A 240,274-nucleotide genomic window follows, 5' to 3' on the forward strand; every position below is an offset into this window, starting at 1 on the left:
TCCCCTCCACTCACAATTCACTTGTGGCAAATTCCTCGTGAGAACCAAGCACAATTAACACCTATTAATGTTTCAAACATGCTCCAGGAACAAAGCAAACACAAAGAAAACATTCAGCCAAATGGTGCCAATGGCTTTGCACGATGCCCAACCCTTCCCGTCACCGGCTGGAAAAAGCTCCAGCTCTGGTTCCATCACTCACCATGTGCAGTCCCAGTCCATGGGTCTCCCAGCTTGAGGTTGCCATGCAGACAACCAGCAGAACATCCCAGCAAAGGGAGGAAACCTGCACTGATGGCTTTTAAATAGATGGGATAACCACTGCCACCTGCTTCTGTGCTCCCTCCCATCAAGGGGGTGAGGTATCCTCCTGTAAGCCTGTGCTGGGGAACTGGTTCTTCTTCCCAAGCCACTGGGAGCAGTGGTACAGGCATGGTGATGTGCATCCAGGTCCTCTTGTCCTCATGCAGGCACAGGCATTGCCCCAGCAGCTCGGTAGAGAGCTCCTCAGTGCTCCCATCCACCCCAGCAGCAGGGCCTCAGCAGCAAGAGGGGCTGGGGGATGAATTCAGAGTACATTCACCTCGTGCTGTACACATCCAACCCCATTTATTCAGAGCGAGCTGCTCACAGCAGCCTCCAATGTGTGTTTATCAGCCAGGCTACTTGGGAGATCATTGCCATTGATTGCCATGTCATTGTCACTTGTGGGCACCACGGGAGGCAGGAGGAGCTGGATTACATCCCCAGCAGTAAGGGATGCTCTGTGCAGTGCCTCAAGGGGAGCAGACCTCAAATGCTGCTGAACTCTGGAAAGCCAGGTACAATGGTGTGACCTGCCGGAGCCATTGTATGGCATTGTCATGGATTTATGGGTTTCTATGGTGCCACCTGCGAGGAGAACATGGGAGGGTTGAGAAAGGAGAAAAGAAAATCCTGCCTGTTGGCAACAGGAGCAGAGCAAAAGCCCCCTGGGAAGAAGGCAGGATGTCTTCATGGAGCAATGAGGGGCTGGGAAAACCCTCTCCCCTAAAGGAAATCAAGGAGCTCAGACTATTGAGCTTATTAGACGAAGCCCCAGGGATGACTTGGCTCCTTTGCACAGGGAAGTCCGGCACTGCGGCCCCAGATACAGCAGAGCATTGTGAGGATCAAACGGTGGCAGTTTAAGCCAGGCAGGCTCCAATTCACTCCGAAGGCTTTCTTTTCCCATAGCACCATGGGCAATTACTGATGCCGAGAGAAACGATGGACTCTTGGTAGTACCACATAAGAGCAGTGGTTGGTACCAGAATGGGAGGGAAGGCTCAGCCAGAGGAGCAGGGATGGGGCCAGCCCAGGACCCAGAGGCTGTGTGTGCTGCTCAGAGGGGTAAAAATCCCACACCAGCCACAAAGGAGAGGGCAAAGCTCTCCTGTCTTTACTGTGAATCACTGCTGCTAATCCTGACCTCCTGGATCAGCTGTTGATCAGCAAATCTCCAAGCACTCTCTAAAGGAGGTCGTGCTCATTGTCCCCTTTTTGTGCAGAGCAGCACATTGAAGCCCACTGGAATTGCCAGTGCTGAGCCTTCTGAACATGAAGCTTTAAATAACCAAGGCTGCAGGGGACAAGGGGGAAGCAGGGCACGATAACCTGAGCAAGAGGATGTCCATAGCAGCAGAACAGACTCCGCTGCTCAGCAGAAACACCTCACAGAGCTTCATGGTCACCAGCAATGTGAGCATTCACATCAGCATCACCTCCTTGTCATCGAGGCATAGGCAGGTCGAGGTGCAGCCTGGTACAGACAGGCAGGACAAGAAGCCCCTGGAAAAGTAACAGAGCTGATTCCACCACCCAAACTCCTCTTGGTGAACCTCACACCAAAAGGGCCTGGGCTCTGCAGTCACCGAGGGCTTTGGCTTGTTTTCCTGTTTGCTCTTTGCCTGTTGTATTTCCAGCTGCTCCTGTGTGTGTTTGCGCTTCGCAGGCTTTAATTGGGATGACAGAACAAAACCCATCGGCAGGCCGCGATGCTGCAGTGATAAGTAACAGGAGGCACAAATGAGAACAAATAAATCTGCATCAAATTCAATTCCTTGTGCAATCAGGAAGATCAACACGTCAAAGTGCAGGCGCTGTATATTAACTGCTGCCAAGAAGACAGTCGAAGGCGCTTCCCAGCTGCTGCGGCTGCTATTCCAAAGGCATTTATTCTTTGCTGAGTGAGCTAGAGCCCTGCAAGCTGAACAGCAGGAACCTTCCCTCTGCTGCCAAGAGAGTTCCTTGCCACCAAAAGGTTCCTTTCAGCAAGATCCCTTTCTATTCAAGGGGGAATGGGTTTAGGCTGAAGGAGGGTAGGTTTAGATGGACACATTAAGAAGCTCTTCCCTGGGAGGGTGCTGAGGCGCTGGCACAGGGTGCCCAGAGAAGCTGTGGCTGCCCCATCCCTGGCAGTGCTCAAGGCCAGGTTGGACACAGGGGCTTGGAGCAGCTGCTCCAGTGGAAGGGGTCCCTGCCCATGGAAGGGGTTGGAGCTGGAGGAGCTTTGAGGTCCTTCCAACCCAAACCAATCTGTGCCGTTTGCTTTTTCACCCTCTCTCCCTGTGCCATTTGAATTTTATTGGGTTCTTGTGCTTGAAATTACAAGCAGGTCCTTTGAATTGGCATTAGTTCCTTCAGTATGTGCTGCATCTTCGTATGTCATGCCAGCACGAGCCAAGCACATTAGAAGCTGCTAGATAATAGGCAATTACTGCTCTTAAACAGACGAGGCATTCACTAGCAGAATGGGCTGCATCTTAAATCATCCATAAATCCTCTAATAGTGCTTCTATTAATACCTGGTTTCTGGCACATTCCTAATGATTGTGTTCCGTATCAAAGCACCGCCTTTCCTCGGCAAAGCAGTGCTGCCGTGTGGAGGAGCTGAAGGAAGGAGCTCTTGGACACAGGGAACCTCAGCTCTGGATTCCCCATGGCACATTCCATAGGATCATAGGATGGTTTGGAAAGGACCTTAAACCTCATCCAGCTCCAACCCCTGCCAGGGCAGGGACCCCTTCCACTGGAGCAGCTGCTCCAAGCCCCTGTGTCCAACCTGGCCTTGAGCACTGCAGGGATGGGGCAGCCACAGCTCCTCTGGGCACCCTGTGCCAGCGCCTCTGCACCCTCACAGGGAACAGCTTCTTCCTTATCTCCAACCTGAACTTCCCCTGTTTCAGTCTGACCCCATCACCCCTTGCCTATCGCCACAGTCCCTGATGAAGAGTCCCTCTCTGGCATCCAGTTTTGGGAGAGGCTGAGGCTTTAGACCCAGCAAAGTGTCTCAGGGCCGGGGCTGGCTGTGATCACCACTCATCCTCCCTCTTGAGCCATCACACCCTGCAGAGAATGAGCAAGGACAATTCAGGTCTCATTAAAGGTTTCTGAAATATGATCCTTTCCTTCTTCCCGGTGCTTTCTCCCTATTAAACCAGAATCGTGCATCCTTTGGAGAACACAAGTCATTTGTTACCATAACAACACCTTCTCCTCGAGCTGCTGCTCCTCTCCCTGCCTTTGCCCCTGCTGCAGGCAGCAAACCTCAGTGGTGCTGGCAGGAGCAGGACCCCGGCCATGGCAGGACCCCCAGTGTTTGACATGGCCCTTTGATGGCTTTGGGCCTGGCTCTGAAGCTTGGAGGATTTAAGCCACCTCTGGCATCATTCCCACAAAGCCGGAGACCCACGTGTGGCAGCTCATTGCGCTCCAGCCCACTGGAGCACATCAATGCATCCATCTCCCGGGACCTCCCTTATAACCAAATCCTGATTGCACAACACTCTGCAGGGCCTGCAGGTTGGATTGGTTTTCCTAATGACCCTGAAAGCTGCCCAGAGCCCATAGGAAAAGCATTGCTCTGAGAGCTTCCTTCTCCAGGTACCTCTTGTAATGCCTGTTAGAAATGCCACATCCCACCCCAGACCCTTGCACCAGTGCCAGGATATAACCCTGCTGCATTCACACAAGAGATGGAGCTGCCAAATTAGATATAGAATCATAGCATCATAGAATAGTTAGGATTGGAAAGGACCTCAAGATCATCTAGTTCCAACCCCCCTGCCATGGGCAGGGACACCTCACACTAAACCATATACTTCCATAGTCCCCATCTCCTGCATCCCAAGTGGGTGGGATACCCCTGACCACCCTTTTCCCCCACAGCAAAGCTCCTGGCAGCTCCATCCATGGCTAAACTTGGGCTATTGCATAAATGGGAGTCGCATGTGGTGTTAGCGCTCACCTCTGTGAATCTCCCTGACACTATCTGACTTTATTATGTCCATAAATGAAATTAAAATACAGTTAAAATGGATTTCTTAAATGGACTCATAAAAGCTTTTGATGGAAGAAACACTTTATTCTTCTCACTTTTTTATGACATCCATCCACACTTTTCCTTGCACTGTGAACTTTTGATGACTTAGGCTTTGTATGTAGTCCCCTGGAGCCACCTTTATGACGTGGTGTAAATCCCATGGCAAAGCCAGGCCTCAGGAGCAATGGGAAGGACAAAGCCATTGGGATGGCAATGTCAACATGCCTGGGGACAGGCTTTGTGCTGCTTCTCCCAGGAGTACGATGGGATCAGCCTTGGAAAATGCTAGATGTTGCTGTAGGATGGGGCTTGGCCAACCTGCTCTAGTGGACAGTGTCCCTGCCCATGGCAGGGGATGGAACTGGATAAGCTTTAAGGTTCCTTCCAACAGAAACCACTCTATGATTCTATGTTATGATACTATACCATGCTATGCTATACTACCCCATTTATCATGTTGATATTGATAATGGTGGTGATGATGATGATATAAATGGTGCCTGTTGTGTCTCCTCAGCTGTGTGCAGGTAGAGGTGTCCAGAGCTGCTGGATCCCATTGGGTACCAGGGAGAAGGCAGGGTTCTAGGGACATGATGCCACCCTAACCACTGGGCAGCAGATGATGTCCGGCCACTCCATGCCACAGCACTGAAATAAAGATGATTAAGGAGATATTCCAGCCTCTTCCTTTTTCTCTCTCCTCAGTAAATGTCATGCTTCAGGGGAGTATAGCCAAGAAAAGTTCAAAGTAATAATATCAGAAATCTGCTTCTCTTTTCCTTTTGACATTTTATTGTGATATGAAATAGCAGGGGATAAAAGCTCTAATGGGGATATTTGGTTCTTTCTCTCAGTGAGCATTTGAAACGCTAGCTGGTTGTGACTCACATGTATTATGATATATGCAAATCTTCAAGGGCCTCATTCACAAAGCCAAGGCAGCCACGGCTGCTCTTTCAGGGGATTTACTGTGTGGGAGCCAAAGCTGGGAAGAGGAATGTGACTCCCACCCAAAGTCCTGCTCTGGCATCCCAAGCTCCTCCTGCTTCCCAGCCCTTCATCCCAGCCAGCAGGGATGCTCCTATGCACACTGCAGCACCCATAGAGAGGACTCTGTGGGGCAAAGCACTCCTGTGCACGCTTCCTTCCCAGGGACTTGGAAAGGAATTCCCAGTGCCCTGCTTGTCACAGCGAAGGGACAAAGCGCTGCTTTAGTGATGTTAAACCACAAGTTTCTAGTGGATGAACAGTAGCAAATAACCAGGCTATAACACATAACTTGGCCACTATTTGGCTGGTAATGTGTGTGGAGATGTGTTGGTTTGTGCAGGGGGAAAACGGGTTGATTAAAAGAAATAAATAATAAATTCCTCATTTCCCATTGAATCCCATCCTAATTAGAAGCTATTATTGCTCTCCAACAAATAACCTTCCGAACGGAATCCATTCCACAGAGAGTGATCAAAGGGTGATTTAATTAAATTTTCATGTTTCATTTTCCTTTTCCATTCCTGACTTTTTCTGCTTTCCCTCTCCAGTGGCTGCTGTTGGAGGGTTGGGAAGGGAGAGGACACAGGCAGGGGTGCCATAGGCAGCCAGGCCTGACTCCATTCCGATGTCCACATGCCAGTGGTACCCTGTGGCATGAACTGCCGGGAGAGCACGTTCCCCTCTTCATGGTGGCTTGGTTTTAGTTGTCTGGTCCGCAGCCAGCTTAAATGTTATACTTAATTTAGAGCAATAACACTTAAATTATGAATTGTCTGCTGTAAGTATAAATTATACATTTTGGAGATGAATATTCAGGTCCCAATTCAAAGCAGCAGATGCGCCATGGAAATGTTTGCTGGCAGATATGATTCCAAGCTGTGATTTGCTCTTACTCTCCCTGGGTAGCCATCCTCGGCCGACCCCCTCTAGCAGAGCTGGGGTCCTGTGGGATCCCAGGAGTGCACCAGCCTGGCTGGACCACTTAGATCCCTGTGTTTGTTTGCTCAGCACCTTCAGGAGATCAGGATTTGGCCCTGGCACAGGGTGTCCAGAGAAGCTGTGGCTGCCCCATCCCTGGCAGTGCTCAAGGCCAGGTTGGACACAGGGGCTTGGAGCAGCTGCTCCAGTGGAAGGGGTCCCTGCCCATGGCAGGGGTTGGAGCTGGATGAGCTTTAAGGTCCCTTCCAGTCCAAACCACTCTATATTCAATGATTCATGAACTGGGCTGTATCTTGAGCAGACCAATTGGTTGCATTTGACTTGAAATCACAGATTAGGGGAACAGCATCCGTGGTTAATGGGATGATTATATTGATCACATTGATCACCCTGCTCAGTGCCCTGCATTAGGATTCTCTGTGCAAAAAGCCAGTGCCATCCCATGACTTGCTGACTGGGATGGGCTGGCTTTGGGGGGAGCTTTTGCCAGGGCTGTCCTATGGCCAAAGGGACCACTTGTGGGGAAGAGCACAGGGTGAGCCAGCACTGCTCCTAACCACATTCCCCATGTCCAATTTGTGCTTACAAGGAACAAGTGGGTTGCTGATTAACAGAAACCACACTGCTCTGCTGCAGCACGAGCATCCCGGAGTCCAGCCTGTGCTGCTGCTCCCGCGGGCACCTCCTGATGGGACACAAAGCTCCCCATGCTGCCAGCACTGAGGAATCCATCAAAGTGACAGGGCTACAAAAGCTGTGCATTACTGCTCCACCATTCCCTTGCCACTCACTGGAGAATAATGCTCCTGCTGAGCTGCACATGATCCGTCTCGGCTGGGTTTTAATTTCAGTGTTAACCGAACTCTGACACGTTGAGAAAGAGGCAAAAATCATGCAAAGCACTCTTGAAAACTCCTGCTCTGGTAAAAGGCTCTCCTGCCATGAATATGCAACATCTCCTGTAGCAACTGGGAAGTTAGTGTGCGTTTAGAGAAACTACATCTACATACAAATATGATTTCAGCCCCACATCCACAGAGATGGAGAGAGATCTCTTTTCTCCTGGCCGCTGACAGATCCTGCTGTCATTAGTAGAGACATATTGAGACATTTGCTGACCTGGCTCTGTTTCATAAGAGCACAGTTAAGGTTTGCTGCCTCTGATATTGCTCACATCGTTGTTTTAATCATGCAAATGATTTTTCCTCAGGGACTAACTGCTGTGTCCAAGGATGGGGGTGTGGGTGGGATAGGGATGCGGTGGGATGGGCGTGCAGTGGGATGGGGATGCAGTGGGATACGGATGCGGTGGGATGGGGATGCGGTGGGATGGGGATGCAGTGGGATACGGATGTGGTGGGATGGGGATGCAGTGGGATGGGGATGCAGTGGGATGGGGATGCAGGCAGCAGCTGCTCCCAGGCCTCAAGGCACATCTGTACCAAACAGTTGTGCAGGCACCGTGTAAGCTTCATGTGTTTGCATTCAGCTCCAGAGCTGGCAGCAGCCTCGTGCTGATGATGCCAGTGACGGATGGGATAGCGCATGTCAGCTTCATCCCGGGGATGAGCCCAGCGCCTGCTTTTCCAAAAGGGAATTTCAAATGTTAGAACACTGACATGGAGCACCACAAACCCATCCAACCTCCTGCACCTTGCTCACCGTGCCTGTCAAACACTGGCATCAGCAGTGGCACAGCACTCACTGTTCCTGTCACGCATGCACCCTGCCTGCTCCTTCTCCCTTCCTAATGACTTACCACCAACCATTCACAAGATAAAACGTTGTCCTCACGTTTCCCAGAGTCTCATCTTCCACAAAAAACTTATCTGATGGAAACCCCTTTATTTTTAGCTTTGCTTTTTCACTGAAACATGAAGAATTCCCCTCAGACCCCTCAGTAATGAATCGCAGAGAAAGTTTCTCTTCAGTGCATCGGAACGATGCTCATCTGAGGGGGTGGAAAATTACTGGAAAACTTTGATAGTAAGTAACAAAAAAAGTCTTAAATTCAACTTTTCTGGTGTTTTTAATCATTTCTGGCACGATTCATTTCACATGCAAATCCGGCCTCGTGCTCTCTGCGCTGCTAAATGATCTGACTTCAAACCATCTCAGCACAGAACCGTTCCGGCAGAAGACAGAGCTTCAGATCATCCAAAGAACAACCGGAATTCTAATTGTCCTTTGAAATCTGGGATTCCTCCTGTGAGGAGTGGGGAGATCTGAGCCTATCCTTTCATACAGCACCTTACTGACTCTAACAGTGGGGCAGGACAGGGACTGCACACACAAGGGTTCATATCCCAGTCATCCAGATAGTGCTAACAGCACCCGGCCCTCCTACCATGGGCCAGAGCACTGAAACTTTGACCAAAGAGGTTTTCACTCATTTTGCCTTTTAAAGAGGGAAAAAAACCCTCATCCCAAACCCAACAGAGCCCCATCCGAAAAGGAAGCCGGGTGTAGCGCAGCTTTTAGCTGCTCATTTTTCTTCCTTAAGTATCAGTCCAACCCAATTGTTCTTTGTTCCTGCACTTCTCCTTGCTGTCGGTGGGATAAATACAGCACAAAGTATTTAACTGATCAATGGAGACATAATGAAGTGGACGCTGTCTGGTGATGAATGGGCGGTCAGAGGTGACTCGGGGATTGCAGGCTACATCAGCCACTGCTTGTGCAGCCACAGCTCCAGCCCCATTGCAGCTGAACTGCACATCAAAGATTTATTAAGACACTCTTAATTAGAATGAGCTTCAATAGGAAAGGAAACAGAGCAGTGACCTGCATCTCTGGGAGAGGGCTGTGGGCTGCCCCGTGAGCCCTGACATCTAAGCCCCAAACCCTTCTGATTTCAGCAGTGCCACAACTGGCAGCAATGAGGAGAAAACACATTTCCTTGCTGTGAAATTATGGAATAAAGCCAACCATAGACTCATGGAATACCTCAAGTTGGAAGGGACCCACAAGGATCATAAAGTCCAATAATAAACTTCTTTCAGCGGGAGAGAGTCAGGGAGGTTTCCAAGTGTTTGGTTTTGTCTCTCTCACTCCTTTCCTTGCTCCATTTCCTACTTCTTTCTTCTGGAAAATACAATAAAAGGCAGTAGATTTTGTCAGTGTTCAGCTTTCCACTGAAGCCTCAAAAGCAGAGCTCAACAAGCATTGCCGTGATGGAGAAATCACAGCTCACCATCCTCCTCACCCAACCAGAGCCGGGATAATGGGAGCAGGCAGCAGAGCCCCAGGAGGAGCTGATGGGGAGGCAGCTGCCAAGCTGGTGGCAATGCCCTTGGTACCCAAAGCTGCTCCCTCCAACACCTCAGTGATGGGGTGATGGTTCAAACCCCCAAAGGCACAGGGCAAGGAGTGAGGCTCCACTACATGCACAGGGGCAGGATGCAAAGTGATGCCAGTGCCTTCCATCTGATCCTGGCTCAGTGCCGATTAGTTCAGATGTTAACTCCATCCCACATCCATGTCTGGGGGCACTGCTTGCTCTTATCTGCATATGATTATGCTATTTAACATAATACACAACAGAAACAGGTTTTTACTGTGAAACTCCAGCCTTTTCATGCTGCTATAATCCTTGCATTTATTCATAAACCATCACAGTGAATTCCCCTTCAAGGCTATTTGGAAGCGGAACACATTGTCCAGCTCTTCTTGTCCACCCGGAAGATTCAACCCATTTGCTTTTCCCCACAGCCATAGGAATAATGCAAAAAACCAAACCACAAAAGCTTCTCAGAGAGAAAAATGAAGCAAAACCTTTCCAGACCCTGATGCATCAAGGGATGAAGCCTGAATCCATCACCCCATGGCCACGCTCAGGGACAGCACTTGTGGCTTCACAGCCAGAGCTCCTTGTGCAGGCTGTGCCAGGCAGAGCTTTCCCAAGGGGTGAAGGTGTGTGAGGAGGAAAACCCTGATAAGCCAATGTGTGATTGCCTCCAGGAGCCAGGTACCCCAGCAGGATACAAACCTGGGCTGCCCACAGACAACTTAGTCCTGGTTGAGTGTGCCTGGGCTCCAGGTGCAAAATGAGTGCTTGATTATGTGGCATTTCTGACACTGGTTTTGGTTGGGAATTGGATGGAGTTTCCCACAAAGAGATAAAGTACTTAAAAAGAAGTATACGAAAGAGAAAGCCTTTATTAAAATGACTTCATCGTTTTCAGCTGATGCCTTCAAGTACTCTTGTAATTCATCCTCACAGATATAAAATTATCATCTGAAGGAAGACTTTTAATAAAACTGGCACTTCCCCATCCGTCAATTTAATTCACAATATAACACTTCCCAAATCCAATTACGCCTGTCTGATGACTGGCGTGCGGCTCAACGCCATTGTTCACATGGAAAAGCGGATACAGAAATCAGATGCAGGTGATTTACAAGACACGAGGGAATTGCTGCTGGGACAACGCTCCCATCGCCACAGATGCAGGCACAGACCCCAGTACAAGCCTTCAGGACCCAGCTCTACACAGTGATGGGTGCAGCAGTTACAGGCACTCTGAACCACTAGTGTGTATTTCTCAATGCATTTTAAACCCTCATCCACTGCTTTCCCAAGCCAGACTCCCTCCATACACAATTCCCATCACTCGCAGCACTGGATGGGTGCACAGCTCTGAGCTAAACTAGTCACGGGGAGCCAAAAGACAAAGCGCTTGTTCATGTGGGGGTGCTGCCTCTTCCCACTGCTTTTCTGCATGAATGCAATTATTGCTTTTACATTTGGATGTAAAATACAAACTGTACATTCCTACAGAGGATGTGTTTTTCCAAACAGGAGTTATCTTACAGTACAAGGCCAAGTGCTCGCTGGGAGACAGAAAGCACTGCTGTGAAGTTGTTAGCCCATCAACTTCAGGAGCACAGAAGAGGCTGTGCAGACAGACCACAGCTTGGGGTTGAATACTACCAAAAGATGGATTACAGATACCTTGCAGGCCACGGTACATCTGGCAAGCTGCATCCCTGCAGGGCTGTGACTGATGGTTGTGTTCCACAGTGGCAGAGGATTAGGGACCTGGGAAGGAGAGGACACAGGCATCGTTTGGGAACATGCTGTTCCCTCCGGCTGCCACAGCCGCACTGTGCAGAGCTGGGGCAGCTCCAGGTCCAGTCCCTGGGCTCTCCCTCTTCTCCTCTTCTCCAGCAGCAGGACCCATCCATCCCTCATCCAGCCCTCCCATTGCTGCCTGTGCCTCCCTGGGGACTGACACGAGCACATTCCCTTGGGAAGGACTGTGCGCTCACTGAAGTCAGGCGGTGCAGTGCCATGGCAGCTATCGCATGGCAACCATTGCCAGGGAGACCGAGCTCCCCCTGACTGCACCGGGCAGCTCCAGCAGGCAGCTCCATCCAGGCCGGGATGGTCCCAAGTCATCTGTCTCTGGGCTGTGTGCACTGAGCACTCCTCTCCTGCAGGCTGGCACCAGGAAGGTACCAGGGGCACAGTGCAGGAGCTTCACCTTCATAGAGCATTTATAAAGCACCATGCAATGCCATCAGAGTGCTGCTGCGTGGCCTCTCCTGCCATGCAGGGGTACAAGCAGTGCCTGGACCTGCTGGTGCAAAGTCTGGGTGCTTGGGTACTTACATGAGGCACTAGGAGAAATTAAAGCTGTTTCCAGCAGCAGGAGAGTGAGGCTGCATCCTGCTCCTCCCCATCAGCATGTGCTCTGGCTGCCCGAGGCTGCGGATGCTGCGCAGGGCAGGATATGTCCCACTGCTGCAAGGAGCTGCCTCTCTCCCTTCAATGTGCTGGTACAGCATTTGAACAGTCACTTTGTTAACTGAGGTTATTTGTTTAAAGACAAAACTCTCTTCTGATGTCATGGGAGCAGCAGTTCAGTGCTTTACCACTCTTCAGGGATGCTGTTTGCATGGCATTGCGTATTTTATTCCCTTTTATAGGCTGTGGGTTTGCTACAAGAGAACAAGGTGCATCGCTCAGTGCCAAGGTGCCGGAGCCTGGCTGTGCTGACCTGCCATGAGCATCCAACCTCCAGCAGCAGGAGAGAGGAGATGGAAGTCCTGCCTGGCCGAGGGCATGGGCAGGGAAGTGATGCCCATCAGCAAGGGCTGCAGTGCTGATGGGATATGGCACCCGGTGGATTTATCCCACCTTCCCACCTGGTTTGCAGGATGCTCAAATAAGCAGCATCAGTTTTTATTAGAGCAATAAGTCATTGGCTTCTCTGGTAGCTGCAGCAGCCCTTCCTCAGCCCCAGGCGGGGGGGGTGCTCATATCCAAGCAGCAGTCGGTGCTGGGGATGTAAAGCTCACTTGGTCCCTAGTGAGGGCTGGTACAGACAGCCATGGCACAGGATCCCTCCTCTCTGGATCCAGATGGGACTTGGTGCTTTCCACAGTCCAAGAGAGCATGAACATGAGGCTGACATGAGGCAGCTTGTGCTGCCCAGGGCACCGTGGCCAGCCGGGGAGCTTCATCAGACTCCTGACAGTAACCGCATCGAGCAGCTAGTGCTGTTCAGTGCTTAACACTGAGCTGTGAGTGGTTCTGATACATCCCAGCCTGCTAAAGCAGACAAATATTGTGCCTCTACCTGCAGAGCCAATGCTTTCCGATGGCAGCAGCTTGCTGGTCAAACCAACCTCACCTGAGCAAGGAGATGGTCTTGGACCTTGACATTGCACATATCTGGCCAAGCAGCCCTGAGCCACGACTGTCCTGCAGACCTCCTGCCACTGCCATGGCTCTGGCTATGGGAAGAGCATCTTGGCTTTGAAAAGAGCATGTTTTCAGCAACGTTACTGAAGCAGGGATGACTTAGAGAGCCAAAGCTCTCTATGCAGACCCCTCCAGTGGGCTCCACACTCCTTAACCCATGGGAAGGAGGGCTGACCTCCTGCTTCTGACTCCAAAGGCACATGCACACAGAGCAAGGGAGCCTGTACCTTAACAACCAACTCCCCCATAGCCTGCAGTGACCAGGCTCAGGCAGAGGAGAGATGAATTCCTTGCCACAGCCAGCAGAAGTGAGTTACAACACACATAAAAGATACAATCTACACAAAGAGGAAGGTGTGTATATCAGAGCAGGAGCACCCGGAGCCTGCAGCAGCACAGGGCTCTTGCCCCGGGGGCAACAAACAGGAAAATTAAGACAACGGACGAGCATCCATCACTTGCACATTCCCAAGGCTGGAGGAGCTGGATCCAAGCATTAATAACTCCCAGGAAAGGGAGGAGGAGCATCCCCTGCCATGGGCACAGGGAGCACGTCTGGATCCACAGCCTGTCTGCTGCTGGTGTCAGCAAAGAGTGACTGGGAAGCAGCAGGGAGTCCAGCACAGCAGGAGGCTGCTCTCAGAGCAAACCAGGATTGTATTAGAACACTCAGTGTCCCCTTGCTCTGCCTGCAGCATCCCGGGTGTTCAAAGGGTGGAAGTCACGGTATGGGCAGCACCATGGGGCCATGCTCCACCCCAAGCATCCAGCTGAGGTGTCTGTGCTTAATGCAGGGGATAAATGCCTATATTCTCACTCCAAGGACAGCAGCAGACCCAGATGTTATCCCAGCAATCACAGACTAAATCTGCCCAATGCAAACAGAAACAAGACAGGCAATAGCTATAATCTAACAGGGAGAACAATGGCCCTCCCCTGTAGCACCAGTGGTGACACTGGGATAGCTCCTCACCCTGCCAGCCCTGCGCCATCACCTCTGGCTGCATGGGTTGCTGACTTTCCTCACCTCTTCACCTTGTTTAGCATAAGCCTGCTGGGCATGAAGTACGCCTGGGATCCTGCAAGCCATCTTCTACCCATGGTAGTACCTAGCAGCAGAGGGGAATACAGCTGAAATGACTGTTTGCATAGTACACAGCCCAGTCCCTTTGCATTGTGCCCTGCACAGAGCCAGGTCTCACCCCAGGCTCCCAAAACCCACCAGAGGCTACTGCGCCTCAGGGCAAACCAGCTCAGCAGAGCAAATAGTGCCAGGCACAGGAGTTAATTTACTTGGAGAAGGTTGTGGGGTCCAGAGGACATGAGTTAGATGGATGGTTCAAAGCACTGAGCTCATTTGTCTTGCTGCCCTGCTGAAAACATGCGTATGTGGTGCCTCTCTGCAGGACTGTGAGTGTTCCCATGCAGCACAGGGGCTCTGCTCAAGTCCTGCTGTGAAATAAAGCCCCTCACAGCCAGCCCTGGCCAAGCTCTGTGCCCTGCACCCGGGTTCCTGTGGACTCCTCCAGCTTCCTGAAGGAACCAGCCTGTGGCATGCACCAGTACCCAGCTCCATGGCACAGCATCCTGCTGTCGCCATGGAAACCGATGATGCTGGTGGCGCTGCCAGGCTGGCAATCAGCGTGGGGGGACCAGCATCACCCACATGCCTCAGAAAGGGCTGGAGGAGGTCACCCTGAACCAGCTCTCTTGGAGGCTGAGGGGCTCAGAAAACCTTTTCTACCAGCATTTGGAGGACACATGCAAACAGGACAGAGAAACCCCATGGTATTTCCCAGTCATCAACCACTAATCTCCCCCAACACAGCGAAAGAGCCTCCCCGAGGGCTGGTGAAGCCCCAGCAAATATCATCTTCCCTGGTATTTCATCTGCCCCAGTTTGAAATCACATTGCCCTCTTTTCATCCCTCCTTCAAGAAAACATCAGGATCAATTAATTTCAAATCTGCTTTGCAATTAAAAGGAAATGAAAGGTCACTCGGGTCCCTGCAATGGGCTGTGCTTCCTCCAATAGCATCTGAACAACTCATCCAGGGACAGCAGCAAGCTCTGTTTGCCCTCGTCCCAGGGAATTCCCAACAGAGCTACTGAGCTGGTTTACAATGCAGAACATGGAAAAGAACAAGTACATCAGTTTGAACCTCTGCTGCTGCTTATTATTGGGGGGGGGGTACACACAACACTACACAAAACACAGGAGCAACTGAACAGAGCCTGGTCCTGTCACGGCCGCATCTATGGTGCCATGGATCCACATTGGCACCAACACCCCTTCCCACACGTTTTCACAGCCACAATCCTCAGGGAGCACTTACTCAGACTTCTGAAAGAACAAAGGAACTTGCCCTAGGAAAACATTAGGCCCCAGACACTAGCTGATTAGAAATAGCCTAGCTTTGAAAGAAAAAGTCCCTTTTTCACCCAGATCCTGCATTGTGGAGTGCCAATGGCAGCTCACCTGCTGACGGGAAGGGTTCAGCTCTGACATGAGTGGGGAGGCAGTTACAGCAGCATACGCTGTTTAATGCTGCTATGACATTTAACTGACAGAATCAATCATCGTTGCTCAGCACTTTCACCATATGTATCTGTTTTCTATTTTGTCCCTGGAGAAATCCCAAGCAGCACAGATGAACAGCCTCAAAAACATCTTTAGGTTGAAATAAAGGGACAAGAATCCCCATACTTCATGAATTGACAAAGCTATAAGCAATGAACATACAATGCCCCATTTTCCAAACTAGGAAGCCAGCACCTGCCCAAGCCTGTGCCAGCCAGCAGAACAGAGCTATCCATCAGAGCCATTCCTAAAGCCTCGCAATAAAACAAAGTGCCAAATGGAATTATAAACCACTGCTGGTACACTCGGGGCCGGCTGGGAAGCTGTAGGATAAATAACAGGTCTGAAGTGGGATCTGAGCATCATTCCTGCAGGCTGCTGCTGTCAGATGGGAGTGATGCTGTAAGGAGACAAAGAAACTGTCCTGGCCAAACATGGGGCTGTGCTCCTGTGTGCATCCCAACTTCTGCACCTCACAGAGGAATCCACACTGGAGAAGGTGGCACTTTGCCACTGAGACCAGCATCCTCTAGCCTTGCTACAACCAGGCTTTTGCAACCTGAGCTTGGTACCAACCTAAACACTTGTTGCTGATGAAGGCTTTCCTCTACCTCAGCATGATACAGGCTGTCCCAGGAGGTGCCTGGAATAGGCATCTGCCTTAGGGACCTGTATTTCCACGGAGGAAAGTGCTGCTTCCATCTTTGTGGATCATTGGCAGCAAAACTTCTGCTGCTGGAAGGATACAGGAGCTTGAGAAGGGACAGTTTCAGCCTCTCCAAAGAGCCTGAGCACCACTGAATCATCACAGTCTTGTTGTCTGTCCTCTTCTTATTCTTGTGTTCATCTGAAGCAGTTCACTTAGCTATCAAGGCTAAACAAGGAATCTATGAGGACCATATGCTCCCAGCTACGTTGCAGGAGCCCAGGACTAATTCCGATCTTGAGCCTGTCTTCGGGCCATCTGTTCACAGGATCGCACAAGACAATGTGTCATTATGGCTGGGAATTTGCATAACTGCTGTGGAGGAATTGTGCCCAACTCTATTCATACCCACCACAATGAGTTTTCTCACGCTGCAGGAAGGAGGCAGGAATTCCACTTGAAGCCAATGAGCATCACAGCCGCGTTTCCCACGAGGGGCCAGGGAACAGGCTGAGCATCCATGGGACACCGGCAATGCCATCCCTTCTGTCCTTCTTCCCCATCCACCACGCTTTCAGCTGCGATCCGACACGCAGATGCCAACCCACACTGAAGGAGTGAGCTTCCAGCTGCTGCCACTCCACCTTCCCTGCGAGGTTAATGCATTAATTCTCCCGGCTATGACAATAAAGGCTTAAATAACCATGTAAATAATACATTGTGGCAAAGGCAGGAGGAGTGACACCATGCTTACTGCAGCCCTGGGCCCTCTCCCTCCATATGAGCTGCAGAGGATGCGATGGCAGCAAGAGATAGAGCCAAAACCTCCCAGCAGACACACGGCCTCCTCACAACAGGTCAAAACCTGGGTAATCCAGGCCCCTTCTCACAGCATCCTTCCAATCCCTTGTACCAAGCCCCAGCCACAGCAGCCAGAGGAAGGGAGGCTGCAAGGCTTCAGCCCCAGCTCTGCTCCACCTCCCCTTGGCAAGCAGGAGAGCCAGCCTGGAAAGCCTCACCCGAGCCTTCATCATCTCCAGAAGCACAATAGCCCTTTAACGATAATTACAGGCTTTCCGGCAGCTTTGTTGTTCCGTGGGGCTGGGACGTTTTTGGTAGCAATAGGTGCTGTTTAAGTACTTGAAAGAATGGCACTTAGCAGATGTCTTGGGGTAAATGGTAGGTTAAACCATATCGAGAGCACCGGCGGAATGAGCGCTAATTTACGCTCACATGATTCAATTTGCATGGTTAATTCTATTTAAAGCAAACATCCAGCACCCGCTGGAGCTCCGAGAGAGCCATCGCTCTCATTTTGTCTTCTTTGGAGAACAAAATGGTCGGGATAATACAACTAATGAACATTTATGTGCAGTGGGGGGAACTTCCATGGACACGTTCCCCCTGAGAAGCATTGGCTGTACCTGCACAAAGCCACCCACTGCAGGCACAGTGGGTGTCCTTCAGCCATGGCCATTGCTCCATCAGTCTGAGCACGCTGCAGATGGGACTGCTCTCACCAGCCCACAGGGTTCTCACTCCCTGTGACACCACAACAGCACCCAGCCTCCTGCAAGAAGAGACCAAGCAATAAACCCTCCGTCTTGCACCTGCAAGCCAAGACATGCATTTAACTTTAGTTTAGTCATGTGGGTAACAATGCATGGAATTGAAGCATCTTTAATTTGTTCCTAATTAGGATTCTGGATAATCCATCCTAGCACCATGGCTCTTTGCCATCTGGGTGGTGTTTGACCTGTTCTGCATCACCTGGGATTTCCCCTCCAGACTGATGCTGGGAGGATGGAAGGCAGTGACTGTGTTTGCCTTTTAGCATCAATCTTGCTTCTTAGCTGAATAATAGCAATTCTTCATCACAGTGCTTCAGTTCTGCGGGGAGCAGAAGGCCTGTGAACGCCCTGGATGAGCAGAAAAGCATAAATTACCTTAGAGATAATAAGCCCAATGTAAACAGTATTTACAGCTCATTAGAGCAGTGATGCTGTGCACGCAGGGCAACGCATGCATCCAGGAGCCGGAAGAGGAAGGCGTTTGCCTGTTATTCCCTTCCAGCCTGAGAAAGGAGACAGCAGAACATTGGAAGAGGCTCCCAAGCACTGTCCTATAGGATATTCACACCAGCACAGGTTGTGCTTTTCCCCTCCCAGGGCCGAGGAGAGGCACTGCATCACACCGGCAGCCCGAGCCTAGGCATGATGTGGGAATTACAGGCGTCGAGCATCCAAAGCAAGGATCAGAGGCAATATTCCACAACCAACCAATGGGGCTGAGATCTTTCCAACTGAGAACAAATTTGCAAGACTCCAAAGCTGGCGTCTGGATTGTTTGTGAGCAGTAAAAGGAACCAAATGCAACAAATGAATTGCTCGCTGCAAAGCGGCTCAAGGAACTACCCAGTAATACCAACCTCCTGCAAATTGCTAGGTAACTACGCTGAGCAGAGCCAAAAATAAGCCCTCCTGTGACTTGTGCTGACAGTGTTTGGAAGAGTGAAATAACAGCGTTTGAGCATGGCACGATACGGGCTCTGCAGAGCAGCGCCAAACAGCTCCATCCATGGCACCAAGGGATGGGTGGGCAATGTGCCCATCAATCTCTGACAGCTCCAGGCTCCTTAGGAGTGGGAATGGGGAAGAATGATACACACATGGACATCTGTGATAACAGCACAAAAAAGGAGCTTCTGGGGTCCTTCCTAAGGCAAGTGATGCTGGAGGGACCCCTGTCCCAACCCACAGCTTCCAGCCCATGCACCCCCATTGCACTGCCTGGTGGCAAATCCTTCAGGAACACAGTGTTCACCAGGGATATAAATAATAGCACCCAGCCATCTCTCAGGTACTTCTTGAGAAATGGCGTATTGTTGCCATGGAAGTTTAGGAAATATCCTGATTAAATCAAAAAGACACCATAAATTGCCGAAGTTGGAATTCTCCGGGATGAAAAAAGAAGCAATTTTGTACCCTGTCAGCAGAATGTAAATGAACGGGTTGGATGAATTAGTGCACGATAAACTTTTTAGCAGCGAACTTACAATTTAAAACAGTAGCAAGAGCTGGGGAATGATTTAGGATTTATAAAAACAAGAAACCCAGCAGCACTCTAACACCATTCAATTGTGGCCTGCACCATTATCCATCAGCATCTTCTACTACCCTGTGGGATCAGACATCTGTTCCACAGTGCCAAGAGGGTTGTGTTCCCAATGCCTCCTGGTTCACTGCTCCTGGCATGGGACCGTGACACTGCCCCAGTCCTGCAGCCCCAGTTTGGCTTCTGGCAGAGGTTTTGGCCGAGCTGTGCACTGACCAGGCATCAGCAAACAGACATTTACATGGGAAAGGCGCTGGGATGGACCTTGGGAAGAGCAGCCGCTTCACCAGGCACTACTGTGAGCACAAAGGGGCTCCATGCAAAGGCAGAGCCAGGAGATGCTCAGCTGGGAACATCCCTCCCCATAGTCCCTGCTTGTCCCCAATTCGGGGCTGAGCCCTCAGCACATCCCTGTGAGCAGCCCAGAGGTTTCCCTGTAATTGCTTCGTGCAGCTTTATCCTGCCATGCGATTCCCCCGGTGCCTCTTGCTCCGCATAATGGGATTAGCCACAGCCCCCGACAAGCTCCGAATAACAATTGGCTTGGGTTTGTTTTCAGTAACCACAATGACTCTGCTGATCCGAGCGATTAAGGCTGCTCCGTGGAGATAAACGGGTTGATGGCTGCATCATCCAGGTCCCTGATCCTTTACCTCCTCTGTAGAGGTGGGAACACCGCGTGCTGCAGGATGGATTCCCACTGCTCCAGCAACGAGGCTCTGCAGGGACTAATCTCGCCTTGCCTCGGATGCTATTCTGGGAAGCTGGCAGAGCATCATCCAGCTCCACTGTTCCTCCCACGGGCCTGGCAGGGTCGGGGCTGCAGATGCTCCAGAGGTCCCACATCCCAGCCCAGATTAAAAGCACAGCACATGGCTGAGCTTCTGCATTTCCTGTGGAGAAAGGCACCGTGTCCTCTATGAAGAGCTCAGCAACACCACCATGGCAGCAGCCAACAGTGCGGCAGGATGAAGATCAGTCACAGAAAAAGGCCTGCCTCTAATCTGGTGGCTGAACAGACCTGGCACAGGCACCAGCACCATGCAGGAGTGTAGCTGGGAGGTTTGTGGATGCCTCTTCTGCACCCTTACACAGGTTTGGACTCCTTGTCCTTGGGGGTATTTCCAGTCCACCCCACTGCATGGTGCTCTGGGGTGGTGTACTCAACAGAAGACATGCAGAACATCTCCCCCATCCCTTGGCATTCCGCATGCAGCCTCTTCAGCTCTGCCACTGCAGAACCAGCAGCACAATGGGTGGTCTCACTCAGGGCCAGAGGTGATGACAACAGAGCTGAAATACAGCTACAACCATTTGATCATCCCTCTTGTCTCTCATCCCTGGGAGTGCTGGATGCTCTAATGAGGCTCCTCCAGGGCAGTTCAAGGCAAACACCCCCCCCTTTCCATGAGCCAGCCTCCACACCAACCCAGCCTCCTCTGCAGGAGCTGGGCAGGCTGCAGCTTCTCACAGGAGCCACTCGGTGGTAAATGTCCACATGAAGCCAGTTTCACACTGGTCCTGGAGGGTCTCATCCTCCCCTGCAGCTGCTGCCTCTGGTCCTGCTGCCATCGGTCAGCCAGTATCAGTCAGTGCGGCCATCATCCCAGCCCTGGATGCTGGCCTCTTGGGATGCTGGTGGGAAAGCTGCTCCAGCAGCAGCGCGGAGCACAAGCGATGCCGTGAGTCAGTAATTGCAGAACTCATTTTTAGATAGCGCTGCAAATGTGCCTATTAACATCAGCTCCCATCTCCTCCAAGTGATTTACCTGCTTCGTTTTATTCACTGAATTAAACACAAAACCAGCAGGATCAGTGCAGGCCACTGCTGTCAACCTGTGAGGAGCGAGAGCATCCATCACTTCTCCATCCCATCACCCTCCTCGCTCCCGTGCAGCATCAGGAACAGAATGAGGTGCCTGCCATAGGCAGGTCACTGGTTGTGGATGGGACATTGGGTTCCATGGGTGCCCATCTGCCTCCTGAAGAGCCAGACATTACCAGGAGTGATTATTTGAAGAACAAGACACTTTATTGTCCCATTTATGACATTTCTTACAGCATGCCCTGGTCATTAATGTTTTCTAAATCATTGCTGGGTATAATATCTTGCCACTGATACCGCACATAACCTTCATGTTTCATATTTGCCTGTTATCTAATGGTACTCTGTAAAATTACAGTGACACTAATACTTGCCACCCTTATTGAATGGAAAAATCAAATTAAAGATGAAGTATCATCGATTTTGCTATGGGCTCCAAGGTGCCAGGGAGTCAATTGACCTCTCTTGAAAAAACAAGGAGGTAGAGATGTTTCTGTTGCTTCCTATCACCTTCCTCGTGCTTATAGTAGCTACTTTGAGGGTTTATTTCCTGCCTACCTACGTTAGTGTTGGTTTTCTTCTGCAAAGGCACAACACAACCAGGGTGTTACAACTTGTGGGCAAAACAGGACAGTTCTCCCAAAAAGATGACAAAGATGGCAAAAAACATCCACAAATGTACAATCTAGGGTGAAAAAACCCAGCAGGCACCTTGTAGAACCACAGCTCATTCCCTATGCGTTGCACAGAGCTCTGGATCTCAGCCCCAAGACACCAGGGTGAGCACCTGCAGCACCCAGTGCATCCCTGAGCCCTGCTTCACACCCAGTGGTGTGGAAAGCTAAGCCCATGCTAAGGTATTGCTAAGCCCTGGAAGTGGAAGCTGTTGCTGCCACTTCCAACCCTCTCACAGAGCCCGAGAACAACCTCCTACATGAGAACTCTCTTAGCAAAGTAATGATGCAAGGAATTCACGACAAAGATGCAACAAGAGTAACTTTGTTATTAGGATTTGTGCCCCTTGACAGCCAAACTTTCCTCTTATTACAGATGGAAAACTGTTTTTTCCCCATGAACGGCCTGAGGCTCTACAAATTCGATTAAAGATGGAACAAGTGCTGGAGGACTCATGCGTATCGAGAGCAGGAGCACTGTATGATTGAGCTGAGTGCCAGCACCTAGCAGCAGGCACAGCCTGGGACTGGGAGCTGTGTGCTGATGCCATGGTGTGATTGGAGCTCCAAGGAGGAAGAACAGCTTCACACCATGCAACCAGAACCATACAGCCTCGAGAAAACCCCAATGCCTCCACCTGCATTCTGCATCACACAGCTCTCCATCCTCCTACCTGTCATCACCCTTCCTCCCCTCTTGGGACTGCAGCAGGTCCTGCTTCTTGCTCTCATCTTGTGGAGCATCTGGAGAGGAGGTGGAGTCCTTTGGGTGCCTCCTGCAATATAAAGGTCACCTCTGAATCTGATGATGGCAGCACAAACGTCTCCAACACCCAACTTTGGCACCGAGTTGTTTCCTTCTCCAGCCTCCCATCCCCAGCATGCAGAATGAGACTGCTCCCTCATTAAATGGAGGGCAGCTTTATCACCACTGATTGCATTAACCTACTAATACCTGCTTTAGGCAATCAAAAAAGAGACTGGAAGGTTTTCTGTTTGTTTGGGTTTTTAAATAAAGGCTTGGTCCATGAAGTATTGATTAGATTAGAGGATTAAATTAAGCAGTGACTCAATCAAGTGCAAAGGCTTGCAAGGGAGTCTATATGCAGAACACCAATGACAAAGGCCACAGAGAGAATGTAAAGGGCTTTGGAGCCCAGCAAAGACTAAGCACACACCATGGAGATGTGCAGGGTGCAATGCAGCCGAGAGGCAGAGCATCCTTCACACCACTGCAGCCCATCATATACACCAACACAGCTTCCTGCTGTCAGAGACAGAGGGAATCCAGAGGAAATCCTGCACTCCTGAGACATCCCATTTTCTCCCTACAGTTAACTCCATACACAGCTTTATCCCATTCCCCCCCTGCATTTCCAAGCTCCCTCCCTGTGGATGGGTTTGCTTTGGTTTCCCTACTGAGGGGGACCCGGCTGCAGGTTTCCATGGGGCTCACATGGAGCATGGGGAGGCAGCGCATCACCGCTCCGGAACCCTGTGATCCTGGGAATGTGGGAGTCCATGCGCGCCTTCCATGGAGTGTCATTATAAGCTGTTAAAGTGATTTCTCAGTGGTGATGCTGAGAAACTGTTGCTTCTATTTTTCCTCACTCTCCAAGCAAATTCTGATCCCTCATCAGAGATGGAAGTTGCACCATGAGGGGATGCAGGAAGCTGCTTGTTGTGGTTATCAGCTTCTCCTCTCCTCTAGGCTGGGTCAGCTTTACTTGGATTAAAGTTGTCACCAGAAGACAAAAAAAGATCATCTTTCAGCTGGTATCAGTTGGCAAAGCCCAGCTGAAGTTAATGAACTGATCTGAGCTTACATCACCCATGTACCTCACTGGAAACTGTCATTGCCAGACTAAGAAATGATCCAGGAATTTAGTTTTCCTGATGAAACCAAGATCAAGAGGCTTTTTTTGAGCCTTATAATGAAATAGTTATTGATGCCTCTTTGCTTTACATAAGCCTGGGGAGGATGCACAAGGCAGCAACCCAGGCTCTCCGGCACTTCCCACCCTGCCCAAGGTGCAATCCCAGCTCTCCCACAGCATCATTCATGGAAGGGCTGGATTTAGAAATTCCCTTGGGCTGTCCAGAGGCTTCTCCATTAACCCCAAGGGGGACAGTGCAGCACACAATGTCACATCAGCACTTGTGACCCCCAGGACCCCAGATGCCTGCTCCAGGACCCCAGTTCAGCAGGTTCCCATACACAAAACCAAGAGGCAGATGAGTACCAGCAGCCTGAAGGAGATGCTTGTGGAACGAGGAGCAGGTTAGCCCAGGGCTGGTGCATTCTCCATGCTGCTGCTGGAGGATAAGCACATCTGACAGGCAGCAGGCGATGCCAGCCAAGTCTCCGGAGCAGCCGGGATTCCCTATCACACAAATGAACACTAGCAATAGGCCAGAGGCTGACATGCCACTGCCTGGGGCCAGTGCTGCTCTGCAGACCACGAGCAGACCCAGTCTCCTGGTGCAGAGAGCTGATGAGCATCACGGTGCTGCTCATCCCGGCTTCCTGCACTCCACAAAGAGCTCGGGGACACACTGTGCTCCATGGCCATTCCCACTCAGAGGTCCACATCCATAACTAGGAAGCTGCTTGCATTTTCAGTGCAGTAACCCCAAAGTTGTGTGGTCCGATGAACCTGCTCCCTGTGTCAGGAGGGCATGGGGTGAAACATGCAGAGGACAAGGAGCCAAGAGCATCCTCCAGAAGTGATTCTCTTGGGCCAGGCTGGAGGCAGCTGGTGACACAAAACCAACCTGGGTCACTTCTCTTTCTGTGCCTCATTAAGGGGCCTCTTCCAGCCTGGCACACACCAGCAGCACCACATTCCCCTTCTAATACAGACAGCCACTTACAGTCTTGATGCTGGCACCATGATTTGAAAGGAGAATGATGTTTTATACCAACTTCCCATTTCAGTTTGGAGGGTATTAAGAAATGAAACATTAATGGAATGGAAAAAACGAGCAGAGCGTTCAGCTACTATTTACCAAATTGTTCCTGTTCATCTCCAGGAGAGGAGGAAAAAATAGGAGCAAGAATAAATCTGTGCCTAGAAACACCATTTCTCCAGTGCATGCATGGCTGACAGCCGCTAAGTACGAATGGATAAATATTTTATGTACTTTAATTTCCTCATCTACGAGCTTGATGTTCTGAGCTTCTCTTTGCTTTATTTTGCTACTTCATAAATGTTAAAAGCGTTTATCCTCTTATTCTTTCCAGCACAAGGAAGACTTTTGCCAGCCTCTGCTCCTGTTCCATTTGCTTTCATCTCTCTATTAGCATAGCAGAATAGCACATCACCTGCAGGTTTCTCCCTTCAGTAATTCCTCCTTTCTGTTGTTTTCCTCCTTCCTTTGGTTGCATTCTTATCGCCTGCACTCCCATCTCTGGATTATTCAGGAGCCATAGTGTTTGCATGTGTTGTCCCAGCTGCTCATTGAACCCTACAGCCTACTGAGATGCAGCTTGGCTTTTTCATGGGTTTATTCCATTTCCCTCTTTATGATTATTGTCTCCTTTTCCTTGCTATGCCAACCCATTCTTTCCCCCTCTCTGTTCCCCAGCTCCCACATCTCCTGCATGCCTTGGCCATGGATGCTGGGCTGTCTCATCCTTCATTCTGCATTTTATCCATCTTGTATTGGTCCTTCCTTCAAAGAATAGATGGCTTCTGGAACATTCCCACTTCCATATTCCTTCAGGAAGAAGTAGCACCATTCACATCAGCTCCCATGGCCAAGAGCTGCTGCCCTCACCAGTCACTGTTCAGCATCAAAACCAAGCTCTGCTCTGCTGGGAGGGAGCTGCTGTTGGGAGCATCCCTCCAATTGGGAATGCTGGGACATCACTGGGCTGCAGCTTTCCTTTGTGCTGTCCCAGAGCCTCAGAGAGCTCCTGGCAGCTCTGCTATACCACAGCAATATCAAGGCAAAAAACCTCCTTGCAATTAAAACACTTAATCCTTCCTAAATGGAACAGTAGCAGGAAAAAAGGGCTGATGAGTGAGGATGGATGTCACCACCCTGAGAGATGGGGAAGAGCAATAACAGAGAACAGAGAAAGGGGAGCATGAACACGGATTAATTGCAGGCAGAGTTCAATAGGAAGGTTTTAAGGTGGGGTAAGATAAGTGGGAATATCTCCCGATGTGGATAATCGCCAGGAATGGGGGGTGTTACCAGCACCGCCTGCATGCAGGAGCTCTGGTGCTGCATTAGCCTTGCCTGGTGATCTGCTCCATTTATCCTTCTGCAGCTCCTAACAAAATTCAAAGCTCATCATCACCCAGTGGGTTATTGCCATTTGTCTGCGTTAGAAGTGCTTTCTGAAGCCTCAGATACTTTTAATTAGCTTTAAATTTCTCAGCTCCTTTCCTCAACCTGTGATTACTGTTTAGCAGAGCCGGGTCTGTTGCCTTCCCTCCCTCCTCAGGGCTAAAAAACCTCCAGTTTTCTCCACATCAGCCATTGCTTCTGAGATCTGCAGTTGTGAGCCTGGTTTTTGAAGTGCCTTTTCTTTGCCCATCACAACTTAACGGGATTGGAGGTCAGGATGCAGGAAATGCTCCGCTCTTCCACAAAACCCCTCCTCACAGGCAGCTGGGAGGGTTATTACAGGAGACCCTTCCCCACTTTCCAGGTGGCTAAAGTGAAATTCCAGCAGCACTTAGTTAACCTGTTCACCAGCAACCGGCTTATCAGAACCTGGACCATTCCTACAGCCAGGGCCAGGCTTGGTGCTGTCCCTGCCTAAGAGCTCAGCTCAGTCTCCCCTCAGGCAGGTTCAAGCCATTCCCCTTGGCCTGTCCCTACATCCCTTGTCCCAAGCCCCTCTCCAGGTTTCCTGCAGCCCCTTTAGGCACTGGAGCTGCTCTCAGGTCTCCCCTTCAGGAGCCTTCTCTTGTCCAGGCTGCCCCAGCCCAGCTCCCTCAGCCTTGATCCAGAGCCCCCAGTCAACAGGAGCTTTGGGCATATCAGAGGCACCAGGACTCACAGAGCATCCCTTGGGCAGGTTGAGCAGCACATCCACTTCCATTCACACAGGTACCAACCCCTGCATGTGCCCAGCACGTGTCTGTCCACCACCATCACAGTATGCATGGGATTAAGCTCAACGATGCCTGGCAGTGCTCATCACCAAGACAAGCCCTGACACTGAGAACTGGCTTGAATTCCAGGAGCTTTTGTGCCAACCTGCAAGCGCTGTCAATGTGCAGGAACAGTCAAATCCGATTACTATGGAAAATATGCAGGGAGGGGAGCATGGTGTGAGCTGACACAATGTGTTAAGGTGCTATCCTGGGCTTGACTGCTTTCTGACTGCTATAAATCCCCCAGCAGTAAAGAAAGAGATACATATCCAAGGGTTATTATAGCCATAAGCCCTCCCGCTTGAAATAGATTTGTCACAAGAGTCCCAGATAGGATGTTTCCCTGCAAATGAATAGGCCTTTTCACAAGGGGGAATTGCATCCTCTCTGTCCTGTGGGAAGAGGTAAAACCACTCCAGCTTTATTCAGACCAAGCCCTCCTACACACAGACATTGGTACCATTGGTACTCACAGCCAAAGCAATAGCCAGGGAGCTGAGCACAGCCATGCAGGCTCTGGGACAAGCACTGGTGAGGAGGAGGCTCCCCTTGTATTTATCAGCAATGGAAGGGGGACAGAGGAAAGGACAAGAAGCAGCATCAGCATCTTCCAGGGGACCCATAAAGAAGCAGAACTAAAGCCATGGCAGGCTGCTGAGATGTGCACTAAGCCCCATGTCCCCACCCCTCCAAAAGCCAGGCCAATTAATGATCCATATTAATAATCCTGACCCAGAAAAGCCAGACAGGAGCTGCAATCAGAGCAAGATCTCCGCAGGGGCAGCCCTACAGGCCTGATTTCATAGCATGCAAGGGGCAACACTCACTACCAGTCAATTTGCACAGTCCTTTCCTTAACTATGGGCAGCAGGGTTAGGGACGGTAGCTTAAAGAGCACTCCCAAATCCTCTGAGGCAAGTCACATCACTGACATGTTTGATAATAACAGTTAATTGCCCCTTTATTGCACTGAGCCACCACAAACTGGAGTGCACCCAGTCCTCCATGATACACTTACAGATAGTGATGGTAAGTAGAGGAGACAAGAGGCACCACGCTCGTCAAGGCAGGGAGCAGCACATCCCTCCTCAGAAGGGCCTTGGGCACTGCTGTCAAAGCAATAATAGCAACCACAGAGCAATTTGCTACCCTAGAACAAATGATACCTGCTAATGTAAAGGCATTTCACTTCCCCTCCGAGTAATTACCTTTCTGAGCCTTGTAAAAGGGCTGTTGAAGACTTGTTTATCCAAGCAATAAGCAGTGCATCTTCTCTTCCGCTCCCCGAGCATGGTGACAGAGCACAACCAGCCCAGGGCCTCAGACAAAATGCTGCAGAGCTGCCCAAAGGGGGGTTTTAAAGCCTGAGGCCTGATTGCCAAAGTGGAAAAACCTGTTTATAGCTCAAAAAAGACATGGAGAAATCACTGCAGATCAGCCCCAATGGGCTCTGTCTGCCAGAGCTGGTGGTAGCTTCAAGTCTGTGTTAAGTAGAAACATCCTGTATTTGCTTCTAGCATTTTTGGGTGCTGTATGGCTCTGTAGGATCCCCCTTTGGGAGATGAGGAGGAGCCCTAAAACCCACCCAGATGCTAACATGAATCCAGGTGGAGTTACTAAACCTGGGAACAGCCACCTGGGTGTGAGTGACATAATGGGGAAGGGCAGATGCGCCTCGTTTGGTTTGGGAGGGCTCATTTAAGGGCAAATAGACTAAAATCTATCTCTCAGTGGGGAAAAACCATTGATAAAAGGTAAAAAATAGAGTTGTGTAAAAACAGAGCAGACAAAGAAGCTGCTGCATGGAAAAGGGATGGAAAACCAGCCAAGGTGCTGTGGTCATGACAGGGACGAGCAGTGCACGAGGTGGTTTTGTCCATGGAACCCGTGCTCTGCTTTGAGACTTTAACATCTCTTTCACATGAGAGGAGCAATCCTTCCTGAGAGCAGCTTTGGTTGACCCAGCATTTCCATAGAGGAATGTGGCCACAGTTTCCTGTTCACGGCCAGCTCCTCAGCAGAGCCTTGTGCCTGTGCACCCAAAGGTGCTCTTAACCCCAGAGGAGTAGGGGAAGTGGGGCTGATGCAGGGTGAGCGCCCAGCAAAGGGCAGCTGGGAGCAATGGATTTAAGTGTTTCCCTCCCCAGTGAGGAGGAATTTGCTCCTCCGGAAAGGTTAAGGACAAGGAGGGAGAGCTTCAAAGTTCCTCCCGAAGCCACCGAAGGAATTTTAATGGAGAAGCAAACAAAATATGAAAGTGAATAGAACAAACAGGAATAAATAATTCATGAGGATGAAAGGGAAGAAAGGGAAGTTAACCAAAACAAAGGGAACCACTCGTTTCCCACAGCTGATCAAAGCCCTTGCGGAACCAAAGCCGAAGGCTGAGCAACCTGCTGTGGGGATGAACACTGCGGCTTTGATAGCGCGCTGCTGGAGGCCATGGGTGGGCACTGGGTGCTCCCCGCCCGTGGGTGGCTGGGATTGGGGTGCTCCCTCCCTTGTGCATCATCCAGGGTGCACCTCAGCTCTGGGGAATGCAGTGGGAAGCCAGTCAGGTGTATGGTACCCACTGGGAGCCACTGTTTCACCAACACCTTCTTTGATACCTCCCACGATAAACTTGATTGTTGTCAAAACCAAAAGGACGATGCTCCCCTGCATCCCAAAGGGATGCTGGTGTCCAGTGATGCTGACAGCATCCGGGCTCAGCACCGCTGGGTGGTTTTGGAAGGCTGCTCCCTCCACCAACAGAGAACTATTGCAGCATTAAACTCAACGTCCAGGTTTCCAGTGGCCCTGAGGTGCTGCACAGCAGCGTCTCACTTACAGTAACTCCCTTTTCAGTGTTACCTCCCTACCTGTGCTGCCTAAGAGATGAATCCTCAGGCAAACCTTGTGCCATGCTCCAGGATCCAGCCATGGCACTTGGGGCTGGTGTGACCAGTGGCCAGAAGACCCTTCACCCCTCAACCACTGCCCCCTGCCACTTGCCTTCCATCCTCCCTCTGTTGGCTCAATGAAAGACAAACTACACCGGGCCCAGGCAAACATCTTTGCCTTAAATATTTCAGAGCCATTAACCTCTCCCGGCGCTCGGCACCATCCAGCAGGTAATTGAAATGGCTCTGAATAAGCAGAACTTTTGTGAGATCAATTATTTACTTGCAGCAGAAGGGTCTGGCTTCAGGCTTATTTATGATGCAGCTGTCGCTAGCAGCAGCATCCTCTGCCGTGTTTATTCCGACGCGGATAAAAGCTGGCTGATTGGAGATAAAGTTCTTGATTTTTCCAAAGTGCCTGATTGATCTTGTTGGCCACACTTGGAAATTGGGATGCAATGGTTTCATTACGCTGTTGTCTTCCCTCTATTGCTGTGCTGCAAATAGGCTACGCGCAGCGAGCCGCCTAAAGCGGGGGAAAGGAGCTGGTATGGCCATGGGAAACCCACTTTGCCAAGCAGATCCTGAACCAGCAACAGCCACGGGATTCCCATCCTAGAGCTGCTCCCCTTTGGGGAGCATGGGAAGTGCCTGTGTCTGCCTTGGAAGGAGCAGGGAGGTTAAACCAGATCTGTCTTTTCATTGATAATACAGTTACTAAGCAAAGGCTAAAGGAAAAGGGGAAATGCATCAATAAGAGGAGACAATGTGGGACTCAATGAGCATGGTTTGCCCTCAGCAGCTGGCACAGGAGGGCACAAGTGCTGCTGCCCTCAGTGAGCTCACCATGCTGCAAACCAGCTGTATTTGACCATATAAATGGTCTTATTGAAAGCAGAGAATGAAGGTAATAACAGTGCTCCAGGAAGGAAAAGGAGTTCAATTTCAAAGCCCAATTAAACAAAGCTTCCAATTAGAGCAGATGAGGTTCCCAGGGAGCCGAGTGCCTTTCCTCCTGCTTGGGCTGAGCTTCATTTTTCCTATTGGCTCTGTTTGGTCACTGTGGCTGCTCCAAGGTGGCAATTCCTCAGGAATTGGGAGATATTGACCCAGGATGTGGGTTCACGATTGGCTTTTCCTCTCTGACACCAAAACCTCTGATCACTCACACAGGGCTCCTGATGCCCAGCACAGCCCCATCCCCATGGAACACCCTGATCCCTGCGGCACAGCCCAGCAGCTCCTCGCACATCGCAGCACTTTGGTTTGCTCCTGGTGTTGTTCGGCTGCATCCCTGCCTGAGCATCTCCATGGCATCTCCTCATGCCACCTCCCTGCCTGTCCCCATCGCTCTGCACGTACGAAGGCCAGATCTGCATTATTAAAGGGGACCCGAATGCCTTATTGGGTAGGTGTAGATGAAAATATTGATTTTGTGCTTGCAGGAAATAGCCCAATTAAGAAGATCTAATGGAAACGTGACCCTTTATCCCCACTTTATCTTATATATCAGGAGCTAATATTCAACTCTTCCAATGGAGGAGAAAATCTGATCATTTTTCTTCTTATTCCCCCTCCTGCTGCGTGCTGCAAGACAGACTTGCTGAGCATGAAGAAATTCACCTCAAGCACACCTGACCTCCTGACTGATGTATTGCTGCGAAGCGCAGGCAGGGAGGAGGTGGGATGGGAAGAAGCAGATCCACTAAGCAAGGAAGCCCTGATGCTGGTTCCTCCTTCTCTGTCTTCAGTCTCTTGCACACTGCCATTGCTCCCCCTAAGCAAGGCAAAGTGAGGCACGCCAGTGTAAGTGAAGAGTTATCACCTCTCCTGCTGATCCCTGACTAGTTTGCTCATTGATTTCTCTCCAGACTACACGACAGAGATGCCACTTCCCAGTAAAGGAGGACTCTCCCGAGAGCCGATCCGTCCTCCTGACGTGACATGAATGTAGGTTCCAATAATGGGCAGTGTCGGGGGGAAACTGTCACCGGAGCAAGGGAGAGAAGACAAGATGATGGCTTTAATATGGATCTTTAAGGAACTCTGCCCGCTGGGGAACAGCATGGAGCTGACAGCCGGTGGCTCCAATGAACTGCCCAGCCTGCATCCAGAGGCGCCTCATCCCAAATCACTGCTCCTGCCCATCAATCCCAAATCCTGGGCTGTTGCAGTCAGCTGGCTCGAGGCTTTCTGCCTGCCACCATTCTCAATGGGAACAGGGACACTGACACCTCCAGGGAATGGTTTGGGGACTGCTTGTGCTGCTTTGGAAGAGATCAGATAGAAAGGGGGCAAAAAAAAGGGGGGGGGGGGGGGGGGGGGGGGGGGAGAGGCTACTTTCCCTTCCCAGCCCTGAAACCAGGAGAGGGGTGATGGAAATGGGTTTTGCCATAGAATCCCAGAGAGGTTTGGGCTGAAGGGACCTTAAAGCTCCTCCATCCCCAACCCCTGCCATGGGCAGGGACCCCTTCCACTGGAGCAGCTGCTCCAAGCCCCTGTGTCCAACCTGGCCTTGAGCACTGCCAGGGATGGGGCAGCCACAGCTTCCTCAGGCAGCCTGTGCAGGCTCTGCCTGTGTTCTCATATAGATAATGTAATTCCTGGTCCCATTTGTGCACGCAGGAGAGCCTGCCCTGCCCTTCAGACAGCATTATTCCCAGTTGGATCAGAGGCCAGGAGAGCTCCAGCTCCTGTTCTCAGCAGTGCTAAGAAGCTGTGCAGGGCCCATCTCTCCATGGGTTAATCGCATCAGAGGACTTCACTCACTAAAATCCCTGCTGCAGCAGCTCATCCGGGATGGAATCATCCGGCTCCACACAAGTAACTTCCCTCATGTCAAGGCTGTGAGCTGGGAAATGCCTGGAGCACTGGTGACATCCTTGGAATCAGCTGGTTTCATTTCTCCTCATCTGACAGAGCAAACCCACGCTGGGAGCTTCGCCTCTTCAGCAGAGACAAGCAGAGGTTTCTATCTCCAGCTGCAGTACACGCTGTGGCCTCGGCTCCATCCCGTCCTGCCCCATTCCCAGAGGCACCGCCGGGATCCAGGAGCCAGGAGGATGGCCCCAGTGTATGTGTGTGGTATTGCCCTCTCCTGGGAGCAAACAGAACTTCGTGCAGAAGCTCTCTGCGAGCAGGCGATGCCAAGTCCCCATCTGATCGGACCAGCTGACAGCCATCTCCATGGAGCAGCAGTCATGTGCATCCCAACAGGAGCAGGACCCGAGTGGCTTTGGCTTCTTGTGCAGCTTTGGACACGTATGGATGCTTTGCTCATGCTGCAGCCACTAACCCAACCCCAGCCCTGTCTTGGGGATGTCTCCCTCGCATGGCTTCTCCACCAATAAAGGTGATTTGCAATTAGTTCAGGAGCAGGTTATCTCCTCTCTGCACAAAGTGGGCTTTGCACAGGACTTCTGAAATAAATACTGGAGAGAATAACCAGGAGCTGATATAATAGAGCCATCTCCTCCATATTTCACCTCTTCTACTGCAGGAGAAGGGTATAAAATATGTTTATAGTCCCACTTAGAGCCATCCCTTGGAGTGGTTCCTTTGGGCAAATTACAGTGATGATCAGTGAGGATAAATCACACTTCCCCCCCACTGCAGTCAATAAACCCCTGCGCTGTCTTGGGATGCTTAAAGCATAAACAGGGGCTGGAGCCCAGCTTAAATCCAATCTGGATCTGGCAGCAGGGAAAGCTGAAGCAATGTGAGCTGTATTGATTCCCAGGCTTTGCACTGGAAACGCTGGAAACCTCTAAAAGACAAATGTCTGTTTGGAGGAGATTTGGAAAGGGTAGACCTGAAAGCAATAAATATGCCTCATAAAAAAGGTTAAACGTGTTACTTGCATCTGTGGGTAGCAAACCAGGTTAGAGCCCAGTACGGAGGGATGACTGCAGAGCAGAGCATGGCTGGAATATGGAAATTCCTGCTAAAAGATGATGATGGATAACTCTGAAAGCGAAATGGAAGAAATCATCAAACTCCAGAGCTGTTTCCCGATGTCCTTAGCAGCACTTTAGCTCCAGGCATGATAGTTCTGAAGATGCTGCTCATCACTGATGGTGTGGGATGGCAGCAGCCACATGCTTGGGAGGCTGAGGTGAGATGTGAAGGGACGAGATGCCCCCACATGCTGGAGCAGGGGCAGGTACAAAACCCTTGGCCGTGTTTGACATCCTGTGGGTAAAGGTATTGACTCACTGTTCAAGCGCTGGCAGCGTGTTGCCATCTATCAAAAGTCACTGCCTTGCAATTAAGGCATCTCGATGTGCCAAGGTCTCTCCTGCGCTCCATCATCCTCACCTTCACTGAAATGCTAATGGCATTAACGTATTTATCACTAACAAATCTATTCCATTTGAGAACTGGATGAAACTGCTGAGTCGTAACACCTCATTTATAACGTTTGAGCCCAAGGATGCTGTCAGATTATAAATGCGCAGCTCATATCCAGGGGTGAATGGCACATGGCTCTTTGGGAAGCTCACAGTGATGCTTACAAGGGGTTCAGGAGCTCAGGAAAAGGTGGAAGAGCGGCTGGCAAAGCCTTGTGCTTCCGCAGGGATGCAAGCTGTGCGGGATTAGTGACACACTGGGGCTTAATGAGGAGGCAGGTAGGAGTATGAACAGATTCCCATGGATGTGCCTGATGTACCATTGCTGCCATGCCAGAAGTCTGAAGTCCAGGGTCTGCAGAGCAGCACAGACTCTTCCGAGGGCCTGAAGGCATTCACAGCACCAGGATGCTCCTGGGATCATTGGGATGAGCAGACACGGATGCAGGGATGGGGCTGGTTTCACCATCCAAGCTCCTGTATGAAGCTTCCGTGCTCCCAGCGGGATGCAGCCGGGGCATGGGGCTGTGAAGGGTTACAGCAGCCTGGCAGGACTATCATCATGGTTATTATTGTGCAGAAATATTAAGACAATGAGGAATAAACACTGCATCTATTTATAGCTATTCTAGGGAGATCTCGCTCGAGCCATAAACCCACTTAATTGCAAATCTGCACAGATGTTTCCTTTGAATCTGAAAAGTGATTAATAAATAAATTAGAGTAATGCTTGTTTTGGCTGAAATATAATAATAAATAATGTCTATAGCATTTAGTTACCAAAACATCCTCAGCACTATGTGACAAATCAGACACATGCTAAATGACTAAAACATCTGAGATGGCAACAATGAACACCAGGCTCAAGCCATAAATAAGCTCAACAGCAAAGCAATGAAACCCTGTGCCCAGTTTGGGTCTGGCACTGGTGGTACTGGTCCACTGGGTCCCATGGCATGGCCAATCCCCCTCTCCATACTTCAAGCCAATGTGTTTATTGTGTTGCTGTGTTGAGTTACTTCATGCATAATTCAAACGATACATATATAATTCCAGGGTTAACACAGATATAACTTGGCTGCTGACTACTCCTTGACCCAGCTCCTGTACAAATACACCTTGGAATTTAATGGTGCTATAAAGGTGGGACCATCAGGAATTCCTGGTATAAGGCTTTTGCAAAGTTCCCCATGAACGCGTTTGGGCTTCCACTGAAACCGGAGCTTTGCTTTAATTTATATTGTAATGAAAGCTTGTAACTGTGCTGTATCATAAACACAAACACAGCAATCTTATCAAAATTTCATCTTTATCTATTTTGGGGAGAAATGGCCCTGTCTGCCTAATTGAAGCATCTGTCATTCTGACATTAAATAGTGCAGCCATGGCTCTTTTATTGTATTTCCCTGCATTTCTCATACACTGTTAAATTGAAATAACACTGTTGGCTAGGAGATAAAAGGAGATAATAGGTACTTTATAATGAGCAGAAAGGAGGATTCATCTTCACTCGGAGCTCAGAATTGCTTTATCTTTGTTTTGGTGTTGCGATTTTGTTACCCTAAAGGGGGGATTCTGCTGCTCAGCTTTCCCAGCCCTCCAAGAGCAAGCGAGGAGCATTTATCCATACGCGAAGAGGCGCGAGTGCCAAGCAGCTGCTCATCAGCATCAGAGGCGGAGAGGTTCCTAATGTGCTGCTCCTTGTTTCAGCAAGCTGGGCTTTAAAAGCAGGATTAAAGCATGAAATCCATTTTAGCTGGTGCCACTCATGCCGAGAAGGAGCGGGGGCTCATCAGTTCAGCCTCAGTGCTGCATGGAATGAATAAGGAGTGGATATGAAGGGGTTTAGGACCCAGGAGAGTCCCTCTCTGGCTGACAGGTCATGTATGGTTTGGGCTGGAAGGGACCTCAAAGAGCATCTGGTTGCAATCCCTGCAACACGCTGCCTGCTCTGCGCTCTGGACCAACACTTGTCACCTCTCAGCAGCAGGATGTGGTGTCTGGGGATGCCCAAAGGAGGAGGATGCTCGTCCCCAAGCAATGCCTTTGCTGCCATGCGAGCAAGCCACATGAAATTGAACCGTGGAGTGATTTCCTCATGGGGATTCCTGTAATTAAATTCCATGCAAAACGAAGCAATTACCAAAACACAGGCACCATGTGGCTGTGATAACATCAGCATCAGAGGCTCCCCAGGTAGCTGGTGGGAGCTGGAGGATGCTCCCCTCAGACCCTGCCCCAGGATATGGGTGTCCTGGTCCAGTAAGGTTTGCTTTGTGTGTCTCCCCCAACCCTCTGCCATGCTTCCCAGGCTTCCCACTAGATCCCTGTGCCTCCAACTGCTGGATCCCCATGGCACAGGATGGGCTCTGCCACTGGACAAAGGGAGGTGTGGGGAAGGAAGTGATGCTCAGGGAGGTGAAGGAAGAGCTGGAGCTTGGAGCTAAACCACAAGGCATCTAATTGAGATTTCCCTGAAAACTACTGGAAATAATTAAAATTGACTTCTAATACTTTACAAACTAATTAAGAGTATCGGACTGGATAACGACAGTGAAGAATAAGAGGCATTTAATTGGGATAAACTGAACCGTAGTTGGAAATCAGCACAGCCAAGAACAGTATCCAGTGTGCCAGGGGAGGCTATGGGCCGGCCCTGTAGCATCCACATAGTGATCCCTGGCCAGGGCTGCTGGAAGTGCTGGGAATGCTGCAGTTATCCAAGCACCGAAGATGCTGAACCCCTCTGGAAGTGCCCACACACCAAACTCCAGCTCCTGCCTGCTGGGTTATTTATCTAAGCTTTAATAACAGCACCTTCCCTTCCCGCATCCTCAAACCACCCCGTGCTGCCTCTCCTGCTTCTCATTCTCCTCAATGAGATAGGAACAAATTAACTGGATACGGGAGCTGCTGGGCCTTTGTTCTCCCTCATCTGCTCCACTCATTGCTTTGAGGAGCCCTATTTTCCTTTTCTTTACTTTCTTTCCCCGAACAATGGGCTCTGAATGTATTCAAGCAACTCTTTTATCATTCACTTCTGCAGCGCTTTACACTCTCCACCTGAGCGGTTGTTGCTGCTGATGACAACTTTCTTGCTGACTGCTGAAATGTGAAGTTTGTTCTTGCAGGGACTGATTAGCTCCATAATCTCTGGTTTCATTCCCCCACCCCTCACATTTAACAGCTACCACTGATCAACACCACCCATCCCTCCTGCTCCCTTGTCTCCTGCATCCTCAGCGAACCCATGAGTCCGGATGGGAAAGGAGATGAAGAAGAAGACATTAACCATGAGCTACAATGGGCACTGCCCCACTGTTTATGGCTCTTGATCAATGGTGACACCACCAGGCTGTGACCAGGTGAGCGGCCTCTCAGGAGCCCAAAGGAAATAGTTCAGCATCAATTTCTAGCTCTTGCTCTGCATTATCCAGTGAAGTGGTTTGGGAGCAGTCTTGAGTCACAGCTTTTAAATCACTCCTGCACTGGAAGAAGGGAAAGGGAATGCATTTCCTTGCAGTTACAGAAACAATCCCCTCAGCTGTGCAGGTGTCAAATCCTGGCCTGGTGGTTTGCTCTGGATTCTATAGGGAGCCCTCAGCAAAGCTTTTCAATGCATTTAGTGAGACTGAGCAAGGATGGAACAAGAAGAAACTCATGTGCATGGTGGCACCTCTGTGCCTGGCACAGCCTGGCCAGCTCTGAAACAGCAAAGACAGGAGCCCATGTGTGAGCTTCTTTGGCCAGGTGGCAACGTCCCAGCACCTGCAGCATCGCTGCTGTCCCAGGCTCCTCACCAGCTCCTGCATGTGGAGGGTTTGGGTTTCCAAAGGTCTCCAGGTATTTCCCATCTGGAGCCAAAGACACGGGTTCTGCTCCAGCAGAGGCACCAAGCTGTTTGTGCTTTCCTATCCCTTTCATAAGGGAAGCTTTATCTGACCGCTCCATGGATTTTCCACTTAAAATAATTGCTGTTTTACACTGTGGGCTTCAATAAAAATGTAAACACGAACAGGAAAGGCAGCGGCAGAGATGGATTTTATGGCTTTTGCTCCCTGGGCTGGACTGGCAGGTCTCCATCTCCCTCTAAGGTATAATAACGCAGTGTCCACAGAGCCAGGTTATCAAACCCTCATGCTGAGCCAGGGGGTCCCCTGCTTGGTGCTGGGGAGCTGCAGGGGTGACAGTGCCTGATGCAGCAGCACGTTGCTCTGATGGGGATGGTCTGGTTCCCTCCCTGCTCCTCCCCATCGCTCCTGCCCTGCCCCTGCTCTGTTCATTTGGAAATTAAGGGGATGATTCAGATGAGTGGGGTAGCAGCTCGTTCCCATGATGACCACGACCCTAGAACAGAATAACCCGCTTGCCTTGGTGGAAGAGTTTATGAAATGATGGGTTTGAATCCCTGCATGACAATATTGTGCCTCATCAGTGGCAGTGTTACTGATGGGTGAAGCCAGTAAAGTCTCAGCAGAATATAACCCATGGATGTCCCTGGCCTGACTGCATTTGCATCAGTGCAAATCAAACTGCTCCCAAGGCATCAAATGGCACCGGGATGGGCACAGCGGCCAGCTCTCAGGTTGAAAATGAAGGGATTTCCTCCATCCCTAGAAAGGAACCAGTTAATATTCCCTTGAAAGCCCCTGTGAAAACATAATTCCCAGTTCAAACACCTCATCAATATGTGGTACTCACCGTGCTGGTGCCTCCCTCCCTCCCTGGGTGGCTGCACTAACAGCAGGCTCCTGCTGGCAGCGGTGGAAGGAGGCACTGTATGGTTTTCTCTACTTCCTCCTCCATTTAGATGGATTAATTGACCTTTAAAAATGTACCCAGAAAATAAATGACCTAATAAAATGAATTATCCTCTTCCACACAGTGCTCGAAATCCACTGAAACTTGAGAGGAGCCTAATGAAACATTGAAAGCATTGAAGAAACCACTAATGAAAGAAATAAACCTAATAAAGAACAATTGATCAGTCATTTGGAAGAACTGCAAAGCTTGGGGCAAAAGGTTCAGCCCAGCCATAGGTGCAGGGAGGGTGTTAAAGATGCTGAGCCAGCTCCTAGACCCCATGGGCACCAGTGGCCACCACGGCTGCACAGCAGGGAAGGGACACATCCCAAGAGCTGCACCCAAACCGTAACATCCCAAATCATTGAACCCAAACCACTGCATCCCAAATCACTGCACTGCAAATCACAGCACTAAACTGCTGCATTCCAAATCACTGCACCCAAACTGCTGCATCCAAAACCACTGCGCCCCATCCCTGACCCTACAATCACCTCCTTAAGCTGGAGCAATTTGGTGCTTCATTTATGGCAACCACAGAGCTTTTATCCCACTGAATAAAACCCATTGCTTAATTCTGTATGGGCTCATGGTGGAGCAGAACAATGGCTGTGTATCCTTCCCTCCCCTCCCAGTTTGGCTCACAGGGATATTGTTCCCTGGGTGGGAAATAAAGGTGGAAGTGCCTGCGCTGAATTTACAGCTCACAATAAGCAGGGTTTCATCAATGGCCCTCTGACAAATTATTTCTATTGTCAGCCTCTTACTGCCTGGAGCTGCGGCCACGAAATGCAATTCAATGAAACCATCATTGTGTCACCTATTGACTGGACCCGGCGATGCCGGAGCCACCATTGGGCAGCTCCACTGCTGGAGTGGATGGAAACCACGTTCCCCTTGCCAAGGAAACCTGGATGTGAGGAGGGAAGAGCTGGGGAGAAGATGCAGCACCTGGATCCAGCCAGAGCAGCCCTTCTGGCAGTGCCTGTGCAAAGGGAGCTCCTGGCAGCTCTACAAGGCTTCAGTGGGAAGAGCATTTGGCGCTGCTGGCACGCGCCGCTACGATGGATGGACACGGATTTCCATATTTATTAAAGAGTTATTAGGAATTCTGCAGAATAAAGGCACACCGGAGCCCTCATTAATAATCCCACATTGAGTGCTGGGTCTGCGGCGTGCGCGGCAATTGTTGAAACAAGGAGACTTGTTTTACAATACAAATAGGATGTTCCCGGCGATGATGCCATCCATAATTCCATATTAAAAAGTGTCACGCGAAGCCTGCGCTCGTTACTCAAACTCCTTTTCTCTCCTTTGTTTGTTTGTTCTTCCAGCACAAAACAACTCAACCTCCACAGTTTATTTTAAGCAAATCAGGTTTTGCACAGTTTCATTTCCTTTGTGTATGTCCTTGCAGGAGCTGCTGGAGGTGGGGATGCTGTCAGCAAATCAATGCATCCTGGGTGGACTATTTACCTAATGGTATTTGCAGCAGTAAACAGGTAACACAACCCAACTGTGGGTCAACAAGGTCAGGTTGGACGGGGCTTGGAGCAAACTGCTCTAGTGGAAGGTGTCTCTGACATGGCAGAGGTTGGAACTGGATGAGCTTTAAGGTCCCTTCAATCCAAACCAGTCTTTGGCTGTATGATTCTCCCCCTTATGCTGAAATGCAGCAGCAGATGCTGGAGCCCTGGCCTCACTGCTTCTGTAGGCATGATGCTGATCGCCTGCTCAGCCTGGTTTTCTCCTCTTCCTAGTCACAGTGACTGAGAGATTAGCTAGAGGTGAAGAGAATATGAAACCTTCAATAAAGTCCTTCAGACTGACACTGCCTCTGGGCTCTGATCCTGCCTGTGCATTAACAGCCTGGGATTCATGGTTTATAAGACTTGCAAGATCTGTAGCAGGCTGAGAAGAAAAAAGATGAGGCTCTTGTGCAGCCATTGGCACCCCCGAGCAGAGGTGCAGCGGATCAAGTACACTTGGCACCAGGGATGCAGCCGTGTCCATCAGGGAATGCTGCCTGCAGAACAAACCTCCCCAGAAAGGGCCGTGCTCCATTCCAGTGCCTGCCAGCCCCTGTAAATGAATGCTTCCCATCAGCTGGGGCTTCTGCTGAGCAGATCCATGGTCTGTTTGCACAAGAGCAGTGGCTGAAGAAGGTGTTGGGAAGCAGCTCATTGCTCCCCAGAACTCCAGCCCTCACTGATCCCACTCAGCTGCACTGGCACATGATGTATGTGGTTAATAACATCAGAGTGGGAGCTGATGCTCATTGACACCTCTTGACATCCTGGCTCCCGGCACCTCCATGGTGATTCCAGTGACCGTGTACAGCACCTCGTGAGAGGCATTTTGGGGACAGCACCTTGCCAGGCATCACAGCACAGAGCCGTGGTCCCACAGCCCTGCTGCCGCACCACTGGCCACCACCAACTTCGTTTAAGACCATTTATATGCTTATCAAGGACTGAGAAGACAACTCATACTTGTCTATAGCAAAGCAGCACCAACAAAAGCTTCTTTGAACCCCAAAACCCTGCACCTTATACCCACTGAGGAGTCTGCATTTCACTCCCTCTCACTCCAGCCATCCAAAATGCCCAGCTCTGGGCTAGAAGGGAGGAAGATATGCACCTACCTGAACTAGTTTTCTAAGCACTGACTCAACAGGGAACAGCACCTGCAAGGGAAATCTCAGTGGGAAACATGGAGCTGAGGCACCATCAGGGGGATTCGTTCACAGGCAGAAGGAATCCAGAGCAACTTCCAAACTTTCAAGTGCAAATCTGAATGACAAATACATTGGAAAAACTGCTTTTAAAGAATTCCCATCTCCCAGAGCATCGTTTGAGTTACCTGCTCGGCACAAACAGCTCCAGGGAAGCTCTGACAGGACCAGCTCTGTGCCAAGTCACACGAGTGATGCTTCAGTTCTCTTGGGTTTTATCTCTGACACAAGGCAAGCTGCAATTAGCACTAACACAGCACATCCTGGTTACACCAGCCAGAAGATGGGGCACCTGTGAGCCACAGCTAAAACTGGGTCAGATCAGGCCCCATAGGTAACTCAGGGAAGGAGATAACAGTCCTCAGTGATGGGGCTCCTTGATGTCAGCTCATGGGGTGCAGCCATCGCCTAAAGCCACTCTCAGATGTGAAATGCTGATACCGTTTGCATCCCAGTCAACCCAGAGCTCCCCTCCAGCAGGCCAGGGTCACACAGGCAGGGTTCAGGATGCAGCAGCTCTGGTTACTTGGGATGCTGAACCCTGCAATCAAACCCCTTCACTAATTAATCTCCATCTCCCCACCTGGGCCACCCCACAACGTTCCAGGCCGGTGATTGATCATGGTGCAGGTTTCAAATTGCAATGAGTACAAATCGAACAATAGCTCAGAACCAACACTGGGGTCATTGACTTGAGGTATTGAAGAAACGTCTGCTTGGCTCAATAAATCCTTATTCAGGTTTATTACAGTGTTATTAGGAGGGGGGATCCAAGGCTTTGCTGCTGCCTGCTTTGCCTCTTGGGGTACGCTGGGAGCAGAGCATCCTCCAGCCCTTTGGAGCATCCACAGCCTTCATCATGTGGCCTTAAGTGGAGAATCCTTGGATTTCGCACAGAAACTTATCTTAAAATAACAGCCTGACGAGTGCACTTGGCACTAATGAAATGAAAAATGCTTCTGTTAAGCCAAAGAAACTGTTAAGACAGCTTTAAATATTATGCTCTTCTGTCGGCTCCAAAGTGGACCAATTTTCTACCATGTTCTTCCATATATTTGTTCTTAACCTTAAGAATATCATTGAGGGGATAATAATTCAATTTTGTGAGCAGGCAAGAGAGCAAACAGAGCAAGCTGTCCTGCTGTTTGCCTTGGGAAAGGCAGAGCCCTTGCAGAGCCAGGAGATGAGGATGCTTTTGCCCTGAGAGCGCATCTTCTTAACCCAGAAACAAAGACCTTCAATCAGTGCATCCCATAATCCTCAGTGATGCCAGGGACTGGTTTGGGAACACACAGCTCCTGAAGGACACAGCCCCTTGCAATGGCCCTTCTCTTAGTGTGTAGGACTCAAAACTACAGCTGCTTTCATTGTATTTGTTGTGGTCCCGAGTGAAATATGTCTTGCTAGGGAAGAGTCACCTGTGAGCAAACAGCCTTTCTGTGGGTCTCGGCTGCGACTGAGCACCAGCACACAGCAAAATCTCCTTAGCAGACACAAACACGTTTCCTGTCCTCGGGTGATGAAAGCTTTAAGCCACACACAGAGTGACAAAGTCTAACTATAAATGAAATGAGGTTGGCTTCCAGGTAGAGCACAGGGAGGAAACTCCAGTTTATCACGATGGAAACGACATCCTGATGCAAATCTCCTGGTTCTGTTGGCAATCTTTAATTGGGCAGTATATCAAAACAGGCACAAATGCAGTTCCATTCCCGGGATACAGAGCTTCCCTCCAGCTCTCGGAAGTGGGTTTATGTGTTTTCCTAATTGTCCTTCAGATCTGAAAGGCGTAATGCATCCGGAACAACTGAAGGGAAGGTCTGCAGTCTGACTGCTGAATGCATGCAGCACCCACCAGCACCAGGACAGCCTGTGAGGAACAGCACAGAGTTATAAATTACCCAAATCTCTGCTTCTCTTTTCCCTCTTTTTTAGCAGAATGTGAATTTACGAACCCAGACGATGAATGATTATCCCAAAAGGGAACCTTAGGTATTTTACAGTGTATTTCATGTGGTTTCTCATCTAAAAAAAGGCAGACAGTCAGAAGAGCGCAAGAACAAACTGTTCCTCACTAATAAAGTGCTGCTGAAGATAATTGGCAATTCCCTTTCACTGTACAACATGTGCATGGACTGGGTATTTATGGTTCTGTGCCCGGCCCCGCACACCCCCAAGCCAGGCGCCACTGGCAGCATCCTCCCAGCCCACTGCACCATGATCCGGGGGGACATCCCCCTCCTCCGGGGTGACAAACCCCTCTGTTAAGTCCCACAGCAGAGCCTAAAGCCCTCAGTCCTGCCTGGCATGGTGCTATAGCTCCAAACAGCCCCAAATCCACCCCTGCATAGTCCACAGGAGTAAGAGGATTAGGAGCAATGTGAAATTAAACCATGAGTGGAGATGTCTGCTGGTGCCATTCGATACTGACAGATGCTGGCTGCCAAAGCATCCTTCCTTGGGCATCCCCTTCCTTCCATCCCTCAGCCCTTCACTGAGCCTGGCCAGGTTTCTATGAGACACCCCCAGCTCTTTGCTTTGGGTGCCAGGCACAGGCTGTCCCTCTGCTATGAAGCAACCACATTTACCTTAGAACAGGAGGCTGAGGAGTGAATGTATCCATCAGCTATAAAATACAATTCACTCCTTGACCCTGCAAAAGAGTTATGGCCACTTTGGGAGTGGAGAGACCTTGGGTAGATTGGTTGAGGCAAATGGTAATGAGGATTTATGGGGTCTGCCAGTGGCAAGAGTTTATTTAGGCTGCTACAAAGTGCTCCTGAGAGGGGCATGGACGTGTGACTCAATGGGATATCCCTCAGCCAAGCCTGGATGTGGGAGCTGGATGGGCCACAAGGAGAAAGTAATGATGGCACAAGACTCCTTGGTAGCTTTTCCACTGGAAAGCTGCTCTTTGAGGTTCCTTGGAAAACTGTGCCAGAGACCCCCTGTGCACAGCCGCTGACACAGCATTCCCTTCTATTCCTGGAGATACCTGCAGCTGGAACCTGCTGCTACACATGTGGCAGCTGCGGGAAGATGTGTGATTAAACCAGGGGCTGGGAATGAAGAGGAGGATTCTGTGCTGCTGTGGATGTGGGAAGGGAAACAAATGTTTTTATACAGAAGAAGTTTACACTGCACATAAATCTGCAGGCTGGGAAGTTGATAGGATGTGGACAGAAGCTGCTCCATCATTCTGGAGCTATTAAAGTTTTTAATCAAATGCTTTCGCTATTAAACTGCCTGGGGTTGGCAAAGACTTGCTGTTAGTGCAGGCGAAAACCCAGCGTGGCCAAACAAGCACCGAATTCATTTCAGGTGCCAAAGGAATGGAGGAGTCAATATAACAACGTTTCCTGGGGATGGCTGTTTCCAGCCTGGTGGAGGGCAGCCAAGCTTTGGGCTCAGTATCTATCCGAAGCATCCTCCTCCTCCGATCCCATGAGCTGGGAGCATCTAGGAGTGATCCTACCCATGACTATGGCTCCCTTCACATTTCAGCCCAAGCATTAGGGCTGTGAGGTTGGACCCAAGGAGGAAAAGAGCTTCAGGAAAGCGGCTCTGGGTCAGAGCTGCTGCTGGTGGCTGCTGCCACTCATGAGCATCACTTGCAGCACTGGGCCCCCTGCGAGCACTGACCAAAAGAAGCCTTTGACAGGAGCTCCTCTCACAGCTCCAGCCTCCTGTGGAGCTCCCACCAGCCTGGTGCTCCAAGGAAACCTGTGCCAAGCCCATCATCCATCACAGCTCTGGCTGCAGCCGGAGGTGCTCGGCAGATGCTCATCCATCACTGCCCAGGAGCGGCAGGCAGGAGGGCTGACAGCCTGCGATGGTAAGAACCAACACAGAGGAAGAGGTGGGAGGAGAAGAGCTGCAGCCCAGGCTGGGTTTGAGGATAGGGAGAGGCTCAGTGGTGGGGGAGGAATGCAGGGGTTGGCTATGATGGAGTCGTCTGGAAGCTGGAGGCTCCGGCAGTTGGGCTGGTCCCTGTTTCTCATGAGATCACCCACATCTCCCGAGCTGAAGAGATGCTGGGAACAGATCCTGCACCCTGAGCTCTGCCTCCCTGCAGGGCAGCTGAGGCTGAAGGGTGCCCATCACATCCAGCGTCTCCTCTCCAAGGATAACCCATCACTGATGGCACAGACAGTGTCAGGAAGGCAGCAGGTGATTATGATTCCCTGCCTGCCCCTCAGCCTCCTGCCTCACATACTGATACCCTGGCAGGTTTTCCCCTGTGCAGAACTGTAGCTTTGGATTTGCTCTTTATCCCTCTAAACACATAATCCACCTTGAACCCTGCTGGTCCCTTGCAGCTCATCTTGACAAGGCAGCCCTGAGTGCACCTAATAGTGCCTTCTTTTAAACACATTGGAGTTTATCCCTCCTAATTGTCTTTCCCTGCAATCTAAGGAGGAAACAAACCACAACAAGCTGCCAGGACCTGAGCCTATGGAGCTGTATCCCCACAAGTGTCCCAGTTTCAGAGGTGTTTCTTTTAGGGTGGCTGCACACCATATCCCCGTCTCCTGCTGTCCCCCAGGGCTGGTGTTTTCCCCCACCAAAGTCAGCTGCATGCAGCATCCATCAGATCCTGGATGCTTCTTTCCTTGCTGACCCTAACACCTAAGTTGGTTTATGCCTTTTTACAAAGAGAAAAAGCCAAAACTTTGTGTCCTGGATTGTCAAACACTGGAATAAGCCTGGAGAAGATCAAACCCCATTTTGAGGTCTCCTGGGTGGAGGAATTACTGCCTCTGCCCTCAAGTTTTCTGTGTATGGATGCTCAGCTTTAAGCTGTCACCCCCTCAGCACCTGCAAGCTCCATGTCCTCAGGGAGCCAGCGCATCCCGTGGGACATGGGGAGCATCCGGAGCTGTGGGGACCTTCCTGGACCATCCCAGCATGAGGAACACCCCAGACACCTGCTGCATCACCCCAGTGTGTAATGCATGGCTTAGGAGAGCAGTGTGTGAGGAGAGCAGTGATTTCTGCTATCGGAGATCTCTGGCTGGAGCCCAAGGGATGCACGTGCCTTTAGGGACAGCAGGAATATTCTTTCCTTTCAAATAACAGCACCTACAGGTTTAATTTAGGGAGCACAATGGCCACAAACCCTACAAAGCGAGTCTTCATTTTAATAATTCATCTCCTCAAGTTCTTACTGTGATTGATCCAAGATATTAAGTTTAATAAGAGAATTTGTCAAGGTTATCTGATGTCAGAGTGAAAGTCTGGCTATTGCCATGGGCCGGGGGTGCTCTGTGGTTGTGTGTGTCCACACTGTATATCCAGGCACCAAATACATCCAGTAGAGACAAACCTGAGGCTGTGCTTCCCAGGAGAGTCCATTGGGAATGTGATCCAGCTCCAGCTCCCAGCGGAGGGGTCTGAGGGGTTCCCCTTCCAGCTGCAGGCTCCAGCCGGTGAGGCTGATCCCATGTGAGGTTCCCAGGCTGCCGGCACATACTTATGGAGCGGCTGAGGGGAGCGAGGAGCATCGCAGGAGCTCAATGAGAGCAGAGGGAGCAGGTTGGGAGGTGTTCACCCCGGATCCCAGCCTCCGATGGTGATGGAGGAGGAGGGAGCAGGAAGCAGCATCTCCAATGGATGTTCTCGGCACTCGCATTGGCACCGGGAATTTTGTGGCCATCACCTAACACTGACGGTGATTGAAACCATGTTGACTTCAGTGCTGGAGGTGTAACTCATCTATGGAAGGGAAAACCTGCTGCTGTAATGCAGTTATCAATCTGAATTAAACTGAGCATTTTTAATAATGTGGCTCATTCCAGGAGGCTTCCCATGCCAGCTTCAGCATCTTTAGCCTTTCCATGCTTGAAAAACAACCCAAAAGGAAGAAATAAGCAAGGAAAGCTCAGCACCAGCAATGGAGCAGCCCTGCTCTAGCCACTGACCCAGACAAGAGGGGATAGGCTGGGTGATGCTGCCTTCACCCATCCGAGCCAGCCACAGGATCCTCACACTGGGCAGAGCAGCTCCATGCTGTGCTCCTGTGGGAACACCGACCAGCACATCCAGCCCTGGTGAGGGATGGGTCTGCTCGGGAAGAAGCTGAATTGCCTTTTATATTCCTTGTTAACATTTCATCCTTCCCACGAGCTGAAGGATAAGCTCCGTTTATGAAAGAGGTTGAATATCCATCAAGAAGTTGCTCAAAGAGGTCAAAGAGAAACTGATGTATTCAAATAATAACTGTAAGAAAGTGTCCATTACCTATGAATTAAAGCCTGTTGGGAGCAGACGGCTGCAGGGCACTAAGGACGAGAGTAAAGCCTGAAACAGAGCTGGAGAGGGATGCTTTACAAAGGAATGTGGGGACAGGATAAGGGGAATGGCTTTAACCTGCCAGAGGGGAGACAGAAATGAGCCCTTAGGCAGAAGCTCTCTTAGGGTGTCCAGAGAAGCTGTGGCTGCCCCATCCCTGGCAGTGCTCAAGGCCAGGTTGGACACAGGGTTAGGGTTAGGGTCCCTAACTCCAATCTGCTCCAGTGGAAGGGGTCCCTGCCCTCATTCCTCTGCTCAGGAGCGATGCTGCTTTGGAAAGTCACGTTGTGCCCAGCTCCCAGCCAGAAGAACAAAACCCGACCCTTCATTTACACAGCTACAATATTGAATTACCATTATGCTGCTGAATAAATAAAGAATGCCAGGTCTGGAAATTCCCATAGATCAACAATCAACATAAAGGGCCTCATTATTGTCGCTGTGGTTTATGGCAGGGGCTATTAACAGGAAATGGAATCGATAATGACACAACGCGCCGGGAATACGCTGTGCATAGGGAAGTCTGTGGCAGGAAGGTGGAAGAGGAGGCCAGTGAGCATGGCAGTGAGGATGGAATGTCCTGCATGGGGATGGCAGCGTGGGGCCATTAAACACCCCATGGACAGCACTGTGTGTTGCTGGAAAGTGTTTGGTAACAGCAGGCTCCAGGCAAAGCTGCTTTTCCAGATGCCAGACCCTGAGCATCCTTCGCTGGCATCCTTGCCTGCTCCTGGGAGGGGAAAGCAAGAGCACTGCCTTTTTGCACGGAGGTGGAGGGAACGCAATGGGATGGGTCCCAGGAATCTCCTGCAGCTTTCCCTATGGGCAAACCCACTGTTTCCAACCCGGCTCTGACTTAAGCAAAAGGCACCAAAGAGCTCTTCCAAGGAAAGAGAAACAGTTCATTTCCAGCAGCAATGTGCGCTTTGCTAATCAGGATTACAAAGAGCAGGGGAATAAAGAAACCAGCAACAACTCTGTCCTCTGAGTGCTAAAAACTGCCCTTGGATACAAAGAACTAATGGATAATTATTGTTCTAATTCCTTCCCCTGCAGCTCTGGATGGGGAATTCAATGTAAGCTTTCCAGAGACTGAATACCTCCATCTGTAATTGGTTGCTTCCCTAAGCACAGTGTCCTGCCTGTGCCGGGCTCAACTCCATCAGCGCTGTTGTTCACCATGCACTGCTCGCTCGCATTCCTGCCTCCAGGAATCTTCTTATGGCAGCAAAAAGGAAACTGAATTTGCTTTTCATGGTGAGGTAAAACCCCAAAGAGGGATGGAGACCCTGCTGCAACAACCGGGAACACCAGCACTGGAATCCCAAGCCACACGTGACTGAGGTACGGGGAGGACAGCCCCGTAAATCTCCAGGCTTAGACCTTAAAGCCTGAGCGGGGATATTAAAAGGAAGTAGATTTGGAAGATGTGCAGAGCCCAATATTCTTTAAAGCTCTGTAAGTCAGTAATAACGCTTTAAAATCCACTCTAAATCCTGCCAGGAGGCAGGGAGGGCTGGCTTGATGCTGGGAGCTCAGCTCCATCCCATGTGTTGTACAGGCAAGTAGGTACTGGGGGTCTCCATCCCACAGCAATGCCGCATGCCCTGTCCAAAGGCAGCACCCTGCTGCTTCCCAAAGCCCAAATCCCCTTTGGTGGGACCATTGTGTCTGCAGCAGAACATTCCTGGCTCAGTTTTCACACCGGCTGTTGCTGTTTCCTCATGGTGAGCACTGAGTCTGATTCTCCTCTGGGCTTTGGAATGCTGCTACCGCAGGGCCCATCACCGTGGTGCCAGCAGCAGACGGAGCAACCTGGCTGTTTATAGCCTGGAAAGAATGAGGAGGGACTAAGAGAGAATGGGCATGGACATGATGTAAGTGCATTATCTTGTCCCCCACCAGCCAAACCATCTTCCCTTCAGTGACTCACACCAGTGATTCCTCATGCTGCTCTGGCCCTGGCACCCACGGATGCTGCTCTGCAGGGTGAGGACCACAGTGCAGGATACAGCATGGAGCAGGGCCGGTGGCTGTCAGGATCCTGAGCATCACCACTCGCTTGTCACAACGTGGGATGGAGACGGGAGATCTGTTTTTCCTGGTTAATAAGGTTTATTTTTGTTCTGAATGAATAATACATGGTTAGTGTCAAAATACATTACAGTCCTTCTGTTATAAACCACTTTGCTGCTCTGTATCTTCTCCTCTCCCTGTCTTCTTCTTTCAACTATCTTTCTTTCTCTTTGGCTTCTTCTCTCTCTTTAAAGCTCCTTCTTCCACTTGTCACTGTCACACCATTCATTTTCACAGCGGCAGAACAGGATTTGAATTCCATGCCTTAGGGCTCGGTGAAGTTAAGAGCATGTTGCATTAGGAGGAGCACTGATTGGTCTGAATTATGTAGGAGCAAACCAAAGAGGTTGAGATTCACTCACGCCATATAAACAACAAGAACATCAAAATCTGCATGCCTGCATCCTTCCATAGTCCCCTGCACTGGGCACTGGTGAGGCTGCACCTTGAATCCTGTGTTCAGTTCTGGCCCCTCACTACAACAGAGACATTGAGGGGCTGGAGTGGGACCAGAGAGGGGCAATGGAGCTGGTGCAGGGCCTGGAGCACAAGAGATGGGGAAGGGCTGAGGGAGCTGGGGGGTTCAGATGGAGAAGAGAAGGCTCAGGGGGGACCTGATGGCTCCCTCCAAGTGCCTGCAGGAGGATGGAGCCAGGAGGGGCTGGGCTCTGCTCCCAAGGAACAAGGGATGGGACAAGAGGAACCGGCCTCAAGCTGCACCAGGGCAGGTTTAGATGGAGCTGAGGAACAATTCCTGCCCCACAGGGTGCTCAGGCATTGGAACAGGCTGCCCAGGGCAGGGCTGCAGGCACCCGGCCCTGCAAGGGTTCACACCCCATGGAGACAAGGCCTCAGTGCCATGGGGCAGTGGTGGCCTCAGCAGTGCTGGGGAATGGTTGATCTTAAAGGCCTTTTCCATCTGAGTTGATCCCATGGTTCCATGATCCTATGAAGTGTGGCACCATCTCACCAGCAGCCTCTCTGTGGCTGGGAGGGAGCTGTGGGCTCCCTGCAGCTGAAGCAGGGCAGGATTCCACCCAAGCCTGACTGAGCATCATTTAACAGGGAATGTGGGATTGCAGACTCCTTCCTGCGCTGCCTGCAGGAGCTGACTCAGGTGAAGTGCTGCAGGTGCTGAGTCTGGATGGCAGCGCTGCTTTGGGCCACTAAAGAGCAAACTGGCTGTGTGTTCTTTATTCCATCCCTGCAAAAGGCAGCTTCATTTAATACTTGTATTCTCCTTTTAAGATCCTTTAAGTAAACCTTACGGTGGTGTTAGACTTGTCCAGGTCATGCTCCAAAGAGTAAAACACCAGTTCCAGCCACTTCAGAGGGAGAACCGATGCCTGCATTTAATTATACAACACGGACCTTGCTCCTTGGCCCCAGATGATGAGAAATCCTCTGAATCTCCACAACCCGAAGTTGTTTCTGCTGAGGTACATGGGGCTTTGGTGGCTCTTGAAGGGTGGGAATGAGGGAAGAGTAGCTGGGAATGTGGGGGTCTGAGGGGCCTGGGAGCCTCAGCCCGGCTGAGGGATGCAATGGTGCCTGCTGAGAGGTCCTGGCCTTCCTCTCCATCATCTCACCATGATCTTCCCATGAACGACACCTTCCCATCTCCAAGCCTGCTAAGCAGAGGCTCAGTCACTCAGTGGGGTCACTGCCCTTGTTCTTTTGTATGCTGTAGAATAAGGTGTTTTGTGACCTTTCCTGAAAGAGAAACAAGAGCTCAGCTTGATGGATTCCAGGGAACAAGGCACATCCCATCCAGCTTTATTACCCTTGTCCTAAGGTTACAGCAGTGCTCCCTCGCATTATTGCACTTAACGCGCTGCCAGCGCAGGCAGTAAATCAGCAGCCACTGCCCATGCACTTGGCAGGGGTTTGGGCAGCAGCTCCCTCATTGCTCACAAGGCCACAGGGAAAGGCACCGTGGAGGAAGCTGCTGTTGCTTTATGGGTGTGATGCTTCTGCCTTCCCAAGGTAGGGAAATCTGTCCTGGGTTGATTTGTGCCAACAGCTGAGTCATTTAAATGGTGGATTTATACCGGTAGGAACAAACTGGACACCTGTGTGAGGAAAGCAAAGTTAAAGCCAAAATACAGATCAGACCCCGATTGTTCAGGGGGGATCCTCTCTTATGCATCAAGGGCATTGTCTTGGGCACAACAATTGGTTTTCTAGGCTCTTCCTCAAGATGCCAAGGGAGGAAAGTGGCATCATCCTCCTCAAGCTCTTGTCAATGGTGTGGGGTGATGGTGTGTGCAAACCCTTCCCATTCCAGCGTGTTTCAGTTTTGCTGGTTTAGCATCAGATTCTAACAATACAGGAAGGGATAAAGGTTTAAAACCTGCGTGTTATCTACCATAAGGACTCGCTGCTGTGGAGCATGGTGGGTCTGCAAGGGCAGGGGTTTGTGCACATGGCAATGCTCCTGACTGGTTCTCTTTTTAGGATGCACTGGTCATGGACCAGAGGAGTACTGAGGGTACAGACCCTGTCTTGCCTTGGCAAGGTGTTAACACCACATCCAAGTGTTGCACAAAGATCCTGGTGCTACAGCTGACCTGCAACAAACTGGAAAGGGAGTTGCACTGGACCATGGTGCTGTGGATTCCTAATTCCTCAGTGGAACAAGGCTAATGACAGATCCTTGCTCGGAAGGAATAAAACATGAGCGGAAAGAGCCGAGGATGTGGGTGCTGGTTTCACTGCAGCAGTTGGATGGTCTGAGCAGGATGGATGCGTGTGGGGCAGGGGGTGTTGGGGCTGTGGGAGCCCTGGGGAGCTGGTGTCTCTGTGGTCTTGTGCTTCCAACCCGCAGCAGCCTCACCCAGCTGTGCACTCCATGCTCGGAGCCTCGCTTCCCTTTTAATCATACTTCAAAACCGGGGTAATGACTTAAAACCAAGCAAAGGAAGCAGCCAACAGAGACATAAGGGCTTGTTTGATCTTCCTCTGAAAGGAGATTAGGAATCAATTCCTAATAGAAAACATTTAATTGATAGTGCTGGAAGAAAAAGCCAGAAAAGAGCTGGGACCAGCTGCATGTAGGGAGTTAATGCCCCTTGGATGCACTTGGCAAGGCCGGATAGGATGGGGCTTGGAGCAAGCTGCTCTAGGGGAAGGTGTCCCTGCCCATGGCAGGGGGTAGGAACTGGATGAGCTTTAAGGTCCCTTCCAACCCAACCCATTCCATGACTCTTTGATGCTCTGACGTCCCTGTTTCTCCCTGGACTGCATGTGCCAGCAGGCAAACCCATGAGGATGAAGCCAAGACACCCACTCCCCCCCCAGACACCTTCCTGAAGCTGCTGCTGTAAGAGTGCAGCAGGAGGAAGGGGTAAAGTCCTTGATTCCTGGTGCAATCACCCCTGGCCACGCAGAGCACCCAGTCCCCATGAGATCCTCCCTCTGCTCTCCACGGCACATGAGCCTCAAGTGCTGCCTGGGGCTCTGCTTTTCAGTGCCAAGATGTAGAAGAATAAACCTAAAAGCTGGCACGAGGCACGAAGTGAAGCCGCTGCCTCCGACAACAAGAGCGGATTCCAGCAGCTCAATTGGATGTGACCCCTCCGATGCAGCAGGTCAGCAAATAAATCCAGGGATTAATTGCTGCTGTCGATACAGATCTCAGCAGCATCCAAACATTTACACATGTGAGCTCGGCGCTCGTGTGTCCCAGCTTGGCACCGGTGCCTGGGCCCTGTGCTGTGCGGAGCTGGGGATGCCTCTGGCTTGTTCTGCTCTGCCTCCAGCCCCATGCTCTGTGCAGCAACTCCAGCTCCTTCCAGCACCAGCCATACCCGAGGGTGTCCCCAGGCTGGTTTTGGCTCTGGATGATGCTCGCCCAGCAGCACCCAGCACATCCCAGCTCTGTGCCTGCAGTGCTATGAGGGCTGTCCCTGTGTCACCCTGCTTGTAACAGTGCTTTCAGAAGGGGGTTGGAATAACCCCCCCCCCCAATGCTGGTTCTCATGCTCCTTCCTGCTGGCAAACCCTGGCAGCAGCCTCAGCCATGGCACAGGGAGCAATGGAAGAGCAAAGGGAGCTCAGTGCTGTGCTGAGAGCAGAGGCATGGGCTGAGGGACAAGGGAGCTGTGCACAGGGTTTCATGAGGCCATCGCATGCACTGTTTCACTCTCATTTCACTCTGCTATTTCACTCTACCTTATATCCCACCGCTAACAGAGCAAAACAGCATTGAAATGGAAATGTCATTTAATTACTGTGGACAGAAAACTAGCTGTGGAAGGTCAGGAAGTGGAAACAGCAATGAACACAGCCCACATTGCACGTCTTACAACAAGTAACGTGTCCTCTGCTCTCAGGGCAAGTCAGCTCTGACCTGATCCAGCCACTTGGCTGCAAATACTTCATGTCCTCTGATGACCATGATCAAGAAATCAGTCTGCTCCTGACAGAGCTTACAGATAGACACAGAGACCTGTTTATATTCATGCATTCATCACAGGGCTTATTAATTAATACGCTTTATTGGTTTTGTTAACATCATCTGTGCTGATTTCAAGGGGGATTTTAGCAATATCCTAGTGTTGAGTGCAAATAACCTGGAACTAAGGGATTGTTCTTGTGAATGTGGATATTGATGCTTCCACGGCAGGGAGAGGGAGGCATTAGTGGGTCCCATTACACTGCGTTCCACAAATGGCATGTTCCGCTCATGGAGGGCATTAAATGGCTTGGTGCAATTACAGCCTAAGAGCTGGCAAGGGTAAGATAATGGAGTGTAAAAAATGTATGTTTATTGAACTTTCCCTCGTTGTTTGGGTTTTTACAGAGCTGAATGGCCTCAGTGCAGGGTGGGAAGGTGCCTGGGTGGGCTGGGACACTCCTCAGCATGTGGCCATCCATGATCAATGTGCAGCAGGAGCAATGATGTGACAAACTGCCCCAAACCCATGCAGCTGTGGGGCACACTCAGCCCTCTGCACCAGCGCATGGTGCCAGGCACCAAGGATGCTGTCATCCCCTGTGTGCTCAGGGGAGGTGAGGGGCTGAGGGCTGACCCCTTGTGTGAGAGCTGGTGGATGCTGGGGAGATCAGCCCTTAGAAACCTGTCAAATCAGTGTTCCAGCCCAATGCACAGGCTTTAAATCCACAGTGTGGGGAGAGGCTGACACTGCCATGTGTCCCCATTTGATCACCTCCCTAACAACACACGCAGCCCTCCCAAAGCCACAGCACTGCAGGCTAAGAAATGAAATCCCCACTAAAGATGCCACAATGTGGAACTGTATCATCTCTCACTATACAATGAGACGCACAACTTGGCCCCTGAAGCTTCTGATGCACTTTTCAGATGCATTCAGAATGTGGTTCGCTTTCGGCTCGTGCCCAAGCTGGAGCCGCAGGCTGTTCCCATGCGGTTGTGCTGGTGGCTTGTTGAGTACCCTGAGCAGGCAGGAACCGAGCCCAGCATCACCTGTATGTGCTGTTCCAGTGCTCCCAACACCTTTAAATGGTTTGTGGAAGCACCGGAGCAGGCAGCATTGCACAGGTTATCTCCTAACCCATAGAGGAATCCCAACACCCCTGAGATCTGACTGTAGCCATAGGCTTGTTCATCTTCAGCTTCTAAACATAGGGTTGCAAAGGAAAGAGGTTACTTGGCCTCTTTCCCAAGCAGAAGCAGCAGGGCAAGGAAAGGCTCTTCCAGCCCCATGGATGGCAGCAGCTGCAGTGGAGCACGGGGCTGAAACCAGCTGAGGGCTGGGAGGTGTCTGCACAGACCCAAGGCAGTCACTGATACAGCACTCGGGATAATTGTTCTGCTTGGAATCTCATGCTCAGGTAATTATTACTCTCCTAATTTCATTATTCACAGTTGTGATAGGTACCTTCACCTCTCTGGGTTTCTCTCTCACACAGAAACCTCTTATTAGCATACCCTGCAATGAAATTATTCCCCATCCTCCAGCTGAGACAAACCAGGCACAAGCTGGAGCACAGGAGCATCATGTTGTAGTCACCCCTCTGCTCCTGTGCTTGCTGTGACACCACAAGCAGGGCCTCCTGGTCAGCTATGGGACATGGGACTGTTCCCAAAGGAGCACAGGAATGCATCAGAGCTCACATCCCACCTCTCCACTGCGGACCACACGGAGCTGTTTGAGCAGGGCTGTTTGATCTGCTTCCAAACCCAAGGAAAACTTCCCCTCTTCCATTTAGCCTTTCTTATGATCCATAAAACGCTGCTGGAGGCACAGGCAGCTGCTGATAGAGAAAAGTTGCAGCTGGTAAAGAGAAGTTAATGCAGTTCTGTGGGGTGGCAGTGACTGTGCAAGCACTGCACTGCTAATGCTTCCACCGATGCTGATCCCTGGAGTGCCATGTGCCAGCAGGGATGTGCAGCTCAACACCATGGTGGCACCCATGGCTTCGGGATCACAGAAGCATGGAACAGGTTGTCTCCATTGCAAGGGAAGGGCAGGCCCATGGAGCACCAAGGGAGAGACCCAACTGCTCCAGCTGGCCACATCCCAACACAGAGCAGAGCCTTTGCATCCCACCCTGTGTGCAGAAGGCAGGGCCATCAGAGAAGGCAAGAGAGGGTTAATGGAGGTACCAGAGCAGCCTGATGAATGTCAGGTGTAAGGCTGCAAGGTTATAAAAGCTGAAGCTGGGAGGAAGGGATCTGGTGAGGAGGTTGATGGAGTGGTGAGCTGTGTGTATTGGTGTGGAGGCTGATGGAGCACGTTTCAGGTGAAGGAGGTGAGGATGGGCTGTTACATGGAGCTCAAAAAGAGAGTCCCTGCAGCCCCCCCAAGCTCATGCCCATGATCCATCAGCTCCAAGGACCTGTGGAAGGGAAGGTATGAGGAGGGAGGGAGTGCATGAAAGACTAACTGCACCTTGGCACTGTGGATGCTGCAGGTATTGGAGATGGGGAGAAAACCCTGGATTTTAACAGCAAATGGGTAACTTTGCAGCTCCAGAAAACACAGCAACCTGTTGTTGTGCCTCACCACACCGTGCTGAGCTGCAGCCAACCAGGCAGGGAACAGCCTGAGCCCATGCAGCAGCCAGGATGGTGCCACAGCTTGAGGAGGACCCCGGGATGCTGGTGGTGGGTTTGATGTGATGTTTAACAGCACTGTTTAAAAAGAGGAGTTGCCATGGCAACTGCTACCCGGGTTTCTGGTGCTCTGGCACAGGGAAGTGCTGGCACTGTGTGTGCCCAGCCAGGGCGCAGCAGTCCTGCTCCTCTGCCCATGGGGCCTGCTCTGCTCCAGGGCATCCACAGGGACCCCAAAGCCAAGTTGGCATTTAAGCTATGGTTTCCCTTAGCAATCCCTTCCCTGCTTTCCAGGCAGGAGCTGATGCTCTGAGTTAAACAGGGACCTGGTTCTGCATCACCCAGAACAGCCCAGTGGAGGGGACCGTCAGCATCTGCCCTGAGCACAGGGCATGTGCCACCAGGTAACTCTTCATTTCCCACTTGTAATTACCTTGTATGCTCTCTTAATAGCTTAGTTGCTAACTAAGGCTAGATGTTTGGTAGTAATAAAAGCAGTCCCTCGGTGGGTGGGGTTTCTTGGCACTTCATCTCGCTTCCAAAATGAATAATTTATATAAGGCTTTATTGGAGCCCGGAGTTATACAATAAATGTTCCATGCAAACACGCTCACATATTTCAATGTTAATATCTCTCCAGTGAATTTCCCTGGCAGGCCAAGCCAGTGTGCGATTGCCACATTGCTTATTTACGTAAAATATCATAATCTCACTTTTATTTGCTTTTCTGAAGTGCCATTAGGGTGATTTGGAGCATATGAACCCAAGCAGTTGATTGCAGCTGCAGCTCCTGGGCCAGGCTGGGGAATGACTTTCAGGGCTCCAAGGTGATGGGTGCTGTGGGGATGAAGCCCTGAGCATGGAGGTGAGCACTTGGGTCTCTGTTTGTATGGGGCTGAGCAGATGGAGATGGGAACAGTGTGGAGCTGCTGAGCTACAGCCTGAGCCCATCCTCCTGCCCTGCCTTGAAGGCAGCTTCAGACTGTGGCAGGTCTTCAAGAGGAGGGTGGCAGCTTCTAGCTGGGCTATAACCCACCCCAGAGCACTGTGCTCTTTAGGGGGTTCTTCCCTTGTCAGTTAGGTGGAACTGCACTAAAGTGATTTGATTGCCTGCATCCCAGTTGTAGCCTTCAGAGACTAATTACCTTCTTCCTGCATTTGCATGGTTTACATTCAAGTCAGTTGAAGGGCTATGTGATGTTTTGGAAGGAGATGTGAAACCGAGAGGCAGAAATCTTCCGAGAAGTAAATGGGTTGGAAGAGAGAGGCAAGAACAGACGTGTGGTGAGTGCAGCCGTTTCGAGATGGGCTTGATTCTCTTTCCCATCAAGGCTGGGATGGGGAATGATGGGGGGAAATGGCTCTCGGGTGAGCACTTGCCCCTGTTTCACCCATGGAAGTGGAGGTTTGTGCTCCTCCACATCCCTTCAGGAAGAAATGCCAGGCTCCAGCTCGGTGCTGCTGAGCCTGTCTGCACCCAGCTGTCTGGCTCCCATACAGATCTGTGCTGCTTTTGCTGCTCACAGCACAGAGGCAGCTTTAAGACAGGCAAAAATGATTTCCAAGCTGCTGCTCTGTGTGCTGTCATCTTCAGCCCAGTGAAATGCTGCTGCTGGGGCTTTCTGGTGCTCTCAGTGTGATTTGAGGCTCTCTTTAAAAGCTCAGGATTGTGTAACCACAGGTCTCAGTGATGGAGAGAAGGGAACCATCTCCTTGCAGATAGGTTACCTGCTGACATGTCTTCTGTTCACTCTGCTCCAAAGCAGGACGTGGAAAGGGTTTTCCAGGCATTGATACCTGCCACTCACCCTCCAAAGTCATCATTTCTAAGCACAATTCTCAGCTGCTGTTCCTTGTGTCCCTTGTGTCCACCTGTAGCTGATGATCCAGTTCAGAGCTTTCCTTGCTCCCAGGGCCAGGACTGATGGCTCTGCAGGCTGAAGGTGGCTGGGGTGTCCCTGTAGCCCTCTGGGATCCTGCTGCCAGTGGCTATAGCTCTGGGGAACAGGAACTAGGAATGTCACAGGTGAGCTCAACAGGAGAGCTCCCTATGGAAAGCAGCAATGATTGTTTGAGGGAAATGAACTGAATTCCTCTGACAACTACTTGCAGATCTAGGGAGCAAGCTCATACATACCTGGAAGAATTGCTTCAAAGAAAGCCTATTGTGACGGCTGCCACTAGTTCTGCTCTGTGTTCAGGTTATTTTGGAGCTGCTACGAGCGGGGGAGCTGAGAAAGAGGAGCTCATTTCATCCCAAAGCAGGCGCAGCAGCACCTGGAGCATCCTGGAGCATCACCACAGGCCCTCATTGTCCGGCCGTGCTGCTGCTTGGGCAAATTTAGCACAGAGCCAGTGGCTGCTTTAATAGGAGCCCTGTGATTTCAGGGGAGCTATGAATTCCTATTCCCCTGTAATTGCAGCAGCACACCTCCGTGCTGTTGCTGTAGCAAAAAAATGGCTCTCCCCAGTGCCCTGGGGACTTGGCAAAGATGCTGGCACAAACAGGATAATGAATGTTAGATAAGCAGCGTGTTTCGCAGACTGAGCTTAAATATTGAAAGAGCAGCATCGCCGCATCAGAGAGTAGCTTAACGTTATCCTAAATCTAGGGAATGTTTTCCCCTCTGCACACTGGGATTTGCACCGGGACCTCACTTCAGCGCTAATGGGCTCTGGGAGTCTGGAAGCTGTCTTAATGCACTGCGTGCCTCCTAGCTCTTGTCTAAGTAAAATGAGTTTGAATTCTTCATTTTAATCGCAGGCTTGTGATCTGAAATAGACATTCTTGTACTGAAAAGCATCCGCTTTTAGATCCATCCCTTAGGATATGCAGTGACAAAGGCAGGTCCCAGTCCCTGCCTGTGTGTTCATGAAACACAGCTGTATTCCAGTGGTGGTTGTGTTGCAGCAGTCCCTGCAGCCTGCAAGCCTCAGAAATGCCTTCATAAAGACCCCCTAACACAGACAGGGAAACTCAAGCAAGATATTTTGTGCTGTCATTCACTGTTTAGCTTGGAATGGTGTTTCCAGTCTGTGCTATGGGGATGTGCAAGAGGCCCCTGCCCTGCACAGCCCCAGTCTGTGTGCAGTGGGTGGCTGGTGAGGAGCAGTGAGGGTGCTAAAGGCTGGGTGGTAGCAAGTGGTGGAGCTCCCCTTCCTAAGCCAGTTTATACCACTTGGGATCAGGCTTCCCTGGCCTTAGCATCGATCTGAGGGTTTCCTTTGGCTGTCACTGCTACCCTGTGAGAGCAGGAGAGCTCTGAAGTTGCTGCTGTAGTGGAATAGAAAGTTATCTCTCGCCCTGTAGGGATTTAGCAAAGATGCTGGCACAAAAATAGTTTGTAATGAGCTTTAAGACATATTAATGAAGAGAAGTATAATTATTATTACAGAGCTCAATTACAGCCCTTGGATTACAAATATTCTCCCACAATCCCTCCAGAAAGAAATGCATCTTGTCTGCAATTAAATAAACTGTGTATCAAGGGGAGGGAAGAGGATTAAACTACAGAAGAAAGAATGGCTTCAACTTGACTGTGGTGGCCCCTCTCACCCTCCTGACCGGTGCTCGGAGGAGGATCCCTGCTCAGCACAGTGCCATAGCACTGTGAATATTCCTTAGGAAGCTGGTGGTTGGCTTCCATCCAGAGCGCTCAGCATCTGTAATGCAGCACTTGCTGTGTTAGGAGAATCTAATCAGCCCCTTCCTGCAGTATTTATGGCAGTGCACACCTGTATGTTCCTGCTCCCCGAAGATGCAGCCTCGGCACTTCTGAAGGGTTTGTTCCTTGGTGCTTCCTGAGCACACAGACTAAATGAGGCATTCACATGCTTCCCATGGGAGCCCGGAGCGGGGCTGGACGTGCGGCTGCACATGCAGAGCGGTGCCATGGGTCAAGTGCTGGCAAGCAGCATACGGAGTGAAGGGAGCTTGGCCTTGCCAAGAGGGATGTCAGGGACAGGTGAGAACAATGTGGTCCCAGGGAACAGCGAGATGTGGGGCTGGGATTGCTACTGATGAGCCTTTTAGCTTCTGGGCTGGAGACGTTTGGCTCTGGAGAGCTCCGAGGGAAGGGGAAGTCAGTGTCTCAGTGTGTGCTGAGCCTTTCACTTGCAGCAAGAGCTCAGTTTCACTCACCCTGACATGGGTGCTGGGTGGCAGAGAGCAGGGTCTGAGCAGCTCTGCTGGCTTTGGCACCAGTGGGGGAGAGATGGTACAGGCAGTGCCCAGCCCAGTGCTGCTGCCCTGGAACATAGCACAGTGCAGGATGCTCCAAGCCAGCCAGAGCCGGGGGTAGTGTAGCTCCAATGGCTGCTCTAACCCTAAAATCTCTCCTGAAACCCATCAAAATGAAAGCACAGGAGTGAGGTCCTGGGGATGCTGTGTCTGGTTTCCTGCAGGACATGAAGCACTGCCAAGCCTTGGTGAGGGTATGGACACACACATGGACCATGAGCTGGTCAGGTGCACTTCTGAGTGCTGACAGGGAACTTGGTGGCTTAATGCAGGATGACAAAATCACAGCCATGCATTGTAGCAGCCTCTCAAGCATTGCTGTTGTCTGCACAGGACAGAACCTGCTATCTGAACACATTCCCCATGCAGCCTGGTTGCTGCTGAATCTGCCCTACCCAGCCTGGTTTACACACAGTTTCAGGGCTTGCTTTTGATCCCACTGGCTGTAGGACACTTGTTCATACTGTGAGCCCTACTGCTTTGTTCCTGCCAGTGTGCTACCCATGGCAAAACCTTTGTCCGAATAATCTCGGATTCTCTAAAGAGCAAGAGCTGCCAGTTTTGCTTTCGAGCTGGAGTGACAGCAACGAATAGAGAGAGATCTTCTATTCATCGGTGGCTTTCTGTTCCTCTATCCTCACATCAAATCAGCTGTCAAAACAATGTGCCTGGGCTGCAAGCAGCAGCTTGCGGCCACTCAAGGGCCATCTCAGGAGCAGATAGTTAGATGAAAAGGATAACCACCAAGGGTTATACAGTGAAGAAAACATGATGGGAAGAAACTAATACAAAACTTCGTAGAATCTCAGAGGGCTGGAACAGCAACAGCATCCCCCTCTGTATGCTGCAGCTCTGCCCTGTGCCAGGCATCCCCACAGCAGAGCCATTGCAAGCACTGGGAATGCTTGGCCAGACACTGCTGGGGCAGCCAGCACACCACACACCAGCCCTGGGAGCGAGGGGTGGCAAGATGTGGCAGTCAGGTTTGTAGCTATAGGGGTTAATAGAACACTTGTAAGCTCTTTGCTTTCTTCCTGGGTTTAATTTAATTCCAAGTCTGTTCAAGTACTAAGCACTATCAGTGCATGCAGAAAAGAGCCCCAGACACTCGCTGCTTGTGGAGGAGCTCTTGGCTGAAGTCTTTGCCCGCTTACATGATTAATCTGTCTCTGAAGTGCAGCTATTACACCCTGGATAGTGTCTGGAAAGTCGTGCAGCATCTTCCTTACAGCATGCGAGTGGCAGAGCTCTGAGCTGACCCTGCGGAGAGGTGGAAGGTGACTTTGGTGCTGTGTAATGAGCGGCTCCTGGGAAACCAGCTTCAAGAGAGCAAGCAGAGAGCTCTGGATGGAGGCACGCTGCATGCTGGAAGTACTTAAACAGATTGTAATGAAGATCTGGCTTCATTGCTGGAGTCTCGTAGGGCTGATAACTGAATCATTCCTCTTGCACTGAAGTCCCCAGTTGGAATGAATGCATAAAGGCATAGCATTCTAGGACACTGGAGCGGCTGTCTTAGCGTGAGTCCTGCCAACGGAACAATATTGCCTGCTGTTGCATGAACAGAACATGTCTCCTCTGATTGTTTTTCCCTGCTCTTTTGAGATAGATGCTGTCTGAGGATCCCCACTGGTAGACGGTCTTCTCCGAGGTACAGTTACAGCTCTTTACACATAACCTCTGACACTGGTAATGGAGGGTAAAAAACCCAATTCTAAATGCATTTTGGGTGAAGCTGGCTCCTTTCCTGGAAGGCATCTGTGACACTGGACCAGAGGCTGCCCTCAGCGGCACATTCCATGGTCCTGCTCCAGGGTGCTCCAACTGTCATTATCCCCCTTTAATCCGAGGAGCTATTGAACTGTGATAACATTCCTGGAGTGGCTCCTGGGACCAACCAGGGAGAAAGGTGCCTCTTAGGAGAATGTGATGGCTTTTTGTGCTGCTGAGAAGGTGCTGCCTGGCCCAGCCACCTTCTGCATGTCAGACTGGTGATCACTGCTGGGGACAGCCCCCCTGCTTGGGCCAGCTCTGCCTGTGGAGGTATCATTCATTCACCCAGCACCTGGTGACTCTTGGGAGCCAAGGATTAAATTGTTGAGGTGTTATAAGCTTTATGTGTTGCATTACCCCAAGGTAAGTGATAGAAAAGGAGAGTTAATTCTGTGATAGACAAAGTGCCACTGCGGAGCAGTCATTTCAAAGGCAAAGAGAAATATTTATAGGCTCAGGCCTGTGAAACTTGCTGCTGCACTCTGACATGAGATGTGCTATTGATGCCCAGAGCAGCACTTGAGGAGCAGGCTCTGAGCATCACGCAGGCTGCAGCTCTGCTGAAGGTAAGCCTCAGCTTGCTCTGGGTCCCAAAGCATCTGCTGATGTGGTCAGCAGGGGTAAGGTGTTGTAAAATGGGAACTGAAAAGGGTTTCCAGCCCTTCAGAATTCCCTGGCTGTGTTGTTTGGTGATGACCTGTGCAGTGACAGGGGCTTGCAGAGATGCCCCTACCCCAAGACACTGCACCACACCACCAGCTCCGAGAGAGCAGGTGCCCATATCACAGAACCCCAGCCTGGTTTGGGATGGAAAGGACCTTAAAGCTCCTCCAGCTCCATCCCTGCCACAGGCAGGGACCCCTTCCACTGGAGCAGGGGTGCAGTTCCCACTGCTAGCAGGGACTGACCAGTTCCGATGGGAGCAGGAAGCATTTTCTATTACCTGCAGACAATAGAGGGAAGAAATGAATTCATTCCCCTCCCAAAAGCAATCTCCTCAGGCGGGTTTTGAGGCAAGTTTCCAACCATTTCCCTTTGAAAGGAGACCACCAAGCACGCTTTAAAGAATCCTTTATCTTTTTAGCAGCAACATAATGGTGGTGGAAATTTAAACTTGGCCATCAAATATTTATCCTATTACAGTGGCTTAAGTAATTTCAGCTGCTGAAATCAACACCGTGGTTTTATTTTTAATGAGCCTTGTGTAAAACAGCCCCTTCGATCATTGTCAGGTGCGGGTGGAAGAGATGCGTTTACTCAGAGAGTTTTTAATCTCCCTGAAGAAACTCTGTTAAATAATGTACAGCACTTAACAAAACGTTACCTGTCACTGGTGGCAAAGCTGGCTAGGGCTGGGTGAGCCTGGCTTTGCTGGGGGTTAACAGGGGAAGAGAGTCTTTTTGGGGTTGGTTGGCAGTGTCCTGGGGGAGGCTGGTTGTGTTTTAATCTACCTAATGGCAAGAGCAGCCTGGGTCTCATTGTGGGGGGGTTCAGCCTCATGGAATGCAGGGGGGGATGGCAGGGTCAGGATGGGTGGTGGAGGTGGGCAGAGGCAGGGCAGGACGGGCTGTCCCAGCCGCTGGGCACCGCCGGTGGAACACTGCCCCCCAGCGGCCGGCAGCGGTAGGAGCCCAGCCGGCCTGAAGCCACCGCGTCAATGGCAGTGAAGCATCCGCTGCAGCAGAGGGACGGGGAGAGCTGGTGTGACCGCAGCTAAAGCGGCTGCTGAATGAGGTCCGGAAAGCTCTGTGTAAGCTGCTGCTGTGCAGCGGAGAGGCTGGGGTGCCGCAGCCCGTGTAACCGGGTTACCGGAGCAGAGGGAACGGTCCCGAGGGATGCTCCGTGCTGGAGATTGACTTTCCGTTGGTGAAAGGCTTGAAAATTGATGCTGCTCAATGCAGCTCAGGTCCTTGGAAGGGAAGGAAACCGTGGGCAAAGCAGCTGCCTGATACAGAATCCCAGGTTGGTTTGGGTTGGGAGGGACCTTAAAGCTCATCCAGTCCCAACCCAGGGACCCCTTCCACTGGAGCAGCTGCTCCAAGCCCCTGTGTCCAACCTGGCCTTGAGCACTGCCAGGGATGGGGCAGCCACAGCTTCTCTGGGCACCCTGTGCCAGCGCCTCAGCACCCTCACAGGGAACAGCTTCTGCCTCAGAGCTCAGCTCAGTCTCCCCTCGGGCAGGTTCAAGCCATTCCCCTTGGCCTGTCCCCACATTCCTTTGTAAAGCATCCCAGAGATCATTAGGAAAACTGGGTTTGTGCAGCAGTAGAGGGTGATTGATATCAGCAGGGCCTGGCACTTCCAGCTGGACGTCCTGTAGGAGGTCATGGCCATGCAGCTCTGCAGGTAAGCATCCCAACTCTCTGTGTCCTCTGCTTCCAAGGTGTCCCTTAAGGCTTTCCATTAATGACTTTCAAAGTTTCCCCTTGCTGCTCTTTCCTGCACAGCCTATGTACTCTCCTCGGTTGTGTTAACTAATTTGTTCAGATACTGGCTTTCCACGTTTGGTTCTTGCTAAGATACTAAGAGGAAATCCAAAAGAACATTCAAGGAGAGATTTCTCACATGGCAAGAATAAAGTTTCATTATGTGCCATAAATCCCCTGCTATTCCCATGTCTCTAGCTCCTCAGTAATGAAAACAAAGGTCTCATTGGTGCAAAGCTGTCCAGGACAGCCACATCAGGGGGTGGCAGACCCCTCTGAATGCCTGGCTTCCAGCTTGGCTATCAACTCATCAGAAACTGAGCCAGGAGACGTTTGGGAGCCCAAAACAGGCCCTTTGCTGCCACTACCTGAGTTGGCAGAGCAACATAACGACAGAAGAGAACAGCCACTACAAACTGGTGTCCTCAGATTGTCCTGCCGGCGCTGGCTGTGCCAAGGAGGGAGGATGCTGCAGCATGGTCCAGGCAGGGAGCGCGGCTCCCTGTGCCAGCCAGTGGGAAGCGGATCCTCCTCCTGCCTTCTCCCAAGTGCTGCTAATGAAGCATTCAGCCCCTTCACTAGAAATAAGGCTCCCATAGCAGGAAAAGATCAACCAGCGTTCCCACTGGATGCCTGTTTACTTTGGTAGACCTCACGTTCCCCGTTAACAGCCGCTCTGCTCGCTTTGGCTGCTGTCCCTGGCATGTCGCTGATAGTTATCCAAATGAACCGGGAGGATTGTAACAGACAGGGACACTGGTGCAAGTGACAGGCGCGGAGACGAGAGCTGCGAGGAGCTAATTTACACATCGAGTTTCGCAGCCTGAACCTCCCTTCCTGCTCAATAAGCTCCTCAGCTGCCGCTTTGTACCCGCCAGCAGCTTTCAGACAAATAAGGGAGCTCTCAAAATCTCCCTTTTTGCCGCCTGCTTAGACAAGAGATTCTAATAAAAACCCCTCTTAATATTGTTGAAAATAAGTCCTCTTTTATGTGGAAATGTGGGCTCAGTGTAAATACTTTGTGCTGCTTTGATTCCCTTGAAGGGCTGCGTGGCTGGTAGCAGTCCCCGCAGGAGGCTCAGCCTGCTGCTGGGATGTGGGCTGCTCTCGGGGGGGATCTGTGCCCTCGCAGCCCTCTCGGCACTGTGAGGCTGTTGTTTGCTCCCAGAGGGATGGGCTGGATCTGGGGGAACGCAGCAGCATCTGCAGTGAGGGAACTGGCACCCCCTTCCCATTGAGTAATGTGGTTATAGGGCAGACTGTGAGGAAGGTAACAGAGGTGTGCAAGGGAGCCCTGGCCTCTTGGCTTCCCCCATGGAAGTGTCCAAGGCCACCCTACAGCCTCAGGTGCTTGTGATCCCTCACCTCCACTGCTGTTCGCTGCCACGCACGGTGTCTGCACATACACGATGCTGCTTTAGGGCTCAGCCACCTCTCCCTCAGCACTCAAATGGATCTCACAGAGCATAAAGAATGGGAAACATCGAGCGTTGTGCAAAGTATTTATTAAGATCCTCACCATTTAATTTGCTTTGCTATTTTGAGCTCGTGGAGGAAATTAAAGCAGCCACCAAGGCTTCCAGCTGCACGAACGCTGCTCTTCAGCCCCTTCTGCTCCTCTGCTCTTTACGAGACAGTCGAAGTTTTCAGTGCCCAATAAAAACAATCATCTGTATTCCGTGGCTGCAGCAACAGCATTGGCAGGGAGCGGAGCAAGCCGAGGAGCTCTTGGAGGAGAATACGAATGATCTGAGGCAGGGAACAAAGCACAGAAGGACCCTTGAGCACCAGGAGATATTGCAGAGTGACCCATCCGGCGTTCTCCGATGCGCTGTGGTTTGACTGGGAGACTTTCTGCTTTGGAACAGAAATGTCTTACTTGAGTATTCCCACAGGTCCGTTCTTGCCACTTAGCTCAGCTGTTTAAAAGGCTGCTCATGTGTTTTTAAGGGTGGGATGAGGGGACAAGCAGTTGATCAGCTCAGCTGGCTTGAGGAGCACAGGTAATGCCCTCAAACTGCTGATGCTCGTGGCTCTGGAAGGAGCAGGACCATTAAAGGCTGCTATGAAGAAAGAACCTCCTGCACCCTCAGCAGCACAGGATTACTGAAGTCCCCTCAGCATCCTAACGCATGGAATTAACAGAGGAGAGCTGTAGTTTAATGTGATGGACAGAACCCCTGGGGTCGCTGCATCCCTCATCCATCAGGGCACGTTTCTCACAATGGGCAAGTGCTGCTTCACCTGATAGAATAAGTGCAGATAATGACACACTTAAATCCAGGTGCTGGGCTGCTTGAGAGCCATGGAATCAACTGGGTTGGAAAAGCCCTTTAAGCCCATCCAGTCCAACCATTCCCAGCCCTGCCAAGGCCAGCACTGCCCCATGTCCCCAAGTGCCACATCTGCACATCCTGTGGGTACCTGCAGGGCCGGTGCCTGCAGCCCTGCCCTGGGCAGCCTGTTCCAATGCCTGAGCACCCTCTGGGGCAGGAATTGTTCCTCAGCTCCATCTAAACCTGCCCTGGTGCAGCTTGAGGCCGGTTCCTCTTGTCCCATCCCTTGGGAGCAGAGCTCAGCCCCTCCTGGCTCCATCCTCCTGCAGGCACTTGTAGGGAGCCATCAGGTCCCCCCTGAGCCTTCTCTTCTCCATCTGAACCCCCCAGCTCCCTCAGCCGTTCCCCATCTCTTGTGCTTCAGGCCCTGCTCCAGCTCCATTGCCCTTCTCTGGTCCTGCTCAAGGTCTCTGTTGTAGTGAGGGGCCAGAACTGAACACAGGATTCAAGGTGCAGCCTCACCAGTGGGACATGGGGACAAACACTGCACTCATCTCCTCCTCATCCTCATCCTCAATGAAGATGTTTCTGCCACATGGAAATTCCTCTGCTATTGACAGTCCTTGAAGTTAAAAGAGGGATTTGAGTTACTGATCTTATTTGTTCCCTGAAGGCTGCAGAGATGAACTGAGAGGCATCTCTGATCATACCACCCTGGCCGCACACTCTGGAGCAGGAGCAAGGAAACCACCACGGGGAAGCTCCGAAACGCTGGTCACCTGTAGAGCCAGGAGGCAGGATTGTTCCCCCGGCTGAAGCCCATCAGGCAAACACCTGTTTCCAATCTGCTGGAGTGTATTTAACCCTCGGGGCAGGGCAGGCTCTATGGGATGGGCTTGGGCTCATCCCCACCGGCCGCCAGGAAGGACTCAGCCTCCGCTTCTTCTCCGCAGCCCAGCGGCTCCACAAGATGGCGAGCGCGGACCCCAAGATGGCGGCGGGCAGCCCGGCGCTGGATGGCAGCCACACCGAGAGCTCCGGCTCCTCTCCCCCGGGGCAGCGGCTCCTCGGGCCCTGTGCGGAGCGGTCCGGGGAGCCCCGGAGCCCGGCGGCCGCCTCCGCTCAGCCGGCCGGGGAAGCATCACCTGCGGCCCTGCAGCAGCACCGGACCGGCCCCCAGCCGCCAGGCCAGGTAGGGAGGGGGGCGGCCGCGGGGCCGGCAGCAGCCGTGAGGGGATGCGGGGAGTTAACAGCTACGGACGGAGCATGGCCGTGAGGGAATTAGCTGGAGAATTGACGTGAATTTGGTGCTTTTCTTCCCTTCCCATCACTTCGTTGCACTCCTGGGTTCAGAGTTCCAGTGCAGGAGTGTGGTTTTGTGCTCCAGGGGCAGCTTTGGGGGGTTTTACTGTGTAAAGCTCGGTGATGGGATGTTAGCCTGGCAATATCTGTCCTGCTATGTTAATTGCCATCTACAGCATTTCTAGGAAAACATGGAAACGGTGATTGGCCACGTATGGTGCTAGTTTATGTTTTGAGGAGTAACTTGCTCCTGGGGATGGAGTGTGCCTTAGTGCAAACTGTCTGCTCCCCTGTCCTGCTGTTTTCCTAGTGGTGCAGCTATGGATGAAGGTGCTGCTCAAGCCCTTCAGATCCACGGCCAGCCTTGAAGCTAAAGAGATAGGGTGTTTTTCTTTCTTCCAGTTAAGCTTTAGGATCTTCTCTGTTCTTCTAACAGTGCCCTTCACAGAAAGCAGCTGAGGAACAACCCTCAAAGAGGCTAAAAACTGAAGAGCTTGGTCTAGTAGAACCTGAGCAAGGACTTCCATTTGGGCATGCAGCCCTGTCTGTGTTTGTGCAAACACCTCTAACTGATGAGGAGCAATGTTCAGAGGATTCAGGAGACCACGCTGTAATTCACCAGCAAAAAGGTGGAAGCATTCCAGAGACTAGCAGAGAGGAAGAGGGAAAGGAGCATAATGTGTCTCACAAGCCGCATGCAGTGGAATCAGGCGATGCTCCATCAGAAATGGACAGTGGTAAAGATGTGCATGCTTGTGTCTGCAGTGAAGAGAACAGCAGTGAGAGCGCAGCTTCCGATGGGTCTGGCTCGGAGGATGCTGATCTCCCAGCGAAGGTGATGCGACTGGATAGCAGCGTCTTCGTGGATGAAGACAGCAACCAGCCGATGCCCATGGACCGGTTCTTTGGCAATGTGGAGTTTCTGCAGGTGAGATGACTGACTCTGTTCTGTGATGAGCTGATGCTCAGCTGTTCCACTCAAGTCTTGCAGCCGCAAACTTCATTAGGCTGGACTCCCAGTTGTAGTTATCTGGCATCATATCCCTGTCCCCTAGATAGAACTGCCTTGGTCAGAGGTGGAAGTGATTGCCCAGCTAGATTAATTTCAGATATAAAACCTTTCATATTAAATTCTTTAGTCCAGTTCTATAAGATGGGTATTTTTATTCATAAAGACATAGCTGTACTGTAGTGTTAACATATACATAGTGTTATTGTCACTGTTTTCTCATTGTGTTGGTGCCCTGGGGTATCAGAAGTGGCAGGATGTGAACCTCTGGGGAGGGGGGAGCTCTGCCATTTGCCACAACACTTTCCTCACTGCTTTTCTCCTTTCTTTAAAGGATCTCCCAGCAGTTGCTCTTCTGAGCACAACGATGAGCAGGCGAGAACACCGAAAGCTGCACTTCGTTGCAAAGGAGGAGGAGGAGGAAGAGGATGTTGTCTAACAGCAAAGTGTAAATAAACTAAACCCTTTTTGTTCGCAACCACGTGAGGCTGGGTGGCTGTTGCTAACATAAGGTGTCTGTGTTTGCCTTTTCTCGGAGAGAGAAGTGGTGGAGTTTGTTTTGCTGGAGTTGGCAGATACAGGATTCTCCCACAGTTGTCTGGGGCTAAGATTGACTGAACTGTCAGTGATTTGGAAGGAAATTGTGTTAGCGTTTTACCACTAATGTTTAGGAAAAAATCTGGGAAGATGGAAGTTCTCAGAGCTTATGATTTTAAAGCCCTGCCTAGGGTGAACACTTGATCTCTTCTTTTTCAGAAATGGCCACTTAAACCAGGTTAGAACAAGTTTCTTTTGCTATGAGTTCTGTGATGTCTGCCTTTATGGCATCCTGTTAGTAATGCAGCCAAGTTGACTCCCCAGAACCAAGAGGGACACCAGCCTCTGTTGTGTGTGTTGCACTGTTTGTATCTTAACTGGTTGAAATGCTGTTCTACTGGTAAAGTTAAGTACATAGATTCAGTGTGAAGGCAGTGATGGTAATCTCTGGAAGTCAAGTAGTTCTTACTGCATGTCAGTTCTCTTAACAGCAACCACATGAAGCTGGCTGCCTCCCTCTTCCACCAGAGCAGCTGTGAGCACTGCCTGTGGCAACATAGGCACTATTTTCACTTGACTTCCCAGGGTTAGGAATAGAGATTTTGTAAGCAAATGCATCAATGGTGATAAAGGAGGAATAAAAGTACTCAGTGGGAGGCTTGATCTGGAGGTGAGTGAGTATTGCCCGCTAAGGATGGAGGGCAGCCCACCACATCTACTGTTCTAGCCTGCGTTTGTACCCAGTAATGAGTAATTTCAGATGGTTTCAGAACTGTGAACTCCCCCAGTGTTTATGATAATACATCTTTGAAAGTGTGATTATGCGATAAGCTCCCAGATCTTTATTGTTACAGTTTCTTCTCCTTTTCTATAAAATACAGAGAAAATGTTATCAGCAGATGGTTTAAATAAATATTAATTTCTACAGTTACAGCCTGTTAAACATTCAAAAGTTGTAAGTCAAACAAATTGTATATGCATGACATGTTAATTTATTCACATTTCCACTCCAGCTGATGCATTGTTTCTGTCAACGATATTTCTTGGCTCCTTTTCACTCTTAATTCTTTAGCACAGAAAAATCTAATTTTTTAATAGCATATTCATGGTTCTCAGCACAACTCCAGCTTGAAACAGCTCTCCCAGCTTTCCTTAAATGCTTTATCTGCTGCTGTCTCTTTCTAGCAAATACGGCTTTGCACACAGACATTTGGGATTGTTTTCAGCACTGTGCAAAACAGTGATTCTCAGTTTGTAGGAAGTGCACTGTACAGATGACAACTGTTTTGTCATCAGGGTCTTGGCTGTGATGCCATCCCCAGTGTCAAACCACTGCAGTGAGTGTTTGTTATCTTGGGTACCAGTGATGTATAGTCAGTAAGCTGATATGGAAGGATTGATTCAGTGCATTGGTGCTAAAAATCCCGTACTAAAAATGCTCCTACTTCAATTTGATATTGAAATGTTTGAGGGGGGCTGAGTTGGTTGTTTCCTACTCTCTGTAGGAAAGCTCCTGCATTTCTAAGACATAGTAGGTCATGGCTCACTCATCAGTAACACCTCTACACTGTTCTGTGTGGACGAGCTTGGGTTTACTCAGGTAGGGAAGAGCACCAACAACATGGGGGGGGAAGAGAGTGAAGTTATTTACAGGCAGCAGCTAGTGCTCTACTGGCAATCTCCCTGTGCTCAGCCTTTCCATCTTGAATTGCCATGCTATGTTACACCTCATTAACCACTCCTGCTCCTCTGCCTCCATGTACTCAGACAGGAAAATGGTGTCAATTTTTTAATTTGAAGCAATTCCCATCATTTACACTGACAGTCCCTATAAATTCAGTTGCTGTCAGCTGGTATTTAAAAAATCAAGTAAAAATTGATCCATTTGTATTTTGTTACCTGAGGTAGGAAGTGTTTTACAAAGGCAGTATTCTCTGAAGCACCAGGTAAAACTGATTATGCAGTTATTTTCCTTGTGTTGCTTCAAGCAAACTCAAGTTACAGAAGCAGAAACAGAAAGGAGAGAGAAACCAGTGGGGAAGATGCTACAGATCCAAGGTGGCAGAAGCAAAGATGTGCCATGGCCTTGCTCTTCCGTAGCAGAGGGGTCATGGGTGTTTCAGCACAGAAGAGCCAGCAGCTCTGTCACTGAACCCCCCTTTAGCACAGCTGAAATACAGTGGTTATCACCTGGAAAAGGCATGGAGGAGAATAATTATCCTGAAGTACTTGCTTTGGCTTAAAGTTCAGAGAAATTCACATCTAGAATTAGTTTTTTGGACCTCTGTTTGTCATGGCTAGAGAGGCAGTAGAGCTTAATCCCTGTCAGCCTCTGGCCTCAGTTTTATACGGACTTGCATCTGTATTTTAACAGTGTGATGGAAGGCAGGCTTGAAGTGAGAAAGCAGGGAACCAGAATTAAGCATGAAGTACCTGTATGCTTTGTGAGATGGCAGCTGAATTACTTGGCAAGTCCCTTTTGGCAGGGACTCTGAAATTAAGTCCTTTAGCAAACTAGAGCTGTTCAAAACCAACATGATTTTGAAGGAAGCAGAAGGCACTTCCAGAGATGCACTATCAAATCCTGTGGTTGTGTTTTCTTCTCCTGTAAATCTTAGTTTTGTCACAGCTCAGGTTATGATGGGTTTTCTTATGGCAAGCAATATGTACAAGTTTTAAATTATCCACAGTAAACAGCAGCTGATAGAAGTATTCCCAGTTCACTTCCCTTTCATCTTGTGTTTTGACAGCTTCTGCCAGTTCTGGGACAACAGCACGTTTCTTCTCTATTCTTCAGTGCACAAAAGAGAAAACAGTATTGCTGTTAAAAGGCTTGTTTTGATAATAGAGCATCCATCTTCCTTTCAGAGGCAGGCAGAATGTAAATTCCTTCACTCTAACCAGGCTTCCCAACCCGAGGAAATTTAGCACATCCCATTTGCCTCAGGACTGAGGGTTTGCCAGAGAGGAGTCCCCACAAAGGGGGACGTGGTGAGGAAGGGTATGTTCTATGAACAGAAGCAAAGCAGCTAATGAGGCAGCATTATCATCTGCCTTCAGGATTTTATGTCATGAGAAGCAGCTGCAGCACCCAAGCATCTTTTATCACAGTGCACTCATCTTGGCAGAGCTAACTGCACAGGGGGTGGGTAAAGACTCTGGCTGTTCCTTTGCTGCCCAAGATAAAGGGCAGATTGGATTAATACTTTGTACATACATGTGATCGAGATTCCAGGTACCGAAGAGGATTCTGCTCTCCCTGTTACTGTAGGGGTTGATGGAATGCTTACACGGGCACTCATCTCTGTCGAAGGGTCCCTATAAAACAAGAGGATGCCCTGCTCATCAGGACTGACTCAAGACAGATCACCCACACCATTGCCCTGCCAAGATCAATACCACACTGTGTACACATCCAGCTGACTCCTTCCTTCCTCTGCTGTAAACCAAGAGTGCTGCTTGCTGGAAACAAGCCTGTTTTAGAAAGGGCTGAACTCACCTGACAAGAGAACCACCCCTCTGTGGTGCACAGGCGAGCTGCTGCTTCCTTCTCCCTTCTGTCAAAGTAGCATCCATTGTATTTCACAGATTTCAGTTTATCTGCCATTATGTCAATGATCCTTTTATACTTATCTCTTGCTGTAGGATGAACATTTGAAATGAAGCTGCTAACCTAGAGAAGGGAAAAACCCCAAACCAATCATTCCTTGGTGCCTGTAGCAGCCTGAAGTTCTTTTCTACAATCACTGTCATTCTGTAGAAGTCTTTTATATATGATCGCAGAATTAACTTGCATCTTGAAAATAAGCTCTTCAATAGAACCTTTTACCTCTTTCATGTAGCTCCGTATTCTGCTTTCACAACTGTATCGCATATAGCTTGACTTGTTCTTAAAGCGAGACTCTAGACCTAAAGGGAGTTAAGTGTGTTTTAACTTAGTTACTCTTAGAGCAGGGCTTCTGCCTTCCCCCTTCCTTCCAAACTCCGTGTGCAGATGGTTTTCATTCTCATTTTCACTTCACTGGATCAGGACTACCCTGCTTTTAGCATTTAAAAGCCCACGCAGAGCACCAGCTCTCAGAGCAGTAGCCAATGTTATAGTTGTTACTTGCTAAAGAGATTGGGAAAAGAAAGCAATTGTTCAGGAAGAGCCACAACAACGACTTGGGAAGGGCAGCTTGTGAGGGGGGGTGAAAGAAACTATAAAGCAAGGCTAGCTGGTACCTGCATTTAGCAGGATACTAGTAGCAAATCTTTAACATTGTAAATGCACACCTGTACTAATGGGGAAAACAACGTATTCCAGATGCTCTATCTGTTGGATAGAGCAACAGGGAACACTGGAGTGGTTTTAGCTGTTTTCTGATGCTAAATATGCATATATTGTACAGAAACCTTGAAAATGTGATCACTGATCCCCTGACACAGTACCAAACAGCCCCAGCCAGAATTGCTCCCAGTTTTCAGCTATGATAGAATGACTCTACTTCAAGATCAGCAGGAATGACAGAAGTGTCTCCAGCAGCTCCCTGCAGTCACCGGACGCACCTTCAAACCACTTCTCATCCTCCTCCTTGTCCTCGGCCAGGATGTTCTCGCTCAGGTTGTGGATGAGATCCGCCAGCAGCCTCTGCCTCCTGGGAGCCCGTTCATCGCTGAGCAGCTTCCGAGCAGCCTCCACCACGGCCTCCCCCTGCGTGCAGAAGGCGACGAGGAACCGCTCGATATCGCTGGCACCTGCGATGAGGACGAAGCCGGCTCAGCGGCCTGCCCCAGGCACTGCCCCAGTGCCCGGCCCGGTGCACTCACAGCCATGCCAGCTCTCCCCCGGTCCCAGCAGCACCAGCTCGGTCTGCGGCGGCAGAGTGCGGAAGTAGCTCTCGGTCAGCTCCGTCCCGTCCTCATAGAGGCAGAGGCGGCTGCCTGGCAAAGGAAGCTGCCCCGCGGGCGGGTGAGGAGGGCCGGACCATTGCTCCTGGCTGCGGCCCTCGGCCCGCACCTACAGCAGCCGGCAGATCTCCCGGAGCAGCTCCCGCAGGCTCCCGGTCCGCACCTGCAGCAGCCCCCGCAGGCTCCCGGTCCGCACCTGCAGCAGCCCCCGCAGGCTCCCGGCCCGCACCTGCAGCAGCCGGCAGCTCTCCCGGAGCAGCTCCATGCCCGTACCTGCAGCAGCCCCAGACCCGCACCTGCAGCAGCCCCGTAGGCTCCATGCCCGCACCTGCATTAGCCGGCAGCTCTTCCGCAGCAGCCCCCTCAGGCTCCCGGCCGCCACCCCGAACTTCCGCGGCCCGCAGCGCCCGCGCACCCGGAAGGCGCAGAGCGCCGGCTCCGCCATCGCCGCTGCGGCTCCCTCTGCGCAGGCGCCCCGAGCGGAGCAGACGGCCCCGGCCGACGCGCATGCGCGGCGTTGGGCGCGGCGTTGCCATGAGACCCGGCGGTGGGGCCGCGCTGAGGTAAGTGGGGCCTGCTCCGGCCTGGCCGCTTCCCCCTTGCTCCTCCGCTCCCTCCGGCCGGGCAGAGCCAACCCCGAGGGCCCCGAGGCTTTGTCCGCTGTCCGGCCGTACCCCCGAGCCGGCGGGGGGCGGTCTGTGCTGCAGCGGCCGGGGGCAGCGGGAGGAGGAGGAGGGAAGGGGCCGAAACTGATGCTGTGATGCGGTACCGGGGTAGGGATAGCGGTGGTCTCTGGTGCTTGTCTTTCCCGTTGTTCTTCCATGTGCCGTCCCTGTCAGCAGCCCAGGTGTGTGTGTGTAGCTGTGGAAAGGTGCTAAATTGACCTAGTTCTTCATTGTTGCTTAATTTATAACTTTGGCTGTTATATGAGTTAGCTAACCCCCCCTTGTGTTAAGTGCAGGCAAACTGCTCAGTATGAGAACATGGTGTGGTTTCTGGTGCTGAAATTATAAAGAAAACTTAGATTTGCCCTCATCATTTGCTGACTTGATGGCCCATGGGTCTTCATTCTTTGACTGAAGCGTTTCAGTGTTCTTCTCTTGCCCTTCCAGCTTGAAACACTGTGGCTTTGACTGGCTCATGTCTGCAGGATGCCCCACAAGATCGGGTTTATAGTTGTTAGTTCATCAGGACACGAAGATGGCTTCAGCGCGAAGGAGCTGATGGTTCATGCACCAACAGTGAATGGATGGCGATCACCCAGGTATCTCAAGGGGTTGGGACACGCATGGACTGGCTTTGAAATAAGCAGATGATGCCGTGTCAGGGTGGTCACAGCATCCCAGGCCAAACTGAGGATAAACCAACCAAAAGAAATTACTTTAATCCCATGGAATCCTTATTTTATAGGGAAAAAAGCACCTTGGTTACCACCTAAAAGCATCACATTGGATTTAAATGAAGTTATTTGAAAGAAGGAAAGGGAATTGTTTGTATTCTCGTCAGTTTTGGAGTTGGCAACTGCTTTGTCTTAGTATTAAAAATCCAGTTTTCTCAGCATATCTTCTAGACATGTATGGACACCTTAACGCACACATGTGTGCAGTGAAGTGAAAAGTGTTTCTCCTCCTTGGTTTCTTTTCATGACATTTGTAGTGCTGATGTAAGTGATAATAACCTTGGAAAGCTCTGTAATTAAATGTTACTCAAGTTGGAAGTGAAATCATCTATAAAAGGATGATTCAGAACTCGTGTGTGTTTGCAGACTCTGTCAGTATCCACAGGAAATTGTTCTGCAGTTGGTGGAGAGATGTCGAATACGAAAGCTGCAGTTGCTTGCTCACCAGTACATGATTTCAAGCAAAGTTGAGTTCTACATCAGCGAAAGCTTGCCTGAATACTTTGCTCCTTATCAGTCAGAGAGATTTCACAGACTAGGGTAAGTAAAACAGCTCTAAATGGTTTTATTACATTAATCAAAAGGTCTTCAGGAGGAAATAATGTGCAGTAATATGGCTACAGCATGCTGGAAGCAGCAGAGAGATTCTGTATTTGCTTAGGTGGGTAACAAAGCTGAAAATATAGGTATAAGAGACATGAATAGTATTGTCAGGTCACAGCACGTGTTTCACTTATGAGTTTTAAACCTTACCAAAGTCCTCAGCTGAGGAGCAAAGATCTAGCTGTGTATTTGTATGGTTCCTCTGCTGACTTGTTACGTTTTCCTTCTCAGCTATGTTCCTCTTTCGGACAATGAAAAGACTGATTTCAGAGCACGAGAGTTAAAGTCTGTGTACATGGATGCAGTTGGTCAGTACCTGAAGCTGATTTTCCATAAAAATTATGTCAATAAATACAATGTATATGGTCAGGTAAGTTGAGTTACAAGTTCTTACTTGATAAGCTAGATGACACGTCAGTAATACAGAACAGACAATGAAATCTGCTCCCTTGAATTACAGGAGCTAAAAATGTCAGTTGGATTTATATTTGGTTTCCTTTAACCAGAAAATACAAATAAGAGGTTCTGAGTGGCTTGGGATCATAACCAAGTGCATGCAACTTACCCAGAACAAACAAGTCAAGTGCCCATTCCATTACTGCCTCTTGTCCTGATTTGCAGACAGCGGGTGAAGCTCTGCTCTGAGGACAAAGGGCTTCCTCTAAGAACAGCTCTGTGGTCCTTACAAAGGCACTCAGTCCATAGGATCTGATGTGATGTTAAGTGAAGGTATTGTACAGCCACCCTGATACAGAAACAGCAAATACTTGCCTCAGTTCTACAGTGAGTCTCTTCCCTTTCATCCCAGACCAGAAAAGGGAGCAGCGATGGCTGTGCAATGTGGTCTGGAGACTTGGTAATAAATTTTTAATGGAGCATGAAGTACATTTGGCACTTAGTGCTGTTTTTTTGCTTCCATATCACTCTGGAGACCACCAGCTCTAATTTTTGTCTTTTTGTTCCACTTTTTTGTTTCAGTTTTCATAAGATATGGGAAAAGTAATGACCTTATGCATTTATGTTTGCTTTAAATCTATCCCAGGTTGCCCTAGTAGCTATAAACATTATTGGAGATCCAGCAGACTACAGCAATGGCAGCACTAACAGTGTAAGTGTAAAGCAGCCCTGTCTTTTTACTGTTCCTACATGTGTTCAGTTACAGGGTTCCTGGGGTAATGGAGTGCATCTTTCTTCTGCTGGTTTTGTGCTGTAGCAGAGCTGCCATGTGTTAATTATTAATTTTCTTTAATGTTTTAATGATGTTCTCAAGAATGGAGCCTGATATGTGGGTATTAAAAATACAGTCATTTGGAACATTTGCACTTTCAGCCTCTCCAAATTCTCTTGTTTCAGGACACCCCAAAACATATAACAAGGGCTATAATTTACATTGCTTTTGTCGATTGTGGCAAGCCAGAATCTCTGTCCTGAACGTGCACTTGATATTGATGAATGCACACTAAGATATTTCTTCTTTCCCCTTCCAAAGCCTTCCAGAGAGAAGCTGATAGATCAATACTTAGGAATTAAATCAGATGATCCTGCCTTAGATGGAACTTACCTCGGGTAAGGATGTTCTTTTGTGTATACCCTGGCAAAACATCTGCTTGGACTAAAGTAGTTCTTAGTCCCTCTGCTTTTTTAGTTCCCTGCTAGTGGAAAGAGAAGACATATGCTCAGCCTCGCTTATTCTGGATGAACTGAAAGCTGAGTTTATTCCTTTTATACCTTCAGGAAACGTGACTCCATTTCCCCTCTGGATGATCTGGCTTTTGACATGTACCAGGATCCAGAAGTTGCTCAGATAATACGTAGACTGGATGAGAAGAAGCGAGAAGCTGTCCATCATGAACGCTATGATTATGCCAAGAAACTCAAACAAGCTATTGCAGACCTGCAGAAGGTATTGTGGAAAGGCTCTTTGTCTCTTAAGCCAAACAGTAGTCCAACAGCCTATTGGAGACCCTTGTGTTCATGTGGAACCATAATGGTTTCCAGTATATTTTCAAAGAGTAATTCTAAGAACAGATAGTTTAGTTGAATAACTTTAATATAGGTACAGTAATGTGATTCCAAACTAGCCTGCTATGCTGTCTGCTAGGTAGGGGAGAGACTTGGGAGGTACGAGGTGGAGAAACGCTGTGCTGTAGAGAAAGAAGATTATGATCTTGCTAAAAAGAAGAAACAGCAAATGGAAGCGTATCGCCTGAAGGTGTATCAGCAGCTGGAGCTGCATGACCTTCTGGATGCAGAGCTGATGGTGGGTACTGTTCTTCCTAATTCAGGAGGCTTGGTGTAAAGAGAAGTGGCAGAGCAGCCTAAGAGAGTCAAAGAATAAGAGTTGGTACACTGGTATTTTATGACAATTAGGTGAGGATTTGAAGTTTGCCATGTGGATTTCCTTAACCAAAGCCTTGCATTTTATGAACATGTTTAATTCTCCATAAACTGCATTGCATTGGACTGTTGAGATCTCAAGCAAATGACATAAGAATGCTGAATGTTTTGCAGAATTTGAGGGCTACCTGATGCAGATGAGTAAGGAACTCTTATATTTTGAAGGGGTGTAACAAGCTTGGGCTGGCATCAAGGATGACCAGATAGGATTACTGTGATAAGATATATATAGTTTTATATTGTTCTTGGAACAGGAAGCTTTATCATTTCCTGACACGCATCCACACAGAATTATTTCCTGATTCACCAAGCTGCATTCAGTGGAAATGATTACACATCTCTGAGTGGGGTCTGACAGTTACCTGAAAGCTGCAGAATCTTGGTGACTGTCAGATCTGGGGCTGTGCCAACTCTCATTTTAGAACATTGTCAGCCTTGCTTTGCAAAATCTTCCTTTTCTCAGATTCGAAAACCATCTGAATTGCCTTTGGAGCCTGTGACTTACACTGACAATCTTCAGCGCACCAAACCTGCAACTTCATCTCCTTGTGAGCACACAGAGCCCCCTAAAGGAGAGTCGCGGAGAGCAGAGCCTCTGCTGGAAGAGAGGGCAGCAGATCCCACTTCTGCTGAGCCTGTTGTTCCCCATCAGTCCCCTCCTCCTCCTAAGACTCATCCCGCAACCCCTAGGGAAGTGTTTCCCAAAGAAAATGTAAGTAGCGTACCTCTGCAGAAATCTGTCAGAGCAAATGGTTGTGAATTCAGCCTTCAAAACAAGGTCTTTGTGGTTATACTCATGGCTTATACATTACCGGAAATTAACCCTGGTAATTATTGGCATTGGTCTTCTTTGTGCCTGAATTTCTTTGGAAGCTTTTGGAAATGTTCATCGAGATAGAGGCAAAAAGGAGTTGATTATATCTAGTTTACAAACAGATGACTGGAAGCTAGTAGACACTAAATGACTATTTAGGGGTTGTGTGTCCAATACAGTGGAAGCTGAATTCTGCTTGCTCTATTAGTGGCTTAGTAAATCTCCTTCTGAGAGATCAGGCCAGATAAATCTATAGTAGCAAAGGAATTTGTTGGAATGTGGTTGTGGAATAAGAGTCTTGGTGTCGTGTCTAAGGAGAGGAAGAAAATCACAGTGTCTGGTTAGCTTAATCTTTAGGTTTTGCTGCTCCTGCTTTTGGCAAAGCTAAGGAAGACTTGTGTTGTCTCTAGTAGTAGCAATATTTGTTCTTACCAGGATATTGACTTAGTTAACAAATAAAGCTTTATGGCTTGCTGGCTTCCTATCAGCAGGTGATTTCTTCTGTACGTGCATGCACTTCCACAAAAGACATTTTGTGTGTTATTGTACTCTGTAGATGAGAAAGAAGTTTCATACACAGGCACTGATTCCATTTCTTCATGATTTTATGGGAACTGCAACACCTGGATGTAATTGTAAAGCAATACTGCTTTAATGGGGGAAAAATGCATTGAAATCAAGTCAATTTGTGATGAAACAACTTCACATCTAAGTCATTTCTAGAACAGCAACTTTTCTCTGTTACATTCAGTTTTTACCATATGACGAGACACCTCTTCCAGCCATCCGGAAACAATCTGATGGAGCTGTCGCATACCTGGAGCCAGGGATGGCTGAAGAGTATATTGATGATACTCCAAGAAGTGGCATTACTGGGGAACCAGAACCGTTAAGTGAGAAGGCACTGAGGGAGGCCAGCCCTGCTCTTGAAGTGTTTGGAGAAGCTTTGGTAAAGAACACCAAAATGAGCCCGTAGATTACTGTGATCTGTGGAGCTGATTTGTTGCACGCTCTGTCAGCAAACACCTACTGATGTTCACTTGTTCAGAGCTGTTACTTAAAAATCTGAGATTAAAAGTTGACCTTGGACATATGAGTGCCTGTTTGCAATGTTTGTATGGTGCTGTAGCTTTTATGATTGCTTACTTGATGAGCTATTAAGCAGATAGTATGTGGTAGACTGTTTTTGGGTATGGACCCTACCAGAATACCCATAACTTGCCACTGTCTATTGCAGGGAGAGAAGCTATTGCTGTGCAGGAAATGGATCCTTGAGCCTGACCTGTTAATCCATTTCCCTCATAGTTTCTCAAATATCTGAGCTTTTAATAAAAGCCTGATTCCTGTTGGAAATACCTGGGGATTTCATGCTGAAGTTCATGTGTTCTTTTGAGGCAGTTTCTGTATATTAATGTTGAGTAAATACTGAAATATCAGCACTGACATTTTAAGAGATAAACTTGTTCTGTGCTCAGGTTTCAGGAGCATTTTCCAAAACCTGGTCATATCGAGAAGATGCATTGCTTGCTGTGTATAAGAAGCTGATGGAAGTGTCAGTGACCACTCCAAAGGAGGACTTAAAGAACATGCTGAGGGCTGCTATTTTCCTTGTGAGGAGAGCCAGCAAAGACATAGTGCCTTCGGTACGTTGTGATATATTGGGTAAGAAATACTCCAGTGCAGATCTGGCAGCCAAAATCGTAGAACCATGTGGTTAAGATGCTTTGAACAAATAGTTTGTAAACCTACTGTTGAGTAAATTTAAACTAAAACCAACAAGCAAACAAACCCATCCAAACCCCCAAAACAAGTGGAATGTCAGCTTTTAGTTGGGCCCAAGGACTGGGCAATGTCTGTCATTCAGCAGCACAGAAAATACTGCCCTGGGCTGGGGAATGAGCTTGAGGAACTACTGCTGCTACAATAAATGTGTAGTGTGGTTGATCCTGTTTGTTTTTATCAAGTTGAAATAGAGCAATGAAGTAACCTCTAGTTTCCAACCTGAGAGACTGCAGTCAGCCTAAGGAGCCTTAGGCTTCAAATAAACCTTAAACAAGAAGAAGAGAAAAAACTCAAGAGCTGTGTTTCTCTTTATGAGAAGCCTTTCACCTCAGCCCTAGCAACATGTTTTCTGAGAGAGAGGTATCTGAAGTAGCTTCTATTAGAGGTGTCAATGTAATTCTAGACTCCTGTTGCTGCTTGTTGTTCTTTAGTACAGAGAAGATTCTAAAATGCTGTCTGAACACAGGGATCTGTGGGCTATTTTTGTTCAGTGTTTTCTTGTTCTTTTTAACTTAGGTTTTTCAAGCGTCCCTGAAACTTCTAAAAATGATCATTACCCAATATATACCGAAACATAAACTGGGAAAGCTGGAAACTTCTCATTGTGTGGAAAAAACGCTGCCAAATTTGCTTTCTAGAACAGGAGACTCTTCATCCCGTCTTCGCCTTGTGGCTTCTAACTTCATTCAGGTAAGTGTTTTACTACAAATTAGGGTTTGATTTGCATTAATATTTCACAGGGCTCACAGGTAGGTAGGTAACATCTAACCAGGCTTCACTTTGAGACCAGAGTTTGCTGCTCTGAAGGATGATGCCGAATATGGGAGGCAAAGTGGTATAACCAACTCGGCATCCTTGCAGTGTGTTTTCCAGCTATTTATGTCCAGCAATGTCAGGACTTTGTATCCTCTGTAACACTTCTTGTCTACCTTCTCATATAGCTCAGTGTAAGCTCTTGAAATGTTTCTCACATTCCAGTTCTGTAAGTCATCTGAGCATGTCTAAGACTTTATTGATTTCTCAGTAGCTTTCTCCCTGATGCCAAAAGTGAAAACAAACCTTCGGATAATCTCTTTAAAACCGTTGCAAGCAGCTTCTGGCTGCTAAAGTAACAAATAAAGCTGCTACTTCTTACAAAAGACTTGTTTTATTTTACTTAACTTGTTACAAGTGACTTAGACTATACCTCTATCTTGCAAAGACAGTTAACTTCCCTTGTTCAGCATTCCTACATGCACACTGCCCCTCTGTATGTTTCTAGGAAATGGCACTATGCAGCGAGGTCAAACCTCTTCAGATTGTTCCAGTTCATCTGGTTCAACCATTAAAACCCAACTCCGCACCACATCTGGCAATGAGTCAAGTGGAATTAGTGCAATGCCTCTTGAGAGACATGGGAACTGAAAACTCCGGGTTTACCATCAGCAATGTCATGAAGGTAGGAGCCTGAGCTTACAGCACAGAAAGCTTTTTCTGTTGCTCTCTTATTGGGGCTGCCTGTTTTGGAGTGTTTGGTGGATTACTGAAGAGAATTTGAGCCTCTTGGAGGTGACAACACACAATCCTGTGAGGAAGCAGGATGCCAATATGGGAAAAAGAATCACTGCATCAGAAAGTGTTCATAAAAACCTGTTTGCTTAAAGATTTCTGCCACTGCAGTGAAATAATAGACTAATAAAGAAGTCATTAAAAATGTGGGGAAATAGAGCCTTATTATTATTATGTTCAGTTTGCAACAGGAGCTTTGGAACACCGAGTTTATGAAGTCCGCGATGTGGCATTGCAGATTATCTTTGACATGTACAGTAAGCACAGGGCTGCTGTACTGGAATATCTGCCTCCAGATGATGCAACCATTCGTAAGACTGTTCTCTATAAAACACTCTTTGATGGATTCACCAAAATAGATGGCAAACTTTCTGAAGCTGAAATCAGGGTATGTAATCAGATTGCAGACCCACATAGCTATTTTAAACATTGCATCCAACTGAGTAACATACTGATTTGACAGCTCTGTTAGACACTGAATGACACAGGTAGCAGAGCATCATCAGGTGTGCTGTTAACACATTGTAGTTCACACTTTAGTAGTAGTGTTATCTTTCAGGTAGGGCAGAGGAATTCAGGGGGAAGGAGGTGTTGCTGTAGCAACATTTAACCATGCAGGATATTTCTTGTTGCATTGACCATTTGCTCCACATTGATGTGTTTTGCAGTTTCTTGTCTATGAGAGATGGTTCAAAATCTTTTGTAACTGAAAGACTGCTCCTTGACAGGCACAGAGAAAGGCAGCAAGAGAAGAAGCAGAGAAACAGAAGAAGGAAGAAATGAAAGTCCTGCAAGGTCAGCTGGTAGCTCTGAAGGAGATGCAAGCAGAAGTTCAAGCTGGAAAGGTGAGGGTGGTTTGGTTTTGCCTCAGTACCTGAGAGATTTGCTGTAGCACCAGCAGCACAAGCATTGTAATGTATTGGCTCTGCTTCTGAGCTTTTAATGACAGAGGAAATTCAGAATATAGCGTGTTCTCCCTGTCAGGCATCACAGTCATTAAGTACATTTCTGACTTAAATTTCTTTGTTCAATAGGAGAAAGACTCTGACTTGCAGAAGCTGAAGGCTCAAGGTAGGTAGTTTTAAATACTGCTCAGAAATGTGCAGATGTTTCAAACAGTGTTAAGAAATGTGGAAATACTTCAAGATGTCTTTGAAACACTGTAGGTGCTTAATAGATTATTGAATTATCTTATTTAAACACATGCCAGAGTGCTTCAGAGTGGCTGAGTCTCAACCTGCCATAGAGGAAACCGGTAAGTTCACTGAAGAAAAATTGCCACCAGCTAACCAGTTAATTTCTAATAACAATTAATATGGCTTGAAACCACTTTAGATTTCTCCCCAACCTGAGGGAGATCATGTAAAAATCACCACTGAAATATTATACTGTTGTAAATGACTGAAGCAGTAATTTCCCAGTTGCCTGCAGGTACATTGGCTTTTGGTGCTTGTTACCACGATGGTGATGGGGTGCTTCTGCTCAGTGTTTTTACTGGGAAGATGCAGAGAAATAATATTTCTAGGCATGCATGAAAGTGAATTAAAATGTGATTTTGGTTTTAATAGTTCTCTTTTTACAGGTTATCAGATGAAAGAAAGCCCACAGTCTGCAGCAGTGGAGATTCCAGACAATCGTTCCTCTGTTGCAAATTACTTGGATAAGTAAGTTAGATGAGCAGCTTCCAATCACCTTAAGCACTTGGTATAACCTGCAAGCTAATAATGTTTTTCCAGTGGATCAAAGATGTATTGTAGCTGTCGTGTGTAGTGTAGGATATAAGGGCTCAGAGGAAGCATTAGAAAACTCTGGAGCCATGACAGCCAGTCTCAGTGAGCTGTTCTCAGTGCTTCTGGGGAATTACATCTTTCTATGTGAGCAAATGCTTCACAGTTGTAGTTACCATAAATTATGTGATAGTATCTGTACATGCCCTAACGCATTATAAGCACTGTGTAAAGAAAATAAGGTGTACCAAGATAGTAACTGTTATTCAGAACAGCTTCTAACAGAAGCAGCAGTATTCCTTCATTTCACTCTGTGATGTTACTGATGCTTGTATTTTTTCCCCTAGCTTATGTATTTTTTGTGGTGAAAGGGACGAATCCTTCACAGAGGAAGGCTTGGATCTCCATTACTGGAAACACTGCCATATGTTAACCAGATGTGAGCACTGCAAACGGGTTAGTCATACACTTTCTGGAGCTGCTACAAGACATTAACTGTCGTTATTCTGGTCTTAAGGTGCTGTAAGATATATTTAGTGCTAAGGTAGACAAATGCTGAGCACAAGTGTGATCTTGGGTAGCACTTTTTGAACAGAGCAGCATTATAAATTGTATTAATGGATTAAAATTTCATTTTCCCTGTGCCGTTTTGGAAAGTGAGATTTAACTTCCAAAAATCACATAAGCAGGGTTTTAAATACTCCTCTTTTACTCAGCACAGCACAAGGCTCACTGGGTGCCTTTTGCTCCATTGCAGGTGGTGGAAATAGCCAGCCTGACAGAGCACTTGTTGACTGACTGTGATAAAAAGGACAGCTTTGGGAAATGCCAGCGGTGTGGTGAGGCCCTTCCAAAAGACGAGTTGCCCAAACATATTAAGAGCAAGACTTGCAATTGTGAGTAGCTTCAAAGAGGAGAGTTGAACTTCAAAGGTCAAGCCAAAGGATTAAGCCCCATCGTTCCTTTTGATCTTGTTTCAGTGTAGATGATTAAACATGGGACTTTGAGAGCAGTTAATGATAAAAGGGGTGGAGCTGGTTTAGCCATGGAGTAGTTTTACACTCTTGGTTGTGCAACCTCTCCTCTTGTATTTGAACTTAGCCTATCTTTGCAATTCTTGCACTATTTTTCTCATCATTTCAGCTGCCAAGCCAGAACACGTGGAAAACCATTGCCCATTGTGCCATGACAACTTTCCTCCAGGAGAGGAGGTAAGATGCCTTCCAGACTGCTCTGATGTAATGTCACTGGGACTGAATTCATGTCCTTTTCTAACACTGCCTTATACCAATGACTTCAGAACTTGCCTTGAAGAACTTTCTCCATGCTGTTCCCTGCTACTGCTTAGTGCTGGGAAATCTGGCACATTCAGAGTGTGCTTTCAGCAGCTGAAAATATCTACTGGTTTCATATCAAGATTTGGATATCTTAATTTCTATTTCAATTGGTCATAAGGTGCATAAGATGCTTTTATGAGTGAGCAGATTCAAATGCTGTCACAAAAGGTCTGTTCACAACCCTGGTTTTCCTCGTGGTTTCAACATCTATGTGCATATATAGTGACTGCCTAAGAGCTTGGCTGATTTTACTGGTGTTGTAGTATCACTTCTTTTTGATTGACTTCAGGGCTGGAAATCTCACTTGATGGACTGTAAAATGAATCAGCGGAGGCTCTCCATCTTAAATAAAACTCTTCTGGTGCAGCCTGGTAAGATACTGTTTTATGATCATAATGATTATGCTTTTTACTCAATTCCTTTTACCTAAGAGGAGTGTTTCATCCTCGAGAGCAGACTCTTACTACTTGTTCAACTCAGTTTTTTACATAACCTAACCTAAATACAGCGTGCTCAGGGAGCAAACTCTCAAAATCATTCCATAACAATCCTGTTTCAAACCAAGGCATTAGCACAGTTGGTTGGGGAGCTGGTGTATGTGATCAGTTTGGGGCTTTTTCTGCATGACAGTACAACTGTGAATAGAACAATCAGTGTGACAGGAAACAGTTAACATTCTGGCAAGCTCCTGAACGCTGACACAGAGAACTGAGGGCCCAATTTAGCTTGTAATGTCCAATCAGAGGATGCTAATCTAATCCTAATTACGAGATGAATTGAATAGTTAGTGCTGTGTACTGCTTTTCCTTTGCCATTCAGACCCAGGAGCTAGGCAGAATCTATGATTGTGCAGCTTCTTCACCAACTGAGAGAAATTGATGCTGATGTCAGGTGGCTTTTTTTAACACTCGTCTCTATTTATGAAGCAAAATCCTTTTCTTTCCTGGACACACAAGTTAAACAAGCTGTTTTCCCTGCCCACAGCACAAAAACTCTCTTGGTCAGTAACATCCAGAGCCTTTCCTCCTTCAGACTTCTCTCAGAGCTCTTTAGTTCATAGCACGTTCAGGTCATTGCTAGAGTTAACCTCCTGTGTCTGGTATTTGCTTTGCTCATACCTGCATTTTACAGCTGTTCCAGCCTCCTGGACAGAACCTTCTCAGCTCTGCTAAGTGAATGTGGCTAAACTCAACCGTGTCCAGTCTCAGACTGGACATACAATCATGTCTGTCCATCTGTCTTCTATTTGCCTGTGAGAATGCTAGTTAGTTTGCTGCTGCTTAGAATCTGGGAACACAGAAGGAGCTTAAATACTGCCTGGATAGAGCTAAAGCTCCAGAACAGTTTCCTAGAGCTAGGAAAGGAACCCTGACCATTTAGTCCTTGGAGATGCACCTCAGACCAGATGCCCACCAACATTTAGTTGCCAGTGTCAGTCTTTCAGGTTTCACAGTTCTTGAGAATCAAAATGGTAGGTAAAATTCAAGGCTGGGACCAGATGTCCTTGCAATAATGACCTGTATTTTCTCTTCACAGGCAAAACGGGTGGCCAGTATTTAAGGAAACCAGGTCCTTCAGGAGCAAAAGCTCGATCTCCCTCTATAGGAAGTAAGATCCCAGTCCCAAGAGGGAGCCCAAATAAACTCAGTGGCAAAACATACACAAAGCGATGACAGGACGAGTATTTTTTCCTTTGGCTTATAGTAGGTATTTAAAAGGTGTGGGAAATTCATATCATCTTATTTGTTTGACTCCACGGGCCTGTTGAGCAGCACTTGCCTAGCCTGATAACCACAGCACTGTGTCAGCTGCCTGTGCAGCATAGTGGCTTTCTCCTAGAAATGCTTACACTGGAAATACACAGATATTTTGGGATGGATCCAGCCTGCCACATTCCCTGATGGCACAAAGCAGGCCAGGCATTGCTCTCTGGTTCCTCATAGTATACTATTTCCCCAATGAGAGTGGTAGTAATGCACTTTGCTCTCGTTTCTAACACCAGTGTCTGTAATTTGATGAGTTCAAGCATATTGTTAATGGCAAGAATTAGCACCAAAGGAAAAAGCCAAAGGGCTGGTTGGATATTGCCATATGACCTGCCACCCCATGAACATGAAGTCGCTGATCTCTGTGGCCGCTTGCTGCACACCAAGTGCCTTAGGCCTCTTGACCACAGGGTTAAGTTCAATTCTAAGCATCCCCTTTGGTTAATAAGAGTGTCCCCACAGAGCTACTGTAGCAATCAAAATCATTCTTTATAACCTCCCAGCTCATTCCAAAATATACCCCAAGAAATGGCCCCTCAAGAAAAGAAAACCTTAGTGGGGCCCTGGAAAGCCTGACTTAACCATTTAGACCTTTTGTTTCCTGCTTTAGTGTGCTCACTCATTTCTAAATCCAGAATTATATGCAGATAATTCTAAATGCTGAGCTTTTCCAGTTAGATCTTGATTAAAATAAGCATCTGTAGGATACAGCATGTGACCATTTAACAGCTTTGCAGAGAACAAATTCTGCTGGGGCACAATGTGTGGAGCTTTGTCCTTAGAGCAACCATCCCGATGTTTCAACCTGTAACAGGCCAGAGCTTTCCAGGGCAGAATTCCGTGGTGGTCTGTGTCAGTACAGCTACAAGGATGGGTGAGGATGGTGACAGACCTTTTGGGGTTGGAGTTTTTGCTACCATGGAATGAATTTTGTATGTTCTGCACTGATTTTGTAATACGTTCGGTTTCTAGTTTGTGGTCATTCTCTCTGCAAGAGAAGCGATGTCACAGGTAGATCAGTGTGCTTGTACTTTAGAAACCTTTCTATAGTTTCTTTAACTCTTCCAAATTATATATATCAATAAATATATACATACATGAGGAATATATATTAACGTATGTGTGGGTTTATTTCTGCTTTAGTGACACAAGTTCCTATTTGAGAACCTTATGCAGGCAAAACACGTGTTGATCTTGCTTGGGGATCAGCATTTGTGATGGGCTGTGAGCCGTGCCCTGGAGCACTCTCCCTTTTGGACATCAAATTGTGAGCTCCCCCCTGTGTAGGTCACTGGAAAAGCTCTGTTACCAAAGGCCTGCTGTCTGTTTTGGGTGGGCCAGGGCAGTACTGGGTCGTGAACCTGTGGCTGCCCCATCCCTGGCAGTGTTTAAGGACACAGGGGCTTGGAGCAGCTGCTCCAGTGGAACGGGTCCCTGCACATGGCTGGATCAGCTTTAAGGTCCTTTTCAACCCAAACCAGTCTATGATCACCCTGCCCGTCCCACCGCCTGCTCATGCTTTGTGTCTTCTGCAGTCGGAGAACAAACGCTGGTCTGATACACCCAGTGATGCTTATTCCCGTGCTGCAGAGCATCCCGGCGCAGAGCTGTTGCACAGGGGCAGGCCTGGCTAGCAGGAGGAAAGCTCTCCACACTCTCGGACTGGAAAGCTTAAATCAACAACGGCAGTGATCAGCCCGCGATCCTGGTTCTGTGTACGACCGCTTCCTCCTTGCTCTACCCGATGGCAGTCGGGTGCTCTTCACCCACCCGAGGTGCGGAGCCGAGTCTGGAGCAGGCACTGCCCCGGTGCAGGACCTGCCTGATGCCAGCACAGCAGCGGATGCAGACGAAGCCTTTAACGATGCTCTCGCTGTTTGCAAGGAAAAACCCCCTCGGGTTCCACCCGCACCCCAGAGACCGGCCCCGGTCCGGCCCCTTCCGGCGGGGCTCGGCGGCCCCGGCGCGGCCCCTCCCCGGGCAGCATGGCGGCGGCGTGGCCGGAGCTGGAGGCCGCGGGCCGGGAGCGGCGCCGGGAGCTGACCCTGCCCGGTGCGGCGGTGGCGGAGCGGGTGGCGGCGGAGGGGGGACGGCTGCCGGCGGCGCTGCTGGCGCTGCCGCTGCTGCGGGAGCTGGAGCTCAGCGGCTGCGCGGCGCTGCGGGAGCTGGGCCCGGGGCTGGCCGCGGCGCTGCCTGCGCTGCGCACGCTGGTGCTCCGCGGCAACGCGCTGGGCCCGGCGGGGCTGGGCACGGGGCTGGGGGGGGTCCTACCGGAGCTGCGGGTCCTTGACCTGTCCGGGAACGGGCTGGAGGCGCTGCCCGCGGCGCTGGGGGGGGCGGTGGGCACCGAGCCCCCCGGGGCTGCCGCGGCCTTCCCGCAGCTGCGCAGCCTCAACCTGAGCCGGAACCGGCTCCGGGAGCTGGGCCCGGGGCTGGCCCGGGCGGCGCCGCAGCTGCAGGCGCTGCTGCTGTCCGGGAACCGGCTGCGGGCGCTGCCCGGGGGGCTCCTGCCCCCGCCCGACGGCCCCGAAGGACCCTTCCCCCTGCTCAGCCGTCTGGAGGCTGCGGACAACGAGGTGGAGGAGCTGGGAGCTGACATCGCTGCCCTGGCGGCACTGAAGGTACTGGGGTACCCATTATTGACCCCCCCATCTCTGTCCCTTACAGAGCCCATCTGGGTCCCCATCACTGGCCCCCCCCCATCTCTGTCCCTTACAGAGCACACCCGGGTCCCCATCACTGACCCCCCCCATCTGTCCCTTACAGAGCCCACCCGCATCCCCATCACTGACCCCCCCATCTCTGTCCCTTACAGAGCCCACCCTGGTCCCCATCACTGACCCCCCCATCTGTGTCTCTTACAGAGCACACCCGGGTCACTGACCCCCCCATCTCTGTCCCTTACAGAGCCCACCGGGGTCCCCATCACTGACCCCCCATCTCTGTCCCTTACAGAGCCCACCCGGGTCCCCATCGCTGACCCCCCCCATCTCTGTCCCTTGCAGAGCCTGGATGTGGCCAACAACCACCTGCGGGAGCTTCCCTCTGCCCTGGCCGACTGCCCCCGCCTCAAGGAAGCCAACTTCAGGGGCAACCAGCTGAAGGACAAGCGGCTGGAGAAGATGGTCAATGGCTGCCAGACTAAAGCCATCCTGGACTACCTGCGGGCTGGGGGCCGCGGGAAGGGGAAGGCCGAGAACACCCGAGAGGAGGCCAGGAAGAAGAAGAGGGAGAAGCAGCAGAAGAAGGATGGTGGGGACGGGGAGCAGGACGAGGTGGAAGAGGCAAGCAAGCTGCTGGTGAAGGTTCTGCACGTCTCTGACAACCCAGCGCCCTTGGTGGTCAGAGTGAGCCCGGGTACCAAGGATGTTCGAGCCTTCATCGTGTGCTGCGTGCTGAGGGGAGTGAACTTAAAGCCAGGGAACGCTCTGAAGAGGTTCCTGTCGGCACAGGTCAGTGCTGCAGCCTTGTGTTAGGTGAGCTCTGAGGGAGCTGGTCACCCAGGAGCTGGTCAGGGTGCAGCAGCTGCTGCCCGGTCCCTCTGCAATGAGCAGAACTGGGTTTCCATAGGAACCCAGTAGGAGCTCAGGTGTTCCCATGAGAGGGAGATGAGCACACACGCCGAGTGCATCTGCTCTGTCATAGCAGCTTGTTGGTGCTGTGGAACCTGTTGAGAGCTATTAATGAGCCCACATCCACATTAGAAGTACCTTGGTTTGACTCCAGGTTCCCTGCTCTGTGCTGAAACCAGCAGGTATGGTAACCACAGCCTGTCACCCCTGAGGTTAGGTGCTTTCAGATTACAAGGCTCTGTATTTGTGATGCTTTTCTGGTTTAAAACCATGGGTTACACTGACTGTCTTTACATTTCAGTTGCAATTCAGGTAAAATTGCTATGTAGAAAGATTCTGTTTAATGCAAAAAGAGTTACTTGAGTAGCTACAAATGTTAAATACAGAAGAATCTGCAAAGACTAATTCTGAGGAATAAATCAGGTGGATGTTTTGGATCTGCTTTGAAAGGTTTCTTTCTGTTTCAGACTAAACTGCATGAAGACATCTGTGAAAAGCGGACAGTGGCCACTATTGCCACCCATGACCTGCAGCTGATCAAAGCTCCTCTGATGTATGATGTTCAGCCTCCTGACATGCTGAAGGTAGGGCCAGTAGCATCCATGGGCCTTTCCACTTGGTTCCCTTTTGTCTTCTGGAGCTGTACAGAATGGAATTAGTGCTAGCAAATGGTTTTCCAGTGGGTGTTGTAGCTCACACAAAGATTTAAACTCAGTTGTTGTCTTGCTTACAGAAGTTTGAATAACCCTTGTGGCTGAGTGGCTCTTAAATTCAGGTGTTTGTTCTGTATGGTGTAGGTAACACCTCTGGGTCGAAAGGAGATCAAGGCAAAGGATCTTCTCCGCCAGCTACAGCTGGAAGCTGAGGAGCAGAGGAAGCAGAAGAAGCGTCAGAATGTCTCTGGATTGCATAGGTCAGTGTGTGACATCCTGTGGCTTTCCTCAGCTGTAGTACCGTGATACACCTTTACTGAATCTCCATGTTCTGACTCCTGGTTTTCCTCCATGGTGGACCAGGAACACCCTCATTCGGTGTTGTCACACTCTTGTGCTGCTGCATCCTGCTGCTGGTTCAGTTGCCCACTCTGCTGCTTTACTTTTCCTGGCAGGTATCTCCAGTTACTGGATGGCAAAGACAACTACCCCTGTCTGGTGGATGCTGAAGGGGTCGTGATTTCTTTCCCACCCATAACCAACAGTGAGAAGACAAAGGTACTGTTAGTGGAAATGTGTTGATCACAATTAAAGTGAGGGTTTTTTTTCCACTGAGATTGAGCTCCACATGCAGAGATATGCCCAAATCTGTGACAGTTTTGATGGCATTCCAAATACAGATCTCCAAACCTGGGTCTTGCCTGCTAGGTGGTTAGCTTGAGCTGGATCTGGGAGTGGCATTTCCACCTTTGCTGATGTGGCAGCCTCTGGCCAGAGCTCTGTTCCAAAGGCACCGCCTGCCTTTGCAGCGATGGCTTTATTGGAGGGCAAAGAGTATGGTGTTTGACTTGTAAAGCAAGGCAGCACTTACCTTCCAGCTGCATTGAATGAGCATCTTCTGTTCAGTTTGTGCATGAAGCGTTGCCAAGTGACTGTGAATGTGCTCCCATCCTCACTCACTTTACCTGTGACATCCTTCCAGATCAGGAAAGACACCCGGGATCTGTTTCTGGAGGTGACAAGTGATACCAGCTTACAGATATGCAAAGATGTCATGGACACACTAATTCTGGTAAGTAGCTCAGGAAAATAACCCTGTCTGTTCCCAACAGAATGCGTAGTGCCTACATGCATTAAGAACACAGAAGCTGATGTTTAGTTTAGTTGTAGTATTCTTCCCTCTCCTTCACTTACTCTCCCATCCTTGCTTCCGTGCTTTTGCACCCTTCCATCTCCACATCACAAAAGGTTTTCATATTCTCATCTCCTGATTACCTCACCCAGGTAAATAACATTGTGTTGCCACAATTAGAAATGTAGGGTTTGTCTTTGAACACCTTCCCTTCTTTGTGCCCTTCTTTGTGCTCTTACGGCTTCAGTCGCTGCCAACAAACTCTTTTGGAAGCAGCCTGGAGTTGCTCTCAGCCACAGAATTAATCTTGTTTTCTGTATTGCTTTTAACAGAAGATTGCAGAACTGAACAGATCGACCTTGGAAAACAAGGAAGACTCAGGCTCAGATAACGAATCTGATGCTCTTTGTGGACCAGCAGCTTTGAACCCCAGCCAGAACGCTCAGCCGATGCTTGTGGAGCAGGTTCGAGTGGTGGACACAGATGGAAACTTGAAAGTACTTTATCCTTCCAAAACTGACCTAAGCACAGTGTCCTCTCTCCTCACTGTAATACGTTAGCAGCTGTCAGAGCTCACAGAATGATTCCATTTCCTTTCTTTTTTACCATATTCAACAATGCAGCTTGTATGCAGTGAGGTGGTTTGGGTTTGTAAGGACAAGATGCAGTGCATCTTGCCTGCTACTGGGACATGTGCTAGGCTGTGGCAAGCAGGGTTGTGTTTCTTCAGCCTTAATAGCCATCGGTGTTGTGACTAGGTAGGGAGAACTGAAAGGCAGAGAAGAAGCTGGAAGTCAGAATGTGTTCACTTGTAGAGAAAACCATTGTGTCTTAGCATCTGTAATGTGAATGCAGTCGTGTTTTTCTGCTGGATCTCTGCTTCTTCCTGGTGTGTTTCAGCTGGATTGTTATTTTGGCAGCTAAACTGAGAAATCAGTTGGTGACAGCATTGAAACAGCCACATGCTGCACTCCCGTACTGAGGATGGGATGCCAGGCAGCTTTGCTAACATCTCATTCAGTGTGATTTCCTATCTGGAGTAATTGTGACAATGTAATTGCTGTCAGAACTTGAGGAGTGAGTTTTAAAGTGATGGTTTCTGTGTTCATACATTAACACAGCTTCCATTTCTAAGCCAAGTCAGTTGAATTGAGTGCAGGGGCTTGTGTGTCTCAGTGCACTGCAGAGCCATCGCCCATGCACGTGGAAGCACCAATTGTAGTGGCCCTGTTGCATACCCATTGGGTTAACTGTTGATGGAGCACCGAATTCATTCGTGCTTGTGCAGTTCATTTCCACTCAGAGGGCTGATGCTGCTTAGTGTTGACACTACTAAAGCTCTTTGTTTCCCCAGAGTACAAGCACTCATGCTCAGAGTGCTTTCTCTCACACTACCATGTGAAGAGTGGTAGCACGCAGGTAGTTACAGTGGTTGGAGTGGGTGACAGCTACATCCAGGCTACCACCTTATGAGTGCAAGCCTCACCGTAAGCAATGGTGACCTAGAGATGGAGTTTTGTGCTGTTGAAAGTGATGCTGCAGAGCTCTAACTGAACTTGGAGAGACTGTGTCAAATACATCATGTGTTGGGACTCGCATATGAATGAGACAATAAAGCAGTTCTTACAGTCATGTCACTGTCATGTGTTTGGGCACTGATGGGTTTTGGCACTGGTGAGTTTTCCAGTCATGGAACCATACAACCTTGCCCAAGCAGCTATTGAGCACTGCAAAAATGAGAACTCAGTGCTTTCTAGCTGTAGCCAAGTAGTCCTTAGTAGTGCTTTGAGCTTCCCTGTGAAGCCAAGTGTTTCTACACCCCCGTGTTTTACAGTGATTTGTGCTGTGAATTGGTTAAAACAACTGAATGAGAGATTCCTGCAGGACTTGGGTTTCAGGAGGATGAGTTTAATTCGTTAGTACATGGAACAGGAGCCTGCCGTTGGTGATGTTTTGTGCTCAGCCATCAGGGCTACTTCTCAGGGGTGTTACGCTGCTGCCTTGCACTGCTCCTTCTCCTTCCCTTGCTAGTAGGTGATGCAGCGGTGTCGGTGCCATAGAGCGACGGGACTCTGACCCCTTTGTGTTTGAGCATCTGATGGAACTCGATCCGTTCATTAATGATCTTCTGCAAATGAGGAGTGTGTAAAGAGGTGGGAATGCCCTGGATGGAGAGCAGCACTGCAGTGATCCCTTACCTCATCAGGCCCTTGCTGGGAGCAGAGCTCACATGAACCACGTACCTGCATTGCCTCCAGCACCTCCTCGTCCGTGATCTCTGCCTGGGGAGGTTTGATGCCTGCTGTGCTGAATGCAGCCTGGATTATTTTGTTTCGATACTTTTCAAACTGGTGATAAAAGGTGAGAATGGGTGTGCTGAGTGTGTATATACAGTTCTGTGGTATTCATAGGGATTTACAGAGACTACCTGTTAGACTTGGGCGCAGCACTGGTGAAGGGTGACGTGAAAGGCCTGTTTGTGTGAAATTATAGGTGGTTTGAGTGGCCTTTGTTGCAAGTACTGCAGTGATGTGTTTTGGGGTGGACTGAGTCTCTTACCCGGGTATTGGGCTCTGTGCTTGCCACCCTGTGCCCCCCTGAAATGGCTTCAAGGTGATACCTTTTACTTTGAATCCAGAAGGCTGTTAGAAACCTGGTGATGTAACTGTTCTGAACTCGAGTTTCTCAAGGGCTTCTGGCCTTCCAGGCCTGTTTGCTTTGTAAGTGATGCAGGAGTGACATGCCACAAAGCTGGGAAGAAAATGGATGAAGTTCCTCCTCCTGTGGCCCTGTGGCTGTGTTCCTCCTGCTGTGCTTCTGCCCAAGAGTAATGCCTCCACACTCTCATGTTTGCTTGTAATGGTTGTAATGGTTGGAGGGAGGATGCTGACGTGGAGGCCACACTTACCTTGCTGGTGATGAGCTCCAGTGCCACACGAGTTTGCAGCTCCTTCTGCTGCAGGGTCTTAACCTCCCTTTGGGCTGCCTCCTGCTGCTGCTGCTGCCTGCGGATGTGGTACCGGTTGGAGCGTGCCTCTGTCTGCAGCTGGCTCACGGTCTCCTGGAGCTCATTGATGAGCTTGTTCTGTGCAGCCAGCTTGGATTCTTGTTCCGTGATGACCTGAAGAGATCCAGAAACCAAGCCCCATTGTGAGGAAGGAACAAGTGGGTTTGGCTGCATCCTCCCTGTGTCTGGTCCAAGCGCTGTTTCTATCTCCTGGGCAGAGCCTGCACACTGACAGCCTTGTCAGCACTGGTGGCTGCTGTCACTTCTGGGTTGAGTAGGGGTTTGAAGTGACAAACTCCCCCTGAGCCTGAAACAAGCACAACTAAGCACCTAATGCAAGCATTTCCTATAGCAGCTTTGCACTGAGTTTACCTGTTGGAGGCTGCGGTTCTCCTCCTCTATTGTCACCATCATTTCTTCACATTTCTGTTCTCTCAGACTGCAAAGCTGAAGAAGAAGTTATTTTACCCTTCAGTTTCACAGCTCACGGGGACACCTCCTGTCTAGGAGGAGGGGAGCTGAGGCCTGAATCCCCGAGGATGGGCACCTTGCCCTCAGGTGGTACCTTGGCAGACATGTCTTGTAAGTGGCTTTCTTGCTTTCTGAGCTGCTTTTGGAGCATTTCGGTCTCAGATCTGGCTCTCCGGAGCTGGGACTCTTGGATCTCCAGTTGTCTTTGCAAGGAGGAGATGGTTCCTGTAGGGTTAGAGAAGGACTCTTACACAAATGAATCCCTGCCTGTGGCTGCACAGCTCCTTCCTTCAGGTAAGCACACCCAGAGCTGCAGCTGTGACCGTCTGAATGCAGAAAGGGTGAAGTTAATGCTGCAGCCGTGGTGATGCATTCTGCAGTACTTTGACATATATTAAACCAACCTTGTTGTGTGCTGCTCTGGGACCTGCTAGAGCTGGTAACAGGTCTGCCAGCATGCAGAAGTGCTGCTGGATGCTCCAGGATGGTGCTTGGGACACTCTTGGCTGGGTTTTATAGTGTGAGGAGGGGGAGACTGAGTGGTATTAATGCAAGTGGCCTTCAGGTCAGTTTTGTGCCCATGAGAGCCTAACCCAGGACTTGCTCTCAGCTGGAGCAGTGGTGTGAGGATGAAGGATGCGGCTGTGCTCTGGATGCCTGCCCGGTACCTGTGGCCATGCTGTAGTCATCCCTTGCCCTCCGCAGCTGCTCACGGAGCTCCTGCTCGGTGATGGGCTCCTGCCAGGCCCTGCTGCCCCTCACGGCTTCCTCGGGGGCTGCCTCCATCCCGAGGGGCTGGGGCCGAGGTGCAGGGCCCCGGTGCTCTGTGGTGCCGGCACCGCCGCAGTGGCTGCCTCCTTCCCCGGTGCTGCCTGGTAACGGCTTGGCTGCACCTTCCGCTTCCGGGGCTGCACCATGGGCAGGAGGAGAGGCCCCTGCCCGGCCCCATGGCTGAATGCTCAGGGCTGGCAGTGAAGCAGCAGGTCCAGGGAGTGGGGCTGTGGGGATGGAGACACTGAACTGCGCATCCTTGCACCGCTACCGCATCCCTGAGCATCCCTCCTCCAGCTGCTGCTATGGCAACCGCTGCCAGCTCCACGCTGCTCCGGTGAGTGCTGGGACCGTGGCACCTCTCCATGGGGATCACAGAGCCTCATCCCAGACCCTTTTGTCTCACCCCACTACGCAGGTCCTGATGTTGCCACCCTGCAGCTCGATGTACCCATGCTGCTTGCCAGACCATCCTTCATCCTCACCAGCATCAGCTACAGCATGGTTCCTTCTCTGCCTCCCTGTCACAAGCTGCTGGTTCCCCACAATCACCTTGCCAACAGCTCCCCCAGGAGCATGGACACCCTCAGGGGAGACTCAGCACCCTCCACCGGTCACCCCTCTGTGCTTGACACCTCCACCAGTCACCCCTTGGTGCTTGCCACCTTCTACATGAGGGTTGACACTGCCTTGAAGCAGGCTGGACAAAGAGGAGCTGCACTCGTAGCCTCCATGAGGCTGGACCTCAGCTGAGGATTTGGTAGCACTCAACTGAATGTAACCTTGTATGGAGAGCTCAGTCCATGGCATTTTCTTTACCAGTCTGTTGCATTTTTGTGTTTGCTTTTAGCATAGGTGTCTGTGGGGACCTGAAGTTCAGAAATGCCTGTTCACTGGGGGGGTTTCAATGTGGAACCCTTAACACCTGGTTTTGCTTCTTCCAGGTGGGATCCTTTACAATGGTGCAGTGCACAGCATGGATTATGTCAGTTTGCTGTTCACCAGACACTGTTTTCACTGGCATGCAGGTAAGAATCAATCTTGTGGTTGTTTATTGTGGACCTGTGCACTTTATACTGCAGCTGAGAAGAGTGAGTGTGTAAGAGCCACAGTAGCCATGACAACTGCTCCATCGTGGGCCAGTGGAAAGAGCTGCCTAGTGAAACAGAAGCTGAGTTCCTCAAGAGGTTGTAGATGGGGTCTTGGTGTCTGAAGTCTCACTTCCCCACCATTAGTAATGGCTTCTCTGGGGAGGTACAGAACTTGGCCTGTTTATAGAAGGTTCTCTCTGAGCAGCAGCAGTGCTCAAAGCCAGGTTGGATGGGGCTTGGAGCAGCTGCTCCAATGGAGGTGTCCCTGCCTGTGGCAGGGGTTGGAGCTGGAGGAGCTTTAAGGTCCCTTCCAACACAAACCATTCCATGGCTCTGTATTTCCCTGGCACTTCCCTGTTGATCTCAGCCCAGTTAAAGATGTGAATTTACTGAGCACTATGCCAAGCTGACACGCTCCAGGTTTCCAGACTCATTTAAACCAACCGTAAACCTGGAAGCTGCTGGGTTTTCAATGGGAATGCAGTTTTAATGAAGGTAATTGCAGCTGCTGTCGTTAGAGAAGGTGCAGTTTGCAGTATTCTAATGTGTGGTAACGCCTTGATGTGCAAGCAACAGAATGCCCCTGGGAGGATGTGGAACCATCTGCCTCATTCCAGCTACGTGCTGGAAGTTGCCTGCTTGTGTCTCTAATAACCTCCAGAGGTAGATGTTGTGGCTGTTCCTCACACACCACTTCCCAAAGCTTTCGAAAGCTGTTTCTATTGTATTAAAATAAGGTTCTTGCCTCGAGTGTTAGTTTGTAAATGACATTTCTGGCTCTCGAGATCCTGCAGTTCAATCAGTTTCCAGCTCCTACAGATGGAATACGTATTCCTAGAACTAGGAATAGGGGTGACATCTATAACTAAAGCCAATTCTCTCCTGGAAATTGCTTTTAACGGTGTAATTCTCCAGACTCAAAGCTGTGTCTTAAGGATGAAGATTGCTGCAGCTCCCAGCTTTGTGGTTGCTTGATGAAGCAAAGCAGGTTGAGGCCCTTTGAGGTTTACACTGGTTTAGGAGGACCCTTATCATAGAAGCAAGACTTTGGTTGCCAGATGTAATTCCCACGTGTGCTTTTATTGTGTTACCAACCAGACAAAGAAGGAAACCACAGCTCCAAGAATAACTCGTTTGCCAAAGATGCCGTTCCTGCCGCGGTGGGAGTGTGTGGTGGGATGCTGCTGGGACAGGCCTCGGTTAACACCGGGAACATGAGGGGTTGTTTGAAACCCTTTAAAGTGCTTTAATGGGCTGTTGCCACAGGACGCAGGTTCCTGCTGGTTTTCCTCATGATCCTCCCTCCGTGTGTGGATGGCTGCTTCCCCATGGAGAGGGGAGACGCATCTGAGGTGAGCCTGGAATGCCCTAAGTGGAACTTGAGCTCTGTCCCTTTACAGACTGGAGGATCCAGGGCACTGTGAAGGGTCTCCCAGCTGCTTCCAGCCAGGGGGAGATGGGATGGAGCTGGAGCTCTGCCTGCTGGCGGCCTCATCACCAATGCAGTGCAGGGAGGGGATGCTGCAGTGGGGATGGGATGGGCAGTGTTCCTGCATGGATTCCCTCAGGCCACCCGGAATGTTGAGGGCCTATGGTTGGGGGGGCAGATACAGCAGCTCCTGTGCTTGCTGTGGGACATTGCCCTTTGAAATGGGCAGGGAAGGCAGGAGGGAATGGGGGAACATTGACTGTGGAATAGATGAGGCCGGAGACACGATCTTCTGCATGTGTACATGCTAGAACATGAAATTAATTTACTTGACACTCGAGTGTCTCAGGAGTAAGTATCAATTTTTATAGCTTACATGAAAATAAATCTTTTCTCCTTACAGCACAATGAGGATACGTATGTACAACCGCTTCTGTGTATATACACCAATAGTTAAGTACATGAACACATCGGGGAACAAACAGGTTTGGCTCTACAAAGAACTGAAGGGAATGGGGACATCCTGGCAGTCCGTTGGGAAAGCAGAGCGGGTACATCCCACTGGTGAGTGTACAGAACATGGGATGGGGCAGGGCTGAGTCCTTGTACAGCGATGGCAACCTCTCAGTTCTGGACAGCACGGATAGCACAGAACAGGGGCAAGCAGTGCTAAAAGCTGATCTCCCAGAGAGGACAGCAGTGCCGCATCCACCACCGTGGGGCTGCTCCGGTAAGACCCATGGTACCTCCTCTCCATGCTCCATCCTGCGGCAGCATCAGCCGCCCTCCTCATCCCCTGCATGGGGCCGTGCTGTGGCACAGGGATGCAGCTCCCTCCAGACACCATCACACTGTTCCAGCCGCCCAAGGCTGAAAATGTCATTCACAGCGGGGTTCACCCCCCAGCCCTGGGTCTCTGGCTCCCGGGAGCCCCTCAGTTGATCTCCCCCTCTGTGAATTCCTCCTTTATGGACTGTTTGCGGGATTTGCAGTCGGGGAGGTCGAAGCCGAAGTCTGCCCAGTCGTCGGCAGCGCCGCGGTTGGGGATGGTGATGGTGTGGCGCACGCGGAAGTGCACGGCCTCCATCACCCGCTGCCGCTGCAGCTCCCCCGAGCTGCCGATGGAGATGGTGGAGGCGTTGCTGCTGGAGCGCAGGAGCTGCTGTGCACCGTAGTCGTGGCTCTGCTTGAGCTCCTGCAGCCCTCGCCAGATCACCATGCGGTACTGCTCCGGGATCTTCAGTGCTCCGAGGTCCTGCAGGGATAACAGTGCTGAGCCACAGCTCCGGGAGATGGGGCTGCACCAATGGGAGTGAGGACCGGACACCCCAGCTTGTGCTTATTGGGGTGTGTGGTCCCCGTGCCCCCAGTGGTGATGGGGATGGAGCCCCTGTGGTCATGACAAGCCCGTGGCACATCCCACAGAGGTAATTCCTCATGTAACCGGTGGCCCAGGTGCTCCAACACAATCTTTGCATTGGGGGTGGGTTCAAATCAAACTGATGTGAAATGGGAGGGATGGGGCCTGTCCTTTGGACCAGGCTGCAGAGCAGGATGTGAAGCATCCTCATGCTCACATGGGTTTGGTTCTCCTCCGGTCCTGGACCAGGAGGCTGGAGCAGCCCCTGCCCAGGTCATGCCTCAACACAGAGCTGAGCTCCTAAAGCCAAGCAAGGCCCATAACCTCAGGCCCTGCACCAGAACAAGCACTGTCAGAGATCCAGGTTAATGGCAAACACAGAGACTCAGGGAGCGTTAACTACAGGAGACAGTGAGTATGTGATTAGTAACTACACACAGTGACTCGGACACACGCTCCGGCACAGGCTTTGGCCATACCCAGCGTTCCCTTGCACAGCTGACAGACTCCATGGGGTTAGTTCAGAGAATGGTCCCAAACCAGGCTAAGGTCACACCACTGGCCCCAGCTACTAATGCAAACTCATTGTGTCTTGTATGGCCTCATGTCCCATTGCTTTGTCTGCCTGCTGCAGGCTGCTGGGGGCAAATGGGGGCAGGAGCTTTGTGCCAGCCCAGACACCAGTGCTGGGTTTATGGGGCTTGCTGTGGCCCAAAGGGTTGCAGAGTCTTAGGGGTTTTCTCTCATTGCCCTGATGGGGCTGTCATCACCAAGAGGCTGAGGCTGTGCAAACTCAGGCACCTTTAGCATCCCATCATATGCTGTTTTCATAGCAGCTGTTGCCTGGCCTGGCCTATTTCATTCCAGGGCTCCAATCATATGGATGCCCTGGGCTTGATTCCTTTATTTCAGCCCCTCTTGACTTGAACAGGGGAAAGATGCAGGATCAGATCAGCCTCCTTTGTGTTAGGGGAAGATCTACCTGTGGCTGCTCCCAAGGACAGGGCTACCACTAAACCCAAAGGATGTGTAACTGGAAGGGATAATCCAGGGAATAAACACTGTGAGCACATTGGTGCCCAGGTCTCCCTTTCCTTTCAAAGGGACTTCAGAGCAGCAGCCAATAGAAACAAGTGGTAAGAACAGATGTCCCCGAAGCATTTACCTCTATGGATAGGTTCTGCAGGTGGTAAATGTTCTGTAAGCCCTGGGAGGTGAAATAGTCGATGCAGTTTGGACACCCCAATCCTGTTAAAAAACTGCAGAGAACAGTTGGAAGACAAAAGTGGTGTTAACTTCTGAGCAGTGAAATAGAAGCAGTGCTCCCAGCCAGTGCTGCGGTGGCAAACTGGTCCTGGAGGGAATGAAGCATGGGATTGTGCTCACTCCAAAAGCTTTCCTCCTGATCATCAGGTTCCAGCTCAGTAACTACCTTGGAATGCCTCAGGGGAGCTGGAGCTGTTGGGAGGGAGGCTGGAGCTTGGCTTTGGGCACCTCTGGTGACCCTGCCCGTGCAGCATCCCTGGCTTCAGCAGGGCACCCATTGAAACACCCATGGTCTGTTGAAAGACCAGCACGTTAAGAAGTGGCTGCTGATGTGTTCCTGATGGGAAGAAGCCACGTGGAGCTGTTTCCAGGCATTGCTGGTAAGGAAGGGGAAGGGGGCAGGTCACAAAGCTGTGGGCTGGTTTGGTGTGCAGGAAAAAAGCCTCATTCAGGTGCATTTAATTCTTGTATTAAATTGTAATTAAAATGTAATGACATGTAATTAATCAGGGATGTTTTTCCTAGATAGGGGTATGTGATGGCAATAGGGGTTCCTAACCGGTCAGTAGCTGGGCTTTGCTTTCTGAGCTCACAATGGTCTATGTGCTTTCCTGGGCAGTGATTCCTCAGTTGGGACCAGTGGCCGGTTGACCAGTTACTACACAGATCCAAAGGTTAGAGGGAGGGACAACAGCAAGAAACATCAGAGGACAAGACAGACAGGGCACCGCTGCCTTCCCTACCTGACGAGGCTGGGGTCGGGGTTGTAGGGTGGTGGGGGGGTGCAGTGTGATCCGGACACCATGGACTGGGACGCGTGGCCCCCATTCATCTCTCCATTGGGCTGCATGGGGTGACTGTTGAGCATTCCAGGCCCTGGGCACAACAACCACCCATTAGACATCATGGTGTGGAGCACCCGCTCCCATGGTGCTGCAGTGGGATGCGGCTCTTACCCATGGGTGCGAGGCCGGGTGCGGAGCCGGTGCTGTGCTGTGCGGGCTGCCCCACCAGCTGGTTCACCGAGGGCAGCTTGTTGATGCCTCCAGCATGGACCTTGTTCATGGGGGAAAGGACGGGGCCGTAGGAGGACGGTGTCTGCAGCTGGGTCCTGCATGGGAAACCAAGCGGCACATAGATCCCTGCCCCATCCTTTGTCATCTCCAAAGGGTCCTTTCCAACCGTAATGATCCCAGAGGTGATCGAACCCCCTGAGGCTGCAGGCACCGATCAGACCGCTCGGTACCCATGGGGTGGGTTCGGTGCCATGAGTCAGGTCTGGTACTCACTGCCTCTGCAGGAGCTGCTGCTGCTGCTGCCGGTAGGAGTCAACCAACTGCTGTGGGACCAGCTCCACCAGCTCCAGGCTCTCCTTTATCTTCATCAGGATCTCGAAGTTCTCCCGGCCTCGCACCTGCAGGAGGGAACAAGCCCAGGGGTTCTCCTTGCTCCCATCCCTCCCGGCCACCTTCCCCATGCAACCTTATTTCCACCCAACCGCATCTCTGTGCCCAGGGCCTGGACACAGGCCTTGGACATGGCTTCTCTTTCCTTTCTTTCTTTCTTTCTTTCTTTTATTTCTTTTCTTTCTTCTCTTTCTTCTCTTTCTTTCTCTCTCTTTCTCTCTCTCTTTCTCTCTTTCCTCTCCCTCTCTCCCTCTCTCAAAAGGAAGGAAGGAAGGCAGGAAGGCAGGCAGGCTTGCAGGGGGCTGGTCCAGGCCCCTGCATCCCCAGGCAGCTGGGTACCTGTGGAGGCTCATAGGGCACCATCACGCTCTGCCTTCCCATCACGGGGTCATCCACGTACTGGGACAGGTTGTTGCCTTCCACCCGGATGAGGTGGCTGGCGGGGGCTGCCTTGGACATGGCTTCCCGTTCTCATCATCTGTGCCTCAGGATCCCCACCTTGCCCCACATCACATCCCCAGGGTGTTTCTCACCACCCATCCAAGCCAAGCTCTCAACCAGCCCAGCTCACCAACACTTACAGGCACGTAATACATCTCCTCCTCCCCATGCCGTCGCTTCTTAATGCCAGTCCCTAGTGCTGGGATGCCCTGAGGGCTCTGCTTGAACGCTGGAAAGGAGAGGAAAAGCATTGGCTTGCTGTCCATGGGAGGCAGGGCACAGCTGGCACATCTGGACAGCACCCAGAGCCCTGTGGGTTGCTGCTGTTCACCTGGGTCCTGGCACTGGTGATGTCCCTTGGTTAGTGATAATGCTGAACAAATACTTTGGGACATGAAAGCCCTGCACAAACAGGGAGTCCCAGTTATGAGACTTTAGATGTAGTCGATAAGGTCGAAGCATTGTGGCTGGGTATTATCTAGAGCCCAAGCTTCTGGAGCACAGTGATTTTGGGGATGGGAAAGGGGTTGAAGCAGAAGCACCATGTGGGTAACAAAGGGGTGTTGGTGCTGGCAGGAGCCTGGGCTGCAGCACAGCAGCTCCCTGAGCCCCCTCCCTCTCCAGCAAGGCACTCACTGCGCTTGTTGGTGCTGCCGTTCTTGGCTGCGCTCTCATTCAGGGCTTGCTGCTCCCGGTAATGGTCCTCATCAGCCTTGCGGTCCCTGCCGGGGCAGGCACAGATCCGGCCCTCGAAGGATCTCCTCCCTAGGACTTGGCCGCTGGGAGGAGAGGGGAATCAGTGACCCTTAGGATGTGCATCACAGCACATCCAGTTCATCAGGGTCCAGCTCGGGAACCAGTGTCTGCCCATCCCTCCTTGTGATTGCTCACGGAGCAATCAATCCCCAGGGTACTGAATGCAGGGAGCCCCACAGCAGCAATGGGCCCCTGGGGCTGAGGAAGGCTGCAGCTGCAGGGGGAGAAGCTGATGCTGCCCTGGGTGCCTGGTCCCTCTGTACCAGCCTCTTCCTACCCGCTGTGTGCTGGGGCTGCCCCATCCCCTCTCCCTGAGGTTGCTCCCTGGAGGGGGGATTCATCCCAAGGGTTTCCAGCCCTCCCCCAGCAGTGAGGGATGCCCGTCCCTGCTCTGACAGCCACTCACTCTCGTGTCTCCAGAGTGATGATGATGAGGATGGGCCTCCTGTTCATCCCTCCCACGCAGCTGCTGTTGCACATGAAGTTGTACAGGATGGTGGTGAACTCGGTCCCCACCTGCCCAGGAGGGGAAAGCAGGCGCTGAGTGATGGGGACGAAGGGAGGGGACCCCAGGTGTGGGGCTGGCCCCTCACTGGGGGAAGCCAGAGGGGAGAGGGGACTGTGCGAGAGCTGAAGGTTTCTGAGGCCCCCAAGGGCAGGACTGGGGGTGAATCTCTCTTTGCCCCCCACTTCCCAATGGGAGCTGCAGATGCTCCACCATTGGGCTGGGATGCAGGCAGGGATGGCCTCAAATGGGCACGGACAAGTGGGATGCTCCCACCCAGCAGCCCCATCACCAGCGGGTTCACCCTCAGCACCAGCAGCATCCCAGCTGGTGGCAGGGGCTGGTCCTGCCCCTGCATCCCCAGGCAGCTGGGTACCTGTGGAGGCTCATAGGGCACCATCACGCTCTGCCTTCCCGTCACGGGGTCATCCACGTACTGGGACAGGTTGTTGCCTTCCACCCGGATGAGGTGGCTGGCGGGGGCTGCCTGCCCTGCAAGGCAAAGCTCCGTGTTAGGGATGTGGCATCCCCGGTGCTGGTGCCGGGGCAGAGCCGCACTCACCATCATTGAAGTCGCGGCCGAGCTCGTGGTTGGGGCAGCGCTTCACCACCTCGGTGACGTGCTCGGCCTTCTTGTAGATGGGCATGGCCCGGATGATGGTGCCTGGCGGAGGTGGCGAGGACACCTTGATCTGGATGGGACATGTCTTGGCGATCTGACAGTAGAGTTTCTTCAGCAGGGGGGAGTACTGCAGAGGAAGAGATGCCCATCGGGTGAATGGCACCGGGCTCAGTGGGTGATGGATGCTCCCCTGCCTGCCCTCAGCTTCCTCTGCTGCTCCCTTCTCTTGTCTCCCTACACGGGGCTCACAACAGCCTCCAAATGATGGTCCCACTGCACTGAGGGACATTCCAGCCCTTGGGCTGCTCTCACCCATCCTCCTGCTTCCTCACTGCTCCATGGGAAACACAAACACGGCACAATAAAACCCCATTATAAACCCCATTCCTAGGAATGGGATTGTGCCAGGGCAGAGCTGCTCCGGGTGCCAACAGGCAGGATCACCCCGGTGGCTCCATGATGGATCCCAGCACTGCAAGCTGCTACTGCAGTCATAGGGGATGGTGACCAAAGCAAGCTCAGCCTGTCTGCATGGTAACTGCTCTCTAGCATCAGTATTTGGGTTTCCTTAAATATGACTGTATTTGCCCATGCTGCATCATATTTGCTTCCCATGTCAAGGGCTGGGAGCTGCAGGAAGGGGTTCCCAGCCAGCCCATGTGCTCTGGCAAAGCAGGAGCAGTGACTCCACTGAGACTTGGAAGAAACCTTGCTGCAAATCAGCATAACCCCCTTCAGGCATCACTGGAAGCATTACACTGAGTCTATTATCACACATGAGTCCTGGCTGAGCCAAGGGTTGGGATCACCGAGGGACCAACACACCACAGCCTGCGGGAATCACGCTCATGATAACGGGATCGCAGCTCATGATGCACAACCTGGGGTTTACTTCTATGCAGCACGAGTGACATGGGCAGGGTTTGACCTGACCATGATGTGATGCTGCGGCAGGAGAGACTCACAAAGGGACCACTGTGGTTCCTGACCATTCCAACCCTCCCGGTGAGGGCTGCACCCTCTTCCAGAGCTGGGGAATGCAGAGCCTGTCCCTCAGCTCCCAGGAACCCCATGTCTCAGCCTCAGGTGTGGGGCTGTGCGGTTCCCTTCACCTCACTGGTGCCACGCTGTTTTCCATCTCCCAAGGAATGTGTTTGCTCTACAGGAGCCCACCCCTGGCGCACAGGGAGAAGCCAGTTCCTGCATGGCAGGGCATGTTCCTGCTCACAGGATTGTATCTCATCCCCACAACCAGATGCCTGCTGCCAAAACAATACCACCGTGCAGGGCACTGCTGGGATGCTGAAGCTTGTCCCAAGCCACCCCAATACAGGTGGGCAGGGATAGCAGGGCTCCTGCTGCCCAGCTCTGTGGGGTCAGGGGATGCTGCTGCAGGGCTCAGCACCGCACCGGGAGGGTGATGGGGGCTGACACAATGGTGCATCCCTTGTCCTCCCAATGCCATGAGCCCAATCTGTGCCCCTGGTCTCACTGTCCTTGCTGTGGGCTCCCATGGAGCCTGCAGGGCTGGATGAAGTCCCACCCCTGGGGAGCAGCTGAAGGGGGAAACGAGGTAAACCATGTCCAGGTGGTCTCTGTAGGGTGGATATAAGGGGAGAAGCTGCTGTCAAGGCAAACTGCAGCAGGGAGGGTGGTTGGATGCTGGTGCTGTTTCCCAGAGGGATAAGGCAGTGGGCAGAGCCTGCTCAGCACTAGAGAGGGCAGGAAGATGCTGTGGTCATTGGAGGCTGCAATCAGAAGTTATACAAGATGCTGAATCCGGCAGCAAGAAATCACCCTCAGTATTGGAGGTATGTGGACTTGCTCAGGGGGAAGGGATGCTTACAAACACTGCTGTTAACTGAAATACCCATATTTGCCTTGGAAGCTGATGGCTCCGTGGCCAGGCTGGGTTCCTGGGTGCCATCCTGCATCTCCAGGACTGTGCTGGAGCTGGAAGCACAGGTTCTGCCTGGGAGGCAGTTCCTCCCTCTGCCTGGCTGGAGGAGGAAGCTCTCGGCCATGGTCCATGTAAGCTGCTCACCCACAGCGACGGGGGCTGAGCACCCTCCTTTGAGGAGCCAATGTGGCAAAACAAGGGTTATTGGGAGGGGGGCTCTTCCTTGCCAGGTGTTAAAACACTGACAACTCCTGTCAAAGGATCCTTTCATGTAGACATTCCCGGGCAGCCCTCGACATGCCTGGGAAATCTAACTGCTCTGGAGGAGCAGAGGTGCATTATGGCAAGCTCTTTGGTAACAAATTCTCTCATTATACCATGTTATGACATGGATAAATCTCTGTTAAATAGCAGAGCGATTGCCCCGCAGGGGGAAGGCTGCGCTCAAGGCAGGCATGCCTCCACTGATAACCTTATCGTGTCTTAACAGCTCCAGCACTGCCTTCAAAGATCCTGACACAATAACAAACTCTTCTTTTAAGGAACTCAGTGCTGATAACTGAGGAGAGCAAAGTCAGGGCTGAGCCTGTGTGGCTGCGCTCCCGGCTCCGCAGTGTGCAGGGCTCCGGGTCCCATGGACCCAGCCTGTCCATGGCCACCAAACAGGAACCCAGCAGGAGGATCAGCACCCTCAGCTGAGGAAAAGCCTAATGGTGATATGGTTTGATGTGAGGTGTCCCTGCCTGTGGCAGGGGGGGTGGAACTGGGTGATCTTAACGTCCTTTCCAACCCTAACTATTCTATGGTTCTATGAAAAGCCATTGGCAATGACCAGGTTGGATGAAGCCTTGGGTGATATGGTTTAGTGTGAGGTGTCTCTGCCTATGGCAGGGGGGTTGGAACTAGGTGATCTGGAGGTCCTTTCCAATCCTAACTATTCTATGATTCTATGTATGCTTTCCATGGGGGACAGCAGAATGCATGGCCTGCTCGGGCACTGAGCAGAGAGCCTCTGCTCCTATGTGCTTATCTGTGTTCCTAACACCCCCCATGTGAGCATCTCTGAGCAGGGCTTTACGGATCCGCTTTACGGATGCTTTGCAGGCTGCTCACTCGTATCCTGCCTGTTCCATGGTGTTTGGATGAGCTGACCCCTTGAAACAGACTGCACATGAGCCCTTCCCAGTGCTGGTGCATCAGCACATCCAGACCTCAGCCCCAGGGCTTCTTTCACACCTATAGAAGAGCTTGGCTCTGCCCCTGGGCACCTCCTGCCTGTATTCTGAGTTCCTGCCCTACCCTTTGGGCCGTTAGCATCTGTGCCCCAGTTATGTTATTGCCAAGGTCATCTCTGCTCATAGGAAAAGCCAGAGAGGGTCTGTTAATGCCTGTTTGAAGAGCACAACAGCTTCATGTGCTCGTGTGGCTTGTGGGTGCTGGTTCTGTGTCAAAGAGCAGTAACAGCACTGAGCAATCTACTTGAAGCTTACACAGACTTGCAGCACATTTGTTGCTCTGGGTTTCTCTGTAGTTGTGCAGCTCTCAGTGCCAGCCCTCATCTGCTGGGATGAAAGAACAACCCTATCTCCATCACTGTCCCTTCCCTGCTCCTGTCATTTGTCCTGCAAGTCCAGAGTGTTAGGAATAACTGGAAAAGCCAGATTGCTTAAACACTAGCAGTAAATCAGCACCAACCTCTGTCTCTAGGGATGTGGTACCCCAAAGTGTCTTTAGATGGGGTTTATTTCACCTCTGTGTTTGAAATGCAGCTGCTTCTTGGGTGAGACAGAGTCTGTGCTGCACCGGGCATGGGACATAAACCCAGATGGGAGACAGAGCCTGTGGTGCAACCGGCCACTGCAGGGGCTTGCCAAGGTAATCCTGCACTGCCACATCCATGGATGTGCTTTACACATCACAAGGTCCAAATGAGCTGATGCCCCACAATGATTCAGGATGACTGATGCGAGCTCTGGTGCACCCTTAGCACCCACTCCCAAGGACACCACTGCACTATGGACCCACAGCGATGGGTTTCCCCTATGGATGCTGACAGCCTCACAACCTGCATCTTCTGTGTGGGAAAACGTCCATCTCCCCCAGCCCTCCCTGGGCATCAGAACCGCTACGAGGATGTGTCCCAACAGATTCGGAGCTGATAAAATCTTATTTATCTTCAGCTGTTGACACTGAGGCGTCCGGACTTGCCTGCTCCGGGAGGGCTGCAGCCAAGTCCTCCCTTCCCTCTTGAAGGAAATCATTTGCTCCACAATTACTTTTCCCACAAATCCTCCCCCCTCCTCCCTACCGGCCTCCTCCTCCTCTCCTACATTCCACTCTCCTCATTAGCTGTGCTCTAGACGTGTCCAGGACTGCAGTCAATGGATCCCAATAAAGCCACTAGCCTGGCAAGAGAGAGAGAAGAAAAGTGCTGCCTCCGGCTGCTAATTTCCTTGCGCTCCCCAGCAAGCAGCTGCGGAGCTGCATCCTGGGACAGGTTCGGACAGATCGGAGCCGAGAGGTGATAATAACGTGTCTGTCATCTCACTCAGACATGTAGCATCTTGCAAACCGCAAATACCGTTAACCGGCTCGGACGAATCTGTTACGACAGATCCTGCAGACATGCGGCTGCACAGCTCGGCCTTTCTTCTCTCTAATTTCTCTTTAATAACCAGGTTTTAATCACCGGCCTCTGCAGCTTCTCACTGAGCTGGAAATTCTTCCCAAAGCTGCTCTGTGGCTCCCTTACTACGAGGATACGGACACAGCATCACTGATGCCCAAAAGCATCCGCTGGTACCCGAGCCATGTGAGGGGCTGGGCAGCAGGGATGCTGCCCCAGGGCAGCTCTAAGGGATGCCCCAACCCTGGCTGCCCAGTGTTGGCAGTGCCTGCACCATGGTGGTGACACACTTGGGTGTCACCTGCAGGCAACACAGTGGGACCATCAGTGATGCCTTGGGGCTGACACTGAAGCAGACACAGCAAGAGAAGCCTTGTGTGCTCCAGCCTACGTTCTTCTACCTTTATTATTGTGCTATTACTCCCAATTACAATCCCTTTGCTCACCCCCAAAGGAGTCCTCTCCCTTCCTTCCCCAATGTGCACATCCTTACAATAACTTCCAGCCAGGATCGCAGCCGTTCTTAGTCACTGCTCAACCAGCCAGCACTGGTGCACTCAGGGCTTGGTTTAGTCGCTTCTAGTGAGTCTGACTCCTTCTGTGTGCCTGGATACTGGGGTGCTCTGACCAAGCCGGTGCTGGAGGTCCCTCTCATCCCAAAAGGAAGCTGAAAATCCAACAAGGCAGTTATTCCTTGCTGTGCTACCGTGATTGAATACAGGGAGCAAGCTGGGAGGGAGCAAGAGGCTGAATTGGGCTTGGGAATCTAAATACAAAAGCCACAGCTGCAAGACCTGGACCTAGGGGAGACCAGCACCACCCGCAGCATCCCTGGCAAGCAGCAGGGAGCTGCTTCTGCCTCTTCCCAGCCCTGCTTCCAGTGATCACAGGCAGAGAATGTGGTTTGCAAGGGGCACGCTCAGCATCCATCTCTCCCCATCCTTTATGCACTGGTCAGACGTCCCAGGAGCATGTGGCTTGGGATGCAGCCACATCTCCTCCCAGAGGCCTTGGTGAGGCCACTACTTGTGACAGCACAGACATGTATTTGCTCCTGCAGCCTATTTACTATCTCAGTCCCTCCAGCAGGTCCCTCAGTCCCTACCTGCCCTGCATGGTTTGGATCCAAGTGGAGAGGAGCCGGACAGAGCAGCCCTATTTCCCCGGTGCATCCTCTCCCACTTCTCCTGCAGGAGAGTGTTGCCTTCCCACTGGAGCAGCAGTTGCCAGTAAGTCATTCCCTTGACCTGTGCATACCATACACGTTCGAGATAGTGGAGCTGATAGCGGGATCGTGTTGGAACATCGCACACCGAATTCCTTTGCCTTTTTTTTCCCTTAATTCCATTGTGTCTGGAGCTCCCGGAGCCTCATCCACGCCCTGTGCAAGCTGATGGAAAGCCTCCAGTGGGCTGGCTTCAATGGGCCTTGGAGCGTGCTGATGCTGAGGCTGCTTTCCTACTCCTGGCACTCCAAAATAGCCACACTCTTCTGTCCAGCCAGCTGGGTGCAAAGATGTGTGTGGCTCTGTGCTGCACTCTGCACCCCCCTGCTCATCCCCGGCCTGCTGCTGTTGGATGGGTACCTCCCTAAAACATGGTAAAGTGCCAGAGAGAGGGGCTTGTTTTCTGTAGATGCTGCTAAAGATCTTCCCTTCCTGTTTACAACCCCCTTTACCCCAACAAGTGACCAAGGGAGAACCCACCTCCTGCCACACCAGTTATTCCCACCTTCCTCATTCAGTTAGCATCAAAGTGTTTCAGCTTGCCCAGTACCCACACTCCAGCTGGCCCCAGCTCAGCACGACAGTTTCCCACTGGCAAAGCACTGGCATGCAGACCAGTCTGCTGTGGGTGACGGCTGCTCTGTCGCAGCAGGAGCATCTCACCTCCTCTTTGAGCCTCTCCATCCTTCCCATTGCAGGCTGTTTGCTCCCACAGGTAGAACCCTGGATGAGGACCCCTCTATGCTTATCCCTGGCTTCAGGCATCCTCTGTCTGCTCAGCTCAGAGGTTTGTCCCTCTCCCCCCAGCCCCAGTGTCTCTGTGCGAGCCCCGGCAGCTGCCCCACGCAGGGGGCTTGATTCCCTACATCCTTTTTCAGCCAGGCCACGGGAGGCCAAAGACCCCATTAACGCTTCTGCCACCTCCGGCACACCGAGAGCCTTTTAGAGGGGAGGGCTTCGGGATGCGCCGCGAACCCCACTTGAGAACAGTCCTAATTATCCATCAGTTACCAGCTGGCCGGCGTGGTGAGGGGCTGCTGTGGGAAGCAGCCGGGATGGGCTCACAGCTCCAACGTGTATGGGCAGCTCCGGGGACCCGGGAGTCCTGTGAGCTCCCAGCACACAGGCAGATGCTGGCGTGTCCCATCTTGCTGTGCCGCAGCTCCCGGTGCTCCCTGTGCCAGCCCACGGCCTCCAACACACAGGGAAAACCTTATTTGCAGCATTCCCTGCCCGTTGCTCGCTGCTCATAAGGAGCCCATTAAAAAGGAACAGGGAGATGGAGGCAGTGGGGAGGGGGGGGCTTCCTGCGATGCTTCTGCTTTGGGTCAGGATTTGGGATAACGTGCGGTGCTCGGAGTCGGGATATCACCCATCTCTGCAAGGGCAGACCCAGTTGTGGTGATGTGATCCCAAAGCCCTGTCCCAAAGCTTCAGCTCTTCTCCATTTTCCTATTTCCTAATGTAGAAATTCAGTGGTTTAAGGCTACAGAGAGCAGATGATGATCCTCTGGTTCCATTCTCTCCGCTGCTGGTCCCTGCCCACTCGCTCTGCATGGAGCCTGTGGAGTCTGCCTGAAGTACAGCTTATCTTTTGAGATATGCAGGCTCTTCATTTGAATACTTGAGGAGTTGGAGAATTCGCTGCATTCCTTGGTAAATTGTTCCTATGGTTAATTATCCTCCCTGCTAAAAGAAATCCGCCTTGTTTCTAGTCTGAATTTGCCTGGCTTCAGCTTCCAAGCACTGGATCTCATTATGCTTTCTGCTATTAGATTAAAGAGCCGTCTGCTATCAGAAACCATCTCCTGTGCAGGCTGCGATGGAGCCACCCTTACTCTTGTCATGGAGACCTTCCACGCAGAACGTTTCTGGTATCACCCTTCATCTGCTCCAAATCTTCCATCTTCCTTGGATCTCCCTCCCAAACCTTTTCTGCTTTGTCAGCAGAGGGTTTGGAGTGTGGACACGAGAGCTCCATGTGCACAGGAGGGCAGGGAGCTCCATGATGCCCGGTCCCCCCTGCCCAGGTGCTGCAGAGGGGGCCACCATGCAGCCTATCATCTCCTGATGGTCTCTGGCCATGAGCATCCTTCCCTCAGCATGGGAGGATGGATAATGCTGTGTCTCCCAGAGGAATTTGGTCAGAGCCCTTCAAACCCAGCAGTCTATTGGGCTGCTCTCTTCCATCCACCAAAGCTGATGTTTTCTTGGCACTGCCTCTGCTCCAGCTGTCTGCTCCATGGCTGATTCTCCATGATCCAACCCCGGATTGCAGGAGGCCTTCGGAGCTGCCGGCTGGAAGGTCTTCCTCAGGGTGAAGGGCTCCTGCTGCTGCTTGGTGGGGCAGCATCATTGAATCCCTCAACACTTACACCAGTCCTGGTGTGCAGTGCAGTTACTCTTGTTCAAGAGCCATGAGGCTTCCCGAGCTATGGATGAAGCAGGCAGCGTGGATCCTTCCAGAGTGCTGAATCAGACCATGCGTATCCTTCAGCACACCAAGACAGTTAATTCTGATACCTGTGGCTGGACCATCACTGAGCTGTCAGATGTCGTTGTCCCCACTCCTACTCACCACACATTTAACTCTCCTTCCCAAGTGCCTGCATTTCCCAGCAGCTTTCCTAGTCTGACTTGTATGCTGCTGTGGAATCACGCTGTGTAGGTTCATCATTTGTACCTGGACTGGCAACACAGAACAGATGGGGTTTGCTGAATTCCTTTCCCCATCCACCCAGGACAGGCTTCCAAGCATGGCAGTGACAATGCAGAGCTCAAGGTGACTGGGAGGAAGGCAGCAGCCCATCTTCCAGCAGAGACTATGCAGCTGCATGGCTGTGACAACCTTCAGCCAGGAGGACATGCACTGAATCAGGCTGTCACCAAGCAGGACCACTCTTCACATGGTGAGCCGGGTGCTCTGCAGCATCAGCACTCCTGCAGGAATCCCTATTGCAAGTGAAACATCCCCTGGACAATCCAGGGTGCAAACTGCTGCTGACCCACATCTGTTCACAAGGCTCAGCCCCACTGCAGTGACAAGCAGGTTGGATGGTGCTGGTCCTGCAGGCAGCCTGCTCTTGGGGGATGCTCCATCAGCCCTGCATGGTGGTGCAGGGTCTGCACATCTCTGACTGCTTTGCCAAGCATTAAACCTGCCTCTGGGTACAACCCCCTGCTCTTCTGGGGATAGCTGCCCAGAAAGACCTTAGTGGCTGGTTCGGTTTGCTCCCTGCAGCTGCAACATGCACCGTCTGGCAGGAGAGAAGGGTATTTCCCTACTGCTAATTACAGTGAGCACAGAGCATACCTTTGGTAGGTGTTCTCTATGTCTTTTGACATGTGTGGGTACCCCTGTCTCTCTGTCTGAGGGTGTTCTGCCCATAGCTGTGTCTGCTCCATCCCATGGCCATCTCCCCAGTGCCAATAGTTGGGAACAGTGGCAATTGCACATCAGACCCTTTCGGGTCCTCCTGCCTCCAGCCCGGGAGAGCTGAGACAAGGCTTTGTGGGTTCAGTTTCCATTTGGCTGGCACAGGAATTCCTCCTTTCCCTAGACAGGTCCTGTGCAGCTTCACTGTGACCTGATGTGAGTTACCCCTGGTAAGGGTGGGATTGGACTGGAATTACATCCCACCTTGAGCACCTATTTCTTCAATACCTAAAGAAATGCATCCTTTAGCACATCCTCAAGGAAAGACAGAGGAAAAGAGTGAGGAAAACCACTCCTATGAGGACAAGTCATGTTTAATCACGGAGCTGGTCCCAGCCGCTGGGTCAGCACAGCTCAGCAGTGAAGCCGTGATGCTCCAGCCTTGGACACAGGGAAGCTGCTCCACTGTCCCAGCCAGGAACAGGGCTGCATTCAAACCCCGACTCCCTGCTGCTTTGCCTGTGGTTGTCACAGACCCACTGCCACAGCCTGTCCCCCCACACCCTCCCCATGGCACTGGGCATCCCCTTGTGCTGCACCAGCAGCAGTGAGCAGAGCAGCACCCCCCAGACACAACCTGGGGTCTGCCAGCATGAAACCATCCATGGACACGTTCTGGCTACCGTGGCAAGGACCATCCTGGCAATTAAACACATCAGCTGCCAAAGCCCAAGTCACTATCACCCCCCGGACTCATCTATTGCTCCTGGTGCGCTCTGCTTGTTCCATCATAGCATCAAACTGCAGCCCCGGAGGAAAACCCTGAGCCAGGATGTGAATCTAGGACCACAAAAAGCAAAGCATCCCCCGTTCATTCTGCCCAGATCCTGTGCCCACTATGTGCATGGGACTGCACAGACAGGGACCGACCACGCTGCTGGGCAGCGATCCCTCCGTGGTTAAACACCTGCAGTCACTGTGGCACATCTTGCAGGGGTTAAGTTCCTCTTCTGATACGAGAGGAAAAAGGATTGTAAATGACAAGCAGGAATTGATGGTAAAGCTGAGATTGGTGCCTGGATGCAAGCAAAGCTCTGCCTCTGACAGCGGCAGGGCAGCACCATGAGAACGATGCAGGTATTTCCCCAGGACTTTCTGATTTCCAGGGATGTTCACCTTCAGTTTAGGGAATTGCTGGGGGAAAAGTTACATCCAAACCACCATTCACAGCCTTTTTGGAGAGCATCACTGAAAGCAAGAACTGATGCTAACTGCGCCTTTTGCAAGTGAGGTCCCCACTGGACAGTGTCTGCATCCTGCATCCACCCCATACAACCAAACCCTCTGCATCCCACGTTAATCACCACCAAGTCATTCAGTTGTTTGCAAGCCGAAGACGCTGTAGGCATGGCCAGCATCTCCCCAGCTAAGGCAAGAAGACATGCAACAACTTACTGTCCAGGTGGCCGACTTGGCAGTGCTGGATTGCTGGAAGGTCACCTCAAAGTGGTGGGGACCAGGGTAGTCAGTGTTGGAGGGGATGACGGGAGCGGGGGACATGGCGTCGAAGGTAGAGCTGGGCTGCGAGTAGGGCGAATGCGTTGGGACATTGGAGGTGTGCTCGGAGCTGTAGGGGCTGGTGGAGGCTGCTCTGCTGCCGATGCTCTGATCCATGCTGTTGTTCAGCAAATTGAACTGGGACTGGAGGAAGGGAAAAGGGGAGGAGGGAAAAAAGAAAACACCAGCCAGTTTGAGACATGGAACCTCACCACGGTGCTGCGCTCCGGGTGTCCTGTTACAGCCTCCTTAAAGGGACAGTGCGGGAGCCCCGTGGAACACCCCGACGGGGCGCCTGGGGCTTTGGACAGGTCACCACTTGTGCGAGGGGTGACCTCGGTAAGCTTAAACCATCCCCTTCCACCCGCTCCATCCTCACGGGAGGCAGCGAGGAGCTGAGATTCCCAGGCTTTAGCATGGGTTCTGCCATAGGGGACCAGGCAGGGATGCTGTGGGAGATGGGAGAGATGGCCCCGTCCTGCATCCTGCACACAGGATGGGTGCTGCCATCCCAGCAGCGAGGGTCAGGGAGGATGAGGAGGAGGATGGGCACCCACCCTGGATGAGGCATCATTCCCACTGCCTCCATCCACCTCCCGCACCCATTCCCGTGTCACCAGTGTGCACACACTGGGCACCTCTGGAAGCGTTTCCCTCTGCAGAGCAGGCTCTGAATGGCGGTTTGGGTGATGCTCCCACATGGGATGTTTGCTGTCAGCAGCTTCCACCCAGGCAGCTCTAATTTGGGGAAAACCTCAAACCTACAAAGCACGTAGTGCAATGCAGGCAGGTCACCCATAAACGCACCTCTTGGGGCTGCTTCTGGCTCTTATTGAAGGGCCAAATCCTGACTCTTTGCTATTTATTGTTCCTATTCCCCTTCTGAACAGACCCTGGCAGAGCCTTCCAGTAAACTGGCAGCAGTTTCACTTGCAGGCACAGCCTGAGCTAAGGTGCTCTCTCAAGAGCCGCATGGCTCAAGCAGCCTGGATCCCTCCTCAATCAGACTAAAAATCACTTTTTTTGTATAGTAGAGAAATAAATTCCTATGAAAAACAAAAGTCACAAATGTAATTGCTCCTCAGAGCAATAGGGATGGGTTTTCCACCCAAATCTGCAGCATTTCAAAGCAGACCCATGCAGCCTGGGCTCTGCAATGACCCCCACTGCACTGATCCTCATCATTCCTGCTCCCCGCAGCACTGCAGCTCCTGGATCCCAGTGCTCCGGGAGGCGGTTTGGGGCCGGCCATCCCACTCTGCCACCTGCCTTCCCCTGCGAAGGGCTCACGGCTCAGGAATCAAGAGACGTGTTTTAACTTGGGATCCCAACCTCACCCAAACGTCTGCGATGTCTGATGGTTTAGAGGCACTCAGCCTTCTGCAGGGAAGCTCTCCTGTTGTCTGCATCTCTCCCAAGGTCGTTGGAGCCTGTGACTAACTGGAGGAATGCTAAGCAAGATCCGGCTTGTTCTTACACAGATACAGCCATCTTCTCCCCTAAAATATGTGCTAAACCCCTCTATTCCTTCTCGCCGCCCTATAAATAGCCCAGCTGAAAACAAGCCACCCCCATCCAAACTATCCACAGTCCCAGGTGAGAAACTCTGGCAAAGTGGGTGTTCAAAACACCCATGGAAATGCCTTGTCCAGATGGGAAACTGCAGCCAAGTCATCCTTGGGAAGCAAAGCTCAGGCATGGAGCAGGGAGAGAACAGCAATGGGGAAAAGGGCTTGCTGCTCACTCACTATCCACAGCCTAGATAATCCCGGAGTATCCCAATTGAGCCGGTTTGTTCTCCTAGGAGCAGGAAGGGCTGCGGGGACCGGGCTGCATACACACCCTGTGCTCTGCCACGTGCCGAACCAAACAGAGGGTGAATGCTCTGTGCAGGTTGAGCAAACAAGGGGACCCCCCAGCACCATCCCCACACATCCAAGAGCATCCCAACCTCCGTATGGGAGCCTTACCTTGGGAAAGACAGTGATCACTTTGTGCATGAGGGAGATACAAGACCCAGAGCATCTCTTTGACAAGTCAAGCTGCCACCCCATCCGGGATCCCCACCAGCATAAAGCAGGGACCAATGTCCCTAATCCTGGGCTTTGGAAATCCGCTGGCACAGACACCCCCAGGCAGGTGCATGGAAAACCAGATGGATTGTTGGAAAAACTGACTACATTTTGGGAACATTCCCTTAAAAGAGAATGGGAAAGGGAGAGTGTTTGTGTGTCCGTCTCAGCAAACCCAGCACAGGGCTCATGTGTCTATGCCTGTGAATGCACATCCACACACATATGTTCATCCACACACACAGATGAATGTTCACACGGCTGCAGCAATGACCTCCCAAGCAACAGCACTACCCTACGGAATGATCCCGATGCCTTGGACCCACAGACATAGGACAGAAGGAATGAAGGAATTCCTGGTCGGGAAGCATAGCACTGCTCTGTTCTATCTCCTGCTGTGTCTCTGCCCGTGTCTAACTTCCATAATGCCAGAGAGCAGACACAGACCCTCCTGCCTAGGAAAGCAACCTCAGCGCTGGAGGACAGGGCTGGAATCGCATCACCTGCAGCATGGGTACCGTTTCCTCTGCCTCCCAAAGGCTCCAAAGCAGGGCAGGAAAGCCTGCCTAGGGCCACAATAATGCTGATGGCTTGGTTCAGGAGGTCCCCAGTGAAAGACAAACTGGTGCTTGTGGTGCATGGATGCTCGGGCTGATGCTGCTCCTGTCTGCAGTGAAGGAGCCTGAATCCCTTCACACCAGAGCTTGAAATCGCACCTTGGGCTCTGCAAGCACCATAGTGGGCAAAGCAAAAGAGGAACCCAACCAAGCTACCACGGATGCAGCATCCCACACGGATACAGCTCATTGCTCACGACAACCATGAGATGAAGAAAGGCTCGCACCAGGACCAGACCTTGGTGCATCCCAGCTGGAGCATGCACTGGGTGGCCGAGGGTGATGCCGATAAAGCAAGAGAAACCCCACCACCAACAAGGAGCACCTACCGTGGTGTAATGCTGCATCGGGTCGCTAACGTACAGCATCTTAGTTGTCTTGGGGCTCACGGGGCGCTGGGCAGCGTCCTGCCACGGGAGTCATGGGGTCGGGGCAGGAAGGCAGGCGGAAGGAGGGAGCACGGGAGCAGGGCCGGAGCGGCAGTGCCAGGGATGCTGTGCCGGCCACCCCAGTGCCGCCAACTGTAGGCTCTTGCCTTTTTCATCTCCCTTAGCTCTGTCAACTATAGCTGCATCCAACAACAAAACGGGGCCCACCCCTTCTGTCCCTCATGACTATTCATTAAAGCACAGGGCAGGCCCCAGCTTGCCCAGTGATGGACCGGGCGATACCAACCATTCCCACTGCAGGGAGAGTGGGGGTCCAGCTCCAGCATCCAACCTGACTCCTTGCTGGAAAGCTGCTTCCAGCCCAGCTGGGCTGGAAACCCATTTGGCCAAAGCCTGTTACCAGCAGATGGAGGTGGCTGCAGATGCATTGACCAGATGATGCAGTGATTCTAAGACAGCTCCGTATCTCAGAGATACGGAGTTATCCCTATTTAGATGCTTAGATAGGGATAGATAAGGATAGATATGGGTACATAGGGATAGATGTTTAGGTAGATATCTAGAGAGATATGGATAGATATATAGATGGATGGATGGAATAGATAGGTAGATAGATAGTCAGATAAATAGATAGGTAGATAGATAGATAGATTGATAGAGTGACCAGACAGATTTCTTTTCCTCTCGAGACAGATGGGGAACAGTGTTCCCTTCATCCAGACCCAAGCTAAGTGGCATATTTGGAAAGGTCAACCAGTGCTCATCACCCACACACAAGCAGGTCCACAGCAGTGTCATACATAAAGCTCTGCACAAACTACCAGCTCTGTAGTTGGCATCTCTAAGCAAAAGGGTGGCTGAGGAACTGTTCCCATCTTTAATGACAGCATCTCCTCCTGCAGGACCCTGCAGCAGGAGCAAGGCAGTGACCGTGCAGGGAGCATCACACAGGGCAGCTCTCAGAGCATTGCTCATTGCCACCGGGAGCAGCGGGCTCACCATAGAGAGCCCCCACCACAGCTCCCATGTCCTGCCTCCCTTTCAGGCCCATGGCATCATGTTATTTCTGCTTCTCTTTCCACACATGTCAGTCAGTGAGAGCTGTCCGAGGCTGCACCAGGAACACCATGGGGCCGGTGTAAAGGTTTTCTCATTATCCCTAACAAGGACCAGGAGCTGCCTGTGCTCATCACCCTGCAAGGCCAGTGCTGGCCTGGGCTTACTGTGGTTACAGCAGCAGCAAGCTCAGCAAGGGGCAGCTCCCAATTAGCACCACCACCTCCACCTGATGCTGCTGCCAGGCTCCTGCCCCTGCAGGCAAAGGATGGGAAAGGGAGGGAAAACCAGTGGAAAGGGAGGGAAAATGAGTGGAAAGAGAGGGAAAACGGGTGGAAAGGGAGGGAAAAGGGGCTGGGGGAGGGGGTGCAAAGCTGGAGAGGAGGGAAACGGAGCCTTTCTGGAGGGAGATGCAGTCAACGGCCGGAGCTGCTCCAGGGATGCTCCGGGCACTGAACACACACGGGTGACCTGGGAGTCTCACATCCACTGCGCTTGTCAAAGCCTTTGCCTCAGAGGGAGGCTCATCAGATTCCCGGAGGAAAAGGTAATGGTGAAAGGGACGGTGGTGGGAGCAGAGCTGGGTGCTGGGAGCACAAACACCCCTCCAGCAGCTCTGCTTGCAAATGGCTTTCACTGCACAGTGTGTTTGTACCGGAGTGAGTTACACTCCCCTCCTGTCCCTAGCTTCACGGGGTACCCTTGCTCCCAAGGTACCAAAGCTTCACTGCCATTGTAGCACTGCATGCAGCTGTCTTATCTCTTAACAACAAGCAGCCATCATCCAGCTGCAGTCACAGGTTATCAGCCCTGCACCACCACCAGCAGCACTGCAACTGTACTGCTTGTGTGTGGTTTATGAATCAGCAACATCCCACTTCCTACCACAGAGCCCCCAGCCCACTGCAGGGAAATCCAGCTTGCTTGATGCTGCTCCCTCTCGTGCAGCCTGAGCACACTCACCATGACCGAGTCATTCATGCTTCTCATCTGGAAGACATCCATGGTGACCTCCGTGCGGTTGGAGACCTCGTTGCTGCTGGCATGGTTGGATGCAGGGAGGTCGAAGTAGGTGCTGTCTGGCTCCCTGTGGAAGAGGGGATGGCACAGTCAGCCCTCGGCTCACCAGCACTGCCCACACCACCACCAGCAACCAGCCATTCCCTCAAACCCATCCCAACTTCTCCTCCATCCACTGCTTTCTGGACATACATGCTCCATGGAGTTTGAACTGCCTGTCAGCACCAGGGCTCTGGCAAACGGAATGGTCTAAGCATGGAGATGAGAGTTTGGGAGCAAAACTCTCAGTGTGGAGAAACGAAAGGGGAAAGTGGAGCATGATAAGGAAACTCATCTCACCTTGGGCTACAGTAACGATATGTACTAACACGGATTGCAGAGCAAAGACCACTCCTGCTCTGAATACCCCTCAAGGCAAACACCCTTCCATCACTTACAGCGTGCTCCAGAGGTGCTCAAACGTTGTGCCTTCATCAGCAGGCGACGACTGGGACATCTTCCCGGAGGGGGAGTCTGGCAGAGGATAAAGCACTCTAGGAGCAAGGAGACACAGTGAGGTTAGCACCAGCACAGGCAGGAGCTCCCACCTTGCACATGGCTTCGGAGCCATCTTGACCCTGCGCTGCCTTCCTCTGCCACCATCCTCCTCATCCCCTGCCCTGGGAGCAGCAGCATCGCTCCCCTGCCCCGGCTGCTGTGGATGTGCACTGAGGCTGCTCCTCTTCCTCAGCCCAGTGTGAGCATCTCGGTTCACCCCAGTCCCAATGTCTAATAGTGAAAGCCTGAGGACTTCCTGCTTTCGGGGCTCGAGCCGCAGAGCACAGGGGCAGCGCTTTCTGCATGAGTGATGCTCGGGTTCTTCTGGATCAGATGGGGACCGGGGGACCACCGGGGCTGAAATAGTGATGGTGAGAGCCTGGTGTCCTCCCAGCCCTCCCCGTCCCATGTGCGACAGAGCAAGGACCTGCACATCCGCTATGGGAACAGGAAAAGCCCAGAGCTGCCTGCGGGCAGCCTTACCCTGCTTCCATGCTGCATTCCCTGCCCCAAGGCAGCAGGAGCTTCAGGAAGGAGCCAGACCTTTCCCTTCAGCACAGAGAGCAGCTCTGCACCAGCCCGGCTGCGTGGTCACGATGGGTGACACCGGCTCTGACCACGTGCCGCCCTCCTTGTCAAAAGGGAAAAGATTTGACTATTTTAAGGCCTTTTGGAGGTTTCCTTTCGCTTTCGAAGCACCAGCAGCGCTTGCAAAGCCAGGCCAGTGTCACAGCAGCTCCCAGCTCTGACACCCATGGGGCAAAGAGAAGCTCGGGTGGTTGATGTTAAAGCACATCCCTGCTGCTGCCGTGGTCATTGCACATCCTGGGAAAGCATCTTGCAGCAAGGATGGCAGATGGGTGTCTGGGGGGGCAGTCACAAAAGGCTTTCAAACAGGGCTCCCCAAGGTGCCAATGACTGTAATTTACTCTAAAACAAGGTTAGAGTCCTGTTATGCAGGGAAGGAAGGAGGCATTCACATCCAGGGAAACTGGGGATCACCCTGATGGGGATGTCCTGCAGAAGGATGAGGAGAGGAGGGAGGCCCTGTGGCACAGCTGAATTAAAGGTGATTGGGAAGAGCCTATTTCCACACTGCTAAAGAAGCAGTGCTGGATGGCCTGGGTGTATCACCTCCCCAGTGCCCATAGTGACTAACCTGGGGCTAAACACAGCAGCAGTGGCAGAGCTCCGCAGCAGCCCCAGCCTCTTCCAGCCCCTCAGATCCATTGGGAGGCTCTTCCCCTCTGCCATAACTGTGTCAGCTCCCTGACGCCACCAGCTTCCCAGTGCCACAGACTGGAGTTATCACCCCGACTTCTACCACATACCGCTCTCCACCTGCTTCCCCAAGCAGCTCCAGCATTCACTGGGTTGCTGCTTCCCTCTGTTGCTGGTCAGGGCATTGCAGGGAAGCTGCACATAGGAAAACCAGTCTGGAAGTAGTAAGACAAAACTTGGGAAGAGGCAATCCACCAGCTCTGCACCATGGGGCTTAACACCCAGGCAGGGGCTGGCACCATGCAGGAGTCCCCAGCACCTTCCCTTTGCATTCGCACTGATTCCAGAGATGGGAGAAGAGCTCTGGAGGAGCAGAGCAGATGAGCTCACACTTCTTCTACCACAGGTTCATTCAACCCACAGGTTTGACCACAGAGTCTGAAAATATTCTTAGAATTAGGGCAAACTGATTCCCTTCTTGCATCACTATAAGAAGGTGAAGGTACCTCAGGTGTGATGTGGAGGCTGCAGCCTTGCTGAGAGTGATGCCTGGAGCTCAGTTTCTGTGCTCTCTAGAAAGAGCATCTTTGCTCTCACCATTAACTTTAAGCCTCAGTTTTAGGCACCTAGGACTGTCCCTTCCCGTTTCACCTGGCAATAACATATTCACCACCATCCTGCCCCTCTAACACCCAGCAACAAAATGTGACAGCATTTTGCAGCCACCTTAAAGGGAGATAAAAGCATAGACCCTGTATACTGGGGCTATGCCTAATTCCTAAAGACTCTTGGCCCACCCTAAGAGAAGAAGGTGACTTGTGACAGCCATTCACAACTCCCACACTGAGCTGCTGTGCATTGCGTGATGATTGTGTGCTGGTCCCGGGACATTCTCATCTCCTCCACACAAGGAGAACCATCCGGCTCCTCCAGCCCACAGCAAATCACTTCATGTTTGCAAACCCCTGAGGTGCCAACACTACCCTGTGCTATTGCTCATTTGTCCCAGATGGTTGAATCCCCACTGCAAAACAAGCCTTGTAAAGCAACCAAGAAAGAGCAAGTTTCTTTGCAATGCAGCAGTCCTGGATCTCAGGAGTCCTCTTTGGGATCCAGCAGTTCCCTATCAATTTTCTTTCCAAGGAAAGAGCAGGATTTTTTACTTAAATCAGCTCAATCAACCTCATTGATGGGCAGGAGGCAGAACCAGCCAAGCCATCCTCCTGCCTGCCACTGAGCATCAGCCATGTGCAGGACCCAACCTCAGCATCCTGTCGTACCCATCCCCACCTCTGCCTTTCCCATTCCCATTCGCATGGCCCATTTTAACTCCACAAGTGCTTTAACCCCGGGTCTAAGGCACTTGGGAACAAACTTTCCGCAACACTTTAATACTGTGTAAGTAGCCTACAAAGCAAAGCAGCCACAAATCACCTTCCAGTTGCATTACCAACACTCGAGAGGGTCGTGCCGAGTAACTCCCGCACACAAACAACGAGGGATTCCCTTTTGTCACGTTTTGCCTCCTACCTGCTCTGGCTCCCCAAGCGTTTCAGTTCCCCCGGAGGTCTCCCGCAGGCAGGAGCGGCCTGGGATTGAGGATCTATGTTATTTACTGCCCTACAATCAAGTAGCGTCCTGGTCGCCTAGGCAATGACATTGGAGCTGCTGAAAGCTATGTGAAAAGTGAGGCAAAAGCTTGTGCGCTCCTTCCTGGAGTAGGAGGCAGTTGCAAGGGGGTGGGGAATGCTCAGCCAAGCGTGCCGGGGAATTAAGCCGGTCACCAAAGTGACTCCAGCAGCCCCCAGCAGCACTGAGCACCAGTTGCGAAGGGGACTCCATGTGGGCTGAGCCCAAAGGAGACTCGTTCCTCTCGCCACACTGATGGGCTGAGCTGGTTCTGTGCCTGTGGTGGTCACTGGGACCGGTTCAGCAGCACTGGGCTGGCAGAGGACCGGGGCAGCCCGGTCAGGGGATCAGCAGGGTCCCATCATGCTGGGGGAAATCTGGGCTGACAAGATACACATAGAGTGGCAGTGGATGAAGACTGTTTCTGATCAAGAACCATCAGTAATGAGACTCTTTATCTGTGATGGGCATACTCAGATGATAGAGGGGAGACTGAGCTGAGCTCTTAGGCAGAAGCTGTTCCCTGTGAGGGTGCTGAGGCGCTGGCACAGGGTGCCCAGAGAAGCTGTGGCTGCCCCATCCCTGGCAGTGCTCAAGGCCAGGTTGGACACAGGGGCTTGGAGCAGCTGCTCCAGTGGAAGGGGTCCCTGCCTGTGGCAGGGGTTGGAGCTGGAGGAGCTTTAAGGTCCCTTCACCCCAAACTGTTCTATGATTCCATGATCTACCAGCCCCTAAATACATTGGAGCTGCTGTAACCAGTTTTGGGGGTCCAAATACATGATCCATAATGAAAACAAGACTCAAACACTTGCTCTGACCCAAAGTTTATTTTTTAATGCCCGTGCCTGTATCCCCTAAAGGAGAATGTGTCCCCCCAAAAAAACCCTTTACTTTATTAACGCTATTTCAGACACCGTCGGGTTTACAGGTGAGCTCTATTGCAATTAACAGCTCCTCTGCCCTCGCTGCCCCCCCATTGCCGGCAGCAATTAGCCTGGAAGGGTCATTACCGAGGGCAGCCGGCGAGGAACAGCGGCGGGGAGGCGGAGCTAGGGGGCTCTCCTCGTCACGAGCCTCATTAGCATCTCATTTACATGTTAATTACATGTTAATTACCGACCCCGTGCAGGAGGCTCCGCACCAGGACTACAACTCCCGGCGTGCCATGGGGCACCGCTCTCCCTGCTTCCATTGGCTGTTGGGCCAGCGCTGTCTCGCTATGATTGGCTGTTGAGAGCCCCGGTTCCGCCCGTTCCCCCGCTTCCGCCGCGGGCCGGTTTGAATGGCGGCCGCCCCGGCTCCGCCATGAACTTCTCGGAGCTGCTCAAGCTCTCGGGCCTCCTGGGCCGCTTCTCCCCGGACGGCCGCTGCCTGGTGAGTAACCGTAACCGTAACCGTAACCCTGGTGTAACCGTGGTGTAACCGCTGTGTAACCGTAACCGTGGTGTAACCGCGGTGTAACCGTAACCGTAACCGTGGTGTAACCACGGCCTGGCGGCCGAGCTCCGGCCTCTCGGAGCCAGCGCCGTGCGTGTGGGACGGGAGCCCCGGTGAGCGCGACGCCGCGGGCAGCGGTAGTGCCGCTGGTGCCGCCAGGCTTTTAGTCCTCAGGGCTCTTTATAATAGTGACCAGGCTGCGGTTACTGAATAAGGTCATAGATAGGAGCCAGTAATTGCGCAGTGATACAGGGAGGATTCCATGTGTTAACATCCCCCCCTTACTCCTTGCGTTAACTGTGCCTACTGGAGCTCACAGCACACACCAAGCCCTTCCGAAGCCGCAGTCCTGCACGGTGCAGTGGGAGCTGCAGCTTCTGAGACCAGCTCAGCCTTGGCTTTGCTGTCCCCCAGGCATCATGCATGCAGTACCGCCTGGCCGTCCGGGATGCGAGCAGCCTCCAGGTCCTCCATCTCTACACGTGCCTGGACCAGATCCAGTACATCGAGTGGTCGTCCGACTCGCTGTTCATACTGTGCGCCATGTACAAGCGAGGGATTGTGCAGGTAAGACCCAAGCAGGGCAGGGGGGTTCCTGCTTTGGGTTTGTGTGTGCTCTATGTGAGTTTTGTAATAACCAGTTCAGGATTATTGCTAACACAACTGACCTTGTTCCTGGTAATGCAGGGCCTGAGGATAACCCAGCATGCAGTTAATGTTAAAACAAACACCTTAGTTTGAAAACAAATTCGGTTTAGCATAAAAATCAACTCAAAGCTAAAGCCTGTCCTACCAGCTTTCAGTGCAGCAGGAAATAAATACATTCAAACTTGTTAAATGAACTAAAACTTCATTTAAGTCCAGAATTTGTCACAGCTAAAAAGCCACCTTACTCTACAACTGGTATAAGCACACAGAGCTGTGGGGCTTACTTTTGCAGTGGGATCCAGCGCCAGTCCTTCATGGCCACAGCTTGCAGTGGTTTCCTGATGTCCCTGATGTGATGTGGAGCCTCGTTGCTGCTGTAGTGTGTGCTCACAAGCAGAGGGGGTGGTGAGCTGCTGGTTCCCTGGGTTGCCTCTCTGGTTTCCTCTCTGACCTAGGTCTGGTCCCTGGAGCAGCCGGGCTGGCACTGTAAGATAGACGAGGGGTCAGCAGGATTGGTGGCCTCATGCTGGAGCCCGGATGGTCGTCACATTCTCAACACAACTGAGTTCCATGTGAGTGTGAAGTCATGATTACTGTGCCTGGTATCAGATGTTACTGTCTGCACTTTGCCTCTTAAAATAACCTGAAGCTCTTAAAGCTGTGATGGTGGTGAAGAGCATGGATATAGATTTCCTGTGTCCATGTATGTAATCTAGGTTAATTCCAGTGTAGATGGTAGCTATTCTGTTAACACTTTATCCTCTTGCTTCTGATGATCAGGTAGAATGTGAGCACTTGGCTTTGAAGGTAAAGTTATATGTTTGGGGAAAGTGCAGGGGTAACTGGTATTCATCAGAACGGTTTTAGAAATCAAATGTGTTGTTCATAGCTCAGGGAAGGCTCAGGCAAAACCAATTAAAGCTCCAAACCATCAACATTTAAGAGTGTGTGTAATGTGAAAATATGGTCTTAGGTTTATTGATGCATGATATGACGTTTAGAGAAATACTGTCATAACTGTTTCATTTGATGTATAGGAGTTGGGCTGCTGTTCATGGAACTACTTGGGAGATTAAGACATCTCATAGAATCTATTGCTTATTAGTACTTATTGATAAAGCCCTGCTCTGGAACCCATCCTAGAGTAGAATCCCTGTCAGGTGTGGCTTCTGGGTGCTGGGTTTGTTGGAAGGCATGGGGAAGTCTGACTCTCCACTGTTTGTGGTCTTTGGATTGGTGGTGATTGGTGATGTTCAATGCAATGATGAATGGTCAAAGAATAGCAAAGAACTACATGCACATGTGGCAAAATTCTCTGGCAAGGATGCTTAGTGCTGGCTGGGGTCAAGTTTTTCAGTCTTGTTCCATTCCCCTACCCCTTTAGACAGTGGGTTATGAGAGTGATGAATTTAGGCCTTAATTTTCCTAGCAATGAATCATCCTAATGGCAACTAAACCAAAATGAGCTTCAGAGCTCATTCAGAACTTCAGCCTGAAGTTGTTAAATCCCCTGCTAGTCAGGGAGAGGTGTAGGCAGTAACCCCCACTGCAGCCTGGTGCTATGTGCTACAAGTGTGAGTCTCTCGTGGCATGTGCATGTGGGGGTGGACTAGCAAGTATTTATTGCCTCCAACAGAACTTGGTTTGACCTTAGAGGATTTCATTAAGCCTTTGCCAAGTTGGCATCTGTCTTGGGATAAGTTTTCTTTCCAGCTGTAAACAGGTTGCTAAATTAGCTTTTGTCAGACAGCTGCCTGGGTTATGCTGGTGTCTGAGTTGTGTTTACTCTCTCTGCTAAATCCATAGTCTGGTGGGACAGACTGAGTAGTGCTCGAGACAGAAACTGTCAGGACACTTAATATTGGTGTATTATATGTGTTATTGAATACAGTGATTGCTCGGAGGGCTTAGGGCTTCCCTGTCAACCAGGCTTTGGTTGCCTGATGCTTTCAAGCTGCACAACTAATTACTCATACTTGTAATTCTTCAGGTCAATATGTGAGCTCCACTGTAACTCACAGAAAACTTCCCTGTTCCTAGAATATTTTTAAAGGATATGGTTGTGCTGATTTATTTCCAGCAATCCACACTTACTAATGCCTCAGGAAATGGTTCTTCAGCTGACTTGCAGTCAAGTTTTATTGTGGTCGGTGTTATAGTGAATGATGCTGTGGGTTTTCTGATGTGCCTGGTGTGCATCAACTCAAGTGCAGCACATGTTTCCAAAATTCATTTTGTCTCTGTTCCACCTCTTGAGATGGGCAGCAATGCTTTATAGGCATTTAATATTAACATAGCTCTGCAAATGTGATAATTTTGTTTGAGATGGGTCTGTAATAATAATGTGGAGAGGTTTGGGTCCTAGAATTGTTACACATCACACATAATATTGTATGGCAGAGGTACCTGTGCAAGTCTTCACACAACTGCTGCAATAAACAACGTGATACACAGGGCAGCCAAGTGCTACAGCCTTATTGGAGGGAGTACATAGACTCTGATCATTTGGTAGTGATTTGTTTTTAACAATGCTGGGTTACAGATACAGAGGAAATCCCCATGCTTATTTGCAGAAGTGTGTGTAGTATCTAGGTAGCTGATTTCCAGAAGGTTCCACATTTTTGGTGTGTCTTGTGGAAGGTGTTGTACCAGGTATCTCTCCAGTTACAGTGCCTGAATTTATAGGCATGTGTAGAGCTTAAACGCGAGCTGCACATAAGAGATGTGAAGGAAGCAAATGGATCCCCTTCCTTGTGACTCATGTTTTGTGATAAATAGTGTGAAGATCAGCAACATTGCTGAGTGTTTCTTTCAACAGCCATAATATAAACTACATATACTATACTTCAGTTCTGCAGTAGATACTGATCACTGAGGAGCTTCTTTCAAGCTACAGCAGCAGGGGGAATAAGTGTTTCTGTGTATATTGGAGCTAATCCTTAGTAACTGTAAATGGCTGCAGTGGTTGAAAAATGCTTTCTGTCGAGGAATGTGCTCTGAATAATCTTCTGAAATCCAGTGCTGACAGACACTGCTATGTAAGGAGGCGTTGTGACCCAGTCAAGTCTGGGACAAAAGTTGATGGTCATTTGAGATGCAAGGTTGTTTAAAAGTGTGTTTTTATCCATTGAAAATCACCAGTCCTACACCTGCCTGTAGCTGTCAACATTGGGCTGTAGTCCTGAACCCAGCACTGGAGACTGTTTATCACGTTACCATCTAAATACTCTTTATTTCTCAGCTGTTTTTAGGCTATTTTAAAAATGCTGCTGCTTTTGGTTTGTTTTTCCACTGCAAAACAACAGCTGAAAACTTCTCAGACACCGTTATCATTAGGATTTGAGTTTGACAGTGCCACTTAATGGACTTGTGCTAAAGGGAAAGCACCCCTCAGGGCTCAGTGCAGAAGAGCTGGCTTCAGGCTTGGCTGACCATGGTCTGGTCTCCTGCTGTGAAAGTAATTGTCCCTTCTTCACAAAGTCCTTGAGACAGGCAAGTAAGAGCAATGCAAACTTATTGCAGTATGTTTCTGTCTCGTATCTGATAGCTGTGAAATAATCACTCTTAAGTTAGTTTATGTTGGGCCAGATTACGGAATGTTTCAGTTCCAGTTGGGAATATGAAGGTTCTCCCTTTTTTGTCCCAGTTTAATTGTAAACATGTTGTTAATCTGTGTAAAATAGGTGTGAAATCCATAGGTTAAGCACCTAATGTAACTTCCTCAGTATATAGGTGTTTAAGTGCACACAAACAGAACAGCTGAAGGGAATCCGTTTGGGAAATCAAACCGATTTCCTTTTACATGTTTCTAACACAAGGAAAAATCTTCAGGCTCCTGCTCTGTGACTTGGGCAAGAGGTTGCAAGGATGTTAGGGCAGAGCATATCGGTGGTCTCTAACTTGCTGTTGAGTACTTCCCTTACCAGCTTGCAGTGTTTTCAGGAATGATACTGGAATAGAGGACCTTCTTAGTAGTTATGAGTGTCCTGTGGCTGATGGAGATCAAGTCTGAAGATGAAGTCCTTTGGCTACCAGAGGATTGGCAGTGTTGATGGAGCACATTCCCAGCCTTTAAGTACAATGTGACAATGAACAGGGAAACATTATTAGTATCTTCTCTGGTGAGTTACAAAACTCTATCCTTTTAGAAAAGGTTCTGAGCAGCAAATTGAGGACCTGGCAGTGTTCAAGGCCAAGTTGGACAGGGCTTGGAGCAACTTGGTCTAGTGTGAAGTGTCTGCCTGTGGCAGGGGTTGGGACTGAATGAGCTTTAGGGTCCCTTCCAACCCAAACCAGTCTGTGACTGAGTCTCAGACAGGGCAGAGGTTACAGTGAGAGCTCTGCACATCATGTGCTGCTTCACACCTGTAGAGATTCTTCTCTTCCTACACACTCAAGCTTGATGTGAGTGGTGAGGTTTTGCCTCAGAGTCTGCCAATGTGGTCTGGGGAAGAAGTGTTTGACACAGAGCAGGCCAGGTGAGTTGATCCTGAGGCCAAGCAGCAGCACAAGTGTAAACTTGGATGCCTTTGTTGGGGAAAAATGACAATGAAGACCTCAGCATTCAAAGCTTGCAGCTGCTAAGCTTGTATTAAGTGGCTGCAGAATGTGTGTTGTGTAGGCTGCGTGTTTTGGTCGGGGGAGGAACAGCAGCCAGTACATTTAACACTGCAGTTAATAGGAGCAAGCAGCATATCACTATTGCAGTTGTGCTAGAGGAATGTGTGTAGGCATTGTGTTGGTATTTTTAAAGTAAATCTTGCCTGAGGAGCAGACTAACAGTGCTGTATTTCTGTGGGGCCGGAAGCGAGCAGTTGCAGCGATAAAACTTGATTAATGTTCTTCATCTCAAGGGTTCCTCTTGGACCTGCTAAACTTAAAGGCACTGTAGATGTTTAGCTGTAATTTCATACCTATGAAATAAAGGGAATCATAAACCCTGGGTGAAAGAGTTGTGCAATACCTTCTCTAACTTGGGATAGAAGTGGACAGTAATCTGACCTGATTGTGCTCTTTCCTTTAATAAATTAAAGAACTATTTAAACTATTTCCTCTTTAAATCTCAGAAATGTCTTCTGTGTACAAAAAGAAATAGGGAGAGCTGCTTTTCTGCTTTGGGACTTCATGCATCTTCACAGTGCTTATGAGGATTCCGAAGCTTGGTTTGAGCACTGTGTCAACTATCAGAGTCGTGCTGTCTAGCAAAATGATAGTGTCAGCAAGAGAGAGCCTCTGAGGGCTGTTGGAACACATGGTCTGTAGCATTACCGGGTAGAACAGTGTCAGAGGATGCTGCCCTGGAGAATCCTTTGTCACCACTGAGCAATGTTGATTACTTCAGGGAAGGAAGATGTGCACTGAGGACAAACATCAAAGAAGCATAGCAGAAACTTCCTCCCAAGGGTGCTGGTGAAGCTGATGATCCATCTGATACAGGACTGGGATGCAGTGGCTGGCAGTGCTGAAGTCCTACCTGTGTAATGAATCAGAACTAGTTTTGTTGTTGAGTAGTTCTGGGAAAGATGGGTCATGACTGTGGTGCTTTCTTGGAGAAACAGGTTTACCTGCATCTCTCCCAGAATCTCTGCCCTTGCAGCAATAGCATGTAGGAAACCACAAGAAAAATACTATCCTGGGAACATTCCTTGCTCCAGCTATAAATGATTCACATGCCATCCTGATTAATGCACATATGTCTGGTGGGGCTGCCGTTGCTAAGGGAGAGTAAGTATTTGTTTTTAATTGAATAATCTGCAGATGGCAACACAAGAGCTTCCAGAATGTGGGCTGTGACCTTGAAGAGCTGTGGAGAGGCTTCTTTTGCAGCTGACTGCCTTCTCTGCTGTTTGGGTGGCTTAGGGATGCACAAGCCTCCAGAAATATCCCAAACATCGTGTTTAATGCCTTGCTTTGCATGGCATGTTTTGGTTCCTTTCTCCTTTCAGGAAGGATGTAGGATGCCTTGGCTGTGTCGCTGAGGAGGGAAGAGCAAAATGCAAAAGAAACCAGCTGTCAAAGCAGAGTGTGTCTAAGAGTTGAAAAATTCAGCTACATTTTCATACATGGTAGCTCTTTGCCAAGAGGTGCAATGTTCTTAGGTTGCTATAACTTTTCATCCATTCCTAAATTCAAGAAGCTTCTCTCTTCTGGATACTGCGATGAAACTGAGTTCTTTTTCCAGCTGAAGAGTGCCTGTGTATGATACATGTAGCTAGATTTGTGCTACTATCAGTAACTTCGGTGTTGATGAAGAGCTTTTCTCCATATTGGTGTGTCCAGTGTGGCTGTCATGGTGATTTGCAATAAGTAACCTTGCTACCTGAAGGGACATGGGAGAGGAAAATTCATCACCCTTACTTCTCAGGCTTTGTTTAAGCTACGTAGAATACCTGCAAAGTTTAATCACAGAGGGTACATTGATCTGCTTTATGTGACTGAAGTAGGTTTATTGGCTTCTGTTTACTCACCTTTTTTTTTAATCTACAGAACTAAACACATACTTCCTTGTCTTTGTTTCTTTGACAGCTGCGGATAACAGTGTGGTCCTTGTGTACCAAGTCTGTATTGTACATCAAGTATCCCAAAGCTTGTCAGCAGGGTAAGTGGCACAAATCTGACACCAAGATGGTGTTGTTTAACATGACAGAAAGGCAAAAGGAATGTGGTGGGTAGTGACAAAACATGGGTCTTGGGTTGGGCCCTGGTCCCCTTTTGGGTTCCACTGGCTGCCAGCACAGAGATGTGCTCTGGGGATGTCACGCTCTCATTGTGAGTGAAGGATTACATCAATCCATGTGCCTGTTCTTCAAATCTACATCTTTGCTGCCTTTGCCTCTGAAGGGTCCTTTTAAGACATCAAATGAAGCTGGATGCATTGGTGATGAAAACACTAATCCGAAGTATGTTTTGCCATCTCTTGCACATGAAAAGATTTGAAAGGAAAGCTGTGTCAGGCCTGTTTAGCCACATGGCTGTGGTTAGCAGTATCCTGCCTGAGGCTTTTATCCCATGTATGACACAAACAATTATGTATCCTATATAAAATAAGAGTGGATGGGGACCGATGCCTGGAAGCTTGTGGAGTACCAATGGTTGCGTAACTAATCCATTTAGCTTAGATTAATGAACTGCTTATTTCAAATCTGTGGCTTTTATATAACAACTGTCTGTCAGTAATCAAACACAGGGTTTTGAAGCATGCTGGGGCTCTGAAGTTGTGTCCTTAGAAGTAGCACATGGAAAGCTGAAGAACTGTGACACAAGGAAGTTAGTGACACTGTGCATTGCCTTGGTTTTGATTAACGTGATATATGAAGATGTTTTCTCCTTCTCTTTTCATTTATCCTTTGAATTGGGAGTAATTGCTCTTCCTTGAGGATTTGTCAGCTATTCTGTCATGGTTTTCTCTCTCATTTTCTTAATTAACTTTGTTTTGTTGCAGGGATAGCTTTCACTAAGGATGGCCGCTACATGGCAGTAGCAGAAAGACGTGACTGCAAGGACTTCATTAGCATCTTTGTGTGCAGTGACTGGCAGCTACTGAGAGTAAGATCTATCCTTGCCTTCCCCTTGTGTGTAAATTACAAGTATGTGTTGCATGCTGGCTGCTTCCAACTCGGTCACTTTGGTAGCTTCATTTTAGGCTGTGAAGGATACACACTAGCATGTTATAGAGGACTGGATTACTGAGACCTATTAAGGGCTACTCTGTACCTGATGTCACCTGAAGCTCCTTAGAAACTGATGGCAGGATTTGGGAAACACCATTAAATGCTTGTTGTGTTCCCAAGCACTTCCATGATGATCCTGTACTGGTCTTTGAGGCAAGGACTTTGCCTAGCTGGATTTCTTGACTGATTCAGTGGAACTACTTCTCCTTTCTTATGAAATTATGTTCATCTTAAGGTATAACAAGTTTCTGCCTCTTCTGTAAAGGGAAATCAAAGAAATGGTGAATTCAGGGTCCTGTTGCAAAAAGCAAACACTTCTGTTTCCATGCTAGCATAGCACGGGCTCTTTTGCATTTGTGGTAGCACCTAATAGCTTAAAACTGAGTATTTTCAGTCAGATGCACCAATATTTGTTAGCACAATATTTCAAATGGTTTTGTGTTTTCTCTTTTGGGGCAGCATTTTGACACTGAAACACAAGATCTGTGTGGGATCGAATGGGCTCCTAATGGCTGTGTCCTGGCAGTGTGGGATACATGTCTGGAGGTATGGAGAAAAAACTGGTTATATTCTTGGAGAGTCCAAGTTGAGTTTTAGCTGCTGTGTATAACGCACTAAGCTTGTGTTGATTTCATGGGTTTTTCCTTTACATGTGAAAGCTAAACTCGAACCATTTTAACTGCTATATTTGTATTGGTAATGGATGCTCTCATGAGTGTATGTCAAACTGTTGTGTAATCTTCAGTGACAACAAATCATCTTATTGGCTTTCTGATTTAGCTTGAAAAAAACGATTGTAAGTGGTGCAGAAGCTGCTATTGAAATAATGAAGGAATTCTGCTGTGAGGTTCCTACTGTTGTACTTTGCATTGCACACTAGTTTTACAGTTAAATACTCACCCCAAAATTTAGCAAGGAATATCTAAGTTGTTGTCATTTTGCTCTGAGTAGGTGGATTTCTAGGGATAGAAAAACGTTCTCCAGTGGCCATGATTTTATGGGTTGTGTGATCAAAACAGCCCTGGGAATGGGCAGGGTTGGAACATCCTGGATTGGAGGGCTGCAGATGTGGGAGGAGGATGAGGGTCTCCCATAGTGTCACCTGCTGATGTTGTTGGAGAGTGGTGGGCTGGCTCAGTGGGGCATTTGTGCTCTTAGAGACAGGGTGGCTGTGGTCTGAGAGAGCCAGAGCAGCCAAGCTGGAAGCCTCAAGCAAGCCTCTTGTCTCAAATCACAGATAAGAGGCCAGCCCCTTTGTATTTAACTTGCTGTCTTTTAGTGAGGGGGAGTTTGGAGGAATGGTTTTGGCTGCCTATGACTTTAAACACTATTGTTAGTCTTCAGAATAATCCATTTCTGTTTCAGTATAAAATACTGCTGTACTCCCTTGATGGCAGACTGCTGTCCACGTATCAGGCTTATGAATGGTCCCTCGGCATTAAATCAGTGGCCTGGAGTCCCAGCAGTCAATTTCTGGCAATTGGCAGCTATGATGAAAAGGTAACAAATCAGTTTACTTCCTCTCTGTTACCTGGACCATTCACAGAACTTTGTCATACTGGTTCTCTCTTGCAATGCTTTCCACAACTAGGTGCGCATCTTGAACCATGTAACTTGGAAGAAGATCACAGAGTTTGAGCATCCAGCAACTGTTGTGAACACAAAGACCGTAAGTATGGATCTGGAATCCACTGAGTCACTGTCAGTGCTTTGGTGCTGCTGTTTGTATCCCAGAGATTTTGTTCTGGAGACCTTGCTTTTCCCCTCCTAATGTGTAAAGGACTTGGAAAATCCCATTAAAACCTGGGAATGTAAGAGAGGAATCCTTTCAAGTTTGGAGAATGTGTATATGATCCCCTCAGCTTTGACACTCACAGATTCTCAGGTGCTTTGTCACATGCCTGTATGTTTTGATGTAGATGGAGATTGCATTACAGATGTGGGTGTGCAGAGTATGGCAAACAGGGAAACAACAGGAGAGATTTGTCTCAGCTTTGTACAGTTTATGACTTTAAACAGCATTGGACCTGTATTGTGGTCAGATCTACATCTTGTGTGTACAGGCTCCTCCAGCTCACCTAAAGAGCATTTCCTGTAAACATCTCTCAGGGTTTATTTTTACCATTGCATACATGTATGTGCAAGGCCCAACAGATTCTGGGTAGTTGGCAGCAGGCAGAAAGCTGTGGCTTTTGTTCCAAAAATCACAAACTGTTCCCATCCATCAAGGTGAAAAGAACACAGTGTAGTAGTGCTGCATGCTGCTGCAGAGGGAGACTGGGCTTGTGTCTGGACAGATATCCTGGGAGACTTCACATGTGCAGACTGGAAGTCTGCAATATTCACATGACTCCAGTGATGCCTCTAACCAGAAGTGAGGTCTGATCCATTAAATGCACCTCAGCAAAACTTCTCACGACTCAAAAATGCCCTTAACTTCCAGCTAGGTGTAAAACATGTAATGGAAAACAAATGGGAATAGCTCTGTTAATCTCTGCTACATGGACAGGAACTGCAGTTGGTGGTGAACCAGGGGATGCTGAGACACAACACGCTTACAAATGAGATAATGGGATATGAATGGTTTGGTAATAGCCCATGTTCAAATTCTTTGAGGCCCTTCTGTAGAACTCTCACTTGTTTCTTTGTAGATTGTGTATAAAGAAGTGGAGAAATCCCCATCTGTTGAAACAGAGAGACTTTCTTTCCCTCCAACAAGAGCATTGGCTAGTTCTCTCTTCAGCACACAAAGTAAATGTAAGCCAAAGTTTACTACAAGACACTTGAGTTTGCCATGTTGAAGTCTTTCTAGGAGTAAGCACTGTGGGTGAACTCTGCCACCTTTGGTACTGAATGGCTCCAGTGGGTGCTGTGAAGGGCAGTGAATCAGTGCTGCATGCTGCCAGAGGGGCTGCTGTCTGCAGGGTGGTTTGAAGGCATGTTAAAGACCAGCAGGATACTGTAGAAGGCTATGCATGACTAGTATTCTTTGTTCACTGTTTGCAGTGCTGTAAATAACCTTTGGTTTGCATTGGTGTTTGAAATAGTAGTAAAAAGGTAGCAGAAAGCTTGATCCCCTGGTGTTTTTGTGGTTTAATCTTAAGACAGTGGAAGTTTTTTGATAGGAACATCTTGGAGATGAGTAAAATACAGCCCTGTCATCTCAGAAGTAAGGGGTATTTAACAGTTGGAATGTAAATATTTTGTCCATTTAGGCTTGATTACTTCTCTTTCAAATTCCAGATGCCATTTCTGAGGTGCCTCTCTCTTTGCACTATGTCAAACCAGCTGCTGACCGGCCAAATCCCAAAGTGGGCATTGGGATGCTGGCGTTCAGTCCGGATAACTGCTTCCTGGCTACCAAAAATGGTGAGTTCCTGCTGCCCTACACTTACTGCATGTGGGGTTTAAAATCAGCTTTGTTGTGCAAACATGCAACTACAGAGGAAGCTCAGCCTATGTCTTATAGTGTACATGAAGTGTTGGGAGCTGCCAGAGCTGCTCATCAGTGCATTAACTCAGCCTTGGCTTTGTATTTAATGATTAGGATGCTTTTTATTATCTCTTCAAATGGAGGTGAATTAGAAAATGAAAGGTGCAAGTTTCCGCCTCCATTTACAGCAAGTGTTTACTGAATGGCAGAATTCTTCACAACCTATAGTAGGGGGTGTTGATTACCTCAAATGGTGAGAGTCATGGGTTTAATCTTTTCCCTTCTCTGCTCCTAAAGGGCTGCCTGTGTCTGTGTCACAGAAGCTGTGATTCTGGAAGACAAAGTCACTTTTAATCCTTTTTGCAGTATTTCCAAGGTGAAATTGAAAGCAATGCTGGGCAAAACTTTAGTGGTGTTACACCCATGGTGTACCCAAATGGTTTGTGTTGTGTTAGACATCAATAGTGCCCATGTTGTAAAGACCACATTCCTTTTTTATCCTTCAGGTATTGACATGATTACCTCTTCCTTTTCCAACAGATAATATTCCTAACGCTGTCTGGATTTGGGATATTCAAAAGCTGAAGCTGTCTGTAGTCTTGGAGCAGCTATGTGCCATCCAGTGCTTCCAGTGGGACCCTCGACAACCCCGCCTCGCTGTATGCACAGGGAATAGCAATGTCTACTTGTGGTCCCCAGCCGGCTGTGTGTCTGTGCAGGTCCCAGTGGAAGGTAAGGTCTGCGGGAGCTTCACAAGCCATCAGCAGCATTACTTACTAAATATTCTCCCACTTAGCAGTCTGATCTGTTTCTGTAGGTGACTTCCCAATTGTGTCTCTGTCCTGGCATTCCAGTGGGGACGCCATGGTGCTTCTGAGTAAGGACAACCTTTGTGTCTGTTACTTGGAAAGAGAAGAGGTAAAGTAACAACCCTTTGCTTTAAACTGCTCACAAGCTTGAGCAGGAATGAGGGCAGGGGCTGAACCTTTTTGCCCAGTGTGAAGTTCTTGTATTTATGGATTATTTATTGAAGGCAGTCTACCCAAACTCCAGTGTGTGAAGTACTGTGATTGCACTTGAAGTGATGTAGCAACTCTGTGTAGAGAATTAGATCTGGATTGCAAGAAAACTGTAGTACTTCTGTCTTTGAATTTTCTCTTAAACTTTATCAACTATGAAACCTTGTTTTCTAAAACTGTAGCTATGTGTATATAATGTATAGCTATTTAAATTTTATAATTTCAAATAAATACTTTGATAGTTACAGACTTGCAATGACTCTAACTCCATTCTGAAGTCTGTTTCTCTGTTATTGGTGAGGTTACTTGCACACATCAACATATGCAGGCTAGTATTAAGAACTAAATATTGTAGCAGAAGTAGATACACACCAGGAATGACCCTTTCTAGGAAATCAGTTAGTGTTAAAGCAGAACAAGTTGTGTTCAGAGGCAAATCAAGTCCTCTCTAGTCATTGCAGTAATTTCCAGACTAAGGTATTAAAAGGGTGACAGTAATTGTACTTGGTCTACTATAGATTTACTATACTGAATCTTTATAAGAAGGATCATAACTGATACTTTAGAATGATGCACTAAAGGCAATTGAAATGGGAGCTTTTGACCCAACTACCTAATGCCAGATGGGAATGGATGGTTGGACAGGGAAGGAGAAGTTGGACTGTCCTGTCTCTGTAACCTATGTAGCCGGTTGCTGCGTCCATCAGAGGAAGGGAGCTCACTGCTGAGGATTTTCTGGATGTTTTTGATTTGCTACTTAATTTCACAACCTCAGTCTCCCCACAATGAAGAAAACCAAACAAATTGAGTTAAATTTTAACTTTACTGCAAGATTAATTATAATTAAACAGGTATCATAGAAAACGCATTGAGGGGCATGCAGCTTGTTGCATTCCATCATGATTTCAGCTTTACAGAGGTTTCATAAAAGCACATCTTAGTCCAATAACTACCACTGCAGCACAGCATTTATTCAGCATTGCAGCTGTGCAGAGAAATGCTCTGATAAACAGCACATCTAGGAAGTCACAGGCAATGAAAGGAGGTGGTCAGAGTAACCTTGGGCACAATTGCTGTTGCAGTCTCTTATGCTGCTTCTGCATTTCATTACTGGACATCTGTATAAGGTGAAGTGTAAATCAAGGTTGGCACCAAAGTTTTACTGGACTCCAAGGATGAGTCCTGCCCTGCTTCTCTCCCAGACTTGATTTAAGAACAGCTGCTAAGAGTATAAATCTAATCAAAATAGAATTCCTTTTCAGTTTTATAAATAACAGCATTGAAGGCAGATGTGTGGCCAAGGGCTTTTGGCAATATTCTCTCAATAAGGTATTCTGTGGCTACAGCAAGCACACACACACAAGAAGTTAGGAAGCCAATGAAGTCCTATTCAGGCATAGCTCATGTGGACTGCTTCTGAGCAGACGGAACAGTGGGGTTTAACACTGTTAGCTGTTTAGTGACAGAGTGGCTTCACAGGCCTTAATCTAAGTGCTAAGGTACCTGGAACTGTGACTACTCCCCCCTCTTTAAACAATGTGAATCAAGCCCAAGCACACTACAGTGTTTGACACCACACACAAGGAGACAACTGTAACATGGCATGAATGTCTTACTGTGTCTTGGAAATTGTGCAGAGTGGTTGCAGCAGATTCCCATTGCCCTTCATTAACATTTAGTTAGAAGAACATGTAGTTAGAAATGAAAAATGACTGCTGCTAGCAGCTAGCCTTGTGTAAATCCGATACACAGCATGAGTGACACTACCTGTGTCAGATTAACCTGGCCTGTGTGTTCTCAGAACAACTCAGGCCTCCTGTGAACCTCCAGTTCTCCACCTTCCTTGTGCTCCCTTGACTTCCTCACTTGGATTAGCTGATGTTTTGCTGCTCTCCCCAGCCCCATACCAAATCACTTGCCCTTGATAAGATGCCCCACGATGAGTTTCAAAATCCAATTTTGCCTCTTGTCATGGAGTAGCCAAGTTTGGCCTCATTGTTGATGAAGGACATCAATCCCAGGTAGGTCTCGATCAGCAGAGGACGCTCCAGCACAAGCACACCATTCGCCCTTCCTGGCAATGGGGACTCCTTCTGGGCTTTCTTCACAGCCTGGATGAGCTGAGTTTTGAAGTTCTCCAGCTGTAAGAAGAAAGTCACCTTGGTGTTTTTCCTTTGTTTAAAGATTGTCGGGTAAACAGCTAGTGTTTGTCAGCCCTTACATTGACTTGTAAAGGCTGAACGCCACTGCTGTCATCATGTATGTTCCATGCAGTGATAAACCTTATGTTCTGACATTTAACCTTAATGATACAGTTAATACCAGGACACTATTTAGGTGCAACTTAAAGGCATGGCCTAGATGTGTAAAGGTTTACCAGTGACTTAATGCTGTTTATTTCTGATTGCCCTTATCACTGCTGTGCTGAACATAAATTACTATGGTGTTCCGGTTTTAAGGGAAAGCAACTACTGCAAGTAAAATGATGAACCACCTACGTGAAGGTTTGCAGTCAGCAATTAAAGTGTTTATTTAGCTGGCAGTCCTAGAAGTCATCAGGCATCAGCCTGTGGGGTAAGTTAGAGAAGGATCCATCTCTTTGGCTTAACTGCTTCTAACTATCTTACCTATCTATCCAAATCGTGCCCAGCCTAGGAGCTCAACAACCCATCTAGAGCAGGGGAGGCCAGTTCCTTACCAGGCAAAGGGAGGCCACCTTCTCATCAGCATCTGCCATGGGGTGTTCAGTGAAGGTGACGTACGGGATGCTGGTGGACCACGGGTTCCATCTGTTGATGAAGGAGGCACGACTCTGCTTGTCCCACTGAATTCGAATCCCGACACCTTCTCGCCTGATGTTGAAGACAACACAAGTAACAGGGTAAGACTGGACTCTTTGAGGCCAGTTTAACTGGAAAAGCGCTGTCTGAAACAGAACTGGAAGCTGAAATACAAGTTTGGCAGTTAGTGTTTCCTCTAGACCAGTAAGAGGAGAATTTGGCCTCTGGAATATTCAAAGATACCTTCTTATAAGCTAGGGGCAAGAAGGTGATGCTTGTTAGATGCTCAGGACCCAACATCTGAACTGCATTGCCTGTAATAGCCTGTGTTGATGTATGACCTGACATTTATACATGGCTTTCAGGTAATGCTAAGGTGGTACTACTACTGCTGCTACTCACTGCACCACACAGAATCATTAGGGTTGGAAAGGACCTTAAAGCTCATCCAGTTCCAACACCCTGCCACAAACAGGGACACCTTTTCACTAGCCCCCATCCAGCCTGGCCTGGAACATTAATGGCAATGAACTTCTACTCCCAAATCTATTAATCTTACATTGAAAGTCCTTGAGCAACTTGCTTTTAATGTAATTACTGATTGCCCCAGCAAAACAGCAGCTACTCTGAGGTCTTATAGTAAGGCTGAGCCATAGTTTGCAAAGTCAGGTGAGCAAAAGGAGAGCTCTCAGCCATGGCCAGCAGTGGGGGCAAAGGTTGATAGCTCCAGTGACAACAGGAGTTACACTAACACTGCAGTGTTACTGCATCAACTCACTTGTTCAGAGACTTAGATGGGAACTCAAACTGCCCGACCGAGATGGTATCGACGGCGCTGAGGGCGATCCTTGTCACGTGCTGGCACTGCAGGCTGATGAAGTTGTACTTGCAGATGAGGAGGGACCAGTCTGTGATGAGAACCAGGCGCTCCTTCTCGTTGTTCCAGTGATCGATCCTGGCAAGGCAACGGGACTGAGCTTTAGTGGTCTTGGGCATGGGCAGAAGGAGCACCAAGGAGAATGAACTCATTCCATTAGGGCCTTTGCTTTGAGTCAGCAGTCGGACAAGAGGGGGAGTGTCACAACAGAGGGAATGCTCTGAGTTCCTTAGTCTGAGGCATTGGAGGTATTACTTGAGAACAAATGCCCCTAACCGGGGCAGATGAGCCCTTACCAGCACTAGAGTGTGTTTAACACCATACCATTAGTGTGCTGCCATGCTGGCTGAATTAACTGCAGCGGTGCATGCTCAGGGGCGAGAAACAGTTTCCTTTACCTGTGTGGTCTGACAGCATTTTCCTCTGTGAGAACATCCTGTGCACAGAAAACCTTGTCTGCTTCTTCACATTTCATGGATAAAAGATTTTTACCTTTACCTGCTGCTGAAATATCACAGCTATAATACTGTTTCAGTGTTAGGGCAACCCAGGAGTACATTATGTTTCAACTCTTAGGGCCATAAGATTGTGAAGTAAGTTAACTTAGGCTCTTCATCCCACCTTGGGTGGGTTTGGGCTGCATGGGGATAGGAGCAGGATGCAGCCACCCTCGGCCTCCGCAGGTAATCAGGAGCAGTTACAGCAGTGCAAAGCGGGGATGTGGGGTTGGGAGCCGGGGGCCGGGCAGGATGGATGGAAGGGCACAGGGGATGCAGGGCAGGAAGCAGGGCCGGGGGGGGTGGGTAGGGGCAGCGCTCACTCCGCCAGCAGCCAGACGCTCTGCACCTCCCCGTCCTCGGTGGGCAGCACAACCGCACGGATCTCGCTCACCGCCTGCTCGATGGTTCCGGGCTGCGGGGCAAGGGGGGACCCGTTACCGGCTGCGGGGCAAGGGGGTCCCGTTACCGGCTGCGAGGCCGCTCCGCCCGCTCCCATCACCGCCCCCGTCCGCCCCGTACCCGGAACACGAAGTACTCCCGCAGGCGGCCCCCGCGGGTCGCGGTGCGCACCGGTACCGGCCGCAGTGTCCGCCGGGGCGGCAGCGGAGGTCCGGCCTCCCCCGGCACCAGCACCGCGGCCGTGGGGCTGCCGCCGTCCCCGTCCCCCTCACCGCCCTCGGCCGCGTCCCGGAGCTGCAGCATCGCGGCCGGGCCCTCGGTGCCTTCCGGGGCGGGACCGGGGAACGCAACGGGAGCGGGTGGGCGGTGCGGGAGCGGCCCCGTCGGGGGGAGCGCAGGGGGCGGCGGAGCCCCGAGGGCCCCATCGCATCCTGCGGCTCAGAGCGCTGGGGATGGAGGCAGCGCTGGCACCTGCCCTGCGGTCCTCAGCGTTACCGGAGCTGCTGTCACTCATGCTCTGTCCGACCGCTTCCCAGGGCCGCTCTACCCGGAGGCGGAGGGTGACATCCTCCTCCCACTGGTACCCAATTGGGAGCTCACTAAACTGACTTCACAGACCCCGGGGTTGCAGATACCCACCTTTCACAAGTGCTTCAGGAGGTCTCCGTTTGGGCTCACTGCAGCCCGTGCTCACACGAGCCTGTTTACATGGGGAGCATCGCGGCTTTAAGGTGACTTATAAACGCGTTACAGGGTTGAATTTAATGCTGGGAAACCTTAAACACTGCAAAGAGCAGCTCTTTGCCATCAGAGCGTCCTCTTCTCCCTGCAGGCAGCCCAGGGATGGAGGTGGCCCAGGGGATGTGGGCAGGATTGGCTCCTGAGGCAGAGCGTGGGAGCTGAGGCTGGATCCGCATCCCCGGCTGTGTCCTGGAGAGGGAGCCACACTCCAGGCTCTGCTTGTTCTGTGCTTGCTCCCTCTGAGCACAGGAGCACAAACCCCTCTGACCCTTCCTGCCCGTGGGGTCGGGATCTGGGTCCTGTCCCTTGCTGGGCCCTGAGCTCTCACCTCTTGCACGTCCAGGTACCGCATTCACCAAGGTCGGACCCAGAGTGAGGACGGCCGAGTGCAAAGAAACCTCTTGCGGAGCAGAAGTAAGTGCTGAAGGAGTCCCTGGGAGCAATCCTGGCATTCCTGCTGTAAGAGGAGTCCTGACGTTAGCGTCCGGACAGGAAAGCGGAGGCCTGAATTTATTGTACCCTGGAGCTCTCCCCATCGTTATAAAACATCTTTATGGAGCTGCCTTTCTTCCAAGGAAGAATGAACGGTGTTGTCTTCCCATCTGTTCTGCTTGGCAGAGTGGAAGCATCAGCCTCTCTTACCCACGCTTTGCTCTGAGCCGGGGGATCTGTGCAAGTCCTGTGACTTGGGAAGGGTTGAGGTGCCAAAAGGAGCTCCTGCTTCCTTCTGGGAGCTGCCAGCTCTTGGGCATGGCTCCTTGTGGCATTAGTCCTGATGGAATGGTGACACAACACGTGTGTGGTGTGGGCACTGCAATGACCCAGACCTTCCCCTCCTGCTCTCGCAGGCTCTGAATGTGCCATAGATCAGGTCTGCAGCTGCACTGATTCCTCCTCACCCTGGGCAGAGGTTGCTGCAGGTTCTTGAGGTGGGACAGTTGTAGTGAAGCATCCCTGCTCCGCTCTCTTCTTCCCCATCCTGCTGTCCCGGCTGCCATGCACCCATCCATCCCCATCCATCATCCAGGAAGGCAGGATGGCAGAAACCTCTGCCAGGCCTGGCAACTGATGCTCATGGCAGCTCTTTGGAAGAGGAAACTGCAGCGAACCAGCTCGGAGCTGGGCTTGGCACTTCTGTTCTCTGTTTCACAGGGGCCAGGGGACTGCCACCGAGCAACACCCTTCCCAGTGCCTCTGCTTGTGCTGTTTCCTTATGGAGCAGGCAGGAATCTCACCTCATTCCCCAAGTCCCTCTTTGCCTGGTGTGTTCCCCCCCACCCCAAGAACTGACTGCTAACAGCACTGAGCACAGGTCAGATGTGTCCTTGGCTGGTTCATGGCCCTTATTCCTCGGGAGCTGATCCTTTTTGTTACCTGCTGGAGCAGAGAGGAGAAGGTTCAGCCTCTGATGGGATATTCTTGGAGCTGCAGGACAAGGGGCTTGGGGTGATGTGTGCAGCGTTGGTCTTCGGTAGTGCAACAGAGCTGCCTTGGATGAACCATCCCGAATCACTCTGCTACTGCTCCGCAGGGTCTCCCCCTCCTCCCTGGCTTGGACACGGCCGGTGGGAGGGATCTGTGGCTGTCAGCAAGAGGAGAAACAAGAGAGCATGTGAGGGAGCAGAGCCGGACCTGGGAAGGGCAGCAGGGAAGTTCAGTTCCTGCCTTGGGAAGCAGGGAAGCGGCTCTCGGTGTGTGCGGCTCCATCCCGTCTGGAGGAGCTGTGGCAGCAGCAGAGGATGGCTCCATGGATGCGGACGGGATAAAGGAGCTCTGCCTGCTCTGGGAGCTGGAATGCTCTGTGCCCAGGAGAGCCTTTCCCCTTCCCTTCCCGGGTGCTGATGTTCACGTTGCTTGTGAAGCGGATCACGACTCCAGACTGGCTCCAGACCCTCATGAGGCTTCGCTGCTGGATGGAACCCACGTCCTGTGAGCCACAGGGTCTTTGGGCTGTGTCAAGAAGGGAATGCTGGAAGGAAAAGTCACTTCTGTGCCCTTCACTGCAAGCCAATGAGCATCGGCAGCCAGGTCTGGTTTGGGGGACAGCCCTGTGACAACCTGTGCTGTAATCACTTCCCATGGACCAGGGAACTTGCTGAGCTGACCGGTGCAGGAGCAAGCACCCTAATGATGAACCTGCCCTCCCTGTGCAAGGATTCCCGTGTGCTCCTATAGCATTCCCTTTAGGAGAGGAGCACACCAGCGAGCTGGGAGCAGGAGAGAGGGCTCCGAGGTCTTCCAGGCATTGGAAGCACTGTGGGTGCGATGGGGTCTCATGCAGCAGCACTGGTGTTCATCCTGGCCCTGCAAGTGTCCTCTCCGGCTTCTGGGAGCAAGCTCCAGCCCCATATGTAAGTAGCAATAAGAGCATCCTTGCTGGGGGGGAGGTTGTAGTGCAGGGAAGTATAAAGCAGAAGCTGAATGTGGCACTTTCAATTCAAGGGGGAAGGGAAGAGCAGGAGAGTGAGGGGAGGGGGGATCCTGTGCTGCTTTCTCTGCTGCCAGATGGACATAAAGGGAAGAGACATTGAGAATCCAGAGTCTTTGCTGGCTGGATCGCTGTTCGCAACCACGGTGCCTATTGTGTGAGTGCAGGAGGTGGCTGTAGTGGGAATGCTGTGACCTTTCCTCCCAGGCCTGCTGGGTTTATGGCACTTCACGCATGGTCCTTCCCCCTTTTGCTGCTGGCAGCAGCTCGCAGCCCGTTCTGTGCAATTACACTTTACAGTTACCATTGGGTGTTACTCATTTGGCTTCATTGGAAAACTTCCTTGTGGATCTGGTTCCCTGCCAGAAGATGATCTCCCAATGCAGGGGGGGCTGCTCTAATCCCTTTGGTAACGAAGCGGCATCGCTCCGTGTGCCAGCTTCAAGCTGCTCTCCGGATGGTTGTGACTTTCTGATTGATAAGGGGCCCTTGTCAGCAGATAAAGGTCCCACAAGGAGACACTTTCTCTCCCTTTGTCCAAACTTCTGCTCCTGCTTCGGCGATTCCTTTTAGGAACTTCTTGGATGGGCCCTTAGAGATGCCTGCCAAGGCACTGGAGAGAAGGAAGCAGCAGTGCCTGGGAAGTGCTGTCCCTTCCCACTGCACACACAGCCACTCTCTGGGGCACACAAGACCCTTTCCTCCCTGTAGTAAATGACACCCACAGGGTTTTGCTGCCAGATGTGTCCATGGGGATCCTTCCAGCCCTGGTTGTGGATGTGCTTCCCCCACCACCAGATCACAGCAATCCCTGTGTGGAGACACTGGGGACATGAAACTGCTCCTCTGCAGCCCTTGTGCTGTGTGTGGGGCTCAGCAGGGGCCACGTGTGGGGATGAGCAGGGCTGGGGGGTAGGAGATGTGCTCCCATCCCACAGGCACTGCCAGGGGTAGTGAATGCCCTGCAGCAGCCCCATGGGCTTCTCCGCATCCAGGGTATTGAGTGGAACCTCTTCTATAGGAAGTATTTGTGTGAAAGGATTGGGAGCAACAGGAATGATCCCAAGGAACGAATGGCTCCTAACTTACAGAGTCCAGGACAAGCGTTTCCTTCCTCTTTCTTAGTTAAAATCTTGGGGAAAGAGCATTAGGTTTAGAAAGAAATAAAATGTAAATGGTGCTTCCCTCATTTTCCTCCTGAACTCCCTCAATTCACTTACTTAACAGCATTACTTTTACAGCCCTTAGCTCTGAATGAGTGAGAAAGCATCTGAGCGGACTGGATTCTAATCTGAAGCACCATTAACAAAACAGTATCTCATTTCGAGTGGCAGGATGATTTGTTTCCCAAACAGGAGATGCAGATGTCATTGGCTTTTGCATTGAAAGCAGTCAGGAAACCAGTCCCCGAGGTGCAGAGAGAGCACATGCATTCTTCATTAGCCGCGGGTGGACGGGATGGAGTTTTCCATCTGTAATGATGGGGTTGTGATGCTCACTGTGTAGTTCTGCGATGTTTTACTGATTCCTTAAGGCTTAAAGACATGCTCCTGAGAGACAGAGATGTCCTTATTGCACTGTGTGCTTCACTGGTGCCACTGTTAACAGTGTGCTCATCATGAGGAGTGGATGGGCTGCATCCGACAGCCGATTCCTGTCCCTGCACTGATCTAAGGGAACGAGGAGGCAAACCCCGTGCATGGCACAGCCTCTCCCTCACCTTTGCTTCTCTATCCAGGCCCAATGTGTGTGCGGAGCCGGAGCTGTTGATCGTGGGGCACCGGCAGCCGCATGTCCAGGCCCTCACCCGCAGCATCCCAGTATGGAAGCAGGACTGCGGCACACGGCGGTGGTGCACGGGCTACGAGCGGAGGTGCGTGTGTTCCTGCTGGCTTGGATGGCTCCTTCATTGAGCCATGGGGTGTGGGGAGCCCATTGTATGGCTGGGGGGTGTGGGGGGGTCCGGCACAGGGACCAGCATCAGTAACTGTGGTGCCATCAGAGCAACAGGAGGGGCTGTGAGCATGGGCATGAATGATGGACAAATAATGGAGCTTTGGTACCTGCCCAGCGGGTAAACTGCTGTGCCCCATCTCCACCTGCTCTTCCGGCCTCACCAGCCTGGTCCAAGCCTTCCCAAAGCACTAATTACAGTAGTTTCAAAGCAGCATCTTGGACTAGAGACAGCTTCAAAGTCCTGGCTTGAGGAATTCCTCCTAACCTGTAATTGCCGGTAATTACCGTGGTGATGAGATCTGTGTGGTGGCTCTAAAGGAGCAAACAGAGTCCCTCTTTTGGCTGTGTTTAAAGAGGGGACTTTGAAGTGAGAGGTGCCCTGTCTGCTCCTGCTTCAAAGGCTGGGAACTGCTCAGAGCCAGATGCCCCTTTGGCCCTTTCATGGCTGGTTGTGAGGCTGTAAGTCAAGGGACTGAAGTGGAAACAACTCTTGTGCTTCATTATAAAGATCAGAACAGCCTAATGCTAAACCTGTGCTCCTGGTGGGAATACAGAGGGGAAGCCTGGAGGTGCTGGGAGGGATTTCACACAGGGAATCCTAAAAGCAAGGCAGTGAAAGGAGTGTGAGCAGAGCTTCCCCCAGGCAGGGTTTGTCCCATATCCCCTCCCTCTGAACTGCTTCTGGGAGCTTATCCCAATAGGTGGAAGTTCTCCTGCCAAGCTCCCTTGTGCTGAGCGGCCGAGGGCAGCAGAGCGCGGGTTCAGCATTCCCAGGGATGCTCCCTCTGGAGCTGCTCCAGCTGGACCCGGCAGCACAGGAGCAGGAAGCACATTAACAGCTTCAGGATCTGACACACACGGGGCTGGCCTGGAGCTGCTCCTGGTGCCTTTGAGTACATGGATGCAGCCAGGAAAATCCAGCATCTGCTCTTCCCTTCCCTGGCACATCACTTGGTGCCGCTGCCCAGCTCGGCTGCTTGGCAAGGAGCAGCACCAGTTGCTGATGTGCCATATCCATAGGTGTTGGACCTATGTGTCCTAAAGTGTATTTTAGTGTTCTAAAGTTCATGGACATGCTCAGGGTGCTGCAGACCCTGCCACAGCCCCGTTGCTGTGCCTGTAAGAGCAGTGTAGGGGGTGAGCTGGGGACAGGAGGTGGTTTGCTATTGAGGCTGTGCATTCTGCAACAGGAGCATTTGCTTTCAGAGGACTTGCACATATGGGATTGCAATGCTACCTAAAACAGCACAAACCTTGCTCTGCACCAGCCCAGGATGTGGGCATTGCCTGTCTCCTCCTTTGCAGCCGAACAGAGCATCCCCTGGGCTGCACATCCCACTATTGCTGGGAATGTGATGGTTTTGGTACTGGTTGTGCAGTGTTCCTGCATTAGGTAATGACAGGAGGTAGCTTTGCTCCCCCTGCAGTAATGAAACCTGGAGGAGCAGCAGCACTGCCCCGGAGGGGCTGGATGCCGGTTTGCCAGCAGCAGGATCTTCAAGCCTGGGTTCCATTAGTTCTGGCTTGTTCAATGTTCCCTGTGCCAGGGACTCCTTAAAGCACAAAGGAAACAGAACCTCCGAAGATAAAGAATCTCTGTGGTTCTTTCCAGTCTGCAGCATCCGGATACCCACAGGCAGCTGAGCCTGGCAAAGTATTTGCCTCTCCTTGAGAACCCACTTGGGCTGAGTTAAGGATGTGAAGTGTCCAAAGGCTCGTGGAGATGAGGGTGTGAGGGAGCAGGAGGGAGCCTGGGGTTAGTCCTGAGCTGTTCTGCATTCTTGGGGTACCTTTTCCTCCTCCTTTCTGACCTTACACAGGCTGCTCACTGCCATGCATGAAGAGAACGGTGGTTTCCGCCCTGTGGTGTCCATTCCTGCTTCCCAAGGTGCTGTTTTCCGTGATGGGCTGGGAGATCACTCAGAGTCCCATGTGGGTCCAGATGGACCCAAGCCCTATTGCTGGTTGCTTTGGTGCCTGAGGGACTGCAAATTGCTTTCTCAGCTGCTTCTGGGACACAACTATTTCCTTCTGAATCTGTGACCAGCTCATCCAGGGAAGCACTGGTATCTGCTCCTCTGTTTGCCAGGGAAGCACTGGTGTCTGCTCCTCTGTTTGCCAGGGAAGCACTGGTGTCTGCTCCTCTGTTTGCCAGGGAAGCACTGGTACCTGCTCCTCTGTTTGCCAGCGGTGCTTCCATACACTGGTTGGCACAGGAGAGCAGCCACAGGGCTCCTGCATGGGGCTTAATGGTTCACTGTGATTTAGGGGGGGGTTTGTGCAAGCATCCAGCCAAAACCAAAGAGCTGAGCTGGGCTGGACACGTACAACACACCTGCAGCACCCGAGAGCTGTTGTTGTTTGTCCGCTTCGCTTTGGTGCAGTCGGTTTCATGTTGTGCCAAAGGAGCTCTTGGAGAGGCAGCTTCAAACGTGTTCCCTGTGTCAGGTTTCCAGACACAAACCAGTGAATTTCCGGGGAGGGGAAAGTGTCCCCTCTGTTTATTTGTGCTTCAGATCAATCCCTGCTTCCCTGCCCCAAATCCCACCCTGGATGTCACTGCAAGGAGGCGTTAAAGGGACCTTCAGCCCCCAGTGGAGCAGTGTCCGGCTCTGCTGAGCCTGGATGTGGAAAACACAACTATGTGAGGAGCTTTTTGAGTCACAGCATCATGGAATGGTTTGGGTTGAAGGGACCTTAAAGCTCCTCCAGTTCCCCATAGGCAGGGACCCCTTCCACTGGAGCAGCTGCTCCAAGCCCCTGTGTCCAACCTGGCCTTGAGCACTGCCAGGGATGGGGCAGCTACAGCTGCTCTGGGCACCCTGTGCCTCAGCACCCTCATCATCTCTCATATCTCCATCGGGATTCTGATGCTGTTTTAGCTCAGACACCCCCTTGTGCTCACCAGAACTGACTGAACTACCTTAACATTTATATTTCCTTTATGAATAAGTAGCTTGAGAGGAGCTTGGAGCTGTGAAATAGCTTAGCAAAGGAGAAGAGTCAGGGGTGTTATAGGACCTGGCCGCTCATCTCTCCTGTTCCCAACTGGAGCACATTGATGTTTCCTTGGCATCAGCGATGGTTGCTAGTCCAGGTGGAACAAAAATGTCAGCCCATTTGAAAACCTAATTCCTGCCTCTGAGTGCACCCGCAGGTAAAGTTACAGCCTTTCCCATTCCCGTGTCCCATAGGAATTCACGTTGTCCGGGTGGAATCCGGGTTTGTTGTCTTTCAGAACCGGCTATTACACGGGCTACAGGCAGGTCTACAAGGTGACGTACCAGACCACGTACAAGTGCTGTCCAGGCTGGTCCCGGCTTGAAGGCGATACCGGCTGTCTCTACCGTGAGTATGGTGCTCCTTGGGTGTGAGTCTCCATCTGCTGCTCTCAGGGTTGGGTTTTGGCTGAGGATGCTCAGTCCAAGCCCTATCCCTGCAGTAAATGGTATAAAAATGGCTTTAAAAAGCGCTGGGGGGTGGGTTGTTATTTGTATTCCTTTTACCTGTGCATCAGGGGTTTTTAATCTGGCTTCCCAGTAAGTGCTATGTGTTGCTTCCCGGTTTTCCCATATCCTCATCACAGCACGGAAGGGTTTTCAGCCACATTCATTCCTCCCATTGCCAAATGCTACTAAATGTACAAAATCAGGCCCAAACTGGTGTTTCAAGTGGTGCCATTGGCAGAAGCTCTGGAAAGCTGTAATCCAAGCCCTGAGTGAGCTTGTCATTCTGAAAGCCAGTAATTGCTGTCTGTGTGATTGAACGTGCCAGTGATGGATGATGTGCCGGCTGGTTGGTTTTACTCGGCATTCATTAGAGATGCTTCCTTGGAAAAGGAGCCTTTGGCCAATTGCTGGGAATTTGGCTTCGGTGCTGCACTCCCAAAGGATTGGATTTTGGCCAGTGGTTGTTCACTAGAGCCTGATCCCTGGTCATTCCCACTCCAGACCATGGGTGAGAGCAGGATTCATCTCTCAACCGGCTGGGATGAGGCTCCTCAGCCACTTTGGAAAGGGGTATGTGTGTCAGGTGCTGTATCTGTTATTTGAATACTCACTGAACTTGAGACCTCCCTTGTCCTCCCCATCTCCTGCTCCTTCCATAGCCAAAGGGTGAGTATTTGGTCCTTGTGGGACCCAGCAAGAGATGTTGAGGCATCCCATTAGCCCTGTCCCACTGGGGACATACTGGTCTTTGCTTCTGAGGTGTGGAGAGCAAAGTAAAACCTTCTCTTGAACCAAACAAAGGCTTATTTGAGCGTGTGTATAGGAATAAATGTCACCATCAAGGCAGAATCACCCAGGCTCCCTGCTCTGTGCTCTTAATTCTCTGCCTGGCTGCATGCTAGAGCTCTGATCCTTTCTGAATCACACTATTGGAGGTGTGCTCCTGCCTGCACCATAGAAAAGCAGCTTCCTTTTAAGTAATAGGCAGGCAAACCAACAAAGGGTTTGGGATCCAACCTGCCTTGCCAGCAAGGGGATAAAAGCTGCTGTGTCCAGCTCCATTGTAAAGGTGATTTAGGTTGTAATTGACCCATAGTGTAGGAAAATGCCTCCCACAGGTAGTCCCCTTTTGTTCCATAGAGAAGCTGTGCATGCCTTCCGTGTGCTGTGATGCTTGAAGCAAAGGCTTGAAAGGCGAGAAGAATAACGTGTGTCTAGCAGCCTGTCTTTATTCTTCCTATTCAAAAGCCTGCAGCACAGGAGAGCAACCCCACTGTGCCGGAGGAGGCTCCATGGGTGCCCAATAGCCCGCTGTCAGTGCATGGATAACCACCTCAAATGAACTCAGTGTGGGCTGTGATGGCTTTTCCTGCTGAGGAAGTGAGTAATTCCATCCAGGAAGGAAGCAGGGAAAAGGAAATAGAGCTGCTCAGGGCACGCTCTTAACTCATCATCCTCATCACTGGGACCAGCACTCGGAAGCTGGACAATGGTCTCCATGGGCTGCTTGCTGCAGGGGCAGAATGGAAAGAGGAGGAATAGAACAGAGGGAGGTGCAGCTCTTTGAGTCTCCCAGTTAATGTCACACTTGCTGCTGATGTGCTGCTGGTGTTTGTGTTCTTGTCCTGCTTCCGTCGGTGGTTCCTGCTGCTCTCTTTTCAATGGGTCTTGTGTACACGTTTTCTGTGTATTATTCCCAAGAGCAGGAATACTGGTGGGTGTTTGCAGCTGGAGAGTGAGCTGAAGGCCAGGTTGCAAAGTCCTGCCTTTTCCCTTGCTTCCACCCATTCAACCTTACACTTCAAAGCGAGAATGTGGGTGATGGGATCAGTTAAATGGTATTTTAGGAGGAAGGACACGGATGCATCCCATGCCATGGCACAGCATGACAATGCTGGTCTAGCGTAGCTGCAGGAGCACCCCAGAGCCTGGACTAAGCAGATGGGATGGCTCTGCTGGCTGGTGCCCATGCAGGAGTTTCTATCCTGATCTTCAGACTGTCCTAAGGAATGCTTCTGGTTCCTGCATGACTGAACCCTCATCCCGAGGAGCTTTCGGGTTGCAGGGATGTGATGACTTTTCCTGCTATGGCCCTGACCACCTTGTTCTTCTGGACCAGAAGAAGGTGTGGGAAGTGTGTCACTAAGCATCAGTGTAGTGCTGGGGCAGGGAAACAGCCCAGGGCATGATGTGTGTTAGAGGATTTTCTGCTCTGCACATAGCAATGGCCAGGCAGGCTGTGATCACTGGTGTAGCTCTGCTGAACACAGTGAAGCTGTGCCAAAATATGTCAGCAGGATTTGTGGCCCTTCCTATCTGTCTCCAGAGATCATTGATCGTGTTCCAGGAGTACAAAGGTGGGGAAGGCTGTTGCTGCTGACAGTTTAATTAGGGCTGTTGGAGGCCACACGATGGAATCGCTCCAGTAAGGACATCTTATCTTGCCTTCCCTCGGAGGCTGGCATCCCATCACTGCAGCTCTCTCTTCACCCCAAGTGCTGGTCTGTTCATCACTTGCCATTAAAATACTTAGAAATCAACGCATCTGATGTGTTATTAGGGGTAATTTTCACCACTGCAGATTTGTGTGTAGCTGGTCAAGGCCAGCTGAGCCCTCTGGTAGGAGCGTGAGGACTTATTGTGCTTCCATTGCCTTCTGTCCTGCAGCATTCATCCTCTCAGTCACTTTGGGAATGAACAAGGTCAGAAGTCAAGACACCCTCTGCATTTTTAGCATGGCATCAGGTTCTTTCCCTGCTTGATTACTGATAGATTGACTTCCAGAGTAAGCTTCTCAGTTTCAAGTGGCCTCTGAGATGCTACTTAAATTCCACATGGGTTCAATAATGCAGTTAAAGCCCTTGCTGATTAGGATGAGGGTCCTGCATGTCTGGTGATCCTTGTGGCCTCTCCTTTCAGTATGTCTGCAGAGATGGGTGGGAATACCCAAGCCCAGTTCTGATGAGCAGGCTGAAGGAAATGGAACAGCCTAAGTGAGCCCAGCTTGGCCATTGTGTGGCTGGATAGCTGCTTCTGCCCGCAGCATGGTTTGCTCCTTTGGTGCCTCCATGTACCTACTGTCTTTAACTGGAGTTTTTGTTCAGATCAGGCTTTGCTCTGGTTTGTAGCTCAGGTAGGGGTAGAGCCTGGCCCTGGGTAAAGAAGCAGAGTTAATGCTCCTTTGGTGAGGAGATGGAGGATAAGAGACAACAGAACCCCTCTGCACATCCCTGAGGGCTCAGTAGAGATAAAGCAGCTGGATTTTAATCACCTCATTAAAAGAGAAACTCTCAGTAGTCACAAATGGGCCATTAAAAGGCTCTGGAACCGAGTGCCCTGCACTGAGCCGAGGCTCTGCTGCCAGCTCTGCTTACCTTTGGGCTTCCTTAGGGAAGGAGCCTGCAGTAGGGCTGTAGGAGCCTGCGCTGGGGGAGCAGCCCTGTTCTGGTGATGCAGGTTGGAAGGCTGGGCAGGAAACGTGGTGGGTTAACATTGAATTCCCTATTAGGGCTTTCCTTTGTAGCTCACCTCTTGGCTCCTGGAGGCTCATTGTTCTGTCAGCTGAAAGGCTTTGCCTGAACTTCTGAACCTGCTGTTGGTTGAACTCCTACCGTGTGCTCCCCTAGGAGACCGTCATTGTCCATGCAGAGGATGCCACATACCTCAGGGAGCCCATATGCCGAAGGAAAAGTGCTTTTCCTCATCACTCTTCCTTGTGAATCAATCTCCTGTCTTCCCAAGAATCCCACCTTGCTAACTCCTCTCAGGAGATGCTGTCTGGCCTTTCAAGCAGAAGGCGGTGATGCTTTCCATAATTCATCCTGTCTTCCCTGTTTCCCACAACAGTGTCATTACCCTGTTCCCAAATTTCATTCCATTACATTCTGTCGCTCTGAATTAGGAGTTGATTTGCAGAGGGCTTGGAGGACACAAGAGAGGGAGACTCGCAGGCCCCCAGGCCCCCCTGGGCTGGGAAGTGGGTTGTTGTGATTTCCACTCTGGCTGTGCCAGCCTGAAGCACAGAGCAGGGAATTGTCCGGCTCATTCAGGAATCCTGGGGCACAGCCAAGAAAAACACCCGTATCTTCTAATCCCTGGTTTGTGTGGCTGCAATTGCTCCTCATATTTTCCATTGTTGTGCTTTGGGTTTCACTGGACTGCTTCAGAGGGCTGAGTGATGCTGGCACACAGGGCTGGAGACAGGCTGAGCTTCCCTGGGCCCCTGCCTAAAACCTGCTTCTTAGGGGATCAAGGTGAAGTAGTCAGGGAAAACCAAATCACTTCTATGCAATTTGGCCACAGAGTCACTTCTGTCTGATGGTGTCTGGGCCTGAAGAAAAGGCATAAAGCAGAATCCAGCCCTTCTTGGAAGACCACAGCCAGCAACACTTGAGGCTGCAGCTCCAGCAAACCCTGGTGCACATCTGGAGATGGGAAGCTGCAATGAAACAGTCGCTGCCCGGAGCTCCTTCTGCTTTGCCATGTGGGAGGACAGGCACAGGGAAGGGTTTGTGATCATCACATGCAGGGCTCAGCTGGGCAGGATGCTTGGGTTTTCCAGGTTCCAGCAGCCCAGCATGGGATTGAGATGGGATCACCGTGGTCCCCAGGGATATGTGGCTATAAGGAGAGACTAAAACATTAGATGAGAAGATAGTGGGTTTGTGAACCAACTTTTCATCACTGTTTCATTAGTTTCGGGAGGTGAGGATTTGGGTTTCAATGCTACCTTTGTATTACCAAATAATCCTTTTATTTTGGAGGCAGGATTCAAAAAATCATCAGGTCCTTGAAGGAGCCAAAGCTGAGGCTCAAGTATTTCAGCTCTAGTGCATCTAAGGTGCAAAGTTTGAGGAGTTTGGCTCCCAGTAGTGTGTGCCTCAGGATTGGGATAACCAAGGAGATGAACCTTGCTCTCATCTTTCCCCCTATTATTTCCACTAAAGCCAAAGCCAAATCCCATCTTTGCTTCGGCAGAGGATGCTTTCCTAAGGATGCAGCATGTGTTTGCAGGCTGATGGTTCACTTACTCTGCTGGCAGGTTGTTCAGTGCAGGGCAGCAGCATCTTCAGTCGCTGTAACCGGTGGTGTGAGCTGCGCTTGGCTCCATCAGCACTCGCTCTGTGCTCCTCCTCCTCAGTCTGTGTTTCTGAGCCAACAGGGTTTGGATTGCCTGCTCTGTCTTTTGTAGCTTCAGCTACTTGAAATGATTACGTTCTCTGGCTCCATCAGCTGGATCAATAGGACACAAGGGCCCCAGTAACATGCAGGTGACCGTGATGCTGTCAGCAGCTGCAGCACATTCCATCAGAGGATGCATAAAGTGTAATCCACTGGTCCCTGTTGCAGCTCTTGGAACAGAGCTGTCTGCAATCCAGCCTGGGTTGAGCAGGGACCTCAGGGTTGGTGACTGGGAAGTGCTGGACCAGCTCCCAGTGACAAATGCTGGATGGTACCATGAGATCTCTTGCACCATGATGACAGATGAGGCTCTTTTTGATCCCCATAGGAAAGGAAGATAGGAGCTTGTTGTGTGTCCGTACACTTTGACAAAGCACAGCACAAGTGACAGCATCACTTGTTCACAGTGTTCCTCCTTCCGAGATGATCATTTCTAGTGGGAATCGAAACCATTGGCTGCGATGTGTGAGTTATGAGAAATAGATGTTTCACTGGAAAAACACATCCTTGTTTGTGGTTTTATTTGGGCGACGTGAAAAGGTGGATTTCAGATGCCTAATTGGGCATTCTCTGTCTCTGTGTACATTTTACACTTCACTTGGTGAGAACAGAGGAACATGGCTGCTCAGGCTTCCTTACAGTTTAGCTCTATTTCACCCTCATCCCTTTGGAAGGTGACGCTGCATTTGGGTTGCTGGGAAAGCTCAGTGGAGAGGTGAGAAGCATCTTCCAGGGGCTTATTCCTGACAGATATATCCTATTTCAAAATCAATAACTTACCTTTACCTGATATGATTCTGCATGAGCCATTTTCTGACTTTTTTGCCCACTTTTTGGCTGGAGAAGTGTTATTCCATCAACAGCCCTGCAGCTCTGCTGATGCTTTCCTGCTAATCCTCACATAGCTGCACTGTAACAAAAGCCCTTAGACATTGCCCAAGGTATTTTACCTCCTTTACTTTGACTTTTGAGTGGGAACTTCATCAGGGAATGGGTGTTTATAAGGGTATGTACACTTCCCATCCTGATCTCGGGAATTCTTATACCCCTCCTCTCTGCAGCTGCCTGCGGTTATGGGGTTTGTTTCAATGGTGGGATCTGCGCAGAGGGATCATCGCAGCTCTGTCATTGCTCCTCTGGCTTCCAAGGACCCCGCTGTCAGTACGGTAAGGAGGCTTTGCATGTTCTTCCTTTCATTTGCAAGTGGAAGGGGAGAGGATAAAGATAAGGGATGCCGCAGCAGTATCTTCTATCCTGGCCACTGTTTTATCTGCACAACTCCAATAATCTGCTCTCTGCTCGTTTTGGCCACTGTAACGTTTGGGAACTTGCATGTTTGGAAAGGAAATGCTTATCGTGACCTGCTGTGAAACATAGCCCCGCACTGTACAATAGCTTCATTCCTGGCTGCCATCAGCACTGGGATTTGCTGGAATTGGAGAAGGAAGCTGATTAAAGTTGGGTCAAACAAACCCCGGGGTCGTGGCCTGTGGATGGAAGCTCAGCCTGGGGGAGTGTGGCGATGGGCTGCCACAACTGCATCGGTGATATCCTGGTTAGGCTTCGTTCTGGGGCTGCTAAGCTTTATTTAATTAACCCTCATGTGATACACAAATGCTCTCCCGGAGGTGATTGAGTTTCCCGTGTTTGGTAGCTCACAGATGTCTGATTTGGTAACATGAGAGTCTATAGCAAACAGCCCCTGAGAGCTGGAAGGGTTCTCTTTGCTGTGTACATGGTCAGAGGAAACCCTCCAGCCCCAGAGTGAGCAGGGCAGAGAGTGGGAAGGTCACCACAGAGCTCAGCAGCCCAGGGAACATGTGCATCCTGCCACTGTGTTATAAGAGAACAAGGTCTTAGAACCATAAAGCAGTTTGGGTTGGAAGGGGCCTTCAAAGCTCATCTGGGCCAACTCCCTGCAATGCTTTCCATTACTTATAGCGTTTTCCAGAAGCCACAGTCCTTGCCACAGGGAATGTGATGATGGATACAGGAAGATCCCTGCCACAAACTCATCCTTTCCCTTCCGCTTCATTTCTTACTGACTTCTGTAAATGGTTTTTGTTGGTAAATACTTTTCCAACACATTTCTGGAGGAAACCTGCCTTTCTGTGTTCCCATCTTCTCCTTCCCTGCTCAAAGGACTCAGGGTGGTTAAATCCTGTGGTGGCCAACCAGCATTTGTGCTGGGTTTTAAGGATGGGAGGCTATTCCTCAGCTGCCACCTCTAAACCAAGCTATCCTGCTATTGGAGATGGCAATGCCTTCTGGAGAAAAAGCTCCCCAGAACAGTTGTGCAGCATTTACTGGGGTGAACTGGGGCTCTTTGATAAAGGGGATGTTTAATAAGCAGCATGAAAATAACCCAGAAGGAATGGAGTTGCTCCATGGTGATATTCTTTGGTGTCATCCATCTTCCAGGAATCTCAGTGTCTGATCTTAATGGTATCACTTTTCCTTTTCTGGAGGAAACAGGGATGTGTTTGTTTTAAAGGCAGGACATTGTCTGTTCTAGCCAGGCTCTTATCACACCTTTCAGCATGGGATATTTTTACTGGCCAGCCTAGAGCAGCAGCAATCCTGTGCTTACCTTGGCTGGAGAGCAGGAGGAACCCCATCAGTCTGGCTCCCAGGGGTGAGATGTCCTCCCTGGGCTCCCTAGCTGCTGGAAGTGATAGTGTTTGAGCCCTGTCCATCTGCATTGAATCCTCTCACTCTGAAGGCAACCCTCTCGATAGGGCCACGAGAGCTCTGTCAGGCAGGTCTGCACTACATCCTCCTTACCCATCCAGGTTTCAACACCTTTTCTGTTGCTTCTCGGTGGCTTTTTGATCCAGTCAAGTGCTGTCACTGTTGGGATTTATCTCCTCCAATGTGGCATTGCCAACCTGCTATAAGTGAAGCACAAAGGAGGTTGAGCTGAGCAGTGTTATAGTGACTGCAGAGACTGTTTCGGGATGGAGGGAGCAGCTGGGTTGTCCCAAACTCCTTGGTTATCTGCCCTGTCTGGTAGATGAAAGGGTTGTAAATGGAGTGTTTGAGGTTGGGTTTGGGCTGAGGCTCTCTTTAGGATCTCTCTTTGAGCTTGGATGTGAATGACCTTTCTGCACAGGGCTGGTTGCTGGGAGGTGCTGCAGAGCCTGGGCTCTGCTCCAAGCCTTCCCAAGGGATCCTCAGACCACCCGAGGCTTCGGGGTCCGGTTGAGGTGAACTCAGCATTCCCGAGCAGTGGAGCAGCTCCGGTGCTGAGACCTCCCTCACCGGGGTTGGAACGTTCATGGCAGGGATGGGAGCATAGAGCTTGGTGTTGTTTGCCTGCCTCTCGTGTCAGCTGCTCGGCTTCAGCGGTTGCTTATGGAACCTTTCCTGGTGGAGTGGATCCTCTCAGCAACACTCAGACCTGGGGCTCCCTCTGGGAATGTTGCTGCAGGAGCAGGACCCTTCCTCATTAGCCTGGCTGTGTTTTGAAGGATGGGCCAGCCCAAATCTTCCTTAGCTGTGCACAAAGGAGAGGCCAACTGTAAGCAAGCAGGGCCTGTGGTTAGTGTCTGCGTTTGCAAGGGCAGCTGAAATGGCTTTGTCACCGTGGCAGGAGACCCTTCTTGTCTCTTTCTTTCCTAGCACTGCCCTCATTTACACAAGCATTTGACGTGCCCTCCGTGTTGTTTGATTGACCAACGACCCTATTTCTCCTCATCTCTGGAGCTGTTCCATTGAAGCCTTTGCAGTGTGTTAGGGCACGGGCTGCTAGGGTGGAGTTGGGGGAGAGCAGGTTTTGCAGCAGCTTTGGGGCTAGAGGTGATGTCCAAAGGGAGGCACAGGCCTGCAGAGCACACAGAGTTGGAATGGGGAAGGTTCTGTCTTTGGAAGCAAAGGGAGAAAGGAAAACACCCCATAGACTTGGTCCCAGGAGCCTCTTTCCAAGGTGGAAAGATGCCCCCAGTGAGCATGAATGGATGACAGTGATTGGTTGGACCCAAGTGACTTCCCTGGACCAGGGAGACCCCAGTGCTGATTCCAGAATGACAATAGTGAGACATCACATTGGTGTTACATGGATTTAAAGTTCACGAGGCCAATTTGAAACCCATTTGTGGGATGAAGCAGAGGCAAAGGTTCCTCAGGTGTCAGTTTGTTGGAGAGAATACACATTTAATACCAGGGCTAAATCAAGCAGAGCATTTATCCAACAGCCAACAAGTCTGGGTACTTCTATAAGCAGTCTCCTGGTGCAAAGGTTTAACCTTCTGCTGTGGAGGGCAGAGGAGCCTGAGCCTGGAGGTTTCTGCCAGTCCATGGCACTGCTGTGCAGCTCTGCCTGCCGGGATTTTCCCTCTTTTTGGCTCAGGAAGGCAGTGGAACAAGAGCAGCTTGTGCAGAGCTCTGCTTCGTCCTGCGCTATCTGCTTGTCCATCAGCCAAACATGAGGTATTTAATAGCTGGCAAACAGGTAGCGCTGAGCTCTTTGAAGAGCCAGTGAGAGGAAACAAGCCAAGGGTATGTAGGGGCTTATTCAGTTAAAAAGAAGAAGTCTTTTGTGAAGCAAGTCTTTAAAGGAAGAGGAAAGGTGCTGAAGCTGGAGGAATAGCTGGGGTTGTACCTGCGAAATGAGTTCCCTTGGACTTCCATCTGTTGGGAACGCTGGGGCCCAGGATCCCTCACCAGGACGCACAACGCAGGGCTCATTGCAAGCTTTCTGGCACGGTCTCTGGATAGAAACCTGGACGTAAATGCAGGGCAATTACTCTATGAATAACTTCACAGTTCATATGCTTTGAGTTTCTAAAGGTTAACTGGAGTACAGTGAACAGCCCTCTGGATGTACGCTCTCACGTTTAAAGTGGCCCAGCTTTGTCCAGCCTCATCGATGAGTGATGTAGTGTATGCACATGCAAAATACTACTGACATGCTTGTTAAAGCAATATGATAATGGGTGAAAAAGAGACTAAAATCTTGAGGGCCTTACTTGATTTGAAACATGACTTTCTTGTTCTCTTCAAGCTTTCCTTGGGTTGAACTCAAGAATTAAGGATTTCATTATAATTTAAAAGAGGTGACTGTGTTCAGTGGAACTAAAATGTATGGCTTAAGTTCTTGAGATGAATTGCAGCTCTTTGCTAAGGTTTTGGCAGACAAATGAGAGAGGAATCCTCTCGCTGACGTTGCATGGGTTTGAAATTTCCATGTAGCTCTTTACTGCTCCCGCATTAAGGTCTGTCAGGGGTAAGAAAAGCTTGGGAGGGGATTTCTATTGTGCCACACAAAGAAAACCACATCTCCCCTCTGTTCTGAGGGGTTCCTACCTGGGACCAAGCCCTGTGAAGTGCTGGATGGCATCTTCAAAGTGATGCACGGGGTTTCCTTCCCTTTAGTGAGGATTGGAACTCCTCAGCACCTCCCGTGATCACATCCTTCATTCCTGCAGTGCCAGCACCATGGCAGAATGTCGGCTCCGTGCTAATCTCCCTGCAAGGATTTCCGGGAATGTCTGCAGCCGCCTGTGACCAATTAAACAGGGGGTTGTGTTTGCAAAGCAGCTCTCGGAGCTGACAGGGGTCTGAGGAGCTGTACATTTAGGGAGCTCTGTAGCCTGCCCTAAGCATTTACTTCTCCTAATCTATCTGTTGGAAGTAACAGAGCACGGAGCTGAAACATGGGATATTTATACTGGGGAACAGACTATTTTCCAAGCAATGAAAATCCTCCAGTCTCACAAAGGAGCACTGGGATCCCATCGTGTAATTGGCAATAGGAAGAATTTGATACCTGAGTGCCAAATAGACTGAATTAATGCTGAGTCCTTGGACCGTTCCTGGAGAGGACGAGATCATCCCTCAGGTCTGGTAGCCAAGGGCCATCCAAGCTTCCAACTGCTCACCCAGCTGGATGCTTCCTGGGAAAGACAGACTGATAACAAACCACACATTGGTCCAGTCTATGGAAGGGCCGTTTCTGGAGGCATGGCTGAGATGTGCCTCTTCTGTCTGCTCGTGCTTGGCCACTCGCCCTTTTGCGTTTGGCTGTTGTGTGTAATGGAAGAGAAGTGACCCAGGACAGCTTAATGCTCAGGACCTGTAATAGTCATGGAATTGTTTAGGTTGGAAAAGCCCTTTCAGATCCTCGAGTCCAACTGTTAACCTAACCCTCCCTTGTTTCCTGGGGATCTCGTGGAGACTGGCGGTGCGGGATCCACACTGGCCATAGGCACGAGGGAACGGGTTCCAACCAAAACAGGGGGTTTAGTGAGTGAAATGAGGAGTGGAGGCCAACGTAGAAAAGATAAGCAGTGCTGTAAAACCTGCCTGGGATTTTCAGGATTAATTCATGCTTACATACATAGCGCAGTCTGTAATAAATCACTGGAATGTTGTGCTTCCAATTGCTGGGTTTGGAAAGCTTGGAGAAAATATTTTGTTACTCATTATGTGCTGCCTTCTCCAAAGGGTTTTGTACAGCAGTGTTCTCTAGCAGGTGATAACATCTTCTAACCAGCCTCTGAAAGTCCTTATCTCCACCTCAGCCGCAGGTTTGCCTTTCATTTCTTGCTTCATTTGTTGTGTTTCAGTCTGTTTCCTCTCCTTTGGTCTCAATGCTACTGTAGAACCTGTGTGATGATTCAAGGAAGCATAGGTGGAGATTCCAGGCATTACAAATGCTCCTTTTTCCGGGAAGGTGCTCCGAGGATTCCCTCTCCAGAGGTTTACTTAATGAGAGTTATCTGAGGAAGGGAGGACACTTTCTGTACATCCTTGATCCAAGTTCAAGTGCTTGTGCATTCCTCTTGTGCAATGCAGGTCTTTTCCTGGGGCATCTCTTCTGTGCTGCCTTAACCCAACTAAGTTGGTTGATAACGGAGGGGAGGCAGATCTCCCACTGACATCCCCACAAGCAGATTAAGGGTGGCACCAGCCAGCAAAGGCATTTGTTCCACTCACTTTTTACTGTAAAATGGTACAAACTTCAGGTGAAAAATGGCATTTTGGAAAACGGGAATCTATACTGTTGTGTGTATATATGTGTGTGGAGGCTTATGAACAGTAGGATATAATAGTATATTATAGTATATTAATACCACCAGCTAGTATTTAAGAGCATAGATTGCATTTTAACCGTTCCCTCATTGGAAATATGGAAGTGATTTGCAGCGCAGTGACTATTTCCCTGTTTTCTTTATCATCCTGGCCATACACGAGCACACAGACCCTTCTGGCACGCCCAGACTCACACTTCACCCAAGCCAAGTGGCTCCGCGTGCACACGCAGACATGTGCTGTATGTAGCTGTGCAGACAGTTTGTCTTTGCATAATTCAGTGTTCGTGGGGCCTTTGTAACCCCTTTAAAATGGGAATATGAAGGGGTTAGACCCTCTGTCTCCATAAACCAGCCAAGAAGCGTATCTGAAGGCCAGCAGGTGTTTCTAGTTTGCTGTATGTGACTGTGTATTAACTGTCTTCTGCCTCCCCAAGCTAATAAACCCTCAGCTGAATCTGGAAGCCCTCCACTCAACCCCAGAGCAGCAGGCGGCCCCACAGGGTGATGCCAAGAAGTCCCACCAAGCCCCATGCTCCTCCATGGACCGTCTCTCACAGGCTAGACACTGGGGCTGCTGGCCTTTAGCTGCTCTCTTAAGTAACGTTGTGTTGTTTTGCTTTCCCTTTATGCTGGAACATGAGCTGTAAAGCCTGGCATTTAGGACACTGTCATTGCTGTTGAGTTTTGCCTTGCACATCACTGTGCATGTCCCTGGCTCAGTTCTGGCTACACACAGGTTGTGGGCATTGATAGTTTTGCAGGGGATGTTTTTCACCCTACTAAGTGCATTTGCCTTGCTCAGATGCCTTCATCCAGGCTTCACAAAGAGGTCTTGTAGGTGGCAGTGATTTAACTGTTACCATGCTGATCTGAGGTGGGACTCTGCTGCGAACAATACAAATGAACAGTGACAACAAAGAAGTAGAAACCCCCATATTTGCCAATTAAAATAGGGATTCTTTTCCTTTAGAGATTTAAGTACTTGCATAAAGGCTGGATAGATCATTACCAGAGGTCCAAAGCAGTTGTTTTGAATCCATGATAATGGAAGTCAGTCATGCTGAGTTGTGGTCCTGGTCTTATCGTCGGAGATCAAAGAGCCAAAATAATACAGCCCTGTGTAATAAATGTGAGTGATGGGTAGGATGCTGGGTGCCTTTCACTGCTTTAATGGAATGGTGAGCAGTGGATAAAGGGGATATGTGGGTCTGAAGCTGTTGAAGAGAATCCAGGGGATATGGTGCCTTTCCTCAGCATACCACTGTGTTTCGTGAGGCGGGTTGGGTTTCAGTGCAGCAGATGCTGAGATAATGGAGGCCAGATGTATGTCATTAGAGGATACCTCTTTTTACCAGCTGCAAATTGTCCATCACTTCCTCTGCTGAACATTTCATCGTGAGAAGCCTGAATTCCCACAATTTACTGTTATCTCAGATGTTATCAGGCTTCTCTTTAACTGATAAATAATGGGTTTAAGCAGCCCAAGCCAATCGTAAGTGGAAAAAGCACATAATGTGTTGTGATTTGTATTTGTTCAGGAGCTCTGTTATGCTTTGCCTTGATAGACTTGCCCAGAAAATTATGTTCTGCATTGAACTTGTAAAACGAATCCCTAGAAGACTCCAAGGATTTCAGTGAAGGAATGCCAGAGATGTTTTTGTGCTTATGTGAGAGTAAGACATGGCTTTTCACTTGACGGTCTCCAGTGTAACAGGATATGCTCTTTAAAACCACACATTTTTAAGCTGCAGAAAGGGCTAAAAAGAGAGCATTGAGGCGTGCAGACAGTATGAATGCAGAATGCACTGTGGCATATGGGGGATAAATTCGTTATCCCCAACTCATTATCAAAATGCTATTACTTTACAGAGGCCGTTCATCAGAAAGGAGCTGAGGTTTGTGTGAGACTTCGTACGTGGTGTTTGATGCATCTCCATAGCACACACTGTTAGCTTCTTAGTCTGTGCATGAATTAGTTCTGGGAATACCCCACTTTCTAAGGCTTTTTCAGATCCTTCCTTCCTGTGCGTGTTTCCCAGGAACAATGCTTCAGGAATCTATATTCTTGAGAAGGTTTGTGAGCTCATTTATCTCAAACCAAGACAAAAGGCTCATCAGAAGGAAAACCCCAACACTGACTTACTCTGGGTACTTATAAGGAATAAATGACTTAGGTCTCCTACAAGGGAAGTGTCTGTACCACCATTTCACATAGCTGGAAGTGCAGCACCAATTCCTGTGCAGTGCATTGGCCTGGACCTTTTTAAATGTGCCCATGGAGAGCGGTGGTGTTTGAAATGTGTAGGAGAAAATGGGCTTTGGGAAACACGAGATCAGGTAATGGTTCTGGTTGAAAGTGATGTAGGCATTATCCTCCTCCATTGCAGTCTGGGAAACTGCCCTGATCTGCACAGAGGAATACTTATTCCTAGCAAATAAATACATTATTTCCACCTTCGTTTTTCCTGGTTGCTTAGGATCTCACCTCATTAATAGTGAAGACTTGGGAATGTCAAATATCTGGACTATCTGGCTATTGGAGCTGTACAATGGATCTCTGGGCAGGTGGTCACTGAGCTCCATCTTTCCTCATGGAGATGTTTGGGTCTGATTTGGTTCCCCTCTCATTCTGATGGGCTGACAGCACTGCATGTCCCTGTTGAGCACAGAGCTTTGAACTGAAACTGCTTCCTCAAGAAGGGGAATTTCAAGTTTCGAGCATCACATTTGTGCTTTTTCTGTCTTCCTTTTTTAAGTTGTGAATTTACCAGAGGCCGGTAGCAATGACCCTTTCATTGGAGACAAAAGGAAGCGTGTGTAAATGTCTTTTGTGGCTTGGCAGTGAACTTGCTGAGGACAACATAAAACGTGCTCATTAAACAGCATTGCTTTTTGTTTGCAGAAGCAATGTGATGTTTCATCCCACCATTAATTGCCTAATACCAATTATGGCATAAACAAGCCATTTGCTATTGTAACTTTTCCAATGTATTTTTCAGGGTTCTTACTCTTGACACCTATTGTGTGTCTTTTGTAGTGGAATGTAAATAGTGGGATCAGTGATCAATAGTGTTAGAACATTAATGTTACTTCAGCTCTTGAGAACCTTACAAAATGCTTTCCCCGTTGGATGCTTTGTCATATTGAACTTAATTATACAGAGACAAAGAGACGAGGAGAGGATTCTGTTTTCCCAGGGCATTGCCAGTGCAGAGTAAGATGTGTACTGCCCGTTGTGCATCAGGAGCTGATTGAGCAAGTCCAAAGGGAGAGGTACCCTCTGTGTTGGCGTTGAACAGTCAAAATGCTGCCAAGTGCCTAGAAAGGCTTGGCACAGAACAACTGTGATCACTGACCCTTCTGGTTATAACCTTTCTACCCGAGGTCAGAGTCTGCTTTATGGTCTGTGAGCACTTCTGACCCTGTTCCAGCCACAAAGTGGCTGTAAGGTGGAAGGAGCAGCTAATGGTCGATGCTTCAGAGCTTTGACAGATGCTTGGTTTAGGATTCACATTCAGTTTAAACCTGAGCAGTGAAATGTCTGAATATCAAACCAATTCTTCTCATGCCCGTGTCTCTCGTTTCCTACTTTGGAGGCAGAGCCTTCCCCATTGTCTGGTTGTGGTTTGTGTGTAGTGAAAACTGGGGCTTTCTAACTTAACACCTGCACCTTGGCTGTTCCTTTCTCTTGAAATTCACTTGCTTCCACTCACTCTGTAACCTCACTGTGAACAGCAGCGGGTGCAGTTCCCTGGTACCTACACTGGGGTTGTCACCTGTTGAGGCAATAGGAATAATTACGTTGCCATCAATGCTTTGTTCCTTCTTTGAGTGAGAGGAGACCTCTAACACCTTCATAGCTCAGCCCTGGCAAACACATCCGTAAGGTGATGGAGCTCACTTCAGAGGTCTGGAAACTCTGAAGGAAGCTCCTTCAGCGTCTCCATAAGAGGAATACAGGTTCCTTCCCAGCAGAGCTGTCTGCCTGGCTTTCACTGAAATGCAGTTTTGGCTGTAGAGTAGGGAAAAAACCCCATCAAACACCAGCCCGTTTGCGGAGCTCCCGAAGGGAAGCCTTGCAAAGCCTGCCAAGAGCAGTACACTTTTATATTGCATCCATTATATATAATGTGTCAGGAAAGAATTCTCTCCACTATGGAGGGGTATTTATAGTCCATAAGGTTTTATGGCAGAAGCACAGAGTCTAAGGTTACTCTGGTCAAGCTGTTGCCTCCGACTTGAGCAGGAGCAGGTCTCAAGAGCAGGAAAGCAGCCTTGGAGAGGGAAGATCCCGGGTGTGATCCTGGGTCATTGTTTCACTGGGAAGACCCTGTCTTGGAGCAGCTTGAAAAGAGAATGAAGCAAATGCTTCTCTATGATGTTTTACCTGAACTGAACCCCTGGAGCTTCATGTTCCTTAAAAAGGAGACAGAATCCTTTGGAGTTTTTCATGGCACAGGCCATCATGTCCAGTTTAAAAAGACCTGCAAGGTTTATGGTCAATGTAGGTCAACTCACTGCCGTAAGCAGCTTTAAGTCCAAAAAACCCTAACTGTGCTATTGATTCAATGTACTGTGGCCATCTCACATAGTTAGAGCTGTGAGAAGTTTAACAGGAGCCAAAAATGATATTGCAATTGCTCTGGAAAGTTGGCTCTTGCTAAATGGGGGATTTCAGGTTGCACGTGCATGGTTGGTATGTGTGGGAATGACACCACTGTGATAACATGAACCTGCGGTCCCCAGTCTGTTTCTTCTGGAACCCTCCAAGCCTTGGCTTACAACAGGCAGTGAACATAAACACAGATGGAGGTGCATGTACATTGTGAATCTTCATGCTCACTGTTGTGCTTCCTACCTCAACAAGCACCGCAGAGATGACCTGCTGTTCCTGTCACAGCAGATACAACCTGTGCTCTGTAGCTTATGAGATAAAGACTGGATACATCACAAGTGTTTAAGGCAGTACATGTAGGTGAGCAGCAAAATGCAGATGATGGCAGTTTGGGTAGGAAATCACAGAAGAACTCATGGGTGAACAAAGAAGCCTGTGGAAAGCAATGAACATTGCACTAAGTTTTACCTGAGCACTGCAGGAAGCTACAGAGCTACCCCAGATAATCTGCTCGCTGCAGACCACAGCAGATCCCATCAGGCATGTTCTCCTGGACATGTGCTCTCTTTTGGGGGGAAAAAAGAGGAAAGAGTGATTTCCTGGCTATGCTGCCTGCCCTGGCTCACCAGCTGGGGCTCTGGTACTGCAGAGCAGGAGGAGATAGGCTGAGACGATCTGAGCATTTGATATACTCCATGGAAAGACACTGAGCTTATAGATGGTGAGGTGGGAAAGGCTGAGAATCTGGTTAGGAATTGTGGAAAGATGGGAAAATACATAAGCTTCCCAAACAGCTGTGAGTCCGTTACATTGCACTGTGGCCAGAGGGAGGAGATAGAGACTGCTCTGCTCTGCTCAGGAGCAGCTCCTCCGGAGCCTGCCTCATCCTTCCACTGTGGTGGGAATCTTTCCCATCAAATCCGTTTGGAATTAGGGAAAAAAAACTACCCCGAATTTAACCATTTTTAACCTGTATAAACTCTAGCAGGTTTCTTTCTGGTGTATTTCTGGTGAAACAGAACAAAGTGACTTTTGTTTATTGTTTTGGCTTGGGACCTGACCTGGAGTTTGCCATGGAGTTCTCTTCATTGCCGGCTCGTGCTTGCTTGCGATTGTACATGCTGAAGAGGAAGGAGGAAGGTGTCAGGGTCTGAACTGCTCAGGGAATGGGAATTCTCTCTCTGCAGTAATAAACAATTAAGCAGTTAAAAATCCTTTTAGTAAAAATAAAAGGGAAAAGATGCTGATGGGGAAAGGCAGCGATGCTGTTTCTCGCTTGATAGCAACAGCCAGCAGGCCATGCAGCAGCCAATGCTTGTCCCAGGGCCGACAAGCTGGACAGGCAGTTTCCAAAACCAAGGATCAGAATCACTTTTCTACTGACCCATTCAGTGCAATAAGCATCATTCCTGAAGCCAGGATTGGCACTGGATCTCTCCTGTAGCCAGAGGGAATGCGCTGGCTCCAGGTCCCCTGGAGCATCGTGGAGCAGAAGCGTCCAGCACCCGGTTACACAGCATCCCACCAGATGATTGTGTTCACATCGGGTTGGCAACGCTGAGAGGTATTTGGGGCTGAGACAGATGAGGATGTGAACTTTGCATCTTACAGATAAGGAGTTCTGCTTTCCTGGGATGATGGTGCACAGGGAGGAGCGTGGAAGCTGCACAGCTGCCTTGCTTGGAGTGTGCAGCCCATCCCAGGGATACACCCCCTCTATTTATAACAAAGGATGTGCTATAGTGAGGAATAAGTAGAGGGAGCTGCCAGTACTTAGCTCTTGGTGGGCAACTCTCTGTGAGGTTGTGAGCTGCTGAGATGTGTGTGGAAGGGAGAGTCCCAGCAGCACATTCCATGCACATCCACCCCGTTTGCTCCATCTGAAGTGAGGGAATGGGCTGCCGAAAGCAGGAGGAACAAGAACGAACACAGCAGCACAGCCTGGGCTGCTTGGGTTGAGGTTCTGCTTCCTGCTTGCTCCCTCTCGGCCGAGGTGCAGCATCCCACAAAGCGTCTGGGTCCCTCTTGCGGCTCGTGGGGAAAATCCCAGCAGTGCCAGAGCCTCCTTGGATGCTGACAGAGGAAAGAGATGGACATAAAGGACTGGGGAGAGCAGAGTCAAACCCACCCGCACAGCAGAGGCCTTTGGCTCGGAGGAGAAGTCACCATGAGAACCACAGCCTAAATTCTGATCGTGATGTTCTAATTCCCAGCGGGAATTTGGTGCTGGCACCGTCGCGTTCCCAGCCCCAATCCCACGGTCATGCTTTCCTGGCGCTCTGATCCAGCCCAGCTGCAGTGAGCCATGCCCCATTTGCCCTCCCTCCTGGGACAGAGGTGATGCTCATCCAGCTTTCCCACCACAGCACTTCCCAGCTTCGCCATCCTCAACTGGGGAGAGCTGGCACTGGAGCATGAAGAAACATCCTGCCAGCTCCTCTTACCTGGCACGCTGCTGGTTTTACTCGATGAAGGGAAATTAAGCCAAGTTAAACCTCACCTGGATAAGGATGAGGTTGGAACCTTGGCACCAAAGGTCCTGATCCTCCCTCCTAGGGAACTGCGACCAGCAGAGATGATTTGTGTGGCCTGGAGCGAGCTGACCTCCTGTGGGTCATCAGAATAACACACAAAGACTGTGCCTTGTTCTGTCAGGGGTCACATTCCCTGCCCTGAGTCCCCAAACTGAGCTGATGTGTGTGCTTTGAGCTGGGAGATGACTCTCACTTCACGGTGGGTTCTCCTGGTGTGCTGGAAAGGGACAGCCATTGTTCCAGGGATGCTCCAAAACTGGGGCCTCTTGGCATGTAAGCTTCCTTCAAGCCTTTTTACAAGACGTTGTAAAGTTGCTTGACAATAGGCTGTGAATATTAATGGTCTCTTAGCCCGAAGGCAGATGGAAAAGTGGAGGGTTTGTTATCGGTTTGAGTGGATGCTGCTTTCATGTGGGAGTGTGCAACTCCCATAAATAAATACCAGATGTGCTGGAATTCTCCTTAAACTGACATGAGGGTTCTCAGGAATAGGAATACCTGCAGGAATCACTGGTTTATTTCAAGCCTTTCCTAGCTAAAGGTGCCAAAGTGAGTTTGTGAGTGATGGAGGTTGCAGGATGGGAACCACCCCCATCGTGCTCAGCCTGGCTCCTGAGGCTCTGAGCTCTTCCATTAAGCCAGGCTTACCTGTAATTCCAAATCCCATCACAACGATGCAGATCCTTCAGAAAGAGGTCAGTCAGTCCTGGCTGTGCACAGGAGCAGCACCGTGATGCATTTCAAAGGACACTCCTGAATCATTCCAGTGCTGGGAGGAGGATGATGAGTGCAGGTGAGCAGAGCTGAATGGTGCAGAGGAGCACTGATGTTGGGAGGGATATGGACTCATCTGGGGGCTGGGGATATGTTTGAAACAGGGATTACTTGGCTGTGACTGAACTTTCTACGTATTCCTCTGCAAAGCTGCTTAAAAACATGGGTAGAGTTTCATTTTGTTCTTTCTTTTAACTAAAATGATGTATTTCTTTTCATACCACAGCCCACTCCACAAGTCATGGGCTGCTTCTCGGAACACTCAGAGGTTAGGCTGTATGGGATCATACAGCTCAGTGGTGATTTTATCACAGGACTCTGAGGGTTGTTTCTGGCTTGGGTATCTGAACGTGGGTATCAGCTATTGCAATGCCCTGCCATCCATACGGATTACTGCCTAGAGGGAGCACAGAGCTGGAAAAGTGAGAGGATAACCAGTCTGAATGGGAAATGTGCCTGTGCTCTTGGATTCTGGTGTGGGCAGAGTGATGGACAGCTCAAACTAAGGACAGGAAGAAGCTGTTCTCAGGGAACAGGCTCCCGTGAGCATCTCGATGTTTGCTGTGCGTGACCTTGGAAATCAAGTATAGGTAGAGCCTGTGGGTGTGATTCCAGGCGACCCATACTTGGTTTCCAGGGTGTGCAGGGGATCTACAGTGGGAAGCAAGCGGAGCCCCATGCATGGTCCAGCCAGGGTTATCCTCTGGTTTCAGCTGTCCACATGCAGGCTTGTCCTGTAGGAAAATGTGCAATATCCAAGGTCAGGAATCTCAGTCCTTTCAGTGAACGTGAACTGAGGTTTGGGTTTGTCAGGAAACGTGAAGCTCGAGGCAGGATTGGTGCTGCAGCAGAAAATGGTCAATGCAGGGCAGTGGTTTCAGGGACATGGGGCAGGTCTGGGTCTTGGCTGCAGCAGCAAGTGAAGCTGCTCCAAGCATCCAGCGTGGCTTAGTGGGTCAGTGACACAACCTGCCCCAATTCCTGCTCCCCACAACTCTGCCTTTGGCTCCTAATGCGCTGCTCCTTGGGGAAGAGGAGAGCACTGGTACCTTTAGATGGCATCTGGCACCCCTGCCTGAATCCTTCAGTGTGACCCAAGCACTGTGGGTGAGGCAACTGTGCAGCCTCACACCTCCCTGAAGCACTCATGGGTTGCTTCAAAGATGCACAACAACCTCCTGGAATAACGTATGAGCCGAGGAGCGATTCCAACACAGCTGCTCCTGCTTAGCTCGCGGCTCCGGGAGGCTCAGCTTTGATTTAGGGACCAACCTTTACTTGCTCTTTCCCGTGACATGTGGCTGGTGGTGACAGCTGATTCATTGCTGCCTGGCAAAGTAAAGCTCATGCTCTGCGCGGGGGATGCGCTGTGATTCCAAGGTATCCTTTGTCCAAAGATAACTCAGGATGACCAAACCACCCTGAATGGATGATAGCAAAGTAGTGACCATCAGCCTCTTCCCCTGTTGGGGACAAGAATGGGCTGTATCTCAGTGCTGCTTTTCCATGGGAAGCCAGGATGGAGGCAGGGGTGTTAGTGGCGATGCTGGAGTGTGGGGTGAGTCGGGATGAAGGATGCTCCGTGTTTTGTTTATGAATTGTGTGTTTCAGTCAGGGAGGAAGGAAGTTTCATAATGCTTTAGTAAATACCAGCTCTGAGGAACGGAAAGCAGTGTTTGCAGAGCCTGACCACACTGCTTATTATTACAGAATGTGGAGGGAAGAGTAACTCCTGCTCTGGCTGCATCTTCAGGGGAAACTCAGGGCTTAGGGGGAAGCTGCTGAGATTGTGGCTCTTTAAAAGATTAAAGGGAGCTTTATACAAAAACTGCTGTTGAAAAACAGTCATAATAATAAAATAAACCCCATCGAATAGGCTGGAGTCCAGCTGCACCCAGCACAGACCCAGCAAAGCTACAGCACCTTCGAGCTCAGTGACTGGCTCCTCTCCATTGCTGTTTGCTGCTGGCATTCACTCGAGGAAACATACCTCAGATGGCCCAAATTGCCTTGGCACTTAAGACTTCTTTCTCTCTCCCCTTATGGTTTTTGTCTAATCCTTTATAAGGTCATAATCTTGATTTATGGCCTCAGAAAGGTCTCCTCTGCAGGAATAGATTGGTGCCACAGGCGTAGCTTGAAGGTGCTGCTGTGTGAGAGGCTTATTAAACCATGACCCATTATGAGGATGAGTGGGACTGAGGCAGACAAGTTGTGGACCATAAACTCCTCCCTGAATGCTCCCAGCAGGCTGCTTGCATTGTGCAAGGACCTTCAAACCCATCGGCCTTTCTCACTGCTCCCCCTTGGCTAACTCAGTGTGACAGAGGTCTCACTGCCTCCAGCTGCCCTTTTAACTCCTGAAGCATCAGGGTTTCAGGTTCTTCAGCCTTCCCTTCCCAGTTCCCCTCTGCTCCCCATAACCAATCAGGAAGCATTCCTTTGAAATACAGCATTGCCCAGTCCGTGTGTCCATCCCCCAGAACTGTTGGTGTGGAGAACACTTGTGTGGTAACAGATATAGGAGCAAGGGGCAGAGCAGGAGCAGGAATTTGCTCTCATTTTTGTAGCATCATTCACAGATTCACTTAGAATCACTTGTTGTGATGCATGGAACAGGATCCATCCTGCCACCCATTAGTGCAGCTGCAGGAGATGGCATCTGCCTTGAAAGCAGCTCATGGTGGGACAAGAGATGTAAGTCTTTGGTGCAGATAGAAGAGCCTTTAACTGATGAACGGTTACTTCCCAGCACTGGTTTAAGAGACTCTTCCTCTTGCAGTATGAGAGTAACACCTTTTGTCAAACAGATACCACATTCAGGCAGCCACAGCACCTGAAAATCCAGCTCAGATTGATGGAGTTACTGAATTCACACTGTTAACACCCGAGGTGTGGAAATCCATCCCTGGAGAGGATGCAGGGAAGCACCGGGTACCACCAACCACCCAGAACCTGCCTTACAGGAAGCATTGGGAATGAATGGGGCTCTCCCAGCGCAGTGAGGGGATTAAGCAGATATAAACCCGTGGGATTTAGCTGAGCAGGTCCTGGGGTTTCTGAGCACACTTGCACTGTCTGGTGTTCCTGAAGGAGCTCAGAGCGCTGAGCCCAGGCAGGGCTGAATGAGGAGAGGCTGAGGGAATGAAACCCTGCGTCTCTGATCACAGCAGCTGTGTTTTGATCACTGTCCTTTGACTCTGCTCTTGGATGGTAACACATTTAATTCCTTGTGACTTGACCAGTTTGTGTGCTACCCATGCTACCCACCTTTATTATTGTTCTCACAGGAGCGATCTATGGCCTGTTCTATACTGAATAAAGAGCATCCCTGCAAGGGATGCCTCCTGGGCAAGGAAGTGCTGCTGGGAGGCAACAGTGGATGCCCATCCCCATCCCATTCCTGCCCTCATCCCTGTCCCCATCCCTGATGGTTACTGTGCTGTGAGTGCTGTGTGTGTACTGCTGTGCTGGCTCAGGCAGCTCACAGCTCCATGTCCCCCTTTCCTTTCTTCTGAAGCCCTATTTCCTGTGATGCTCTGTGTTCTCATGCCTGCACAGTTGGTACCCGGGCAGGCTGCACTGCTTTGTGGTCCCCACTTTGGGAATCACTGATCTAAACCAGCATGTGCTGTCTCACCTGGCTTGTCATGGGATTCTCTCTGGCTTTGGCCATGGAAGCAGCAGTTTGAGTTGGGCTCCAAGCTGGAAATGGGGCTGGCTCCTGCCAGACAGCGAGCTCTGGGTGAGCAGCAGGAACCCGGCTTTATCTGCAGTAGCAGAAGGAAATGTACAGAGCACAGTATGGCTGGAGCATGCGTTCCTGGCTAAGCCACAGCTCATTATTCTTCCCTCCAGACCAAATGCCTTAAACCAGTATTTGTCTCCATTTTTCTACTTCTTTTTAGAAGGAAATGCTTCTTTACAGAGCAAAGAAAGGAGCAGCTTCTGAAGCACACATACATTTCTAGAGTGCTTTGCTTAGTGCCAAATGTCAGGAGTTTGCCAACAACTGATAAATCTTTCTGAAGCCTCCCCATATATTCCACATGTTTAACTCAAACTTGGCGTTTCCTAATCAAGGGCTGATTCTGATCTGTAACTGAATGGAATGGAATGGCTTCATGCTCCTGTGGTGCAAGGTTTGCTCCTCATCCCGCTGCCAGTCCCTGATCCCTCTGCCTCTTCGGAAGCAGATCCTGGCTGAGCTTTCTGTATCTCTCCCAGGAATGGGAGCAGGGATTCACAGATGGGTTTTCAGATGGCTGCTGTTTCAGTGTCATTGGGAGGCTCCTTTGGGTTCCCTGCTAAGCTGAGGAGTGGAGGGAGCCTGTGGGTAGGCAATGAGAGAGGTGATGATTCCTCTCTTCACTGCAAGTGGTTGCTCACTCTAAAAGGTAACTCAGGAAAGATGTTCCATGTTCCTGACCCACACCCTGCTGAGGGGAAGAGGAATTTCTGGTTGTGGTGGGGTGATGGGATTTATTCTGACCTCGAGTGACAACAATTGATAGAACATTAAAATCAGGGGTTGTTGTGACTGTCTTCAGTTTTTAGTGTAACTTTCATAGGGGTAACATTGTTCATTGTGTGGGTTTATTGAGGGGATTTTTAGTGCAGAGGTGTAGTGGTTCTACCGCTCTGATTTAAGACAAGAAAGTCGAGTTTCTAAACCAACCCATTTTTCATTAAAGGATTTTTTCCCTTCTCATTGGCATGAACAAGAGGGACATTACAATGTGCTGTGATAACAGATCTGTTCTTACCCATGTGAGGGCCTGTGTTCGTTCAGGATAGGAATCTTTTGGGTAATGACACCTGAGGTGTTTGGGTTCATTTTGCACTGGTTGATGCTCTTTGTTCTCACTGGCACTGGCAGGTTAAGGGCAGAACAAGCTGGTTCTGCTCCCATGCACTCTGCTCTGGAGCTGACCCTCACTGTGCTCCCTTCTCCCCTGCAGATGTGAATGAGTGTGAGGTGGGGAACGGCGGCTGCGAGTCCCAGTGCTGCAACACCATCGGGAGCTTCTACTGCAAGTGTGCGATGGGGCTGAGGCTGGCGCAGGATGGGAAGGCGTGCGCAGGTAGGGATGGGGCTGCAGGGGGGTCTGTGTCACCAGAGCAGAGCCTTTGGGGTCTCCCTCTCCTCCTTCATGCTCTGTGTGATCTGGTGCTTTTAATCCATGCAAAGGGCTCTCGTGCTTAGAGGTGTAAGTGAAAGTCATAGAATCATGGGATGGGTTAGAAGGGACCTTAAAGCTCATCCAGTTCCAATCTCCTGCCACAGGCAGGGACACTTTCCACTAGAGCAGATCTCTCTGAGCCCCATCTAACCTAAGGAGAGCCTCACCTGGATAGAATTGATGTTTTCAGGGTGAGATCTTGGCCCTGGTGCAGTCAACGTCATGTGTTTTATTGCTTTACGAATGAGATTTCTCCTTCAGAGTCTGTATCTTCATGTTGTTCCCTGCCTTCCGCTTTAAATCTCCTGTTTACAACCAAAGTGAAAGCGAAGGCTCAGTTTTATGTTTGTGAAATGAAAATACTGGATGGGATTTGATGTTGTAGTACTTGGAGGAAGCCTCACATCGTGTGGCTGCTTCACCTCCTGCAGCCTGACTCTGCTGCTGTGTGGATTCCCTATCCCTTTGTCCCTGGTGTTATCATCGGGCAAGAGTTTGGGTCAGCTGGAGCAGAGAAATGCAGATAGCCATTTGCTTATCAGAGCCAAGAGCAAGATAGATGCATTGTCTGTGAGGATATTGCAGTTCTAGGGTTCACTGGCAGCACTGGAGACAGCCACCTCTGCTGGTGCTGCAGACACATCCTCCCTACCGCAGCACTGAGATGCCTGCTGCAGGGTACCAATAATTGCTTTAGGATGATCCTGGCTTTGTGATGGAGTTATTGCATCTTTCCAGCACTGGCTGGCTTAGCAGAAGTCCCAGAGTATTCCAAGTAATTAACGAAGACTGCTGACAAATGGGGAAAGAGACATTTCTGTGGAGCTCTGGTCGGACATGAAAGAATCCTGCACAAAAATGTCACTTTCTTGCCAATTTGGTGCATTTGTCTTGTTTTGTTGAAAATAACAGAGAAGTATTTCCTGGCTCCATCCCGCTGCCGAGATGTGTGAAACAAACAGCTCTGCCCTTATCTTAGCCAAGCTCAGATATTTGCAGTTTCCCCAGAATTCCCCCGATGAGGATTAGCTTCTCGGATGATTAAGAGCATCAGGATTTTGGTGCAAACAAACAATCCCTTTTTCTCTTGTTTTAGAGGAGACAGTGTCAATCCCTTTGTATATATGCTTGGGATTACTTGTAATTAGTAATGCCCACAGAGCTGGCATGTGGCCCTGTCTCCCCCTTGTTGCAATGGAGACGGCAACCCCCTTTTGCCATCATCCTCCTGGAGACCCTTATTCCTTCTGGGAGCATTTATTCTGTCTGCAGGTTTCATTTCACAGAAAAAGAGCATGGAAAAGATTAAGCCCTGAATTAACCGAGACCAGGATTTGCATTGGGCTGCATCCCTCACATACTCCTGTCCTATTCCAGTGTGAATCTCTATACACCGCAAAGAGGGTGTTTGCTGTCCTCTCTCTACTCTGCCCTTCTCCACCTTATCCTTACTGCTGGGATAGGGGTGGACCCTGCTGGGCTCACCACTCTTTACATTCATTTCATATTCACATCAGATAAACTCTCCCCCCGTACCCCAGTTGCTGATGCATGTATGGGGAGGAGCAGAGGGGATTAGATCCCTGTTTGTACAGATGGACGAGTTCAGCAAAGACAAAACACATTGATTAATGTTTACAGTTTGCAAAATACTCAGCTTTTCTTGGTCAAGGTCCTGATGGAGCCTGAATAAAGCAGCCTGGGCTTCAAAACATGAGCTGAGATACTTGGAGCCTGTTGCTGGCTCTGTGTTGGGGCAGGAGGGTTTGGACCTCGCATCTCCCAAGGGTGGTCTGAGCAGTGGAGCTGTGGGTTCAGAGGCCTGCAGTTCACTTTGCCTCACCCCTGTGACTTGGTTCCTGGCTCGGGTGATGGCAGGCTGGCCTCTTCGGAGTCCTCCTCGCACAAGGAGCTGCTAAACAAATAGCTATGGGATAACATCAGCAGGATGCTTTGTGTGGGGAGGCAGCAAACCACCAACACCCAGTGTCTGCTCCTAAGGTAGGGAATCTTCTGAAAGAAACCAGTTCATCTTGGGTACATAAGGACTTCCCAACCAAAACTGCTCAGAAAGAGAAGGATGCTATAGCTCAGGGAGAGCTGGCTGCTTTTCCTGCCCTGAACTGGTTTAAGTTATGTCTGCTCTCAGTAGGAATACGGGATGAGGGGGATACCACTGCAGGAGCAATGGGCAAAAAAGAGAATTCATTTTATACCAGGGTTGGCTGATGAGTGATTTTAAAACGGATGTAAATGTCCTTGTGCAACTCAGGAAAGAGATGTAGGAAATACAACACTTGGAAACGTTTGGCTGCACAGACCTTAGCACACCTGTCAGCTGCAAGGACAAGTTGAGAGGGGCACACAGGACATCTGAGCTACAGGATCCCACTGCCTGCACCATCCACCACAGGATGGGCTTGGGACATGTCTATTGCATGTACGTGTGTGTGCACAGTGCTGGCTCAGACCTCGCCTGGTACCTTAGAGAACGACTCCTGGCTTGGCCTTCCCCATGAAGCAGGCAGACGGGCAGCAGCAGCCTCTGGCTCTCGGCTCTGTTTTCCCTTCTGAGCCAAAGGGATTACAGCTATAAAGAAAATCCTCCCTTGGATTTATTCAGTCCTGGGCTGCTTTGCTACCAGGAAAGGAGCCAATTTGCTCTTGTACCCATCTGTCTGACCAGCTCACTTTATACTGGCACTGAGCCCCTGGATGGTACCAGCTCCCATCTTTATTTACACGGTTTGAACCTGAGCTGATTATCTAGAGTTGTGTTTTATACCCTACTAATGCTCATGTGGTTTACCAGTATCAATACTACACAGTGCTTGGAGAGGGTTTCTGTTTTGTTGGATACAGGATGGTTGTGCTCGTAACCATGAGCCTCTCCAGTAACTCCATCTGTCATGGGAGAGCTGTCTGTGGAGGGGTTTGGGAACTCAGGGTTGGGGTTTGTACAGGAAACAAACAAGTTTTCTTTTCTCTAACATATTTTGAGGTGTGGTAAGTTCTAGGGGAGCTCAAGTGCTGTTTGGGCAATGTCACCTTGAGGTCCTGCTGCACAGTGTTGTGTGATAACGTTAGGGATGCTTCTTCCTCCAAGCTATTTCTGTGGTACCTTCCTTGGTTAGAATGGATGAATAAGATGAAAGGAAACCTGTCTCCCAGTAGCCCCATGTAGTGGAGGGTGAAAGCAAACCCTGAATGGGCAAAATGTGCCCCTGGAAGGGGAAGCAAGTAAAAGATGCTGAAACAGAACTCGTGAAGCACAGATCACTGCTGGCTCCTCTGCTGTGCAGGGATGCAGGAGCCAGGAGCAACAGAGCTTCCTGCACTGCTTGTCATCCTGCCAGCCGTGTGCCATGTGCTTTGTACACAGAGGGAAGCTGAGAGTCCCCCTCAGCCCCTTCTCTCCACTCTCCTTCCCTGTTTCATCCATCTCTTGCATGTTTCTGCCCTCTTTTATATTCTCCATTCGGCAGTTTCCTTTTAACTGTAGACTCCTTTCAAGCATCAGAAGAAACTTGTTTCAAGGTTTAGGTAATCTTTGGATGTAGATAGAAGCACTCTCATTCACATAAGCTGGTTTGACCCATGTCTGTGCAGGGATGAATTAACTCCGGGATGCTTTTGAACTACAAAGTACAGCATCATCAGCTGTAACTTGTTCAGGTCCTTATGACCATTTATTAACACTGAGACTGAATCTGAATGAAATTCCAAGGGAAGGACGGGTTCGGTCCAGCTCGGTCCCTGTTTCAAGACCCCTCTGGATGCCTCTCCCAGCTAACACCACAGGAAGCAGTAATGATTTGCTGCTGACTGTAATGTGTTGCCATACTCGAACCAGCTCTTAGTACTTAATCAGCTGAAGTAAATTAGGTGACAAGGAAGCTCGAGCTGGCTTGAACCTGGCCAAGCATAACTTATTACATAAGCAGAATTCAGTGTATGCTCGAGCCTGATGTACTTTTGGTCCATGTGTTACAGGTCAGAGCTGTCTGGAAAAGTCTGAGCCTCTCAGCACTATTTGGGGTTATTTAACAGTCTGAGGAATTGTGAGACTGAACAAGTTTGTCACAGGCGATGCTGAGCAGCACTGCCTGTGCCAGCATCTGTTTCTGCAGGCCAAGGAGCCAGTGCTTTGTTGGGAGCTGTGTGTGCCCACGTAGGAGGAATTTCCAGGTCATGGAGCCAGTGGTAAGGTCCCTTCGGTTGGTGCCTGTGCACTCAGGGAGTCCCTTGGAGCACTGTGGTTCATCTGCATTCCAGGCAAGGATCGGTTCAGACAGACAATGTCTCAATGACACTGCTGAGCTGGGGAAGTGGCTCTGGACCATTTGTCACAGCTCTGTGGCAATGTTCATTTCTGTGTGTCAACGCTGCTGGAAACAGTCACAGGGAAAATGTCAACACCGGCCATTGAAATGGCTTAAATGTCACTGCTTGGTGGGAGAATTCCCAAGGACCCCAATGGGGCAGCAGTGACGATTCCCAATGTCTGGCAATGTGTTATTTTTAACTGGGTGAGGTATTTGGTAGATGTTTCTAATAGGACGGCAGTGTAGGACTGCAACCAGTGATGGTTCACATGGGGAGTGTTGGCGTGATTTCTCGTGCCTCTGGGTAATGCCCCTCCAGCATTTCCCCTCCTGCTGCCCCTATTCTGCCCTATCTCCTCTCTGGTATTTTTGGTAAGCCCACAATGAGAAGCATGTGAGCTGTTGCAATGGATGGATGTTATTAAGATGAGCTGAAGAGATCCCTGAGATGTTAGCAAGTGGCTCTTGCTTGGAGCACTCTGCAAAGGGGACTCATGACCAGAGCCTACCTTCCTCTGGAAGCCACTGCAGCAATAGTGTAGGCATGGCTTAGTGGTGGACTTGGCAGTCCTGGAGTAAAGGTTGGATCTGATGATCTTAAAGCTCTTTTCCAACCTGGTTGATTCTATGACTCTATAATAGCCTTAAATTGTTATTTTCTTCCTGGATTCAGCTTCTCTCCGTGTTTCAAAAGCTTTTCATGGAATTCTGTTCCTTGCAGCCTAAACCACGAGTTTTAATTTGGAATTTTACTGCAGCCAAATCACACTAAAACACCTTCGAGTAGCAGGCCCAGCTCAGCCCTGCGAGCACATTGGTTCAAACCGTTCCAGAAAGCTGCAGAGAGCTTTTGAGCTGGCCCTGGAAAATCCAATGAGCCATTTGTGCTTCTTGCTTAATGAAAAAGGTAAAACCAAGTTCTAGGCTCCGGCTCACAGGGAATGGTGATATTATGGCTTTCATTGGAGGGGCTGTTCCTCCGCTGGGTTTGAATTTGGTGATGGATCTGATGATTTCGTGATTTCAAGAGCAGCTCAGTGAAGGTTTTTCTGCCTGTGGCAGTTGGATTGCTTGGGGAGGTGTGATCCTTAACAGGGCACTTACCAAGCCTCAGGTACCCATGGAAAGCAGTGCTTTGCTGTAAAACCGAGACCCCGCTGCCGCTCCATGTAAGGGCAGCTCACGAGGTGTTCCTATGGGATTCTGTGGTCTCTCCTCCGGTGAAGGGCTCTGAGGGGGCTCTAGGGTCGGGTGGGCAGGCACAGCCCTCCGGCAGGCCACGGTGAGCCCCGGACCGGCACCGGAACCGCTGCTCCGCCCCGTCCGCCCCGACGGTGTCCCCGGCGTTCAGCTCCCGGTGCTCAGCAGTGTCCGACCCCCGGATCCGGGACCCCCCCCCCCCCCCCCGCCCCCGCTGTGCCGCTGTCCCCGCAGCCCATCCCAGCCCCGGGGCTGCCGTCAGCTCAACCCGCCCCGTCGGCAGCCTCGCTCCGCCCGCGGGGCCGCTCCCGAGGGCTCCGCCGGGTTTGGCTTCACCTGCGGGGCGGGGGTAGGGGCGGGGCGGCCGGGACCGCAGAGCCGCTGCTCCGGCATCCTCCTCCTCCCGTCCCACCGCACGGACAGCGGTGCCGGCTGCGGGAGCCCCGCAGAGCCATGGGGCTCTGGGTGATGCTGTGGTGCGCGGCCGCCCTGGGCAGCATCCCCGGCGCCGGCGGCGAGCACTACCGGTACCTCTGGAGGAGCTGCTACCCCTGCTACCCGGGACGGGCGGGCTACGGGGCAGGCAGAGCCCTGCCTCGGCCAGGTACGGAGCAGGGCAGGGGGATGCGGGAGGTGAGGGGCAGGGAAACAGAGAGGTTGGGTTGGGGGGGGGGTGGATCTGCTGCACTGCTTGGACCTGGATCTTAACCACCGCTTAGCATTATCACAGGAGGGTTGGTCGTTCTGAGAGGTTGCTGCGGGGAAAGAAACAGGAGTTTCTTTTTATCAGTTGCTGTGCAGCACTCTGGCTTGGTTAAGAGTTGCTACTGTGAGCTACGAACTCATGCGTGTTGTTGGGGTGCATGGGTTAGGTTTTTACTCAGTTCCAAACGATCTCATCCTGGTCTGGGACAGTAAATGAAATATAACACTCTTTTATCATGAAAAATAAGATGCTGGCACAGGGTGCCCAGAGAAGCTGTGGCTGCCCCATCCCTGACAGTGTTCAAGGCCAGGTTGGACATGCCTTGGGTCTGGTATTCTCTGAGTCTAAAAAGAGTCTGCCTTTCCCCTGCAAGACTGAGTTTGGGCTGTGTGAGTGCTGCACAGCAGTCTGAGGGGGTCAGAGCATTGCTTATTGCTGGTTTTGGTGTACAGGGAACCCTCTGGCAGCAGTAACTGGTGTTAGCTGGGGAGCGAAGGGGCAAGAGGTGGTCGAGCCATGTCTTGCAGTGACTTCTGTGTGCTGAAATGGTCCCAGCACAGGCATCCCAAGGCAGTTGTGGTGTGGGCAGCGCTTGGCCAGCCCAAGCTTCCCCTGAGGCAGGTGGAGGGATCCAGGCACTCAGCTCCAATAGAAGAATGTTCCCATGCACTGGCTGATGTGTGAAGGTGATGGGGCTGCTGAGCGAGGTGTAAGCTCCGCAAGCACACACATACCTGCTCCTGCTCCTGCCTCCTCGTGTGCAGCTGGCTCAGTGTCAGGGAAGGTTTGTGGTTTCCTGAAGATGTAGGAAATAGTGGAGAATATGTGACATTTGCTAAAGACTTTGGATGCTTGTGAGTAATGTAGACATCGAGGAATGCATTATTTCATCATGAGATAATCCTAATAAATAAATGCCCCAAGCAGTCAGTTATAAAAGTGATATTGATGTGTTTGAGCCAGACCCTCAGAAAGAGGGTGAGTTGCTGGTTTGTTATTTATAGATCAGATGTTTGTCTTGAACTCAGACTGCATGTGCCGTCTCCATCCAACTCCATTAGCTCATATGCCTTCTCCAGGACAAGCTCCTGAGACCCAGCTCAGGATGCCGTGTTGCTCATCCTAAACTTGGTATTTACAGTGGATTTGGCTTATGGTTTTCTCTTTGCTGCTTGAGCTTCTCTTCAAGAGGTGGTAGCAGCCACTCTCTCCATTGTATGACTTTTACAGCACCATGTGCTGGTTTGCTGGAAGAGAATTCCCTTTTGCCAGGCCCCTGGCTTCTATGCAGCTGTGTTTCAGCAACGCAAGCACAAGAGACTGCTCTGTGTGTGTTTCATTGTATGGATGGAGAAGGAAGGGCTGGTGTGTGTAACAGCAGTGTGCACTTCACTGAGGCCTCAAGTGCCTTAAAATGCCTTCTGTGTACAAACAGTGCCCTCTTGGGTCCTTGGCTAGCTTGGAGTGGCTAATTGCAGTGCTGTGTACTATGTCCTTACACAGCTCACCATGACAGGGGAGATCATTGTGCTCTGCTGGGGACTTGCATCGAGTTGTCACAGTCATGTACACCTAGTACCTAGTATTAATCATAGACTCCAAGACTGGTTTGTGTTGGAAGGGACCTTAAAGCTCATCCAGTTCCAACCTCCTCCCACGGACAGGGACACCTTTCACTAGACCAGGTTGCTCCAAGCCCTGTCCAGCCTGGCCTTGAACACAGGGATTAGGGTTATTCCCTCTCTGATCCTCCAAGGTGCATCAGGAACCAGGATAGAACACAGCTGGTACATCCCAGTGTGTACATCCCAGTGTGTATGTTAGTGGGGTCAGCTGCCAGGGCATGGCACAGGGACCAGAGCGATGTGCCTCTGACCATGCACATCTGGTCACAACAGCAGCCTGCCCAGGGAAGGGGTGAGGCAGAGCTATGGGGGTGGTTTGAGTGGGTGAGCACAGGCTGTCTGCCTGTTGGTGCGTGCCCCTCTGCTCCACACTGTGTAATCCCGGAGCAATTATCAGCACCAGCCAGAGCCAGAGCAGAAAGGAGCTGGGCAACTCCCAGCCACTGAGCTTCAAGGCAGGGAAAGGTGAGCTGAGGACAAAGCAAGTGACTGAGGCAGAACAGCTCCTGGATACACTTTCACTTCATTGGATTGTTATAAACCAATGCATCTGTTCCTGAAGCACCTTTGGAAGCAAGGGAAAGCTATGGGCATGTCTTACCTGGCTAGGAGGGGCTGCCCTGGAAGGGATGTCAGCCAGAATCACTCTGTGGAGCTGCTAATCTAGACTGGTTTCTCATCGGGTACACTGAACCCCTCCTGGTGGAGGCTCTGGCTGCCCAGCATCCTGCTCCTTGTCTCCTTCCAGCCCCTTCACTTCTTAAAACTGCTGAATTGGCCTCAACAAACTGGTACTGGGAAGATAAAGTCACTAAGTCCCACACATGCTCATTTTGATGGATTTCAATTAACCTTTTCCCTGCAGCCCTCCTCTGTAATCCAGGCTAATTGCTGCAGGGATTACAGCCTGGCGCTGCTGTTCAGGCCAGATAGAGTGGACCTGAGCTATCTACCGCCTGTGCTTCCAGCTGGGATCCATCTCCTCCTCCTCAGCCTCTCAGAGGAGATAAACTGCCTCTCTACCAAATATTCAGTAATTTGCAGTAATTTGCCACTTTCTTTCCTCTGACATGGAGCTCTTGGCAGAGATAAATCCCTGTATTGCCTCCTGAAGGACCCGTGCATGGTCAGGGAGTGCACTTAACCAAAGCCATCTCCTCACACCCTTCTCCTTTTGTTCTTGTGTTCATCTTCCCTACATTCGATCACACCATTGCCCCTGTTGGTCCACACAGATGGTGCTTGAGGCCGATGGATTGTTTCTGTTAGGGATGAGGCTGATGAGAGCATGGGTGAGCCTGTGTCCTTGTGGATGAGGACACGAACTCCGGGTTCCCTAAGCAGCAGGGAACTTTCCCTACCCCATAAGCCAAGTCCCACACCCAGGCTATGTTTGGTTTTCATGTCTGCCTTGGTGGGCTTGACCAGTGTCCTCTGCCCTACCCATGCTGGCAGAGCATCCCGGCACGTGGTCCTGGTGTGCTCCATGCTGGTGAGGCTCCGGTTGTCAGTGTCAGGCAGTCCTCTGAAGCACAGCCTGTATGCTTCTCATTTTCCTCCTTTGGTGTGTTAATTTCAAACAGACTTTGTCAGCTTTCCAATAGGAGAAACAACCTCAGCGTGCCCCAAACCGCATCTCGCAACGCGGCACGTAGGGTTTCAGGTCTTGGTGCTGCCAAGACGTGCACCGAGGGCAACGTCACCCTTTGCAGTGATGATCCTGCTGCTTCGTGGTTTATGTTCCTGGGTGAATCATCCCCTGGTGAGCCCTGGGGCAGGTTGGAGATGCTGCTGCTGGGGGTGAGCAGTGGACCTGCACCCTCACTGCTCCCGGGACCATGTGCTGGGAATGGTGCCTCTTCCATCACCGGTCCCAGTGGGCAATGCAGCTCTTGTCCCTTTCCTCTCTCCCTATTCCGTTGTCTGCTGCAGGGAGCAGTCCAGGGCTGTGGATGGACCCTGGTGCTTGGGCATGGCCAGGCAAGAGCTGCCCAGAGTGTCCCATGGAGCAGGAGCAATTCCCATTTCCCAGCATGAGCCAGGGCAGGGCAGAAAGATCCTCTTAAACCTGTGCCCCAGCACACCATCGTTGTGGTTCCTTAGCAGCTCCTAACCCCACAGTCTGGGGGCTGAAAGCAGCCGGTCCCCACCAGAAATCACAGAGTCTCCTTAGAGCATCCTCCCAGGAGGTGCCCCTTTGTGCACTTATACTGGAGTTTGAATTTACTTGGGCAAAGCTTGTCCCATTCCCAAAGGTACAAACCAAAGGGATGACACTGCTGCCATACTGCCAGGGGTGCTCACACCATCATGGAGTGTATGTCAAACATCTGTGTGTTGCTGCAGAAGTTGATAAGTGAGGCTCCAAAAGGGAAAATGGGACCCGGTGGGTTACTGGGGGATGATGATGATGGGTGTTTCTATGGCTGGGGGGTGAGGAAGGATGGGTTGTTTTCCCAGGGCAAGGTGGGATGGAGACAGCCCTCTGCAATTACAGAGATTTAGAGGGTGAAAAGTACAAAGGGGAAGAAGAGATGTTTAGAGAAGAGATGTATAATTACCGAGTATGATTAATGGGGTGAAAATAAGAAGTTTACTCAACACATCACTAACTCTTTTGGACAGTAAATTCTCCATGGTTTCAGATTAGAGCTGAAATGAAGCAATGGAACAGCCATTGAAATTCAGACAAAAAAACTCCATACAAAATCTTCCTAAACCCCACTTTTCCTGTTTTTAAGCATAACAGAGCCAGTTTTGTGTATTAGAGCTAGTTCTGCCCATAGAGATGTTGGAAAACCCCAAAAATTCACAATATCTGTTGCTCTGTGGCTGGCTGGGCATAGGGCAGGAAGAACCTGGGAGGACGGATGCTCTGGCATCGCTCTTGATGAGTTGCTGCCCTGCTGCACATCAGGGAGGGCATCAGGGGCTCCAGGGCTCTGTAGCATGCAAACTATGTGCAGCCTTACAGAGGAGAATGATTTAATTAGAGCTGGGCTGCTCCGACAGGCATCTCAGGCTCATGCCACAGCATTCTTTCCCCCCTGGAAAGCTGGTTTGCATTTGCGTTGCTCTTTGCAGAGCATCACTTGAAGCTTATGTTTCACCTCAAAAATCTGCTCATTTTCCCTTCTTACCAAATGAAGTGTCTTGGAAAAAACAGGAAGAAAATACCAAAACCCTCTAAAATGTCCAGAGGAGGAATCTGTAACCCAGGGAATGAGCAAAGGCACTACAGAGATTGCTCTTTGCTGGGTTAATGAAGCCTTCAGCTCCAATGGAGAGCTCTGGAGGAGGACCCTTGTGCAGCTGGGTGTCTGAAGTTGGGGTTGTGGGTGTGTGGGGCATCACCAGGACAGAAAGGACCATTTCCATGTTCTCTGATCCTTAGGTTTTAACTTTTTAAGCAGCAAGAAGCCTTCTAATGACAAGTATTCTGCAACAACAGTGATTTTCTATCATTACTGTGCAGCAAAGACAGTCAAGCATCTCCTTTCCCACTTTGCCTCCCATTTCATCCCTGACCCAGTCCCTTTGCTTGCTGCTGGCTGATTTAGTTGGCAATTAACCTGATGAATATAAAACTAATAGAACTAATGCCCAATTTACACACTGGCTTCAGCAAGGTCGTGTTTCTCCTGTGGTTTTGATGGGCTTTTCCTCCTCTGTGAGAGCTGCCATCCGCTCAGAGCAGGTGATGCTGCATGAGGAGGGTGAGGCCTGAGTAGGTTTCTGCTCCACTGGCTTGTAAAGACACAGCCGGGAGCAACACCCTGCTGTGATTCATTGAGGAAGTGTTTCTTTATCTTCTTAGTAACAGTCATTGATGAAATGGTGCTGGTTCAGCACGCAGCTTAGCTCCGGATTGCGATCCAGCTTCCTTTGCCAGAGGGAAAGGGTTGTGCATGCTGAAGGTGTCTTCACAGCGTGCATGGGAAGGATAAAAATCCAGACTCCTGTTTTTATCCATGGAAAAGGGCATTGCTGGCTGGGATTATTGCTGGCAGCATGAATGTGATCCAGATCTTACATCCTTTACACTCTGAAAGGTAGTGCACAGGTATATGTGTGCACCCCCACACAAACAGCAGGAATTAAGGAGCTGTGCAGCTGTAGCCACAAACATCCCTGTTAGTTCTAACTGTAGCCCTCTGAAGGAGTCTTTTGTCTTAGAAACTTGCAGTTGCCTTTAACAATCTTCATGTATGCATCTTAGCACCATGTAACTGGGAGCTCCAAACCTTCCTACACTTCTCAGTTCTGGAAGATGCTCGGAGCACTTAAAGGCAATTGAAGGTCTAGGACAGAGGAATGAATCTTGCTCTCTGTAACACGCTGCTGGATTCAAAGCTTTGATAACAAAATAGAACAGGATTTTTTATCAAGACCTCATGGGCCAGTTCCCATTTCAGCCCTTGTGGGATTGCTCAGCACTTGGCAGAAGTTCCTGGCTCAGAGAAAGGGATTTTTCTGTGGTTTTACCAATACTGGATTCCTTGCTGCAGGAATTGCTGCCTCAGTTTCCCCAGTCAGAATCTCCCCCTTTGTATTTGGGGTCCAGCTGGACTTCATCAGAAGTATTGTCTGAAGTATGAGCAAACCCATTGTAATGACCTTCTCTAGGCATTAATTCTCCAGTGTCTCACAGCAGCTCTGAGCACAGGATGCTCATATCTGGTACCCCTCTGTGCTGCATTTCTGCAGCAGATCAGAGCTGTTCCATGGGCCTAAAAGGTGTGAAATGTGCTAAATGCTTTGCTGTGTACTGAGATGAGAAGTGAGACAGCAAAACCTCTCACCTTTGGTACCTGGCTGAGCTCTGTTAGCTTCTGTGCTGCGGGAGGATGAGTGTGGCTGGGCAGGATGAGAATCTGCTGCTCCGTATCCCTCCCCTCACTCTGTATCATTGGGTGTTTGCTCCCACCAAATGTTAGGTTTGCTCTTCATGTAACAAGCAGTAAATGGACAATCTCAGCCTGTTTTCAACACATAAAGAGTAAGGAAGTATAAAACATTAATTAATCTATAACCTTAGAGCAAATGGGAAACGTGACCAGAGTGAGATGAAGGATGGCTTGTGCCATTTGACAAAGTGATGCTTTTTGGGGTCTGTTTTGTTCACTGCATGCTTGTCCCTGAAATGTCTCAAATAGCTTCACTCATTGAACATAATGAAATAGTGATCCTGTTCCCTCTGCATTCATGCCTCCAATCTGGACTCAGCAGAGGATAAATAATCCTGGCTCCACAGACCATCATGCCCACTCCCCTGAATCTTTTCACCATCATCTTTCACCACCATCTTTTCACCATCATCTTTCATCATCTTCCCTTTTCTTCTGCAGATATTGATGAGTGCCAGGTCCACAATGGGGGCTGCCAGCACAGATGTGTCAACACCCTTGGATCTTACTATTGTGAATGCAAGCCAGGCTTCCGCCTGCACACGGATGGCAGGACCTGCATTGGTAAGTCACAGGTTCAGATCCCTTGAGAATCACCAGTTCTCCATAACCCTTTTCCTACCTGTACGTGACACTGTATAAGAATGCTTCCATTGGCTTATCTGCTCAGATCCATGCTCTGTGCAGGGAATTGGAAATGATGGTGATGGATTGCATGTTCCTTTGCTTGTCAGGATCCAGGCTGTCTTCCCTAAGGTGTTTTTGTTACTGGGCTCATAGTGTTTGCTGTTCTTCAGTGTGATTTTGACATCTTTGCAGTTCCTCAGTTTATCCTGGTTCAGGGGAAGTAAATTCCAGTTCTTTGGTGCCTTGCTTTTTGATAGAGGGTGTATCAGGTCCAGCATCTCCAGAACAAAGAGATAATGAAAAGATGGATTATAAACCAAATGGATTATGAAAAGGCTCAAGTCAGTCCCATTGTTATCTCAATTGTTTCCCCAGGCTCTGGGTGTGATAGGCAGTGGAAATAAGCAGAGCTGTATGTGGAACAGGGGATGTTGGTCATGCAGCCGTGCAGATGGTGTGGGTCCAGACACTGTGGCTGAGATGCCAGGTTTGGCTTGCGGCTGATTCCTGGGCTGATTTCTTGGAACACCACAGTTTGCCAGCCCCAGACTGGAGGCTCAGAGGCTGGAGCCTGGCTTTGCCTTCAGCATCTGCTGCTGGTTTTAGTAAAGCGCTTGATTTGACACATTTTTCCATTTTTTGAGGGATATTTTCGTACAAGTGGAAAGAATTCCGGGCGATGCTGTTACAAAGGCCATTTGCTGGTTTGTCTCAGGATAAAGTCACATGCCAGAGCTGGCTCCAAACGACTGCGTGAGGCTGGGTTGTTCCAGCTGGGAATGGTGGTGTGGGCAGGGAAAAGAGCCATGGAAGGAAGCAGGACCCATCGTGCCCCTCTCAAGTGCAGTGGGACATACATTTAAGGTGCAAGTTCACTGAGTGTGATCCAGATCTTAAAGCCAAACCATTCACAGCCCACTAGCACTGAGCACATCAACTTGTGTTCATGGCCACGCGTCGCTACTGTTTGCATGTGTGTATGTGGTCTGTCATCTAATAACTGCCTCTGTAATGTGTAGTTCTTCTTTCTGTGGTACATGGTGATCCTGCTGCCTCTGCCTCATGGAATAACACATGAGGGAAACCGAAGTCAGGAGCGTTCTCAGCAGGGTCAACCCTGGAAGGTGAAACTATTCCCATAGGAAGTATTAAAGGGATCTCTATAGAGTGGAATCTGTCACTTAAAAGCCATTTCCATCCTTTTCTCTCATTCTTTATGCTTCCCAGCTTGTATGGCTGTGCTGTGCAGGGCACTGCTGGGCTGCTCGCACCAAGCGCCGCAAACCTGCTTTGCATTAAACTTCTGAGCAAGTATTTGCCATCATGTGCACAGGGTTGGAATTCATCTGCCAAAAGGAAGGGGTCCCTGCTCATGAAACCTGATCTGCTATGAGAGTAACTGGGGCAGTTCCTGGAAGCAATGGGGAGGGAGCAGAAAGGATCTGCTGTACCCCTGTGAGCCACAAAGAGCAGGGGAAAGTCAATGCAGCCCAGGCAGGGCGAGTAGAACCCCTCTCACCACATAACTGTACAATGTGTTGCTCAAATAACAACCGAAGGGAGGTAAAAATCTGGCTTTGTCCCTTCAGGACTGGTGCCTTTTGTTCTTAACACATTTGTGTGTATGTGCCTGTCAGTTACACCTTTGCAACAGCTTTGTAGTAACTTATTCAGTTGGTTGTGTCAAGGGGTGGAAGGAAACATCTTTGTCTCAGAAAAGCTCAGAGCAGGGCACAGATTACTCCTCTGCCAGTGTTTTTGGCTGTACCTTGTGCAATGGGTGCCTGTGTCTCAGAAGTGCCCCATTTGACGCCTGTCCCATAGTGCTTTCTGCCCGTATGGATCCTATATGATAGTGCTGGAACCAAAGCTCTGTCCTCCCTGTGTCTGCTGGCTGCATGGCAGCAATCACAAACAGCAGCCCAGCCTGACGTGCTTTGAGCTTGCACAACTCCCATGTGTGTAATGTCCATGCCCCAGGCAAGGGCAGCACCTCTGCTGGTGACAATGGGAGGCTGCCCAGGGGATGTTGTCACCCCAGGCTCGGTCCTGGCAGTGGGATGCTCTATCCCATTTACTGCCTTCAGCAGTGCTTGCACAAGGAGCCCCTAGGCCGGGCAGGCAGCTTTCGAGGGGTGACTATGGGGTGACCTGGAGCATGCGCTCCCTCTCTGTGATGCTTTCACAAGTACATGCAAGTGGTTCTTCCCTTCAGTGCTCGGGCTGCATAAATATTTACAGTGTGGAGCCGGAGGCTTTGCTCTGCTCTTGGAGCTCACGTGGCTTTCATTAAGGCATCGCTCATAGGGCAGTGAAGGCAGGAGCCTTGCCCAGCACTCCCTCCCTTCTCACGCCAGTTTTCCTGTTTCAGGAGCATCCCTGGGGAAGAGGAAGGTGTTTTCCAAGTGCCAGCTGTAAGAGGAAGAGCTTTGGTCCCTTTTACAGCGCAAGCAGAGCTTGGCTCTGTGCTCAGGACAGCAGCATGTTCTTAAAGCTCATCTCTGACATAGCCTGGAGAACGGAGGGCAGTTGATGACAGCAAGCTTGTGGTGTCCCCATGCTCACAGCTCGGGATCTCTTCCTTTACCAGAGCTACATCTGCTTCATCAGTCATTGTGAGCAAGGGACTCCAGAAGCCTTGCAGCAATCCCTGTGTGTGTGTGTTAGAGCTGTCAGCCAAGGCAAAGCCTTCAACCCAAGGCTGTGACATGCGTGGGCTGCATCCCAGAGATGCACCTATGCTGCCAAAGAGCCTACAAGAGCCCAGCTTGTACCTGTGGCTCAGGATAGCACAAACAGTGGCTTAAAGCCACCTTCCTGCACCCTGTTCTGTGCCTCACAGCAAGTCTCACCCATGGCTGGTGCAGCTCAGTTATGCAAGATCCTTTTATTGTGTCTTTGCTGTTCAAATATAGCAATTCACTGATGAATTTGATACAAAAGGGAGGGAGAAAAAGAGCAGACGTTGCTATTGAAAGTGAAACAGAACAAAGAGAGTCACTGGACGTCCTGAAATTACCTCTTTCTTTATCAGAACCACATGGGCAGGAGGCAGGAAGCTGACATCTTCAGGTCCTTCTCCACTGTTTCAGCAGAGGGATGAAATCCAGTCCAAGGCAAAGAATCTAATCTGAGCCAATTGCTTTCGTTGGCCTGCAGAGCAGAGAGATGGTCTCTATTAACACACAACATGTTTCTGGAAATCGTCTGAGGTTAGAATAAGTCAGTTTGGGATTACATGATGTATCCCTATTTATATGAAGAGTACTCTAAATGAAGAAATCTGAAATGGAGCAGGGATTTGTATAGTGAACAGAAGGACGATGTGTAACCGTTTGTGTGGGCTTGACCTATGTGACAGAGGGTAATGGTCCCTGTGTGCTTTGTAGAGGTTGTCAGTTTACATGTGTTATACAGACAGCTTGCAGGGTGTAGAAAACGTGACCTTTTCCTTGTCCAGTGGCAGGTTCTCAACTGTTCCTCAGCTAGTTCTTCGAATCCATGGTTTTGTGCCATCCCAGAATGGAATGATCCTGCTCAGTTCTAGTTACAGCTCCTTACGGCTGCTTTTAAGGTATTAATTAGTTCACTGCTTCTGATGGCAAATTACTTAGATCTAAAGATGGGATACAGGTGAGAAAGAGAAGTTAGAGTCAAACCAAGTGGACTCTTGTCACCACCTCGCTGTGGCATCTCCTCTGTTGGGCTGCTACTTCTCACATCCTCTTCCCACGTGCAACCGGTATTAACAACGTCCTTTTCATCCCTTTTTACCCATTCCGTGGGCCCAAGAGGGTCAGAACCTAGGAGTTAGCACCTCTCAGCAGCGCTGCATCCCTTTCAGACAGAGGGGATGGAAGTGAGGTCCCTCTTGCAGACGAAATGTCATCTGTGGAAAATGTGTCTGAGCTTTAATTGCAAAGAGCTGTGTGATGCACACGATGACACCGGCTCTGGCACCGCTTCCATAGGAATGTTAAGCAAGGAAAAGCATCTGGGAATGGAAATATTTTTAGTGTTTCTGTAAACAGCAGAACCAGAGCAGTAATTAAAGTGAGGCCAGCAGTGAGGGCTGCTACACTGCGAGAAGCCAGCTGAGGAGAGCCAGAGCGAGGAGGCTCTTCCTTTGATGGAGACACCCAAAACAGTTTAATGCCTTTCATTTGTTTTGTCTTATTATTCTTGACTCTCCAATTGAATTAGTTCTTATCTCAGCAGAGCTGCAGTGCTGCACAAACAAGCCCATCCATGCACTGTGGGTGTCTGCTTGGTACCGCAGGATGCGATTGCTTTGCTTTTACATCCCATGTGTGCCACCAGTCCTGTGTAGCTTATGAGCACCAGATAGCCAGTGATGCCAGCCACTTCTGCACCACACTCCTGGCAGCAAAGGACTTCTGGTTCCCATTACCCGGAATGGGCTGGAACATACTCATGGTGACTGAGGCAACAGTGTGTGCCAGCCCCTCCATCATCGCGTGCAAGCATGAGTGGGGAGGCTCAGATGGGGTTATTAGTCCTGAAGAGTATGTTTGCTAGGAAATAAAACATATAAAATGCTTTTGGAATGTCTGCCATGTCCAACCCTATGGGATGTCAGTCTCCTTAAATTCTGTATGATAGACTTCAGTTCTTTGCACTGTTGTCTTTTAGAGGTATGCAAGAAGGCCAGTTATTTAGGCTACAAATTCATACAAATAACTGCATACCAGGAGGTTATTTTAGACATGAGTTGCATTGACTCGTTATACGTCAGCCCAGTACTTTTCCCATATGAAGGAATGTTTTGGCAGGCGTTAGCATTGTTTTACTTCTCTTGTAGAAAAGCACTCCAACAAGCACATTATTAATGGTATTTTTTCATATATGCTATTAAATGCTTTAATATAGCAGAATATTTAAAATGACCACCCATCACTGTGAAAGCTTGAGTGCTGTAACTCTGACCCATAACGTTTTAGGAACGTCAAGTATTTCTGTTGTTTCCTTCCAAATGGATTAAAGGAAACACTGTCAGCACAACTAACATAAACTGCTTGTCCTTGCTCTAGCTGTATGGTGGGTACGACAATACTTTGACCCTATTAAGTTGTTCCTATTCCCCCAAATGCTGTTTAGTTAGAGGCATACAATGGGAAATTGGGATTTGGAAGGTTGGAGTGAGAGAACTCCTCAGCATTGAGTCAAGGCATACTTTTTTGCTGAAAAACAAGAGAATTTAATACACACTTTTGCCTTTTATTTTCCTCCTGTGCCAAATATTTTGTTTTCACTCATGTACAAGAGAGGTTGAACCAAATTACTGTATGTATAGAAAATACTCTTTTGAATACTCAGACCAGGTTCTGGCGCAGCCCAAGTAATGCAACACATCAGTACCCACAGCCACTTGCTCATCCACATCCTGGACACGTCTGCTCCACAGCCCCACTTCACCTTAGGGCATGGAGGCCTTGTTAAAAGCAGGAACGTCTCCTAGCACATGCTTTCCAGCTCGCCTGCCTGGCCAAACTGTCGAGGTTGGAAAGGGCACCACCATTACCTGAAGGGTTTGCTTGTGGAGATGGTTTTCATTAGGGATATTTTTAACCTCCTCACAAGATTCCTCACAGTCAGCACATTGGTTTATGCTGGAGTCTGAGAAATAGGTCAGAAACGTGTGAGACCACAACTCATTGTACTGTTCTGCTTATGAAAACCAGGGCCGAGTTTCCATCCCAGACCTCGGCTGGGTTTTAGCCCTGTCGCACCCACCCAGCTTTGATGTGTGGCATGTGGTGCCTTTCCTGCCCATTTGTGTCTCCTAAGAGGAAGAACCAACTTTAAAGGCCAATTTCCCAACCCCATAGGGACACCTCTCTTTGAAGGATGTTGGAGATGCTCACTGATTAAGGAGTAGTTAGGCTAACTCGGGAGACATGCAGAGGTTTAAGAGGAGACTTTCATCCCTTTGGAGCTATGTAATTACCCCAGGATGATTTATCTGCAGTGCTCCATGTTTGTTTTCTAGCTTTGTTTCTAGCTCAGATTTCTCCTGGACACACCAAGGTCAGTGGTCCTGGATAGCTGCTGCCTGGTACAAATGAGTAGGCAAAACCTTTCCCACTTGCTGGCCGCAAGATGCACACATCTCTGGTTAAACATCATGCTTGTCACTTGTCCTGCGGACAAGGGCCAGATTATAAGATCAGAGCAGGGAGGAGAAGGCTATTTTAAGGCTGATTAATGATAGCAAGCTTGTAAAGAGCAGGATAGTCCACATGTTCGCTCATGAGATCTGTTTTCTGCTGTAGCCTAGGCCAAACCTTCTGTTTTCTGACCTGAGAATCCTTGCGCAAGGGCCACACAGAAACCATGCGGCACAGCCAGGAACACCAGTTGGGAATCTCATCCCAATCCAGCCTCCTTGGAGGATGAAATCACAGCTCCCACCAGCCTTTCTTCAGCTCAGTGACTGCTGGTTAGAGCATCACTTGCTTGCAGCGTGGACAAGCCATAGGACATGTGCCTTAAGTGTCATGTAGAAATCTCCTTGTCAAAGCACTGAGCTGGGGGGCTTGAAATTCAGATGTGAAGGATGCTGCTTAAAAACCTTTTCCTTAAATGCTCCATAAGAACTCATGGTACCCACTGCCTTGTGCAATCAGCATCTTCTGCACAGCACAGAGCCAGAAACTTCCTGCTCCTTATCATCTTGTTACAGAGAACCTGAATAACCCAAGTGCAATTCTCTCTGAGCAGAATGAAGCCTCACCTTCTGTGGCATTGCACCTGCAGTGCCTCTGTGAGCAAAACAAGACTTCCAGCAATAACATAGCATGAGAAGTCCACTCACTGAGATGGGCACCCTTCGGGGAGGGCTGATGCTTGCTGGAATCATGATGGGCAGCAGCTTTCCTCCCCGTAACACACTGTGGAGCTGATCTGACCTAGTGCTGCTCTTCATACCTGTCCCTTTCCCTTGTAGCTGTGAACTCGTGTGCCCTGAACAACGGCGGCTGTGAGCACGACTGCGTGCAGGTGACGCTGGCACAGCACCGGTGCCAGTGCCGGCACAACTACCAGCTAGGGGAGGATGGCAAGCGCTGTGTCTGTGAGTCCCTTTGAGCACACCCCGGGAGCTGGGGAGGCAGGGATCTGCTTGGGGGAATGGGGAGCACTCACTTACATGCTCAGATGTCCAATAGATCAGACTGGGGTCTTCATCTCCAATAAAAAAAGCATGTTGTGTTGTCATGGACATATTCTGCAGCTTCTGAAAGGCTGGGAAGAGATTAAGGAGCCATCCAAAATGACTTGCTATGAAGGCACATGCTCCTGAGAAAGTGATGGAACAGCAGCAGGATGGGATCATCTCCCTGTGCTTGCAGACAGCTTTCTGGCTGACCCGCTGCAGGAGGGGGAGAAGCTGAAGGGGATATAGAACAGAGGTTTAATCTTATTCCTAGCAACCGGCATTCAAGAAGCAGGAGAGGGAAAGTCTTTAGCTGTGAAGTTGCTAAGGGAGAAGGGAAAAGTGGGCTATTAAAAACACAGCCACCAGTAAGGTTCTGTAGCATCTGTCCAGGTCCTGACACAGATCCGAGGTTGGCAAACCTCTTGCTAGGAGCACTGCAAGCGAATTCCCCAGCCCTTGCTCTGTAATCCCTAGAGGTACATGCCCATGCCAAGCTTCTGCTGGAAAGGGTTTGCTCAGATTTGTGCCTGGGTTTTGCAGGATCTCACACTGTGTAAATCCTCCTGCCTGGATGGAGCAGCAAACAGCAGCAGCAGAGGTTTCCTGTCTGCTCCTTCACAGCCTTCCCTGCTAGGGATAACTGCTTGATGCTCTGTCCTCCCATTAGCATCATGCCAACAAGAGCTTGGCATGAGCTGAGCCTGCCTCTGCTTTGACCTGCAGTGAGGAACCCCTGCAGCGACAGGAACGGGGGATGCATGCACCGGTGCCACAACCACCGTGGGACACCACACTGCGAGTGCCACCCCGGCTACCGGCTGGCTCCCGATGGCAAGGCCTGTGAAGGTGAGCCCCAGCACAGCTTCCATGGGGGAACCCAGCTGTGTCTCATGGCATGCAGCAATGCTCCATCAGACTGCTGGTGTTTGTGAATGCAATGGAGCGATGCACAAGCCTTCCGAAGGGGTGGCATGAAAGCACGCAGTGTCTGGCCAACAGCCCTGCTTGAGTCGTCTGGAACACTCAAGGTCTGGGTGATCCAAGTTCTTAGGAAGATTTACTGTAATTCTGAGCTCTTAACCCTGTTTCTTTGTTAGTCTGACCCCTGGGAAGTACTCAGGGTGCAAGAAACTGGTGAAAAACTTGGAGATAGAAACAAGCATCCCTTTGAAAGACTGTTCATGGCTCAACCTGCTTTGCTGACTGCTCGTCTCTTGCAGATGTGAATGAATGCCTGGCTGGACTGGCCATGTGTGCACACCAGTGTCTCAACACCCGTGGCTCCTTCAAGTGTACCTGTAACCCAGGCTATGAGCTAGGGGCTGATGGCAGACAATGCTACCGTGAGTACTGCATGCAAACCCCATCCAGGGGGGACAGGGGATGGGTTTGCTCCTGCAGGCAGGTGCCTGTGGACTGTCCTTAGGAACTTGTGGGACCAAGTTAGAGCAATCTGTGCTGAAGACTTTCACAAGCAGATCTGGGGCTGGTCACCCTCCCACCAGGATAAAACACTTGGTCTGATCTCTAAAGTTACTGTGAAGCTACTTTTGCTGGTTGAGGCAGATGATTTGGAGCTATTTGGCTCCAAAGAGGCCAAGTTTTGCCCTTGGGGCTTTGTTGGATGAGTTCAGTGAGCTGCAGATGTGTCACTGAAGGAGGAATTGAGCTAGTGAAGTGATCACATCTGCTCCCATAAAGAGGAGAAATAAACACTTACTGCAAGAGTGAGCCAGATTGTCCATGCATCTTTGGTCAGCTAATACACATCAGCAGGGATAGCACAGAGTGGAGCTGTCCGCATTCAGCACATGGGGAGAACCACCATGGCACAGCTTCTGGTTTTGACATGCACAGATCCATTGGGAAGCATCAAACCCCCTTTTTCCATCCTCCTTGGGTCTGAACACTCAAAAATGTCCTTGAAGGCAGAAACTGTTTTCCTGGCATTGAGGACTGAGTTGAAGCTTCATGGTACAAGTTGCTTTTAGTTTAAGCAAGCTTAATTAACCAGACAAGTTTACAGAAAGCCTGCCAAGCTGAGATGATCTATGGCTGCTGTTGATGTTTGTGCCTGCCTTTTTTGACATGTAACTCACATTGCTAGCTGTAGGCATCTGGATGTTTCCATAGTTAGCTGTTTTCTGCTGCTCCCATTCCTAGCTGGCATCAGAACAGCTCTGTACATACAAAGGCTGAGCCAACTTTCAGTTGGCAGCATATCCTGTAGCTTGTCAGGAATGGCAACAGCTTTGTCTGCAGTCTGCTTCATCTCAGAGACTGTCCAGAGCCTGCTCCACAAGCCTGTCCCTAAAGGACTACATGGGGCCTTGCTTGGGATCCACCCCTGTACTTTTATACATCACTTCTCAGCCCAGCAAATCTGCCTTCATCCCTCCCCATTGCAGATCTGTGCTCCTCAGCAGGGCTGTGCTGCTGGGGATGCCAGCTCCAGCTGATGTGCACAGATGTGCAGCACAGCCCTAACCAGTGTGCCTCTTCCAGGGATAGAAATGGAGATTGTGAACAGCTGTGAAGCCAACAACGGGGGCTGCTCCCATAGCTGCCACCACACCAGCTCTGGCCCAGTCTGTACCTGTAACTTTGGCTATCGGCTCGAAGAGGACCAGAAGACATGCACTGGTAAGGCAAGGAAATAGGTACATATCTTGTTTCTACAAGTAATGGCGAGGATCTCTATGTTAACTACTATGTGTATGTGCACTACAAACAGGTTAACAAGGCTAGAAACAGATGCAAAGAGGAGATGAGATCCTCAAACCCCAAAACCTACTTGGGCAGCAAACATCAACTTCTGAGCTAGGTAGTTTTTCCCTGCTGAATCTGATCTAAGGCAGATAGAGACTTGCATCTCAGATACCTGTGAGCTTACGTCTAGAAGGGCCCATGCCCACAATGTACCATCTTGCCTGTTATCTCAAAGGAAGCAGCAGTGTAATTTACATAAATGAGTGATGTGGAGGAGTTACAAGCTACAAGCCAAGTGTAGTTCAGCCCTTTTCAGTCTGTAATGTGCGGGCTAATGGAGAGGTAAGGGTGAAATGCACCTCAGGCTCTGTGAATGCTCTAAGGCTGAGGCATGCACTTTATATTGCATCACTCTGAGCTCATTGCAACAACAACCTGGTTGGAAACCCACTGCAGTGCTCACAACCCAGACATTTCCTACACCACTGTAGGGTGTAGCTGCAGGGTCTGTGCATTGAGGCACCCAAAAACCTCTTTCCATAAGACCAGCAAGCAGGAGGTTGCTAGCAAAGAGTAAGTGTTAAGTGATGCAAAGCAGTACTTACACTTTTCCATGCAGTGTGGAGATGCAGTTCACATTACTCGGGAGATCCTGAACTCAGCTCCTTGATCAGTACCACCTTCCTTCTGCAGTTTTCCAGGAGCATCAGTCCAGGGTGTCTGTTTGGAACAGAAACTCCATAGCAGGCTGCTATGGGCACACACAGGGGGTTTATTGTGCAAAGGGGGTGATTCCTCTCCCAGAGGAGTCTGCTCTGAAAGAACATTATTCCTTCACACACTACAAAGCCCAAGCAGCTTTCTGTAGCCCAGCACCTCCTCGGTGCAGCCTTCTCCAGTGGTAGGGGGATGCTTCAAACCCCTCTGCTACATGGGCACCAGTCATTCCACTTCACAGTGGACAAATGGAGTCCCATAAATACAAGGGGCTTGAAATCTAGAGCTGCAGGAGCTCTGCTTGCTCCAGGTTATCTAGATCCATCCTTCAGAGACTTCACTCTGAGACAGTCTGAAGGAGCCATGCAGCTCTCTACCCCCTCTGAACTAGACATCACTGTTTATGACAGGGTAAACCAGAAAGCAAGTTGGAATCACCCCGTATCTGTAAGCACACAAACCTCAATCTCCATCACACTTCTCACAGGCCTCTGGGATTCAGGATTCCTCTCCTTTGGCTGGTGAGCATAGTGCAGAGGATGATCTGCTAACATAAAGCTCAAGAGGGGAACAAGAACACTAGGTCAGCATTCGGCAGTCAGAGGAGGAAAAGCTCACCCTGTACTAGTCACAGAGCAGCTTTACCAAGCACTGTCACCACTGTGAAGCTAGATGGGTATTAACATCCAGCACCCTTTGGTTCTCATTTAGATGTCAATGAATGTGACAGTGGTTCTCACTGTTGTCAGCAAGACTGTTACAACTACCCTGGAGGCTACGAGTGTGCCTGCTATGCTGGGTACCGGCTGGGCACAGACGGCTGTGGGTGTGATGGTAAGCAGAAACACCTAGCAGGACTCCTGCAAGTAACCAGCAATGCTGCAGTTCAGCCTTGCAGCATGACAACAGACATGCATGGAACGGGTTCCTCTAAGTCTGTCTCTATTTTAAGCAGTTTAATGTTAAGAGAACTCGGCTATTCCAACCCACCCAGCACAACTGAAGGGTAGGAGCAGGGCTTTGGAACACCTCAAATTCAAACTGGGATAACTCAAAGGGAGTTGGTCCAGGTCTGACTCCATTAATTCACAGAAATCACTTCATGTCAATCCCAGAGACCAACGTTGCCCACAGTTTTCACCCAAGAGATGAAGGGAAATGGAAGAGCCTGTATAAAATACAGCTGAGACAGTGACTAACACAAGCTGTTAACAAAGAGAGCAGGAAATGGTCCTACCTGGTTGGGAACAGGCAGGCATTCCTCCCAGCTTCTCCCAGCTCACACCAGTTTCTCAGCAGAAAGAAGGAGGACTCCTCCTCCTATTGATTTATTCTCATACCAGAGCTCTCCAATACCATTTCACAGGTGAAAACCCAAGTTTACCCACCCATTTGTACTTAATCAGTGACAGATGGGAACTGAAACCCTGGCCCCTGAATCTCTTGGGGGGGGTCTCACTCAATATTTAGGGTTAGATGACTGCATAGAATCAGCAGAGAGGATTCCACCAGCCTATTGCTGCTCTGTGGACAGGAATGTACACAGGCTAATGTCTTGTATATTGTCTCCCATTACACTGGAATACCCCCTGGTTTTAGATGTGGATGAGTGCTCTGCAAACAACGGTGGCTGTGAACACACGTGCCAGAACCAGCCAGGGTCCTTCCAGTGCAGCTGCGACATTGGACACAAGCTGCATGAAGACCGAAGGAGCTGCATCTGTAAGTGCATCCCGGCACTGCTGCCCTTCCCAGAGCAGCACAGGGGGTTGTAGCACAGCTCTAGTTACAGTACCCTGCAGTGATGACTCTACAGTACCAAAAGAACCCAAACCCCTTCCACAGTTATCAGCCTTGATAGATTTTCTATAGAACAAATAATAGGTGACATTTTAAGTACCTCTATCTCACCACCAAGCACACAGCTACCCACCTTACTCACGTAGCAAGGCAGCAAACCCCTCAGCAGCATCACCCAGGCTCCTGGCATGGCTTTCTAAGACCTGAGCCTTACTGTGGCAAACAGAGGACCTTCACCCAGCCCATGGCTTTATAGGCTCTGCCCTGGCTCCCAAGTGTGCCTGGGCTTAGCTTGATTGCCTGGCTTTTAACTCTTGCCTACCCTGCAAGGGAAGGAAACCCTTCTCTCTGACAGATACAAACCAAGCTGAAAAGTGATGCTGATGCATTAAGGGATGGGCAGTCTTGTTTCATTCCCAGATACCTGCAAACTCAGAGAATCCGAGTGGCTGGGGTCAGAAGAAGCCACAGCTGTGTGTCAAGGCTAAGAGCAAAGCTTCTCCCATGGGTTTGGAGGGCATTAAGCTGGCCCATGCCCATCCTAGCTAAAAGAAACGGTTAAGCAAGCTGCAAACACTTTAGAGATGTGGAGAAATCCATGGTGCAAACCAGGCCAAATGAGATGCACCAACCCTGTGTAAACATTTCTGGTTCCCCTTTCCAGCTGCAGAGCTTCTGTCCTACTATTGATCCCTTTAGAGATCTTTCCCACTTTGACACTGGTGTCTCTGTGACTCCTTCCCCAGCTATAGGGGACACTGTGGAAGCTCTGGATGGTCGGCGCCCCGTTATCCGCCCAATCCCTCACGTCGCAATCCTGCGGGATGAATTCACCCAGCTCTTTAATGATGACTATGAGGAAGAGGAGGAAGAGATGGAGGCAAGAGGAGAGCATACCCTTACAGAGAAATTTGGTGGGCATTTTGCAGCAGCAGCAGTGAATGGCATGCTTGGCTTGGCGGTTCAGAGTAAATCATGTGTGTTGGGTTTGTGGGTGTTTGGTGAATACACAAACATATTGAGTAGCTTTTCTATATACCCAGAACCTGTGTTGTAGCACAGAGGCGTTTAGCTTTGCACATAGAATCATAGAATAGTTTGGGTTGGAATGGACCTTACAATCATCCAGTTCCACCCCGCTGCCATGGCAGGGACACCACACACTAAACCATGGGGTTTCTCTGCCCAAACTCCCCAAGATGAAGCTCAGGGCAGGCTTTTCACTGCAGCACCTCTCATTGCAGTCTGCCTGGAGCACACCTTCGGCCCTGACTGCAGCCTGACCTGTGAGGACTGCCAGAACGGAGCCCCATGCAACGCAGAGCAGAGCGGCTGCGAGTGCCCTGCAGGCTGGACCGGCATTGTCTGCAACCAGAGTGAGTGATGCAGGGCGAGAACGGCCTCACATCCCTGCTCCGGATGCATGGAGCTGGTGCCCAGGCCTCCCCTCACCTCACCTCTGTCTCATCCCAGCCTGCCCAGCCGGCACCTTCGGGGTGAACTGCAGCCTGTCCTGCCGCTGCCAGAATGGGGGCTCCTGTGACCCTGCCACCGGTGCCTGCCGCTGCCCGCCCGGCGTGGCCGGAGAGCTGTGCCAGGATGGTGAGTCCATGGTGGTGCAGGTGGTCCCAGCTCACTGCACTGAGGCAGGACCGTGCCTTGAAATCAAGCACAAGTTTTCTCCATAAACCATACATTAACCGTATTCCTGAGCTGCCATCGCAGGTGATGCTGCCCAGCCTGCAGAGCTGCTCCATTCCTCTTTCTCTTGATGTGTTAGTAAAACCTTTGTTGCTGTTTGATAAATGTCTCTTACAGCCATCTCTGACACCACTCTTTGATGTTCCAGTCATGCTTCTCTGAAGCATTAACATGTTTTCCATAGCACATCTTACATCTTAGTCCCTTTGTAGATGCTCACTGAAAACATCTTTGTTCAGCCATCCCGGTGTGAGTGGCTCTAATGCATCCCTGCTCCATCTGACTCAGTGGAAGGAGAATAGTTTTAACAGGGGAACGGTGGTAAACAACATTCATAAGGTAAAACCAGAGTGAGACAGTAAGAGATTGACACAAAATGATTTCGGACAATTGGCCAGGAGCATATGGGAGCTCTTACTGAAGGAGGAGACCAAAGCAGAATGCAAATGAATGCAAGAGATACCCTGACCTTGCCTGTTGTAGGAAAGGGGTGAAGGAGGGGTACAGAGTCAAAGCAGGAAGGTGAGTACAAACACTGCAGAGCTCATCTGTTGTGCCAGGGTGGCATTTCCTCTGCTCAGAGTGCCTGCTCCTGTTGTTGTGTGGGAGGAGACACGTGCTGCCTGGCCAGATGCTGGCCAGAGCTTTCTGCTGACACAGCCTGTCTGCCATGTGCTTCTAATAGTGAGACCTTTAGCATAACAGAGAAAGAATAACAATTTATTCCCTTAATAGTGCAAATACCACAGTTATTTACCAATAGGAGCAGCCTATGGATTATTTTCTCACATATGGAGATCTTGACTGCTCAGAGTCCTGCAGGGCTCTGTCACCCCATGGCCGGTGTCACCCGGTATGGAGCTCATGGGTGCCCTGAAGGCACCTCATGTGGCTGGAGAGTGGCAGCAAATGAAATGCACTCTCTGCAAGGACAGGAATGCCACAGCTGAAGCAATCTGATTGCTCTTCCCCTTGTTTTATTGCATATTGACAGAAGCACATTCCTGCTTGGAACACAAGGCATCCTTCTTGACACTGCATCCTTTGCCTGGATTCATATCTGATGTTATATGCCTTTGATTGGGGTACATTTTTCCTTTGGTCTGCTAGAAATGAAACAACAGGCTGAAACTGGCTCATCTTCCCCCCAATCTCTCCCTATTACTAGGGTGCCCTAAAGGATTTTATGGGAAGCAATGCAGGAAAAAGTGCAACTGTGCCAACCGGGGTCGTTGCCATCGGATTTACGGGGCCTGTCTGTGTGATCCTGGCTTATACGGACGGTACTGCCACTTGGGTATGCTTATTCTCACCTTTTTCATGTGATATATGTACATGTATATGTAATTCTCAGATTAAGGAGATTAAAGAGGTACTATCAATGGGATGCAGCAGGCTGGGTGGTGAGGTCTCTGTGCTGTTCACCCTCACTGACCGGTTCTTTCCTGCTCCATCCAGTTTGTCCGAAGTGGGCATTCGGTGCCGGCTGCTCGGAAGAGTGCCGCTGTGTGCAGGAGCACACACAGGACTGTGACCGGAGGGATGGCTCCTGCCAATGCAAACCCGGCTACCATGGCAAGCGCTGTGAGAGCGGTGAGTGGCCCAGAAGCATTCACAGAGCATCCCCCCATTTCTCCTCCTGCATCTTCTCTTCCCATGCCTATGGATGTGGGTGGTGGACCTCATCCATACCTTTATCAATTCGGGAGGGTGCTGGTCAGTGCCCATCACAAACTGCTCTTCCAGGGTCAACCAAGTAATGCCAGATGTTCTTGCTTTGTAATCCTGGTTGTTAACAGAATGTGACCCTGGCTATTATGGGGATGGCTGCAAGAAGAAGTGTAGCTGCTCGCCAGAAGTGTCCTGTAACCATGTCACTGGGGAGTGCCTGAAGGAGTGTCCCCAAGGCTACCATGGGGAAAACTGCGAGCAAGGTAAGGCAGGGGCTCTAAATGTGCTGGAAACTCACAATTCCTCACACATAAAGGGCCAGGTGACAGTACAAGTGACTAAACTGCACATCTTGTTCAAGCTCTGAGGGAGCAGCTTGTGAGGATCAGGGAGATAGCTGGGGTCTCAAACAAAGGTGTTTTGTGTGAGCCTAAAGGCACCGAGAGATTGGTACAAGGAGATGAATAGAAAACATCAACACAGCTCTTGGAAAATGATACCTTGTGCCAGGCTCAGAGCTGATCAGTGACTGAAAGGCCAACATCCTCCTCTTGTGAGGCTGTCACCTTCTGCATCCCTCTTCAACTGGTTGGATTCAACAGAAGATGCACAAGGGTAGACTCTCGAAGTCCACATTTGATGACAGACTGTGTTAAGGTGGTCACCATCTGAATCCTGAGTCGAGCATCTCAGGAGTTTCCGCACTAAGTTATGGTTCACCCAGCCCTCCATCCACACCCAACCCAGAAATGACAGCTATTAACCTCATCAAGCTGCTGGTACACCATTATCTCCCACAACAACTGATAGGACATAGCGGGTCTATGGTCAGAACAAAACCTGCAGCTGGTCACAGATGGCTCAAACGCCAAGCAAGTGCTCACAGAGAGGAACAGCATTAGCAGGAGGGATGGGGGCTGCGTTTGTGGGGCTCATGCCCCCTTGCAGGGGTTCCGGCAGCCCACATCCCCCCATGGTGGGATGCTGCTGCCTCCGGAGCTGCGGCGCCTGCTCTGGATGGGCACTTTCAGTTGGGGTATTTTTAAAGAGCCTAAGAAAGGAGCTTGAGCCGCAGGGGGGAGTCACAGGAAATAACACAAATATTTGTATAGAAATAGTAGGTTCTTGGCTGTTGTTCGGGTCTGGAAAGTATTAAAGGGTGAAGACAAACATCTGCCATCAATTAGCGAAGAGGAGGAATAACAAAACCTCCACTGTGTGGCTTGAACTCCACGCGCAGTTCCTCCGTGATCTGTGGGCGCTGGGGTGTTCGCATCTGCCGGAGCCTTATGAAACCTTGGCTTCAGGGAACAGAAAGGAGCATGGAGCTCCTCTGGGAGACTCAAAGAGGATTTAAGGCCCTCAGTCTGTGTGTAATTAGCTGGCTGCTGGCGGGGTCCAAAGGGCAAAGCTTCTTGGTATCAGCAGCACCACCCTGGTGTTTGGAGCAGGGAGAAGTACTCAGTCATCCTGTGGAGGAGGATGCTCCTTCTTTATTGCTTTACACCAATATACCTCCTGCAAACCTTGCTTCTTAAAAGCCTGGCTTCCAGACTCTGGAGGCATTCATAAAAGCCCTCAAAGCATCTTCTAAAAGTCAAGGGATGGTACAAGTTGAGGGTCTGCAGATCTGCACCCCAGCACATGGAGAGCAGAATGCCTCAGGTCACTGTTTATGGGATGCAGATGAAGGCACATCCTTCCTGAGCTATTTGCCTCAGTGGCTGCAGGGTGCTGCGGCTGGTGCCATATTCACAGACTGGAGACCCGTTTGGCCTGGGTAGTGGGGTGACAGGTTTGGGGCTGGAGGTGACACAGAGGGGTCACATCCAGCCCCATGCACAGCCTGCAGAGCAGCCTGGAGCCTCTCTCCGGGCTGTGCTCTCCCTCCGAGCATCCTGCGGCTCTCACACGGCTCTATCCCATGCAGAGTGCCCCGAGGGGCGCTTCGGGGCCGGGTGCCGTCGGTCCTGCGCCTGCGGGGGAGCTCCCTGCGACCCGAGCACGGGGCAGTGCCGCTGCCGGCCCGGCTGGACGGGACATGACTGCGCACAAGGTGAGCAGGCAGCAGCAGGAGGTGCTGGGTAGGGCTGAGGAGCAGGGATGCGTTTGTTGTGTGCTAAACGGGCCTGAAAACCATCGAGTGCCATCAGAGTCATCCTCACTGGAGAAGGATGCGTGGAGACCTCATAGCAGCTTCCAGTATCTGAAGGGGGATACAGGGATGCTGGGGAGGGACTCTTCATTAGGGACTGTAGTGACAGGACAAGGGGTAACGGGTTGAAACTTAAACAGCAGAGGTTTAGATTGGATATAAGGAAGAAATTCTTTACTGTTAGGGTGCTGAGGCACTGGAATGGGTTGCCCAGGGAGGTTGTGAATGCTCCATCCCTGGCAGTGTTCAAGGCCAGGTTGGATGAAGCCTTGGGTGATATGGTTTAGTGTGAGGTGTCCCTGCCCATGGCAGGGGGTTGGAACTGGATGATCTTGAGGTCCTTTCCAATCCTAACTATTCTATGATTCTATGATTCTATGAAATGAGAATAAACACAGCTCTTGGGGGTAAGGCATGGAACAACAGCCCCAGCTCTGGTGTTGTGTGAAGTACAAGTAAACATGCAATAAAAAAGACTGGGGTATTTTTGGTTGTTGCAGTCCTCAGCATTAATCACAGAATCCCAGACTGGTTTGGGTTGAAGGGACCTTAAAGCTCATCCAGGTGGCAGGGACACCTTCTGCTAGAGCAGGCTGCTCCAAGCCCCATACAACCTGGCCTTGAACACTGCAGGGATGAGGTAGCCACAGCTGGAAAACTGTAGCATCCTCAGTTAAAGACTTTGACATGATTATACAGTATTACAGAAGCTGGAAGATATTAGTCATATAAAGATGTCCTGTTCCTAATAGTTTGACCAAGCAATAAACTCACACATGCACAGTGCTTACCATACATTCTGAACTACTTCTTTTCCAGGCCCTGGAACAGCTTAGGAGCAGTGGAACAAGGATTCTAGCCCAATTTTTCTCAGTTCTTAGCCTTTTGCTTCTCCTTTGCAGCTAAAAGCAGGTCTGGGAATGCTGACTAATGTCCAGCAGTGTGACAGCAGATGCAAAGACCCTTTGCCAGCAACACCATTTCCTAGAAGGGAGCCCACAAGTAGATGTGGATCTAAAATTGGCATGAAAGTAGTGGAGTGAGCTCAGAATAGCACTTAGAGAGGTTCTCACGCTGTTTATAAAACAAACAAAGCGATGCTGCCCTTGCTCATAGTCAGGCATTGCCAAACTGAAGTCCATGTTTTGATGAAGCACAGACAGCAATGAGAAAGGGAACCCGTTTCCATGCACTAGAAATAGCTGCTTCCCTCTTCCCCCTGTGGCCCTGATGGCTTTGTCCCCTCTCTGCCCATGCTCCAGCTTGTCCTGAAGGTCACTGGGGCCCAGGCTGCCAGGAGATCTGTCCGGAGTGTGCAAACGGTGCCCGCTGTGATCCGGCCACTGGAGCCTGCCTGTGCCTGCCTGGATACACCGGCCAGCGCTGCCAGGACGGTGAGTGCTGCCGTGGGGACCCTCACACCTCAATGGGTGTCTCTTGTTGGGATGGGGGCTCTTTAGGTTAAACTGAGTGAACAGAGCATCCCGCTATTGAGCAGGCATCACTGCACTCCTCGGAGCAGGGCTTAGTGTCATGCACGCCCCAGTTGCCTCACACTTCGGGGCACAAGGTTCTTCCCTTGAAGCCCCTCTAGTCCCCCCTCCACAGTGGCAAATTCTGCATCAGCAGAAAGGGAATAAAACCCTAAGCCCCTCGTCCCATTCAACACGGAGCTGGGCACCGATGCTGGGAGCACACTGTGGTCCAGCCGGAGCAGTTAGTCCCTGTCTGCATTGCAGTGTGTCCCCCCGGCTGGTTCGGTGCCGACTGCCAGCAGAGCTGCAGCTGTGGGAACGAGGGCCATTGCCATCCGGTGACGGGGACATGCAGCTGTGCCGCTGGATGGACGGGGTACAACTGTCAGAGAGGTATGGTACCATTACCCATCACTCCATCAGACGCTGTGCAAACCCCGCTGTCATCGGCTTCTTTGGCATCTTCCTGCTGTGCCTCTGCCATCCTGAAATGCTCCAGGTTTCTGCTCTCTGTCCTGCCAGCACCACCAGGTGCCACTCACCTCCTGTTCTGGGCTTGCTTGAAGAATGAATCCCCATCAAACACATGCTAACATAGCACCCGCTCTCACTGTCCCCTTCTGAGGGCCAACAGCCGTGCTTGTCCTTGTGCCCAAGTGATAACCAGGGGCAATACCACCCCAGGGAGAAGGCAGCGCTGTGCCCACAGCTCTGCTCACTGGGGCAGCTGGGCAAGGGGAGCACAAGCTGTGGATGGATCATGCCCTCCTGTGTTTCAGCCTGTGACGTGGGTCGCTGGGGCCCCGACTGTGCCCACACCTGCAACTGCAGCAACAGCGATGGGAGCTGCAGCGCGGAGACGGGGCAGTGCTCCTGCGAGGCTGGATACACGGGCAGCCACTGCCAGCACAGTGAGTGCTGCTCCTGCACCTGAGAGTGGGTTCCAGGGGGATGGCATTGCATGGGCAGGCAGGGAGCTTCCAGCAGTGCTCCTTGGTTCAGTCCCAAAGTCCAGTCCCCATGCCCTGTCTGTGATGCTGCCAATCCCATCCTGTCCTGGGGGTGGTTGGGTGCATGGGTGCACATCTGTAAAGGTGGAGCCCACTGGGTGTTATTAAAAGCAGCTGCCAGACACTGTTATTCCATTCAGAGCCAAGATCCTGTCTTACTGTAGCTCTCCAGGGACACCAAGAGGGGACAGGTTCCTCATTCCCATTTACTTCTTGCCAGAGTGCCCAGAGGGATGGTTTGGGCTGAGCTGTTGGCACCGGTGTCAGTGTGAGCATGGGGCTGCCTGTGACCATGTCAGTGGGGCCTGTACGTGTAGCCCGGGCTGGCGAGGGACCTTCTGCGAGCACCGTGAGTACCCACACTCTGCCATGGACTCCTTGTGGCAGGGTCTCATTGTCTGACTTCACTATCCCATTACAGCAAAGAGAATCTCGGGATAGTGATGGGGAAAACCCCATGTCCACAAGCTGCTGAGTCTCTGGTTTAATTCTTAAGAGAAAAGGTCTAAGATAACATCAAAAAAGTCTACCATAGTGTAAGCAAGGAGTAAAAGCACAGCTTCCTTGTCTACAGCATTACAGGGGCTTGGAGCAGCCTCACAAAGGGGTCCCTGGCTCCCCCATCAATCTGCGGTCAGAAACTTAACGCCATGGCTCTTCTGACCCACCACAGCTTTGTCCTGCTCCTTGAACATCCATAATGGACATGCATCCGATATTCTGCTGGGGGGAGAGCCATTAATAGGTGTCTGTCACACTGGTGCAGCATTACATCAACAACAAAGGGCACCAAGAGGCATCTCCTCTGCTGAGAGGTTTCCAGCTCTCTTTATAGCATCTTGTGGGGGTTTCTCCTTTGTTTTCCTAGCCTGTCCTGATGGATTCTATGGACTGGAGTGCCAGCAAGCCTGCGACTGCCTCAATGGTGCCCGCTGCGACCACGTAACAGGGCAGTGCTACTGTGCCCCTGGCTGGGACGGGCCCCGCTGCGGCCAGGGTAGGGATCCCTGCAGCTGGGATGGGGTGGAGTGGGGCAGGAGCAGCACTCTGAGCTCTGGGGTCTGTTCCCCCATGTGAAGTTAATGCTGCACAGCAGAGAAGTGTTTGGGTTTGGAGAGGGGCTGGGGGGGCTGAGCACATTGTTGTTGAATGCAGTGAGAGCTTAAGCATCCTGCAGGACAGGTTCCAAATGGACAGAAGGATGTGACACTAATGACACGAACAGTGTCCCTGTTTGGACATCAGCACCATAAAACCCAGCTCATGCAGCCATCCCCTGCAGCCACTGCACCAGTGTTGGTTCCTCTCCCAGACATGGGCACTTGGGATGGTTGGGAAGAGCCTTTCTGCTGTCATTCCTGCCCAGTAACAGCCCTGCCTGCTTCTGCTCCCATGAAGTGTGCCCGGAGAACAGGTATGGCCAGAACTGCAGCCGGACCTGCCAGTGCCTCAATAACGCAACCTGCAGCCACATCAGCGGCCGCTGCCTCTGTGCAGCCGGGTGGACGGGACCCATGTGCCAGCAAGGTAAAACCTCATGGTAACTTCCTAACCCAGGCTGCCGGTGCACGGAAAACCCCGTTTCTCTGGGGGTTGGAGCTTGCAGTGAGCAGGACTGCAACAAAGCAGAGGCAGTGCAACAGCAAGGGCAGATTGCAAGGGAGATCACGGTTAGCTGGGCAGCCTCCTGATTCATTCACTGACAGACAAGCCAAGAGGTTGAGTGCTCCAAGAGCACCAGAAACTGCAGTTTCATAGTGGCACGTAGGTGAGCAGCTTTGCTGTCTGAGCATCCAGACACCAAGTCAGTGATGGCTTTAGGCTCAGCTCAGGGAAACTGCATTCATGCACTGAGATGCTGTATTTCTCTGCCAAGCACTGGCACTGTCTGGGGAGGAGAGGAGGATGCTCTGCAGCTCAGACCAAAGGTGTTGGCTACCAAATGCACACCTCTTCTGGCTGCTGAACTCACCCAACCTCTTTTATCTTGTGTATTTGCCATCACCAGAGCTGAGGCTCTAAAGAGATGAGGCACCAGCTCTATGTGGTCATTGCTGCCTCCTTCCTGTGCTGCTTAAAACACCAGATGTCCTCATGTGGGCAGCTTGGAGGGGTCTTAGGCTCCTCTCCCTGCCTCTCGTTGCAAGCTCCAACCACTTCATTTCAGATCAGGCCGTTTGCCTTTGGGGGCATTTTCTGACTGGGATATTTGCCTGCTTTTCCTTCAGCATGCCCGGCAGGTTCCTATGGGAAGAACTGCCTCCAGCGCTGCCTCTGCCAGAACGGTGGCACCTGTGACCCTGCCACAGGGCTCTGCGCTTGTCCTGCAGGGTGGACAGGGCTGGCCTGCGAGCAGGGTGAGTACCAGTGCGATGCCATTGCTCACAGGTGGGCTCTGCCACAAACCTGCCCCGCTTTGGACCTGGTTTCCATCGGAGGCTGGGGGTGATGTGTGATGCACACCCATGAGCGCGGTGATGGGGTTTACAGTCAGGGCAGTGGGTGCTCGGCTGGTGTTTCACTGTGTGCCCCCTCCCAGAGTGTGCCCAGGGGCAGCACGGACCTGACTGCCTGCAGCGCTGTGAGTGCCACCATGGAGGGCTCTGCGACCGCCGCACTGGGCTCTGCACCTGCCAGCCCGGCTGGACCGGAGAGAGCTGCGAGAGCCGTGAGTGGGGCACGGGGGAAGGATGGGCACAGTGTGCTGCAGCAGTGCAACATCAGTGCTGTATCACTGCCCTGGTACAGCATCAGTGCAGCATCACTGCCCTGGTACAGCATCACTGCCCTGGTGCAGCATCACTGCCCTGGTACAGCATCAGTGCAACATCACTGCCCTGGTGCAGCATCACTGCCCTGGTACAGCATCACTGCCCTGGTACAGCAGCACTGCCCTGGTGCAGCATCAGTGCTGCATCACTGCCTGGTGCAGCATCAGAGCTGCACTAGTTCTGCATCAGAGCAGAACACTGCAGAGAGGGCTTTGTGGCTGCTGTGGTTCCAGCTGTGTGCCCTGGCTTTGCTCACCTGAAAGCTGTCCTGAGAGCGATGGGGCACACATCCTGCACTGGTGCTGGGGGTGATGGATGGGACCCCCAGAGGCACAGCCCCCAGGCTCCAAGCAGGGACACACGGCAGGGATGACACTTCCTCTGTCCAGCTTAAGAGTAACACAGGATCACCTTTCCATTCCCTTCTACACTTTACTGGTTATACAGGCCCTAAATCCCTGGCTTCAGTCCGAAGGCCCAGCAAATAATTACATCTGTCATTCGGCAGGCTCCTGTGCTCACCTTGTCTGTAAATGTAACACATACCCTGGCGATCCCTTTACTATGAGGAAGTGTTGAAAAGGCTATTGGCCTTACTAAGAGGAGCAACAGCGACTTCATCAAGTATCAGCACATCAAGGAGAGATTCACAGAGGGTCACAACACCTCAGCCTGGCATATTCCTTATATTAGTGTAAAAAGCATGTCCAAATCCAGTGCTGTTGCTGTCTGGCATAAGGGGGCTGCCCACTGCAGCTGCAGCTGCCATCAGCATCATCACAGGCTCAGTTTTCCTGCCTGGCCATGCCTCAGCTTCCAGAGGTTTCATTCAGATGATTTTGCTGCCAGCCAAGGGCAAGCAACCACATCCTCCCCTCGCAGTCATGTCACACGCTGCAGAACCCAGAACCCCAGCAGTGAGATCCCTTGCAATGAGGCAGCATTAAGCTGCTGGGATGGACATTATGAAGGATGGGCATTGGGAGGTTTTGGCTCCCAGTGTCCCTGTGTTTGGCCATCACACCCTGGGGGCCTTCCCTGCCTCCCCCTCCCCCACTGCTTGCACTGAGCTCACCCACAGGTTCACTTTTAGCATTCATTCCAACATAAATGAATTAAAAATCCCACCCACAAATGCAGAAATTACACATTTGGGTCATTTTAATGCAACATTCACCCCCTTGGTTTCCGAGAGCAGCACTGCAAACCGCATGTGCCAATACCTGCCTAGCTGGGTGCACGGAGCAGCCACCTCCTGCCACAGCTACATGTACAAACCCATCCCTGGCGTGGCCGAGCAGCCTGTTTGGGTTTGCTGCATTCATTCCTGAGGCAGGAGTGAAAATGAGCTTCCTGCATTGTGCTCCTGCAGTGCTCACTTCTGCACGGTGCTGGTACTGCACCAAGTGATGATTCCAACACACTGTGCTGGCACCCGGCTCCCATTGGACAGTGCCAGGAATAACACTTCCAAAACCATGTGGTGCAAGTTGAACAGAGACTCTCACGCTGAACTGGTGGCCATGAGCATTACACTTCACACCCATATACCCTGAGTGGGTTTGACTGGGGATGCTGCACCAGAGAGGGATGGCAGTGCCCATGCAGGGAGGCTGGTGCTGCCCATCACCATCAAACCAAAGGCAAGAAGAGCTGTTGGCTCGTGCCGCAGTGTTTGCTATAATAATACAATGGCATAGCATAATAGTATAATGCCTTTGCTGGTGGCAGATGTCACTGGTCTTGTCACAGCACCGTGATGGCTTGGCAGGACTGAAAGGGAAGGAATCAGGAGTGCACCTGCAGACACTGCAGTGAAAAAAGACCTACATCCCCTTTTCTTTGGGCAATTTGTCTTCCCTCCCCTGTTTGCATCCCTGCAGCTTGTCCAGAGGGGCTGTTTGGGGCAGGCTGTGAAGAGCACTGTGACTGTGGGGACAATGTGACGTGCCACCATGTTACTGGTGCTTGCGATTGCCCCCGCGGCTGGAGGGGCCGGCGCTGTGAGAAAGGTGAGGCTGCAGCATCCCTTCATGGCACAGCCACATCCCACCCAATTCCAGCCTTCCATGGAGCAGCTGCTCCAAGTCCCTGTGTCCAACCCGGCCTCGAGCACTGCCAGGGATGGGGTGGCCACAGCAGGATCCCTTTGCTTGCTTTCCCACAGCCTGCCTGCCAGGATCCTATGGGAAGGGCTGTGCCAGCCGCTGTGCCTGTCCCCATGGAGTGCCCTGCGATCACATCACCGGCCGGTGCGGATGCCTGCCCGGATTCATGGGCCCTGCATGTGAAAAGGGTATGGAGATGGGAATGAGGCTCTCCCAGCCCCACTGACAGGCTCTGGGTCCAGTGACGGCTGCAGAAAATAGAGGGAAACAGGAAAAACAAGGCAAAAAATACCTCAAGAGCGAGTGGTGCCAAGGAGCAGCTCGCGTCTTGGCAGCCGGGTGCATGCCTGCACAATGTTAGCAGAGCAGTGGAGCCAAGTGGGAAATCAGAGCTATGTATTTATCCAGGGGATTAGCAATAAATCAGTATTAAAATGAGCTCCTATGGGTATGAGCAAGTCTGGAAGGGCCCGAGGCATGTGAGCACATTCCTTACCCAGAGAACAGGGGTGTATTTGCCATGTCTGTGTGTGGGGATGGGAGCTTGTGGGATTATGAGGGTAGGTCAGGCCAGCATTGCAAAAGGCAGATAATGACTTTAAGTACTTAGGTTTCTTTTCAATCCAAGTCTTTCCTGGAGTCAAGGGACCATTTGCATGGGGTCCCTTTGCTTTTTGGGTGGCAGAGGACTTTCTCTGTCTAAAGGGCCACCTAAATCCTGGCTTACAATGCAAAGGGGAGAAAGCCTTGCATAGAGGGGTGGGATAGCCCTTGCTGTGTGAGCTCAGTGCCCTCTCTCCTGACAGCCTGCCTGCCAGGGACCTTCGGTGAGGGCTGCAGCCAGATGTGCCAATGTGCCGGAGCCACCCAGGAGTGCCACCCGGTCACCGGAGCCTGTGTCTGTGCCCCTGGCTTCCATGGTCCTACCTGTGAGCTGGGTGAGTGCTCTCCATCACTGCTGCTTCCCGGACCCTTTGCTTTGCCCTGAACGCTCGGTGCTGGTGCTGAGCCATCACCCCCGCACAGGGAGGGCATTGGGGTGAGCACCAGAGCAGCCACATCCTGGGGTGCCCAGCTCACTGGTGCAGCCCCAAGCACTGGCTCTGATGGGTTTCCTGCCCTGGTTTCTTGCTGTGGTTGCCTTTGTCCTCACTGGCATGGCTGAGGTCTCCTCTCACTCTGTTCTTAGCCTTTGCTCAGCTCTTGCAGCTCGGGAGCTGAGTCCATCCAGGCAAGTGTTCACTTGCTGCCTTGTCCAAGCCTGGTCCTGCACACAGGCTCTGACCTCTGCAATGCCCCTTGCTGACTAATGACGAGTAGGAGTCCATGAAAACAAAGCATCACCCAATCTGTGCTCAGGATGGGGATTTCCTTTGGAATCAGGAGACATTTCCCAGCTACATCTTCAGCAGGAAGGCTCTGCATGTCCCAAAGCTGCTTGGGGTTGTTGCTTGTTTGCCTTGGAATGGTTTCTGTTTGGCTCTGTTTGCAATGGAAGAAGCTGTCGAATTCCTGCTCTTCTGTGTGTGCCATGGGAGGGCACAGGCACCTGAGCATGGCTTGCAGGAGCCTGTGGTGTCTGGGTCACATCTGGCACAAGCAGCTCTGTGATGGAAGGGATGCGTGTGTGCGAGGTGCTGTAGCTGGGTGCCTTGTGACTGCTTTGGAGCAGCTCAGAGTGGATCAGAACCCCGTTGCCTGTGCCAGCCTGGCACAAGCCCTCCACAGGTCTGCTTCCTCTGGGATGAAGTGTGTGTGTGCAGGCACCCGGTGGGCTTTGCCAGCGTGTTTTCCAGGTCCTCACCCTTCTGTCGGCTCTGTTCCCTTATCCCGCAGGATGCTCCCCCGGCTGGTACGGCCGGGACTGTGGAAGGGCTTGTGAGTGCAAGAACGGGGCCTCTTGTGACCCTGCCACGGGGATGTGCCATTGTCCCGCAGGATACATTGGTGCTGACTGCAGCATCGGTGAGTGCCAGGCTCAGTGGGATGAGCTCACAGGAGGTGAATGGTGATGGGTGCATATCCTGCACACAGCCGGGCTGCCAACCCTGCCCTGCTCCATCACTTACACCCTGCACTGTCCCCATGGCTGTACTCACATCCCATTGGGAAGTCTGTGTGATCAAAGCGGCTCAAGGTTTCTCTCCCTCCAGGATGTCCTGCTGGTCACTATGGCAAGGACTGTGCACAGGTGTGCTCCTGTGGGGAGGGTGCTACCTGTCACCCCATCACCGGAGACTGCGTTTGCCCACCAGGAAGAGCTGGTCCCACCTGTGAGCAAGGTAAATGACACCAGTACACGCAGGTCCTGAGTGGGAGCCCATTGCCTTACCCAGCGAGCTCTGCTTGTGCTGGGTGCTCCTGTCTGAAGTGCTCTGTGTGCCTCTGGCCCCGCAGGCTGTGAGAAGCACCGGTTTGGGGTGGGCTGCCAGCAGACCTGCTCCTGCCGCAATGGGGGTCTGTGCCATGCAGCTGATGGCTCCTGCTCCTGTGTGCCCGGGTGGACCGGGGAGTCCTGCGAGTCAGGTAACCCGGACTTGAATGCATGGGCCCAGTAACTGAGCCCCCTCAGTCTGTTCCACACTGGGTGCAGTTCCTGTTGTTGTGCCTGTTCTTCCCCATTACATCCCTCTGACGCACAGAAGGGATCAGGAATCCTCACTGCATCTTCCCTGCAGAATGCCCACCGGGATCGTACGGTGCCAACTGCCAGTTCCGCTGTGCCTGCCTGCACAACGCCTCCTGTGACCCGGGGACAGGAGCCTGCCGCTGCCCCGCAGGGTACTATGGGCCCCTCTGCGAGCACAGTGAGTTGTGGCACCAGAAACACCTCTGCCTGTGCAAGGGGTGCTGTTTCCTAGAGCTCATCCGGAGAGCAGGACCATAGCCCCAAGCTGTGACCAGCTGCACTCACACGCATGGCTCTGTGCAGCACTGGGCTCTTCTTACCAGTGTTCACAGGGAATCACACCCAGGTAGCAGAATAGTCACAGGCAAGGTAATTTCTATTCTCTATTCTATTCACTATACAGAGGTGCCTTTCCAAGGCAGCTGAGCATGCACAGCACCACTGCACAGCTTAAGGCTGAGCAGCCAAGAGAGCTGCATCCATCTGGGCTCTGCTGGACGAGAAGGGCTCACTACTTCTCTCTGGTGGGCTGATGGAGGCTTTGCTGCAGAGCTAAGTACAGCTGAGCCTGGGCTCACCGCAGCCACGCTTTAACGAGCTCCCCATCTGCCTCCATCCCAGGTTGTCCCCCAGGTTTCCATGGAGCAGGCTGCTGGGAGCACTGCGACTGTGAGCATGGAGCAGGCTGTGACCCTGTCACCGGTCACTGCCGGTGTCCTGCTGGGCTGCATGGCGAGCGCTGCCAGACAGGTACACATCCTCATCCCAGGAGCAGCTGGATCCCAAGGTGGGATCTTGCCCTGCACATGCAGTATCTCACCTCCCAACACAGGCTGCAAGGAAGGAACGTATGGAGAGGGATGCCAGCAGCTCTGCGACTGCATCGGCAACGCATCCTGTGACCCGACCACGGGGCACTGCCTGTGCCCCCCGGGGAAAACCGGCCTCAAGTGTGACTCAGGTGAGTTGGAGCAGTGCTTGGGAAGGTCCTAACATGGGTGTGAATCCCTCCTGTTGGAGCTACATCCCCATGGAAGGAGGTTGTTTTTGTGTGTGTGTCCCAAAGTAGTGAGAGGGCATCTCAACAGTGGTCACTGTGCCAGTCTCTGTCTGTAGTCAGTCTCCCAGCCTCCAGTGTCCTCATGTTTAGCTCACCAGAGTCAAAAGGCTGAGGAACAAACGCAGGAGGAACGCTTTGTTAGCCTGGGGGTGTCCTGTACCCCCAGAGCTCAAGAGCCCTGAGCACAACGGGAGGTGCCTGTGCCCAGCAGCAGCATCAGTCTGAGCTCCAGAGCCCAGCACCTCCTGTTGCTCCCCAGACTGCCGACCGACCGAGTATGGCCCTGGCTGCAGCCTGCCCTGCCAGTGTGCCCCCAGCAGCTCCTACTGCGATGCTCGCAATGGCCAATGCCTCTGTCTGCACGGGTACACGGGACCGACCTGTCGGGAAGGTAACGTATGGGTGCAGCACCACAGTGGGTACCACTGAACGTGGGGGGACCCGGATGCAGAGCCTGCTGCAGAGGAGGGATGTGGTGGGACCCCTGCTCATGGCCCGGTGGGTTGGCTGTGGGAGCAGTTTTAGCTCAGTTAAAACCAGCCACACAGTGCAGCACTACCCAATGCCCTGCCCAAACACAACTGATCCCACTGGCTTGGAGCGAGTCCCCTGCGGGTGCTGGGATGCTGGAAGGACAGAATGCCTTGCTTTGCAGGTGGTACCCCCCGTCTGCCATCGGCTGAGCATCCCTCCTCAGTCCCAGGTCAGTAACCAACCAACCAGTGGCCTCTTGCACACTGGGGTGCAGGCAGCACCCTAAACCCACTGCTCCTGGCTCTGAGCAGTGGTGCAGGGGATCAGCCTTGAGCATCTCCCCTCGGAGACACAAACACAGCCAACAGTGACTGACCCATCTGGTTTCTCATCCCACAGGCTCATCTCCATCCCAGGGTGGGCTCTGGCCAGCAGAGCACTAGGGCCTGCAGCCACCTCCCACACTGTGGCCAAGCGGCCACCTGAAGAGTCAGTGACCTATTGAATGAACCTGTTTACAAGCCACGTCCTGACAGCCCAAGCTGCTGCTTCTGGAGTTGTCTGAGCCAGGCTGGAGCACCCAGTGTCACCAGTTCCACCACAATGGCACGTGCTGGGCTCCCCATCACGCACAGCGACACCGGCCAGACAGCAGCAGAAACAGCTCAGAAGCCATTGCTTCTCACAAGCAGACTTGGATAGCTTCTGGCAAACTGCTGCCCTTCTCTTTTTGGTGCTGGGCTTGGGGAGGGGGCTGGAGTTATGGCCCAAACCAGGTATTTATGCACCCATACTTATGGGAAGCTGTGCGCTGGTGGTGTCAGGACTGATGCTGAAGGCGCCCGGCTCTCCTGCAGGAGTGCCTCCTCCCCTGGACCTTTACATCTGGATTTGCAATGGTCTCTTACTGCAAGTTATTGGAGGTGTTGGGCTCTGGCACTTACCCACAGTCCTGCAGAGCGGGTGCCTCCATCAGTCCAGCAGAGGCAGTGCCATCCCCACCGTGATGCTGAGCCTTCAGGGGGGCAGGAGCCTGTCTTTCATACCAGGAGTGAGCATCCCATGACATCTGCTTCAGTGAACAAGAAGCCTAAATTAAGTGTGTTAATCCAAGATACACTGTGGATAGACACAAACCTCTTGCCTGGCCTGGTCAATGCAGAACCCTACTTGAATGCTCCCACCCCAACCCGGGACATGTGTTATTTTGGCTCTGGGAAGGGGATGGAGGTGGGAACAGCAGCTGGATCCCAACTCAATGGGGAACACGGAGCCACAGCAAAGCCTCGGCTGCCGCCTGCAGCAACCAGGAACACAAGAGCCCAGCACAGCCCCAACTGCTCCATGGATTTGCACAGAGCTGTGGGGAGCAGAGCCCCAGAGCTGCCCATGGCAGCAGACACCAGCTCTGCCAAGGGGACGGGCTCTCCCCAGCCAGCACATCTGCCTCTGCTGCTGCAGCCCAGCCCTGCCCGGGCACTCGGCCTTTAAGTTATTGCCACAGGGGCCAACTGAGAATAATAAAAGAATTGTTTCTTTCCCGATGGATTCATTTTCATCTGCACAGAACGTGTCAGGTTGGGCCAATTCTTGCATCTGATTTCTTCCTTAACAGTATTTTTGCCTTAGATGTCACTGTTGTGCAGAAACGATGTTAATCTAAGGCCGTAGTGAAGGACCAAACTGGTGTCATTAGGTTGGATGGTGACCGATCGGTACCAGGGAGGAGGAAGAGTTTGTCCGTGTGCCAAACGCCTGCGGCCCCCGCTCGTGGCGCTGCCCCTGCTCCAGACAATGCCACCTTTGGTGCCCTTTGCCTTGGGGCGGCCGGGGCAGAGCCCCCAGGTTCCTGTGTGCTCCCCGGGCAGTGCCAGCCCCGCACCGGGCGCCCAGCACCCGAGCCGGGCTCTGCAGGGCCAGCGAGGAGCCAGCCCATGGCAAGGGAGGCAGCGCGTCCCACGGCCACCGCAGGGCAGGGAGGGCTCTGCCTCTGTGGAGCTGCTCCAGGAGAGCACGGACCCATCCCTGGCCTTATCCGTGGGGATGGATCCGTCCTGTCCTGTCCCAGCACAGGGGCCTGAGCTGCAGCTCTGTGGCTGGGAGTATCTCATCCGTCTGAGGAACTCTGTACCTGTATTTTTATATCATGATTTGTTCTCCTCTTCATATTTAACACAGTTTGTTTCCGTATCTCTTTCCATGTAGCCAGTGTCTCACTGCTTGGATCCCACCTCTTCTATTTAGAACTGATGAAAAACCTGAATTCTTCCACAGTTAAGAGAAATAAACAGAAAGCCTCACTTATCTCCATTGACCTTGTCTCTCTCAGTCAGTTACACCGGGGACAGCAGGTTTCAGGCAGCGATGCTGAAGGATGGAACCTGAGATGTGTGTATGTCCAGAGGCTGGAAGGATGCTGCCTGCAGAAGGAGCTGACAGTGAGGAAACCTGGCTCCTTGGTGCTGGTGTGACACTGAGCTGTCATCTCCATCACCTCTAACAGGTCAGACACAGGGATCTATGTATGCTGCCACCATTGCACACAGGCCCCTTTTGGACAAGGAAAACATTGGGATCCTTTAACAGTTTAATGAAAACAGACCCATTACAGCAATGAATCCAAACCCAGGCAGTGCACAGAGCTGCCGTACCCCAACACTGCAGCCACTGTTTCCCACCCCAAAGACCCTACAGTGTTAAACATCCCATTCATGGAAAACCCAGATCCAAACAGCTCAGCTGGGACAAGCGACCCTCCTGCCTCAGCTTCATTAACCACACGTCAGTGCTAACCCTGGGGGAGAAGGGGAGCAGAGGGGACTGCTCTGCCATGGCAAGGATGAGGTTTGACCCTCTGTGACCACATCCCACTCCTGCAGGATGGAGTCCCCTGGGTTCAGATGGGATCTATAGCATCGCTCCCTTTGGTCTCCCGTCTCACCTATACAGCAGGGGTTGTGAATTGCTTCCCAGTGCCTGGAGCATCCTATTTCCAGCCAGAGCTGGCTCCCTGAGAACAACTCCTGACTGCAGCAGCCTCTGCTGCCTGCCAGGTCAGTGAGCAGCTGAAAGGTGATGGCACTGCTCACCCTGCAGGGTCAGAGCCAAGAGTAACCAGGAGGAGAATGGGGGAAGGAAGAAAATAGGGAATCATGAGAGAAAAGAGGTCAAGGAATAGCTGAGGGTATGGATTGAAGGTCCTGAAGCTCTGGGTTCAGGTGTGCTCCCTCAGCCCCAGCTCTTCCCATAGGAGATGCACAGTCACTGCCAGCGGGCACCGGCCCAGGCGTCAGCAGGGATGGAGACGGCAGCACGAGCTCCTTCACAGAGCCCCGAGCACAGCCGCAGCCTTTTCAACCCGCGCCAAGCCCTGGGCTGGCTCCTGGAGCCTGTTCCAGGTCATTAATATCAGTGCTGGGCAGCAGCGCCCGGCTGCCAGGTCCCACATTCATCAGCTGCTGTCACAGCCAGTCCTGAGCAACAGGATTGCTGCTGGTGGCTGCTCCAGACAAAGGAGCTCAAGCAGGAAGGTTCCTCACTCCCTTCTTGCTCTGGGCTCAGTCCATAGGGGTGTGAAGCCCCATTGCTGGGCTGGCAGCTACACGTCGGTCTCGAGGCGCAGCCGCTCCATGCGGCGCACGTTGCACTCCACAGCCGTGCGGTTGGTGATGTGCCGAGCACAGGCCTGCGGGAACCAGCCCCGTTCCCCATCCCGGAGCCGCTCCCCCCAGCACCAGCCTAGAGGAGAACAGAGCCGGACACACAATGAGGAATGGTGGTGGTTGATGGGGATGCTGGGAGGGCTGCATCACCCCCATCCCATGTTGATGCTGGCTGGGGCATGCGGGGAACGCTTTGCACAGGAGGGGTTTCTGATCTGCTGCTGCTCTGGGGCTGGTTTCTCACCTCTGAGGCTCCTGCTGCTGGCTGCCATTCACAGCCCGTGCACAGGAGTCAATGCTAATGCAGTGTCACCCCCATCAGCCTCCAAGGACCCACCATCATCCACTGGGACAAGGCACCAGGCAGCAACATGGACCTCACCAACAGCCACAGGCTCCTTGGAGCTTCTGGTAACTATAACCCCACTCCGCTGGGATCACTGAAGCTGTTCCCCCTCCCATAGCTCCACCAAGGGCAAACCCCCCCCAGCTGCAGCTCCCTGCCCGCTGGCACTCACCGTCCTCTGCCCCCAGCACCAGGACCACATCCGCCTGCTGCAGGGAGATCTCATCCGCCTGCTTAGCCAGGTAGGGCTGGGTTATCTCCACTTGGCTCAGATCTGCAGAGCACAGGGCAGCAGGGACACAGGGAGATGAGGGCAGGACCCACAGCCCCACAACCCCACTCCAGCCCAGCCTGGGTGCCCTCCCCTTCAGGCTCCACAGCTCCATTCCCTTCTTGTCCCTGCCCCTACAAGTACATAGGGAGGGGAAAAAATCCCAGCAGCCTGAGGCATCCCTGGAATTTCACTGTGCCTCCCAGGGAATGTATTTAAGGTTTATCTTGACTGATAACTTCATGGGAGGCGATTCCTAAAGGGCAAGGCTTGGTATTCAAGTTCACCTTTCCATCAACACATCCTCCGCTCCTTCTCCAGCAGGAGCAGGTAAGAGCAGGGGAGAAACCCTGTGCCTGCAAATGTCCAGTACCTCCTTTAGGAGTTGTATCCGGCTTCTCCTTCTCCCTGTGCATCAGTGCAGTGATCCACCGGGCACGGTCGCTCCTGGCAGAGGGGAAATCCGTATCACAAAGAGAGCCTTAGAGACAGCATCTGTGTTGCCAGCAGTAGCTGGGGAATTCCCAGCAGGATAGAGGCTTTCAAGGGCAGTCTGACCGGACAACCATTTGATCAGAGCATTCAACATCCAGGTGTTTTGGAAGCAGTACACACTGCTCGAGTTGGACACAGGAAGTATTATATGGGAATGATAAGGGAAATCTAAGAGAAAGAAGCAGAACCGAGGAGAAACGCACACAGGTTCCCCTTTCATGTGAGCAGGAAAAGGTGCTCAGGGGGATTCCCAAGGAACCAGTTTATCCCATAAGCATCAACAGGTGCCCTGTGACATCCCACTCACAGCGTCTCTGCCGACAGCACCATCTCCTCGCGCCGGCCCTCGCTGTCCTTCTCCATCACCACCCGGAGCAGGAACCCCCCGGCCGTGCCTCGGGCTGTGCCAGGAGGAGGGGAAGGTGGATCCGTGCTCTCCATCTTCTCCACCGTGACCTGGTCCAGTGTGGCATAGTTCAGGACAGTGTAGCTCTCCTCGCTGCGGGATGGGAGCAGTACCTCAGCCATGCGGATGCTGCCGGTGGGGACCGAGCTCCCTCCCCTGCTCAGAGCCCCGTGGGTGAAGCTCAGCATCCCTGAGGTGACTGTGGCAGCCAGGACACGAGCTGATGCTCGAGGTGGGACATGGCTCTGCAGGCTAAGCAAGGCCAAGAGCAGCAGAGCTGGCTGCTTCCCTTCCCAGTCTCAATTGAAAGCCCAAGAAACCCTTCGGATGTCCCTGTGTGCTGCTTGGGGAATGGGGATCTTAATCCCTTTCCAGGGACAGGAAGGGACCAGCCTGGACACCCACCTCTTCTTCTTGGTTATGATGAGGACGTCATTGAATAAGAAGAGGTAGCAGAGCTTGCCAGCGCCGCGGCGGAAGATGCCGGCCTCTTCCGAGAGCAGCAGGTACAGCTCCCCCCGCTTCAGCAGCCAACGGGATGCGGAAATCAGTGGGAATGGCTAAAAGGGATCCAGGGACAGTCTGACTGACTGAAGCCTTCCTGGAAGGATTCCCAGCACAGGTCCCACACGCATGGGATGCGCCCCTCTAACAGCACAGCCCAGGTTTCCCCCTACCTTCTTCTTCCCAAACTCCAGCTGTTTCTGCAGGGTGTACATCTGCTCCGTCCTCTCCATGGCACGAGCACCTTCATTGCAGTTCTTCACCAGCTGCAAACAGAACAGCACCACAAGGGTCATCCTTCACACCAGCACTGCTGGGTTGGGTCCTGCCCTGCCACAGGCAGGAGGAACAGCCAAGCCCAAACACAGGGCTCAAGGCAGGTTTGGGGACAGGCAGCTCGAGGTTCTCCTGCCATGGCCAGAGGTGACACATTTGCTCAGCCTGGAGAAGGACCAAAGCAAACCCACACCAAAACTGAGCTTCGCCAAGCAGTAATATGAAGAGGAGGAATCCATCATCAAAGAGAAGGGGTTAAGAGAGGAAGATGAACAATCAGAGAGATGGAACAGGACAGAAGCCTTCCACAGGCAGGTGAAGCATCACCACTGTTCACACACTCCCACGGTGCCCTTGCCCCTCTGCCAGCCTGATCATGGTGGTCCAGCAAGGACAAAGGATGGACCAAAGAGGAAAGATGATGAGGAGAAGAAGGAAAAAACCAAGATCAGGTGAAAAAGGTGAGCAAGGGAGAAGATGTGAACATCCAGCAGCTGTTGGAGAAGAGACACCTCAAGTGAACCGATGCAGGGAGAAGACTGAGTCCTGTATGGCAGGCTCAGGCACAGTGATGGAGCGGTGCACCGGGAGGAGGACAGGTGGAGAGGTGGCATCCAGGCCTCACCTTGCTGATGGCTTTCAGGGCTCTGGTGGCAGCTCCATAGGCTGCAGTGCCTGCCTCTGTTTTCTGACACACAGTCTGGAATGTCAAGGTAAGATGCTTTAGTGACAGTGCAAGACAGGACCTGAGCATCGGCTGCTGCCCTGGGAGCTCTGATGCTTGAGCTGCTCCCAGTGCTCAGCAAACTGAAGGGTGCAACACGGCCACCTCTGCAGAGGTGCCAAGCAATGCCACCCTGTGGCTTACTTACATCTAGGAGCAGAGGAAGCCGGGTTACCCTCTGCATAGGGAGAATGAGAAATGAGAACATGGGCAGGCCTCCACATTCCGGTTTCCTTTCAATTTGCTTCAAGGTCTCTTTAAATGAGGGGTTTGTGGCTCTGGAACAGGACAAGGAAGCTCCATTAGCTCTGTTCTTCAGCTGTCCAGGTTTTCCAGCAGCTTTCCATGCAGGAGCAGTGCAGTGTGGTGAGGGCACTGCCCTGCTGCTCAGCAGCATGAGCTCCGAGTGGAACACAGGCTGACCCACGAGTGGATGCTGCACAAGCACCTAGAGATGCTGCGTCCACCAAAAGGCAAGTAAAGCCATAGATGTACCAGCAGCAGACACAGACCTGTACCACCAGTATGATGTGGGGATGAGGAGCCTCTGTGCGTGTCCTAATGTACCACACAGGTACACTTATATACACTTATAGTGCTCCCATTTATCCCCATCCTTCACCCTTCTTACAGCACAAATCAGATCACATCCCAGTCACCCCACACAGGCACACAGAGCTCTAGAACTTGAACTGTGCTCAGAAAGGGGACAGCCTCCTTAGGGAAGAGGAAGAACGCACGGCTGAGGGAGCCACACACAGGTCCTGGTCCCATCTGCAGCCCTATAGCATCCCTGCAGCCCAGAGACCCTGTGGAGGCAACTCCTCTGCAAGGCGGAGCACACAGCAGTACTCACAGCAGCCTCTGAAGTGTCCTCTGCTGGTAGACCTCGTTGGAGCAGTAGCTGATGTAGGGACTGAAGTGGTTCGAGGCGTGCTCCTCCACGATGTCACTGATGTCAGGAATGAGGAGGTGCTCCTGGTGCCGCTTCTCCAGGTCTTCAAAGAACCTAAGAACAGAATTGCAACCAACTTCACCACATGACCTGTTAGGGCTTCACAAATGAACGTGTGCTCCACAATGTTCCCACTGCCGCTTCCCTGTTTTCCCACATGGGACAAGGTCCGGATCCCTTCTGCACAGCCCAGCTCCACCTGCCTTGTGCTGATGGTCAGGATGTCGCTGATGTTGGAGAAGAGGTGGTGGTGCTCTGTCTGGGTCATGGTGTCCTTCAGCTCCTCTGACCGCATGAAGTGGCACACCAGGATGCTCAGGCTGTGCATGTAGGAGTACTCAGAAGTGATGATCTCAAACATTGCCTGAAAGAAAGCAGGGCAGGGAAGATGCAACAGCACAAACAAAGGAGTGAATTAGAACTTACTACATCAGGTTGGCATGAGGCTGCTGGAAACACTTTGCTCCAACAGTACATCATTCCCTAATCCTGCATCCCTGGCCTACCAATAACTTCAGCATGGTTTTGGGCACTCAGTCATTTATAATCTACAGCACTCAGATGTTTTCCCTTCCAATAGGAAGCTTTCCCATCAGTATCCAACAGAGGTGCCTCATCCCCACCAACACGAACAGGCGAGTGCTCCAGTGGTGCCCAGTTCCAGAGGTACCAGCAGAACGGATCCTGCGTGCAGGAGCTGAGCCCTGCACGAGGGCTGGGGCTCAGCCATACACATCCCACCGGTGTCCACACTGCACTGCGGGCACTGCCGAGGGTCCTCTCACCTCCTGCCGCTTGCGCTCCTCAGGGGATATCCAGTGCAGGATTCCTGCTTCCAGCACCTGCGGAGGAGAGGCCGGATGAGCAGACCCTTCACCACCGAGCGTGGTCCTTGCACGCCCTCTAGTGCGGTCTGAGGCTCTGCCCAGCCCCTCACAGCATCCCCACTGCTCACAGCTGATGCTCTGCAGTACAAACACGGTGTGGTTTGGGTTGAAGGGACCTTAAAGCTCATCCAGTTCCAACCCCTGCCACGGGCAGGGACCCCTTCCACTGGAGCAGCTGCTCCAAGCCCCTGTGTCCAACCTGGCCTTGAGCACTGCCAGGGATGGGGCAGCCACAGCTCCTCTGGACACCCTGTATCCCAGGTACCCACAGAACAAGCTGCTTTCCCCTCTCACAGGCACAACCACAGCAGCTCCACCAGCACCCAACAAGCTTGGACAGGACCCTGCGTGTCCCAGCCAGGGCTGGACAGCCCCAGGACATCCCATTGCAGAGACTGATGCTGCAGAACCATCCACTCCAGCTTGTTGTACAAGTACACACATCATGAGCATGGGCCCTACCTCTGGGAGCTGGCTCCAGGTCACTTGTGCTGGGCGATAGCTCTGCACCACGATAGCAGCACCCGCAGGGGACGGCTCCTCTGGGATGGATTCCTCCAGCACATCCTCATCTGACTCATGGCTGACAGAGTTCAGGCCCCTCTCCCGGATTTCCTGGTACAGCCGAGGCTCTGCACAAGGGGCACAAGGTCAGCAAAGCCTCTCCCAACCCATGGCCTCCATTGCAAGCACCAAGAGCCCTGCTGCAAGCGCTGTGAGCCAGGGCCAGCACCAGCACGCCCAGGTTGGACTTTGCACAGCACCAGTGAACCAACAACTTCCACTTCCCCCAGTCTGCCCCTTGTTTGCCGAGCTGGGAGCGCTCCAGCAACCAGAACGTTATCACAATGGGAAGTGGGGCTGCAATGGTCCTGCTGCTGGTGGGGATATGGGGGCAAAGCAACAGCCCCAGGACAGGGACGTGGCAAAGGAACCTGCAGTGGTTCTGAGCTGTGCTGTGGGGCAGAGGGGATGATGGATGCACTGGGGAGGATGGAGGGAGGCAGCACTCACGGTCCTTGAAGGAGCCCCCACGCTTCTGCACCCGCTTCCGCCCGAAGGTTCTCTGCAGGAGGAAGAAGAGGAGCAGAGGCTGCAGCTCTGGGAAGCACTGGGCTCCTCTGGGAAGGCACCAGCAAACACTGCCCTGCTCTTTCACTCTGTCTGAGCTCCTGTTTGCCTTCCCCAGTGACTCAGCTCTCACCCCGTGTTAGCAGGGTCACTATCGAAACCCTTCCCGTCTGTGTCTCACACCTGGACTTCGCCTGTACCGAAGTCTCCCTTTCCCCAGGCCTGCTTCACCCCTGTCTGCACACACGCAGCCGCACACCCGACCAACCCCTCCCTGCAAACACCCTGCAGAAGCACAGAGCAGCCGGTTCCTTCCCATGTCAGCTCTCCCCAAGGACCTGCAGCATCAGTTGGTGACAGGCAGGTTCCCCAGGGCAGGAATCATCACCAGGCTCAGGAGCCCACATTGGGCTCACAGCTCTGCCCCAAGAGGAGCTGCAGGAAAGAGGCCCTACAGACCCCAACAGCCCCAGAACCCACCTTGCTTCTGCCGGGGCTGTGTGCAGGCAGAGCACTGCCCTCCTCGGACACAGGTTTCAGTGAGGAGATGGTGTTTGTTGGCCCCGGCTCCTTCATGGCCGCTCGGTAGGACATGTTCCTTAGGTTGCGCTTGAGGGTTCCCCCCCCATCCTCCTCCTCCTCTGCCTCCAGGGACAGACCTGGGACCGACGTCCCCTTCGGGTCAGGGCTCAGCAGCTCCCGGCTCTGGAGCCGGGATGTGTTGTGCTTGGTCCTGGTGGACACAGCCAAGCTCTTGGGGATGAGCTGCTGGGTGCCCACCTTCATTGCGGCCGGGCTGTCGGTGCTGAGGACGATGCGGCGCGGCTCGGCCGTGGGGGGGGACCCCATTGCCAGCAGGGAGGTGGCATCGGGCACCGTGGAGCTGTGCCTGCCGGTGGGGCTGGGGGGCTCCGGGTGCACCGGGTGGCACCGGTACTCCAGCAGGAAGGCTTTGTCTTCCACAGAGCTGCTGGAGGGGCTCCGGGACATGGCGGTGGCACAGGGAACAGGAGCACTGTGTAAGACAGACAGACAGACAGATGAGCTTCCGGTACAGCAGAGGGCATTTATGTGTTGCTCCCACAGGGAACCTGGGGATAGGCTCCTCTTTCCCGGGATGCTGTACACACACCGACCCCATTCACACACACTCGTGATGCTCTCACCACCCCTGTGCCTCTCCTGCAGCTCCTGCCATGCAGAGCGGTGCTGGATGTGTCCAGGCCTTTCCCTTCCTGTTTGAGGTGCTGTGAAAGCCCCACGGGTGCCTCACCCCAAGCCTTGTGCTCCTCAAAGCTTGTTCCTGCCCCAGACCGCTCCGGGAGCGGCTCCACACAACCAAAACCACCGGCCCCAGTCCCTGCAGCTCCTCCTGTGCCACCCACACCCCGTGCACCTACAGAGCAAACAACAGAGCCTCTCACCCCACTGCCTGCCCCACTGCAGGGCTGGAGGTAAAACTACGGCTTCATTCCTCTCAGCTGACACATTCTGTCCCACCTCCACCTCCGAGCTGGTCCTCAAACCCCACAGAGCAGGAAGCAGACACCAAGACTCGAACACATCTCCCTGCACCAGTGAGTGGCGAAAGGACGGGACAGACCCAGCCACAAAACCCCATTTGATCCCGATGCTGCCTCTCCGCCTGCCCTGGACGGGAACACAACCCTCGTGGCCAGAGCTCTGCAAACCATCCGGGAGAGCCTCGTGGTGCCCTTAGCCCCATCCCGAGGGCGAGTCCCACCTGAAGCACATAACGACCGAGGCGCATCCGGTCCCAGCGGCGCAACAGCCCCAAACCCCCCCCCCCCCCGGACCCCGGAGCCTCAGAGCCGCAGCGCTCACGGCCCCGGAGCAGCCCCAGCCCCGGGCACGGGCACGGGCACGGACCCGGACCCGGACCCGAGCTCGGCACTCACCGCGCTCCCTCCGCGGAAGCGGCGCTGCCGGTACCGGGCCCCGGCTCTTCCTGCGGGCCCGGCCGGGGTGGGGAAGCGGCAGCACCGCCCCTGCCCCGGAGCCCGAGGCCCCGTCCGCCCCCTCCGGTCCCTGCGCGGCCCCGCGGCCCCCGCTCGTACCCGCGGCCCTCGGGCCCTGCGCGGGGCGGGGTGGGATGGGACCGCCCCAGGGAGGGACCGGGCAGGAGCGGCCGCTGCAGCCGCGGATCCCGTGGGCTCCATCCGGGGGTTCCCACAGCGCTGGGCTCGGAGCTCAGCTCAGCCTCCCCTCGGGCAGGGTCCCTTGTCCTGTCCCTGCATCCCTTGTCCCAAGCCCCTCTCCCGGTTTCCTGCAGCCCCTTCAGGCCCTGGAGCTGCTCTCAGCTCTCCCCTTGAGGCTTCCCCAAGGGCACGGTTCAGGCTCGCGTTGGCAGCTGAAGGCTGCAGGGGTCACACACAGCCCTCGGGTCCCTCCGGTGCCACCCGCAGCTGCCGGGATTGGATCCAAGGTCAGGCTGCGGCCGCTCCCAGCGCGTTCACTGGGAACGGGCTTCGCCGTGACCTCCTCTTCTGCCCCTGCTCTGATTCCCCCCCCGTCCCCCTAAAATGGAGCCTTTTTCTCGGTGTTCGTGGTGAATCTCAAGTGCTTTCCGGATGACAAAGTCCACTTGTCAGCAATATTCTGTTAAAAGACTGTTCCAGCCCCTGCCTGACAATCGCTCCATTATCAGAGCTTTCTTCTCCCATAGATTTCCCCCCTTTCCCTCCGGGGCTAATAAGGAGAAAGGCTGCAGCCGTCACGGAGAGGCAGAGGGTTTCTACTCAAGGGCTCGGCTAAGACTGAGCCCCTTACACGGCAACCTCCAGGGAAGGGCCATTACGCCGTATGGAGGATACCATCATTTGATCACGATGAATGACTTCTTGAAGCAGAGCCCATTCATCAGTTTTGTAATGCGTGTTGTTAGTTCAAAGACCCTGCTTTCAAGTGATTTTTGTTCCCAGGGCCCCCGCTGGAACATCTGACTGCTGTCACTGGATCCTCCCCTCACTCAGCTCTGGGGCTGGAAGGAAATAGGCTTTGACATTATTAGATAGCTCGTTGCTCACCCGTTCCCCCACCCCAGAACGTTCTTGCTCCCTTTGGAGCATCCCTTTGGCAGGACACAGGATCAGCAGCAGTGCCCGGTCCCTCAGCAGCAAGGGGGGTGTCCATAATTTCATTTTATATCATTGACATGTTATAAACCAAGCACATAGAACATCAGACACCAGAGGTGCTGCACAGGCAGTGAGGGCTCAGCACTGTACCAGTGTAGTCAATACAGAGCACTGGACACTTCACAGCCATCCCATGCAGCCCTGGATGAGATGTGGACCTGCCAGAGCTGCTTCCTCACCCTGCACCTCCCTGGGACCCATCCCCGCACTGAGGGAGCTCCAGGATGATGCTGGCACCAGGGATGTGGGATTCACAGTGAGCCCCATGTGGGGCTGTGGGAGGATGCACTGCAAGCATCCGCTTCCCTCTATCCCTGAGCAGTGAGGAGGGACAGAACTGGGCCGAGGAGGAAAAGAAGCTCCAACACCCAGTTCTTCACCAGGCTGCTTCTTCCTGCCAAGCACCTTCAGGCTGCTTCTGCACAAGTTCCCATTCCTACTGCATCCCCCTTCAATTCCTGCTTCTCCATCCTTACACCTTCCCTTACATTCCCCCCCCCCCCCCCCCCCCCCCCCCAGAGCACCTTGTGCTGCTTCTACCCTCCCACCAAGAAAAGAAAGCTCCCAGGACCACTGCTTATAAAAGCACACAGGTTTATTGCATATCAATCTCATGTATAAATTCATTGTAGCATTGGAAAGATTACATTTGGTATACATTCCTATTCTACAGCATTAACCTCAAAATCAGCTTTTTTCTATTCATTATTTTAAAGGGATTTCTCTACACAAGTACATTTGAATCTTTTATCACAAGCATCAAAAGGAAATGTGTAAAATCGCTCTTTTAATTATTTTCTACACTTCATCTCTTTTATTTCATTATGCTCCCAACAAAGCGATTTCATATTAATTAATAACTGCCAACACTTTTCTTCTTCTTCCTGGGCAGTTGGAGGCTCCCAGCCTCGGACGCGAAGGCTAAAATCACATTTACAATAAGTGCATCTACGGAATCCTTGTCCTCTCCATAAAAATTCCACAAACAGACACAATAATGACTGCTAAACACAAGTCATGCACAGTTTACTTATAAACATAACAGAAGCAATATACAATCAAGAATGATATGGAACAAGCACCATCCTCTTTCTCAATGTTTTTTAAACATTATATGAAAACCAGACATTTACAATTGATTTAAAAAAACACTATACAGTCCTAAAGGAGGAAAAAAACCCAAACCCTAAATCAGATCTGTCCTGTAACAATGGGAAAAGGAATGACAAAGGATGCACAGATTTATGATTCTTGCAAGCACAATATATATATGTTTTAAATTACATCTTCTGCAGGCTGGAAATGACATCAGGGCAAAACAGCTCTTGCTTTGAAGAGAATGTAAAATACATTGAGAATTACTGTCAGAATTACTTTGTTCACATGTGAATTGCACATCTGGAAATCAAAGCTGCCTTTTTTTTATTTTTCATCCTTTTTTTTTTCCTTTTTTTTTAAATTTTATATTTTTCCCCCAAAAGTGGTAATAAGAATTAACGACAGAAAGAGAAAAATAACCTTGGAATCATTCAGGAACGGTTTAGTCACAGTTATCACTCAACACTACAAGAAGTTCCATGGCTTGGTGACACAGCAGAGGGTTTTGCCCTGGTGTCGCAGCCCGGGCAGCTCCCATGCCCCGCACGCACACACACACACAGTACAGCACGTAAGAACCGCAGTACAGTCAGCAGAGATTGACCAGGGCGGAGGGGGGGCCTCAATCCAGTGCTTCGATGCTCAGAGTCAACCACGCTCACATTGTTGTGCAAGTGCTCTTCCAAAGGCTGTGTCTGAAGGGAACAGGAGCTGCTCCCCAGAGCGTCTGTCATGAGTCTAAGTGCTTAGGGAGAATTGGAAGCTTCCTCTGCTCTGGTCTGAGCAAGGCAGAAACCCAAGCTCGGAGCTTTGTCCTGGGATGCTGCTGAGCAAACCCGGCTGCGTTTCACTCTTGGACCCTGTTTGGTTTGGCTTTGCTGCTGTGCATCTCCTCCGCCTGCTGCAATGCGTGAAGCACGGGATGCTCGGGATGCACGTGCCTGGAGCAGCTGGTTGGCATAGGGCAAACCGGCTGCTTCCAAGCCAGGTGTTCTCCGTACATCCCAGTCGTGCTGCTCCCCAGCTCTGCACCAGCCGCTGTGATGAGCATCACCACCGCTGCTCACCAGCAGAATGGGCAGGTACATGCAGCAGAACCATCTCCTCCTCCCTGACCAGCTCCAGCAGAAGGGTGTTTGTGGTCAAAGTCATGGTCAGAAATGAGGACCTGTCCTGGAGCACCTTCACTTCCCAGTGGCCGCCAACTGCATCTGGCTACCCCAAAATCCACAGTGCTTCTCCCCTCCTTGCTGTTGTGGCAATATGGCTATGAGATGGGAAAATACTCTTAATAAATAGACCCTACACAAGCATCCTTGGTTTGAATCCTGCCTCGAGCAGTGCCCTGGCTTTAAAACAAGCAGCCAGCCACATTCCAACCCTTGGCCTCTCTCCATCGACACGCTGGTGGCACTGGGTGGACATGAGTGCGATGGCTCCATGGCCCATCACACCCAAGCACCCCAGCCCTGTCCCACCACTGTGCCCTGCTGGCAGCACCCACCTCAACATGCACCTCTCAGCAAACACCCTCCAAAAGGAGGGATTGCTTGTGCCAAACCAGCAGACCATGAACTCAACACCCGCTATGAGCTGCAGCACGGCTCAAGTGCAATTGAATGACAGCTATGAGATAAAGAGAGGTTCAGTGAGGCTTTCTGTTTATTTAATGTGGGGGAATTAAAACTTGTAATCAGTGCTAGATCAGAGGAGATCCTACAGAGACACTGGGCAGAGGGAATGGGAACAAGACTGAATGAGGAGACAGGGAAAGAAGAAAATCATTTCATGACTTTAAAAGCTCTCTTTGCAATGTCCTCAGTCCCTGGCTGGGCTGTGCCCCCCGGTCCCGTGCAGAGGAGCCCATGCTCTGGAGAGCCATGGACAGCTGAATGAGGGATACGGCGGCTGCCCCAGGCCAGGCAAAGCCAACACACTGTGCTCCTGGAGAGACAACACAACAGGAGGGATGAGACAGCGAAGGGAAGACCATATATACCCGAAATACATGCCCACAGCAGTGTTTCTTGGTACTTGGCCACACTTTGGAGACCAGCTCACTGCTGCTCCATCACCTCCTCATGTTGAGAAGTGCGATGCGACCTTAAGGGTTGCTTCAACAAGGACAAACCTCTGGGGCACAGAACATGAACACTTCCTGTTTCCCACAGCTCCCGTTCCAGGAGGCAGACAGCGCTGTGGTCCCTATCAGAAGGATGCACAGATGGATGTGGGCAGGAGCCAGAGCTGCAGCTCAGGCCCCTGTGCTGGGACAGGACAGGACGGATCCATCCCCACGGATGAGGCCAGGGATGGGTCCATGCTCTCCTGGAGCAGCTCCACGGAGGCAGAGCCTTCCCTGCCCTGCGGTGGCTGTGGGACACGGTGCCTCCCTTGCCATGGGCTGGCTCCTCGCTGGCCCTGCAGAGCCCGGCTCGGGTGCTGGGCGCCCGGTGCGGGGCTGGCACTGCCCGGGGAGCACACAGGAACCTGGGGGCTCTGCCCCGGCCGCCCCAAGGCAAAGGGCACCAAAGGTGGCATTGTCTGGAGCAGGGGCAGCGCCACGAGCGGGGGCCGCAGGCGTTTGGCACACGGACAAACTCTTCCTCCTCCCTGGTACCGATCGGTCACCATCCAACCTAATGACACTGGTTTGGTCCTTCACTACAGCCTTAGATTAACATCGTTTCTGCACAACAGTGACATCTAAGGCAAAAATACTGTTAAGGAAGAAATCAGATGCAGGAATTGGCCCAACCTGACACGTTCTGTGCAGATGAAAATGAATCCATCGGGAAAGAAACAATTCTTTTATTATTCTCAGTTGGCCCCTGTGGCAATAACTTAAAGGCCGAGTGCCCGGGCAGGGCTGGGCTGCAGCAGCAGAGGCAGATGTGCTGGCTGGGGAGAGCCCGTCCCCTTGGCAGAGCTGGTGTCTGCTGCCATGGGCAGCTCTGGGGCTCTGCTCCCCACAGCTTTGTGCAATCCATGGAGCAGTTGGGGCTGTGCTGTTGGTGTCAGGCACCTTCCCTGGACGTTGTGGAGAGCAGGAAAGGAAGGTGAATCTCACTGGAAATACTCTGATGCTGCCAATTTGTCCCTTTTGTACCAAAGCCACCCCAAGATGCTTTCCTGAGGCTTTCCTTGCTGTCTGAGGCTCCTGAGGATCTAAACCCAGCCTCATTTCTCCTCTTGGGTGCAAACAGTGAATTGCAAAGGTCACGTCCCAACGCAATCTTGGCTTTATTTAGGTAGCTGTTTCCTTTGTTTTGGCACTCTGGAATGAGGCTTCCCCGTTGTGTTTCTCCACGCTGCCTGCCACAGCAGCCTCCATCCGTTCTCTTCCATACCACAGGCTGCACAGGTCAGGTATTTGCAGGCAGACACGCTGACGGCTGCATGCTGCTTCTCTGAAGTCAGCCATTATCCCAGTTCTGCAAGCAGTTATTACCTGACAAACACTTCCAGGAAGCACATCCAGTACTAAAAGATGCTGAACTTAATGGGAAAAGTTCCTCTTGACTTCACATGCTTTGGACATAATGTTCCCTCCAGGCTCCCAGCAGGCTGCTGATGCAGAACTGCAATGGGCGAGATGCAGAGGCCAGCGGTGTCACCAGCAGCAGCAGTCTGGTCCTCATCATTTCTACATCTTAGATGCTTTAATGTGACATTTCTCCAGACATACATTTGAGATGTGCTCTGTGGAGCCAATGTCATCCTTTGCAAGGGTTAAGTGCTTTGTTGACTACTCTAATTCAGCTTTGTCTGCAAAATCCCTGCTCCACCAGCAGATTGTAACCGCAGTGCAGAGTAGCAGAGACACCATCGCAGTGCTTCTGGAGGCTGCTCTGGATCAGTGAAGAGGGTGAGACTCATAGATATCTGCAGAGCCAGAGACACAACTGGGTTCTGAGCTGTGTGCTTCAATAGAGGGCTGTACCCCTGAGGTTGATGAAGCAAGGAAATACTTATCTTCCCACCGGAATTACAGGCCAAATGGAGTGTGTGATGCGTAGGAACCATCCAGCTCAGCAGAACAACTGCAGGAGTCAGGAACTGCTGCCACCACTGACATTGACAGGCTGCCACTCTACAAACCCCTGCTTGATAAGCCAAGATGTGTCCAAACTGTCCTTTGTCAGGCGAAGCTCACCCACCACACACACCAAACTCTTCTGGGGGGCAATGAAATGGGTTGTATTTCCCTTTCCCTGGTATAACTCCAGTGACTGTGTAGAATTGCACCAGGGAGAGGTCACACCTGGCTCT

The 240,274-nt window shown here is 50.9% G+C and overlaps 10 protein-coding genes across 15 annotated transcripts; 5 read left to right on the forward strand and 5 right to left on the reverse strand.

The window, feature by feature from the left end:
• The first annotated feature begins 68,796 nt into the window (after positions 1-68,796).
• C12H1orf174 (chromosome 12 C1orf174 homolog) lies at positions 68,797-70,615 on the forward strand. Its single transcript, XM_034068417.1, has 3 exons — positions 68,797-69,018; positions 69,565-70,056; positions 70,472-70,615. The coding sequence occupies exons 1-3, from the start codon at positions 68,797-68,799 to the stop codon at positions 70,574-70,576; spliced, it is 819 nt and encodes a 272-aa protein (XP_033924308.1). The 3' UTR covers positions 70,577-70,615.
• Positions 70,616-71,458: 843 nt separating this feature from the next.
• On the reverse strand, positions 71,459-76,013 carry DFFB (DNA fragmentation factor subunit beta). The gene is made up of 7 exons (XM_013127516.3): positions 75,893-76,013; positions 75,484-75,610; positions 75,223-75,411; positions 74,504-74,583; positions 74,174-74,347; positions 73,892-73,992; positions 71,459-73,465 (listed from the first exon to the last, which is right to left on the reverse strand). The coding sequence occupies exons 1-7, from the start codon at positions 76,007-76,009 to the stop codon at positions 73,252-73,254; spliced, it is 1,002 nt and encodes a 333-aa protein (XP_012982970.2). The 5' UTR covers positions 76,010-76,013; the 3' UTR covers positions 71,459-73,251.
• A 49-nt stretch (positions 76,014-76,062) lies between these two features.
• Positions 76,063-90,046, forward strand: CEP104 (centrosomal protein 104). Of its 2 annotated transcripts, none has more exons than XM_034068116.1 (22): positions 76,063-76,127; positions 76,677-76,828; positions 77,330-77,503; positions 77,798-77,936; positions 78,609-78,674; positions 79,056-79,132; positions 79,301-79,469; positions 79,668-79,826; positions 80,427-80,675; positions 81,529-81,726; positions 82,253-82,420; positions 83,076-83,249; positions 83,821-83,997; positions 84,289-84,495; positions 84,836-84,952; positions 85,142-85,178; positions 85,690-85,771; positions 86,182-86,290; positions 86,592-86,730; positions 86,978-87,045; positions 87,461-87,542; positions 88,708-90,046. In XM_034068116.1, the coding sequence occupies exons 2-22, from the start codon at positions 76,716-76,718 to the stop codon at positions 88,842-88,844; spliced, it is 2,841 nt and encodes a 946-aa protein (XP_033924007.1). In that variant the 5' UTR covers positions 76,063-76,127; positions 76,677-76,715; the 3' UTR covers positions 88,845-90,046. The 2 variants fall into 2 exon arrangements, with proteins under 2 accessions (XP_033924007.1, XP_030899744.1); XM_031043884.2 differs by lacking the exon at positions 76,063-76,127 and adding an exon at positions 76,138-76,411.
• Positions 90,047-90,921: 875 nt separating this feature from the next.
• LRRC47 (leucine rich repeat containing 47) lies at positions 90,922-95,926 on the forward strand. The gene is made up of 7 exons (XM_034068576.1): positions 90,922-91,558; positions 91,943-92,389; positions 92,977-93,093; positions 93,307-93,422; positions 93,618-93,720; positions 94,145-94,234; positions 94,627-95,926. Exons 1-7 carry the CDS (start codon positions 90,923-90,925, stop codon positions 94,852-94,854), a joined length of 1,737 nt encoding a protein of 578 aa, XP_033924467.1. The 5' UTR covers position 90,922; the 3' UTR covers positions 94,855-95,926.
• A 299-nt stretch (positions 95,927-96,225) lies between these two features.
• CCDC27 (coiled-coil domain containing 27) lies at positions 96,226-98,558 on the reverse strand. The gene is made up of 6 exons (XM_034068418.1): positions 98,441-98,558; positions 97,867-97,997; positions 97,674-97,748; positions 97,203-97,415; positions 96,538-96,642; positions 96,226-96,422 (listed from the first exon to the last, which is right to left on the reverse strand). Exons 1-6 carry the CDS (start codon positions 98,556-98,558, stop codon positions 96,267-96,269), a joined length of 798 nt encoding a protein of 265 aa, XP_033924309.1. The 3' UTR covers positions 96,226-96,266.
• A 2,795-nt stretch (positions 98,559-101,353) lies between these two features.
• Positions 101,354-121,175, reverse strand: TP73 (tumor protein p73). 3 transcript variants are annotated; one of them, XM_005143251.3, is made up of 12 exons: positions 121,122-121,175; positions 118,002-118,247; positions 107,360-107,546; positions 107,174-107,289; positions 106,699-106,808; positions 106,173-106,315; positions 105,677-105,765; positions 104,979-105,103; positions 104,646-104,800; positions 104,433-104,565; positions 103,589-103,682; positions 101,354-102,318 (listed from the first exon to the last, which is right to left on the reverse strand). In XM_005143251.3, the coding sequence occupies exons 1-12, from the start codon at positions 121,158-121,160 to the stop codon at positions 101,998-102,000; spliced, it is 1,758 nt and encodes a 585-aa protein (XP_005143308.2). In that variant the 5' UTR covers positions 121,161-121,175; the 3' UTR covers positions 101,354-101,997. The 3 variants fall into 3 exon arrangements, with proteins under 3 accessions (XP_005143308.2, XP_030899749.2, XP_030899750.2); XM_031043889.2 differs by lacking the exon at positions 121,122-121,175 and adding an exon at positions 119,441-119,455; XM_031043890.2 differs by lacking the exons at positions 103,589-103,682; positions 121,122-121,175 and having other exon boundaries at positions 102,153-102,318.
• A 6,740-nt stretch (positions 121,176-127,915) lies between these two features.
• On the forward strand, positions 127,916-141,039 carry WRAP73 (WD repeat containing, antisense to TP73). Its single transcript, XM_005143248.3, has 13 exons — positions 127,916-128,018; positions 128,496-128,648; positions 129,185-129,301; positions 135,255-135,327; positions 136,171-136,274; positions 136,859-136,945; positions 137,765-137,899; positions 137,991-138,068; positions 139,051-139,156; positions 139,643-139,768; positions 140,373-140,564; positions 140,650-140,750; positions 140,866-141,039. The coding sequence occupies exons 1-13, from the start codon at positions 127,950-127,952 to the stop codon at positions 140,890-140,892; spliced, it is 1,368 nt and encodes a 455-aa protein (XP_005143305.3). The 5' UTR covers positions 127,916-127,949; the 3' UTR covers positions 140,893-141,039.
• A 616-nt stretch (positions 141,040-141,655) lies between these two features.
• On the reverse strand, positions 141,656-145,721 carry TPRG1L (tumor protein p63 regulated 1 like). 2 transcript variants are annotated; one of them, XM_034068604.1, is made up of 5 exons: positions 145,579-145,721; positions 145,329-145,420; positions 144,410-144,586; positions 143,550-143,703; positions 141,656-142,992 (listed from the first exon to the last, which is right to left on the reverse strand). In XM_034068604.1, the coding sequence occupies exons 1-5, from the start codon at positions 145,708-145,710 to the stop codon at positions 142,798-142,800; spliced, it is 750 nt and encodes a 249-aa protein (XP_033924495.1). In that variant the 5' UTR covers positions 145,711-145,721; the 3' UTR covers positions 141,656-142,797. The 2 variants fall into 2 exon arrangements, with proteins under 2 accessions (XP_033924495.1, XP_033924494.1); XM_034068603.1 differs by having other exon boundaries at positions 145,528-145,721.
• Positions 145,722-147,687: 1,966 nt separating this feature from the next.
• MEGF6 (multiple EGF like domains 6) lies at positions 147,688-224,463 on the forward strand. Of its 2 annotated transcripts, XM_031043887.2 has the most exons (39): positions 147,688-148,499; positions 150,315-150,449; positions 153,771-153,880; positions 160,224-160,328; positions 179,081-179,203; positions 192,507-192,629; positions 199,660-199,785; positions 200,593-200,715; positions 201,090-201,212; positions 202,375-202,512; positions 204,007-204,129; positions 204,895-205,017; positions 205,842-206,009; positions 206,340-206,471; positions 206,569-206,697; positions 207,965-208,093; positions 208,255-208,389; positions 208,596-208,730; positions 210,398-210,523; positions 211,885-212,016; positions 212,362-212,490; positions 212,877-213,008; positions 213,328-213,456; positions 213,976-214,104; positions 214,506-214,634; positions 215,336-215,464; positions 215,647-215,775; positions 217,762-217,890; positions 218,046-218,174; positions 218,793-218,924; positions 219,823-219,951; positions 220,140-220,268; positions 220,384-220,512; positions 220,665-220,793; positions 221,237-221,365; positions 221,448-221,576; positions 221,935-222,066; positions 222,331-222,378; positions 222,549-224,463. In XM_031043887.2, the coding sequence occupies exons 1-39, from the start codon at positions 148,414-148,416 to the stop codon at positions 222,590-222,592; spliced, it is 4,818 nt and encodes a 1,605-aa protein (XP_030899747.2). In that variant the 5' UTR covers positions 147,688-148,413; the 3' UTR covers positions 222,593-224,463. The 2 variants fall into 2 exon arrangements, with proteins under 2 accessions (XP_030899747.2, XP_033924010.1); XM_034068119.1 differs by lacking the exons at positions 147,688-148,499; positions 150,315-150,449; positions 153,771-153,880; positions 160,224-160,328; positions 179,081-179,203 and adding an exon at positions 185,168-185,431.
• Positions 224,464-224,727: 264 nt separating this feature from the next.
• ARHGEF16 (Rho guanine nucleotide exchange factor 16) lies at positions 224,728-233,803 on the reverse strand. Its single transcript, XM_034068591.1, has 15 exons — positions 233,666-233,803; positions 232,227-232,761; positions 231,690-231,741; positions 231,138-231,307; positions 230,574-230,630; positions 229,992-230,152; positions 229,690-229,842; positions 228,982-229,111; positions 228,735-228,809; positions 228,007-228,099; positions 227,735-227,889; positions 227,231-227,422; positions 226,802-226,875; positions 226,330-226,431; positions 224,728-225,887 (listed from the first exon to the last, which is right to left on the reverse strand). The coding sequence occupies exons 2-15, from the start codon at positions 232,734-232,736 to the stop codon at positions 225,748-225,750; spliced, it is 2,064 nt and encodes a 687-aa protein (XP_033924482.1). The 5' UTR covers positions 232,737-232,761; positions 233,666-233,803; the 3' UTR covers positions 224,728-225,747.
• Between the last annotated feature and the right edge of the window lie 6,471 nt (positions 233,804-240,274).

This window comes from Melopsittacus undulatus, chromosome 12 (assembly GCF_012275295.1).
Source record: "Melopsittacus undulatus isolate bMelUnd1 chromosome 12, bMelUnd1.mat.Z, whole genome shotgun sequence".
Classification (NCBI taxonomy): domain Eukaryota; kingdom Metazoa; phylum Chordata; class Aves; order Psittaciformes; family Psittaculidae; genus Melopsittacus; species Melopsittacus undulatus.

What these genes read in the sequence shown, in the direction of transcription:
- CCDC27 (XM_034068418.1), bottom strand. Translation starts at nt 98,558, where the DNA reads ATGGAGGCAGCCCCCGAGGAAGCCGTGAGGGGCAGCAGGGCCTGGCAG. An exon ending in TGACTACAGCATGGCCACAG is followed by an intron (nt 97,998 to 98,440) that starts GTACCGGGCAGG and finishes CTAACCCTACAG; the next exon opens with GAACCATCTCCTCCTTGCAA. An exon ending in AGGTGCTGGAGGCAATGCAG is followed by an intron (nt 96,423 to 96,537) that starts GTACGTGGTTCA and finishes CCTCATTTGCAG; the next exon opens with AAGATCATTAATGAACGGAT.
- WRAP73 (XM_005143248.3), top strand. Translation starts at nt 127,950, where the DNA reads ATGAACTTCTCGGAGCTGCTCAAGCTCTCGGGCCTCCTGGGCCGCTTC. An exon ending in CCCCGGACGGCCGCTGCCTG is followed by an intron (nt 128,019 to 128,495) that starts GTGAGTAACCGT and finishes GCTGTCCCCCAG; the next exon opens with GCATCATGCATGCAGTACCG. An exon ending in TCCCAAAGCTTGTCAGCAGG is followed by an intron (nt 135,328 to 136,170) that starts GTAAGTGGCACA and finishes GTTTTGTTGCAG; the next exon opens with GGATAGCTTTCACTAAGGAT.
- TP73 (XM_005143251.3), bottom strand. Translation starts at nt 121,160, where the DNA reads ATGCTGTACGTTAGCGACCCGATGCAGCATTACACCACG. An exon ending in TGCCCTATGAGCCTCCACAG is followed by an intron (nt 106,809 to 107,173) that starts GTACCCAGCTGC and finishes CCTCCTGGGCAG; the next exon opens with GTGGGGACCGAGTTCACCAC. An exon ending in AGGAGATGTATTACGTGCCT is followed by an intron (nt 105,104 to 105,676) that starts GTAAGTGTTGGT and finishes TCCCTCCTGCAG; the next exon opens with GTGCGAGGCCGGGAGAACTT.
- LRRC47 (XM_034068576.1), top strand. Translation starts at nt 90,923, where the DNA reads ATGGCGGCGGCGTGGCCGGAGCTGGAGGCCGCGGGCCGGGAGCGGCGC. An exon ending in AGAGGTTCCTGTCGGCACAG is followed by an intron (nt 92,390 to 92,976) that starts GTCAGTGCTGCA and finishes TTTCTGTTTCAG; the next exon opens with ACTAAACTGCATGAAGACAT. An exon ending in CCAACAGTGAGAAGACAAAG is followed by an intron (nt 93,721 to 94,144) that starts GTACTGTTAGTG and finishes ACATCCTTCCAG; the next exon opens with ATCAGGAAAGACACCCGGGA.
- MEGF6 (XM_031043887.2), top strand. Translation starts at nt 148,414, where the DNA reads ATGGGGTCTCATGCAGCAGCACTGGTGTTCATCCTGGCCCTGCAAGTG. An exon ending in GGATGGCAAGCGCTGTGTCT is followed by an intron (nt 199,786 to 200,592) that starts GTGAGTCCCTTT and finishes TTTGACCTGCAG; the next exon opens with TGAGGAACCCCTGCAGCGAC. An exon ending in GGGCAGCCACTGCCAGCACA is followed by an intron (nt 213,009 to 213,327) that starts GTGAGTGCTGCT and finishes ACTTCTTGCCAG; the next exon opens with AGTGCCCAGAGGGATGGTTT.
- TPRG1L (XM_034068603.1), bottom strand. Translation starts at nt 145,710, where the DNA reads ATGCTGCAGCTCCGGGACGCGGCCGAGGGCGGTGAGGGGGACGGGGAC. An exon ending in GGGAGTACTTCGTGTTCCGG is followed by an intron (nt 145,421 to 145,527) that starts GTACGGGGCGGA and finishes CTTGCCCCGCAG; the next exon opens with CCCGGAACCATCGAGCAGGC. An exon ending in CCATCTAAGTCTCTGAACAA is followed by an intron (nt 143,704 to 144,409) that starts GTGAGTTGATGC and finishes CTTCAACATCAG; the next exon opens with GCGAGAAGGTGTCGGGATTC.
- C12H1orf174 (XM_034068417.1), top strand. Translation starts at nt 68,797, where the DNA reads ATGGCGAGCGCGGACCCCAAGATGGCGGCGGGCAGCCCGGCGCTGGAT. An exon ending in GCCCCCAGCCGCCAGGCCAG is followed by an intron (nt 69,019 to 69,564) that starts GTAGGGAGGGGG and finishes TTCTTCTAACAG; the next exon opens with TGCCCTTCACAGAAAGCAGC. An exon ending in GCAATGTGGAGTTTCTGCAG is followed by an intron (nt 70,057 to 70,471) that starts GTGAGATGACTG and finishes CTTTCTTTAAAG; the next exon opens with GATCTCCCAGCAGTTGCTCT.
- DFFB (XM_013127516.3), bottom strand. Translation starts at nt 76,009, where the DNA reads ATGGCGGAGCCGGCGCTCTGCGCCTTCCGGGTGCGCGGGCGCTGCGGG. An exon ending in GGGGGAGAGCTGGCATGGCT is followed by an intron (nt 75,412 to 75,483) that starts GTGAGTGCACCG and finishes TCCTCATCGCAG; the next exon opens with GTGCCAGCGATATCGAGCGG. An exon ending in TACGGAGCTACATGAAAGAG is followed by an intron (nt 74,348 to 74,503) that starts GTAAAAGGTTCT and finishes TCCCTTCTCTAG; the next exon opens with GTTAGCAGCTTCATTTCAAA.
- CEP104 (XM_034068116.1), top strand. Translation starts at nt 76,716, where the DNA reads ATGCCCCACAAGATCGGGTTTATAGTTGTTAGTTCATCAGGACACGAA. An exon ending in GCAGAAGCTGAAGGCTCAAG is followed by an intron (nt 85,179 to 85,689) that starts GTAGGTAGTTTT and finishes CTCTTTTTACAG; the next exon opens with GTTATCAGATGAAAGAAAGC. An exon ending in TAAGAGCAAGACTTGCAATT is followed by an intron (nt 86,731 to 86,977) that starts GTGAGTAGCTTC and finishes TCATCATTTCAG; the next exon opens with CTGCCAAGCCAGAACACGTG.
- ARHGEF16 (XM_034068591.1), bottom strand. Translation starts at nt 232,736, where the DNA reads ATGTCCCGGAGCCCCTCCAGCAGCTCTGTGGAAGACAAAGCCTTCCTG. An exon ending in ACAGCCCCGGCAGAAGCAAG is followed by an intron (nt 231,742 to 232,226) that starts GTGGGTTCTGGG and finishes TTCCTCCTGCAG; the next exon opens with AGAACCTTCGGGCGGAAGCG. An exon ending in TGGGGGCTCCTTCAAGGACC is followed by an intron (nt 231,308 to 231,689) that starts GTGAGTGCTGCC and finishes CCCCTTGTGCAG; the next exon opens with AGCCTCGGCTGTACCAGGAA.